Raw genomic sequence first — 248,278 nt, forward strand, 5'->3', positions numbered from 1 at the left:
GTGCCAGAGGAGTAGTGAATGCTGCTGCAGCACAGGATGTTCCCTCCACTCTGTCTTTAGAGAAATTGCATGAGGCGATTCAGAAAATAGCTGCTCGTCAAGAGGAACTATATCAAGCCGTCTACAGGACAGAGGGAAATAAACCACAGCAAAGCCGTCCAAAGAGTCAACCCTTAAGAGACAGTGAAGGACGTTATATTTGTTATTCATGTGGTGAACCCGGGCATACCAGTCGTTATTGTCCGCAAGGTGGCAAGTTAAGAAGGGGACCAGTTCCATCACAGCACACGGTGGAGTCAGTTGAGGCTCCTGAGACAGCCACTGGAGGTGCAGTGCAGAGAGGCCCAGGACCATCATTGATTAGATGCCACACAGCGGAATGGTTGGCCGACGAGACTGCTGAAAAACTGAAAGACAGTGCTTTTGGGGATTGCTTGGCTATCGAGGTGAAGATAGCAGGTGTAAAAACCAAGTGCCTCTTGGATACAGGGTCAGAGGTATCCACTATATCCGAGTCACACTTCCGACAGCACATTGGGGAGCAGAAGTTGAAGTTATCCTCTGCGTGCTGGGTTAAGCTTACAGCGGCCAATGGATTAGACATTCCTGTCTTGGGATGCTTGCAGGCGGATGTAGAATGCCTGGGGAAAGTATTTCCTGGAAGGTGCATATTCGTTCTGACTGACACAAGCCCTGATGTGAAAGAAATGAAAGGGGTGTCTGGAATCATCGGGATGAATGTACTCAGTGAAGTTCAGTCTTTGTTTATCTCAGCTGAGGGGATGGAGAAGATGGATAAGTATAACAGGCGAGATGAGGCTCAGGTCCGGAGAGTGCTTGCTAAAGTAGAGAAAGAAGCTGGACATTTAGGACCTGATGGAAGGATTGGATATGTCAAGATTGCTGGAAAACAGGCTGTCACTATTCCTCCCCGCTGTGAGAAGGTGCTGGAAGGCCGCTGTGGAGTGTTGCCTAGGGTGAACAGTCAGGTGCTGGTTGCGCCTGTCGCTGGAGTAAATTTGCCAAACTGACTTTTAGTGGCTCATGTTCTTGAGCGGAAAAGCCGTTAGACTTGTTCCCAGATTCAGAGTTGCTTCTGTCTATAAGCCAAAGGAAGTAATCACAAAGGACGTGCTTGAATTTGAGGAAGATGATGGAGTGCTCCATGTCAAAGAGTTGGTGCAAGACAAAGTTCAAGTGGATACAAACTCACTCACGCTGCTACCAGTTCCTGTTGAAGTGAATTATGAAGGACTCACACCAGGACAATGTGAAAGGCTCATCGAGTTGCTATCAAAGCACAGAGATGTTTTCTCTAAGGATGACCAAGACTATGGCTACACCACGGCTGTGGTGCACAATATTCCGACAGGTGAAGCGCCACCAATAAAGCAGCGCCATTGTAGAGTACCGCCACAGATATTTCAAGAGGTCAAAAGGCATGTCCAGGGTCTGGTGTCCCAGGGAGTCCTTAAAGAAAGCAGTAGCCCCTGGGCAACACCCGCAGTTATTGTCATGAAGAAGGATGGCAGTGTGCGCTTCTGCTGTGATTATCGAAAACTCAACGAAGTAAGTCGTTAAGGATGCATACCCGCTCCCACGAGTGGACGAGTCCTTGGATGCGTTGGGCAACGCCAAGCTGTTCTCTACACTGGATTTGACTGCTGGGTATTTCCAGGTGGCTGTGAGTAAAACGGATCAGGAGTAGACAGCCGTTACCACTCCCTTTGGGCTGTTTGAGTGGACCAGGATGCCGTTCGGGCTGTGCAATGCTCCGGCCACCTTTCAGCGACTTATGGGTGTGGTGCTTGGTGACTTGGCCTTTGACGTTTTTCTTGTCTATCTAGACGATGTCATTATCTTCTCCAGAGATTTTGAAAGCCACTGTGAGAGGTTAGAACTTGTCTTCAACCGGCTAAAACAATATGGTCTGAAGTTAAAGCCAAGCAAGTGCTTTCTTCTGAAGCCCGAAGTAAAGTTTTTAGGACACCAGATCTCTGCAGAGGGCATAAAAGTGAATGATGAGAAAGTTAAAGCCCTGGATCTGTGGCCAGTTCCTAAAAATGTGAGAGAGGTCAGGCAAGTGCTTGGGTTTATGAGCTATTACCGAAGATTTGTCCCAAGGTTTGCTCAAATTGCCAAACCACTGCATGCACTGGTAACTGGAGGAAAGACAAGCAAGAATCCAATAACGTTTACTTGGAGCCAAGAATGTCAGTCCGCATTGGATGAGTTGAAAGGATGTTTGACGTCACCACCCATTCTGGCTTATCCCGACTTCAGTGAACCCTTTATACTTACCACAGATGGAAGTCTTCATGGACTGGGAGCAGTCCTCAGCCAGAAACGGGAAGGGATTGAGCGTGTTGTGGCATACGCCAGCAGAGGATTGAGAGGTTCAGAAAAGAATGACAAAAACTATAGTGCTTTCAAGTTGGAGCTGCTTGCATTAAAGTGGGCGATCACTGAAAAGTTTAAGGAGTACCTTATGTATTCAAAGTTTACGGTGATTACGGACCACAACCCACTGAGGTACCTCTGTTCAGCTAATCTTGGCGCAGTAAGGCAGCGCTGGGTAGCGCAATTGGCCGAGTATGACTTTGAAGTGTGTTACAAACCTGGTCGACACAACACGAATGCCGATGCCCTGTCAAGGATTCCCTCTCAGGAGGAACCAGAGAAGGATGATGATGGGAAGGACTTTATTCGGCTAGGAGCTGATGAAGTGAGAGCATGCTTATGGCCAGGAAAAAGAATCGACCAAGAGCAACCTGATGGTAAAGCTGTGGTGCAGGCATCAATAAGAGGAGAAATCAATGGGTATAGTTGGAGTGAGATAAGAAAGCAACAGAGGAATGATCCTGTGATCAGCCCCGTTTATAAAGCAGTATCTGAGAACAAGAGACCAAGTAGAATGGATCACAGTGATATGGAGCCGAAACTGAAGAAGCTTGCTAAAGAAATTGACCGTCTGAAGCTGCGTCAAGGAGTACTGTTCAGACGCATCTTGGATCCGAGGGATGGGGAGGAAATATGGCAGATGGTGGTTCCTGAGCCTCTACAGCGTGAAGTGTATGAGGGACAACATGAACACGGAGGTCATTTTGGAGAGAGAAGTACAGTAACTCGAATGAGGGGAAATTATTACTGGCCTACAATGTCGGCAGATGTTCCATGCTGGATCAAGCAGTGCAAGAGATGTACACTAGCCAAAGATGTTTTTCCCAGACTTCGAGCTCCTATGACCTGCAGTAATGTTTCAGCTCCATTAGAGGTCCTAGCCATGGATTATACGCAGCTTGAACAATCTTCTGGAGGGTTCGAAAACGTGCTTGTGCTCACGGATATGTTCACCAGATTCACAGTTGCTGCTCCTACGAAGAATCAGACTGCAAACACAACAGCGAAAGCGTTGCTTAGGCACTGGTTTGGTTATTACGGCTGTCCAGCTCGTCTGCACTCGGATCAGGGGAGGTGTTTTGAAGCTAACGTAATCAAGGAGCTTTGCAAAGTCTATGGCATAGGAAAAAGCCGTACCACCTCATACCATCCACAGGGGAACTCTCAGTGTGAGAGATTCAACCGTACCATGCATGACTTGTTAAGAACCTTGCCACCAGAGAAAAAGAGAGATTGGAAGACTCACCTGCCAGAGCTGGTAATGGCTTACAACAGCAATGTGCATTCATCCACTGGTTATTCCCCATTCTACCTAATGTTCGGAAGAGATGCACGTTTACCACTGGATGTCCTTGGAGAAAAGGATCTAGAAGAAGATGAAGTTGATAACCTGGATGATTGGGTGAAAGGTCATCATGCGAGGCTGAAAACAGCCGTGGAGATTGCAAACGCAGCATCTCAAGAGGCTTCCTGAAAGAGAAAGAGGATCTATGACCGCAAGTCATTTGGAGCTCTTGTGAGGCCTGGAGATCGGGTGCTAATCACAGGCACAGGGGCAGAAACAAAATTCAGGATAAATGGGAAGACACACCATACATAGTGTTGAAACAAAACTATGCAGACATACCTGTGTTTACAATCAAGCCAGAAAAGGGGGGTCCTACAAAGGTTGTACACCGAGATCAGCTTAGGCACTGCTCGTTACCATCGTCCACAACACCACGTACACGCCAGCGTAGTGTGAGAGACAAAACAGAGACAGATACAGACATGTCAGATCTTGTATGCTTTCCTGAAATTCAACAACACTCTACTTACCATGAACACACAAGAGTGGGTCAAGGGGAGTCACAGGAAGTAGAGCAGAATGACAGTGATGAGAATCAGAATGTGATAGCTGAATCAGGGTTGAGGGTACAAGATGACTCAGATGATGCTGATATCTCAGAAGCTGAAAGAGAAAGTATTCCTGAGCTTAGATGTTCTCAGAGGCAGAACAAGGGTGTTTTACCTGTGAAGTATAGAAGTGACTATATTGTAACATAAGCGTTCAGAGTCTTCTATAATTTTGAGAAGCCTATGAAGCTATATGTCATGTTATTCTAACATGTTGTTTTGTGTTTCAGAGATGAATCTGCCAGAGATGTCAATGAAGTGGCAGGGTTTAGAATGGGGGAATGTAACGGGGGGGTACTTTTATTTTGGTGAGTGGTCTACTTTTTGCGCGTGCTGTGAGTGCAGCGGAGAGAGACGAAGAAGCGCGGGTTGTGATGTGTGTGTGACTGACGCAGAAGAGAGTGCAGTGTCGCGATTGAGAAGCTCGTTCGATAAGTCCTTTCAATTGAAGATTATCGAGGCTTAAGTAGAGTAAAGAGCAACCGCAGACAGCACTAAGTGAAAGTGTGAGCAGTGACCTGATTTTGTAGAAGACAGTTTTATTCCAGTGGTATGCGTTTACTGTGAGAATGACGCGGTGACACATTGTGAAAACCACGGAAGCTGTGAGTACATTTTAAGTGCAAACTCCGTTTGATTTTTGTCATTCAGAGACTTGTTACACGTTTTTTTCAGTTTTATGCACTTCTCATGTTTTGATAGATAAGTATCGTCGAGTTAGTGGCTAAACGAGACGATTCACGTGTAATTAAGTTTCCCGCACGAGTCAGAGCACGTGAGAGTGAGCTCACTGAAGCAGTTAGTACGCAGTACGCACTAAATGAAGAGATATAATCTTTTCGCTGATTCCAGAGTGAAGATTGTTGTTACCCTGCCATTCAAGTGGCATCTCAGTTTGATTCACCTTCAAGTTGATTTTATTTTTGAGACAGTTCATTTGTGAAACGGTTGATACAAGTCGAGTGCAAACTTGAAGTTGCACACTTCAATACGGGATCTTCAGTTGTTGCAACGCACCCCACGTCCAGACAACGCACTCAAATCCATCGTTCCGTGAACTGGTATTTTCCTGATTTTCCAGTGACTGAACTGATAAACTGTGAACTGTGAGTGAACATTTAAAAGTGTTTGTTCAAGGGTGAAATTTGATGGTATGTGTATGTTTGTTGGTTTCAAATGTGATTGTTTGAAGGTGATCTTTTGAGAAAGGTGATAATTTGTTGGTATACAAATTGACACATTGAAAATTATTTCATTTTGGAAGTTCCACAAGGGATTTGTTATATCACAAGAGAAGAGTTTTACAACTTCAGTGTTGAAAAGTTGGTGTGAATTCAGAAAGAAAGACAACTCAAAGACTGTGAATTTATTTTGTTTTATTTTATTCATTCTTTAGACAAAACGACATAACCAATCACAAGAAAAATAAATTGTTTTAATTGTTTTTGTGCTTATGTACATTCTCATTGAGAGCTGCTAGGGAGTGGGGTAGTCTCACTTACTTTATTAGATCTGGGGAGGGAGGAGCATAACACACTGTGTTTTATTATATGCAATTTTTCTTCAGGAAACCACCGCGTGACATTATTATACCTGAAGCCTACCCTTGTCGATCTTTAGATTTTCCAAACAATAAAGCAAGAAACCACATACACACATTAGCGTGTAACGAGGCTAAAAAACGTTTGGGGAGCGGGGACCAAGATCCTTTCATTGTCCAAACTTCCAGAGCAGCCATAATCCATATTCCCCTACATGACGGGCTAAAGGCCCCGTTACACATGTCACCTACCCTCTTGATGTGGAAGTAAGCACAGTCAGGAGGGCAATCTTTAAAGAGAGTGCCTTAAGCTCAGCTGACTCCAAGGGGGCTCCCTGTAGACGCCGAAGGACTACATGAGGGTCCCATGAGGGAATGAGGCTCTGTCTGGAGGGATTCAACTTCCTGGCGCCTCTCAGGAACATGATGATCAGGTTGTGCTTCCCTAAGGACTTACCGTCCACTGTGTTGTGGTGTACTGCTATAGCGGCTACATACACCTTCAAACTGGAGGGGGACAGCCGTCCCTCCAAACTCTCCTGCAGTAAGGAAAGCACTGATCCGAAGGCACATCTCTGGGGGTCTTCCCGTCGGGAAGAACACCACTTAGCAAACAGACGCCACTTCAAGGCATACAGGTGCCTCGTAGAGGGGGCCCTAGCCTGAGTGATTGTGTCTACCACGGTGGGTGGTAGGCCACCTATGTCTTCCTCGTCCCTTCCAGGAGCCAGACATGGAGATACCAGAGGTCATCCATGACGCATCCACGAAGGATTTCTCCACCTCGGCAGTATCCAGGCATGAAAGACAGAGTTTGTGGCCGTCTGAAGGCAAGAGATAACAATCGCACCCAGGAATAACACACAAACGGAAGGGCATCTTTAAAAAGACGCGTCTTAAAAAATGACGTTCCTTTGTGTGCCATTCTTTTAGAATATACTCTTTTTGGAATTATACTCTTTTAGTTTGTTCTGCCGAAGCACCCAGGGGCTATCTCTGCAGTGCACCAGTGCAGAGAGGGGGAGAAGCCGCTGTAATGCGCCATCAGAATCCAGCTGAGGTGAATGGAAGCCGTGGGAATTCAGCTTGCATATTTCTCAATGAAATAGTGACCGCTTGGCTCCAAAGAGAAAATCTGAATGAGCGGTATGCACGCCAGCTCCTTTGTACCCATATATTGGCCTGAAATGAAATCCTAAAAATCCTAAAAATGTTTTGATGAAGAAAGAAACTCAAACACATACATCTTGGATAGCCTGAGGGTGAGTTTATTTATGATCAAATGTAAATTTTTGGGCGAAATATTCCTTTAAAAGTGATTTTAAGTGATTTTAAGTTTTAGAGAAAAAGCTGCTTTATTCTGCATATGGTGCTGGGCACACAAAAACGAGCACTACTATGTTGAAATAACATGACCAACCGAATATTACTTGCTTTATCTCAATAATCCCCTGTAACCAGGGGCAGATTGGCAATCGGGAGAACCGGGATGGTTTTTATTTCAAATCCAGGGATGATTTTTCTTCCCAGTCTGCCCCTGCTTGTAACTGAATGCTTTCACTTAAATTAATCACAACTGACAACATCTACAACACTAGCTGTCAGTGCAAAACAAATGCAAAACATTTTGTTGGAAATTTAACAGCAGTGATATTATTGGCATTGCAAAAAATTATTTATAAAGCATAAAGAAACAAAACTAATGGAACGCTCTGAACAAGATACAAATGTAACTGACAACAGACCAGCAATTTACACATACTGTATCATCATCATATTGAGAGACCCTCAGTCTGCAGCAAGACATAAACAGATAGCGGGAGGGGTCTCAGTTCCACCACACTGTCCTTCATTGTTCAAGCCCTGAGAGCCATTAGGCTCCAGAGAGGGCTGTAAGAGAGGCTCTTTCTCTGACGATGGAGGGGTGGATTGGTGGAGGAGAGCTCTGAGAATGGCAGCAGTGTCCTGGGCAGCAGACCTTGGTAAGTTAGGCTTTAGCTGCATTCCTCACATGTCTCCTTGGTTTCCCTCTATGACATTACTACATCCAGTCTAAACAAACAAGCTGCTCCTGAAGACCTAAACCATACTCTAAAATATAGGTCTTCCATTTTTAAACACAGGGACACCTATTCTTTGTTTTCATGCCCATAACCAAAGTTGTTCCACACGGCCTTGTTCTAAGCTCTTGTCAAGTGCCACATTTTGCACTTTTTTGCACTTTTATCGAGATGTCTGGAGCTCTCCAATGAAAATGCTGGTGCACTAAAGAGAGAGACATATATATATATATATATATATATATATATATATATATATATATATATATAGATATAGATATACACTCACCTAAAGGATTATTAGGAACACCATACTAATACTGTGTTTGACCCCCTTTCGCCTTCAGAACTGCCTTAATTCTACGTGGCATTGATTCAACAAGGTGCTGAAAGCATTCTTTAGAAATGTTGGCCCATATTGATAGGATAGCATCTTGCATTTGATGGAGATTTGTGGGATGCACATCCAGGGCACGAAGCTCCCGTTCCACCACATCCCAAAGATGCTCTATTGGGTTGAGATCTGGTGACTGTGGGGGCCATTTTAGTACAGTGAACTCATTGTCATGTTCAAGAAACCAATTTGAAATGATTAGAGCTTTGTGACATGGTGCATTATCCTGCTGGAAGTAGCCATCAGAGGATGGGTACATGGTGGCCATAAAGCGATGGACATGGTCAGAAACAATGCTCAGGTAGGCCGTGGCATTTAAAAGATGCCCAATTGGCACTAAGGGGCCTAAAGTGTGCCAAGAAAACATTCCCCACACCATTACACCACCACCACCAGCCTGCACAGTGGTAACAAGCATGATGGATCCATGTTCTCATTATGTTTACGCCAAATTCTGACTCTACCATCTGAATGTCTCAACAGAAATCGAGACTCATCAGGCCAAGCAACATTTTTCCAGTCTTCAACTGTCCAATTTTGGTGAGCTCTTGCAAATTGTAGCCTCTTTTCCTATTTGTAGTGGAGATGAGTGGTACTCGGTGGGGTCTTCTGCTGTTGTAGTCCATCCGCCTCAAGGTTGTGCATGTTGTGGCTTCACAAATGCTTTGCTGCATACCTCGGTTGTAACGAGTGGTTATTTCAGGCAAAGTTGCTCTTCTATCCGCTTGAATCAGTCGGCCCATTCTCCTCTGACCTCTAGCATCAACAAGGCATTTTCGCCTACAGGACTGCCACATACTGGATGTTTTTCCCTTTTCACACCATTCTTTGTAAACCCTAGAAATGGTTGTGCGTGAAAATCCCAGTAACTGAGCAGATTGTGAAATACTCAAATACGGCCCGTCTGGCACCAACAACCATGCCACGCTCAAAATTGCTTAAATCACCTTTCTTTCCCATTCTGACATTCAGTTTGGAGTTCAGGAGATTATCTTGACCAGGACCACACCCCTAAATGCATTGAAGCAACTGCCATGTGATTGGTTGATTAGATAATTGCATTAATGAGAAATTGAACAGATGTTCCTAATAATCCTTTAGGTGAGTGTAGATATAACTCCTCATATACACCGATCAGCCACAACATTAAATCCATCTGCCTAATATTGTGTAGGTCCCCCTCGTGCTGCAAAAACAGCATCAACCCGCATCTCAGAATAGCATTCTGAGATGATAATCTTCTCACCACAATTGCACAGAGCGGTTATCTGAATTACTGTAGACTTTGTCAGTTCTAACCAGTCTAGCAATTCTCTGTTGACCTCTCTCATCAACGGGATTTCCATCCACAGAACTGCCGCTCACTGGATGAGATGGTTTTTTTTTTTTTGGCACCATTAGGGGTCAATTCTAGAGACTGTTGTATGTGAAAATCCCAGGAGATCAGCAGTTACAGAAATTCTCAAACCAGCCCATCTGGCACCAACTATCATGCCACGATCGAAATCACTGAGATCACTTTTTTTCACCATTCTGATGGTTGATGTAAAAATTAAGTGAAGCTCCTGACCCATATCTGCATAATACATAATCGCATGGATGATTGTGTGTGTGTGTGTGTGTGTGTGTGTGTGTGTATCTCTCTCTCTCTCACACTGATATATATATATATATATATATATATATATATATATATATATATATATATATATACACAATATTAAAACCACTTGCCAAATATTGTATAGGTCCCCTTTGTGCTGCATCTCAGAATAGCATTCTAATATATATCTCTATATATCTATTTGTTTGTGTGTGTGTGTGTGTGTGTGTGTGTGAGAGAGAGAGAAATCTGAATTTTACACTAATCTAATTAGGACAGGTGAAGGGAACACTAGATCTCTATTTTCCATTGTAAATAGTATCCTACAGTCACCTGAGTCTCTACCATCACACATGTATTCTATGTAACACTTTCATGGATTATTTGAAAATAAATTAAACCCCATGCAAATAAACTAAAATGGAAAATATTCACAAGCAAATACTTTTAAATAATGCTGGTTGTGGTTCGTCAGACTCCTTTGAACTACCTCTTTCTGCCTTTTCTATCTTTAAAATTCCTACCGTTGATGAGATATCCTCTATTATTCGGAAATCCAAACCCACCACCTGTCAACTTGGTCTTCTTCCAAAGTATTTAGTTAAAGTTTGTTTACCTTCTTTGTCTTCTTTAATCACTGAGATCATTCATTCTTCACTGTCTTCTGGTTTGGTTCTTATATCATTCAAAACTGCTTCAATAACCCCAATACTCAAGAAACCAGGGGCAGATCCTACACATTTTTATACATTTTGTCCCATTTCTAATTTACTGTTTATTACCAACATTTTTGAAAGGAGTGTTGCAGTTCAGATTTTTGATTATCTTTCAGCTAATAATTTGTTTGAACAATTTCAATCAGGTATCCATCCACATCATAGTACAGAAACCACTCTTGTCAAAATAACTAATGATCTGCTGTTAGCTGTGGATTCTGGTCAGCTGTCTATTCTCATTCTCCTCGACCTGAGTGCGGTCTTTGGTACGATCTCACTTAACATCCTCCTAGTTGGAATTACATCATGTCTTGGTTTAGGTTGTATCTTTCTGGTCGCACTCAGTTTGCACAACTCCAACATTTTCAATCTAAGTCATCACAAGTTCCCTGTCTGTCGCTCACTCTACGTTGTGTCCAATAATGTGACACTAGGAGACTTTCTTGAAGGCCTCGGTTACCTCTTAAATTGAGAAAAGGCCAATGAGAAATTGGCAGACATAATTTGCATGTCCATCCCCCGGACATACGGGTATAAATGGAGGGAATTGTGCATGTGTTCATTCAGATTTCTTCTTCGGAGCCGAGCGGTTATGCAATCAGCGAGCTGAGATCACTTTTGTTCCACTCACCTCTGCAGAGCGTTGCTGTTGGATCTACGGCACGTATCAGCAGAGAGCTCTGCTCTCTTCTTCTTTGCACACCAGTGCAGCTTTGCCCCTGGGCGCTTCGACAGCACTTCTGAAAAGAGAATATTTTTTCTAAAAGAGTTTATTTCTCTAAAAGAGCACACACAGCAGGCATTGAACATCCTTTTCAGGACGCGTCTTTTTAAAGTTGCCTTTCCGCCCCTGTGTAGTTCCTGGATGCAGTCGATATCTCTCCGCTTCTGATGGTCATAGACGCTCCCTCGTGCGTCTGGGCCATGATCACACTGAGGCGGCGTTTGTGGATGGTTCTTGTTCTCACTGTGAGAACTTAACCATGGCAATGTTGCGGTCACGGCTTTCCTTCTTAAAAAGGAACGGCACTCCAGCCACCCCCGCGTCGTTCCTTCCTCCCCCCAGCACGCTCGTTGACTTCCGTTTGCACCATTGGGTCGGCCTGCCCAGTCTGAGGCTGACGCACAGATGGCCAATATACTTGCCCGGGCCGCCATGAGCATGGGGTTGGACTGGAACCCTCCGTCCTCCCTGCATCCCTCACGGCCAGACAATTGGTTCCTCGGGTCCAGCGCCGCTCACAGCCAGCCCCCCGGTTCCTTTCTTCCCGGAGGTGCACGATGAGCTGACGAGGTCATGGAGGGCACCTTTCACTGCCCGCAACTGACCTCCTCGCTCATCCGTTCTCACTACCATCAATGGCAGGTACTCGTAGGTCCCCCAGGTGGGTGGTCCTCACCCCGATGTGCTGCAGGAACTGTGCTCCACAACCAACCTCACCCTCTGGACCACGAAGGTCCACGAAGGTCCTAGATGAACCATCTAGGACCTATACGGGACCTCCTCCTCAGTCACTAATCCACCCCCTGCTGGGTGCACGGAGGTAGGTAAGTGCCGTATGTCTCTCTAAGTGCCGTATAGGCATCCATCTAGGACGCCTATACGGGACCTCCTCCTCAGTCACTAATCCACCCCCTGCCGGGTGCACGGAGGTAGGTAAGTGCTTTGAGTGTTCTCTCAGCACCAAAGCCTCAGGATGTACTTTTGCCTCCCAACGCAACACTACCTGCACCACCCCGCTGTGAAGCCATGCCAGGTACGTCAAAAACCTTAGTCCCCTGTAACGCATTTCAATGGAAAGGAGGAGGCGAGAACCGGCTTGACGACATAAATAATATCTTAATGATTAACTTAAACAAAAGACACAAACACACACACATGACGGACATGTCCGTAAAAGATCCTCTCTCTCCCACACCATCCTCCGCAGTCGGTCTTTGTCCCTCTCGGAGGCTTGATTAGCCTGGTAAGGGACCGGGTGTGTAGAATCACGACCCGGCCCCGCCCTCCGCCCTGCCATATTCCTCCCTCGTTCTCTTAGGCTGGGGAGCCCCTGGCATGATGTACATCCCCCCCCCCCCTCTTTCCCTGGGAAGGGGCGTGCCTTTCGCCCTGCCGCGTTCTTGGGGAACAGAAGATGAAGCTGAGATGAAGAAGGTTTTCTACAGCCTTTACTTCATCGTACCCAAAAATGTGGCGGCTTACGACCGATCCTGGACATGCAAGTTTTCAACCTGGCCTTGCACAAACTCCCGTTCAAGATGTTCATGCAAAAACACATTCTAACATGCACCCAGCATCAGGATTGGTTCGCAGTGGTAGACCTGAAGGATGCGTACTTCCACATCTCTATCTTGCCTCAACATCGACCCTTCCTACTTTTCACGTTCGACGGCCAGGCATATCAGTACAAGGTCCTCCCCTTCGGCATGTCCCTGTCCCCTCACGTCTTCACGAAGGTCGTAGAGGCAGCCCTTACCCCGCTAAGGAAAGTGGGCATCCCATGCTCAACTACCTTGACGACTGGCTCATCCTAGCCCACTAGAGTTACTGTGTGCCCCCACAGGAACCAGGTGCTCAGGCACCTCAGCCGTCTAGGTCATCTGGGAAAAGAGCAAGCTCGCCCCGGTTCAGAGCATCTCTTTTCTCGGCATGGAGTTAGATTCAGCCTCAATGACAAAGCACCTCACCAACGAGCGTGCACAGTCGGTGCTGAAATGCCTCACCTTGTTCAAGCCAGGCACAGCGGTTCCTCTAAACCAATTCCAGAGGCTCTTGGGGCATATGGCAACAACTGCGGTGGTCGCACCGCTGGGGTTGATGCATATGAGACCGCTTCATCACTGGCTTCAGACTTGAGTCTCTAGATGGGCATTGCACCGTGACACTTACCATGTGTTCATCAACCCCACCTGCCGCCAAACTTTCAACCCCTGGACAGACCTCTGTTTTCTGCGGACAGGAGTCCCCCTACAGCAGGTGTTCCGACATGTTCTGGTCACCACAGATGACTCCAAACGAGGTTGGGGCACCGTGTGCAATGGGCACACAGGCACTGGCTCCTGCACGGGGCCTGGCTGGGTTTGCACATCAGCTGCCTAGAGTTGCTGGCTGTAATTCCTGCCCTGTGGAGGTTTCTCCCGCTACTTCGAGGCAAGCACATCTTGATCCGTTCAGACAGCACCACCACGATAGCGTACATAAAACACCAAGGCGGCGTGTGCTCTAATCACATGTCGCAACTCACCCACCATCGGCTCCTAAGGAGTCACCAGCGACTCAGGTCGGACTATGTGCCCAAGGTTCCTACGACCCCCTTCAGGGACAGGTAGTGAACCTGCAAGTGCTGCCCCGGGTGGAGGCAGACCCAGCCTTATCAATGCTGTGTCCGGTGCGTGCTTTGCATACCTATGTAGACCACACACAGAGATTTGGATGTTCTGAGTAGCTCTTTGTATGCTTTGGTGTATAGTGAAAAGGGAACGCTGTCTCCAAACAGAGGCTAGCCCACTGGGTTGTCAACGGCATCGCTTTGGAGTATCACACCCAGGCAATGCCCGCCCCCTTGCGGGTTCGAGCACACTCGACGAGAAGTGTAACCTAGACGTTATCACTGGTGTTCCACAAGACTCAGTTTTGGGCCCTCTTCTGTTTATTATTTATTTACTGCCCCTTGGTCATATATTCAGGAAACATGGTGTCCATTTTCACTGCTATGCCGACGACACCCAGCTCTACCTATCTTCCAAGCCCACTTCTTCCCTTCCTCCGCCCTCTCTGTCCAGCTGTGTATCTGTGTATCTGGGTACTGAGTGTATTCACTACTGAAAAACAAACTAATTTCTCACATAGCAATACAACTGAAACTTTTTCACCATCACCATCTTGCAAAATAAGATGACTGCAATTAAACCAATTTCTCTCACAAACAAAACAGTCAAATAAATAAATAAATAACGTGGTAGTTCATAGAAAAAGAAACAAAAAGGAAATTCTGTCATAGTTTACTCATGTTATTTCAAACCAGTATGACTTTGATTCTTCTGTTTTTTACAAAAGGAGATGTACAAAATGACAGACTGAGTCACCATTCATATTTATTGTATGAAGAAGGCTGCCTAACATCTCCATCATTCTGTCTAATGTTTAAAGAGTTTCTTAGTTTTCTGTAGATAATATAGACAACTTTTTACTTTCATAAAATGCCAAGATTTAATTAAAGCGTCAATGTTACTTTTGGAAGCTTTTCTTTCCATTTTTTATTTGTATTTTTTATTATAGCACTGAACTGCAATCTTGTCATATTTCTCAGTAATATCATGAAGCCCTGGGTTGGTTTTGCACAAATGAGTGTGTTTAAATGAAGAATAAAAGTTTTGTGTCAAAAACCTGGTGATGAATAGTGTCATCATGACCAATGGTGTCATCCTCCAAGGCAAAGGTTGTGAGAACAGTGAGATTGACATTGCCCTTTTGCGAAGGCCTATAATGTGATCTTCCCACCATAATCTAAATCTTGACAATAATAAGAGAAGGTACAGAACTGTTTTCAGATCAGCAGCAAATAATTAAACTTATGTGCTAATACCTGAACTAAGGCTTGGATTAATCAATAAATAATTAAAGGGATTTCTGTAATCATTTACATATTCTCATGTTGTTCCAAACCCATATGACCTATTTTCTTTCATGCAGCACAAAAAGATGTGTTAGGTAGAATATTAGGGACTGACAGCATCAGATACTATTTACTTTCATCATATGGTGAAAACAAATGCAATGAAATCGAATAATGATTGTACGGAGCTTCTTAGAGAACAGGGTGGAAATTTTTCCTGAAATAGTTTAATGTGAACTAAAAGTTTTTGTTTGGAAAGCAAACTACTGCTAGGGAACACAAAACTTATTGTGAGGGCATGCAAAGTTTATTGTGAGGGAATTCAAACTATTGCTTGGGAATGCAAACTATTGCAAGGTAACACAAAACTGTTGCAAGGGATGACAAAATTATTGTGAGGGAACGCAAAACTTATTGTGAAGGAATGCAAAACTTATTGAGAAGCAGCGCAAGCTATTTCGAGGGAACAGAAAACGAAGGGAATGCAAACTACAGAAAACAAAGTGTTTGGGAATGCAAAAGTTCTTGCGAGGGAACGCAAACTATAGCAAGGGCATACAAAACTTATCGCAAGGTGATGCAAAACTTATTGTGAGGGAAAGCAAACTATTGCGAAGGAACAAAACATATTGCGAGGCACGCAACTATTGCAAGGGAATACAAACTGCATTGCTAGGGAACATGGACTATTGCAAAGTAATGCAAAACTTATTGCAAGGGAATGCAAAAACCCACTTTTGTGACACAAAATATTGCAAGGGAACACACATTTTTTGGCGAGAAATCGCAAACTATTGCGAGGGAATGTAAAATATTGTGAGGGAACGCAGAACTTAATGCGAGAGATCACAAACTATTGTGAGGGAACACAGACTATTGCAAGGGATGCACAAGTTATTGCTAAGTAACGCAAACTTTTGAAAGAGAACACAAACAATTGTAAGAGAATGCAAAATGTATTGAGAGAGATCACAAACCATTGCTAGGGAAAGCAAAACTTGTTATGATGGAAAGCAAACGATTGCAAGGGAACACAAACTATTGTGAGGGAAAGCAAACTACTGCAAGGGAACACAAAATATTGCAAGGGAACACAAAGTATTGTGAGGAAGCACAAAACTTATTGCGAGGGAATGTAATATTTAATGCGAGCGATCGCAAAATGTCGTGAGGGAATGCAGAAATGATTACGAGAGATTGAAAACTATTGTGAGGGAGTGCAAAACTTATTGCGAGGGAATGTAAAAGTTATTGCTAGGGAACGCAATCTATTGTGAGGGAACCCAAAATGTATTGTTGGGAATGCAAATGTTATTGCGAGGGAAAGCGCACTATTGCGAGGGTATGCAAAACTTATTGCGAGGGAATATAAACTATTGCGAATGTATGCAAAAGTATTTCAGAAAAATTATTCCCACCTTGTTCTTTAAAGGGCTGCTTACGATATTTTTTTGTGTTCCAATAAAAACATATTTTTTTAATACAAAATTAAAAAAGGAAAGGCAAGAAAGGAAAATAATTATATATCAAGTCAAGTGGTTTTTATTGTCGTTTCAACCATATACAGTTAGTACAGTACACAGCGAAACGAGACAACGTTCCTCCAGGACCATGGTGCTTCATAAAACAACATAGGACAAACACAGGACCACATGAGACTACACAACTAAATAAAATACCTATATAAAATACCTATATATACCTATATAAAGTGCACGTGCAAACATGTGCAAAAAGTACGGGACAGTACAAGAAATTTCTAACAATGAACAGGACAATAGGCACAGTGAGAGACAGTGCAGCGCCGACCAGTACACAGTAGTGCAAAAGATGACAGTTTCTAAAAACGTAAACATAACATACTATGAGATAGTGTTCTATGCACATAGCAGTTATTGAGGTAGCAGCCAATTATAAAGTGACAAAATTAAAGTGCAACTCAGGACACGTGTGTGTGTGTGTGTCAAACCAGTCTCTGAGTATTGAGAAGTCTGATGGCTTGGGGAAGAAGCTGTCCTCACTATACTCCGTAGGGCTTTGCGGTCCGAAATGGTGCAAGTCCCAAACCAGGCAGTGATGCAGCTGCTCAAGACGCTCTCAATAGTCCCTCTATAGAATGTAGTGAGAATGGGGGGTGGGAGATGTGCTTTCCTCAGCCTTCGAAGAAAGTAGATATGCTGCTGGGCTTTCTTGGTAATAGAGCTGGTGTTGAGGGACCAGGTGAGGTTTTCCACCAGGTGAACACCAAGGAATTTGGTGCTCTTGACGATCTCCACAGAGGAGCCGTCGATGTTCAGCGGAGAGTGTTCACCTTGCGCTCTCCTAAAGTCAACAACCATCTCTTTTGTTTTGTCGACATTCAGGGACAGGATGTTGGCTCTACACCGGTCCGTTAGCCGCTGCACCTCCTCTCTGTATGCTGACTCGTCGTTCTTGCTGATGAGACCCACCATGGATGTGTCATCTGCGAACTTGATGATGTGGTTCGAGCTGTGCATTGCCGCACAGTCGTGAGTCAGCAGAGTAAACAGCAGTGGACTGAGCACACAGCCCTGGGGGGCCCCAGTGCTCAGTGTGGTGGTGGTGGAGATGCTGTTCCCGATCCGGACTGACTGAGGTCTCCCAGTCAGGAAGTCCAGGATTCAGTTGCAGAGGGAGATGTCCAGGCCCAGCAGGTTCAGCTTTCCAATCAGGTGCTGAGGAATTCTTGTGTTGAATGCTGAGCTGAAATCTATGAACAGCATTCGAACATATGAGTCCTTTTTGTCTAGTTGGGTGAAGGCCAGATGGAGGGTTGTGGCAATGGCGTCATCCGTTGAACGGTTTGGACGATACACAAACTGCAGTGGGTCTAGTGAGGGGGGCAGCTGGGTCTTAATGTGCCTCATGACGAGCCTCTCGAAGCACTTCATGATGATTGGTGTGAGTGCGACGGGACGGTAGTCATTGAGGCAGGACACTGAAGACTTCTTTGGCATGGGGATGATGGTGGTGGCCTTGAAGCACGTTGGAACGATGGTGCTGCGCAGAGAGATGTTGAAGATGTCGGTAAGAACATCTGCTAGCTGGTCTGCACATCCTCTGAGCACTCTGCCAGGAATGTAGTCTGGTCCAGCAGCCTTCCGTGGGTTGACTCTACGTAGAGTTTTCCTCACATCTGCTGTGGTAAGACAGAGCACCTGGTCGTTGGTAGGAGGGGTGGTCTTCCTCGCCACCATGTCGTTCTGCACTTCAAACGAGCGTAGAAGTCGTTCAGCGCATCTGGAAGGGAGGCATCTTTGTCACAGGTAACTGATGTTGTCCTGTAGTTGGTGATGGCCTGGATGCCCTGCCACATGCGCCGCGGAAATGACTATGGATTCTCTGGGCGTGTGCGGTTCATATGGGTTTGGAACACCATATGAATATTAATTTTTGGGTTAACTATCCCTTTAAGTGCTAACGTTAGCTACAGCTGAACTTTTAGTAGTAGTTTACATATCAGTACATGATTATTTGGGTAATTTACATTAATGTAATTACTGTTTACTCAATATTGTAAAGTGTTCCTGAAAACTCTTCCTAAGATAAGGCTTGTGAAAATGTGTTACAGCTAAATTGGTATTGGTGCTGGAGGGTAAACAGGAAAAGGAGAGGAAAATCTACCCCAAAGCTGTGGACAAGATCAAAGGGCAATGGTCAAATTTTCACTGACTCAAATGTAAAAAAATAATGAGTTTAATTCTCACTAAACTGTCTTTGCTTCTCCAGAGGTGAATTGAAAATCTCAGTGCATTACAATTCAATGCACACGTACTTATGAATTAGAGCAGTGGTTCTCAACTGGGACCCAGATACATTGAAGTGGCGACACAACAGAGTACCAGAATTGTTAGGCATACAAAAGTAAACAAAAATGCCCTTAAAAACAAATATTGAAACTTATTAAAATTACCACAAACTGCATAGGCCCAACAATATGTAAAAATGTTAACATGATACAAGGTGAATTGGAACACTTACCATTTTAAATGCATAAACTTCAGCAGAAGAGTTATGTACCAGCCTAATACATGGAACAACTAATAGGCTAATAAATATTGTATTAATATTACAAATGACAGATGAACTTACGCAAAAATACTGTAGAGTTTGATAAGATACTGTAACAGGGCGGAGGGCGGAGGGCGGGCCGGGTTGTGATGCTACACCCCTGGCCCCTAATCAGGCTAATCAAGCCTCAGAGAGGGATAAAGGCTGACTGGAGACTACAGTGGGACAGAGAGAGAGATTTACGGGCAGCTGTCCGACACCTTTGTGTGTTTGTCTTTTTGTTTAGTTCTTCATTAAACTATTATTTATATCGTCTCGCCTTCTCCTTTCCATTAATCCCTTTACAGATACACAGCAGGTAAAATCATTCATCAGTTACATAAAAAATATTACTAGACTGCATTTGGTGATAGAGCACCAAATACAACACAACATAGTATCTCTATATAATATTTGAGATTAGATATATTTGACACCTAACTTGACATCAATGACAGATCTGTTGATTTCATCATGATGACATTTTTCACCACTGAAAGAAAAATATCTTCAAGTTTCATTCAAGATGAGTTTTATCATTCATCTGTCATTTAATTTTTTTCCTCCTCAATCTGCTCATATTTGCTTGCAAAATACTAAATTTTTCCATTAAACAAATAAAGACATGTACATAAAACCAGTGTAATAAAATCTTTCTTTGTTTCTGCCATCTGAGGTTTCCAAGGCCCCTTTTCCTTTTGTTTCTGTCTAACATTCTTGCCACCTCCTGTCGTCCAGCTTCCGCTCTTATAGCCCTGAGAAACATCTATATTGTCTCTCTGTCTCAATCACGCACACACAACCTCTTTGTCTCTTTGTTCATAAGGTTGAATTCTGAAGCAAGTGATACTGACATCTCTGTCTCTCACAAACATACAAACTCTGAATACACACACACACACACACACACACACCCATTGGCCATGTCACACTCAAGTGATTCCAAGGAACTAGCTGTAATAAAAATAATTAATATTAATCTTTTGTCCTATTTGGCTGTCATGACTACCTACATCAGTGTAATGGAAAAAACAACAAGCAGAAATGAATTACATTAATTAAGAACCCATATATTATGAGTCTAAAAACATATTATATCTAAACCCCAATTTTCTAATTTTCACCTTGTGCTTCAAACCTTGTGCTCCAAGATTAACATTAACAGGCAATATTTTGTCATTGATTTAGAGTCCAATATGTGCAAAAATGTAAATGATAAGGAGACATAGTTGCCCTATACTTAAGTTTTTCAATCACATAACAAAATATCAAACTAAGTGGCATTTATTTCTGACAGGTTTTGACTGCACAAACTTTTCATGATATCTGGTAGGTTTCAAACTATAAATCAATAGATATATTGTTCAAACATATGACAGAATGGGCTTTGTAGTTGTCAAAATTAGTTGGACATGTTGATAGTAAATGTAATGAACTATACCTGTGCTTATTCTGCTGGACACCTGAGTCAACTTGAGGGGAACTGACTTCATACATCCTCAAAAGTGACCTTGACATCAATTGGTTAAATTGGTAAAAATGGCTCAGAAAAGTAGGTTCGTTTTAAAACTCTACAATCATTTGTTTGCAGATGCAGATCTAATGCAATGACATTAAAGGGATAGTTCTGTAATAATTTACTTGCCCTCATGGCATCCCACATGTCTAACTTTATTTATTCAGCAGAACATGAACAAAGATTTTAAGAAGAATGTCTCTGCTCTGTATGTCCACATGTCCATTCATGCAAGTGAATGGTGATCAGACGAACCTCCAAAAATCACATAAAGGAAACATGGAAGTAATCCACAAGACTGTATTAGATAAATCCATATTGTGGAGGGGAGGGGGGGCGGGGCCGGGCTGGAATGTTGCACGCCCGGTCCCCAATCGGCCTGATAGGGTGCGCGAGGGATAAAGGTGGCCGGTGACGATGGTTCGAGAGTGAGAGAATTACGGGCATGTCCGTCCTGTGTGTGTTTATGTTTGTGTGTTTTGGTTTTGAGTTTAATTAAATATTATTTATATTGACAAGCCGGTTCTCGCCTCCTCCTTGCCCATCTTAACCCCCTTAAATTGGTGCTGAAACCCGGGAAGGTGGAGGGATGCCCGTCGCAGAGTCCCCGACACTACCGTCCACCCAGGGGAGTGCCGCTGCCATCTGCCGGGTGACGGAGTAGCCCGACTGCCCGGACGCGGGGAGTGCCCTGCCATCCCCAGAGATGTGGAGGGGTCGAGGGAAGACCGGCGTCCATGAGGGAAGGAGGAAAGCAACTCCCCGACTGCCTGGAGCGGTAGGGCCGCTGCCAGGGGCGGAGGAGTATACCCACGTGCCGCCAGAAAAGCAGAGGGGCGTTCTGTCCGCTGGGGGTCGGAGGTTTGACTCCGGTTCGCCCGGAGAGGAGCGGCTGTCGTCCGCCGGAGAGTGTGGAGGAGTGTTCGAGGACCACACGACGGTACATCAGAGAACCGGTGAGTGAGCTTTTTCTCTCTCTCCTCTCTCTCTCTCTCTTTCGCACCGTGTTGGCCTTTTCCCTCGCCTATTTCGTTTTTTTTGTTGTTGTTTTCCCTTCCTGTGTCCTCCCAGGTCGAGGAAGGCGGGGATGACTTCACGGGGCGCAAAGCACGCCCCTCCCCAGGGAAAGAGGGGGAGGGGGGGCGTATGTCATGCCGATGGCACCGGGCTGGAATGTCGCACGCCTGGTCCCCAATCGGCCTGATGGGGGCGCGCGAGGGATAAAGGCAGCCGGTGACGATGGTTCGGGAGAGAGACAATTACGGGCATGTCCGTCATGTGTGTGTTTATGTTTGTGTGTTTTGGTTTAAGTTTTCATAAAATTATTATTTATATTGACAAGCCGGTTCTCGCCTCCTCCTTGCCCATCTTAACCCTCTTACACATATCTTCAGAAGCGATATGATAAGTGTCAGTGCGAAAACGTTTTAACTCTAAATCTCCTCTTTCACTTACACATCTGAAAGTCACATGTGGCACCTGTCTACTATCCCTTTAAGACATTGTTAAAACACTTTTTGTGCCACTATATACAATAGGGTACAATAGGGCTAAAGGCTCCACGGTGTAAAAGGCTCCATTGTTTTTATTTTCTCCCAGAAAACTAAATTGTTATAAAAACTACCACATCAATTCCCTAAACACCTGTGTGTCACTGGAAATGTGTCCTGATTCATGAGATCATTGCATGTATTTTCTATATGTTTTTTTTAGGCAATTTGATTAAAAAAAATAAAAAAATTTAAATGTTGCAAATTAATGAGCTAATGAAAATCCCTGAAATTAACACATTTCTTTTGAGACAAAATACTTTTGGAAAGACTCAGTTTTTGTTTAAGGTCATTAAACGAAACATTTTCAATACTGTCCAATAAGTGAAAGGATAGTATTTGGGGTAAAAAGCCCCCCTTTTTCAGGGGCTAAAGGCCCCCAATTAAACACATTGTTTGTTTGTTTGTTTTTAAGTGGGGCAAATAGATTTGTAATGAACATTTTTCAAAGTGGGCTCACATTGACTCATCCAATCATAATAGAGATTAGTTTGTTTATAGAACACTTGAGATTAATTTTACTCAAAAAAAGCATCTTGCTGTCTCAAAATTATTTGCATTAGTTGACAAATTGTGCCCTATAACTATTGCCCTGGTATATACATGCTATAACTTTAAACACCCTAGGGGCTTTTACCCCAAGTGAGGGAGCCTTTTACCCCAAGTGTGGGATAAAAGACTCCCTCATCACCTTTGAAAACACCTAATTGAAACAACAAATGATGTTGCTCTATCAATTTTCAATAAAAATATATATATATTTATTTTATTTTTTTACCTTGACACATTTTGTGACACAAAAAAGCTAAATTTCCTTAAGGGGTGCCTTTAGCCCCATTGTACCCTATTAAACATTAGGGATGTGCACAAGTAATCGATTAATCGAGTACTTATTCAGCTTTAAATATTTTACCAGTAAAAACTATACTTGAATATTGAAATTTGATTTTCAATTGATTTTCCTTTGGCTACCGTGAGGAAACTTTGAAACTGCTTCTGTGGCCTAAATCTTGCCATTACAATGCATTGGATACTAATCACTCACATTTATACCAATACCTCTCTCTCCACTGCCTCTCCCCGAAAGCCCTCCAAAAACTCAAAATGTTGCCCCATTTCCCAACAAACAAATCCAAGTTACCCAGTCTTCTAAATGACACGTCCTCAAAAGCCGCAACCCTCCCCATCTCCGTGCACCACTCCTGGGCGCTCCAGCCAAATTCCATCCTCTCCAGAACCCAATTTTTTATGTGTTTATTCCCCACATTGATGACCACCCCATCACCCAAAACACAGAGTCTGGGGCAAAACTAAATCCGAGTGCCCAATACGTCACACAAAATATTCTGAAACTTCAACCAAAATTCTTGGATCTTAACACACCACTTGATGGTTTTTTAATTCTAGCCCACACTCCCTCCTCCAATACCAAGTTTAAATCTTTCTCCCTTAATCTCTTGATAGAAGTCATAGCTCACTCGGAATTAGCAGGGAGTAATACACTGATGCATCGTGACCTTTTCCAAAAGCAGTAATCACCATTCCCAGAGTATCTGCTGCTTTAGGGGGGTGTATGCTATTCCCAAAAATTGTACAGAACAGGTGGCGTAGCTGTAAATACCTAAAAAATTTAGATCTGGGAATCCTAAAAGGTTGAACCAGATTTTCAAAAGATCTCAACACTCCACTCTTACAGGTCACCGAGTATATTAACCTCCCTCACAGTCCACTCTGGCCAGCAGAAACAGGACTTATTAATACATGATTTTGGGTTCAGCTATATGCTCGAGGCAACATTTAAAATAAATGTCCAAATTAAACACTCTGGACACTTTTGTCCATACCGAGTGCAAATGCTATATTTTAACTTCTCCGGTTAGCTTAATAAACTTGAACTTCCTGTTCAATACAAAACCAGGGAGGGGCTTTCTCAGGTGGAAGCGACCAATGAGCCAAATGTCTGAGACAAAATGCATAATAATAAAACAAAATCTTAGGTAGGCTTAGCCCACCTTTGTCAATCGGCCTATGATATTTATTGAAATGTAACCTGGGACGCTTTCCATTTCAAATAAAGGACCTCGCAATGCTACCAAATTGCTTGAAGTAAGAGAGGGGAACATCTACAGGGAGAGATTGTAGCAGGTAGTTACAATTTGGAATAAAATTCATTTTAATAACATTAACCATCCCAATAATAGATAAATGTAATGAAGCCCACCTGCCTACACCTATCGAAAACCTTTTTATTAAAGGGTCAAAATGAACTCTAAAAATACCCAAAATACCCAAATACTTAATTACATGTTTGGGCCACTGGAAGGCACCAGGCTGAAAAGCCGTTACCGGACAGTATACTGTTAGAGCCAAAGCTTCAGATTTAGACCAGTTCATTCTGTATCCTGAGAATTTGGAAAGGAATTAATAATTCTGTGGAGGCAAGGCATAGATCTAGTATGGTCGGAGATAAATAATAAAATATCATCTGTGTAAAGCAAAAGATTATTCTCCACACCTTCTGCCACAACTCCTGGAAAACCATCCTCCTTTCTTATTGCAGCTGCTAATGTTTCCAGGGCAAGACAAAACAATAATGGGGAAAGAGAGCAACCCTGCCTAGTGCCCCTATCCAGAGTAAAATAATCTATAATTAATAAATTAATTTGTACCGCTGCTGCCAGTTGTCTATAAAGTAAATTAATCCAACCGATAAAATTATTCCCAAACCCGTACATTTCCAAAATCTTAAAAAGATAATCCTATCCTACCATATCAAAAGCCTTTTCGGTGTCAAGTGAGATGGCAGCGACCAGAGTCTGATCATTCGCCACTGACCACATGATATAGATGAAACGCCTAATGTTTTCAGAAGAGCTACGGCCCAGAATAAACCCCACCTGATCTATATGCATAAGAGATGTCATAACCTTAATTCATTGGTTAGCCAAACTGTTTGACAATATTTTAACATCTAGCTGGATCAGAGAAATTGGACAGTAACACTCACTTGGATCTTTGTCCTTTTAAGAATCAGACTGATCTGGGCTTGCATCATAGTTTGAGGAAGCTTTCCATTCTTTAATGATTCCATATAAACTTCTAGCAAAAGTGGAGCCAGTTCTGTAGCACAAGATCTAAAAAACTCAGTGGTAAAGCCATCTGGCCCCAGAGCCTTGACAAGGCCTTAATTAATTTGCCACGCTCCTTCAAGTTTATCTCAGAATCAAGAGATTTTGTTTGCTCAGCAATCAGTTTAGAAAGTTCTAAAGGTTCAAAGTTTCTAATATCCTCATCAGTAGATGAAGAGCTGAAACTATAGAGATCAAGATAGAATTCTTTAAAAGCATTATTTATATCTATGTCGAAGTAAATATTTCACCACCAGCAGATTTCACTGAGGGAATGGTAGAAAAAGACTCTCTGTTTTATATATCTTGCCAGAAGTTTTCATGCCCTATCCCCCTACTCAAAGACTCTTGCCCTGAATAGCCAAAACTCCACCTTCCACAACAAAATAGTGTTATATATGTATTTTAATCTGGTCAATTCTCTGAGGCCATCAGACAACATTCGGCACTTTAGCTCTGCCTCTGCACTTTTAAAATTCCCTTCCAACTCCACGAGTTCTCGTGCTTTGGATTTTTTGGTAAATGGCATACTGTATGATCTGGCCCCAAAGAACCACCTTAAGCGCCTTCCACAGAGGATACTGTAAGATTATATATGCAGAAGAATTGAAACAACATATATCTGGATCTAGGAAAAAAAACGCCTTTCGATTTGCAAGGTTTCAACGTCGTAAATCACCGGCCATCACAAGAACCCCCACACCAGGCTGTTCTTTGTAAGGTTATTTGCACAACTCTAAGACATTTCATCTTAATCTAGCCTTGCTAGATAATGCTGAAAATCTCTTTGAACTGTGGTAACATTTGTACCTGACAAATTAATGATTATAGACTGATGGAACTCTTTAAAATGTGTGTAGCAATGTGCCTATAATTTATAAATATAATGTTTAATTTGTATGATTCATCTCATTCTACTAATAATGGTAACTATAAGGCTTAACTTGATAAAATACAATGATGTGTGAAACCAATATGATTTTGTTACCAGGGATTTTCATGTTTTATTACCTACATGTATAACATTCATAAAAAACATCATTTTTAATATGTAAGCATTTGTTTGGATATGAAGAGAAATCTGGTGAAAATGAATATCATGTCTCTTGTAACATTCTCAAGATATAAAAGCGCATGTTTAAATATGCACTATGTTTGAGCGGGAAATTTTTAATAGTCTCAAACAAAGAACCATAACTCAACTGTCAGGAAAGACAGCCCATTTGACCATGTGACTCTGAAAAGTCACTTCTGATTGGCGCAGGACACCTTTGGGGGATGCGGCCAATTTCAGTTCAAATAGTTCCAAACATGAAGAACACGCTCTCTTGCTCTCTTCAGCTGCCCTTGCTCTTTTCTTTGCTACTCTTCACTCTTCTTCAGCCTGCATGTGCTTCATCTGGTCGCTCTGCAGACGGCCGGGTCCTCCCATGTGAGATCCAAGGGGACTCGGGACACAACGTCCCGAGAAGGAGTGAGAAGGCCTCACTTCACAGCTAATTTCACATTCATACAGACAATAAATTCGGTCTCAAAGACATTAAAACTTTGACGGAACAAAGTTTCGACCAAGAACCAAGCAACACAAAGAACACAAAGAAACACCACAAAGACAAGCAAGTACATCTCCAATATTGTGCTCAAAGTGCTGGTGTATTAATCAAATAATTTGGGTAATCCGATAGCAAATGAAGACTCGAAGGATAAATGGTTCTTAAGATATTGTCAACAGACTCTGTAAAGTTCATCTTCACTGTACTGATCATTTTATTTCACATTCTGTAAATGTTTTGCGGCCATCCTTAGCATCTGTTCTCAATTTGTCCGGGAAAATCAGTGCCAAAGCGACCTTCCGTTAATGTAAGATTTTCTTGCATTCGTTTATCTCTTGTCGTTTTCGCAAAGTCTGGGAAAAAGAAAATGCTGTGGTTCTTTCAAAAAAGCCTTCCCTTACTCATCTCACGCAACACAAGATATTTATTGGATGTTCTCAGAAATTTGGCCAGAATTTATGGCTCGCCAAGCCAGAACGCTGTGAGCCCGCTCAATTTCCAGCTTATGGCCTGTTATGTCAAGCAGATTCTGAAAAGGCCCGTTCAGGAATTTCACCATATCCCTTCGGGAATTCCGATGATTCGGTCATTATTCTGCCAGGTTAAGTTTCTCCATGTCCTCCAATTTCTCCCAGACGCACTCCAAATCCACCTTGGTCACTAGCGGATTATCAGCTAGTTCCCTCTTCGATGACTCCAGATAATCAATCCGTTTCTTGACACCTCCAACTCTTGTGACCACCTCAGTGAATTTCATCTCCATGGCAGTGATCAATCAACGTATAACAGCAAGATCTTCCAAGTCAGCAATGACCTTCACCAGCATTGCTGACAAGTTCAACATTTCTAGCCGAATTTCCCGCACTTCCCCAATCAAATTGAGTCCCGGGCCTTCTCAGGGGTATCAGGGTTTTTTAATTCTTTGACAAACTGTCCTCCTAGAACAGTTATGGAACAGAGTGTATCGAATCTCATCGGTTTATAGTGTTAAAAAGTGTTAAAAACTAGCAAAGTGCGCAGAGCTCACCGTTCACACGCCCGAAACTCGCATTTGGGTCACGTGACCTCTACTTTTTTTTTATTAAGAATAAACATGATCATCCAATATACTGCTGCATTATATGTTAACCCAAACAAAAAGTATAAACCATCCAGCACTAGTCTGGATTACACTGCAAAACAATTATCACATGGGTATTTTCCTTTTATTTTCTAGTAAAAATAGATAAAATTACATAAGAAGCAAAATTACATAAGATAACTTGTCTTGTTTTCAAAGAAATGTAACAAAATGTAGTAACATTTATACTTGTAACAAGTAAAAAAAAATATTTGGGTAAGAAAGGGTAAGGGAAAAAACATGATTCAAAGGGAAAACAAGTTTAATTTGCTTACCCCATTGGCTATATTTATTTTTTATTTATTTATTTTTTTACTTGTTTTAAGCATGAATTCCATCAACTGCACTTTTCCACCAGAAAGCAAGACTTAATATCTTATTCCATTCTGCTTCTTAAAAATACTCAACAGTATCATGAAAATAGTAAATAATTTTTTTTTTAAATTGTACGAAAATGTTTTACATTTTTTTAGTTTAAGATGTGTGAAGAGGCTGTTAGCAGCATCAGACTCTGACCTGCCCCAGTCCACTAACACTAGTGAGGTGCCCTAAACCCTCTACAGTCTCATCAACAGAAATATGACAGGCCTCATCCCACTGAACTACAATTCAGACTGACATCTCAATGAGGGGGCTGGTGCCAGTCCTTTACAAGAACCATTTCATGGCTGTGTTCTTTGTCCTTTCCCCCATCTCCACCCTACCGGGTAGAGACCAGCTTCTCTTTTTACTTGAAGGAGAGAGAGCTGCAAAGGACAGAAATGGAGAGGGCCTCTCGTCATGCCCCATTGCCCCTCAATCGGTGTCTGAGTCATTGGTCGCAAAAACGGGCTTGCTCCATATACAGTACCAAGCTTTTGCATATGAATGATTGGCCTGTTGTTAGGCCTTAAATGCACATTAAACCTGTCTGGAAACAACCAAGAGGAGGCGCACACTTTTTTCCCCACCTTAATAAACTATTTAATTGGACAAACGATATTTAGGAGAGGAAGATGTCTTTGCATTGTTTATTTTAGAGCTTCCCTAACCAGAGCCAAGTGTCCGACATAAAGGGAAAGGATGTTTATAGTTCTGCCAGGAGAATGCTACTGCAGTAGCTCGGTGTCTTTGTGCAGAGGCCAAAGTGAGACCTCTGGCTTTTGTCTGTGAAACAAGGGTTAGACAGACTCATCCAGACTGCTGCCGAGACCCCTTCGTTGTGTGGCCCCCTACAGGTCTGCCCTTTGCTCTGGCCTGGAGAACAGACATTGGAGATGAGCCGAGCTTATCAAGCAGAGATCTGAGAGAGAGTGCAAAGTGCACATCCAAATAAGAGTGATTAGAGATTTCAATAGACATTTCCACTGAGTCATCCCATTGAATTGGCCTGGTTAGCTTTCTTTTCTGGCTTGTTAGTCCTTTTCATTGTTGAGCTTGCTGTGAATATAGCCATGTGTCAGGTCACTATGTAGCCAGTATCTTCGAACATTTATTATGATTTATGCAGATGTGAAATGTTCTCACAACCAAAATGCAGAACAAATACAATCTGCTTAAATGAGGGATTCTAAATTTATAGAGCCTGATATCATGAAAATAACAAGACAGTTTTGACATGTTTGCAAAATGACATTATATGGGTCCTTACGCATATTGTGGCAGATCTGAAGTGAAATGTCCACTAAGTGACAATAAAGTGAGTAAAATGTTCACTGTTTTTTCCTCTATCGAGTTATATAAATAAAACCTACCTCCCAAATCTGAACCTAACCGATAGTGTCATAAAAATGCACAAAAGTGCTTCTTTGGCACTTTTGGCTCTTGTGTCGACTATTGTGCACTTTGGGACTCGCTCTGCGGTCCTATGCATCGCAAGTGCGATACTTTATCAATTGTGCAATTTGTTCTCAATCCAACAAGCTTGTAAATGTAGTTGGTTATGTATTGCAAACTTAAAATATATCGCCTTACAAGTCATTTGCGAATAGTCAAATTGTTTTGCGGTCATAAGATAGCATTTTGTGAGGAACAGTGTGAAAAGTGTTTATGAACAGATTATCTGCCATTTTATTCATAATATGTATTAAAATAAAAGTAAGTGTTGCTCTAACCCCTTTAGTGTTCACTGCACCATGAAACTGCCACGACAACAAGACACGTAAAGTCCTTTTGCCAAAATGTAAGTAATGTGATTCTACGGGACCAGGCTGGAATTAGATGCTTCCACAATGACTGACAGCTTTAAGAGCGGAAAGTGAATGTTTCAGATATACCCTATCACACAAAGCTAAACGAGAACCAAGTCTGAGACTGTCTAATCTTCAGTTTTCCTTGATGTTTTCTCTGATTTTGTGGTTTTGGTAAGCTGTAGACACTGTCGAAATAGCAGCCCAGACTGGACATGAGGAATAAAGACGGCTTTCATGAGTCTCAGTGGTGTTGCATCTTAGAAGAACCCCACAAATAGTCATTAGCCCTGCATTTTTTTTTTACCACCTACAGCACTAAACTAAATTTAAAGTCTACACTCTGTGATGTGATCTCTGTAAAGGCATTGTTAATGCCTCTAGTTTTTAGCAAATTTTTGTGGCATCCACCAAGTTGGGCATTGTGTCCAATCTCAGCTTGGCTCCTTCTCACTAAACGATGTCTTCGGGGCAGCATCCCAGAGGTACACTTCATCCTCAGGCTCAAACAGCCATCAGTGGCCCAGTGGGTATTGTTTGTATTGGTCCGAGCAGTAGCTCCACAGTTCTTCTCACACAATGTCCGGCCCCGCTGATTCGGGGCTTGGGCCAGGATGCCTCATTCAGCACTGTATGTCAAGTATGTAAGAAGCCCCCAGGCCTCTTCGCAGAGCCCCTAGTGGCACAGCTGCCACCTTTAATGCTTATTCTTTTAATTAGACACTCTGAGAATTAGCTCTCAGAGGGACATCTCCACCTTCTCAAAAAGCCCCCATATCCCTACGCCCCAGCTCAGAGAGGTGGCGGCCTGCATGTGAACCCCAACCTCATATACATAATCTCACCACATACCTCCACCCCCTCTATCCTTATCTCAATAGTGCACCCCTCCTTCACCCCCCCAGAGACTCAAAAGGAGCCCCCACCTCCCATTTGAAGGAGCCTGTGGGCGCAGTGAGAAAATGAAGACCTCTGCACCCCTCCAAATCCCCAGGAATTTCTCATTAAGAGCAGGGCCCGGGCTCCCGAGGACCCCTGGGTTCCCCCACACACCCCTCACTCCCTCTAGAAGTTGACCCTCTTGGCCAACAGAATGGGCTACTCGAGTCCACTTTGTGTTGGTCGGCTGTTTCCCTGTGCATATTATTCATCTAGCTCCCATTCTATGGGCACAAGAGGCTTTCCCTGCCAATGGGGCTTTGAAAGTCCTCAAGACTTCCTCTTCTTTTGACCTATTTTTTTTTTTTTATGTGTGTGTGCATGTGCATGAGTCAGCGTCTGTAATGAAAGACCTTGGCTCTGGATAGCACAGAATAGGGGTAATTTAAATGACATTTTTTTAATGGTCTCCCATGACAGAGACCGGGAGTTGGTTCATCAGGATGGTAGTGTGGTTTTGTGCTTTGTATGGCATTCATCTAACAGGGCCATTTATTGATGGATGCACGTTTGAGTGATAAGAACAGGAGTGTACTCTTGTGTGAGTGAGAACCAGTCAAGAACGGTTGTTTTTTCATTTCTCTATGGTTTACAATCATATCAGCACTACGGTAACTTATGAGTGTTTAATCAGTATGTTTAAACAATATGGAACAACATTTAATCTGATAAGATAAGATTTTGGCTATTTCTACCCTAATCAAAGTAATATGATGATTTCTGTTCTATTAAATATGAAATATTCTCATCTGTAATATCACAAGATTAGAATCGATGAATGAAGTGTGTTTTTCAGTGAATAACGAATGATATATCAGGCATATATTGGCCCAATCCCCTCTCACCACAAGTCGGGAACAAGCATGGTGTTTGTTCTGAAAATCTAACAACTCGTTTGCAAAGTGCGCCATCTAGAGAACAAAGGTACAACATCCACAAACTTTTTTTACAGGAGACATATCATGCAAAGAATTTTGCACCATGTAGGCATACTCTAAAATTCACAGCACAAAGCTCTTTTTCAATCCACCAGAATCCTTTATAAAAAAAATAAGGTGCAAAAATGGTTAATTCAAAATCTGTCATGATTATGACATCACAACCATTAATATATAATTGCCCACATAATTAAAACATCAAAACCTATTCAGTGTTAATCAACATGGCCTGTCCAGATGAACAAAATGTGATCTACACCACAAATCTAATTTACATATAGAAGTCTTAAAGGTAAAATAGCAAAAACTTCCTGTCTTAAAGGAATATTCCAGGTTCAATACAAGTTAAGCTCAATCGACAGGATTTGTGGCATAATGTTGATTGCCATAATGTTGCGTTTACTCGTAAAGTTTTACATTTGGCTTTGCGTAAAATGCAAGTGCACATAGTTACGCTGTATAATGAGGTCACAGGCAGCAAGGGCACTAATTAGGTAATGAAAAAAAAACAACAAATTTGCTCTTTTTCTAATTTGTAGATTTTGTTTTGTAAATTAACTCTTGCCATGCCACAGTAAAAAAAATATATATATATTTATGCATTTATTTTGTGTAATTCGATAAATTTCTGCAGCACACTTGGGGAAACACTGTGTTATGGTAATGAAGTTGTAAAATTGGATATATCTTCAAACAGAAAAGGTCAGTAAGCGATTTAATCACGCCAAAATCATGTTTACGTACCGTGGCTTTACATTTGAAACTAAGTTCTTAATGTTTATGATCCCCTTTCAGAGGGATGACTCAAAATAATAATTTTTGTGGTAATACACATTATGCCACAAATACTGCCGCTTGAGCTTAACCTGTATTGAACCCAGAATATTCCTTTAATTCAGAGTCTGAAAAAGGGTGGAAAATTATAACGCAAGTCAAAATTATGTTTGTAACGTATTGAGTTTACATCAGGAAAAATGTAATGCTAAAAAAAACATATGTATACAGCCCCTTTGAGATATAACGGAGTAATCTGTGTAAGTTCTGCGTAATTAAACAAATGAATACTTGCTTTTTTGTTCAAAAAACATTTTAATGGATGGAAAGTAACAAACATCTCTTTAGGCTCACACTGTCTTTTGAAAAGAAAATGTAACATTAAAAACACTCAAATATGCTACCAATGAGATAAAGTTTGAAGGCCATATTGAAGCACATAATTGCGGTTATGCTGCTTTAAAGTCTTAAAACGCAATCCAGAGGTTCATCTTGGACTGTGCATTACAAAGTTGAGCTACTGCATTTGCGTTTGTACTAAAGGGATAGTTCAGCGAAAAGTGAAAATCATGTCATCAGTTACTTGAACCCATTTGACTTTCTTCCACAAGACACAAAAAGAGATGTCAGGCAGTATGACAGCCTCAGTCACTATGCAAAAAAGATTGAGGTAAGGCTGTCATTCTGCCAAACATCTTCTTTTGTGTTCCACATAAGAAAATAAGTCAAGTGGGCTTGGAACAAGATGAGGGTGAGTAAATGACAGAATATATTTGTTTTTTCTGGGACATGTCTTAACATGACATGACAAATAATACAGTAAAAACTAGGCCCTTTTACTTTGAGAACATTTAAAAACACAAATTGTCACATTCAGTTCTTAAGCCATGTTCAATGACAAAGCAACACAATAAATAAAAAAACCTAATAAATGCACTCTTAAACTTGGTTACTTCATGATCTCAAGTCTAATATGGTGACATTAAGCATTCATTTATTTCACAAACGTTGTCTGTTTACCAAGGGCCCCCTGCAAAGTACATTTGAAAAATAAACAATGAAAACAAAGAGGATTTCAACTTACAAGTAAGTTTATAACTTATGCATAATCAAACTAGTAACAAATTGATAAGCAGAAGTGGTACACACAAGAATATACTGAAAGATTCTTATGAGATCTTGCATTTCAAAATGAACTTATGAGCTTGTCCCTAAAAAGAACACCAAATAAATATCTCACTTATGACCTGGCACTAATTTTCTAAGATTGGGCCGTTTTATTCACTATGACAAACTCAACCACATTTTGTGCTGTTTACTTTAACAGAGAAATGGGAAGCAGCATTGTGAAATGAAACACTACTAACCAGTTTAGGACAAGCAAAGCAATGATTTAAAGGGATAGTTCACCCAAAATTGGACAGTTCTGGAGTCATTCACGCGCCCTCATGTTGTTCACACAACATCGCTTTCATCCCTGGAAGACAAAAGGAGACATTAAGCTGAATAAAGTCTCAGTCACCATTCACTTTTGTATGGAATAAAAACTAAATGAAAGTGAATGGTGACCGAGGCTGCATTCTGCCTAACGTCTCCCTATAATGTTCCATGGCAGAAAAAACAACAGGTTTTGAACAACATGAGTGAGTAAAATATTATTCTTTTAAATTTCTTAGAAATAGTAAGATTGTTTCCAAAATGGACAGAAATCAGGAGTCAACAAATAAAAACAAAGACATTCGTTCTTTCCAACTTTGCCCCCTATCAAATTCAACAGCTTTGAACTCCATAGACATTCATTTAACACAAAAACATTGAGCATTGTAAAATAAAAACAACAAACATCATATCCAGAAACCACTTTAGGACCTGCATATGTATGTGGAGATTCTAGAAATAAATTAGTAAACCAAACAATTTTGAAACAAAACACTAATCCGAACACTGAAAAGAGAAGCACACTTTAAAGTTTTGCCTTCAGTTTTGGAGAGAAAGGGAGAACATGGATCTGGTGTGGAAGTTTGTTGTGGTCCCTCAACTGTGTGAGAGCGAGAGAATACAGCGAGGCGTGTGGTGAAATGCTGGCATTAGGAGATGCACAGTGCAGACACATGTTGACCTGTGCCTACACAGAGGAAGCTCGTCACAGATGAGGAGAGGGCAGTGAAACAGAGGCGTCTCATCACACAAATCCCTGGTTAAAGCTGCCCCAATCCTCTGGGGCCTCCTGCTCAGGTGTATACTGGAAATCAGCCTGGTAGTTCTCAGGAGGGCTGGCGAATGCATTTGCTCCTTTCTTAATTCTGGCACTGTCAACATATTAGGTTAGCAATATTTCATCAGAAATTACTTAAAAAAAAAAAAAAAAAAGCAGATACAGTGGGGTCCAAATGTCTGAGACCACTAGTGAAAGTAGCAATTTTCTGATTATTAGATATTTTTAATTGTAAATAATTTTATCAGTGTAATAATTGGAGTGAAAAGTTGATTTGAAAAATGTACATGAATTTCAAGAGTTTCTTAGTACTTGGAATGTCCACCTTTTGCATGCACTCAAGCTGCCATAAACTCCAAGTTTTTGCGAAAACTGATGATCCATGTCATCCAGCATGACTTCAGAAGACCTTTTTTTAATGGCATGTTTTTTTTATTTTTTTTATTACATTTTTCGAAATCTTAACTTTATTTCCAGTAGGGATGCACCAATACAAAATCTGTGTACCAATTCCATATCCCATTATTTAGAGCAATATATGCCTTACCGATACGGATATGTTGCAAATAACTGAGAATTAGACTTCAAATAAAATAAATAACATTTTAATAACAACTTTATTCTCTATTCTCATTTATACATGTTTTCCATGTTTCAGAATAACTGATCTCTGTTATAAACAAACCACTAAAACCAAAAAGCACATTATTAAAGCGCTATTTCACCCAAAAATTTTAATTCTCTAAACATTTATTCACCCTCACGCCATCCCAGATGTGTATGACTTACTTTCTTCTGCAGAACACAAATTAAGATTTTTCAAAGAATATTTCAGCTCTGAAGAACCATACAATGCAAGTGAAAAGTGGCCAGAACTTTTAAGATCCAAAAAGCATAAAAAGGCAGAATAAAAGTAATCCATAAGACTCCAATGTTTTAATCCATGTCTTCAGAAGTGAAATAAATCTTTAAACAGCCCTCATTTGCATTCTTTGTGCCTACAGCCACCTTCTGGGCTGTTGTGCAAATATTAATTATTTATTATTTTCCTTTGCTTTATTCCTCACATTTTTCTTTCTCCTCCATGCCCAGTAGTTGCCGATATGCAGAAAGAATTTGAATTGTTAAAAAAAAAAAAAGAAAGGAGATCTCTGTCCTCTCGTGAATGCAAATAGGATGACTGGTGAAAATGTAGATTTATAGTAAAAAATGTACTTCAAAGTTCTGGTCACCATTCACTTACATGTGCTCTGCAGAAGAAAGTAAGTCATACACATCTGGGATGGCATGAGGGTGAGCAAATGATCGATTTTCATTTTTGGGTGAACTATCCCTTTAACTCACATTAACTGAATTCTGAATAGCCTTAACAGGCTCACATTAAATTGGTCAGATTTCTTTTTTTTTTTTTTAAATCGTTTTAACAGACATTAACTGAATTCTTAATGATGAAGCTTGTCCCTTTTTAGCTGAAGCAGCCTTCACTTTAGCTTTAACAAACTCCTGGTATTCCTTGCTGTGTCAAAATTTATGGTGAATAATCAAATCAGTTAACGTCATTGAATGTCTTGAAATTCTAGCAGTACAAAGCTGACAGACAACTTGCAACTCGAGGCATTTTCTTTCACATAAAGTATGAGTTGTAGGCTAATTGTTTTGACACATGTTTCTGCCCCGTTTTGGTCTGATCATCAGATGTTTTAAACAAATGGCCAATGTCTGATGGTGCAGATAATTACTTTTATCAGCCCATACCGATATTTGGTGCATCTCTTATTTCCAGGTTTTCAATGTGGCCTCAGACTTTTGGATCCCACTACATTTTCTAGAGAGCAATAAAGTAGCATGCTAATCAAAGAGATACCTACTGGTTTTTGTGTTTGGAACCACTGATGTGGGCCTGGTACTGCTCCACGGAGTTGAGCTCAATATTGCACACAGTACAAGGGTAGCCCTTCAGTGTGGAGGCTGATAAAAATGACAAGACATTTAACATTTCAGTGGCATAAAAATAAAAAAAAACACATAAAAGTGTCTTCACAAAAGTCATTTCAGGGTTAAAATGCAATACATTTCACAAATGAGCACTTAAATCAATATTCGCTTCTTGACCCGTTATTATCTGGTGTCTCAAAGTTAGTAACAGTTTTTTTTTTTACTTTAACTTCACAACTTATTAATCCTATGTGAACTCCACACAATCTGTGTAACTACAAATGCTTTACTCGCTACAAATGCGATGTGGTCACTCATATCTGACTACCTACAAATGTAATTTGAATAATCCAAATCAAAAACATTCTGGACCCAGTTAACACCTGTATTTAGCATTGACTACTTGTAAACAAATCTTAAAAGAAGGAGTTCACTCAAAAATGAGAACATTCTCATGATGTTCCAAACCCGAATAACTTTGTCACTGAAACACAAAAGGAGACAAAATGACAGTCTCATTCACCCTTTCATTGTAAGGAAAAAAGACGCAATGAAAGTGACATACATGACAACATACAGCCTTTTGTGTTCCAGGGAAGAAAGTCAGTCATACAGGTTTGGCATGACAGCATGAATTTCTTTTAAATGTTTTGGTGAATTTCCCATTTAAAACAGGATCATACAGTTTTTGGCTTTTGAGTCACCCTTCACTGTTCTGACCTGGTGCAGATGACGGCCCATAAGTCTCTATCAGCTTCTGTTTAGTCAGCTGTTTTTTATGTTTCTTGCCCGTGTAGTGCTGCTGAGCCATCATGGGGTTGTTGAAGGAGGCCTGGCAGATGGTGCAGAAGCGGTTGGGGTCCTGCTCTGCCGGCCCCTGCGCACCTTCAGGCAGCACTTTATCCTTTTTTACCTGGGCTTTGGGCTGAGGTAATGCTGGGAGACAAGCCAAAACACAGCATGCCAGTCAAGTGTTTGTCACAATATGCATAACAGACCTCAGTCTATTCTTAATCTACAAGCCATATTTCATTTTTCATGTTTCAAACTTTTAAATTAAAAAAATAATAATAATTTTGTTAATTTCAGGATTTCATTTTTGTAATGTACTTTTTAACATAACAGATGTGTTTGTACCAGGAAGTTGTGGACCAAAGTTTTTTAAGCGAAGGTTCTTGGTGTGAACTTTGCCCTGGTAATGTGACTGTGCAACCACTGCAGAAGAGAACGTCATGTTGCACACATGGCAGGCTTTGTATTTGTCACCTTCATCAACATTATGTGTCTGCAAAAGATTACATCGGGCATTAATGCAGGCCAGAAATACAGCTGCGCTCTGTAATCAATAAATCTGCTACCATCTATCACATCTGACTTACAGCATTCTCTGAAGGCTTGAAGCGTTTCGCAAAGGGCTCGTCATTTCCATGAATGCTCATGTATCGGCGTACTTTGCTTGCATGCTTTTTGCTCTACAAAAAAAAGACAGACAAGATAACATTAAGATGATAATGTGTTGTTTAGCTGATGTTTTATAGTGACTCACTGTATACTTCTTACACATAAACAATGCCCGGGAGCAACCTGGGATTAAGCGCTTTTGTCAAGGGCACAATGATGATCATTTCTGGATAAAGATCTCTAACATCAAGGCTAGACCATCCACAAGAAGCAGAATATTTATGCATGGTACAAGTAATGTTCAGTATGGAATATTAGTGTACTACTTATTGCACTTGTATTTACTGCGTATATGCAGTAATATTTAAGAATTTACACAAGAACGACACATAGACGTCACATGCACTCATCACACTGCATGTTTAATTCAGCGAGTGGTGTGTAGCTATCATTTCAGAAAATAATTATTTTGATTTTATCTTATTGCATTTTGGTTAAAAATGTCTTTCAGACATTTCAGTCTGATTAAACAATTAGTCAAGAAAAGAATCACTGATATAAAAAATAATTGATAAAAAAAAAAAATTCTATATTACTTCTGGTTCATTTTGAACAGTGGAAATTCTGCACATTTTGACCACAATTTATTGGGTCATCTGGGTATTCTATGCATTTAAGACATTTGCGTACTGCCCACTAGTGTTGTCACGATACTAGAATTTCTAACTTCGATACGATACCTTGAAAAATATCGATATTCGATACCATTTTCATTACCACAGAGAAAAAAACTGCCACAATATTAAGAGGGTAGAACTGTCTAGAACATGACAATGAGGTATATTTTACATGAACAAAATGTCCTGAGGTATTGCACTTGTTCAAAAGCCTCTCAGATTGCCATACATTCAAAAACCAATAAAGTGCAAGTAAATAAAAAGTGCAATCTTTTGTATTTCCAAGTCAAATCAAATCCAATCTCAATGTCAACAAAAGTTACTTAAACGTCAAGGGGGGTTGGGGTTGACTAGCTTTCATAAGGTATCTCGCTCTCTCCCTCTCTGCGTGCACGCTTATGTATGTTGTGTGCGCGCTATCTATGTTATGCGTGCAGTATGTTCTGTCTTGCATGTGCGCTATAGATTCCGGAGATTTGAACTAAATTGCGGGCATCAGGGAGAAGCTATCAATATGCGGGAGACTCCGGAACTTCCGGGAGACTTGGGATGTCTGGCTTCATATCAAAAATATTTCCAGATAGCACTCCTGCTGTGTTCTTTATCAAACAAAACTGGTCGCTGGGCGCCGCATGCACTCGCCATCTTTACATTCACTTCACTTTTGCTATTTAACCAGAGCGAATGAGAGGAGTGCGAGTGTGTGTGGTGTTTGTCAACGCGCCTTTGGAGAGAAGTGAAAGTGACAGCTCGGCTAGTATCGATACTTAGAGAAATTAGTATTGGTACCGTTCAGATATTTCAGTATCGATATTTATCGAAATATCGATATTTTTGACAACACTACTGCCCACAGTATATGTACTGCAGAAATAGTAAAAGTAATATGGTAGTATATTCTGAACATGGCAGTAACACTTGCAAGCAGAACATACCCCTTAAAGGGACAGTTCACCCAAAGTTGATAATTCATAATTTACTCACCCTTTTGCCATTCCAGTAAGTGTATGACTTTCTGCATCTGAACACAAATTAAGATTTTTAAAATAATATTTCAGCTCTGTAGGTCCATACAATACAAGTGAATGGTGACCAGAACTTTGAATCTCCAAAAAGCACATTAAGGCGTCATAAAAGTAATCCCAAAAAATCCAGTGGTTTACTGAAGTGATCCAAATGGTTCGGGTGAGAATAAACAGAAAGGTAACTCCATTTTCACTATAAATCAGCAGTCTCCTTGGCAATCACAATTTCAAGATCGATTACACGTTCTAGTGACATCTAGCGCTTTGCGAATGCATCAAGCACTAGGAAGTGTAATCAAGCTTGAAAACCATGATCAGCTGATGTCAAGATTTAAAGAGGAAAATTATATTAGGAGTTATATTTTGGTCTTTTCTCACCCAAAACCAATTGTTAAGAATACATGGACTAAACCACTGGGGTCTTATGGACTACTTTGGTGCTACCTTTATGTGCTTTTTGGAGCTTCAAAGTTCTGGCCACCATTCCTTGCATTGTATGGGCCTAAGAGTTGAGATATTCCTCTAAAAATCATAATATGTGTTCAGCAGAAGAAAAAGTCTTACACCTCAGGGATGACATGGGGGTGAGTAAACAGAGAGAGAGAGAATTAAAAATTGTAGGTGAATTAAGGAAACTGATGCAATCACACAACGTCCATGTCATCCAATAATTTGAATAAAGCCCATATGAATGGAATGCTTACCTGGTAGTGTGCAAGTTTCTGGGATTCGGAGATTAGGACAGCGCTGCACACTTTACACTGAGAATCAGAGAACAGCTCACTGTTCTCCTTTATCATCCGGTTCACTGAAAGATAAATCAGCTTAAGACACAGTTGCATGGAAGAAAACGTACATTTTCACAAAGGAAACACGCACAAACACATTGAGAGTTTTAATTCACTTAACGTCACTGCAATGTATGCAGCTCTAAAGTCATACTTTATATTAAGACTGTAATCACAGTTTGCATTTAATTGTAGTAACCAGGCTGTCCCTATGCCTTACATCGACCTTGGATACACTTGGATCTCTCCTAGACACTGAAGCTGCAGTACTGGGAGCACTGGAGGGTCTTCAGCTAGGCTACCGTCCATCTACACCCCTTTACAGTCTCAAGCACAAAATATTCCCTTAACGAAAGCCACGTTAGGCTTAAATAAATAATGCTTTGAAAGTTATGCCATGTAATCCGGATGACTGAGCACGATCTCTTACCCTCGGTCGCCCCAGAAGGTAAATATGGAAAATCTCCATTCGGCTCTAGCTGCGCCATGATGCTTGCAGGAGGCGGATCGTGCATGCGCAGACGACACAGAAGATGCGCAAGTCTCTTCATGACTGTCTGCAGCTAACCTACTTTTTTTCTATTGACACACAAACAAATGCGCCATTAACCTAGCTAACGATCTTTGTGTTCGTCTACGCGTCCAGTAAGCAATGCAGCGGATTTAAGAGAAGCTACACGGGGTAAATATATATCATGATGAGCTACTAATGCTATAATATATTCGTCTTCTGAACCACATTGGCGAGGGCTTCGCTTGATTTTGCCCATTATGACTTTCCAACTGTGTTTATAACCAACGTTCGCATCTAATTACGTAAGTAACGGCTAATATACGAGTTTCAACTTTCCGATTACCACTTCATCTAGTAATTACAGCACAACAGAGAGTCTTCTTTGTAAAAGGCCTCATATTTTACACGAATTTGTAAGTGTTTTCACCTAAAATCTTTCACTGCTCGTGAGCGCGCTATCGACTGCAGCGACGTCACATTTCTGCATGTCACGTGACATGACGACCTTTTGTGGAAATGTGTTTGAATCGAAATCCTTGTTTTTCAAGCCTCTGACCAACGGAACTAAATGTTTTATCTCGTAATATTCCGATTGGACGCGTTTAGTCAAAGTATGTGAGAAGTTAGATTAAGTGGAGTCTCCGAGAGTGCGTTCAGGTGTGTTTAAACAGAGATAATTAATGTGGTTGTGGCCCCAGGATGCCCCGCCGGAAGCGCACAGCGGATGAAGGCGGAAGAACAGCCAAAGCCAGTAAAGTGGAAAATTGTGAAGAGACTCTGGTCATATCGGACTCTGAACATGACGAGGTAATGTATGGGTCATGTGTGCATTGTCTAAAGGAATGAAAGGGTGGGTTGCGAGTTTGCTACGTGGAAGGGCACATTATAATAACAAAATTTAATGGGTAACCTAACCATATTATTTTTGTGTGTGCCAAATTTCCACAGTAACTACTTAGAACGTTACCGTGTATGTAGAATTGGGGGACCAAATGTAATGTTTTACGAATGAACCATTGAAAACCCCACATTGGCGTGTCCCTCTCAGTATACAGTGGCCCCAAAAAGTATTTGGACACTTTTAGCTGAATTTAAAAATGCATGTATTCCTTTGCATTTCAGAACAACATATAGAACCAATTTGCATTAATGGTCAAGAAAGATAACATAAGCACACGTTTCAAGCAGAACATTTAACAAAAAGAAAACACAAACACTTGATTATGGATTCATTACACATGACTAGCTCAAATGTTTTAGTTTTTAGTCTTGACAACGCATGGGCATAAAATCTGCAAGTTTCTGTAAAAGCTGTGGGTAAAGTTCATCCACACAAGAACATAGACGATCTGACAAGTGTCCAAATACTTTTTGTGGACCACTGTATATGGTAGCGCTATAGTTATTGTTAATCCATATTCTAAATCTATAATAAATTAATATGTGATCTCCTGTGTTCAGGGGAATCAACCTGCAATTGAGTCAATTATAGTTGACTTCTTCAGTTATCATTGGTCATTTTGTAAAGGAGTTGAAATAACAAACAATCTTTCATTTCCTTAGGAGGAACTTTGTGCCGTTAAAACATCCATTCGGGCTTCTCGATGGAGACGAAGGGAAAATGATTCTCAACTACAAGGTATCACAACTCAAACTGCCCTTACAAACCATTTACTTTATATGAAATAGTATGTTCATCTTAAAGGAATAGTTAATCCAAAAATGAAAATTCTCTCATCATTTACTCATCCTTATGCCATCCTAGATGTGTATGACTTTCTTTTTTGTGCTGAACATAAAGTTTGTTAGAACAATATCTGTTGGCTCATTCAATGCAAGTGAATGGTGACCAATACTTTGAAGCTCCATAAAGCACATAAAGGCAGCATTAAAGTTATCCATATAACTACAGTAGCTAAATCAATGTCTTGTGAAGTGAAGACAGACCAAAATGTTACTCCATTTTCACTGTAAGTCTTGATGGCAGTCTCCTTGGCGATCATCATCTCAAACTCGATTGCACTTCCTATAGCGCCATCTAACGCATAAAATCATGATTGTGCCTGAAGACTGCGATGGCAAGATATACAGTGAAAAAGGAATTGTATTTTGGTCTTTTATCACCCAAAACTGATTTGTTTGCTTCAGAAAGCATTAATTAAACAACTGGAGTACTTTTATGGTTTCTTTATATACTTTTTGCAGCTTCAAAGTTCTGCATTGTGAGGACCAACAGAGCTGAGATATTCTTCTAAAAATCTTTGTTTGTTTTCTGCAGATAAAGTAAGTCATACACATCTTTGGTGGCATGAGAGTTCGTAAATTATGAGAGAATTTTCATTATTGTGTGAACTATCCCTTTAATTCCAGGCCACATTGAATTCAGATGGATTACTTTTATAATCCATATGTATTTGTGATTTCAGAGATGACAGAAGATGAGATGCTGGATCTGGCAATGAGGCTGAGTGCTCAGGAAGCAAACAATGCTGCCCAGAGACAACAGCTAGAAGACGACGACATGCAAAAAGCCATAGTGGAAAGTCTTAATGTTGGTGTAGTACATGTCTTTTAAAGCATGTCTTTTTTTCTGCTTTTTGACAATAAGTCAAAGAGCATGGTGTCTTAATCATTTTTATTTATTTTGCTTACTTTCTTACAGGACAGCAGTGTTAAATCATCAGAGCGTCAGTACGAAGCAGCCAGCTCTTCAGCTCAACCACAGCAGAGCGAAGCAAAAATGATATTACACTTAAGACGAAAGCTTTCTTATACAAGCCAAGATGGAGCACTCCATGGAAAACAGATTTCTGTTGCACATGATGGCGAGGATGAGCGGGAAACGACCAGTCCACTGCCAGAAATGCCTGATCTGTCGCAGACGGCCTCCCTGAATCATTCATCAAGTAATTCAGATGTGCTTTCTGGGCATCCTTTAGCCTCTCAGGTTGGTTGCTATGGCTTTCATGTATTTTTTTGGACTTGCATGCAATGCAATAGGTGAGATGTCTTTTCATCATTAAAGCTGCTTTAAGAAATTTCTGTGCCACTGCCACCAAACAGAGTCACAAAAATAATTATTTCTTAATAGACACCAGGGTTTTTCCTGGCTCAAAATGAGGCGGAGGTGGTACCATACTGATCAAAAAAGTGACATTAAAAACTCGTAAATGTTGGCTTTGTGTTAATACACTACTAATGACCTGGCAACTGAATACTAGTGTTAATTTTTCAGTTGTTTTTTAATTTAGGCTTAGTCTTAATCCTGTGTCAAATTTCCTTTTATTTTTTAGCATATTTAGTCAACCTTATCCTATTTAAATTTTTTGATTTAGTTGACAAAGTCTGGTCTTTTAAATGTAGTTTTAGTCATTGGAAACTGTTGACATTTTAGTCATATTTTAGTAACTAGTCATATTGACATTTTAGTCATATTTTAGTAACTAGTCATATTGACATTTTAGTCATATTTTAGTAACTAGTCATATTGACATTTTAGTCATATTTTAGTAACTAGTCATATTGACATTTTAGTCACCGAACACTGTAAACATTAGTATTATTGATATGCATTTGTCAATCTTGTCTATCCAAAACCTATAAATATATACACCCATACGCACACATTTTATTGTTGTTGTCATTTTAGAGTTATTTTTCACATAAGATTGATCTTATCATGATGATCTCATCAATGATGCAACATGTTGCAAGCTGCAGACAGTGTGGGTGAGAGACGAGCGTCTCCGTGTTCGTATCAGCCAGTGGAACTTTAAATCTCTCCCGGTCTCGACTCCCGCTCAGATTGGGTCTCTTCCGCGACTGGTTGAAGCAGCTCTGACTGCACAGAGAATGACAGTTTTGAAGTTTGTGCTGATTTACATGTCACGCTCCCATATTATTTGAACTTTAATTAATGATGAAATAAAGATATATCGCCAAGCTGTGATCTGTGTTTCTATCAGACACTCGAGCTGTAGCGCTCCTCTCATCTCGTGTGTCATCATTATAGTTTTATATGATCTCAAGTTATGTTAAATGACATAAAGCGACTATTCGACAACGGAATTTTTTATTATTATTGCCGAAATTTGTAGTTACAAATGACAATCCACAGAGTGCAACGTTTGTTAGTGTTTTCCATGCAGGCACCCACCAGAGTTTTGTAGACAGCCGGAGGCGGCACGAAATATGACTGAGGCGGCTGCCTAGTAATTCTCTATGCAGGAAAAATCCTGGACACTCAAATTTCATTGTTCTGGTAAAAAACTTTTAGAATTTTAGTCACAATTTTTGTCTTTTGATTAAAAATTACCTTTACATTTAGTCAATATTTTGTCATGACATATTTATTCAATTAAAAGGATAGTTCATCCAAAAATGAAAAAGCCATCCCAGATGTGTATGACTTTCTTCTGCAAAACACAAACAAATATTTTTAGAAGAATATTTCAGCTATGTATGTCTATATAATGCAATTGAATGGTGGCCAGAACTTTGAAAATCCAAATAGCTTATAAAGGCAGCATAAAAGTAATCCATATGACTCCAGTGGTTTTTTTTTTTTTGGTCTTCCAAAGGGATCCAATCGGTTTTGGGTGAGAACAAGCCAAAATATAACTCCATTTTCACTATAAATCTTTACATCATCAGTCTATTTGGCAATCATGATTTTTTTAAGCTTGATTACACTTCCTAGCACCATCAATATGGAGTTATATATTTGCCAAAATTCTGCATATGCAAAATGATATTTTGAGCGCACAAAAATTTTCTGTGCACGCAATATGATATTTTTAGAATTCAAGTTGATATTTTGAGCACAAAAAAGTAATTTTGCATGAGCAAGATGATATTTTGATCATGCAAAAATGTTCTGCACACACACTTAAACTGAGTTTTGTAAAGCAATGTATCTCCTTGCAAAGATGGCTTTTTTTTTTTTTTTTGCATGTGCAAGATCTCACTCTCTCGTATGCACTCTGCGTGTGCTCTGAATTGTGACTGCTCGCTTGCATCCGTACTCAGACAACTCCTGCCTCCTACGTTAGGATTGGCTATTAGGAGCTGCTTGCAAGCACTCTGCGATTGGACAGTTGCGGTAGCTACAGCAACCATGATCATCTAAGTGTAAATGTAGCAGAAGAGCCAAACAGGCACAATGCCCCAAGTTCAGTACACGTTATATACTGTTTGCAGTTATCATTACAAAATATGTTTACCCTGTGTATTATAGACATACCAGCTTCAACACTTGAAGGCTTAACTTACTGCATTGTAAATATTTCAAAATATTGTAGCCTGGGATCATGCGATGCTAAGGATTATTTTTTTACCTTTTGCAGTCTTTGCAGTACTGTACATTTAATTTACTCCAAACTATGATAGGAGACATAATTAGCCTTTTTTCCTTTTCTTCTGTGTCTTCTCATTAATAATTTTTGTGCCAGAAGGGTTGTGGTAGAATGCATAAACTTCATAAAAACAGCATACTGAACATTTCAAGATGCCCCACAGCTTTGAAATGCAAACATAAGCAACTTTTCTCATTTATTATCAAGAAAAGATTGTTAATTTAGGCAGTATTTATAATATTCATAGTATTTATAATAAGCAAGTCTGTCAAAAGGACACACTAAAGAAGGTGGACAAAATAACATGTCTATTAAAGAAAATTATTTTCATGTAGTAATAACAAAAAGAAGGTTAACTGGTTGCTTATCCATGGTAGACTGTAATCTGGTTACATTTTATTTTAATAAACTGATCTCTCAGAATATCCTTTGGGATAGATAGAAGTCAAATAAAGTTCCCCCAAAACTACACTATGTTAGTTTTAATGAGTTTATATTAATACAATTTCTGATGAAAGTGGTAGCTAACATGGCCAAGCTAGTAACTACATAAGTGTCACTAACTTGGTAACCTAGATAACCAAATACTAGCCAAGATAATAAAATACTATCTATCTAATATAGACCATACTAAGAGAGCTAGCCAGATATTTAGCTAAATAGTAAGCCTATTGGCAGTGTACAGACTAAAGTATATTTCATAAATGTTAAATAAAAACAATTAAATCAACAAAAGTTCTGCTTTTGTGTGGTCATAGTGTGTTACACATTTCCTTTCTTGAAAACAAACACCCTTCTCCTCTTCCTCCTGTTTTGATTAGCAGTTTGATCTGTGATCTAGCCAGCCAATCAAAATGTACCACCTCATCTCTGATTGGCTTAATTAGGAAGTGTAATCAAGCTTGAAATTGTGCTGATGTCAAGATTTATAGAGAAAATGCTGGCTAAAAGCAATATGTGCCATATAATAAAATAAAATAATTGATGAGATTTTATGTCTATTTTATGTTTTAGGCAGTTTAAAATACTAGTTACGAATTACAAGTAGCAAGTTTTCAAGGTAACGGCGTATTCTTATTAGCGCGTAACTTTAGTTCCAGTTCACCTGTTTTATTTATTTCATTGTATTTGCAGATTCAAGTTGTTATATTTTGCTTATGTTGGTGGAAAATCATTTTTCATTTTATTATCATCCTGATGCATTCATCTTGTCTTTGTTAGTGTTGACTAAATTAAAAACCTTTCATCAATTTCCATTTTGTTCAGTAATTTTGTTTACGAGATTAAGACCATGTCTACACTACTAATCCATTTTTGGTGGTGGAAAATGGCATTCTAGTAAACATTGCGAAATCATACGTTTTCAAACAAAAACATACTAGTGTTGACGTGGCCTAACACTGCACTTGGGCAGCAGATTCTTTTATAGTGTTTTTGACATACGGTTCATTACAGATATTTCAGTTATATCTGTCTGGCAGTAGGGCCATTTTATGTGTGGTACTCCCCTAAAAAATCACTTATAGCAGCTTTAATCACGAAAAACTATTTTTTAGTTTTACCAAAAATATTTTTGTCCCCATTTACTTGGTGATTAAAAATTGGCTCCAGAGTTAATTTTCAAGTTACTTTGCTGAGATTGTCTGTCTTCCCAGTTCTTCTTCTTTATTTCAACATAGCATGTCCATGAGTCCTCCCAGAATAAGACCTCCGATAAACAGCCACTCATCAAAGACTCTGCAGAGGATGACATCTCTCAGTCTGTCTCGCAGCCCCTGTGCTCCCCCGTCTTCCCTCGGCAGGGCAGCTTTATTCGCCAGCCTTTAGTATGTGTGGAGAAACTGAGTCCGGATATAATCAGTGCCAGCACAGACTCAATAAACCACATTAATACACAGGACAGTGCTGTTTGCCCCACCTGTCCTGACAGATCGCAGTCCACACATCAGGACTCGCCCCTTCCCAAAAGCCCTGTCTTCACTCAGAATGACTTTAAACTAAGTACTTATTTGCTAGAAGAGGGGAATGAAGACAGTACTCAAATACCTGATGAAGATTTACCAGCACATCTAAACCATAAAGGTTTGAGTCCCAAGAGCACAGATGCAGATAAATGCCTTTCACTTTCCAGAGGATCCCAGCCATCAATCCTAAAATGTGTGCCTGTGCCTATAAATGACAATGCAGGTGTCACCATAAGAAGTGTAAGTAGGAAATAGCACAGCCACCATATTTCATTCATAAAGACTGGCTTAACCTTATCAGGTTTTGAATGGTTTCATCCTCTATAATGCTAGATAAAATCATGTTTTGAAGATTTTGTCATAAAGACTACATGAAATGGCTTTCCCAACACATTTAACTTCTGTAATATGAATATTTCTCGATTGAGGTACAGTATTTCTTGTCCTTATCCATCAGGATTGAAGATTGTGTGTTTGATTAGAGATGGAACTAAACTCCAGCAAGTTGTATATTAAGGAACCGGATTGAGCACTATCAACATCTAACCCTTCTGATTGGTCATTTTTACAGAAAACTCATGACCTGATGCAAGTGAAGGATCAGATGACTCAGGGTGAGAATGTAAAAGCTGACTCTGGTATGTGTCCTGTTGTTCTCCTCCCCTAAACTGTGGTGTGTTTACAGTCTTCAAACCTGGAGACTGAGATGCTTTTTTATACCTCAGGTGTCATGTGTAGTTGACCCACTAGTGCTGCAAATCTGAGCAGTGTTTTGCAGTATTCGGCACCACACAGAGTAGGATTGGTTCCTGCCGACAGGGCCTGTCAAGTTATTGGGTTCTCTGTGCGATGGTTCCATACAAATATTTATCGTTTCATCCATTAGATGACAGATATGTTTGCATATTTTGTTTAGGTCTTGCGTGTGCTGCAAGGTAAAATCATGCAGTGCTATGTACAGATCTTTTATACATGATTGGGAATGATATGCATAGTTTTAAAAATGAAAACAAATGCTTATGTTTGTAATAATTGTTGCAATTTGCTATAATTGTGGCTATTTTAAGTAAATTTTTATATTTTCACAGTGCTTGCAAGACAGTGCAGTATTAAAATTCTTCTATTATTTAATTGTGCAGTAGTCTGCAAATAATTCGGCTTGGAACATATGGACTCCCTTGGAACTTTGTTTTGTAGATAATATTAGCCTAATATGTGTATAAAATAAACTTTATACAAAAAATGTATTAAAAAAATTAAGAATGCATTTGGAAAAGCTCTTATTGAATTCACCATTCAAAATCTAACCAACAAAATTTTAATATTTGCATACAATTGTGATTTGAATTGATGTTTTCTTTCTTGCATCTATTTACCAGCCTTCAGTTTAACACTGGAAATACAGTGTTGCGTTGTTGATGGCACAGTTAACAGAAAATAAGTATGCCAAGTGTCATGACAAATCCTAAACTTGCCTAAAATTTGGTACTTCAAATACTTTTACTTTAAATACTTAGTTTTATGTTTAGTTTAGAATATTTTTTGCTGCCTTGTAAGCATTGGTGCCTCCTTCAGGGAGTACAAATATACTTATAAATATTTAATTAATGTTTTGCAGTATTAATAATTATTTTGAAAAGAACACTGGGTAATTCTAACCCTTTCCTTGTGTTTAAACTGCAGAAAGAGCTCCAAACACTAAGGCTTGGGATGGGCTTACTAGTCACATGGTCTTGCATTTAACAGATGATGATGAAGATGATGGTAGCGAAGAGGTAGGGGGGAACAAATTTTTTGTATTCGAAACAATGTTAAAGGACTAGTTCCTACAAAAATGAAAATCCTGCCATTTTTCAATTATCAATTGATTTTTCAAAATCAATTACTGATTTTTTTATTTTTATTTCCCCTTCTTATTTGGAACACAGACTATGTTTTATTAAAGACCCTCTATGTCAGTGGTTCCCAACCTTTTTTCCTTGAAGAATATATATCAGTGGTATGCATTGCATTAAGTTGTATTTGAAGTTATATATTACTGTATTTTTAATTTTTTTTAATTTAATGCATATACATGCAAACAAAAATGCAGGAAAGAACATTTCATAATTTTTATAAAACATTTTATCTCCATTTATGTCACCAATTCTCTGAAGGGTTTGAAGTGGCTGACTGCTGACTAAATATAAATATACAGTGCTGTGAAAAATGATATGCTCCCTTCCTGATTTATTAAATTTTTGTGTATTTTTCATGCCAAATTGTTATTACTTAAAACGAGATATAATCTAAAACAAAGGCAACCTGAGTAAACAAAATGCAGTTTTCAAAAATATATTTGTTATTCAACACCTACATCACCCATGTGAAAAACGAACTGGTTGTGCCACCTTTAGCAGCAACAACTGTAACCAAATGCTTCTGATAACTGGAGATCAGTCTTTCGAATTGTGTGGTGGAATTTGGCCCATTGTACTTTGCAGAACTGCCTCAGTTCAGCCACATTGGAGGATTTTCAAGCATGAACTTCCCGTTTAATGTCCTGCCACAGCATCTCAATCGGGTTCAAGACAGGACTTTGATTAGACCACTCCAAAACATTTGAGCCATTCAGAGGTGGACTTACTCCTATGCTTGCTGACTTTCTGGATGAGTCGTCGCTGTGGTCTTGTAGGAATATTGGAAGGGTGGTTACTTCTGGGAAGGTTCAAGACTGTGCCAAGTTTGATCCATTTGGAGATAATGGCCCTCACTGTGGTACTTTGGAGTCCCTTTCCAGAACTTATGATTTTCCTCGTAATTTCTGGAATTTCTTTCGACCTTGGCATAGTGTGCTACTGGATGAGACATTTTAGCCAATTTCATGCTGCTGAAAAAGTTAGTTTTAGGTGTTAATTTGATTGAACAGGGCTGGCAGTAATCAGGTCTGGGTGTGTCTAGTCCAGCTGAACCCCATTAATGATTGAGTTTCATAGATTTGGGGATTCAGTAATAACACTAGTGTTTTTGTTTGAAAATTTATGATTTCACAATGTTTACTAGAATGCAATTTTCCACCACCGAAAATGGATTAGTGTAGACATGGTCTTAATCTCGTAAACAAAATTACTGAACAAAATGGAAATTGACGAAAGTAAACTTCAATAACATAATCATTTAAAAACTGCTTTTTGTGTTTACTCAGATTGCCTTATTCTTATTTTAAAAAAGATTTTGGTTAAATTTTTTTAAACAATTTAGTATTTAATCAAATATAATTTGAGGTAATTTACTTGTGTGATTGCTTCTCCGTGTTTTCTGGCAAACCAGATGCCGACAGAATCTTAAAGGCGTCCGTAACTAAGGGAAGCGGGCTTTTGTATCATGTCTCATCTTTCGCTGTATTTGGTCGCAAGTGCGTGCAAGAGAGAGGGAGCGCTCTTATCCAAGGCCGTGAGAAATGCAAAATTAATTCAAAAGTATTGCAACTGATACAAATAATATGATGATTACAATATATAATGATTTTTTTGGAATGCACATTCTTTGGCATGCGGTGGGATTTTGCATAAACCGTTAATATTTCTTTTAACACATTTCTACTGGTATTTTGTCCACCCTGATGCAGAGCCCTGCATCCTTTTGATGGTCTTATTATAATGCATTAACATGTCAACAAGGTAGGCGGTTTTAATAAGTTTTTGCACTCTTGCAGTGTGTGGATATGATGTTGCAGTTATTCCATGAATTTTTTTAATCCAAGAAAAATAAACTTGCAAGCATTTGTCCATTTGGTGAGATCAGAAAGAGTAGGTTGACATTTATTTAGCTAAAATCGGTCTATACTTACCGAAATGCATAACACTGCCCCCAAAGCGGTAAGTGTTGTTGGGCATGTGGGCATGTGTGAGCTCCATTTTCTGGGTGTACTGTCCGCATAGGTGTGCCAAAAGCAAGACGTGAAGTGAGTGGTTTTCATTTCTATTCCCTGAACTTGACATAGGATCCGAACCCTTGTCTCCCCCGCTACTGATGCAACTTGCTTCCGGGCCACATGGGTAAGCAATTTAACTCGAACCCATGCAAACATATCTGGTAGGAGATGATGGCGCTCCGTGAGTCGGCATAATGTCGCCAATCCAAGTGTACCGGGACTATCAGAAACAACAGGCTGACCTCCTGTGTGAACATGTTGGACAGTCAGCGAACCTCCGCAGAATATATTTGATGCGCTTCATCTGCGTGCTGTTGTGTAAAGAGGCTCTTTTATGTTGAGATAGATCACGTTGAGTTAGACGAGGAAGCTGACGTGCTTGTCTTACTGGTATTGTGCATTTTACTGATCTTTGACCATCTCGAACCCCAAATTAGGAACCAATGCTCTACGTCTTTGCAGTACATTGGCAGTGGATAGTGCTTTTTGTTTAACTTTTTAATAGGACCCAAATGTATCATGAATGATATCAGTGTGGCTTTGTTGTCATAATCCAAGTCTTCTGAAAACATATGTTTCAAGTAATTTTTTGCCAAAAAATCTTGATGTTTATTGTGCATTCATGAGTGCTATGGGAGAAGCTTGTTTATGGTGGCTTATGTGTTCAAATGAGAGCTTGGGTTGATTTTAATCCTAAAACAGAATTTTTATTTTTGGGTGAACTATTTCATTAATGTTTTTAAGGAATACCTTTCAGTGAATTGTTTACTATCAGTTTTCTCTGTGAACATTTCCAGGCTCCCTCTCCAAGCCCAGTCTTCCATCAGGAGACAATTCCACAGCCAGCCAAGACCAAGTTTTCCCCAACCCAACCCTGTATCTCTCCAACTTCCATCACCCTCCATCCTTCCACTAAAGACTCACAGATGTCCCAGCCTTCCCTGGAGGAGGACTCAAGAGCATCAAGAGGCCCAGCATCCAAACACTCTGACTGCAATACTCCACAGACTGTAGTGGAGAAGGGAGAGTGCACTGTGTCATACTACTGGGGAGTGCCTTTCTGCCCCCAGGGGCAAAACCCTGATGACTACACTCGTGTGATCATGTGTCAGCTGGAGGTCTATGAGAAGACTCTGAAGGAGGCCCAGCGAGAGCTGCTTCGTAAAGCAGATTGGAGTCAGCCAGTGAGTGACAGCTGCCAATTAACCTGAGATCCCTTGAATCACACTTCTCAACTCACACACACTCAATCTATCAAAACATCTTATTTAAATAGTGTTTTTACAAAAGTGAATAACCTAAACAACCTGTCTAGTTATATTCAGGGACTTGGGAATGCTAAAACACAAGTGTGTACAAAGGGACTGTGCGCTTGCAGTCTATTGTCCAAGCATTTACGTTTGCATTCTTGTGCAAACTATATGTCTGGACTGAAAGTCGTCATTATATGCAAATTATATGTTTAGTAGTAGATTTAGAAACTGACACAAGGTGGAGCTAAAACTTCTGCCAATTGTTTCAAAAACTTTAAATATCAACTGAAAAAACAACTTACTATCGACTGACTACAACACTTGAACACTGTATTTTACATATTCCAAATTATACATTTGTTTCAGGTTTTGCCAGAGAGGCCATTTGGCACAAAGAGATGGAAGCGCCACAGAGCTCCTCAGCTGTCAGAGGATGAGGAGGAGAATGAAAAAGAGGGGATGAAGAAAAACAGAGTAGAAGTAGAGGAAGAGAAGGAGGAAGATAGGGAGGAGTCTGTGATGGGGTCCGAGGAGGCAGCTGAGGGTGGACCAAGTGAAACATATGTAGTGCTGTCTTCTCCTGATACTAAAGATGAAGTGGTGAGTGTCAAGTTAATAATGCAGAGTGAAAATTTGCACCAGGTAGAAATAGCACCTGCCACACAGCTTGGCTATTTGCACTCCAATATTCTGGTGGAAACAGAAATTGCAGACAAATTGTGCCCCTAGTGTCATTGCAGTGTGGTGTAACGATGTGGTGCTTTTTCCTGTGGACAACCCGAGTCATATTACAAATCCACCTTTTGTCCCACTTTTTCCCCATCCCCTTTCCTGTCACCACTCAATAAACGAATGATTATTTGATAATTGATTAATCGGATGATGATTTATTTTTTTATCAGATAAAAAGCTAAACAATTTTTTAATTAAATTTTTTTTTATTATAACTAAATAAAACCCTAAATCAGGGTATTTATGTGTAAAAGTGCACTTTTAAAAAGTGCAAAAGCCACAAATTTAGTTTTACTAATATAATATTAAATTTTTACATTTTAAACCTTAAATAAAACTCAAAAGTTTGTCCAGTTTTTAAACAGTAAAACTTATTTTAAATATCCAAAATATAACTAAATAAAACCAATATTGAATTGTACTCATATAAACTTCACATTATGAAATTAGGATAAAAACATGTTTGTGATAAGATATTAAGCAGCAGAATTTGTTGAATTATCAAAATTATCAATAACAAACAAACAACAAATGTTACTGTTTGATAGAGGTAGAATAAAGAAGAAGAGGAAAGCCGTCACTGTTCAGTGTTGTTCATACGAACATGTTTCTTATTCACTCTTCCAAAACTTTGAATTGGAATGCAAAAATGTCAGCATGTCCACATGCTCCGGGCTGAGGCTGGCTCTCTTTTTATATTAAAATAAGCTATATTACCTGCAGCAGAGAACAGACGCTTAGATTGTGTTGAGGTGCTTGAGATACAGAAGTAGGATTTGGCTAATTTGCCAAGGATATTCATCTTTATTTTCTCTCCACCAATCCAAAGGATTTACTTCCTTGGCTAGGGCCTCACAACAAAGTAAGCCAGGACTTAATTTCTTATTTGAGTGTTGAGGTTCTCCTCAGCTTTTCCTTCTCTGCTCTCTTCCTCACTGCTGCCTCCAGAATCAAGGAGTGAGTCAAGCAAAGATGTTGAAGGTTCAGCTGCTGTGTTTGTATGTCTTTGAGTGGCATGGTGGTAAGGCAGACAGACGTCATCTTCCAGTCATTCCCAATGTAATGCTTCAGTGGCAATACTTGTCCATTATCAGCCATTCTGCTGTTGGTGGTGTTTATAGCACTCTTAACTTTTTGGAATGCCTCCTGGTACTTCCTCTCCATCTGTTTTGTGAAGTGGGTCCTTGAGGGAAGAATGTATCCTGGGTTGAGTATGCTGACCATTTCTTTGAATCCTTCATCTACCACCATTGACATTGGCCGCAGTCATATTCAGGATGGCATCTGTTACAATGGCTGCTTGTGGAGGAGTGCATGGGGAATTTCTCTGTACAAATTCACACATGGTGAGCTGTTTCTTTCTGAAATGAACAGCATTTGAGTATGCAAGAAGCCATTTATGTGTAAATCAATATTTGCATTGTTTTTAATGATAATTGCTGATGGCAAGTTGACAACCATGATTGATATAAAAATCAATATATATAATTAAAACAACATTGTTTTAACATAATTTTTGTTTGAAAAAATGTAGACAGACATGTTCAAATGTTAAGATCTAAACATCTAAAATATATTATTAATTTCATTTTGAATAATAATTAAAGGATATATAGATAAATTAAATATAGAAATACTGAAAACAAGTGTGTGAACGTAGTAGAACCACTGTAGATCGTGTTTGAAAAACAGATAAAAGTTAATTGTTGTAGACAATTGCTATAAAAAGAGAACGGAATGGAGAAACGCAGCAAGTTAACAAGCTTGATTAATAGGACAGGAAAAATATCATGCATTAGTGCACAAGCATTCGCTGAAAACCACTACAGTGACTAAAATAAACAATCTTTTAGTACTTTGTTCAAACCGTTTTAATTGAACCTATTTCTGTGGTAGCGCTATTTTAATCCATCAATATGTTGTGAGCGAGTTTATTGCACAACCTGATGCTTGAGACAAAAGCTGTTTTTAGCTGTCCCGAAGTTAGTAAACAAAGCTGTTTACAAAATAGCATTGAATTAAACTAAACTAGACTATACCATTTTCACATATTCATATAATGAGGGAATACACAGTTTTTGCTTATCGTTTTTACAGCAACGTGTTTTCGTTTCATGTGCTCTTGCATCACTGTGGTACTTCCATGCCACACAATCTCATCTTTGCATAACTTGCAGGTTACAGTCTTCTTTGCTGCATTTAATGTAAAACGCTCCCATGCCTTCGATGACTTGGGGCGCACGCTTTTGTCTGCCGGCGGTTGATCTGTACTCTCTGCCATTTCGTGTGTGACTGTGTTTACTGATATCATCAGTAAACACTCCATGTGACGTGTGCAGACCATCTAATCGATAATGACATTCGTTGACAACGATTTTCATAATCGATTATTAATGATTTTATCGATTATTTGTTGCAGCCCTGCTTTATAGTTATCAGTAATTTTTTTTCTCATTTAAAAAGTTTTACTTTCAAAGAAATGTAAAATAATATTTAAACATGTATAAAATCATGGCCACTCATGGGAGATGACGAGTTAAGTCATATCAGTAAGTTTATAAAAGCTGTTTTATTCTACAAGGGGCAGCCATGTTAGAACCACATGACCAGCTGAATACTATTTACTTACTCTCAGTAACTGCCCTGTTATTGGACAATTTCATTCATGGATTAAATTAATCCTGGTTTACAGTGCATAGTGCATTTCTACAATGGCATCTGAAACTGAAAACTACAGTGTTTGAATGATGCAACATTCAGGCCACTAGATGTCAGTGTAGGTCTTCTTCAACACAGATCAAAAAAGTATTGAGCGCGCCTTTTAATACTACTAAAAATAAATAAAACTTTTATATAAAAGTTGATTTCCTCGCAGTGATTTGTTCACGGTAACGGTCAGGGAGTTTAGAGAAAGGTTTGATCTGGGTAAATTTAACCATGGTCTTACTAGAATAATATTGTAGTAATCATGTTTTTCTGGCAGAAGCCATAGTTTTATTGCAATTAACCATGGTGTTACTATAGTAATATGATGTGAATTAGGGCTGCTCATTATGGCAAAAATCGTAATCACTATTATTTTGGTCAATATTGAGATCATGATTATTTAACATGATTACTCATTGACTTGACTCAATAAAACAATGTATTTCCTTGAACTTGAAATGTAAACTGCACTGGGTGGGGTGGGGTGGGTGGGGGGGTGGGGGGGGTAGCTATTGTCATATAATTATTTGATGTTACGTATGGTAGTCAAATAAAGGAAAGCCTCAATCACCATCATTAACAGCATCGTTTTAGCAGGTGCTCACAGTTCTATGGAATGAGGTCTACTTTTTCATCATGTTATTGCACGAGTGTCCGAATAACAGGATAGTTTTAATGCATGTACATCTAAATGGCATAATTGGCAGCGTTCTAAACCATAAATTCTTAAAATATGCCATGGTGATTTCAAGCAGTGTAAAAAACATGTGACATTTTTTTTAAACGCTGTATTGGATGGTGTTTAGTGGATGTGAAAAGGGCTGCTTTTTCGCTGTTTGGCTTTGCATATGACGCCGTAAAAAAACACTGTTTTTGGTTGCACAAAAGCACCACACTTTACGTAATTTTCTTTTTAGTATAATGAGCCCTGTCTGCTGGTTTTAACAGCCATTAAAGTTTGAGGTGTTCTCACCCAATCAATGATGAACTGAGTCAACTTTACCATTGACATCCATCTGTGAATCATTAAAGTTGCAATAACATTTTCTGGATTAAAAAAACATTGTTGAAGGATCATTGGTTGGGCTGTGAAGACCAAAAGGAAAATGAAGACCAAAGAGCATTCTACATAAGTTAGAGATGAAGTAATACAAATTAATAGATTAGGGAAAGGGTACCCCACTGAGCACAGTTAGATCAATAATCAGGAAGTGGAAGCTGTACCACACCACCCAAGCACTGCCAAGAAAAGGCCGTCCCTCAAAACTCAGCACTCTAAAAAAAAAAAAAATTTTTGTGAGAGGAGTCACAGAGAGGCCAACAATCACTTTGAAGGAGCTACAGAGTTCAGTTGCTGGGAGTGGAGTAATCAAACGTATCAAGAGCACTGCATAACTCTGGCCTGTATGGGAGGGTTGCAAGAAAGAAGCCGCTACTCAATAAGTACCATCTGAAGGCACGTCTGGAGTTTGCCAGAAAGAATGTGAGTGACCCAGCTGAGAAGTGGGAGAAGGTTTTGTGGTCAGATAGAGCTTTTTGGCCAAAACTCAAAGCGCTATATGTGTGTTAAGGGGATAAATGGAAAGGAGGCGAGAACCGGCTTGACAATATAAATAATAGTTTAATATAAAACACAACCAAAAAGACAAACACACACACACAGGTGTCAGACAGCTGTCCATAAATCTCTCTCTCTCTCGCACTGCCATCTTCTGGTGGTCCTTATCCCACTTGATGGCTAATTAGCCTGATTAGGGGCCGGGTGTGTGGAATCTGCCCTGCCACATTGTGGCACATACCTAACATTTCTTATGCCTCAAGACACACCATCCCTACAGTGAACTATGGTGGTGGCAGCATCATGCTGTGGGGATGCTTCTCATCAGCAGGGACTGGGCATCTTGTTAGAATTGAAGAAAGAATGGATGGAGCAAAATATAGGGAAATACTGCAAGAGAACCTGCTTCAGTCCATTAAAAACTGAAGCTTGGGAGGAAATTCACATTTCAGCAGTGACAACAATGACTAGCACAAGGCCAAAGCAACATTGGAGTGGCTCAAAACAAAACGATAAATGTCCTACAGTGGCCCAGTCCTGATCTCAATCCTACTGAGAATCTGTGGCACTATTTGAAAATTGTAGTCCACAAGCGTCACCCAACAAACCTGAACAACCTGGAGCAAATCTGCTGAGAAGAATGGGCCATTTGTAATTTGGTAATATGAGAGAATTGGTCAGGGGTTTCAATACTTTTGCAAGGGGTGTGTGTGTGTGTGTGTGTGTGTGTGTGTGTGTGTGTGCCGCGCATGTATGTATGTGAATACTTTTGCAAAGCGCTTGTGTGTGTGTGTGTGTGTGTGTGTGTGTGTGTGTGTGTGTGTATATATATATATATATATATATATATATATATATATATATATATATATATATATATATATATATATATATATTATATATAATATTATTATTATTTTTCAATTTGGTATCAGAGTTTTTATATTGTATTCCTTGGATCCATGGTTTCTCTGTTGTTGTTGTTTTAATGGGGGGTAATACCATCGTCAAACACAAGGTGACACTCTTTTTCCTCCAGTTGTTTACTGAAAAGTCATGTTTAGAATGTTGCTGCACCTGTTGCTGATAAATTGTTTGCCTTCTCAGGAGCAAAAATACCCTTTCTTCAGCCAAGTGGAGCCCACGCCTGCAACTAAACCTTTCAGGTATAGAGTGTCTAGTTTGCAAAACTCTATATAAAAGTGTAGTTACATTAGTGAGAAAATGCATCCTGCAGTTGCAGTTTTGTGCATCTGAATCTGAGATTTCTAGCATGGTTTTAAGTAGCTCTCCACCCATGTTATGAAGTCAGTGACAACTTTATTGCCAGAGAATACACCTTAGAGCATCATTTTTAAATTTTTGACCTGTTATAATTGTCAAGTGAGTAGCTTCAATTATCTTTATGGATTTGACAATAGACAATACTGTGCAAAAGTCTTATGCACATAAGATGTTCAACAACACTATTTGCCTTAAAGGAATGTTCCGGGTTCAATACAAGTTAAGCTCAATCGACAGCATTTGTGGCATAATGTTGATGACGACAAAAATGTATTTCAACTTGTTCCTCCATTCCTTTCAAAAAAGCACAAATCTAGGTTACTGTGAGGCACTTACAAAGGAAGTGAATGTGGCCGATTTTTTTTTTTTTAAATGTTAAAATACTCACTGTTTCAAAAGTACAGCCACAAGTCTTTTTATGTTAAAATCACTTACTAACTTTTCTGTGTTAAGTTTTAAAACTTTGTTACCATGATGATGTAATGTCAACAAACCCTAAAACGACTGCAAAAATGACAAATGAAACAAATTTACAGCTCAAAGAATACACAGTTGTTAACAGAAGAATTAATACAAGTGCTTTTATAAAATTATAAGCTTCACATTTCTTTGTTTAAACCCTCCAAAAATTGGCCACATTCAATTCTATTTGTAAGTGCCTCACTGTAACCTTCTACTTATTTTAGACATTTATTTATCCCCAATTTGGAATGCCCAATTCCCACTATTTAGGAGGTCCTCGTAGTGGCACGGTTACTCACCTCAATCCAGGTGGCGGAGGACAAGTCTCAGTTGCCTCTGCTTCTGAGACATTCAGTCCACCCATCTTATCACGTGGCTTGTTGTGCATGACATCGCGGAGACTCACAGCATGTGAAGGCTCTCGCTATTCTACGCAATCCAGCACAACTTACCACATGCCCCATTGAGAGCGAGAACCACTCAATGCGACAATGAGGAGGTTACCCCATGCGACTATCCTCCCTAGCAACTGGACCAATTTAGTTGCTTAGGAGACCTGGCTGGAGTCAGTCAGCACACCCTGGATTCGAACTCGTGACTGCTGGGATGGAAGTCAGCATCAATACTCGCTGAGCTACCCAGGCCCCCGATTTCTGCTTATTTTAAAGAAGGGACGGGTCTTTGTTTTTGTGGTCAAAAACATCAACATAATGCAACAAATGCTGTTGATTGACCTTAACTAGTATTGAACCCGGAACATTCCTTTTAAGATGCTTATTTTATATCATCTTTAGTGTGTCAATAGGAAATATCTATTTAAGTAGAGATGCACCGATCGACCGGCCAGGGACCGGAATTAGCCGATTTTCCGCATGCTCGGCCGGATCGGTGACCGGTCAGCCTCACGTCTTTCCGATTCCAAGGCGGTCCGTTTTGTTGCCGGCAGCGGCACAGGAAATAATGTCACAGACGCACGTAAACATGTCATTGGCGTGGAAGATCTTCACTGTGAGTGAAGAATATATAAAGTTCGAAATGTGTAATAATTGTAAGGCCAAAGTAAACCGCGGGGGAACCACCACAATAACTTTCGGAACAACAAGCCTAATTAGACATTTATAACACCATCACCCAGCTGAAAATGCCATTTTAAAAAAGAAGCTAAAAAGTGAAAGCGGCTAAACCTAGCCAGAGCTCAGAGCCAGTCACAAGTCAGCAGCGTCTCCTATCATTCCTTGTAATGAGCAGCGAAAAGACCAAAGCAATTACGAGGAAAATTATGGAATTCATGGCCCTGGATGACCAGCTGTTCTCCATAGTTGAGGACAGAGGCTTCATAAATCTGATACATTTCCTCGATACAGAGTAGGTGGTTATTTTCCGACATCGCGTTGCCATAGTTGTTTAATCTAGTGTCATTTCACACACGCAGCCTGTTATCTGTCAACATTTGGGTACACAAATCCGGGAGAGGGGAAGTGGGGTGCTGGATGGCAGAGGCAGGCTAAATACTATAGAAATTGTGCCGTTGTGATTTAATGTGCGGAGTAACGTAATTTTTCCCACCGTGTCTGATATTAAAATCAGTGCGACACACATTGCAAAAGGCGTGGGCATTGTCGATATGGCTTCGGGATATGAAATTAAATATTTCCATCCAGCTGTTGTTAAATGTACATGTATATTTTGTTTTTTTTCACCGGAGCACCAGCTGAGTCTTCTCCCCTCTACCAGTGACGCTTGATTTAACATCCCGCGTCTACTGCCTGCGCAGATATCAACAGCGCAAATGGGTTGTAAGTTGCCAGGTTGAGGTCATAAACCTAGATAATTGTTTTGTTAGATGAGTAATAAAGAGAAAAAGGTCCATTTATAAAAATAGTGGAAAATGACATTTGTTATATTAAGCAACTCATTTGCAGTTAATTGTTATTTCTACCTCTTTCCAGTCACAGAGCACTTTATTTTGAGAGTTGTTTAAGTGAGAGAAGATCCTGTAACTTAGTGCAGTTTGGGGGAAATTTTAATGTTTAATAATTTATTTTATAATGAAAATTATAGCTACCATTATAAATCTGCCATTGAAGAAAGGTAGATTTTGTTTGTATATGCGGTCAATAATAGTTCTTAGCAGGTCACACTTGCAAAAAATCGGAAATCAGAATCGGCCAAGAAAATTGCAATCGGTGCATCTCTATATTTAAGTTTTCCAAGAATTCCTTTTGCAAATAGAATGGAATAAAAGTAGAACAAGGAGTCCTACAACTGATGGTATGGCCCTCACAGAGCCCGAATCTCAACATCTTTGGGTCTGTCTGGAATTACATAAAGAGACAAAAGCAATTAAGTCAGACAAAATACATAGGCAATACAACTGAGGCAAGTTTTCCAAGATGCTTGGAATAATCTTGAAAAACTGTCCATAAGTGAACCTTGGAGAATTGGTGTTGTTTTAAAGAAATAGGGTCGTCACTCCTATTTTTATTTATTAATTTTTTACTGCACTTTAATTGATAAATAACTATTCCTGGCATTGTTTTAAAAAAACTATAAAAGCCTAAAACTTTTGCACAGTACTGTATATTTTGACCTGTCATGTTTTTGTTTTCACAAGTCACTCACCCAGATGAAAGAGAGTTCAGAATAAAATGTTAAAGGAGTAGTTCACCTAAATATTAATTCTGTAATTTACTCGCCTTCATTAGTCTCCCCCATTTTTTCATTCACAAGCGTGGATCAGATTTGAGGGCTTAGTCATTAACTTTAAGGGTAGTTTCAGGATCTAGACCTTTCCAGAATACACTGATTTTTATCAGATCCTATCCAATGCTGACCTAATATGTCCCATTAATTTATTGAAAGGAAAGACATCTCAGATGACACTCAAATTCACCATCCAGATGAGGAAGAGGAGGAGGAGGCCCAGCATTGCGAGGGTTATGAAAATGAAGAAACAGTTTGTCCAGGTACATGGTTGATCATGCAGGTGGAATTTTCTCCATTACACATTTTCCTCTGGTACGAGTTTACTTCAGTTAACTTTTTTTTAATGCAGAAACTCAGATGACTGAAAACAGCACACCAGAGCTAATGGTGACCAGTCCTGCCAGTCCCACACAGGTAACCCACTATACCTAGTGAGTGTAGTCACCATCTGCTGTCTACATTGGCCTTCTTAACGGAAAACTCACTAGGCTTTGGAATAGAGGCTCTATGTCTTTCCACATTAAAGATCAACCCAATATAAATGCTTTAAATTAAGCTCCATTTACATATGACCATATTACTGAGCTTCCCTCACTGTCTCTTAACTTATTGACAGCCTCAGTCTCATGCTGACAGTGAAGCGATGGAGGTGGAGGGCGAGGGAGTAGCTCCTGCAGTAGAGGAGGTGGTGATGGAGCTGGACAGCATGCCATCAGAGGCTGAACCTCCTGACAGTCAGAGGATGGAGTGTCCCATGTGCTTGAAACTCTTCCCTCTTAGCAGGATTGAGTTGCATGCAGCCTTTTGTGATGGTGAAGCAGAGGACCAAGACCAACAGGAAGAACAACCACAAGGTCTGCGTTCCCATCTACTAGTTCCCTGAATATCTGAACCTTGTTGTATATTACCATTACTGTAGTTTTATAAAGATTGTGAAACCAAAAGGGACCGTTCACCCAAAAATCAATAATTCTGTCATAATTTACTCTCCCTCGTGTTGTTCCAACCCTGTATGACCTGTATTGAAAAACAAATATGTGTTATTATATTACTGTATTTGCTATATACTTTAGAATTCATTTTAAAGGCCTAATTCTAATACATATTGGAGCTTAATTTGTCACAGGTCTAAATATTCATTAAATGCTTAATTTTAACATTTTCTCACTCTTTTTATTTTAGTTTCCTTAAGGAAGAGGAACAGAAGAGATATGACTGAGGAGACCCAACACAGATGTAGGAAGTAGGTACAGCAGTTTATCCTCCAGACATAATGATCCATCATTAAAAATGCTGAGAATAAATGACTTGGTGCCACAATAAGAAAATTCTACCTTAAGCATTTTGATATTCCATTTCTCAGCAGATCAGCAAAGATGGAGAAATGCTATCTGTGTCAGGGGTTCTTTCCACCTCTGGAATACTCGGAGCATGTTGATGTGTGCTTAAAAAAGAAAGATTCAAATACCAAACAGGTGCCTGTTATATACAATCACAAGTACACTGCGTAATATTTGAATTAAATTGTGGTTAATGTGTAAGTGTCATAATGTGTCTATATTGTGAAGTGTTTATCTTTGTACTCTTGCAGGGAAACGGCCTGCTTTCTGCTTTGGACCAGACAGAACGGAGACATACTGGTGTGTAATTCTTCTTTTCTCACTTGCAGTGTGTTTGATGTGCACATATAGCTGGTCTATTGAGACTTGTACCATATTTAATGCACTTGTAAATTTACTTCCAGGCAGTGATGAAGCCGGACCATCTAATATTTGTACAAAAGCAAACCGGTACGGTTCTATTATTGTTCTCTAAAAAGTATTGCTTACATTGTCTGAACCTTAGGAAATGTGTTATGTCTGTCCATTTATTTACAATAGGGGGTGAACTATCCTTTTAAGTAGGTTAATTATATATATATATATATTACACACACACACACATACACACTGGCGGCCAAAAGTTTGGAATAATGTACAGATTTTGCTCTTTCTGAAGAAATTGGTACTTTAAAGGGGACCTGATAATGTTTTTAGTGTCAGTTTTTGTGCCTCTGATTCAAATGCTCCATGTTTTGGGGTGTGTTCTTGAAGACTTCAGTGTACACGCCCACTGCTGTTGGGTAACATCTTTGCATGTGTAAACGCCCCAGCCATTCCGCGCATATGGGGTTGTTTTGAAAGATTTGAATGGATAAACAAATTACAACCAGAGGAATTCATCCATACATGTTTGACCAAGAGTCTGATCCTGAATTAACCCCCTCCACAAATGGCAAGGACACTGCAGTCTGACAGTGTGGTAAGTAATCGCTGTAATTTTCTTGTCAATTTGTGTAATAGGTATTACTTTTGTTGTTTAAACCAAAAAGCGTCACAACGGTGTGTATCTTGTTAAATAGTTGGGGCATTTTCCAACGGTGAAACATTTCCGTGTTTTACAAATGCTGAGTAAAGCATGACAGTACAAAATAAATTGTAAATACATGGTGCTATCATATTTATAACTGTGAAAGGATACACTTACTGTGCATCATGTAAACTTATATAGGATATGTTTTTACCAAAATAATTACAGTATGTTTTTATAGTGATATGAACACTTATAAGTCAAGATATCATGTTAAGTTTGATTTTCCAATTCATGACCCCTTTAATTCACCAAAGTGGTATTCAGCTGATTACAAAGTATAGTCAGGACATTACTGAAAAACAGCACCATCGCTATTTGAAAAATTTCATTTTTGATCAAATCTAGACAGGCTCCATTTCCAGCAGCCATCTCTCAAACACCTTATCCTTGAGTAATCATGCTAAATTGCTAATTTGGTACTAGAAAATCACTTGCCATTAAATCAAACACAGTTCAAAGCTATTTGGTTCATTAAATGAAGCTTAATATTGTCTTTTTGTTTGTTTGTGAGTTGCCACAGTATGCAATAGACTGGCATGTCTTTAAATTAATATTAGGTCAAAAATGGCGAAAAAGAAACCGCTTTGTTTAGAATCTCGTCAGTCAGTCATTGTTTTGAGAAATTAAGGTTATATCATGTTTAAAATTGCCACAAAAAAAAACTGAATATTTTATACAAAGGTGTACACTACAGTCTTCAAAGACAAAGGACAACTGGCTCTAACAAGGACACAAAGAGATGTGGAAGACCAGATGTACAACTAAACAAGAGGATAAGTACATCAGAGTCTCTAGTTTGAGAAATAGACACCTCACATGTCCTCAGCTGACAGCTTCATTGAATTCTACCCACATAACACCAGTTCCATGTACAACAGTAAATAGAAGATTCAGGGGTGCAGGTCTTATGGGAAGAATTTAAAAGAAAAGCCACTTTTGAAACTGAAAAAAAAATGAGAAGGTTTGCGTGTTTTTTATTATTGTAATAGTACATTTTCACATTATTAATGTCCTGACTACACATTGTGATCAGTTGAATGCAACTTTGGTGAATAAAAGTACTAAAAGTATTTCTTTCCATAAGAGCAAAATCTGTACATTATTCCAAACGTGTGTGTGTGTGTGTGTGTGTGTGTATTACACACACGGATCAGCCACAACATTAAAACCACCTGCCTAATATTATGTAGATTCCATTCGTGCCGCCAAAACAGTTCTGACCCTTTCGAGGCCTCTGAAGGTGTCCTGTGGTATCTGGCACCAAGATGTTAGCAGCAGGTCTTGTAAGTTACGAAGTGGGGCCTACATGGATTGGACTTGTTGGTCCAGCACAAGTCCAGTCGGATTGAGATCTGGGGAATTTGGAGGCCAAGTTATATTGCTCAAACCATTACTGAAAATGTTTTGAGTGTGGCAGGGCTTAATTATCCTGCGGAAAGAGGCCCTTGCCATCAGGGAATACTGTTGCCATGAAGGGGTGTATGTGGTCTGCAACAATCTTTAGGTGGGTATTACGTGTCAAAGTAGCATCCACGTGAATGCCAGGACCCGTGGTTTCCCAGCAGAACATTGCCCAGAGCATCACACTGCCTCCGCCAGCCTGCCTTTTTCCCATGGTGCATCCTGCTGCCATCTCTTCAACAGGTAAATGACACACATGCTCCTGGCCATCCACATTATCTAAAAAAAAAAAATAAATAAAAAAAAACGTGATTCATCAGACTAGGCCACCTTCTTCCATTGCTGCATGGTCCAGTTCTGATGCTCATTGTAGGCACTTTCGGTGGTGGACAAGGGTGAGCATGGGCACTCTTGACCTGTCTGCGGCAACACAGCACCATATGCAGCAAGCTGCGGTGCTCTGTGTTTTCTGACACCTTTCTATCATGGTCAGCATTAAGTTTTTCAGCAATTTATGCTACAGTAGCTCTTCTGTGAGATTGGGCCAGATGGGCTAGCCTTCGCTCCCCACGCGCATCAATGAGCCTTAGGCGCCCATGACCCTGTCGCCGGTTTACCGGTTGTCCTTTCTTGGACCACTTTTGGTAGATACAAATCTGGAACACCCCACAAGACCTGCTGTTTTGTAGATGCTCTGACCCCGTCATCTAGCTATCACAATTTGGTCATTGTCAAAGGCGCTGAGATCCTTATGCTTGCCCATTTTTCTTGCTTCCAATACATTGCTTCCTAATCAATCCCACCCCTTAACAGGTGCCCATTGTAACAAGATAAATGTTATTCACTTCACCTATTAGTGGTTTTAATGTTGTAGCTGATCAGTGTATATATACACACAAGGTGGTCCGATACTTTAGGTCCATGGATAATACAGTATAATATTAGGTAGTTGTGTTACTTTGTCTACCTCCTGTACATGTGCAAATGCAGATGTTTCCACATTCATGCAAACCAGCATAAATCATTTCATAAAACTTCAAAAGCTATTATAGGATAGAGTCTGTGTAATATCAACCTTTAAATGCTCCCCAGTGGCCTTGCAGAAACTGCAGTGATGGGTACACCTGGAGGAAGTGTAGCCTGCTCTGCAATGACTTTCTCTCCCTGTAACTCCCTCTCTTCTCGAGCAGAGGACACCAACTGCCTTATTGACACTTCTAAGAACAGCCAAAGACTCACAAGAAAGCGAAAATTCAAAAGATAGCATCAGCATGCTTTTAGGAACACTGGTGTCTGTAATTTTTCAAAGCCTCTCCATTTGTATGACATTTTATAATTGATGTGTACAATGCATAAATTAATCTATTTAAAGTCTTTGTTGTCTTATTGAGGTTTATTAAATGCAATTGGCACCTTTTGGGGCTAATTATGTTTGTATTAAGTGTCTCTTGGTTGTTTATTTCCTATAAGATATAATTGAGGAGCCTGCTTCTTACTGTTTTTTTGGGGGGGGGTTTTACATTCACACTTGCATAACAAAACAAAATAATTGAATTAAGGTGGTAAGAAAGATATATTTTATATATATATATTATATAAAATTCACAATATTTTCAGCTGATATCTTTAATCACAACAAGCATCTCTTCCCAAACTGAATTTTTTTTTTTTACATTTGCATACAATATTCCGAATGGCTCTTCCAAAGTGTTTGGTCTGCTTCTGGGCATACTGATCATTTGCTTTTCTCTAGACTTCCTGATCCAGTCTAGTTCTGTTTACTTTTAAAAAGAATACCCCATGTTCAATAAAAGTTAAGCTCAATCGACAGCATTTGTGGCATAATGTTGATTTACCACAATAAATAATTTTGACTTGTCCCTCCTTTTCTTTTTATAATTTTTTTTTTTTTTTAAATCAAAGTTACAGTGAGGCACTTACAATGGAAGTGAATGGAGCCATTTTTCGGAGGGTTTAAAGACAAAATTCTTAAGTGTATAATTTTATAAAAGCACATTAATTCTTCTGTTAAAACTTATTTGAGCTGTAACATTGTTTAAATTATCATTACTGGGATTTCATTGGATAGTATACAGGATATATACTACACAGAAAAGATTAGTTAGCGATACAATCACAGTAAATCATGTTAACATGCATATTGTTTATGTCATATGGCTGTACCTTTGAAACTGAGTATTTTAACAATTACAGATTGGCCCCATTCACTTCCTTGTAAGTGCCTTACTGTAACCAAGTATTTCGCTTTCCTATTTAAAGAAAAGGTGGGACGAAGTATAATGTATTTTTGTGGCAACATCATGGCATAAATGCTGTCGATTGTGCTTAAAATTATTAGTTCACCCAAAAATGACAATTCTATGCCAGATCACTCTCATTCCATCCCAGATGTGTGACATTCTTTAATCTGCTGAATGCGAATGAAGATTTATAGAAGAATATCTGTAGGTCCATACAATGCAAGTGAATAGGAGACAAAATGTTAAGCTACAAAATCCACATAAGGACAATATAGATGTACATCAGACGACTCCAGTGGTTAAATCAATGTTTTCTGAAGCGATATTATATGTGTGGGTGAGAAACAGATCAATATTTAAGTCCTTTCTCCTCCTGTTTTTGGTTCTTCTTGCATATCTCCACCTACTGGGAAGGGAGAAGAATTTATGATTAAAAAAAATACACTGTTTCTCACCCACACCTATCATGTTGTCTAAACACATGGATTTAACTACTGGAGTTGTATGGATTACTTATATGATCCTTTTATGTGGACTTTGGAGCGTCAAACTTTTGGCACCCATTCACTTCCACTGTGAGGACCTACAGAGATATTCTTATAAAAATCTTCATTTGTGTTCTGCAGAAGAAAGTCAAACACATCTGGGATGTCAGGATGGTGAGTAAATGATGAGAGAATTTTCATTTTTAAGTGAACTACCCCTTTAACCTGTAGTTAACCTGGAAGATTATTTTCAGGTGATCTCAAGTGGTCAGTGATAATACAGGTGTAAACAGGTTCGAAAACGTGTTCAAATGAAGTAATACTTTTAGTAGTTTTAGCTTGTCTGCCACATAAGCCAATTCAATATTAATATACTGATCTAGTTTATTTCAATGAATAAACTACAACATTCAGATCATCTGTAACCAAACCTGGACATGAGAGCTTAGAAGAAATGTATTGAGTAATACCACCATCTTGTGGTAACTGTTACAGATCTTGATTGTAAGCCTCCCAGGTTATATTAATTTAATTTACAGACTGAAGAATGTGAAAGATGCTGGGTGAAACAGGAGTGGTGAAGCTCCTGAGAGAGGCCATTCACAGGGCAGTAGTGATTGTGGAGCCCTTCTCTCTGTTTTTAACTCATTTGACACTCACAAGCATGATTCACATTCTGTTCTGTATTTGTACCCAAGAGCAGAGCCCTGAGCAAACATAAAGTCTTGTGCCTGTCATGCTAGCACATTTGCAATCGTTGTGATTACATTACAACTACCTTTGGTTTCTTGGCACTGTGGGTTTTTGCACAATTTTGTTGGTTGTTATACAGTAGATATCCTCTCAGTAGACAATCGCTGATGTCTAAATGTTTGAGAGTTTTTAAGGCCTAGTGGTCAGATAGATGGATCGATATTTTCACTTAGGTTTGGTGGATGTAGCTTAAAAAATGTAGGAGTTACTCTATCATTTTGATCATGATTTGGGAATTTTGGAAAAACCCTAAACCATGTCTGTAGGATAACAACATGTCAAGACCACATAATTAGGTTTGTAGACAAAACAAACTGTGCCTATGTATACATTTATTTTTCTTTATTTAAGCCAAATTTATTTTTATTTAATGGACGGTTTGGAGCAGATAGTGAAGGTAAAGCAGCCAACAAGTGTCCAGCAGGCATGGGAACTGCTTCAATGCTGTTCAAAAAGCATCTCAGGTCACACTTTTTGTTGAGAGAATTTAGGCAAAAAGTGCCTATTTTGAAGAAGCTCAAACTGTTTTTTTTGTTTTTTTTTTTTGTTTGTTTTTTGTCAGATTCAGCAACAAGATGATGACTGAATAGGTCTGGGTTTTCATACTGATTTGCCCCGACAAATGTGCTCTAAGAAAGGGAGGAATATTAAGAGGGTGGAGGGGAACACAAAGGATGCGTGTGAATCAACACAGACTGAGGGGAGTGCACATGGGGAGGGTTTCACAGCTCTGCAGGACAAATCGAGTTTGTGACCCAGTTATGTGGGGCTTCATAAGAACATCCTAAAGAAGTCCTGGAATAGACAGTAAAATCAGCAAAAGTAATTGGTGACTTTAAGAATGTAAAGGTTTAAATTAAATGTCTATTTATTATATTTATTTTAAATCATATCAGTTGCAGTGTTCTATGTCTGAAGCTAAGCATGTTTGTGCCATTTTAGTATGAAGTTCTTAAATTTTCATGGGATTAAGATTTTTAAATACTAAATATTTTTGTAGTAAAAAAAACCATTTTTACATAACAAAAAGAGGCATTTTTCTTCAAATCCTGAATAAAGTTAAAAGTGCCTATAAGACAAATCATAACAGTGTACATTTATTCTCTTGTAATAACTCACTACAAAATGCTACAACTGCCACAATAGCTGCATGTGAATGTGTCCATGCAGAAATTCTGGCAAATATTTTCTGTGAACAGGTTTGATTGTTGAAAACACAAAGTTGTGGTTTAGTACAAGTATAAGACGGAGTTGAGAAACCAACATTTTGTGCAAAACCTTTGAAAGGAAGGTTTCTGGTGCTCTCACCCATACTTCTTGATTACATTTTCATAAACAGCAATGTTAACTATGTCTTTTACTGCAGCCCACGTGTGTGCGTGTTAACCGTTTTTTCTAGACTAGAGTTAATGTATGATTCTTGGATTCCCAGCACCACATATTGCATAATATTTTGAAACATCTTTTGCTAAAGCTCTACATTTGTTAGTATTGTGACATCTGTGTGTATTCTGAAAATAGGCTGAAATAAAAAGCTTTTAAACTTCAGAACTGTTTTAGTACATTGTGCCTTTCAAATTCTTCATAGAACACTTAAACCTTTTATGAAGACATCAGCAAGTGCATTAAATATTGTCATTTGCTTATTTTTGTTGCCATTCATTGTGTTTTATGATGTTATTAATCCACTAACCTTAAAGGGAAAAATAAGGAGTTCATATTTTACTGCCAAGAGAATGCTGGAAGGAAACATTTAGCAGTATTTTGACATTCAAAGTATATCTGATATATATCTGATTCCAGGATGGCACAAACATCCCACTGGGTCAAGGTCAATAATTAAAGACAGAGGAGAATTAAAGCAGACTGTCCATGGACTAGACAACATTTGCTTGTCTTGTGAACATTCCAACGATTTCAGCCACTTCCTGCAGAAAGTTTCTTTTCTCTGGCAATCCTGCCTATAGACTTTTGTTTACTTTTATTATTAAATATTTATCTCTATTTCAAATATTTTGATGATGAATATTGTAATAAATGACAGAAACATTTAATATCCCTCCCAAGGTTGTTCAGAGATTGTTCTCACAGGTCAGATCTGCTTGTGCTAACACTGGTATACAAATATTCAAACATATACATGTTGTAAAGCAGAGACTGTATGTCTATGATATTTGACGTCTGTGTTTAACATAGACATGTCAGTGATTTAGAGGTTTTCATGTTCTCTCTGTCTTTGTCATAACAACCTTCCATGGATGTAACGGTTTGTTTGTGGTCTTGTTTTGAGTTATTTGTTTATTTCTCTGAGTTTTAATTAAAAGCCTGTAAATAGATCCTCCTTTTTTTTTTTTTTATTGAAGTTTAACTAAACAAATAGTAAGAACATACAAAAACGTCATTAATACAGAATACAGCATATTAAACAAACAAAGAGCTAGGGGGAGAATCAAATAAATACATTAAAGATAGAACATAACAGAATGGTTTTAGCAGCAGATCCTCCTTCTCTCGTCTCGTTCCTGCAGACATTACAGTTAAGTAATTTTGTTGACTGTTTGTCATTGACATTTTGCATGCATCATCAACTCTTGTAATCCGAATTTACAAATCAGTTTTAGAGAAGAATATAGAGAATATAAGCACTTCCTAAGAAGTCCCCAAAGATGATTTTAGTCCTTTCAGACTTTCAGACAAGCGCATGCTACCTTGGTGATGGAATTTTAACAATACAGAAAACAAAATTGAGCTGGCTTTGTATTTAACAGTGCCCTCTTGAGGTCGCCTTGAAGTACTCCACCCTGACAGGGCTACATATAAAATTAAAAAAAAAGAGTTACAAAGTCCACTAAAATAAGTGAATTATTCGTAATGATGACATAAAAGGATTATTCCATTACTTTAATAAAGTTTCTGGTGTTTAGGCACTAGTGATATTCAGTGCTATATGTATGACCAGGAACAATTGACTATTGCATAAAGGCAAAATCCATATTAAAATATATATATATATATATATATATATATATATATATATATATATATATATATATATATATACATTTAATCTAGTATACATTATTTTAATTCGTAAATGTATTTATATTAATTTTATTTGTATTATTATTAGTGGTGTTTTTGAGGTGAATTTGTATAGATTTGAGTGTGAATAAAATGAACAATAGAATAATTTTATATAATTTATGTTGGTATTCATTCAAAAAGTTGTTTGATGCCAAAAAATATTCCCATTTCCTTTTCTGTATGTTTCAGATGTATTCCTTCATTACTTTGTCAGTTTGTTGTTTTATAATGGTTGAAGTTTACTCCAGTTCAGAAGTTCTTGTCTCCAGGTCTTTGCTATATGTGTAAGTACGAAAGCAAATAAATGCATTTGGGAGGAAAATGTAGTATGAAGCGACTTCATAAAGCCTTCACAAACGAGGGAAAAAACTATCCAGATGCTTCTGGCTGGAAATTCACCAGAATTTGACCAATGACCTGCAAGAATAAAAGAGACTGCTTGCAGTCCTGGTGTGACCTCCTGGTGTCACATATCCTGAATCCAGGAGGACAGTGTTTGTTCAGTGTTCAACATTTGTTCTGCCACAAAACAGGGGTGTTGATCACGGGAGTTAAAAAGTTAAAACTACAAGCAATAAAGCAAGAAAATGTTTTGTTTGTTCCCTCTTCCCTAAGAAATTAAATATGTACCTATAAAGCCACACACATTATATAAAAAATATCAAAATATTGAATTGCTTCTTTGCGTAACAGACACAGCTTTTAAGTTGCTGTATAAATATCCTTTTGTTTTAAACCTTTGATTCAACCTTGATTTAATACAGTTCAAGGTTCTGATGTCATAACATTCCATGAGTAAGGGCAGGAAAAATAAAATGTCACGGCCATTGTCTCGTGGAAATGATCACGTGCACACTCCCCCTGCTGGAGAGCAAAATAATGACTATTATATTATCTATAATATCATTTTTTATATAAAAAATATTTAAAGTATATTTTACTTAGTTTTAATATATATAGCAAAGGAGTTTGCTGGACAGCGAAACTTGTTTTTACAATGGGAAAAGTCCAATTTTAAGAGGGAAATGTAACATCTATATCACAGATCAACATTTGTATACTATATTTTCCTCGGATATAAATAATACCTATTTTTAATGTTTCGTGTGTCACACTAGTAATGTTTAGGTTTAGAGCCCCATTATTTGTTTGTATGCATTCAAAGTGAGCTATATTTATTGAAGAAAAGCACTTTGTTAGATCTATCTATCTCTCTCTCTCTCTCTCTCTCTCTCTCTCTCTCTCTCTCTCTCTCTATATATATACATATATATAATTTATTTGTTTATTTTTATTAAATACTGATTTTATGCCTCCATATTGAAAATGCACTTTATTGAATTTATTGAACTGTTACTCTTGATATAATTTAAGAGCCTGCATGTTTCCACAGGCAACCTTATGCACAATGGACAAAATATATTAAAGTTATTTTGGCAAATGGAGTTAGCCACACCTAGATCCTGCCCTATTTTAACAAAAAAAAAAAAAACCACTAGCCTTTCTTTCAGCAGCGTTTTATATGTATGTGCCGGTGCTGTAAGTACCCGGCTGTGTAACTTGATAGGGGGCATCGAGAGGGATAAGGGAATGTTGAGTTGCAATGGAGCAGAGTGCGATACAGGTAAACTGCATTTCAACTTTAACTGTTACTTTGTTGCAGCTCGAGGTGCTCAGCGCGCGAGCTGGAAATTTGCTCGCGTGAATTAAGGAAATAAAGTCTTGATTTTTTAAATCGATGCTCGCGTGACACGTCATAATATTTGGAAGTTCGCTAAAATGCCGAATTGATTCCTATCCAATCAAGCCAACGAAGACTTGAAAAATATCGACACGTATTTGGGCGAGAAAATGTATTTGTTTCGAAATGTATTTGAAATTTCGTCGAATTTGTATCGGGTATATGTCGAAATTTATTGTTATATCGAGAACGCATGTATTTGATATTTCGATTTTTGTTAATGATTAATTTCTTTGTGTGTGTCGTGTTGACTACCTCGATTCTCTCTATAGTCCCCACCCCCACATTTTCACATTTGCAACAGATTTCGTTTAATTTTCTAATAAGAACGTTTCGATTTGACCCAGCAATTTTAAGAGAAACGTATATTGTTTTAATAAACGACCAATCCGCATGTTTGTCGATAAAATCTCACCCAATAATTAACTCCGATTTTAAAATGACGTGGTAATGAAACTTCTAGGACGAGGTAAACTTGGGGCAGCAGTTCGTTTTCTTTCACACAACCAAGTTATTTTTCGCAATATTTGCTCGTTACATGAACACGTTACAATTTTTAAATGTCTTGTTAGCCAAAATAATTTATAATATCGTTAAGTTTTAACAGGATATCGACAACATGTTTATAAGAAATAAAATTGTGAGCTAGGAAATGCTTGGTTGAATACATTTTTGTCATGGCGTTTAAGCTGTTATGCCTGTGGCAGTAGGAAGTTGCTTCAAATATTTAATTTCTCTTGAGCTTGTATCATATTGAATGAATAGCGATATTATTCAGACTCAGCGAGGACCCGGATTGAAGATCTCTCTCCCGCCCCCCTTGTTATTGAAAAGGTTTCATATTAAACATTTTTCAGCGTCAGCAACTCCAACAAGAGCTTTCTCCCCCCATCATAGTTATAAATGTAAACAACAATGTTGGACCCGTAGGAAGCCCAATGTCATTTAAACTGTGCCTTTCTAAATACTTCTGCAGCTCTCTTTGTGTTTTAAGCATCGTTCATGACGGATGATAATCTCATTTTAGTGCTTGTTTGAGTACATGAAGTGAATAGTTGACACTCACAGACGTGTATTATTGTGGCTTAACTGTAAAACCAGTTCTCTTTTTTTACCAGTAGGCGCTCGACATGTGGACGCCAAGTGTTGTGGCCTCTGATTGGTTGATTTATTTAGGTGAATATGTTCGAGACCGGTGGGGGTGGGGCGGGGTGACTGACCCATGACTCGTGAAGGCGTCCTGTGATTGACATGTTACAACCTAAATTCCGAAAAAGTTGGGACAAAATGCTAATAAAATCAAAAAGGTGTGATTTGTAAATTATATTCACCCTTTGCTATATTGAAAGCACTACAGCTGCACATTATATTCAGTTTTTCCTTGTGAATTACATAGTTTTTTTATGTACAGTAATTTCAAATCAGATGTTTGCAACACACTCCAAAAGTTGAAACAGGGGCAATTTAAGACTAATAACAATTTGACGAGTTAAAATAACAAGGTGGTGGGAAACAGGAAATGTTAAACAGGTGAGGCAATCATGTCATAGTATATAAGGAGCCTCCCAACACAGCCTAGTCCTTCAAGAGGAAGGATCATTCAAGACTTGTCATTTGTGAACAGAGGCTTCAGCAAATAATCCAGCACTTTGAAAACAATTCTCCCTAAAGACAAATCGGAAGGATTTTGGACATGTCACCCTCTAATACAGGGCACAATATAGTTCAAGGAATCTGGTCAAATCTTGGTGCGTGAAGGGTAAGACTGAAACCACTCCTGAATGAGATGATCTCTGATCCCTCAGACATCACAGTCTCAAAAAACATCATTCATCTGTAATAGATATCATGAACATGTGCTTGGGATTACTTTAGTAAACCTTTGTTAGTCAACACCACTCGCTGCATCCACAGATGCAAGTTAAGACTTTACTATGCAAAGCAGAAGCCGTACATCAACACTGTCCAGAAGTCCTGCCGACTTCTCTGGGCTCAGTCTCATCTTATATGGAATGTAGAACATTGGAACAGAGTCCAAATTTCAAAAAGTTTTTGAAAAACACAGCCATTGTGTTCTCTGTCCAAAGAGGAAAAGGACCATCCAAGCTGTTATCAGTGTCCGGTCCAAAAGCCAGTGTCTGTATGGGCTAGCGGTGTGTCAGTGGCCATGGCATGGGTAACTCGCACATCTGTGAGGGCACCATTATTGCAGACATGTAAACATTTTGGAGCATCATGTACTGTCTTCTAGGGATGTCCTGGAATTTTCAGCTGGACAATTTAAAACCACATACTGGCCTAGTAAACAGAGTACAGGTGCTAGATTGGCCTGCCTGCAGTCCTGACCATTTCCAATTGAGAATGTGTGGTGCATTATGAAGCGCACAATACAGCAACAAAGACCTGCATAATGGATTAAAGGGGGAACATTCCTCTTAATAAACTAGTGTCTTCAGTTCTTAAATGCTTAATAAGTGTTATTAGAATAAATGGTCATGTTTCATAGTGGTAAATAATCTACTGTCCCAACTCTTTTGGAGTGTGTTGCAATCATCTGATTTGAAATGACTGTACATTTAAAAACAAACAAACAATGAAGGTAAAACATTGTGTAATGTTTAGCTGTAGTGCTTTCAATTTAGCAAAGGGTGAATATCATTTACAAATCACTCCTTTTTGTTTTATTAGCAGTTTGCGTACTGTCCCAACTTTTTCGGAATTGTGATTTATAGATTATAGTAGCAGTATGTCCCATTATTGTGTCATCACAGGCCACGGTCAAGAGGTATTTTATCATGGAAAATATGAAGTACAATGTAATGGAAATGTGGACTTTGTGTGTCCCTTTAAACACTACATGGATTATCAAGGGGATTCAGTTTGTTTTGGATATATTATGAATTTCCATGTCCCTTTTGCGTTATACTTATTATTGTTTTAATAAGTTATTTAAATAATGTTTCACAAATATTTATAAAGGTACACAATCATGAAAAATATGACACCATTTCAGGGTCTGATTTTAAAGGGTGGGTTCTGGTGTGTGTGTGTGTGTGGTGTGGGGGGTTGCTATTTAGTCTTTTTAAATAAACATGTAATGTGCCTTTACAATTTCTATATTCAAATTGATTTTCAAAACATCTTCATTATATTTCATACAAGTGTATATGTGTGTGTGTGTGTGTGTGTGTGTGTGTGTATATATATATATATATATATATATATTATATTATATTAGGGCTGTCAATGGATTACAATTTTTTTATCGAATTAATTAAACAATGTCCCGATTAAATAATCGCATATAAAATATTTGCTGAGAAAGCCCTTCATATAACAATAATTAAATATATAATGATTAAATAATTATATATATATATATTCATATAATTAAAATGCATTACATTCTTGTAGCAGAAGAGTTAATCATTGATAAGAGAATACAAAAAGCGGCTTTAGAATACAATGTATTGTTTATTACCATAATATTGATCATAAGTCAATCATTGGCATACAGTTCACAGCAATCCATTTCACAAGTGAATTTGTCAATCAGTTTGAGATTTATTATGAGGGCTTGTTTAAGAACCCATCAATGTACACCTGCGTCAGACATGCTTGTGTAGCGTCTTGGGTGCATTGCGTCATAAACATAAAATGTTTAGGTCACTGTGTCAAGTTAAATATAGTTTATTACTTAGAACACATCTTGAGTTAGTTCGAATTTGCACTCCATCAAGTGTTTTGAATGCATGAACGCATTGTCTGTTTTTTGCTGTCTGGTTGTTTTCTTCACTTTATAAACTGCGCGTTGCCACACAGCTGAAATTTCATTTACTGCCCTCTGGAGTAAACGGGTGGTACTACAACCTTGCATTTCTCTGCAATCTTCCTTATTACAATCCGGGGGCATTGCGATATAATTGCATACATTTTTTTTACGCGTTATTTTTAATAAAATTAATCACACTGAATTAACGCGTTAAATCGGCAGCCCTAATATATGTATGTATGTATGTATGTATGTATGTATGTATGTATGTATGTATGTATGTATGTGAGAGAGAGAGAGAGAGATTTCGGATAATCTAGCAGAATATCTCCACACTGTAAGAGATCCAAAACAGAGATGGATCCTCACCAAATACAGACTCGGTGATCACAGAAATCTGGCCATAGAAAAAGGCAGACACAGACAAACATGGCTTCCAAAGGAAGAACGAGTCTGTGCTCACTGTGACACTGGTGAGGTCGAGACAGAGACACACTTTCTCCTTCACTGTGAGAAATTTACAGAGGTGAGAGAGAAATACCTCCACAAACTCTCAAACCTCATGCCACAGTTTTCCAGTTCAGCAGAAACGGATCAAATGCTGGTGTTACTGGGGGAGAACAATCATGCATCAGTTGCAGCTAAATTCATTTTTGAGATGCACACCCTCAGAAACCAATCACTGCCTTAATGTACTTCAGTCACAGTACTTTTATTTTCTTATGTTCATAATGTAGTGTTAAAGGCTTATTTTATTTTATATTGTATAGTGTATTTTGTTATTATAGTTTTTTTTATTAATTACCTGGCACCTTATTTTAATTCTATTTTTGTTATTTGTTACCATTTAATTATTATTTGACTTGTCATTATCTGTTTTGTGTATTACGCTTTGGCAATATTGTATGTAAACACAATCATGCCAATAAAGTACTTTAAATTGAAATTGAATTGAGAGAGAGAGAGAATTTGTATTGTATATACATGTTTTGCCAATGTGAGCAGTTAGATATTCAGCTCATGTATTACGGTAGATATTCAGCTCACCCTTCACACGGTTACATTTATATTCCATTTTTAGTAACTGGATGTGCAGTTACCATACCTTTTTATATTTGAGGCTGCAAAGCTAATTTTGGCATCATCTCCATGGAACTTTATCTTCTTCTTTTTTTGCCACATAAAGATTCTGTATGCTTTTGTCTACTACTATCATGCCATTCCTAAGTAGATTAATACATTGGAATGTGTTTTCAACCATGGAAATGTTGCAAAAGAGGACCAAGCAATTCTGAGTACTAGATTATGCGAATGATTAAAGTTCCTGTGCAGTTTGCCTGGATTTAAAGGGAGTTATTCAGCATTATTCACTGTAAAAAAATTATGCTTGTGAACAGCTTTAAGTACGGTTAGAGAATTGGTTGATCAGTGTGCAAATACAAATTCTTACAATTTTACATTTGTTCCCCCAATTCGCTAATATCTGTAAAATCCTTGCTTGTGAATGTTTGTAAATGGTAATATTTGTTGCGTTCTGACTCGTTACTGCTAAAGTTATTCTAAACAAATGTTTTCTCACACTTAAGGCAAAAAGCTTGCAAAGATGACAATTCAGTAAATGTTCTCATGTGTACAGATCAACTCTTTTTGATTTATTTTCTCAATCAGTGGTTAGGTGCTCCCAGCTGCCTTCGGGGCTCCTTTGCCTTTTACAAGTCGGTGAGTTGCAGGCAGGAGTCGGGGGCTCCTCCTCAGGTCTGGAAGCTCGGAGAGTTCTACTTCATCCGCTGTGGCCCTCAGGAGCCCGTGTGCATAGCAGAGGTCACATTACTGTGGGAAGATCAGACACAGCGCCTCTTGTTGGCCAGTTCTAGACTGTACTTCTTACCTGAAGACACCCCAAAAGGCAGAGCAGTTGAGCACGGAGAGGTAAAAAAAATGGAAGTAATGGGCATTATCATCTTTAAATAAATAAATAAATTATATATATATATATATATATATGAATAGCCACAGTGTTTTATGGTGTTTTAGTTTTTTGATCTTAAAGTATTGAAATATTGTGATAAAATATATATAAAAAAAGAGAGATCACTTAGACCACTGTCTGAATTTAACTTTTCCATTAAAGGAATATTCCGGGCTCAATCCAAGTTAAAGAGATTATTTTGTCATAAATACCCTACCTATTATTGGGAGATATGCAAGAAGGATGTGAATCTCCAAAAACAGAAAAGTGAAAGTAAAATGGTCAAAATTTTACTTGGCATGTATTGTAAAAAAGTATTTCAATATTGATCCGTTTCTCACCTGCACCTATCAATCGCTTCAGAAGACATTGATTTAACCACATCTGGAATACTTTTATTTAGCCCTTATGTGGATTTTGGAGCTTCAAAAATTTGGGCACCCATTCACTTGCATTGTGAGTACCTACAGAACTGAGATATTCTTCTAAAAATCTTTGTTTGCATTCTGCATAAAAAGAAAGTCATACACATCTGTGATGGCGTGAGGGTGAGAAAATTAGAGAATTTACATTTTTGGGTGAACTATCCCTTTCAGCACAATCAACAGCATTTGTGGCATAATGTTGATTACCACAAAAAAGTATTTTGAGTCGTCCCTCCTTTTCTTTACAAAAAAAATGTTTGGTTCCAGTGAGGCACTTACAATGGAAGTTAATGGGGGTCAGTCCATAAATACTTACTGTTTCAAAAGTATAGCCACAAGACAAACTGTATGCATGTAAACATGATTTTAGTTTGATAAAATCACTTATTAAACTATTCTGTGTACAGTTATATGCAATTTTACAATTAAACAAAGAATTAATGTAAGTGCTTTTATAAAATTAGAAGCATATTTCTGCCTTTTTAAACCCTCCAAAAATGTCCCCCATTCACTTCCATTGTAAGTGCCTCACTGAGGCACTTACAAAATCAAAACCTTGATTTTAGATTCTTTTTTCTTAAAGAAGAAGAGTGATGAGATAAAATGCAGTACATTTTTGTGGTAAATGTTGTTGATTGATCTTAATTTGTAATGAACCCAGAATATTTAAAGGGGCAAATCTTGCCCCATGGATTTGATTTTCAGGGGCATTTTTACATTTTACATAATTAAAAAAAAAGTCAAATTCTTCAATTTAATCTACTTGTTAACTTAATAATAAATTAGTAATTATATTTTATGTTTCATGTAATAATATGTATACCTAGGCCTGTGATATAATATTACTAAATATATCATATGTTACAAATAAACCACAGAATAAAGAAATGATTTGCCCCCACATTTTAGATTTTTGGACAATTTGTGTAATTTTTGCTCCTGTTAATTTCTGCCCCTGCCATAGACTGAGAGGAAAATCAATATACAGACAATACAAAAGACATTAAATAGAAATAAATAAATAAGACTCTCTCTTTCTGTCATGTATATGTGGAAAAACTGCAGTCATATCACTTGAATAACAGAATTTTTAATAAACCGAGTGATTGAAATGTGCTGGAATTCTCAAGTATAATTTGACCAACTTTTTCAATAGTGCAAGTTCCTGAGATGTTTTGACATTGGAAAACATTGGTTTCAAGTTAGCAGAGTGCTTTATGTATGAAGCTAAACTGCACATAGCATTTTAAACCAGGCCTCAATGTCCCCTGTAGTGTTTTACTTCATAATGTGTTAAGAACTACAATCCTTTTTTAAATGAAATAAATGACTAAGGAGATTTCTTAAAGCTACAGTTCTCAGCCTTTCTTAGTTCTGTTGTACTCAGTTGAGTTGAATGTGAGAATGTCAAAAAGATAAGCATTTAAATGTCAACTTGGCCCTTAAATGTCCCTTTTTAAAGCAGTTTGGTTTGGTTGTTTTTGCCTGAGGTGACAAATGTCCTATTGTTAATCAGTATAACTTTGGAAAAAGGGAGAGGCATCTCCATAATATTCATTGTAGGTGTTAACCTGATCCCACCTGTAGCCTCATGTAAGTGTATGAAATGCACATGTTGGTTCTTTGTTTTTTAGCTGTTTGCCTGCTCTTTACTCTGTTTATGTGCATTATTGTGCAGGATGAAGTCCTCGCTGTGTCGAGAAAGATTGTTGTGAGGGTGGAGGATCTGGTAAAGTGGACCTGTCAGGGACCGCTACAGTGGAAGCGCTGCAGTCAAAACATTCATGGGCCTCACAAGACTGATGACTCACAAGATGCTACTTATCCACAGGGAGGGAAAACAGAGAGTAATGGTGAGTTACTAATGAAAAATCCTGAGCCGTTATTTTTAGAGTAGTCTTCATGCATTGCAGTGGTTCCACCAACTGCTTTATTTGAATTTCTTGAACATTTATGTCGAAAAGAACATTAACCTAATATATATATGTAAGGAATAATTGACGACGGGCCGTTGAATTATTAGAAAAATAATGCATACCCGGGGTGGTAATGCGGTCACGACGCGAAGCGGAGTGGCCGTTACACCTGGTGTGCATTATTTTCTAATAATTCAACGCCCGAGTCAATTATTCGCTTATACTACAGTTACCACACCTCGAAACATTGTTCAGATGATGTGATTCTAGACGTTTCTCAAGTTTTTGTCATTAAAACGCTCTTGTATGTAGGACTAATTTCTTACGCATCTAATCCCATGCCTCCGTTGCTAATTCCAAAACGTCATTTTAGAGTTAGTAACGGAGGTTTGAGCCACTGACAGCAGACTAATGCAGTTATTAGTGTAGTTATTAGAGAGACAGAGGTTGCAATAATGAGAAAATCATGTGCGTCATATTGTTTAATTTATTTATTAATTCATACGTTATAATTCATTCGTTAATTGGAACGAATTTATTTATTAAAATTAAACTGCACGTTAAACACACTGACAGCCCAAGCTGTTGTTTTTTTGGTGTTTTCTTCATGTTTTTCGCCCTCGAGTCGGTCTAGCTGTTCTTCAGCTGATTGTTTTATGTCTTTTGTTGTTGCCGGCTGCCTTTGATGTCCTCTTCCGTTTATTTGTTTTTTCATCTGAGCTATCCAATACTGCGGTCGCCCAGTTGTTAAAATGTTTATGTTCACCATAAATATTAAAATTTACTTCCGGAAAATCAAAATAGTCTGTCATTTTTTTTCCTCTTGAAGTTGAAGTGGATTTGTCGCTGTCACTTCTTGTTATGAATTGTTTCCTATTTTCCGTTATTACAGTTGACTACGTGAAGTGATATGGAACCGTAATGCGGTCAAGACCTGCCTGGAACTACTTTAGCTGTGCGTTTCCCTGAAAATAATTGCACACCTTAGAACGTTCTCAACCAATCAGAATCAAGCATTCAACAGCCCTGTAGTATAAATAAATAAATAAATATATGTATATATATATATATATATATATATATATATATATATATATATATATATATATATATATATATATATATATATATGTATAGCTGTCAGACAATCCCCATGAATGGATCTTTTTCATTTTAAATTTATCCTTCCAATACCTTTGGCTTTGTTTTGACAGGCAACAAAAATAAAAAAAACTCATCTGTAAAAAAGACTCATCTGTTTCCATGTTTGTATTTTAAACAGCATGGAAGTGCATGATATCCATATGACATACAATCATACGTGGTCTAAAATTAGTAAAATTTATTTTGAGAAATTCGTTTAGGTCAGAGTGTCAGTAGTTAATTTTATACGTTATTTCATATTGTTATTTTCAGCTTTGTCCAGACAATATATATATATATATATGTATATTACATTTTTTTAATTATGTATTGGATCTGATTTTCTGAACAGCAAGGAAATGCTTGAAATCCATATGAAATATGTTTTGATATGGTTTGAATTGTGATTTAAAAACTGAGAAATTAAATATGAATATATCACTTAAATATTACGAAAATTTATTATATTTCAATAATGCTCCAACATGTCAAACAAATGTTTAGACAGGCAGCTAAAATCATAAAATAAAAAAATAATTGTTTTTATTGAATATATTAAAATTGTCTAAAGAGTAAGATAATACAATCCATATGAAATGCATTTGTTTGTGGTTTAAAATGTTGTTTGAAGGTTCGTTACATTTGATTTAAAAAATGAAAAAAAAAAAAAAAAGGATTATTATTTTAATTATATATAAATTTTAAAGACATTATTACAGTTAGGGGAAAAAAATATTAGACATCAACAGAGTCAGACTTTTTCATTAATACAGTACTGTATTCGTAGATAGTTGCAGGCTGAAGTTGGATTTGTTTGTGAAATGGCATTTGTGGCTCATACTCTACTGAGCGTAGTGCAGCAGCCCAGTGAGCCCATTACAGTTGTTCGAACAGGGCGCTTGACAGAGCACAACAAAATGGAACAGAACACAAGATCTCGAGACTTGCTTCCTGACACAGCGTTTCAAAATGTGTTGCTAATGCTGTGAGGAGCTGATGAGAAGCAAGACCCAACGGCCAACGTCAGTGCTTGGCACACATTTCAAATTTGATTGCAAAACTGTGTTTTTATCAACTTAATTCTATTAATATTCTAATTTTAATTTGACAGTCTTTATCATTTGAAACTTAGTTCAAATTTATTGTATGTTAAACATTGCTTGAAATCTCAGGGGGTTCAAGTAAATTATTTAGATCTTAAGGGTTCAATTGACAGAAAATTGGGATGGGAACCCAATTTTTTGATTATTGTTACATCATTATGATTGCCACAAAGTGAACATTGCCACATTCATGATGTTTTGCAAACCGAACCTCCCTTGAATCTGATAATGAAGTTGAGCTCTGGGGTCGAAGTTGATAAGGTCATATTTTCTTGTCATTTGAATGTGTCTTTTTGTACACTGGTGGCCAAACGTTTGGAATAATGGACAGATTTTGTTCTTATGGAAAGAAATTGGTACTTTTATTCACCAAAGTAGCATTCAACTGATCACAATATATAGTCAGGATATTAATAACATGAAAATTACTATTACAATTTTAAAACACTTTCAGAACTTCTTAAACTACTTCAAAGAGTTCTCATCAAAAAATCCTCCACATGCAGCAATGACAGCTTTGCAGATCCATGGCATTCTAGCTGACAGTTTGTCCAGATACTCAGGTGACATTTCACCCAACACTTCCTGTAGCACTTGCCATAGATGTGGCTGTCTTGTCGGGCACTTCTCATGCACCTTACAGTCTAGCTGATCCCACAAAATCTCAATGGGTTTAAGATCCATAACACTCTTTTACAATCATCTGTTGTCTAATGTCTGCGTTTCTTTGTCCACTCTAAACTTATCTTTTTGTTTTTCTGTTTAAAAGTGGCTTTTTCTTTGCAATTCTTCCCATAAGACCTGCACCCCTGAGTCTTCTCATTACTGTTGTTCATGAAACTGGTGTTGATCTGGTAGAATTCAATGAAGCTGTCAGCTGATGACATGTGAGGCATCTATTTCTCAAACTAGAGACTCTGTTGTACTTATCCTCTTGTTTAGTTGTACATCTGGTCTTCCACATCTCATTCTGTCCTTTTTAGAGCCAGTTTTCCTTTGTCTTTGAAGACTCTAGTGTACACCTTTGTATTAAATCTTCAGTTTTTTGGCAATTTTAAAAATTGTATTGCCTTCATTCCTCAACAATGACTGACTGACGAGTTTCTAGAGAAATCTGTTTCTTTTTTGCCATTTTTGACCTAATATTGATCTTAAGACATGCCAGTCTATTGCATACTGTGGCAACTCAAAAACAAACACAAAGACAATGTTAAGCTTCTTTTAATGAACCAAATAGCTTTCACAAGTGTGTTTGATATAATGGCAAGTGATTTTCTAATATTAAATTAGCAATTTGGCATGATTACTCAAGGACAAGGTGTTTGGGTGATGGCTGTTGGAAATGGGGCTAAAATGACTTTGATCTAAATTTGATCTAAAATGACTTTTTTCAAATAATGATGGTGCAGTTTTTTACATTAGTAATATCCTGACTATACTTTGTGATCAGTTGAATGCCACTTTGGTGAATTAAAATACCAATTTCTTTCTGAAACTGTTAAATCTGTACATTATTCCAAACATTTGGCCGCCAGTGTATATATATATTTTTTATCTCTGCTAATCTGATGTTGACTCCTAGTCATTATTCTTTAATTAAATTGTCTATGGAGTGACACTTGTGTTTTTTTTATTTTGTCATTTGCAGATGAGTCGACTGCATTACAGCAGAAGGTTAAAGTTCTTAGTTACCCTCAGTATTGCCGCTTCCGTTCCCTGCAGAGACGCGTCCCGGTTCAGGCCTGCTGCGCTGGTCTGCAGGACCCTCACCTGCTGGCTCTGGGGGGCATTAAAATGGCCCTCAACAACACTCGGGTTCTCTATTGTCGAGATACCTTCAACCACCCTACTCTAGACAGCAATGCTAGCATACTGACACAGATTGGTGAGTACTACACTCTTGTTGGATTATGATATGATATTGTTGGATATTATGATATGAGTCTAAGTCACGTGAAGTAAATAACATTTATTATCTCGATACAATGGCACCAATCAATGGTGGGATACATTAAGCAGCAAATGAACAGTCAGTTCTTGAATTTCATGTTTTGGAAGCATAACAAATGGGCAGATGTGGGTTGGAGCATCTCCAAAACGGCAGGTCTTGTGGGGTGTTCCTGGTTTGCAGTGGTTGGTACTTACCAAAAGTGGTCCAAGGAAGGACAACAGGTGAACCGGCAACAGGGTCATGGGTACCCAAAGCTCACTGATGCGTGTGGGGAGCGAAGGCTAGCCCGTCTGGTCCGATCCCACAGACGAGCTACTGTAGCACAAATTGCTGAAAAACTTAATGCAGTACGGGATAGAAAGGTGTCAGAAAACACAGTGCATCATAGCCTGCTGCGAATGGGGCTGCGTAGCCGCAGACCGGTCAGAGTGCCCATGCTGACCCCTGTCCACCGCAGAAAGCACCTACAATGGGCACGTGACAAAACATGGCAATTAGTTCAAGGAGTTGACTTGGCCTCTGAATTCCCCAGATCTCAATCCGATTGAGCATCTATGAGATGTGCTGGACCTACATGTCTGATCCATGGAGGCTTCACCTTGCAACTTACAGGATTTAAAGGATCTGCTGCTAACGCATTGTGCCATATACCACTGGAAACCTTCAGAGGTCTTGTGGTGTCCATGCCACGACGGGTCAGAGTTGTTTTGTTGGCACGAGGAGGCCCTACATTATATTAGGCAGGTGGTTTTAATGTTGTGGCTGATCGGTGTATATTCCGGTATACAGAATAATGGGCTGGCACGACTAGTTTTTACTAGTCGACAGAAAGTACAGTTGACTAGTCGGTGGATCAGTGTTTGTCTTGTGTAATTTATGTATACTCCAAATGAACTTAAACCATTTCAGATGTCAGCAGTTCCTGCACGGTTTGTTTTTAACATGCTTTGTGAATGTGAAACGCTCAAGTTGAATTTATTTCCACTTTCTTGTAATTTCAAATATATTTGAAAACGAGTACACTGGCGTGTATGTATATTTCGGTGCCTAAAAATATATATTTTTTAATGAATTTTGAGGGGGAAATTTGCTTTATTGGACTTTTATGGCTACTAACACATATGTTACATAATATTCTCAATCAAACAATTGTTTTGGTGGTGAACTGAAACGAACCAGGTGGCATCTTTATTCAACTTAATAAAGAAGGAACTGCCTGGAAATCAACCGCATGTGACAGGACTGTGTTAAAAAGTGTAACATCAGTTGTTTCCCTGACATTCCCTGACTTGCATATGTTGTGAAAGTGTGTGAGAGATATTTTTATTTTGCTCTTAGTTCATGCACCACATGTAGTTTGATGTAGACTCAATTGTCGTCCATGCGAACACAGGCTTTTGTTCAGAGCCATGAAAATAACAAAAAATATCAGGAAATGTTGGCATTACATATACACACACACACAGTTGAAGTCAGAAGTTTAGTTAAAACTAGTTTTGCCAAGTCATTAAGGACATCTTTGTGCATGACATGAATAATTTTTCAACAATTGTTTACAGACCGATTGTTTCACTTTTAATTGACTATATCAAAATTCCAGTGGGACAGAAGTTTACATAAACCAAGTTAACTTTGCCTTTAAGCTGCTTGGAAAATTCCAGAAAATGATTTCAAGCCTTTAGACAATTAGCCAATTATCTCTGATAGGAAGTGTACTCAATTGGAATTGTACTCGTGGATGCATTTTAAGGCCTCCCTTCCCAGAACAACAGCAAAGGACCTTGTGAAGATGCTGGAGGAAACCAGTAGACAAGTATCTATATCCGCAGTAAAACGAGTCCTATATCAACATTACCTGAAAGGCTGCTCGGCAAGGAAGAAGACACTGCTCCAGAACCGCCATAAAAAAGCCAGACTACAGTTTGCAAGTGCACATGGGGACAAAGATCTTACTTTTTGGAGAAATTTCCTCTTGTCTAATGAAACAAAAATGTAGCTCTTTGTCCCTAATAACCATTGTTATGTTTGTGCTTTGCAGCAGAAGAGACTAGTGCATTTCACAAAATATATGACATCATGAGGAATGAAAATTATGTGGATATATTGAAGCAACATCTCAAGACTTAAGCCAGGAAGTTAAAGCTCGGTCGCAAATGGGTCTACCAAATGGTCAATGACCCCAAGCATACCTCCTAAAAAGTGGTGGCAAATTGGCTTAAGGGCAACAAAGTCAAGGTATTCGAGAGGCCATCACAAAGCCCTGACCTCAATCCTATTGAAAATTTGTGGGCAGAACTGAATAAGTGAAGGAGGCCTACAAAGTTTGTGGAAGGCTACCCAAAATGTTTGACCCAAGTTAAACAATTTAAAGGCAATGATAACAAATACTAACAAAGTGTATGTAGACTTTTTACCCACTAGAAATGTGATGATAGAAATAAAAATTGAAATAAATCATTCTCTTCTATTATTCTGACATTTCACATTCTTAAAATAAAGTATTGATCCTAACTGAGCTATGGTAGGGAACGTTTTCTACGATTAAATGTCAGGAATTGTGAAAAACTGAGTTTAAATGTATTTAGCTAAGGTGTATGTAAACTTGTGTGTGTGTGTGTGTAATATATATATATATATATGCCATAAAAAAAAAACAATGACGTGCACTATGGCCTAAATATGCTATACTGTATGTTTGTGTCCCAGGATGTTCCTCTCTGAGTCTGAAGGGGCGACCTCGTAAAAGAAGAGGGGATGACTCTGAACAACAAAACCATAACCACTTATCGGAGTCATGGATGGAAAAGATGAAGGTATGCTTTGGAGTCAACTCAGCAGTAGACATGTATGATGATGAATGTGAAGCTGATGAACAGGGCGGTTAGGATTTTGAACAAATAGTGAAGTATAATGTGACATCACTGTGTGTTTCCTGTTATGTTGTAACTGCTGACTTCCTTTCAAATCATTTGTATCTTTTGTCTCTTTTCTGTCATTACAAAATATAATCTTTTGCATGTTACTTTGTTGGCAGTTTCAATTATAATGACAAGATCGCTGTTTAAACAAAATTACTATATTAATGTAGTTTTTATGGGATTTTCAACATTAGGTGTGGTTTATATGTTGTAGAAAAACTTCTGTGGTTTACTTTAAAAACATAATCAACCAGAACTGAAATACTACAGTAGATTTGAAGCAACAACAAAAAAACACAAAACTGTGCACTAATAAAAAAATACCCTTATAAATTGTAGCAGATTATGTAATAATTATGTCTTTTAAATGTATTGTTTATCATAAGAAAACAGCTCTACTGTCTTATATAATACTAGAACATCCCACATAAACTAACATTAGGTTGGTAGTATTAATCTCATCAACGTAATTAATGATTTTTTATTTTTTTATTTGTGTCAACGATAACAAATACGCCTCATTACAATAAAAGATTTTAATTACAACATACTGTAACATATGTAAATTTTACATATTACATTTGCACAGACAATGACGTGAATGAACAGGTGAACTTGAACGAAGTTAACTGGTAATCGGATTGTGTAACTTGCGTTGTGAATCCACTGTTTCCGTATAAACGGCCTATACGCAATGCAATATCCAGGCTAAAACTCTGAGAAATAAACAGTCTAAAGCATGTATTTAGAAAAAAGTTATTTGAAAAGTAGCTATTCATTTTAATGCTGTTATTTCAGGAGCTCAGGTTTTCACAACAAAGAAAATCAGTGTTTGAATATTTGAATTAAAGTTTGGTCTGTTACAGTTCGACACATTTTTGGCAACTTGCATGTTATCAAATAAAATGATATTTTCATTAGTAAAATTGACTAAAATTAATAATTATGACAAAATGTAATAATTTAAAGGACTTTTTCATACAAACCCTTCTTGCTGCGATTCTCTTTTCCATGGTAACATCTCTGATGGGTGGATCTCACGTCAGAATTGTGGGTAGTGTAGTACTTCACCAGGAATTTTGGCATTGTATAAAAATTTTTTTTTAAATGAAATAACATTAACTTAAGGCTTTTACAGATGCATATACTGTCTAATTAACAACCACTGAGTTCATGAATGGTACGTCTTGAAAGATTTAATTTTATCGCTTAAATTGATCTTTGGGGATTTTGAGTGAGGTTTTTTGATTACCGCTGAAACCCTACTGTTGCTATCTATTGCAGTTTATTATCTTCTGAACAGTGATCTTGATTTGATGTGTTCTAACTCAATCCTCTAGGAAAATGTGATGGGCAGTGTAGAAATGCATTTGGATGGCAACTGGCTCCCACACCCAGAGGAGCAGCTCTTCCTGGATCAGCTACATCTCTTTATGGAGCGCAGGGGTTCCCCCATAAGCAAAGTTCCCAATCTCGGTTTCAAAAAGAGTATGTGTGCATAACTTCCTCTTCAGTTGTTGAAATGGAGCAGTTCAAACTAAGTGCCAGTCACTGTTCCTTTAAAGGTGCTCTCAGTAATTTTTATGTATGTGGTCTTGGACTACACTGACACCTAGGGGCAAAAATGCAGCATCATTGCAAATGTTTTTTTAGTTATCAATGCCATTGTAGAGATTCACAGTCAGCCATGATTGATTTAATGAAAGTGTCCAATAACGGGGCAGATACTGAGATTAAGTGAGTGGTATTCGGCTGGTCATGCGATCCTAACATGGCAGCCCTCATGAGGGAACCATCTCCATGTAGAATAAAACAGCTTTTCTAAGGTTAATTAAATGACTGAACTCTTCATCTCATATGAGTGGTCATTATTTTATTCATGTGTTTCAAAATAACAATTAATTTATTTTAGGACTACAATTTTTTTTAAAGATGAAAAAACTTACTGAGTGCACTTTTAATCAATGTAGTTTTTTCCATAACCCAATTTGTCTTCATCTTTTATATCCATCTTTGCTTACTTATCCACAGTTGACCTGTTCGTCATGTATTCAGTTGTGAAAAGGCTGGGAGGCTATGAGAGGGTACTGAGTTATGCCATTTTCTTTTCTTGGCCCTGATGAGTAATCTTTAATCCATCATAAAGACATGAAAGTAATAGTGGTGAACTCCGTAGTGTGAGTCAGAGATCATTGTCCTCCCCATCGCCTGCAGGTTACATCGAAGCGTTTGTGGAAGGCCGTGTACAATGAGCTGGGTGGAAGTCCAGGCAGCACCAGTGCTGCCACCTGCACCAGGAGGCATTATGAAAGGTGAGTCTGGTCCTCTGATTACAACATCAATTCAATCATACTCTTTCAGAGAGCTTTGCTCATCTAAGGCCACATTTACACCATTTATTAAGATCCATCTCGAACGATCATTGTCAGGTATGTAGATGGTTATCCGATTAACAATTTCCATCAATCACTGCGAACAAAACAAATGTTTTAAACTTTGTGGGTTGTGAGATGCACCATCTGTTGAAGATAACAAAATCTAACTAAATTAAGTGCTAATAGATACATAAATGAGACTTCTCAAAACTCAATGTTACTTTTGTGCTTCAATTTGAATTGATCATAAGAATTGAGAAACCATGCACATTGCATATTTTTCTCTTTCTGTATTAACATCACAATGCACATTGAAAAAAAGAAATCTTAGTATTTTGATTCTTAGTAGATTGTACTATTTCCAGTAACAATATATCCTTTTAAACACAATACATTTAATTGAGATGCATAATGAATTTGTCTTGTTTTGAGATAATTCTTAACTAAATTAAGCAAGGTTTGTGCTTAAAACAAAGAACTATTTGCCATTGGTGTAAGAAAAGATAACTAACTTTCCCTCTGGATTAAGTTAAATGGTATAAAGAAACGCATTACATTTCGTCAGAGTTAGCTGAAAACAAGACTTGTGTATTATGCCATTTTGCTTTCTTAAGTAAATGTCTCGTCTTACAGTGGTTTAGATATTTTTACTGGAAAACAAGACAAAAAAATACCAAGTAAGAACATGCTTTTTGCAGTGCAGTTAAACGCTGACATAATGAATCAGAGACCCTCTTCCCTAAGTCTGAAGACTAATTGTCACAGGAGACGGATTTGAGATGCATATTACTACCAGGTGTAAATGGCAATGTGTCAAGCTTGATCATTTGTGATCTGATCACCCAAAACACTTAAAACCAGGTGTAAAAAAAACATCTGACAATTGCTCATTTTCTCTTTTAATGAAATCCCAGGTTGATGCTCCCTTATGAAAAGCACATAAGGGGAGAAAACCCAGAAATTAGCAAGGCCATAGCTACACCAGTTTCACCCACCACCATCAAAAAGACTATACGGGGAAGAGGGTTGTCAGCCAGCCCAAAAAAGAATGGGGTCACTAACCAGGTAAGGGTTTTGCTTAATATAAAAGAAATTTGAAATAATTATCTAATTTTGTTCAATACAGGCTACGGTCTCTCAGGTTTTTTTTTTTTACTTGCTTCCCCCAATTCTTTAGGCTTCACCACCAGATGGTGTTGTTGTACGTAAAAGAGGACGGCCACCTGGCAAGCGGAATGCTAAAGTTCTGCCAAAAGGCAGAGTTGGAAGACCACCCTTGTACCCCAAACCTCTCCCTGAGACCACAGCAAGACCCCATCAGGAGCTCCAGCCACTGTCTATTTTCCAGGAAATAAAACTTAATAACCACCCTCAAGTTAACGGTCTATCCCCTGTGTCCTCTTCTCCCGTGACCCACCAACTCGTAATTGGACGAGATTTGAAGGTGGAGACTGTAGAACCTCAAGTACCCTCATTTATGTCTGCTCCGGTCAAGCTGATGGCAGGGGGTTCCCTGGATGGATTCAGTCCCACCAAAGGACTGTGTCCGTTGGACCTCTTCCGAGCCCGCCTGGGCCTCAGTGGAATGAGCAATCATGAGGTAACTCCTCAAGATTGTTCCACACCCCACCAGACAATTATAGTCCATCAGCCTAAAGTCGGCACGCCTGAGACCCATGAGAACCTTCAGCACCAGTGTTCAGGGTGTAGCTTGGATACCTCATCCCAGAATGGAGGTCTCGCAATGACCAGAGCTCCCTTGCCACCTCTCAGGATCCTCCCACTCGACATTGGCTGCAGTCTGCAGTTGCGTCAACTGATGCGCACACGCCTTGGGTCAGTACACATGAACTCCTTCACTAAGCGACTCTCTGAGGTTCTGGCTCAGGATCTTAGCAAGACCTCTCAACCTAATGGAAACCCCCTTGGGATTCCTCAAGAGCAATCACTCCCGCTCAACCTGAGCAAAAGAGCCATCACCAAGAGGTCTGCTGGTGACATAGAGCTGCAAAACTGGGAAGTGCAGTCTATGACCAAGAATCTAAAGGCAGAAACTGATGTTCATGGTATATCGCTAAAGTGGAATGGCACGTCCTTGCTGGTTCCAATGACCCAAGATGAGCCAGCTGACCTTAGTTCTCCCTGCAGGGCCAGAGCTCTGTATCAAGACAGGACAAGTGTGGCTCTGAATCTCCCCGAAGCCACTTGTTTCTCTTTAATGCCCAAACCGGAAGTCCCCTCTGAAAAGCCTTCCAGTATGGGTGCTTCTCCAGAAACCCTACCTTGCATTTATCATCTGAAACAAGGCGAAGACAAGCCGAGTACAATCGCAATGACAATTAAGAAAGAACCAGTGATTACATCTTTGGATTCAGATCTAGAACCTCAATCAAACCATGACCTCTATTCTCAACATATACCTACTGATGATGTCAAAGTTGAGTCGGACACAGTTTCCTCTCTCAAAGTACTCTCTAGTTCACTCCTTTCAAAGCCATCACAAAGTTGTTAGCATGCAGGAATGGGAGAGTGTGCCGGTGACCTGCATTACCAACACTTAACGCTAGGGAATACTTTGTTTTTCCGTGTGCCGCTCCATCGAGCGCCTAGCCTTTCAAAGTATACTCTTGACCGCAAGCCCATATGAATGCTTTAGACATTTGTGCACTATGACTGCTTTGTTATACTCTTTTATAACAGTCATCGTTAGGCTCATGCGCAGATGTTGCACAAAGACATAGGCTGTCCGCATGTCTACCAAAACTAGGCTGTACGCAGACAGTCCGCACTTACTGTGCTGATTATGAAATTCTCAGTCAGTACTGCGGAAAACCAAAGTATACTCTGGCCTTATGTTCTTTAACACTCCTTTCTCTTCTTCCTTATGATTGACATCACGTTCGTGTTGTGTATGATCAAATAGACAGTTCCTGCAGATGGATTGTTATCTGCTCAGTTCCTGGTTTTAAAACACTACTAAACTGATGCAGGTGTTCAACCAAAGATAATGTGCCTTGTACAACTTGATTACTTGAGTCTGCATTTAAGTGCAAACAAATGCTGTAGGTAGTGGATTATCAAGTGGCCAGCCAATAAAGGGTGTTTCATATCATCATTCTAGCCTCAATGTAGAAGATTTGGTGAGCCACTGTATTTTATAATGCTCATAAATGCTTTGTATTTTAACAGTCTTCTTAATTTGTGAAATCGTAGTGTCATTTTGTGGGTGTAGGTCATATTTGCAGTTATTGTTTATCTGTTCCACTCCTTAAAATGGCGTGGATTTCTTGAGATTTATCTCAGTTTTAATTTAATGTTCTTCTTCAGCAGCATTGGTTTTCTACTTTTTTTGTGTGTGCATTTTGTGTCTGCACTATTTAAGATATGGACACAAGGTCACCTCTCTGCTGGTTCCTACCATATTTTCTTGGCTACTTGTTTTAAAACAATGTACTGTACTGTTTGCAAATTATGTGCGTATTTTGGGTCCCAATGCAAATTTCCATTTTCTTTCTCTCTTTTTTTTTTTTTTTCCTTTTTAAAATTCCATTATTGTCATATATTGTAGATAATTATTTTTTGTTTTGCTGATAAACCATTGGATGGTTTTCCATAGACCGCAATGATGTGTTGACAGAGAGGCTGATGTAGAAACGCATATTGTGAGGAAATGGTTCACTTAATTTACTTTTCACTCCTTGCAGACAGACCTCTCTTAATGCAATATATTTCACAGGTTTACAGATGATAAATTATTTTTTAATAATTTACAATCAATTTTCAATATTGTATAATAATAATAATAATAACAGTAATGAATTCCTTGTGTAAAGCACAATTTATGGTCATTCTTTATTAATCTATTGGTCTTATTGTTTTCTTCTAATCATTTCTGTACTTGAAAGTCAGCCAAACAGAACGCTAATCCTTATTTAATGGTGTATTTAACTACTAGTACCACCAGGTTACAAAAAAGTATTTTTTCCTTATTTTGCATGCATATGCTATTGAAACATGGACTCTTTGTGACAGATTGTCATTGCAGATACATGTTTAAACACTGAATATTTATAATTAAAAAAAAATGCTATTCTGACATGCTGTTATATATTGCTGGAGAAAAGAAGACCCTGACATTTATTTAAAATAGGATCTACTTCAAACAGAGTGAAAAACTTCAAGAATCTTTGACATTTTTTCCATTTCAGTGGTTGAAGTAATGGTTACTATAGTACACCTTGAAAGAGGTGGGCACTCTCAGCCTAATTGGCTGTATGTAGCCACCAGGTGGCGATATCTTGTCACATTGGAAAAAGCCATCTTCACAAAACCAGTGATGCGATATACAATCTTTGACAAATATACAGTTAAAGTTTCAAATTGGTTTTAAGGTCATAAGGTCTTTATCAACATTTTCTTTAAAACTGTTTGGCAATGTAAAGAAACCCTGGAATTACTTGGACTCTAGCTGGTTAATTCTGACTGTTAATCCAAACAAATCAGAGAACACAGGAGGAAAAGCGGCATTCCAGTGATCTCATTGCTGAAACTTGAAGAGGTTAGGATGGGGTTTTGCAAAAAATACTTCACCTAACCCTAACTCATGGGTCTTTCCACTGGTCAGACCCTTTGTTCTAACTTAAAAGGCTCTCCATGGGTGTTGCTTTCATATGTCATATGATTGTATTTTTACAGAGTAGTGCTTCTTTAACCCTTAATAACCATATGCTTTATTCTCATAATAGGTTATCTGAAATCCAAACTTAAAAATGGTCTTAAAGTATAACTCCTCTAATTTCACATTACTCTTCTTATACTACATCTGTTCTAAACTTCATTTTTTTTAATGCTGGATTTCATATGCATTCATAATGTTCATATGAGTGAGAAAGTGTTAATTTGGTGACTTGAGAGACCACTGCAATTGTGACACTGATCAGAATTTACTGGAACTATGACTGTTTGTTTTCTGTTCACATAATGCAATTTGAATGCACATTCACTCATCCTGTGACTCCCAACACACTCATGGTTCTTCTGACATATTAATGGAAAGTTAAACAAGGTTAGCATTGCACAATCGCAAAACTACCCAATGGATTCTTGCAAAATTAATCTAATTAAAATGTGATATTTTCAAGTGTGATTATTAAACGGCAAAAGGCTGTGATTTATTTACATAAATATGTCATCTTCATGTGCTGCATACTTTGAAATTATTTGTCTGAAGCTGGCCATTCATACACTGAAAACACATCATTAGAATCACGTGTGTTCTGGGTGTGTGTAGTATATTTATTTAGTTAATTAAATGACAGCTTTTTGGGGTTTAATAATCACACTGGACCATATAGCAAACCGCTTATATTGTATATGTTGTACCTAAAGAATCAAACAATGGAATATTGACATGAATCATTAACAATGAAGACCAGGAAAGTGTATTAATGAAGTTAATAGGATTAATATTAATTTAATGTGAATTTTAAAGGTACATCATGTAATGTTTGGTTGAAATTGTTCTGCCCAATACAGCAGTGGAATTCTGCATATGGAACCCCTTAGAGGACAGTGAGGGAATTTATTTTCCAAAATGGTTTTGTGTTCCCTCACAGTACTTTGCTTTCACTCGTAATAAGTTTTGCGTTCCCTTGTAATTATGTTGGTTTCCCTCGCAATACCTGTATCCATTTGTTATTACATTTAACCATGTTTTTACTGCAGTAACTATAGTTCAACTTGGGTATTTGTAGTAAAAACATACAATTTACCATGGATTCACTACAGTAACCATATCTTAACCATTAAATTCTCAGTAAAAACAATAATACAGGCAAATCAAATCTTTGCTAATAAAAATCTTAGTAATAGCAAAAAATTGTGGATTTTCAAACCACATGGTTTCCACCATAAAATCATGCCCTTTTGAAAAATTAACCATGGCTTCACAATAGTAAACCTGTGGTAACCATTTGGAAGAATGATAATGATTTTTATTACCATAATTTTGGTTTTCATGTATTGTTACTATGGTTTTATCATGGTTAAAATATGGGTACTGTTGTAAAACCACAGCAAAAGTTTATGTGGTTATTGTTTAAATGCAAACACCATAGTAACTAATGTTACTGAATTAAAATTATGGTTGTTTTTTTGTAAAGGATGGATGAAACTATTGAGAATGAACTATTGAACACAACGTTAATTAAAAAATTAATTAGAGTGATTGCATACAGTGCATCCAGAAAGTATTTACACTTTTTCCACATTTTGTTATGTTACAGCCTTATTCCAAAATTGATTAAATTCATTATTATCCTCAAAATTCTACAATCAATATCCCATAATGACAACGTGAAAGAAGTTTGTTTGAAATCTTTGCAAATTTATTAAAAATAAAAAACGGGGGAAAAAATAAATAAATCACATGTACAGAAGTATTCACAGCCTTTGCTCCATACTTTGTTGAAGCACCTTTGGCACCAATTATAGCCTCAAGTCTTTTTGTGTATGATGCTAAAAACTTGGCACACCTATTTTTGGGCAGTTTGTCCCATTCTTCTTTGCAGGACCTCTCAAGCTCCATCAGGTTGGATGGGGAGTGTCGGTGCACAGCCATTTTCAGGTCTCTCCAGAGATGTTCAATCGGGTTCAAGTCGGGGCTCTGGCTGGGCCACTCAAGGACATTCACAGAGTTGTCCCGTAGCCACTCCTTTGTTATCTTAGCTGTGTGCTTAGGGTCGTTGTCCTGTTGGAAGATGAACCTTCACCCAAGTCTGAGGTCCAGAGCGCTCTGGAGCAGGTTTTCATCAAGGATGTCTCTGTACAATGCTGCATTCATCTTTCCCTCGACCCTGACTAGTCTCCCAGTTCCTGCAGCTGAAAAACATCCCCACAGCATGATGCTGCCACCACCATGCTTCACTGTAGGGATGGTATTGGCCAGGTGATGAGCAGTGCCTGGTTTCCTCCAGACATGATGCTTGCCATTCAGGCCAAAGGGTTCAATCTTTGTTTCATCAGACCAGAGAATTTAGTTTCTCATGGTCTGAGAGTCCTTCAGGTTCCTTTTGGCAAACTCCATGTGGGCTGTGATGTGCCTTTTACTGAGGAGTGGCTTCAGTCTGGCCACTCTCCCATACAGGCCTGATTGGTGGAGTGCTGCAGAGATGGTTGTTCTTCTGGAAGGTTCTCATCTATCCACAGAGAAACGCTGGAGCTCTGTCAGAGTGACCATCGGTTTCTTGGTCACCTCCTTGACTAAGGCTCTTCTCCCCCGATCGCTCAGTTTGGCTGGGTGGCCAGTTCTAAGAAGAGTCCTGGTGGTTCCAAACTTCTTCCATTTATGGATGATGGAGGTCACTGTGCTCATTGGGACCTTCGATGCTGCAGAAATGTTTCTGTACCCTTCCTCAGATCTGTGACTCGAGGTCTACAGACAATTCCTTGGACTTCATGGCTTGGTTTTTGCTCTGACATACACTTTTAACTGTGGGACCTTATATAAACAGATGTGTGCCTTTCCAAATCAACTGAATTTATCACAGGTGGACTCCAATCAAGTTCTAGAAACATCTCAAGGATGATCAGTGGAAACAGGATGACCTGAGCTCAATTTTGAGTGTCATGGCAAAGGCTGTGAATACTTATGTACATGTGATTTAGTAAATTTGCAAAGATTTCAAACAAACTTCTTTCACGTTGTCATTATTGGGTATTGTTTGTAGAATTTTGAGGAAAATAATGAATTTCATCAATTTTGGAATAAGGATGTAATATAACAAAATGTGAAAAAAGTGAAGCACTGTGAATACTTTCCAGATGCACTGTATGTTTTTTGTGAGGGAATGCAAAACTATTCACAAGATAAATGCCTATCCTGTGCTTTGTTTTGTTAAAGTAATTAGTTTTCATGTGATCTCAAGATGGCAGCCACCATAAAGAGGGTGACCCATCTTATGAACAATAAAACAGCTTTTTCTAGGACACTAGATATGACTGGAGACTTCATTTCAGGGTTGAGCAGATCATTTCAGAAGTATTTGTTGAAATCACTATTCTTTCTAAAAGGTTGACCTCTAACAGCAAATCTAATTGATAGCCCTTCTACTTCTACTACCAAACCAAAGAGATCATGTTTGGGTAAAAAAGTTAAAGTCTGCTTTGGTGTGAACATCTCCAGTCATGTTGTTAAACCCAATGTAGTTGTAAAATCAAAGGCTTGTGTTGTGCTTGCTGAGCTGTTTTCTTGAATGACAGATCTCTCCTGCTTTTGGATGCCTGCTTAGGCTCTGCCAGACAGATGTCTTTACTAAGAACAATCCTCATCACCACTGAATATAATTGCTACCTTTGTAGGCAGTAGGAGACGCCAAGGGCCTGATGAGTGAGAAGAATTAATTAATGGTAACCCATTTAGTAGGCAGCCAAGGGGAGGGGAAGCTCTGGGGCAATCTGAGATGCTGATTGGATGAGACTGCAGTTGAAGGTAAATGTGTGTGTGCGTATGTTTGTGTGTGGGCCATTAATGTTGAGGCCAGGCTGTGAGGAGGGTGAAAGGCTAAGCACTATTACTTATTTCTATGTGATTTTGTGCGTACGTTGCCTGTGTTCGGCACAGCAAATGTATGTTTGTGGGTCATGGGATTAGATATGGCATCATTTTTTTAAGGCTGAAATAAAAACCATGACTGGAGTTGTATGTATCATGCTTAAAATCTGTGCTTTGGTTAAATAAATTACTAAAACACTGACCCATGCTGTTACTGGCAGATCTTGGAATTATGCCATGAAACAGGATTGGAAAGAATCCATGGTGCAGACACTGCTTTTAAGAGGAGGTTGTTAAGTGCAGTATACTATAGGATAAGGTGTGATTTTTGTTTACTCTTTAAGGGATATATTGCTAGCACAGGATATCTTGTTTATTATTATTAATAAATAATAATAATAAAATAATACATATTATTGAATGTTTTATTTATAACAAGCATGATTATATAAATAACAATAGAAATATATTTATAGTAATATAAAGTTTATTCATATATGTTATGTACATTTATTAACGTTTTTGCCATTTAAAATAATAATAATAATAATAAATAATTGCTTTATATTTAAAAATGTTTATTATATTATTATTATTATTAAGACTGTTTTGTAGTTTGGAATTACTGCCATGACCCAGATTCTGTATCTTCTAAAGTGCCTTCAACTTTAATGCACTGTATCATCAGTGCTGAATCTCAGACTTGACGACGCCTGCCAGCTATGTTCCAAGTACAGTTAAACAGAAGCCTGCAGCTACTGTTGCTAAAGGCACAAGAAATCTTCACTATACATCCCAACAGTGATAAGGGAGTCTGGCCTTTTGTCCATAAACAAGGTTCATGTCTAAAAGTATACATCAGTATAATCTAATAATACAGTATATAAGAGACATAGCCTTTGTTTTAAAACATGGAACTGGCAACCTAGACAACATTTTTGGGCAAATAATCCACAAAAAATTATATATTTGCCTTTGACACTAGCAGTACCATGTTATTACCATGTTTTGTTTTGGAGAATTGTAGGCCTACCTGTACTCCCCGCATACAGACAACTGGAAAATGATCTTCCCATCCTATATAGGCTACATCACAATATGCAAGCAATTCACATCCAATGCCACAAATCATAGAGGGAATATTAATCAGAAAAGCCTTTAAGCGTCTTATCTCTGAGACATCCATGCTAAGAGGGACAGGTCAGTTGAATTATTTGACTGTACAGCTTTATGATTTATGCGCTTTGCTCTAACGCTATTTGTCATTACTTGTTTGTTCTTTATATTATTTCATTTCAAGATTTATATTAAGATATAACATGTAAATTTAAATTTTTACTATTAAACTAGTATTAAACTATTTAAGATTTTTATTTGAGTTAAACAAATAATAGGTTTAGAATAGTTATATGCATATATATTAGCCTATTATTATTATTATTATAGCCTATTGTTTATTATTCAATTTAGATTATTTTATTAAACTATTAAAAGGCCCAAGATTTTTTTTTTTAAATGCTATGTACGTTAGTTTTTGTAATGCTCTTTTTATTCCCTGATACACATGAAATAAGGGGTCTTAACAAAGGACATGTTCTTGCCTTGCGTTCCATCTACTGTACACTGTTTTTAACTGTTAGTCTATGTACACATGCGCCAGATGGATGTTTTTGTCCGTTGCGTTACGTCTCAGTTTTGTTTTTTTTTTCATACTGTGTGTCAAATTGTTCAAAAAAAAAAAAAAAAAAAACTTGCATTCTGTTCCAATTTTTTGCACCTCGTCCACCTTTGACACGTTCCGGCCTAAATTATGCCTTCAAAGGGCATTTCAAAGCCATAAGGTCATACTAAACAGCATGAGGTGAGTCCCAAGCCACACACTTCTGCACTACTCTATGCCATTTTGTAGTGTAAGTAGTGCGAGTACTATGTTTACACTGAAAATGCAACTGAAAGAAGTGTACTACAAAACCCGGATGATGCACTTCTCCAACCGTCAAAATGGAGTATGGAATGTTGGACACTACATGCATTCAGCGCTCACGGCTTGCCGTACCTAGCCACAATGTTGAACTGACAAAACCATGGACCATTTTCTCACTTCCAGGTTTTGGAACGCCAAAGTAAAGGATTGCAGACAACCTAGATAGTGGTGAATGGGAGACCACAGCAAATATAATTTTTGCTTATCCATTTGCTCAAACATCAAAATAAAAATGCCACTATTAAATACATAAATTAAGAATAAAATGGAGAGCGGTGGATTATGAGTTATGAGAGAGAAGATGGCAAATTCTTTGTCACTCTCTGTATTAGAAGCCTCATCACAACTGTAATAACTCATTTTTTTTTAATAAATTCCACGGTAATATAATATTAAGTACATTGTTATAATTTGCACTAAATAATAAAAAATTGGAAATATAAAACAAGTTTGCTAGGTTTATGCCGCTAAATAATGCAGAAATGCATCCCATTGAAAAGGGTACATTGTAAATAAAATTGAATGTAGCAAGAAACTAAACTTCAGTGGATACAGCACCTTACAAATGTGAGTTGAATGCTTTAACATCACCCCAAGATGTGTGAATATGTACGTTGTTTAAGATACAAGTATTGAACTGAGGTTGGCTAATGCGCTAAAGCTATAGTGGCAACATTTCGCATGCATTTGAAACATCACTTCTGTCAGCTGTTAAACGACGAATGTTGTAGTAAACAACCCTAAAGTGTTCCATTTGGGAGAATACTACACTTGAAAAATTCATACACTACATGGCTGAGTGCATAGGGTATTTTGCAAGTGCATAGTGGTGTGTCATTAGGGACACAGCTAGTATGTCTAATGAAAATGACTTTAAAGATGCCCTCAGTAACAATTTTGTTTGTATAATCTTGGACTTACTGTGACAACTAGTGGTGTGGATGCAGCATCATTCAAAATCAAGAGTTTTTAGTTACAGATGCCATTGTGGAAATTCACTATTTACAATGAGCCATAGGCTCATTAATTTAATCCAACAGTGAAAGTATTCAATATCAAGACAGTTACTGAGATTAAGCAAGTAGTGTTCAACTGGTCACGTGATTCTAAAATGGCCACGCCCCTGCCCCATGTAGAAAAATAGCTTTTATAAGTTTACTGATATGACTAATGTCCTCATCTCATGTGAGGGATTATGATTTTATATATATGTTTCAAAATTACAATACATTTCTTTAGGAGTAATACTTTTTGAATGGTGAAAAAAATGACCGAGTGCACCTTTAAAGGTAAGTTCTAAATGACAGTGCTCTTACAGTGGAAGGTGAAATCTGCGTAAGTATAGGACTTATGATAACTTCTGAATGGAACGCACCCCTAAGATGAGGCCGTCTTTTAATACATTGGCTGCGTCTGAAAACTGGAAAATGCTGCATTTGGAGGCTGGGGGCAGGATGAAAATAAGGTGCTTTTCAAACTGTTCTGAGTCCAGTTTCCTTACGAGTTCCATTCATTAAAAAACGCTGTCGGTTAAGCCGTTAGTTGATTCAGCAGCAAGTTAGCTACCTACGTTTTCGGATGCAGCCAAGACCGCACAGAACTCTTCGGCACTAGGACCGCACGGCGCACCAGAGAGCAGCAGCAGCGTCTCTTTGTTCAACGCGCAACATCTCCACTCCTCTTGAGCTCCCCATCATCACTGCTACGCTGGTATGGATGATTGCAGTGGCAGCAACATGGCTGTGAATCTTAGCAAGAATAGACTGGCCCTTTTAACAGCCTACCAGGACGTTATCAATGAGACGTCGGCGACCGACTGGTAAGATACATGAAATCTATTTTAAACGCATTCATTGGGTTTAATATGGTGCTACTGCATTTAGTGGAAGAGAATTGAACTTGCATTATAACTAAATGCGAATGGGATCTCAGAATAGGATGCAAGAAAAAATGCGTCTGGGATGGATGCGAAACCTTTTGATGCCAAATCTTTTATGGGTTTTGGATTCTTAAACTTTAAAGTGCATTTATTACGATACATTTTGGATTTAAAAATACATATTCCGTAATTTTCGGATATTTTGCACGCGTATTTGCTTTACTCCATAGCTTAACATTGATTGCAGCTAATTCTTTGACCTCCCGAGAGTTGTGCAAGATATTCGGTACTGTTTGCTCAGTTCAAGGGAGTCTCCTCTACAGAGCGCGTGATTCGCTAGTTGAAAGCAAGAGCAGTTGATGATGTAAAACACACATTTTTACAATGCTTTATTAGTTTCTTAGCTCTTAATTTAGGTACATCAGCGCCCATGGACCTCCCCACCATTTGCATTGCAGGACAGAGATGGGCGAGGCAAGATGTTCTTGTCAATTTGCCATCATTTTATTTGTATGCTCTCATCATCTTTGGACCTGATGGCAATTCTACATTTGTTATAACATACAGTAAATGTCCCAAACTATTTGAGGTCCCTGTTGTTTATGTATGAATGGCGTGCATCCTGCACAGTCCAGTGAGGGATCTAATCTCTTTGTGTTGAAATGAAACTGGCCTTTATATTGGTGCAGCTCTCTTTAAACTGGAACGCAGTAATGCTATGTTGGGGGAGCACCCTTAGAAATGTGGTGTTATTATTTTAATGTTGTTGTAATTATAATTATTTTCTTATGTTGCTAGACTTTTGGGAAACATTTATCGCTACTTGAATTGGTGCTATTTTAGTGCATTTCTATCTTTATGCTGTGGAAGGCTTTATTTGGAGAAAAAAAATTAAAAAGCATTATGTTGTTACACATTGTTTTTGAATACTTTCCTAAAAAGAAAAAAATGCATCTTGACAAGAAAAGATGTATAAAGTCAAATTTCAGCACTTTCAAAATCTGCTATGATTAACTATGAAAAAGTATGCAATTTACTCATGATTAAAAAATATATCGACTGACAACACTAGTAATTTGTAATCGGTGATAGATTACATTTCAGAAGTAATCTACCCTAAATTATATATATATATATATATATACATACACTGGCTGCCAAAAATTTGGAATTTAGCTGTTTTGGAAGGGAACTGGCACATTAATTCACCAAAGTGGCATTCAACTGATCACAAAGTATAGTCAGAACATTACTAATGTAAAAAACTGCACCATCACTTTTTGAAAAAGTAATTTTTTATCAAATCTAGACAGGCCCCATTTCCAACAGCCATCACTCAAATACCTTATCCTTGAGTAATCATGCTAAATTGATAATTTGGTACTAGAAAATCACTTGCCATTATATCAAACACATTTGTGAAAGATATTTGGTTCATTAAAAGAAGCTTAACATTGTCTTTGTGTTTGTTTTTGAGTTGCCACAGTATGCAATAGACTGGCATGTCTTAAGATCAATATTAGGTCAAAAATGGCAAAAAAGAAACAGATTTCACTAGAAACATGTCAGTCATCATTGTTTTGAAGAATGAAGGCTGTACAATGCTTGAAATTGCTAAGATTGAAGATTTTAAACAAAGGTGTACACTACAGTCTTCAAAGACAAATTAAAACTGGCCCTAACATAGAAAGAGATGTGAAAGGCCTGATGTACAACTAAACAAGAGGATAAGTACATCAGAGTCTGTAGTTTGAGAAATAGATGCCTCACATGTCCTCAGCTGACAGCTTTATTGAATTCTACCCACTCAACACCAGTTTCATGTTCAACAGTAAAGAGAAGACTCAGGGTTGCAGGTCTTATGGGAAGAATTGCAAAGAAAAAGCCACTTTTGAAACAGAAAAACAAAAAGACAAAGAAACAGACATTGGACAACAGATAATTGGAAAAGAGTGTTATGGATCTTAACCCCATTGAGCTTTTGTGGGATCAGATAGACTGTGATGTGCATGAGAAGTGCCCGACAAGACATCTATGGCAAGTGCTACAGAAAGCATGGGGTGAAGTATCTGGACAAACTGTCAGCTAGAATGCCAAGGATCTGCAAAGCTGTCATTGCTCCACGTGGAGGATTTTTTGAAGAAAACTCTTTGAAGTAGTTTAAGAAGATTTCTTTCAAATTGCAATAGTAATTTTTCACTTCAATAGTCACTTTGGTGAATAAAAGTACCAATCTGTACATTATTCCAAACTTTTGGCCGCCAGTGTATATATAACCTATAGGGTTATCAGGTTTCCCCGATTAGTTATCACCAAGGGCCAAATTCTGTCAACAATACAAAGTTCGATGTAATGACAAAGTGTTTGTGCTCAGCTGTTATTATTATTTTAATTATTATTATTATTACTCTTGTTGTTTTTATTATTAATATTTAATGATTAATTAAATTGATTTAATGATTTTTTATTAGTTATTTTTCTCCGTATTAGTAACCTGTTTTGTTTATTCAAACAATTATACGCATTTTGTTTGTATACAGATATACAAAACTACACAACTTTGCCTGCTGAAACAAAAACAGAAAAAACTTTAATGAACAATCTGGACCATGTGAGTCCTGCTCATCTCCAAATGGGATCTACTCGCCGCAATTTCCCTAAACGCAGATTACATTTTTAGAACTATTAGATTTAATATTGTTATTGTTCTTAAGGATATTATAACAAAGTTTTGCAATAATTTCAATAAAGGAAAGACCATGAGCCATGGTCTTTCCTTATTATTATTTTATTATATATATATTATTTTTAATATTAGGCTTTACATCATATTTTTCACTGTACAGTTATTCTTAATGTGCACTATTCCACATGTATTTGTATAACAGTAATTTATGTTATATTATCCAGGCTTTAATCCGGACATTATAAAAAGAGTAGTAGGTTTCGGGAGTCCTTTTGGAATATACTCATAGTAAAATACATTTACAAATAGGAATAGGATGTATATTTTTGTCAAATTGCTTTTTACTCATCTCACTCACATAAAAACACAGATTGTATACTCCTCAGAATGCATCAACACCATGCCAAGAACATGATGAAAGAGTTATGCCAAATTAGGTAAATTAATGCTTTAACAGCGTTTATATATATATATATATATATAAATATTACTAACTGTATTCCACTACAGGTACAAATTAAATAATTGGTCATTAGAATGCAGTTACATTCAAAAGGTATTTTGATTACTGAATAGATTACTTTGCATTTTATTGTCATTTGTCTCATTTAATATTTAGTTCTTTCAGATGGAAAACATTTATACATATAAAATGATGCAATCCAAAGTGCATTTGAACAGCGGTGAAACACTTTCTTAAGATGTGTTACATTCATACAAGCAAACAGAGAATTAAGTCTGAAGTGATATAAGTTCTATAAGAAATAGAAATAAACCTTGTGTCAATTGTCAGCTCTACGCTAAGCTAAAATGCTAATTTCTAGCCATTTTACATGCACGTGTTACCAGGCACGTTCATATTTGTTTATCAAGAAAAATTAATGTTAGATCATAATTTCTAGTAAGACCTTTGATATTAGGTCTAGAATTGTATTCTTGATAATCATTTTTGTTTTGATTTTCTGTAAAAAAAAATATGCATAATGCATCTTATGCAACACTGCATAAGATATTTAGGTTTTTCAGAGAATGTATTTTTAACATGTGTATTTTGTCTCATATTTGTCATGTGAGTTTTTATAGTCAAAACAAGTGAAAAAATCTACTGTTTAGGAGTGCAAAATGCTGTTTAGAATTGGCCCCTTACATGATATTGTTTAATATTCAATGTGTGGTTTTCCCATGCTTCAAACACACACGTCTGAATCCCAGTGTGTTAATTTGATGGTTGTGTCTCCTAATGGATAATATGGATTTAAAGTGGATGGAAATGCCTTGTTGATGAGAGAGGTCAACAAAGAATGGCTATGGTTTGAACTGACAAACTCTACGGTAATTCAGATAACCGCTCTGTACAATTGTGGTGATTCTGAGATGCGGGTTGGCACTGTTTTGGTGGCACGAGGGGGACCTATACAATATTAGGCATGTGGTTTTAAAGTTGTGGCTGATTAATGTAAATGTTATTAACTTGAGAATCTCAGCTGTCCCACTTATATCTCGTTAGGACATCACCAATCTAAAGATATATCAAACTGGTCTTTTGTGAAATATGTATGCCCTGGGTAATATATTCAAAAAACTTTTTCACTTGATCTCTCGATTTCTACATTCACACATTGTTATTTGCTTGATTGTATGATTATTGCTTTGAATAAACTGATGTCCTAGAGTTACCCCATTATGCACAGGTGACGTAAGGGGATTAAAGACAAAGATTTTTTAACCATAACTGACTTTGTAAACAACCTTGGTCTAAACAATATGTCTGTCCTACATCTATGAAAGCATATGACTTTAACAGAATTAAAAATGACTCTCTCCTCTTTCCCATAATCAAAACACATAATAGTGTGGCTGTCCATGTTTAAGCAAACTCACGTTCTTCTTCTTGGTGTTCATCTATGTGCCATTACAGTACAACCAACACAGCTGTGTCTGTGAATCTTTAACACAAAGCAAACTCTGTGTCAAACCAACAGGGTCATCAACACTTTACAATCCACCATATCAAAGCTATGCCAACAGTTCCTCAGGGTAGGAGCTGAGTAAATCAAGCATCCATACCCAACTTGGGTTTTGCACTTGGGTGTGATGCATCAGACATTGAAATGAAATTGTCTAGAGAGCACTTCTAAGGATGGGTTGTGGGACATTTTTTAGGTAGTGGACTGTCATGATTGTTTAAAAGGTTTTGATGTGTGCAGAGCCATAGGCTTCAAAATAGACAGGCTTTTGAAGTTGGACAAGGAAAGGTGAAACAAGGGATAGAATAGAATATCAGAGTATTCTCAAATATCAAACCATAATTTTTGCAGGAATGTTCAGGCTGCTGATCTGAAGAAGGCATATGGATATGTGATGCTCAGACTTAAAAGTCTCATCAAGATTAATAATGTGTCATTTACACTGAAGTGTGGTGTGAAGTTAGTTGAATGTCGGGTCACCTATCAGTTTATATCAGATGTCTTTTTTTAAAGACACGTCTTAGGTTTTTAAGTGTTCTAAAGTATTGCTTTCTTATGGTATTAGGAGAGTATAAGAGATTGTTTTTCATTATTTGTTACATTTCTTTCCATTTCTACCTCCTGTTAGGTCAATGCAATATTCATATGTCCACCATTCTGTAAATGCATTGAACGTATTCCAAAATTAAAGCTATGTATTACAGTTTGGCCTGGTTGAGATTGATGATGAAATGCTTTGGTACTTCATCATGAAGCTGAATTGTAATAGACAACAAATTTGTAGCAGCAGCACCATGGACCTGCATGTTTCCTTCAACTTAAGTTCTGTTGGAGATTTGTGATTGCACTGCAGGGCATCACAGCACAGGATGTATTGTGTAACACTGCAGTAGGAAAAGTCAGGAAGTGCTCAGTCCTCACAAATCTCACCAATGCCATTTATGAGCAAGTTACTCCAGTTTAAATAATACAAATATCAATTTTAGAATACATCACAAATTCCATTGATATAACTGCATCTGTTGAATACAGTAAACGTATAGAGCTATAAACTGTATGTGGTTCATATAGCTCAGAAAATGTTGTCTGGGAAGAAGAACTTGTTTGCACACTTTGGTATCTTGGCAAATCTGAGCACAAATTTAGCTGACACTTCATATGAGAACTATGTAAGATTAGGGTCTTTTTCTCAGGAGAAAAATCAGAGAAGCAGGAAACATAATTGTCTCAAATGCTCTCCATTTATTGTCATTGCTGCCTTGGAGATACAATCGAGGTTTGAAAGAGATCTTATTTGTGACAATGTCTTAATGTCACATTGGTGCACTGTGACTTGCATCCCTCTCCAAATGAAACCAATAGCAACATTTGCCTTTGCCAAAGCACAACCATTGCCTCTTGAGGATGAAGTAGCCTGCCTGCTCAGCAGACTGAGCAGAGTTTCAGCCTTTTTAGTTTCTGTTTAGGTCTTTTGAGCACAAATAAAGCATGCAAGAACACAGAAACAACTCTCCAGTTTGCTTTCGGTTTCCAAGAAACATTGGGCAAATCACAGAGAGGACTGTAAATTCACAGTTCTAATGGTGTACCAGACTCTATAAAATGAAACCATTTCCGTATACATTTGTGATGCAAAGTCCAGACCTCAAACTCACCTGGGGGGAGTTTATCTCTCTAGCGTCCTGCAGTCTGATGTTTGCATTCCTTAAACATCAGGTCACAATTTTAATAATCTACAGCCATTCATCATGGTGGACAACCATTGCAAGGGGAGGATATATTACATGGCTTTTCCCTTTTAAAAAATCTCAGTCTGAAAACAGATATTATATATAGACATTCTCTACATTTGAAAGGCTAAAAGTGCTAAAGAATGTTTTGCAACCCATAATCAAACTCTTTAACAGCGGTATATAATCCTTTCAACTAGGGATGCACCTATACCACTTTCTCTCTTCCGATTCTGATATCAGAAATCTCAGTATTGGCTGATACCGATACGATACTAGTGTTGTTGTGTTTTTGCATAATAAGTTTAGAATATCTTTATATTATTGTGTGGAACTAATTGGGTGTACCTTTTAATATGTAAAGAAACACAAACCTCTAACTACACATTATTTCAATATAAATGTATAGCTTATTAAGAAACACTTTATTATTAACTAATATACTGGATAATTTAGTATCAAAATGAACAGTAATTCCATTATATGTAATTTTTTTTGGGCAAAAAATTTTCAACTTGTATCTGGACTTCAATATCTGAAGGATTCAGATCTCTTTTTTTGTTCAAATTTGTTGTAAGATATCAGCTCACTTTTAATTCACACAGTTATTTTTTTTAATCCATTCAACTTAAATATTATTATCATTTATAAACAAATAATAATATATTATAATAGTAATATAATATATCTCAAACGCGGACCTTTAACTTTTAAACCCTCATGCTTTTATTTTGACATTCTGAACTCTCCAGGAAGTCCCGTATGTGTCTGTTTGTAGGCAAGTTCACAGTAGTTTAATTCAATTCTTATTCAAATTCTGGTAAAATGCACATCTAGTGCCGTTCTAAATGCAGATTATAAGTGAACCGAACTATTGAGCATCTACATCTGAGATGTTGTTCGTGGGTAGCGCTCAAATATTGCACACCGCTGTGAAGGCTAAAAATAGCCGCGAGTGTGTGTGTAAATAGAGCAGCGCCATTCAGTAACGCGCTGGAGTTGCGTGCGCATTTTATATATTTACTTATTAAACACAACCTTTTGTGATTCACAGAGCTATCACACATCTTCAAGTGACTTTCAATAAAACACATGAGTCATATGAACTACTTTAATTGTGTTTTATGGTTCTTTTATGCTTGACAGTAACGAACATGACTAACACATAGTCGGACTGATACACGATCCGTCTAAAAGCTTCAATATCGGAGCCGATACCGATCCAGGTATCGGATTGGTGCATCCCTACTTTTAACCCAGTCTTATGAAACGTCATACTTGTAAAAGTAATACAAGATGGTGAAATCAAAAGAAATAATACAGTTCCAGACTTTTGCTCCCATAAAGAAAAATAAACTAACCAACGAACGATGTTAGTACTTTTTTTTTCTCTTCGATTTAAACCCTAATTTAGACCTAATTTATCATAAAGGCTTTTTGTGTCGTTAGTGAAAACTAAAATGGAAACTAAACAAAAACAATTTATAATTAAAACTATAACAACCCCATTCCTTGCACATGCTCTCAAGACAAGAAAGCCAGAGAGATTATCTTGGGAATTGGGAAAATTGTGTGGCCAAATTGTGTATGAATGGTTTATCTACTCAGCTTGGAAGCTTACCCTGAGGAACTGATGGTGAAACACTGAAAAAGCAGTTTGTAAAGTGTTGATGAAAATTCTATAGATCTTCAATGTAGCATACTGCACTTTGGAAAGGCTAGTAAGAGTCAACAGTACAGTAGTGATGCATGCTATAAAAAATGCGGTCTGAAGGCAGTGTAGCCTAATTGATGAGAGTACATGCAGTGTTATCACTTCCCAGATATTGTGGTGTGCTGTGTGGGTAGATGATACTTTGGCTTCTCTCATCATGGACTCAAGGCTGTCTGTGAAAGGCAGCTGATTCAGATCATGGCTGTCTACTTTTCCTTCAACCGGCTTGCGTGTGATATATATTCAGAACAAAGTTTGACTCTTGCCTGGCTCTTGACCCTTGGCATTACAGAAGTGAAAGCATATCCATCTCACAGTCATGAAAAGATTAGAGATGCACCGATTGCAATTTTCTTGGCCGATTCCGATTTCCGATTTCTTTGCAAGTGTGACCTGCCGATACCGATTTATTTTATGGTGTTTTAAATGTCTAATTAGACTTGTTGTTCCGAAAGTTGTTGTGGTTTTCCCCCCTCAGTTTACTTTGGCCTTACATTTATTAAACATTTCAAACTTTATATATTCTTCACTCACAGTGAAGATCTTCCACGCCAATGACATGTTTACGTGCGGCTGTGATGTTATTGCCTGCGCCGCTGGCAACAAAACTGACTGGCTTGGAATCGGAAAGACGTGAGGCTGACCGGCCAGTCACCGGTCCGGCCGAGCATGCGGAAAATCGGCTAATTCCGGTCCCTGGCCGGTAGATCAGTGCATCTCTAGAAAAGATCCAGGCTACAAAATTCCCAAGTTTCATTAGTGTCCAGATAAGTTTTAGTATATGAAAAGCTGATAAGAGTCAGTACAAATTATGTTACATTTTTTTTGTTTTTTTAAATATCTACTGTTTGTTTTTGTCATATATATTAAACCAAAAGGTTAAAGTCTAACTAATAAAAAAATAAATTTAAACAATTGACATTGAATGCCATTATTAATTAGTTAGTTTGGTGTTTTTGTATTAAACGGTTAATATTTTAAACCTTTTTGCATACAATGGATGGTGTACATTTAATTTTGTTTGTGGTATAACCTTCAATTTGTGCAATGTTTAAAGAAGAGCATTGGACAAACTGTGGATTATAAAGCTAGAAATAAAATTGGGACCAATTAATCAACTAAATAATTGTCAGATTAATCAATTATCATAATAGTTGACTTTTCTTTATCTTAAATCTGTCTGTGCTTACTGGAATTAAAAAACTGCCCCCAGTTTCCAAAGCGAGTTGTGAAGTGAGATGTTTTCAGCTGTGCAGGCTGTAATAGTAAAGAGGATTAATATTTTATAAACTCAACCCCCCAACCCAAACACCAAACTGATGTAAAAATGTCTGATGGGAGAAGGCGCTTGTCAGTGAGTTGGCATAATGTGGCTGATTCTAGGGTACTGGAAGTATCGGAAACAACATGGCAATTTCCCATGTGATCATGTTGCACAAGATTATGAAGCAAAGACATAATCCCTGATTTCATCCTGTTTTGGATGAACAACAAAGCTAGTGATGTCTTAAATCTTTTGTCCACTGGTGAGAACTTTGCAAAGTTTACTGTAATTGTTCAACTAAATATGCTTGCTCCAGACTTGCCTCCAGACTCTAACTTTATTTTGAGTTGACATTAACAAAGAAAGATTCATCTGAAATTTCATTATACAAAAATTAGCTTTCGGAGAAGAGATCCCACTGGGTTCTGGCCCGGTGGTACTTCCCTTCAGGAAACTCTTCTGCTAAAATAAGTGTTCCAGTTTCCTTCTAGTGGCAGCTCCTGACTTCCCCCACATCAAAAAGGTCTTTGTCTTTATGCCCTGGTCTTGCGATTCATTTCAGTTTTGTTAGTTAGTCTAATATTAGCAGCGAACAGAAGACTCAAGTGTATGGTCACTATTGCCTGTCAATATCTGAGTTAGTTTACTTACCTCTTTAATCTCTTAGACAATTTTACAGTAGATCTTGTTAACAATTTATCAATTGTTAAGAAATTTCACAAGGCCAGTTTCCTTTTTAATTCCCTGAGCAGGTCTGAGTGGACATAAAGATTATTCAACATGACCTCACTAGTATTTGTAGGTATTCGAACGTAAAGTGCGGTTTTATCAACATAATCGAACAAGAAATCAAAATGTTGCAACTGAATGTCAATGTCAACATATGTACCTTTTTGCATGAACTCCAATGTGATCATCTTTCCCTCTCATGCTGCTGATACATGTACATCTCTAAAGCTGTACATTTGCTGGTGATTTGGTGGTTGCATTTTGCTCTAAATTTTTGCATATGTTTGCATATGTTAAATGAAATATGCATTCCTGTTGTCAGTTGTACATAATTTACCCAAAAAAAAAACCTTGGTTTTGACGCCTCTATGTGGACTTCCAGCTTCAGCCAATGGGGACAGAGATTTAATTTTGGTAAGCATGATATTAGCAGCAGGACCTTTGAGCTCCTGTCGCCGAATTCACTATCATTACATACACCTTTGCATTTTTACATTGACACCAAAACAGAGAATATTAACGTACTGACCAGATCTAAAGCATAAACGTTTTACATTTTATCAACTTTAGAGACATAGAGAGGTGTAAGTTTCAGAACACACACAGTCGTCAGAGGATTTGCAAAAAAAGTAAATATGTTGATATTGTATGTTTCAGTGTCTATCAAACACGTCCTACCTGTAAACATTACATACAAATATCTATAAATACCAATAAGTCACCCTGCACATCCTGTGTTTTTAGTTGTGATAAGGCTATTCTCAAAAGCATTTTGTCCTTAGAAACAAATCTAAGCAAAAAAGTATAGAGAATATTTTCTCTTGCTCCATTACTGATGTGCATTAATGAGATCAGTCCCAAAATGCATTCTGTTGAGGTTTTAATAAGTTTAAGAACGTGAGTTACATTTCTAAATTGGCTCCATAGCTTTACTTGTTTCACTTATATGTGGACATCATTGCATTACAGAGACTGAATCTATTTGCAGAGCTGTTCTTCAATCAAGGTCAGTCATCGCTACAGGCACTGCACAAGGAGCCTCAATAACCATTTGCACAAGTTAAAGCATAAAAATTGTCTTTCCCTGCTTGAAATGTCAAATGGCTGAGGTGATCATTTCTGGAAATCATAATCTGATTCAAGGGGGGGACATTCTGTGGTCTGTATGATCTGAATTTGAGATATGAGATACATTGAGTTTCAGGAAGTGAAAGTGCACAGTACTCAAGTGCTAATGTCCCATACATTTATAACAAACCGTGAAGCTTTTTGAAATCATAAGAAATCCCGCTTGGGGTTTATTCAGTTTCGTTCATTTATGTTAATGTGACTTTTTAGTTTTGCACTTCAAATATCTTATTTGAAGCCAAGAGCCCATCGTAATGGCTGCAAATGAAATCTGTGTGGAAAAATGTGCTCTAATCCCTTTTTAAAGTGTATATTCATGTCTGTGACAGGGACCGGGCTTCTGTTAGTGGATCAAGGATTTATGAGAAATTGTTTGCCTTGTGTGGGTGTTGGTTGAAAGCTCAGAACTATCTGAGACAGTGGAGGAGAGGTGAGCTTTGAATCCGAATGCTATCATGAAAAGTATTTACAAATTTGGTAAAGGCCTTTTATGCCCCCTATAGTGTCAATGGACTGGAATATTCTTGTAATATTTTAATATTGAATGTTTGTGACAATATCTCTTTAAATACACCCAACTGGCCCTTCAACATGTAGGTATATGCAGTTACTATACGTGTACTGCAAAGACAATTTTCTTAATCGGTATTTTTGTCTCGTTTTCCATTAAAAATAACTAAATATCTATAAGAAAGCTTGTTTTCAGCGAAAAACATGTGTCCTGATCCATTATTTTGAGTCGTATTGACCCAGAATCACATTTTGAGATTTTTGCACTAAAGTAAAAAGGAACAGTTCAGCTTTCTAATATTATAATTTTTTATTTCTATCCCAAACCATTGCAGAGATGTAATCATTTACTTGATGGCTGTCAGAAAACCTTGTTTTTGAGAAAATGTCCTCTAAACAATACAATGTTTTTATCTATATTTTTAAGGATATTATTTTTACAGGAAAATTACGTAGAAAAAAACATGCAGAGAAAGAAAATATATTTTTTGCCCTTTAGGTACGTCATATGATGTGTGCCTACATATGGAATAGCCAGGTATATTATAAAGTCATAATTTGCAATGTATTTACAGAGGTAAAGATATTTTATTAGTAACATTTACATATGCACAGATTTCTAATGTGAAGCTGAGCCTGATTTGTTGAAGTGAACAGTACTGGATATTGTTTATGTAGGATACTGGTGTGGCAGTGAGGTCTTAGTGTCCCTGTGAAGTCCATCTGGCTGTGTGCTTAGCCTCACTCTCACCCACAATAACATTCACTATGATTAATTCTGAAACGTAGTATGAATTTGCTCAGTAGTCAGCTGATGAAGGGGGATTAAGGGAAGAGATCATACACTCCTAAATACACTCACAGCACTCTGAACGACAAAAACTAGCAGTTTCAATTTTTTATTTAATACCATCCATGAAAATGGTTCACATATGCTATGAACTGTAAACATACGCTCATAGTAATTTGTTTGAGATTGCAAAATTATTTGATATTATTTTTCATTAACAGTATGTCACAAATGCCTTTGATTAATCTTAACTGGCACTGAATGTTCAAAACCTTTAAGGGAAACTACTGGCCTGTATCTTTGGCCCTGTAACTGGTCAACATTTCTTTTATGTTTTTCACCATTTTCAATCACTTTGGTTGCAAGCATATGAAAAGAGACATCAAAAGAATTCAAAAACAAGCATAAGGCTCCAGTCTCCATGCCTTGATGATTTAACTGGGCAAATCAAGACCTTGGACTCTCTTTTACCTTGCCAAAAGGGCACAATTTTGTCTAAAGGGCATATTTTGTCAGGCAGGCTGTGTATTCAAACAAACAGGCTAGCAGACAGGCTCCCAGCCTGGAGGGACTAGATAGCGATTGTAGCATTGGAAACAGCACATTAGTATATTTAGATCAGTGTTGGACACTACTTGTTGGCTATTAGAAGCTCTGTACCTGCCACTGAAAGAAGTCCAAATCCCTGAATGCTGTAATCTGCATCAGTCTCAGAGAATTAAGGACACAGATTTACAAGTCTCCATATATGTTGAATGACACAGTTAAACATGCAAAGTGCATACAGTATGAGTAATTTACCATTTAGGTCAGGTTCTTCTGGGCTTCTTGGGAATTAGCCTAGTCCTTATTAAAACATTTAGGTAGAGCGATTCCAGCGATCACCCTTTTTATGTTACCCAAATTGAAATGAATTAAACTCACATCACACAATACTTGAAGTGATGAGAAGATGTTAGATGAATGTCCTATTGTTTTTTGGTGTTGTTTTTTTTGCTCAAATGTGTACCTCTAGTTTTTGCCTTCTTTATTTTACATGAAATAGTAAAATAGATGATGTTCTGTGAAAGGGGATTAGGGTATTGGGACCAGATTTATTTCCCCACACCCACAGATCAGCAATGCAAATGTCGAGCTTCATTCAAAAGCCTCAGTTGAAGCTATTTATACAGAGATCTACAAACTAAATGAGCCGATCATTAGTATGCATGTATTATTATTCAAATGCTTTTAGTTTGCTATGATATAGTGAATTCCGATATATAGCAAACCCAAAAGAATTATGAACCAAACTCTGATGAGGCAAATTTCTATATTTCACACAAAAATAATTGTTTATAGCAAAATGTCCAAGCTGTCCAATGATATTGTCTGTCAATGGCTGATTTTCATGACTATGTAATGGCTATTTAAATATTGAATCTATCATATGGCTTTAGAATACTCTAATATAGTGCATTAGTTATATGGACTACTTTTATGATGCTTGTCCTTCATGGAGCTTGGAAGCCCCTGGTCCTCATCCATTTTCATTGCATGAAAGAAAGCAGTGAAAATTCTTGTGAATGATGATGACATTGAGTAAATGATGAAAGAATGTTCATTGCTGTGCAAACAATCCTTTTATTATTCTTGAATGTAAGCAATCTGTTTTTGGATATGAACTAAAGTGGATGATAAAAAGGGAGGGAGATTTGGAATCTAAGGTGAAGATTTAGTAGGGGAAAATGGCATTGGCAGAGTATGATCTGGGGATAAGAGTATGAGAGAATCATTGTGGAAGTGAAGCAGAGATAGACATGCTGTTAGCTCAAGCTGCGGTTTGCTGAGGTAAGCACACTGCATAAATGGATTGGGTGGGGGGGGCACAGAGGGCTTGATGAGAACCGGCTAATGCCAGGCCATGCAGTCACCGCTCCGATCTGCTCTTTCTGCCAGGGTATAAAAAAGACTACGCCCAGACAGTTTGTCCAAATGCGCTTGATTCTCTCACCCATCTCATTCACCACTGTTTGTTCTGTGTCTTGTACTGGATACAACTTAAACCACTGTGGATCATGCTGTGTCAACTCTAGGGATGTGCAAAACTACATGTTATCGAAATCGACTAGCCGGTGGGTTGCCTGAACAGCTAATTTACTAAAGCCAGCGTCACATTGGCAGACTCCAAACAACTCGATTTTGGCCTAGTGTGTCACACTTGCTGACAGTTTTGCTGAGATGTCACTCTCTTCAGTTGGAGGTATGACACACTTGCCAATTAAGAATGGTAATAGAGTGAGTAACGGAGTGATTTAGGATATGATTCATAGAGTAACTTTACCGTGTGAATGTGTGATTGCCATAGAACACATATGTCCATATGCAGCTTTGGTGAATACAGAAATTACTGTAGTGCCTATTTATTTTAGTTTACAACCCCCACCCCACTCAACAACTTTTGGATGGAGGGGGGCCCTTGGAGATAATTGGCCCCAGGGCATTTGCAAGTCATATTGTGTCCCTGGATACATCTAGTCAGATTGTCAGTAAAAAAAAGAAGAACATTGATCACTTGAAGAGAACACGCTGATTTTTTTCAAGCAAGCCTGAAGTGCTTTTTCAGTTGCTGGAAACTTTAACTAAGGGAGTCCCGACAGTCAAGTGAGTAATATGTACTTCGTCTCTCACTTTTAAGGAGTATTTAGATAAGACTTGAATGGAATGTAACAGAATGCAGGGCTATCGAGATGGATTTTTTAAAAGTTTGACTATTATTAACTTGATACACCGTTTTAAAAATGCAGTGCGAGTGGGTTTTTGCTTGGAGAGGGGAGTAGTGGGAGTTAAATATTGATTCACTGTATATATGTTTTGTTTTTCTTTGTCATTCTATGAATCAATAAAAATGTTAATCTTAAAAAAAGAATGCAATGCTTGTGGTGGAATGCTCAAAAACAGCAACCTGGTCTCAGAATCACATTATTGTACCTACATTTTTATGAAATATTTCTTTTGTGGCTTGTTGTTCATTTTTCTGGTGAAATGAACACTAGAGGCACCTCAACAACAATTACTTTTATTCACTTTAACAGCAGATTATCAGGTCAAAAGCACTTTTCACCCTGTTCCTCACACCATGCTATATTTTGCTATAGTGCAAGATAATCAGCTATATTTACAAGCTTTGTTTGAATGTAATCAAATTGTGTGGTATCTGAACTAATAAAGTATTGCACTTGCATTGTAAAGGAGTGGGGTACGACACATGTGGAGAAACTGCCATAAAAGCACCACAATAGTACATGGTTGTTTCAGCAATCAGTTGATCCTCTCAATCTCCAACCCCACACTGACCCCCAACAAACATCCCTGTGGTCCAACTTGTGAACACACACAAAAAATAAAAAATAAAAAATAAAATCACAAGCATTTAAAACTACACATGTCTCTCCACTTTAATGGAGAGACCATGACCACCCCATCGCCTAAAATACAGAGTCTGGGGCAAAATGTAATTTGAGTGTCCAATACGTCACGCATAATACTCTGAACCCTCAATCAAAAATCTTGCATCTTAACACACCACCAAAAAAAATGGGTTGTGTCTCCATCTTCTGAATGGCATCACCAGCAGGTGGGTGTGTCTTTAAGACCAAGACTATACAATCTAGAGGGGGTCCAATAGAATTTATTTAAAATCTTAAATTGCATAGGGCTCACCCTTACATCTCTAGATGTAGACTTGACATTTTTTGGAATCCTAGCCCACACTCCCTACTCCAATATCAAGTTTAAACCACTGGACTAGTTGGCTGTTGGATGACAACTTAAATTGTTATTGTACCCCTCATGAATTCATGAATTTTGCATGAATGACATTTACTTTGTTGGATAAAAGAAGAAGTGGAAAACTGCACTAGGCCACCTCATTCCTGGCAAGGGTACTTGGAGGGGACAACTGGATTGCCACAATGGAATTTTAATACCCTGCAGACATCAATCAGACGGAAACCGCGTTCAGTATATTCCACCTGTGTTTACTGTTTCCTGTCTCACTTCTTGGTCATGTTAGGGATTGGTGTTTGGAAAAGAATGTCCTTCAGACTTATTTTAGGAAATACCTGGAACACAGCTGTGAAAATCAAGTCTTTCATCACTGCTTAATATTTTGCATTTGCATCATATACTTTCTGTATAACCAACAGCCTTGTCTTGATAACAAATTTTACTCTGGCCTACAGGGCTCAACAATAAGGATTTTGCCCTGCTGAGTAATTTTAGCATTATATTTTTAGGTCATAGAAAAAAATATGTTTCCATTTTCTTCCACAGCTGTAATGTAATTCAGTGAGAGCTATAATTTAAAAATGACACTTTTGGCAGAATATGATGTCCATGGTTTAAAATTAACTCCCACCAACCTGCCAAATGCGAGTCAAAATCGTCTGTTGTGGGTAACTGTCACTCTTACTAGCCACTGTTGTGGTTGATGTTTTTTCAGGATTTTTCCAGCATTTAAAATTGTCAGGCGACTCGGAGCTGCTGCCAAAGGAAATTTAATTGTATTCATGCCTCTCATAACTTACATGCGCATCTGTGTGGGCGAATGAAGCATGCTTTCTCGTGAACTGCTGCAGCGCACACCAGTGTGCTCCAGAGACAAGATCGGCAGAGCTCTGGAACAGTGCAGAGCGAAACTTGCGTGATTCAGTCACACTTCGATATTGCGGCGGCTGGTGGAAACACAAAACTTATGTGACCCATTTGATTTCTACAGATTTACATTCTAGAATAAAACGCTATATGGAGGAAATCAAACCTCTCAAACTGCTAGACATACATTATAAACAGCACTGATTAGGTAAAGTTGAGACATATAGCCTACATCATCAGTTTTTAAAATACACATCATCATCCTTGCTTAAATATAGTGTACTGTGCAAAACTTTAGGCATTTGGGGAAAAATTTTGCACAGTGAGGATGTCTTCAAAAATAATGCCATAAATAATTTTCATTTATCAATTAATGTCATACAAAGTCCAGTAAACATAAAAAAGCTAAATCAATATTTGGTGTGCCAACCATTGGTGTGCCAACCATTGCCTACAAAACAGCACCAATTTTTCTAGGTACACCTGGACACAGTTTTTCTTGGTTGTTGACAGAGAGGAAGTTCCAAGTTTCTTGGAGAACTTGCCACAGTTCTTCTATCTATTTAGGCTCAATTGCTTCTGTCTCTTCATGTAATCCCAGACTGACTCAATTATATATACAGGTCCTTCTCAAAAAATTAGCATATTGTGATAAAGTTCATTATTTTCCATAATGTAATGATAAAAATTAAACTTTCATATATTTTAGATTCATTGCACACCAACTGAAATATTTCAGGTCTTTTATTGTTTTAATACTGATGATTTTGGCATACAGCTCATGAAAACCCAAAATTCCTATCTCAAAAAATTAGCATATTTCATCCGACCAATAAAAGAAGTGTTTTTAATACAAAAAAAGTCAACCTTCAAATAATTATGTTCAGTTATGCACTCAATACTTGGTCGGGAATCCTTTTGCAGAAATGACTGCTTCAATGCGGCGTGGCATGGAGGCAATCAGCCTGTGGCACTGCTGAGGTGTTATGGAGGCCCAGGATGCTTCGATAGCGGCCTTAAGCTCATCCAGAGTGTTGGGTCTTGCATCTCTCAACTTTCTCTTCACAATATCCCACAGATTCTCTATGGGGTTCAGGTCAGGGAGTTGGCAGGCCAATTGAGCACAGTAATACCATGGTCAGTAAACCATTTACCAGTGGTTTTGGCACTGTGAGCAGGTGCCAGGTCGTGCTGAAAAATGAAATCTTCATCTCCATAAAGCTTTTCAGCAGATGGAAGCATGAAGTGCTCCAAAATCTCCTGATAGCTAGCTGCATTGACCCTGCCCTTGATAAAACACAGTGGACCAACACCAGCAGCTGACATGGCACCCCAGACCATCACTGACTGTGGGTACTTGACACTGGACTTCAGGCATTTTGGCATTTCCTTCTCCCCAGTCTTCCTCCAGACTCTGGCACCTTGATTTCGAATGACATGCAAAATTTGCTTTCATCCGAAAAAAGTACTTTGGACCACTGAGCAACAGTCCAGTGCTGCTTCTCTGTAGCCCAGGTCAGGCGCTTCTGCCGCTGTTTCTGGTGCCTGTGCACAGTGGCTCTGGATGTTTCTACTCCAGACTCAGTCCACTGCTTCCGCAGGTCCCCAAGGTCTGGAATCGGTCCTTCTCCACAATCTTCCTCAGGGTCTGGTCACCTCTTCTCGTTGTGCAGCGTTTTTGCCACACTTTTTCCTTCCCACAGACTTCCCACTGAGGTGCCTTGATACAGCACTCTGGGAACAGCCTATTTGTTCAGAAATTTCTTTCTGTGTCTTACCCTCTTGCTTGAGGGTGTCAATGATGGCCTTCTGGACAGCAGTCAGGTCGGCAGTCTTACCCATGATTGCGGTTTTGAGTAATGAAACAGGCTGGGAGTTTTTAAAAGCCTCAGGAATCTTTTGCAGGTGTTTAGAGTTAATTAGTTGATTCAGATGATTAGGTTAATAGCTCGTTTAGAGACCCTTTTCATGATATGCTAATTTTTTGAGATCTTGTTTTCATGAGCTGTATGCCAAAATCATCAGTATTAAAACAATAAAAGATCTGAAATATTTCAGTTGGTGTGCAATGAATCTAAAATATATGAAAGTTTAATTTTTATCATTACATTATGGAAAATAATGAACTTTATCACAATATGCTAATTTTTTGAGAAGGACCTGTGTGTATATATATATATATATATATATATATATATATATATATATATATATATATATATATATATATATATTATTATTATTATTATTATTATTATTATTTTTTTTTTTTTGCCATTTTATGCCCTTTTTTGACAGTGAAAGTGGAGAGAGACAGGAAATGTGGGGAAAGAGAGTAGGGGAATGACATGCAGCAAATGATCCGGCCAGCCAGGAATCAAACAGGGAACTCGCTGCTCATGGCATTTGAGCCCATGCGGTATGCGCCCTAACCACTTGGTTGAGATCTGAGATTATGTTGCGATCTGGGCTCTGCGGGGGCCATACCATCTGTTGTAAGGCTCCTTGTTCTTCTTCTATTCAATTTGCAAAGGGAGTGTTGAAATCTATAATTGATATTTCCTATTGATACACTAAAAGCAGAACATTTTAATTAACCATCTTAACATGAAACATATTTTTGTGTAAAATATAGTGCACCTAATACTTTTGCACAGTACTCTATATATATATATATATATATATATATATATATATATATATATATATATATATATATATATATATATGCAGTAACACTAACTGATATGATTGAATGATTAATATAAAATGATTGTTATCATTAATATTAAAATCTATTAGGGCGACTCTATTAGGCTTTATTTTTATTAGGCTTCAGCTTTGAAAGATGTAATTAAAGGTTTCTAAATGTGTTTAGGCTATTAGCTTTTTCATAACAAACACTACAGTTTATTTTTTAGAAAAGACCTTTCAACATTAACCTAACCACAGTAATGTGAAGCCACCCATGATCTTACCTAATAGCCTTGCCATTACAAATGCCACTGTTAAACAATGGTAGAACAATGTTAAACTTTCATATGTGAGTACAATTTGAAGAAAAAATATTGACAAATTTTCCTCCTGTTCTATCCTACTCCTGTTCTAACTGGCATTTGCCTTTGGATATTTTATAGGTTACTTAAACCATTAGGCCTGTGTCCTGCTGAATCATTATTGATTAAATAAAATATCCAAACAAATGCATGTAACAGTCTCAAGTTATCTTTATCACTTTTTGCGAGGTGGGGGATTTTGGCTAGTTAAAATGCTGAGTGGCTAGTGACCTTGGAAAACTACTAGCCACAGTGGCTGTTGAGCAAAAAAGTTCATTTCAAAACCTGATGATGGCATTCAGTGAATTTATATAATTTTCGACCCAATCTGTTGCTTCTAAACCGATGCAAAAAACAACATCTTTGTCGATATTTTCTCACTCTGAAGCATGACTTTCTTTCTTTTATGAGCAAAAGCTAGATTTGATCCTGAATGTTATCCTCAGTCACCATTCACTGTCATTGTATGAGAAAAACATGTCCTAAAAGTGAATGGTGACTTAGACTGACATTCTGTCTGACATTAAATTTTGGAATGCCATGAGGGTGAGTAATTGATGACATACAGAATTATTAATTTATTGGTTAAACTACCCCTTTAAGTAATGATTTTGGTCTTAAATTCACTTCTCCATTCTACAGAGGTGTTAACAAGTATGTCAGACACAGAGGCAGCGTTACATCTGCATAGAATAGATATCGAAGAGGCTACTTTTTCATCAGTGGTATTACAGAATGAAAGCGTTCCTTTTGGTGACACATTGAGTAAGAGTAAGGTTATATAAACCAGGACTTACTCATTCTTTTTTCTGAGGCTCAATTACTGATTCTTTTTTCCAAATTCTACTTAAGAAGACAGCGTTTTTTATAGGAATGTTTGAAAAAGAAAAGATCTGCTAACGTTGAAGCCTTTTCTGGACTAAGAATAAGAACACCACAGTGGAGACCTCACCTTCATTCCCTGAATTAAGATCCATGATTGATATGGCTACAGGAGTCGAGATAACTGTCTGTGCTAAATTTAACCATGGAACAACTGAAACTGTAATTGAAATCAGAAGAGGGATGTTGCTCTTTTTTTTCAGCCTCGATCCATTCTCTGATCACCCTTCAAGATGAAAGTGTACTTAATGATAAAAATAACCAAGGTTTAACCTGGGGTATGCGCCTGTGCATTAACATAATGGATGCTTTTGCTTTAGGGACCTCATGTTGTGCAGTGAGCACTTAGGCTTGGGTATTAGCATACAGAAGCTTCATTCATGGTGTAACAGCAAGCATGTTTATCACAGCAGTTTTTGTTATGTTTAGGAGACTATGTCTGTTTGATGTCAGACGTTGGATTCTTCAGTTGGTGTGAAAGATGAATAGTTGTTATTAGGGCTATCAGTAGAATACAATTTTTTATGACATACCAAATAAAGGGACCCAAAAATGTCGTCCAGACGACTTGGGTTTGATTCCGCCTTTTGTCCCACTTTTCCCCCATCCTTTTCCTGTCTCCACTCTAAATATTTCCTCAAATAATACTTATAGTTATAAATAAAAATGAATATAAAGGTTGATTTACTCACAGTAATTTGGTCACGGAAAATGTCGGGAATTTAAAGAAAGGTTTGATCCAGGTCAAATTAACCATGCTTTTACTATAGTAATAATGTAGTAACCATGTGGTTTGGCAGAAGCCATAGTTTTAATGCATTTAACCATGGTATTACTACAGTAGCATGCTTTTAATATAGTAACCATGTTTAATTTTTTAGTTACTGTGATTTAAATACAAAATACCATGGTGATACTATTAATACTGTAAGAAAACCATGTTGAATTTTTGTAAGGTTTAGGGGTGGGTGTAGGGTGTCTGTGGGACTCTAAATAAACACAATAGATGTATGTTAGTATTTAATTAGAGGTGCAAATGGTATCTGCCACTATGTCCATATAGTGCAAATAGCCTCTAACAAATGTTATATACAGTATATATAGTTATAAATATACAGTATATATACATTATATCATAAATCAATTATTTAGACTGAAATACATTGCATTAATGTGGCAGATGAGTAAAGTATTGGTTAGACAATGCAAGTAGCTTTAGAAGTCAATACATTATTTGATTTATTCCCATTTCATTGAACATAAACCTAAAGTCGACAGCAATCCAGTTATGATTTGAGTTCATCAATCTGTCCTGTTCTCATTAAACGTGTTCTTGAATTCTGTTTTTGCTATTTTTAATTATGTATTGTCTGTCTATGCACATATGCTTCAGACGGACACTTTTTGGAGTGTCTCACTGGTTTTTAGGATGCTGTGTCAAATTAAAAGTAGTTAATTAAAATCTCATTTTGATATTCCTGCATTATATAGTACTTTACCCAGCTGTCAAGAACATGTTCAGTCTGATTCTGCTTGTGAGGTTTGTTGAGTCATGCTGACTGCCCCCTGCTGATGCGGCTTGTAAAAACAGACTCATGTGTTCTCTAAAGTTGAATTGCTCAGATGGTAATAAAATACGTACTTTTATCACTGAATATACATATTGAATGTTATGTTTATAGAATTAACTGCACTAAATTGACAGCCTTACTTATTATAGGCTAAGATAAAATGTCCTCAAGTAACTTGTTTCTGCTGATTAATACACCCCAAACCATGTATCCAGTTATTTGTCTGAATCCCACAACAAATCGCTCTTGTGAAGAGAAACCTCTTAAATAATCCAATACTGAGAAGCAAGGGTTTTTAATTTAACCTAGCTATTGGACCATTGGGGCTGAGCTTATAGGTTCAGTTGTCAAGTCCATCCACATTTACATCCTTAGGAATGATCAGTGGAGGTTTTGCATGGATAACAGGATTGGCCCCTGATGATGGAGGCAGTTTCACAAGAATGGAATCAGTGCTCGCCACTACAGCAGAGTTGGGTAGAATGGAGTGTGAATCTCTCCAACTGATGACAAAGTTCCCATTATAAACCAATGTACAATCAATAAATCACAGTTGTTGTTTTTTGTGAGGACAGAGATAGTTTTGTGTAGTTCATTAAAGGTTATAGCTGTTTAGCCGATATATAATGTGTGTGTGTATATATATATATATTTACAACAGTTAGTTCCGGTCCCCGAATCTGATTGGACGAGAGATGTTCCACGAGCACTGATGGTCTGATACCATCAGCACTCCGACACTTCACTGTGTGTGTATCACTCTGCTTGTGTTCATACCGTTCTAAAATAAAGTATAAGACCAGTGCATATGTGTTAAGAGCTTCTGTTTTCTACACTCCATACCCCATAATGACAAAGCAAAAAAAAAATTTGTGATAACTTTGCAAATTTATTAAAAAGAAAAAACTGAAATATCACATTGACATAAGAATCTCAGACCCATAACTCAGTACTTAGTTGAAGCACCTTTGGCAGCGATTACAGCCTCAAGTCTTTTTGGGTATGATGCAACAAGATTTGCACACCTGGATTTGGGGTTTGCAGTCATTCTTCTCTGCAGATCCTCTCATGCTGTGTCAGGTTGGATGGGGACCGTCGGTGGACAGTCATTTTCAGGTCTCTCCAGAGATGATTGATTGGAGTCCGGGCTCTGGCTGGACACTCAAGGACATTCACAGAGTTGTCCTTAAGCCACTTTTGTGTTGTCTTGGCTGTGTGCTTAGGTTCATTGTCCTGTTGGAATGAGAACTTTCGGCCCAGCCTGAGGTCCTGAGCAGTCTGGATCAATTTTTCATTAAGGATATCTCTGTATTTTGCTGCATTCAGATTTCCATCAACCATGACCATTCCCCCAGTCCCTGCTGCTGAAAAACACCTCCACAGCATGATGCTACCACCACCATGCTTCACCGTTGGAATGGTATTGCACAGGTGATGAGCGGTGCCTGGTTACCTCCAGACATGACACTTGCAATTGAGGCCAAACAGATCAACCTTTTTTTCATCAGACCAGAGAATCTTGTTTCTCACAGTCTGAGAGTCCCTTAGGTGCTTTTTTGTGTCTTTCACTGAGGAGGGGGGGCAGTGGCCCCATCATGTTGGGATGGTATTGTGCAGGTAATAAGCAGTCCCTGGTTTCCTTCAGACATGAATCTTGGAATTGGAATCAGGGCTGATCTTATTTGCAGCATGCAGGGAATCACACATACACTGCACTCTAATGAATGACTGCTTTCTCAGCCCTTGATGTATGACAGTGTGGCCTCTGGAGGGGGAATTATTGGGAATTCACAAAGTATTCATGAATTTAAACTTTCAGACATGCTGTTATTCAGATGAATATGCAGGTTTGTTTGTAAAAATGTGTAAGAATATTAAGTTGGCCATTTTCTAGAGTCCTTACGGTAGTAATTCTGACTCGCTACACTGTGAGCATGGAGAGGATAAAGAGACTGTAAACAACAAAACATGCATATACAAATCTGAGTATACATGATGTAATGTGAGTCGTGACAATCAGATGTTGTGTTGTGTAATAGAAACTGTTTGAGCGATCATGAACACTTTCAGCTTCACTCCCATCAATATACTTACTTACGGTGTCAATCAAACATGCATGCTCTCCAGGTGCTCTCAATATCTCATCAGTCACTCATCTCAGCACTATGCTGTGAGGATCCCAAAAACAAATAAATGTTAGCTATTCACAGTTAATGTAATTTTAATGACATTTTGGTAACTTTATAAAAAAGGTTCCATTCGTTAACATTAGTTAATGCATTAGGTATCATGAACAAACAATGAACAATTTCAGCCTTTATTAATTGTAATAGTTAATAAAATTATAATTGTTCAGTGTTAGTCAATTTAAGTTCATAATGCATTAACTAATGTTAAATAATACTGTATATTTTGATTTAAAAAATGTAATAGTGTATGTTGCAACTAACATTAAGTTCATTAGTTCATGTTAACTACTATAATGTTGCGAAATAATATTAACAAATGGAACCTTTTTGTAAAATGTTACCGTAATTATACTGTGTGGGGCATAAACATTTAACTGCACAATATAACTTGCAAAAGTGTGGTAAACGGCACTTTTGGTATGGGTCAATCTTAGTGTTAAAAAATCGGAGATCGGTATCGGCCTCAAGTTTCCTGATCAGTGCACCACTAGCTGCAACATAACAAAATGTGGGGAAAAAAATAAAGGGGTCTGAATACTTTCTGAATGCACTGTATAATGCATACTTTCTCATAATATGTAAAGGCTTCTTCAAATCAAGAAAATAAACAAAGCATCTTGTTTTGTTGCTGCAAGAATTTTTGATTGCAAGAATTATACATTTTGCTGCAGTGTTAGGGCAGAACACATAAAGGGATAGGTCACCCAAAAATTAAAATTTGTTCATCATTTAGTCATGTTGTTCCAAGGCCATATGTCTTTCTCTCTTTATTGTTTGGCAGAACAACTGCCTCAGTCACCATTCACATTCATTGCATCCTTTTCCATATAATGGAAGTGAATGGTGTTCCACGGAAGAAAGAAAGTCATAGGGGTTTGGAATAACATCATGGTGAGTAAATAATAACAGAATTGTCATATTAGGGTGAACAGTACCTTTAAGCAGAGGGTTTACCATAAAGCCCTAAAGAATATGTTGGTTGGTAGATGTAGAAATTATGTTTTCTCTCTCAGTCACCATCTCTGTTTGTCTTGCTTTCAGTTTCCATTCACACACATAGCACATTTATAGGCATTTTCACATTATTTGTGTTTCCAGGCTCAGCACTAGCTCATAGCCTTGCTTTTTAGTATGAAAAATATATATATATATATATATATATATATATATATATATATATATATATATATATATATATATATATATAGCTGTCAATGTTGCATTAGAGTTGACAAGAAAAAAGTCAGAAATGTCACATGGGTCACCCCCACTATAACTCCCAAGGCAGTGCCAAAGCGAATGTGAGTTTCAGCTGTTTTAGGCCCAATATCCAATATCCTGAACCTAACCACACTGTATCTGTGTCATGTTTGTTCTCCAAGTGGTGCAAGGTTGTTCAAGTGTTATATAAGCAGATGGTACAGCAGTGCAGCAGACGTCAGTCAGAATTTGTGAGTCGGAAAGACGGTCTGTTCAATTTGTCACAAAGAATCATGTCTCATTTTATAGCCCTTGTTTTATTGACTTTTTTTGTCCACAAACAAACAAAATAATAAAATTAAAAAATAGGATACATTCTCAATCATATTATTTAGACTGAGCATTTTTGTATTTTTTTTTTCTTCAAATTCATTAAATTGAAGTTTTTGACAGTAAAAGGGTGAGGCAATTTTTATGGTTTGAAAAGTTCCCCTGAACATCAAATCTACAGGGAAAAAATGGCCTCTTAATGGAAGTTTATTTCTGTCACTGCCCTGTGCCCTATTTAGCATCAGTTTTAGACTAATTTGATTAATACACCTAAAGTCAATGTCTTAATCTCTGTAAAACACTCTCTTAATATATTTAAAAAACTCACACTAGTATTGCATGCTTCTAGAATTAGCAAAAGCTCCTTGGGAAGCACACAGTGGCCATTTTTGGGACAAAACTCCCACTGCTATGCCTGTGCCTACTGTGCCGGTGACCAAGAAACAAATCTGTGCCAAGCCCTGGTAGAAGTGATGTGCTGACTGAGATATTAGCATCTCCTCCCTGAGGAAGGACAATCCTTGACTCTTCTCGTATAGCGATCCCTTACATATTCAGAAGAAGACTGTTTTCACCAATGTAATCCATATGCATCGCATCCTGTTTTTTCCCCTAATAGCTAACCAGTACACATAGGCTGGAACTACAAGCCAAGTCATCTGTGGTTTCAACATGTTGTTTTCTCCATCAGACAGATGGCTAGTCAGTATTCAGTGTGAAATGGTGGTACAAATTGTGTTTGTCATTTAGGCTGTGTGGTTTCAATTTCTGATGCTGGTAAAATCCATTTAGGGCTACTGGCACATGCTACCGTTAGTGGATGTACTAGGATTAATCTACTATGTTTCTTCCTCCATTTTGCATTTCATTTTATTTTCCTTTTGCATTCAGTCAAACAGTACTTTAAAGGGGTCCATATTCTACATTGTCTTGATTTTTCCTCAAACCTAAGGTTTCTTGCACTATTAGCTGTCATTTATATAATTAAATCACTGCATTTGCACTTTAATCTCAGCTCAGCTTTATTTATTTAGCATTTAAAACAACAGAGTTGACCAAAGTGCTTCACAGTAGTACAATTTAAAACATGGCATTTCAAAATTATCACATACACAAAGACCAGTAATCTAAACTGTGTCCTACATTTAATTTGTCAGGCCAGTGTAAAGAGATTTCAGACTTGACTTAAAAGTCTTCAATGGTCACACTGCACATGGCAAACTGTTTATCCAGAAAAGTGAAGCATCCGGCAAAAAACACAGGTCATAATAAAAGCAAGATTCTAAATAAAATCTAGATTCCTGAAATTGAATAATAATATATTACAACTGTATAGTAAAATGTAATATTCACTGTAATAATAATAATAATTAATCAAAATATCAGAAGCAAGACAAAAGTTTGGCAAAAACAAAAATGCAATGATACGTTGAAAAGTTCTATTTTCACTTGTTGAAAACTTTAAGAATTTATTGATCAGACACCATTTTGAATATGAAATTAAATTAAAAATTAAAATATTTAGTAAATAAACTGGTGTGTTCAATAACACTTCATCATATTAGCATATGTTTGCTGTGGTATCGAAATTGGTATCGAGAACTGTGAAATTTCAGTAGTATCGATACCGACTACTGAAATATTGGTACCATGACAGCACTATCAGACTTGATCGCTAATTCAAAATTATTAAATTTGTAATTATTAAAATGTGATGTTAAACAGTTTTGGAGATTTTTGACTTTCCAGTAAATTGGAGCTGTACTTGCATGACTGAAAATTGCCAGAGACAGTTTAGCAGAGACAGACAACTGCTATTTAAATGAATGTGAGAAATTGGAACAGCCAACAGATGTAGAAAAGGAAGTCACGCCTTTCAGGTAAAAGAGCCAATCGTCTTATAGATACAGACATTGCCTGTCAATGTAACTTGCTTGTGCATTAGCTGAACCAGCCTGTAAAATATATTTTTTTAGTTTTATCTGAGGTAAAAAAAAAAAAAGAAGCACAATTTATGATACCAATCACTGTAAAAAAATAAATAAAAATCCTGTTGTTTTTACTACAAAACAATAATCAAATTAATTAAGAATAATTATGTAAAAAATACAGTGAAAATGTAAGCAACTTTACAGAACAACCTGTACATTTTACAGTTTAAAACTGTTGTAATTTACATGACCACGCTGGCAAAACATTCTGTTAAAATTACAATAAAAAAAACTTCATAAACTTGATATTTACTTTCTGAAACTGTAAAACTTTTTTTTAACTTTACTTTATAAGGTATTGTTAATCACTGTAAAAATGACAGAAGAGCACATGATGACATGAACTTCAGCAATAGTGGCTCTTCCTGGAGCAATGACCAATAATCATGTATAGACAGTGCTCAGTTGCACTCACACAAACACGTGGCACCATGCAAGGTTCGGATATGTAAACGGCAAGATCTGCGCACTTTGCTAGTTTTTAATACTTCTTGTGTGATAAACTGGTGAGATTCGATACACACTGTTCCATAACTGTTCTTGGAAGACAATATGTTAAAGACTTCAAAATCCTCGGGCTCTGGAGACAGTAAAAGACACTTACGTGCTCAAGCTGAAGCCCCTGAGCAGGCCAAAAGCCAGGACTCAATTTGGACAGTGCGGTGAAAGAGATTCAGCATCAGCTGTTGAACATGACGGCGATGCTGACGACGGTCGTTGCTGACTTGGAGGATCTTGCTGTAATATGTCGATTGATCACTGTCATGGATAAGAAATTCACTGAGTTGGATACACGAGTGACGGATGTTGAGAAATGGATCGATTATCTGGAGTCATCGGAGAGGGAATTAGCTGCTAACCTGCTAGCGACCAAGGTAGACTTGAAGCATCTCTGGGAAAAGTTGGAAGACTTTGAGAATCGTAACCGTTGAAATTTCCGAATTGTTGGAATTCCTGAGGACGAAGAAGGCTGAGATATGGTGAAATTCCTACACAAGCGCTTCCCGAGTCTGCTAGACATAACAGGCCATAAGCTGGAAATCGTGCAAGCTCACAGAGATCCGCAGAGATAGACAGGCCCGGACTTGAGCAATCTGGCGGCAAAGTTGTCGAGGGGTTCTCGTAGGCATACATGGATTGTTCGCCGGTTGACGTTGTTGTGCGTGGGGTTAATGCGCAAATTTTTCTTTTTACTGTTTTTTTTTTTGTTCTGGGGGAAGTTCAGGGGTTGATTGTTGCTCCAATGTTGGAATGTGGTCCTTACAATTTTATTTTTGGCACACAATCTATCTCTCTCCACATGGAATGTGAATGGGTTGGGGCACACCATAAAAAGATGGAAGGATATTTCTTTTCTTAAACGTAAGAAATATAATATAATGTTCCTTCAAGAAATGCATCTTTCCCCACAGGAAGCTGACAAATTTGGGAAGATATGGGGTGGGCATGTTTTCTTTAGTGCTGGCTCAAGTAAGAGCAGGGGAGTCATTACATTGATAAATAGCATCTACAATTCAAATGTCTCAAACAGATTAAAGAATTTTGGAAGAGTCGTTATAGTTTTAACAGAAATTCAGAGGCAAAGGTTGATTTTGGCTAATATTTATGCACCTAATGCTGGTGATCAGGGCTTGAAGGGATGCTGCAAGCCGCTGGCACCCCTCATGATATAATGTTGGGAGGACACTTTAATCTATTGATGGACTCAGTCCTTGAACACAGTGAAGCAAAACAAAAAAGCCCCCTAGAGCAACAGTGATGCTGCACAGAATTTGTAAAAATCTTGGTCTTATAGATATTTTGAGTTTTTTAAGCCATCTGGTAGGGACTATAATTTTTTTCATCAGTCCGTAAGATTTATTTTAGAATAGATTGTTTTTATATTTATCTAAGTCCCTAATTTTATCTGTTGTTGATTGCTCAATTGGAAACATTTTATTCTCAGATCACGCCCTGGTGAGTTTAGAGGTGTTGCCACATACGGCAAAAAATTGTTGCCGCTTTAATGTATCCCTTTTGCAAAATCCTGAATTTCAACATATGTTAAAGGCCGAAATCATTGTTTATTTGGAGACCAACTGGTCCTCAGTATCCTCTGTGGGCGTAGCTTTGGAGGCAATTAAGGCAGTTCCTAGGGGTTGGATCATACATTATGCCTCATTTATCAAAAAATCCAAAGCACGAGAACTCGTGGAGCTGAAAGGGATTATTTAAAGTGCCGAGGCAGAGCTAAAACGACGAATGTCGTTTGATGGCCTCAGAGAATTGACCTGATTGAAATACATGATATACCTGATCGCCCCACGCTTACTGAAATTAGACACAGGTGTAAGCGCCCTTACCGCTTTTCTCTCCCGGACGGGCGCTTGACCACGCCCCCGCTGCCACACACGGCTTGTAACAAAAGATAAAAAATTAGCAGTAAACAGTAGCCTAGCAAGAAAGTCATTGGTCACTATCTTCTTCCTCTTGTGCACTGAAACCACTGAAGTCATCTCCTTCGGTGTCGGAGTTGAATAGCCTCAGCTTTAGTTGTCTTTTTGCACTGAGTCAATTCATCACGCTGCTGTTTCCAACGTCTCCCGTGCAGCAGCTCTATTTCCTTTTCCAACAGCCAGATCAATCACCTTCAACTTGAAAGCTGAATCATATGCATTTCTCCGTGTCTTGAGGGTGACAAAATGACTACTGTAATCTGAATGATGGGAAGTTTGAGCGCGCTCGATTTAATCTAAACAGTAAACAAAAAAGTTGTTTGACCTTAACCCGTTCAGCAATTTCATTGGTCTAATGAAAGCTTCATGCCGCCAAAAAACTGAGCATGTCACAGAATGTTTTTTTTTATTTTTTTTTTATAAAATTTGAAAGCGGGAAAAATCCATATATTAGCTGCGTCGTTGTTTAAGCCGCGAGGTTCAAAGCGTGGGAAAAAAGTTGCGGTTTATAGTCCGGAAATTACGGTATATAATTCTTGATTCTCTGAGGCCAGACGGTTTTGCTGCTGAATATTTTAGATCTTATGCTACAGAATTGGCTCCGCTTTTGCTAGAATTTTATACAGAATCATTAACGAATGGGAAGCTTCTGCCAACCATGATCCAAGCCCGGATCAGTCTGATTCTTAAAAAGGACAAAGATCCAAGCGAGTGTAAAAGTTACTGTCCAATTTCCCTGATCCAGATAGACGTAAAAATATTGTCAAAATTCTGGCTAACTGATGAAGTAAAGTTATGACACCTCTTATACAAATAGATCATGTAGGTTTTATTTGGGGCCATAGATCTTCTGATAACATTAGGCTTTTAATCAGTATCATGTGGTCAGTGGCAAATGATCAGTCTCCGGTCGCTGCCATCTCACTTGATGCCGAAAAGGCATTTGATATGGTAGAATGGGATTATCTTTTTATGATTTTGGAAATATACAGGTTTGGGAATACTTTTATTGGATGGATTAAGTTACTTTTATAGACACCCAGTAGCGGCGGTACAAACAAATGATTCATTTCCTATTATTTTACTCTGGACAGGGGCACTCGGCAGAGATGGCCTCTTTCCCCTTTATTGTTCTGTCTTGCCCTGGAACCATTAGCAGTTGCGATAAAAAGGGAAGATGATTTTCCAGGGGTGGTGTCTGGAGTTATGGCACATAAGCTTTTGCTTTACGCAGATGATATTTTATTAATCATCTCCGACCCCATTAGATCTATGCCTTGCTTCCATAGAATTATTAATTTCATTCTCAGGATACAGATTGGTCTAAATCCGAAGCTTTGGCTCTGACAGTGCACTGCCCAGTAACGGCTTTCCAGCCAGGCGCCTTCCAATTGCCCAAACAGGGCATTAAGGATTTGGGCATTATATTCCCAGTAAATTTGTCTGATTAAGTTAGAGTTAATTTTGATCCCATCATAAAAAGATTTTCGAGCTATGTGGGCAGGTAGGCTTCATTACATTTATCTATGATTGGAAGGTTAATGTTATTCAAATTAATTGTATTCCAAAATGTAACTACCTGCTACAATATCTTCTTGAAAATGTCCCCCTCTCTTATTTCAAGCAATTTGATAGCATAGCAAAGCCCTTCACTTGTAATGGTAAGTATCTTAGATTACATTTTAATAGGTTACCTAGGCTGATTGACAAAGGTGGGCTAGGCCAACCCAAGATTATTTTTTATTATTATGCATTCAGTCTCAGATATGGCTCATTGGTTGCTTTCACCTGAGAGAGCCCCTCCCTGGTTTTGTATCGAACTGGAAGTTCTTGCCCCCTTTTCACCATTGCAAAGCCTTTCTATCAAACTAATTGGAGAAGTTAAGTTACACCCCGTTATCTTGCATTTGCACTCGGTATGGACAAAGGTGTTCATTCAGACATTTATTTAAATGTTGCCTCAAGCATATGGCTGAACCCAAAATTATGTATTAATAAGTCCCCTTTCATCTGAGCAGAGTGGATTGTGAGGGGGGTTACTACCCTCGGTGACCTATGAGAGTGGAGTGTTGAGATCTTTTGAAAAAACAGTTTGGGATTCCCAGATTCTATAGGTATTTACAGCTGTTTTTGGGAGTAGAATACACCCCCTTAAAGCGGCAAATACACTGGGAGAGGTGATTACTGCTGTTGGAAAAGGTCTTGAGGAATCAGTGTGTTACTCCCTGCTAATTCAGAGACTGGTTTAAGTGCTCTCAAGATATTATGGGAGTAAGATTTATACTTGGTATTGGAGGAAGGAGTGTGGGCCAGGATTCAAAAAAATTTCAAGTCTGTATATGGAGATGCAAACTTTGCCTTATGCATTTCAAGATTTTACATTATATTGTGCCCCCTCTAGATTGTATAGGCTTGGTCTTAAAGACACGCCCACCTGCTGGCGATGCTAATCAGAAGATGGAAACACAACCCATGTTTTTTGGGGGTGTGTTAAGATCCAAGAATTTTGGTTGAATTTTCAGAGTTGTGCCGTTTTGGGCACTCAAATTTTATTTTGCCCCAGACTCTGTGTTTTAGGCTATGGGGTTGTTATCAATATAGTGAATAATCATATAAAACATTGGGTCCAAACCAGTGTTATGATCACCAGACAAGCAATTTATAGGGTTTGGAAGTCGGCTGGAGTTTCCCCATTTCAGGGGTGGTAGTGGGAGTTAATAGACTGTTATGATTGTTATTCCTTCAAAGTGCCCTTCGGAGGGTGATTTTTCGCATTTGAAATGAATGGTTTGAAATCGCTGCCAAAGCACATTTCCAAGATGGCTGCCACCAAGTAAACTGTCATGCCTTAAAGCAAAGTCTTTTGGCATGTCTTTCCACTCGGAGGCTTTCTTTGGAATGCTCCTGGGCAGCTATTTTTCTATGTAAACAAGCAGCATACAAGTGCAGCTCCTATGTACTTGAATCTGGAATGACTCAAATCTCCAAAACAGAACAAAAATCTAGAGTTCATGGCAAATTTTTGGCAAACTTGAAGCAAATTTCTCATGCAAATGAGCTTTGTGGCAAACTTATGGCAAATTGTCCATTGTTGCCAAAGGATTGCTGTAGGATCACGACTACTGGCGAAGATCTGCAAATTTCTGGCAAATATTTGAGGCAAATCAAAAGCTCATTTGCATGTGAAAATAAAGAGTGTCAGATTTGCTGCAAGTTTGTGGCTTGTTTAGGTTTTTTTAAGGGTGTTCAAAATTACAATAAAAGAACATATTTCAAATTAGCAATAATATCTGACAACACTATGCTTTTTACCTTGTCTAGCTAATGCACATTCTTGAGTTGGTTGACAGGCGATTTTTGTAACTAAAAGGTGATTGGCTCTTTCACCTGTAAGGTGTGACTTCCTTTCTACATCTGTTGACCACTGGGTGATCCCATTTCTCACATTAATTTTAATAGAAGTGACCCGTCTCTGCTAAATGCTTAAAGATACTTTGCTGGTACTTCTTGTATTGATTTTTCTGTTTGATCATAAAGTTGTTCATTTCCCTAAAGCAATGCTGTTGTAGTGCTAACCAATCCAGGAAGTTTATAATGTGTGACTTAATCAAACTTCCTGTTAGTATTGTTCCTTTATTTCAGTGAGGGGATTTTAAAATGTTAATGCATTGAGTGCAGATGTGCTTTATGCTGGATTTATGTTATTTTAGTTTGGCTGGCAGAGAGGTAAGTGGATTGACTTAAACAAATCCTTTGTTTTTCCTTCTTAGTCCACCAACTCTTTCTCTCAGCTTCATCTGCCCGCACCACCTCATTGTTTTCCAGTGACGTTTCTTTTGTGAGTCTCATTGATGAGGTGGAAAATGACCCCTGCTGATCTGGGATCAGCCCACTCACTATTGGACATCTGGACAGTGACTACTTCAGTGTCTACACAGATGGCCCTTTCAGAGCATCTTGGGGAATTGAATGCAGGCCAGCAAAACATGATTACATTCGAGAGGCCAATGCAGGAAATTGAATAAGATGAAATCAGCTCAAATTTTGCAGCTGAACTTGTAAATAGAGGCCTCTTTTTTCAACAAAGCAGTAGGCTATCTTAAAGCGATTGTTCACCCAAAAATATATTTTTTTGTCATCGTATAGTCACAAAATGTGTATATAGACATGTTCTAACAATTTAGGTTTATGGGGCAAGGCATTGCACTATAATTAATTTTTAAATGCACACTATTTTGCAAGACTTAGACATTACACTGTATGTGTTACCATGACTCTAGTGTGACGAACTTATTAACCATTTATATCCTGTCACTTTTGCATAATATGCGCAAGGATGCCACGGATGGACTGTTTACGAGACAGAAATCCAACCACATGAATTACAGCAGTAATGCATAACCAGACGTTTATGGCCTAGAACAGCAGTTTCACCACTAAAAGGATGATTTAGACAGCTTTACACATCAAATAACATTAAATTTAACAAAAAATATGAGCTTCACATTTCTGCTTTTAAGCCCTTCAGAATGCTTTGCCCCATCAACAGGATCAAACGGGAAATTGACGTTGCTTCTGAATGCCTATATACCATATTTTTGTATCAATTCACAAGTGATAGCGTGTTATGTGGTAGAGTTAATAAAATATGCATTTTTAACTGTATTACATCATTTACTGTAATCTTTTAGTTATATCGTTAACTAAAAGCACAAATAATTTTTGCCGCCATACTGTGGACATTTCACCTGGATCTCACATGTGCTCATACATTGAACAACTATTCCAGCTTTGACCACTGGGGGCAGTGGTTTGAATTTTGGTAAGTACATTTCTCGTAAATGTGTGTTTAACACACTTAGGGATGTGTCGAAATTACTTTCTGTGGTAATCAAATGCATTCCATAGATTTTGTCTATAGAGCTTAAGTTGTTTTAAACCTGGATGATTCTTTTTAGGTTTATGTTGGAACCACACATCATTGTGGTCGCCTTGCACCTCGTGATTGCCTCTTCACACCTTACACAGACGTTGTTGTCTCTTGATGCTTTAGAGAGGGTAACCCAAGCAAGCCTGTTGTTATTTAAAGTGCAGTCTGTATTAGTTTTTCATCACATTTCTGGCATTTCTCTGAAGAGACTATGTATTTTGGCGTAGAAAATGCTTTATCAAGCCTTGAAGTTGAAGACAGCCCAATTGGACTGCAGGCCGTGGTTACATGGTGCAGTAACTGGAGAGTGCTGTTAAATATTCTTGGTGATGAAAGACCCAGTGAATCCGGTTAATGCAAAGGCAGACACGAGACTACACGTTGCATATTGTGGCTTAAAGGGATAGTTTACCCAAAAATGAAAATTCTGTCATCATTTACTCACCCTTATGTTGTTCCAAACTTTCATGACTTTTTTCCCCCCAAGGCTAATACTCTACCTAAAATCTTCTTTTGTGTTCCACGGAAGAAAGAAGGTCATAAGGGTGAGTAAATGTAAATATTCATTTTTGAGTGAACCATCCTTTTAAGGTCTGTGTCACGGAGCGCTCAGCTACGCCTCCCTCTGGTTTCATCCGCTCCCTCTCTCCGGAGTTTTAGAACTGCACTTCCCATCTTTCCCTCTGGTCATTATCTATCTCCATCCCTGCCTGATTTATCTGATTATCCTCATCACCGTCACCTGTTCATCATTATCTCCCCTATATCTGGACTGTCCCATTCATTGTTACTTTGCGAAGTGTTGTTTTGCTCAGCTGACATTACCAAGCGTTATTCCCTGATCCCTGTTATTATCTGGACCTTAGATCTCTGCCTGGACTCTCGACTCTGTGAACCCTTGCTGCCTGCCCTGACCCTTGCCTGTGTCTGATTATGAGTACTGGATTGTCCCTTCATCAGAGCCTGTTTCTGTTTATGTCTGCTTCTCTCTGTTTGATCGCTTGTGTTAATAAACTACTGCAAATGGATCCAAACGCCTCTGCCTCTGCACTACAGAACACTTCGCCACCACAGGATCCAGCAGATTTGTTCCGCCTAGCCCACAAGGTTTCTTCACAAGCATCGGAGTTGGTTACACATCGTCAGCAGCTGGTTAAACTGACTACTCTCACTGAGGAACTAGTGAAATCTGTACGAGCACTCACCCCAGCGATCACGGCCGCCAATCACGCTCCATCGCACGCCGCACCTGCTTCTTCACAGCCTGTTGTGAGTACCCCTTCCAGCAATCCCAAAATGTCATTCCCCGAAAAGTTCACTGGATCACCCATCACTTGTAAAGGTTTTCTGATGCAGTGTGAGATCTATTTTAACCAGTCACGGGAGCATGCCACCGACGACAGCCGTATCACCTTTGTGTGTTTGCTCCTCACTGGAAAGGCGCTGGAGTGGGCAACGGCGATGTGGTCAGGAGGTCAGCTCTCTACTCTCTCTTATGATATGTTTGTTACTCACTTCAGAGAGGTGTTCGAACACCCAGCGGGCGGAAAGGATCCGGGGGAACTCCTTCTTTCGTTACGCCAGGGAAGCTCCACAGCGGCTGATTACACTCTCGCCTTTTGGACTCTCGCTGCACAGACGGGCTGGACTGAGGACCCCCTCAAGCTCTTATACCGAAAGGGTCTCATCTCAGAGCTTCAGGGAGAGCTGGCCTGCCGCGATGATGGAAAGACTTTAAACCAGATTATGGAGCTCGCCATTCATCTCGATCATCTCATCCGGGCTCGCCGCTCATCGTACAAGACTAACTACTTTGTTAATCCCCCAGTAAGCACAGAACCCGAGCCTATGCAGATCGGCTTCACCCATATCACTACGGCCGAGCGTGAGAGGAGAAAGCGGCATAATCTGTGCATGTATTGCGCTCAACCTGGTCATCTGAGAGCTGCCTGTCCAGTGGGACCTCCTGGGAGACCCACATCCACAGATTCGATTGCGGTGAGTCCTCATGTTTCATCTCTAAACTCACTCATTTTGGAGATTTCGCTAAATTCAAATGGAGAGAGTGTCAAAACAACTGGGCGCCCCCTGGGGACCGGGAGAGTACAGTATATCACACAACCCCTCACGCTTAACATCGGCTCTCAGCACACCGAAACTATACAACTGTTTACCATTAATTCACCTCTTCATCCAGTAATACTAGGATTTCCCTGGTTGGAGAATCACAACCCCCAGATTTCCTGGTCAGAGAGGAGGATTTCACAGTGGTCTCCCCGTTGTCAGAGGAACTGCGCACCCACTGTCCAAGGTCCTGAAGCATGCCTCGTTTCATCTACGGAATCGAATCTTCATAAGGTACCGGCAGTTTATCATGATTTAAGCCGGGCATTCAGCGAGAGAGAAGCTGATCAACTACCGCCACATCGAGCGGGCGACTGTGCCATTGAACTTCTACCTGGGGCTGTACCACCTCGCGGGAGAGTTTACCCGTTATCTCAGCCTGAGACTGAGTCCATGCAGGCTTACATCGACGAGCAACTATCCAAGGGCTTCATTACTACCTCTACATCCCCTGCTTCAGCTGGATTCTTTTTCGTGAGGAAGAGGGACGGTGGTCTCCGGCCGTGCATTGACTTTCGGGGCTTGAATGAGGTGACTGTGAAATATCGATATCCTCTGCCGTTAGTTCCTGCTGCCTTGGAGATGCTTCGCACAGCTCGGTACTTCACCAAGCTGGATCTACGGAATGCTTATAACCTGATACGCATACGCAAGGGTGACGAGTGGAAGACAGCATTTTCTACTACTTCCGGCCACTATGAATATCGGGTTATGCCGTTCGGACTTTCCAATAGCCCCTCCGTGTTCCAGGCTTTTGTCAACGAGATATTCCGAGACCTGCTTAACCGAAACATCATAGTTTACATGGATGGCATCTTGGTCTATTCTGAGACCCTCGAAGCGCACGTTAGGGATGTGCGAGCCATCCTGAAATGCTTAATTGACAATCAGCTATACGCCAATGTTCAGAAATGCGAGTTTCATCAGACCCGAATCTCTTTCCTGGGCTACATTATCAGCGCCGAAGGGGTTCTTATGGATGATAGCAAGGTCCAAGCTGTGGTCAATTGGCCTCAACCCTCATCTGTGAAGGAGTTGCAACACTTTCTGGGGTTTGCCAACTTTTACCGCAGATTTATACGGAATTTCAGCATTATCGTGGCTCCCCTCACATCCCTTCTCCGGGGAGGAAGTTCAGGTGGTCTCCCGAGTGCACTTCAGCGTTTGAACGGCTGAAAGAGAAATTCACCACAGCTCCCATTCTTCACCACCCTAATCCTGAGAGTGAGTTTATCGTGGAGGTGGATGCTTCTAACACAGGAGTGGGTGTGATTCTTTCACAACGCCATGGCAACCTGGCCAAAATGTTCCCCTGTGCGTTTCATTCTCACAAGCTCAATTCAGCAGAACGTAATTATGATGTGGCCGATCATGAACTCCTGGCCATGAAGGCAGCCTTTGAAGAGTGGAGGCACTGGTTGGAGGGCGCGCGTCAGCCTTTCACTGTCCTCACGGACCACAGGAATCTGGAATACATCAGATCCGCCAAGCGTTTGAATGCGCGTCAAGCTCGCTGCTCTCTGTTCTTTTCCAGATTTAACTTCAAGATCACTTACAGACCGGGGTCTAAGAACGGGAAGGCTGACGCTCTCTCTCGTCTGTTTGATAGTCCCCATGAACCATCCAAACCTGAGTCTATTCTTCCCTCCACGCTAATTGTGGCCCCCGTGCAATGGGATATAATTGCTGAGGTAACTGCTTCACAGCAAGGTCACGCTGCCCCGCCAGAATGCCCTGCAGATCGCCTCTATGTTCCTCTCGAGCTTCACCATCGTGTCCTCCAGTGGGTTCACTGCACTCCCAGTGCGGGACATCCTGACATCACGGCTACCACTCAGCTCGTCTCCAACTGTTTCTGGTGGCCTACTTTGCAAGCCGATGTCATCACTCTCATCCACCAATGCGTTATTTGCAATACCATCATATCCTCTCATCTCAAGCCTGCTGGTCTTTTACAACCTCTGCCTGTTCCTCAGCGCCCCTGGTCCCACATTGCCGTGGACTTCGTCACTGATCTGCCCCAGTCCCAGGGGTTCACTACCATTCTATCGGTAGTTGATCGCTTTTCCAAGTCGTGCCGCTTTATTCCAATGGCTGGATTGCCTACCACCCTTCAAACAGCTGAGGCCCTCGTGAATCATGTGTTTCGTCTCTTCGGACTTCCAGATGACATTGTTTCTGACCGCGGTCCCCAGTTCACATCTAGAGTCTGGAAAGAGCTCTGCACCAAACTAAACATCAACGTAAGCCTCACATCGGGTTACCACCCTCAGGCCAACGGTCAGGTGGAGCGGCTCAACCAGGATCTCATCCGTTTTCTGCGCACCTATTGTCACCAGAATCAGCACGACTGGAGTCGCTTCTTGGTCTGGGCAGAGTACGCCCAAAATTCTCTGTTGAAACCAGCTACAGGATTAACTCCATTTCAATGTGTTCTAGGCTTTCAACCCCCGCTCTTCCCATGGGCTGGAGAACCATCTGATCTCCCCGCAGTGGACGCGTGGCTACGGCGCAGCGAGGCTACCTGGGACTCCGCCCACGTCCACTTACAGCGCGCTATCCGCCACTATCAGCAGCACGCAGATCGGAGAAGGCGCAGCGGTCCTTAATACAGGCCTGGCCAGTGGGTGTGGCTCTCCACCAGGGATCTCCGTCTTAAGCTTCCCTGCAGAAAATGTTCTCCTCGGTTCATCGGGCCATTAAAAATTCTCCGCCAGATCACTCCTGTCTCTTTTCGTTTGGCACTACCAGCTCATTACCGCATCTCACCCACTTTTCATGTGTCTCTTTTCAGACCCGCTACTACTCCCAGGAGAGAGGTGGTCCAGGAGGAGATCGCCCCAGTGCAGGCGCCTCCCATTGGGAGGGATACGGTCCCGAAGAACGCTCCTGGGTTAGGTCTCAGGATATTCTAGACCCCTGGTTACTCTCCACTTTCCATCGAGACCACCCAGATCGACCCGCACCAAGACCCCGTGGAAGACCCCGTCGTCGGTCAGGTCCTCGCTTCCGGAGCCGCTCGCAGGGGGGGGGGCTCTGTCACGGAGCGCTCATCTACGCCTCCCTCTGGTTTCATCCGCTCCCTCTCTCCGGAGTTTTAGAACTGCACTTCCCATCTTTCCCTCTGGTCATTATCTATCTCCATCCCTGCCTGATTTATCTGATTATCCTCATCACCGTCACCTGTTCATCATTATCTCCCCTATATCTGGACTGTCCCTTTCATTGTTACTTTGCGAAGTGTTGTTTTGCTCAGCTGACATTACCAAGTGTTATTCCCTGATCCCTGTTATTATCTGGACCTTAGATCTCTGCCTGGACTCTCGACTCTGTGAACCCTTGCTGCCTGCCCTGACCCTTGCCTGTGTCTGATTACGAGTACTGGATTGTCCCTTCATCAGAGCCTGTTTCTGTTTATGTCTGCTTCTCTCTGTTTGATCGCTTGTGTTAATAAACTACTGCAAATGGATCCAAACGCCTCTGCCTTTGCACTACAGTCTGGCACTCTTCTGTTATATTTGTGATCTGTCTTGTGGAAATGGATGTGTGATATTTTTTATGTGGATTTGTGGTTTGATTAGAGTTTGCTGCTACTCACAGAGTGCTCTGTTTTGCAGAAAGCGCAATTTATATGCCAGTGCAAAGTGCAAGTAGGTGTGGCTGGGTGTGTTTGCGCTATCTCTGGGTGTATGCGCACAAATTGTGGGTGTATTGTATTTTAATGAAGTGGTGCAAAGTAATCCACTGAAAATTACTTATCATAATCAAAATGGTAATCACATTACTAATGACTTAAAAAGTTACTTTCTAACTCTTTTCACAGAAGTTTGTTTTACTGCGCAACAAATGAATAATAATGTATATATTTCCTCCTTGTTCGTTTTCACATACCCATCAGATGTCAGAAGTAGAAGTAGGGCCTACATGTGAACATATAAATGAATAATATTTTAGAAATATATTTAACCCAAGGAATGTACTTATAAGTAACTCAATTAAAAGTCAGTAACCGTAATCTCATTACAAGAATTATAAATGTAGCATGTTACACTACTTTTAGACTAAAGGTAATTATATTACAGTAACTAATACTTTGTAATCAGATTACACCTGACACTGATCATTTACTTCAAGTAGTCAAGAACATGTGCAATATACAACCGTATGAGTTTTGCGTCCTGTTTACCAAGATTTCTTTCCCTTAACCTATCATACTTAAATGTCAAGCAGCCGTTATATTGTCTTGACACAGGTTCCAGTGGCTGTTTGTACTTGATACATTTCAGTTTCACTCTCTTTGCATTTGGTAGTTCACAGAAGTTCACTGGTCATACTTTCACTCGTGTTTCTTGGCTAAATGTCACACTGCAACAGCTCGTCTTAGAGCTCACGCTTCCCATATGGATTATGGTCTATGTTCGTCCAAATTGTTTTTTTTTTCATCATTTATTCAACCTTATGTTGCTCCAAACCTATATGATTTTCTTCCCTGAAACACAAAAATAGATGTCAGGCATGTTAGTCTCAGTCATCATTCACTTTCATTGCATCTTTTTTCCATACAGTGAAATATTTAGAATGACATAAGATGATACAAACCTGAAATTCATAAGAAACGTCTTGGTTTTACTTTCCAGTTTTTTGGTTTCCCCTATTAAATACACAAACCTGTTTCTTATAGGCTCGTTGTTCTATTATATAAATTCTATTGGAATGAAATAGTCTGCTACATAATGTAGCCTGGTGTCTCAAATCAGTACTTTTGCATGTATTTCTGGACAATAGATATTAGATTTGAAGTTGCTTCATCTCTCAGCAGTTTACTGAGTAATTTGTTTTTCTCTTGTAACTAGTTCCAGATGCTTCCTTTTTGGGGATAAGTAACAATTAGACCCTTCTGATAGATTTCATACACTATCCCACATTTATTTATGTGGTGGAGAAAACGGGAAGAAAGGGAAGAAACGGATGCAAGTAAATTACCATTGTAACATACAACTCCAAAAGCTGATAGCTAAAAAGGAAAACAATGACTGTGCATACGGAAATGCAAAACACTCCCCCAAGTGACCAAAGTGGTAAGTGTTGTTTATGCGTATGGGCAAGTGGGAGCTTAATTTTACAGATATAATATCAACGGAGGGGCACCAAAAGCGAACTGTGAGATGTTTTCACCTGCACAGTCTGTAATACAGTTAAAGCAATATTCCGCTAAAGCTATAGACAATTTTACAACTTGGTTGTAAAACGATGTATGTCAACACACCCTAAAACCCTAAAATGACTGTAAAAATGAAGATTTAAACAACTTTACAGCTCAAATAATACACAAGTTTTAACAGAAGAATTAATGCATTATAACCTTCACATTTCTTTGTTTAAACCCTCCAAAAATTGGCCACATTCACTTTCATTGTCCCCATTCACTCCCATTGTAAGTGCCTTAGGACGTAAAGCTGTCTTAAATCGGGGAAGGTGGTCTTTCCCCGGGGGGGAGCAGGAGATAGCATGTCGGGAGCAGGAGGATGTCCCGAGGCTAGGGTGCTGAGAGAAGACTCGAAGCCCTTACCCTGCTCTGTACCCTGGCGGATTTAGAGACTGAGGCCTACGGGGGGTCTTCAGAACTCATCAGCACTGGCATTCCGGGGCTGTAGGCGAGACCGGAGGCAAGGAAGCTTTTTTGCCACAAATTATGCTGTTGATTGAGCTTAACTTGTATTGAACCTGGAACATTCCTTTAAGTGGAATGCATATTTTAAACCCCCCCCCCCGTCATGCAGTGCAATGGTCAAAGATGTCCTTCTAGCGCATTACACCGAAAACTATTGAAAAACAGTCCAGATGAAGGCAAAAACAAACAAAAATAGTCCCTTATTATAGAGGTGTTTTTGTAGACAGCAGAGGTTTTCACATGCATGACTGTTGGTCCTTCGCAGCACTGATGTGACCAACAGGTTCAGTGCCCTCCCATTAAGGGCTTAATTGCATGTGGTAGCACAGATATTCCCTTCAATAGGGAAAATGTCAGAGTAGCTTGACTTCACCCACTTAATGACAATGTGAAGATGACAGGAACCTGTATCCCTTGTGGGTGTGAAGCTTCCATATTACAGGTGCACTGAAGAGGCAGAAACGTCTAGGTTACTGTTGTAACCTCCGTTTCCTGATGGAGGGAACGAGACGTTGTGTCGAAGAAGCGACACTGGGGGTTTCTCTTGAGAGCCTCGCGCATCTCTGAACTTGAGAAAAGGCCAATGAGAAATTGGCAGAAAGAATTTGCATGTCCCGCCCCCAGACATACGGGTATAAAGGGAGGGAAATGCATTTGTTCATTCAGCATTTTGCCTGAGGAGCCGACAATGAGGTTCGGCCGTAACAGTAGCTCTGTTCAGCGATGGCCGGGAGGACACAGCATCTCGTTTTCTCCATCAGGGAACAGAGGTTACAACAGTAATCTAGACATTCACCGTCTGTCACTCACTTCGACGCTGTGTCGAAGAAGCGTCCAATTTTAATCACGCCATGCACTGAACCGCGTACGTGCGCTGCTGGTACAGGTGCGGGCAGGCAGTTGCGTGCCAAAATGACAAGCCGTGTCAGACTGCACATACCTTTCCCCAACGCCCCATAAGATCGTCATAGCCTTCTTGTTCCCTACGCCCCGATATGGGTGGAACAAGGCGACATGCCAAAGCCGCGCCAGCCGCACCTTTTCTCTCTCTATGTTTCTTGCATAGAGTTAAAGCTGGGGCTATCTTAACGCTATCACACGCATCGGGGAAGGCGTTCTTTCCCAATTACTATTCTTTCAGGGGGGAAAGACCCTGCAGAGACCACACCTGCCCAGGCTGAAGGAGGTAAAGAGTGGTGGAATACATCACATGGGATTCTAAGTCACATGTGGAGAATGGCGCGGTGGTAGATCCTACCTCATTGGGAGGGAGGAGTTGCTACGGCAACCGGGGGGCAGCGAGGACTGCCCAAGGGAGACGCAGGTCCGCTCGCAAGGGGACCGTACCGCGGAAAATACACACAGGGGACAAGTTCACACGGGGGCCCGACCTGTGGAGCACCTATTCCAGAACAGAGTAATTTGAGTACTCGTATTGGGTTTGGTCGGGGAATTCCTCCACTGAATTCGCGGATCAGAGGGCGAGGGAGGAGTCATCCAGGGAGCCGAGTTAGTGGGATCGCTATTACATCAGCGGAGGTAAAGGGCGCTAGGTGCAAGCGGTACACCCGGTCAGTTGTTACCGCGTTACCGCGTTCTACCGGCTCTGACCTGAGAAAACACGGGATGAAACCGACTCAACCCTGAGATTGTAAAATCTCGTAAAGGTATTGGGTGTTGCCCACCCCGCTGTTCTGCGTATGTCTGCTAAGGAGGTGCCTTTGGCCAGTGCCCACGAGGATGCCACACTTCTCGTCGAGTGTGCTCAAACCCACAAGGGCGCGGTTCCAGGCGAGTACCTGTGTACCGCTCCGCCACCGAGGGTAGTGAGAGCGGATGAGCAAGGGGTTCGATTACGGGCAGTAAAAGGTGCCCTCCACAACGGGGGTTGCGTGGCTGTGAGCAATGTGCAGACCCGAGGAACCAATCATCCAGCAGCCCTGGCAAGCATGTCGGCCATCTGGGCGTCAGTCTCTGACTGGGCATGCTGAACCGAGGGTGGTAGCCTAGTCAAGTCTGCCGTGCAGAGAAGGAGAAAGCCGCTGATATGCGCCGTAGATCCAACAGCATACGCTCTGAGAGATGAGATGAACAGTCTTGTGAATCGCAGCTCGCTGCTCACACAACCGGTTGGCTCCGAAGAAAATTTCTGAAAATTTTCTGAAAATGTTCTGAAACAAACGCATTTCCCTCCCTTTATACCCGTATGTCCGGGGGCGGGACATGCAAATTCTGTCCGCCAATTTCTCATTGGCCTTTTCTCAAGTTCAGAGATGCGCGAGGCTCTCAAGAGAGACCCCTAGTGTCGCTTCTTCGACACAACGTCAAAGTGAGCGACAGACGGGAAACTACACCACCTCCCTTTTCTGTCATCTTCTGCTACCTCAAATGTTTCTTCTTCCTTAAGACATTGTTGGCCCTATGTTTGAATGCTGTTCAATTATGCTGTCGTTTTATGCCATCAAGCTAAGGTAATCCTATCTAATTTGCAGAAAAGACCATCACACATTATTTTGTTTTGGTTTTGTGTACCTAAAACCATAAAATTTAATGCAGCCAAAGCTGGATTGCCGGTCTTTTGCCAGTCTCTCCGCCTGATCAGTTTGGTCAATTGGCTGGTTAAGGTTTTGGGTACTTTTGAGAAGGTACTTTTCTGCCTCCCAGCTAAACCAGCTGAGAACCAGTTTGCCCAGGCTGGGAGACCAGTTTAGACCAATTAGGCCACAGTTTAGACCAATTAGGCTAGTTTAAGCTGTTTTTTTGTGTGTTTTTTTTCCAGAAGAGAACTAGCTATACCAGCAAGCCTTTCTTGGTCTACCAGCCTCATCAGATAAATCTTGCTTGTAAACTTTGCTAGTTAACAGCAATGCAATGCTGGTACACCAGCTAGACCAGCACAAACCACCATATACCAGCTTGGACCAACATGGAAATTCAGAAGCTGGTCTCAATGGACATAATAAGCCAGATTTTACCTTGAGAGAAACCTGGTTTGTTTAGTGTTCTCTTCGGGCACGGTCTATTGAAAAGTTTACAAAAGGAAGAAAACTGCTAAATACTGCCCGAAGGAATAACAAATGGTTAATCTGACTGTTATGTGGATCAATGTATACTTTGAAGATTATTGACCTTGTGAGACAGCTCTCATATTTTTCTGCCTGAGATGAATAACACTCATATTATTCACATCCAGCACTTCAGCTCTTGGAGATAACCGCCCTCCCGAGGGACCAGTTTGCAGATGAAGCCTTGCAATTTAACAACTGTCTGAAAACATTTTGAGTGTCCTAATCAGAAATGACCATTAGCAAGATGCATCCTTGTCTCTTGTGACACTAGTGATAGAAAATAAAGCTGCTGTTAGCATTAACATCCAAGCACATCATTGCCAGGCAAAAAATGGGTGACATGGAATGTGACTATGACATCAGCCACCACAAAACTGAACCGCCTGCTTGGGCAGTGACATCATTACCACATGAAAGACCATTCATGGACACCGAAAAGAATCAAATGTGGGATAGACTATGAGAAAAAGATAATTTCACTGGGGAATATTTACGAATAAGCTGTCAAGGCACTGGCAGCCCCCTCATGAGTAATAGAGTATGAAATGTGTTTTGCATATTGTCTTGGTTTGCTGCCAAGTTAAGGAATGGTACAAGAACAATGTGAATCTTCCTGGCACAACATGAACCCAGAATGTTTAAGGTTTATTTTAAATTTTTCCTATTGTTCCAGGCCTGCAGGGTGTGGCTTTTGATATTTTATTGTAAAGGAATAGTTAATCCAAAATGTCATTATTTGTCATCATTTGTTCACCATTTACAAAAAGGAGATGTCAAATATTTACATAATTGTAGTCCGTTAAACTCATGTGCTATATTTTATGTTATTCACTGAAATTCTTCTCAACCAACACAGCTCACAAATCTTTTTTTACATACATATTTCAAACTTGTGACACCAGGTTTAACGACAGTCTTATATTCTCGTAATTGTTTATGTCTTCATCTTCGGAAACTTTTTACCAGGCCGTCATAATTATTATTATTATAATTTTTTTTTTACTTTTCAAAATGCCTTTATGTATAGATTTACTAGTCCTAGACCAACACTTTCAATATTAAACAATGAAAAATCTATTATAAATATACAGATCATTAAAAGTTGAATATTTTTTTTATTGTGCATCATTCCAATCAAGCTGTAATTAATTAAACTATGCAAAAAGTGTGAAAATATTATTTAATTGTATTTAAGAAAATGTTACCTATAAAATTAACTTTAGCATGAGAGTCGGTTATTTTATTTAAAAACATTACATTTCCATCACTGTAATTTCCACCACGGAATTCATCTAGACTAAACAGAATTTGAGATATGCTGAAAATGACACTGTGATGGGAATTGTCATGACTTGCTGAAAGAAAATGACATACATACATACACTGTTTGACTGAAAGAAAATGACATACATACACTGTTTGACAAACAAAAAAATTATTGAGAGTATGAAATATATTTTAACAAGAATTTACTTTCAAGAAGTCCAAAAGTGTCAGCAGTTGAAGAAACACTCACATCTTACTGAACACATGCAAATATTTATATGACAGAATTTTTATTTGGGGGTAACTATTCCTTTAAAGAGTTTAGATGTAAAAAGTTTTATACTGTAGATATCCTTCAGTAGAATAAATAATAGTAAACTTTTCTTTGTTAAATTTGTATAGTTTACCAAGACAGTTAAGCCTAAAACTACAGTTCCTACAGAACCCTAGGTAATAAAGCATGTAAAATAGTCAAGCTCTTACATTACTGCAGCAAAGACACAGTGTCACTTCTTGTAATAGGGTAAACCTGATTATGAGTTCCTGGAACCAGGACATTGCATTTGTTGCCAGTTTTACTGTCTTAAACCTGATTATCGGAAGGGAATTGGGACAATAATTTCATATGAAACCTCTCTCAGCTGTTTTGTGCAGTGAAGTCACCCCTTGCCAAAGCAAATGAGAAGCTTTGGATTAGAACAGTGACGGCTTCTTGGCAACAGCCTGAAGACAGGCCTGTCAGCTTGGTTTTGTTTGCCGATTCTGTCCGCAAACCTTGTTTACAGCTGACCACCTGCTGCTGGTAAGGCTGGGCCATATCCTGTACATTTCAGAGGTGAGCTTTAGTTTTGACGCTGAAAATGAAACAGTCATGCTAACTAGAGCAACAGGAAGCCAAGGGAATAAATACTTAAATAAGTGTAACACTATAAACATGTACGAGGTGTAGAAATGTGGGAATTACTGCCACACTGGACTAAGAATAGTTTGCATAAACAAGATTGTGCAACAGTGGACTATACATAAAAAGTATATCATAAGACACAAAAGGGGAAATTCGCTAAGAATGAATTAGGGATGTGCACGAGTAATCGAGTATACGTTCTGCACCAGATACTCGAGTATTAAAAACACTACTTGAATATCACAAACTAATTTTCCTTTACACATTTCCCTGCCGTGAGCATCGCTGAATTACAATATTTTTCCTCTGAATCTCTCACAAAATCTCGGAGGTACAATTGAGTCCACTGGGGGGCCCTGTGGAGACATGTTGTTGAGGTGTTGGATGAGAGACTGTAACCCGCACAAGAAGAGACAGTCACAATGTAAGTCAAAAACTGCGTTTTTATTGCAGGCAGGCAAAAGTACAATCAAGGGGCAAATCCAGTGAAGCGTAGTCAAGGGGAGTGAGAGGTCGAAGCCGGGGAATCGGAGAATATAAAAGGGGCAAATCCAAAGAGAGAGGTCGTGGAAAGCATAGGGTCAAAGCCGGGGTAATCAGAATAAGCGAGACGGGACTAGTGGGAGCAAAAGACAGGGGAACAAGGGGAGCTGGCAAGCTAAGGGGGTAAACGAGAGGAGTACTAAACTAGACGAGACTAGCGGGGGGCAAAGAGACGGGAAACTAAACACAATAACCAACAAGCGGGAGACGAATGTGCTGTGATATTTAAAGAGACGAGTGCAGGTGTAAACAATGACAGGTGATAGGGACGAGTGCAGGTGTATACAATAAACAGGAGTGCAGATGACGCGAGTGCAGGTGTACATAATGTTCTGGCCATTGGGAGCGGGCATGTGAGCCCGAGGGGGGAGATAGTGTACGAGCGTGTGAGCTCGTAGGAGCAAAAACGAGCGTGCAAGCTCGAGCGAGCAAAACGGGCGTGGTAGCCCGAGGGAGCAAAACAAGCGAGGACGCTCGAGGGGGCGGAGCGAGGGAGCGGGGTTCGTGACAGAGACGAAGATATATAATGGCAGCTGTGCTTCTAAAGCAAAGCCAAGTTATATTACATGGCAATACTTGTAATATTTGTACTTATTCAATTTGGTTCTTGTTGGAGTCATACAAACCAAAAGGTGAGGATCAGCTTTTATGGTGAAAAAAATGCGAGGTAAGCTTGGTGCTGATCAGGGCTGCTTTTCCCAAAAGCATCGTAAGCCTAAGTAGACTGTAGAAACCATTGGCTTAAATTTAAGTTTGCGATGCTGTTTGGAAACTCAGCTCAGACCAGGATGTGTGTATGAGTGTGAAATCTCATAACACTGGCAAAGCGCATTTTATAAAAAGCCAACTGCACAACATGTTTTTCTGAATAATAACATGTAAAATTATATAAATGTGATTTATGTAGACTCAGAGTAAATTACCCTCGTGCCATCAGTATTGGTTTCTATGTAAGCTCCGGATGAGGGCAAATGTTTTTTACTGTTATTTTTTTTAATCTTTTCATTGTCCTTTTTTTATGCATATTGTTCATTTAATTTTTTCCCAAAATAAAAGCATAGTTTGTTGAAGTTATCATATTTTGAAACTGTTCTTGGTAACGTTTGTGAATAAAACTAAATATAAGATTCATGTTTTTTTACATGTATTCTAATTTAATCGAGTAATCAGATACTCGTTTTAGTCGGTTAGTGTACTTGACTACAAAATTGCAAGAAAATGGCCATCTCTAGAATGAATTGTGGCCAGTGAAATCACTAGTTATTTGCAAATGCTGTCATTGCTGGTTTAGTGGCCAATTAAGGAATAACGCAGATCGGGCAATGGCGCAAACTCACCCACAAAATTGCTAATGAATGCAATTTGCTCAAGCAATTCTGATATTGCCAGCCAATTTTGAGTGCTATGTGCTCCATTTTCTCATTATTTGATGAATTACTGCTGATATGATCGAAAGAATCTGCCATTAAAAATGCTAAATAAATTGCGTTGGCCATTTTTTGTGAATGTAGCACAATCTATAATAAGCCTAATTTACATAGAAGGAGGCATGTTTGTTCAAAAAGGAATGACAATGACTTAATTTAAATACTCAAGACAGCACAATTTTAGCATTGATTGTGCCTGCTTAAACTAGATTGTGTGTGGTTAGTGAATAAGATGTTGTGTTTAAATACCACACGCAAAAGTGAAGCAACTCTTTAGTTGTTCACCCCAAAATGTAAAATGAACAATGATCCCTTAAAGACAAGTTAGTCTACTCTGGCACACTCCCATCTTGACAACAACCCCAGGCTGCTATTTTTTATCTTCTAGGGCAGCAGTAGGCAAAAGTACATTGTGACAGGGCGGAGGGTGGAAGCTGCGGTGCGAAGGAGAGAGAGATTTACGGACAGCTGTCCGACACCTGTGTGTGTGTGTGTTTGTCTTTTTGTTTAGTTCTTCATTAAACTATTATTTATATTATCAAGCCGGTTCTCGCCTCTCCATTAATCCTTTTACATCTATCTACTTCAGTGAGAAAACCAAATTGGTTGGATAAGCCTTTGTTTGATTAACAAATGTCAGATCACCAATTGAATTTGGCAACAAGGGTTGTTTGCTACTTTGGCTCAATCATGTATAAAAGCCTGTTTTTTCAGGTTGGTTCTGCAATGCTGCATACACTGATTGTTCGATCAATGCAAGCTGTTTGAAAACAATGTTTATTTTTGCAATTTCATTTAGTGCCGCCATTGGCACAGAAAATACACACTTAGATAAGATGCTTGAGATGTTAGTGAAAGTTGGGTTTTGAGTAGGGATGCACCGAAACCACTTTTATCTTCCGATTCCGATATCGGAAATCTCAGTATCGGCCGATACCGATCCGATACCAGTGTTGTTTTTGCATAATCAATTTAGAATTTAGAAACACAAGCCTTTATCTACACATTATTTCTATATAAATTTATAGCTTATTAATAAAAACTTTATTATTAACTAGTATACTGGATAATGTAGCAGCAACATTAACAGTAATACCAGTATAAGTCATTAGGACAAGAAGCTGTAATTTATTTTTATTTTATTTTATTCAACTTGTATCTGGACTTTAAAGGATTCTGATCTCTTTTTTGTTCAATTTATTTGTAAGATATCAGCTCACTTTTCATTCACACAGTTATCTTTGTTGGAACCCATTCAACTTAAATATTATTTTCATTTGTAAACAAATTATAATATAATATAATAGTAATATATATTAATATATCTCAATCATGCACCTTTAACTTTTAAACCCTCACGCTTTTATTTTGACATTCTGAACTCTCCAGAAAGTCCCGTATATGTCAGTTTGTATGCAAGTTCACTGTAGTTTAATTAGCTTCTTATTCAAATTCTGGTCAAATGCACCTCCAGTCCCATTCTAAATGCTTATTATAAGTGAACCCGAAATTTTGAGCATCTACATCTGAGATGTTGTTCGTGAGTAGTGCTCAAATATTGCGCACCGCGTGAAGGGTAAAAATAGCCGCAAGTGTGTGTGTAAACAGCAGCGCCATTCACTAACACGCTGGAGCTGCGCATATATTTTATATTTTTTTATTTCTTAAACACAGCCTTGTTTACTAAACACAGCCTTGTGATTAACAGAGCTATCGTACGTCTTCAAGTGTCTTTGAATAAAATGCACGAGTCATATGAACTACTTTATTTGTGTTTATATGGTTCTTTTATGTAATTTTTTGAGCTTGACAGCAACGAACATGACTAACACACAGTATCAGATTTGGATCGGGATTGTCGGACCGATACCGGATCCGTTTAAAAACGTCAGTATTGGAGCTGATACCGATCCTGGTATCGGAACAGTGTATCCCTGCTCCTCACAGTTTGAATGTTGGTTACAGTTAATTCCACAAAAGTTTTGCAAGATTAGATTCTCCAAAAAAATGCTTTTGATTCTCTTCAGAGGGTCTGATGTAGCCTCAGCTAGGCAACTGTTTTAAAAGAAGAAATAATTATATTGGCTCTCCTTAAGAATTATATTAAATTTAGCATACTCAGTGGTGATTGATGACAGACTGGCAGCTGTATCCACAAGCATGGAATTAACTTCCACTTTAATCAGTTTCTTTGTTTAGTTTTTTTGGGTCCTTTAAACTTGTTTAAATTAATTGTGGTGGCCCTCCTTTATGTGGGGGAACCGCCTCCTAATTTAAATGACAATGTGAGCTTGTCAGCTGTGATTGCATGAGGGAGAAGTTTTGCCTAAATGATCCTGGACTAACAATTTGACTTGGCATCAAGGAACTGCGATCTTTGTCAAATGTTTCTAATAGTTAAAATCAGATTAAAATATACATGCATTTTCAAATCTTCTGCAATCATATGTGGTTTGGCCACTGGTGCTTTTCACTGTTGCCAGTGCTCCAGTCAATAGATACACACACACACACACACACACACACACACACACACACACACACACACACACACACACACACACACACACACACACATGTTGGTCTACCTATCATTATGAGGACTTTCCATAGACATAATGACTTTTATACTGTACAAACTATAGATCCTATCCTCTAAACCTAACACAACCCCTAAACCTAACCCTCACAGAAAACCTTCTGCATTTTTACATTTTCAATAAAACATTGTTTAGTATGATTTTTAAGCGATTTGAATTATGGGGACACTAGAAATGTCCTCATAAATCACATTTATAGCATAATACCCTTGTAATTACTAATTTGTAACTTACAAAATTGTCCTTGTAAATCACAAAAACACGCACACACACACACACACACACACACACACACACACACACACACACACACACACACACACATATATATCCTTCTCTTCCACATAAGGCCCATGACATAAACTGATGCGATTTTTCTGCAGGTTCTACATTTATAGACTCTTTGAAGAGGCGTGGATTCCCTAATTATAGAAACCCCTTGTAGAATGAGGATATTTTGGTTATCATCACTCATCCCTTAGCTGAATGAAGCAGATGTAACTGTGTGTGTGTGTGTGTGTGTGTGTGTGTGTATCTGTGAGTGTCTGTGTGTGTTTGTGTTGAAGCAAAAAAATCTTGCCTGTCAAAAAGCGTAATATGACATACACCGTTTATGAGTGCACAATGAGTGTGGTATTTCGTATTTTTTTTAGCTCAAGTGAGCAGTAAGTGCTGGAAAGTGTATTTATGGCTGACAGAGCTTGTGTCAGAGCTAAACTGATGCTGGATGCGATGTGACCTGATCTCCATGAGGACCCTGTGACCCCTTTTCTGCACTAATGCATCTCTGAATGGCTTTAATTATGCATGGATATGTGTGAGCTGGGCTGACTGCATTTGAAATCTGAAATTCTGTAATGCGATGTAGCCTATTTAAGAGTGAAGCAGGAGATTCAATGAAAACAAAATGTCTTGCAGGACTTGTTTTTTACATTGAGAATTGATTGGATTCTGAAAACCTGCTGTTTAATACCTCTTATATATATATATATATATATATATACACACGTGTATACACGTGTATATATATATAAATCACAAAAAGAGTATATCATTTCTCTAAAAGATTGGCACAAACGAAAGCGTCTTTTTCATGCTCATTGCGAGGACATGACCATGGCTACGTTGCAGTCGTGGCTCACCTCCGTAAGCGAGCAAGCCACCCCAGTAGCTCCCCTACTCGGTCTTTCTACCCACGGGTATGAGGCAGGGTCAGTTAGCACTGGGGGCAATATTGAGACATCAATGGGAGCCGGGTATTCCCCCACGGACATCCCATTCACCGCGACGCTCGTATGTTCCGACCGAGGTCTGGAGCGAAGTTGCCGGTCCGTTTTACAGCGGGCCTGCGTTCTCATTCGGGGCTCGCTGCGAAGATGAGTTGTCGATCGTGGCATCGGAGAACGGGCTCATGTCTAACGCTGAGGACTCGGCTGGACTCCCATCCTCGGGTGCGGCAGCTCAGTCGCAGGCTGATGCCTGAGGCTTCTGTCTAGATCCTGTAGGCTGACGTCATCACTAACAGCTAAAGCCATTGTGGGTAGCGCTGCTGGTCATGCAGCTTCCACCTTGCACGCTATGACGCTCCTGCAGGTGCACCAAGCCAAGGAACTTAGAGAACTATACTAGGGTAGTCCTGACCTGGGACTAATGCAGGAGTTGCGGTCTTCGACCGACTTCGCCTTCCGAGTGACGAAGGTCACGGCGCGCGCTCTCGGGCAGGCAATGTCCACCCTGGTGGTCCAGGAATGCCAAATTTGGCTCAACCTGGTCGAGTCGCAAAAGGCCAACAAGGTTCATCTCCTTGATGCCCCCATCTCCCAGAATTGGGCTGTTTGGCGGCACAAACCATGCTCCCCGACCAATGGTCTCCACAGGCTTCTAGGACGAAGATCTTCCTCCCCTATCCCAGGCTGTTCCGGGAGCGGTCACAAGGAGCCAGGTAAGTGCTCTGTTGTCTCTAGACTCAGCATCTTGGACTCCGCCCCGTCGCGAGGCCCCGTCCGCTGGTTCGGCCAACATGGTTGTTCCTTTGGTCCCTCTCGCACAGAGGTTGGGGGCGTGGCTCGTGCTCCAATCGCGGATTGCAGGTTGTGGCCAATTTTCGACCTGCGAGTTCTGAACCGGGCCCTGCACAGACTCCCGTTCAAGATAAAAAGACGCATTTTAGCAAGCGTCCAGCATCAGGATTGCTTTGCAGAGGTAGACCTGAAGGACGGGTACTTCCATGTCTCGATTCTTCCTCGACACAGACCCTTCTCTGGTTTGCCTTCGACGGTCGGGCATACTAGTACAAAGTCCTCCCCTTCGGACTGTCCTTGTCTCCTTGGGCCTTCACCAAAGTCGTAGAGGTAGCCCTTGCCCCGCTAAGGGAAGTGGGCATCCGCATCCTCTACTATCTCGACGACTGGCTAATCCTAGCTCACTCGCGGGACATGTTGTGGTCACACAGGGACCTGGGGCTCAGGCACCTCAGCCATTTGGGGCTTCGGGTCAACTGGAAAAGAGCAAGCTCACTGGGTTATCGATGCCATCACTATGGCATACCATGCCAACATGTGCCGCCCCCTGCTGGCCTGCGAAACCACTCTACCAGGGGTGTTGCGGCTTCTTGGCTGTTGTCCCGCAGTGCCTCTCTAGCAGACATCCAGATGTCCCTCTTGCCACAATACTGAACCAAACGCTGAAATGGCCGGGTCTTTGGCTTGGCTCCTCAGTGCAAAACCTGAGTATGTGTTTGTAAGCAGTACTCCTTTTATACACGTATGTCGGGGGGAGTGGCATGCAAATCCCACACGCCAATTCTCATTGGCCTTTTCTCGAAGATCAGAGATGTTTGGGCTCCCAAGGGTGACCCCTAGTGTAAATTCATTGACACAATGTCTCGTTCCCTCCATCAGGGAACAGAGGTTACATCAGTAACCATGACGTTTTCACTATATGAACTTACATTTTTACTAAAACACTTTTTATGAATGAACAGGGTGTGCAAAACTTCACTCACTTTTTAGAACTCAGTTGAATGTTGTTATAATACTGAATTATTAATGTGGGACCCAGTCAAGTTTATTATTGTAGCATAATTCTTAATTATTATTATTATTTTGAGGATTATATTTGTTTTATACAGTATATTTCTGTCGTATTTACTTTACCTTCATCTGGATATTTTATTTTGACAGAAAAATTAAAGTGCAGTGTGAATTTGAAGTACTTTGTGTTTTAAGATGTGTATAATAAATTGTAGCAGTACAGATTTTTTAAATTGTGTGAAGAGGTGAACCTGCTGCCCTTTGTTTTGCTGTGATGCTGACACGGCCAGGATAGCCTTCTTTGAGTGTCACGCAACATTCGTGAGCCAGAGGGACACAGTTTTGATATAATACACTGATATAATACACACTCCACAGGAATACACGCTTCACAAGAAGAAATCGCTGGATTTGTGCATGTTTTGTGAGGTTAGTTCATTCATTTTCTTTTGACGAAATATCTGCATATTTGCAGACGATATATGCTAGAAGTTGTATTGCTATCATTAGACAATACAGTTAAAAAATATAGGGTAGTGATGAGGTGAGAGGGGAGAATGAAACCAACAGCGAGCACTCGCTGGATGCTGGTGTACTGTTATCCCTTCCAGTCTTCATAACTAGCTTAACCAGCTTTACCTGAAAGATCATTCTGGTCAAGCAACTTAACCAGCTAGGTTTTACTGGTGAAAAACTCACTTCCTGAAACAAACACTTTTGAGGAGGCTTTTTGACTGGGACGTGGAGTTTAAAAGTTAAGTAGACTGTTGAGAGCATCTTGACATTATTCAATGGTAATGCATATTTCTCAAATCTGTCGTTATTTGATAGTATTACTGTAACCTTTTTTTACAGTAATACTAACCAACATTACATTACTGAGTTAACTATTGACAAGATTTTATTAAGAGTGCATTAACTACCGTAGCAGCTAAAAACAATGCGTAAATAGCTATTTGGCTATTGGTTAACATAAACTGTGGACTAGGTGATGTCACCCGAAAAAGAAAGTTGTTTCAGAGACAGAGCAAGTTGTTACATTTTGAAGAAATATTCAAACTGATCTCATTGTGAATTCGGTGATAGTATGTCTATAGTTCTTCATTTAAAGCGATCTACGCTTTACAAAATTTTATTAATTGCCCCCAGTAGCCGAAGCTGGAAGTTTCTTTAATCGTATGAGCACGTGTGTGCTCCAGTTTCTGGGTGAAACGTTTTTTCGTGGGACCAGAACCCATTATACTGTGGTTGCTGACACAATGGGCTATCAGTCCTGTTTCACCACAGAAAATACTAAACACATTTGAACTGATGCAATTATGTTTGATGGGAGATGGTGCTTGTCAGTATCTCTGCAGATTGATATCTGGTTGATATCTGGGTACTGGAACATTCAGTAGCAACATGTTAACATCCTGTGTGGTCACGTTGAAATATTATGAAGCCAAAAGAAGTTTTCTTTGTATTAATATGCACTGAAGAATCATGCATGATAAGACCAGAAACTTGTTTTAACAAAAAAAAAAATAATAATTACATCATGTTGACTTCACTGGCATGTTCACTCTCTGTTTTGTGTGTGTGTCCAGCATCATTACTGTTACAGATGTCATTCCACCCCTAACTGCCCTAATGTCACTGGAAGATTTGCTTTCAGTCATGTTCTGTTGTGGACAATCTTCATGGGGCAGGCCCCCATCTGTAGAAGCATGGTCGTCCAATGCCTCTCTACCATCTAACCTTTACTTTGCAACTAAAAAATGGAAAACCATGTGGAACCTGTGTAATCACCGCAATTACAAATAATTACTCCTCAATATCACACTGAAGTGGTAATGAATGCAAAGAGCTCAGCAGGTGGCCTGTATTTCCTCCAAGCTGGCCTGATTTATTGATACATATTGCATTTTATTCCTGCTGCACATGGTCATTTCCTCATGGATTCCAGGGCCTTGCTGTACCCATGACTATATAAGGGTATTTTCCCAGCTTTTCCCCTCCCAATGTTAATTTACCATCATGAAGCACATTCCCAGACTGAAGAAATAGTTTTGGGTGCTCTTCTCCCCAGCTTAGCCCCTCTTCTCTAGTCTTACAGCAGATGTTAACTCAACAAGCTGAGGGAATTTTGTTACTGCGCTCTAGCTGAGGGTCAAAGGGTGACATAATTCAGATGCCCCTTCCTTTTAGCCAATCCTTACATCTGGCCATCACAACTACTTTGTGTTGATAGCATCCACTGCATGGACAAATAGTTTTTTCTTGATTAAGGCATAAACCTCAGGGTTTTTTTTTTCAATTATGATTAAAAATGAGATAAAACAATGTACCAATGGGGTAAGAAAAACCAACTTAATTCAATGCAATAGAAAAATACTTATTAAGAAAAATATTCTTAGCAGTACAGGACTGGTAGAGACAGTGATTTGCCTCTGGAATAGTTTAGAAATATACCATCTAGAGTCATAAAACTGGAATTTCTTGAGGTATTTAAAATATTTTGAGGTATTGTTATTTCCCTGAAAATATGTGGACGTCCTGAGATAACTGTCTTGGCTGACCACATTAGTAATAACCACTGTGGAGGTGAGACTTTGACTTCAAACTCCATGTGTGTTTGTCTTCATATCTCTGGCAGAAAACTTCATGCATTTCCAACCTGCTGATGAAGCATTCATACTCAGAGATGGACACTTATGAGTTGTTGAGAGAAGCTTCTCTTGTGTCCTGACTACCCTGTTAAAAAAGACCAACTTAGACTAGCATGCATTTCAATGCCATTATCTTAAAGGGGTCATGAAATGCTATTTTTTTTTAAATATAATTGTATTATCTTCCCTAGGTACCCACTAATAATGTTAGTAAAGATTTTTTTTGCACCAAAACAGTTATAATTTAGCAATATATGATCATTTTCCATCCTGTCTCTGGCCCTCTGTCTGAAACGCTCCATTTTTGCCTCAGAGTCTCCTTTAAACTTCAACGTAAACACCCACTGTTATGATTGGCTAATATCATGCAGCCCCTCAAATACACAGCCATATACAGTATATTTTAAACTCTATCAGAAGACAACTAACAAGCTTCACAATGTTAGAAAGCTAAATTTCATGTTTACACATAACACACATCCAACATATTGCATCCAAATTAATCTGTTCACTCAAGCACAGCAGCAACATAAACAATCAAACGGTCATGACATTTGAAATATTTATGAATGAAACTGTTTACATATGGAGTTGCGATCCGATCCTAATGTTTTTAAGAGCTCCACATTTTGTTTTGCTAATCCTTGTAAGTTTGCAAATATCATACCCACAAAGTAAGTAGAGTAGCCTACTTAGTAATTACATTTTTATTTTATTTAATTTTATTACTTCTGCAAACAGTTTGGACCCCAATAATTGCCACTTGTGGCTATATTTATTACATTTAATTTGATGAAGCACATTAATGACAAAACATATACTTTTGGTGTGTGTCACTAATGACAACAATCTGGATACATGGCAACCATTAACATTTTTCCCCCACTTTCAGAAATTAGATTTCCCTTATCATTACTTAAAAAAAAAAAAAAACATGCTTTTAAGTCAATGTGAAATCAACCTATTTACTTTGTAAAAACATATTTCTGGGTTTAATTTGAAAGATTCAGCTGTGAAAAAATTGTAATATAATAATCCAACAAATCCTGATATTGAAAGACACTGAGAGATGCTGTATGATTAAGCTTCGGCACAGTATGTCCAAAACATTGCCAATAGACCTGTAACCCTCAGCACATTTTCCAGTGACTTATTGCTTTTGCTACAAGGATCCTTATGCAATGATGTGAGGAAAATGAACTACCGGTAGGTTTTGTGATCATCTTTCCTGAAGGAGTATCTGTCATAGTCAGCATAAGGCTTTTCCACCCATGAGGGTTTCTGCCAAATGTTTTTCCATATGCGTGACAAGTATGATTCAGTTTTTAAAAAGATGTTTGGTAAAAAACGCTTTGCCAGGAAACCACAGTGCATTTGGATTTGTCTGGGATAATCATTAAAGGAACACAATGCTATTGTGGCTTTCTCTTTTGTCACAGTCATGATTTCTGAGCGTTACATAGCTGCTGGGTATTTCTAGAACATTAACAAATAAATCTCTAAAATATTAATAGTTTAGATAGCAATGCCTAGAAGCGAATTATGGCAGCTCAGCCATTTTATGTGTTGCATATATGAACAGTATTCCCCTATGATTTACATGGGAATTTTTGGTTGCCTTGACAACAGTGAGGCAGATATCCCTGTATATCCTGATATTTTATGTACCAAAAAATGTCAGCTGTGTTTCCACTTCAACTTAAAGAGGCCTTCTTAAATTATTGTGGTGATGTGTGATAGTGATGGTTTTGGCCAGCCTCATGTATGATGTTTTATGTTTTGCATAGCTTTCAGGTCCAGGTCAAAGACACTGTGTACTTAGAGCAGACTGCATGTAGGAATGAGAAATTACTGAAGAAATGCAAGAGAGGGATGGTATATTTCACAACTGCAAATGCACTCACAGTCCTTAATGGGAAAGCTCTTGTTGATAGTGCTCAGTGCTGTGTTGTTTTACCAAATGACGTAGAGGTTGATCGATATTGAACTTTGCCTTAACCGATCGGTAAAATTGGAAAAGGCAGATAACCGATTAATCAGCCAATAATTTTAAAAATCGAGTTATTGCATTTCTTACTCTTTCTTACTCTTACAGAGGCAACAAGAGTTTAAAATGAATAAAATTCAAGATGCTATTGTGCAACCAAAATCCCAGTAGTAGCCAAAAAATAAAGATTTGATGCATAACATGACTAACTATAAACAAGCTCACCCAAACACATAAGAGAAACAAAAAAAAAGCACTCTTGAAATAATTTATAGTGTATAAATTCTTTAAGTGAACATTGGCTTATTAAACTATCAGCAAAATAGCCTATAGTTTCAAAAGCAGCTATCGGTACCAATAAAACCCAATGTTGCCACTCATGGAAAACCTGTAAATATCAGATAATTTTTAAATTGCGTTTCCCAGGTGTTCATGGACAATACACACAATATAGAATACACAATATACAATAAGTAAGAGTATATGAAATATATATAAGTAGTTGTATTGAGGAGAATATGTTGACAGTCCATTGTGAGATTATAGCTGAATAAAGTGCAGTACTAATTATTGATCCTGATAGATCAAGTGTTCAACAGTCTGATTGCTTGGGGGAAGAAGCTGTCATGTAGTCGGCTGGTGCGGGTCCTGATGCTGCGATACCGCCTGCCTGATGGTAGCAGTGAGAACAGAACATGACTCGGGTGGCTGGAGTCTCTGATGATCCTCCAAGCTTTTTTCACACACCGCCTAGTGTATATGTCCTGGAGGGAGGGAAGCTCACCTCCGATGATGTTTCTGGCAGTTCGCACCACCCTTTGCAGGGCTTTGCAGTTGTGGGCGGTGATATTGCCGTACCAGGCGGTGATGCAGCCAGTCAGGATGCTCGCTACAGTACTAGTGTAGAACCGTGTGAGGATGTGGTGGTTCATTCCAAACTTCCTCAGCCGTCTCAGGAAGAAGAGGCGCTGGTGAGCCTTCTTCACAACGGCCTCAGTGTGGACGGACCATGTGAGATCCTCAGTAATGTGGACACCAAGGAACTTAAAACTGCTGACTCTCTCTACCGGTGCTCCATTAATGGTGATGGGGCTGTGTTCTCCGTCTTTCTTCCTGAAGTCCACTACAAGCTCCTTGGTTTTACTGACGTTGAGGGAGAGGTTGTGCTCCTGACACCAGCAGCAATCAGAGCAATGCAAATAATAATAAAATGAATGCTAATATGGTCACTGAAATATTGCGCACCTTTGTAGCATAGTGGCGTAAATTGGTGAAGTAAACATAGCATGTGTAGTCTACACGCATACAGTGAGAACAAGAAAGCAAATTAACCAAAATCATGGGCATACTTCCCAGTGTACTACTGCTCAGCAACAGAATCACCATTTTCTTATTCTGAGAAGTGTGAATAACTGGAACTTATGTTTCATAATACATATGCCATCTTCACACATTATATTCAGATTTGTTGATGGTCTGGTTAAGATTCCTTTTGTCATGCCACATGGCCATGTGTCGGCCTGACCCCTCTTAGCTCATGACCCCTCCTCCCCATCTCCTGTCATATAGCCTGCAGACTCACACTGCCTGATGCTTCCATCTGCTTCATTCTTCCTCCCTCTATCGCTCTGTCTTACTCTGTATCCCCCTCCTCCCATTCCTAAGACCTAAGTCAGAGTAGATGCCATGTTTAATTAATGCAAATGAAAGTTAGTTAAAAGGTTTGTTTTTAAATACAAGTCATAGTCTTAACATATTGAACACACTTCCATATCTCACAGCCTCATTTCCGTTTACATCAAATTAATTATGATAGCTCTTCGGACTAAAGTCTGTTTTTACACAAATCCCTTATTTTTTACTTCTATTAGAAAATCATATTAATTAATCAAATATTGTCCACTGCTAAAACAAAGCTGCAGTGTTCGGGTTATTTGATGTGCACTACAGAGAGCTCAGAGGGTTGGGTAGGGAGCAGTGGATGACAGCTGCTTGTTTCTTTTCTTTCAAGTTAGCCTGTCATGCCCTGTAGTGCATAAACATCTCTATACTTCAATCTGTCAAGGTTCTCTAGAGCTTCTCACCACTACATTCAAATATCTGTTTTTCTATCTGTTTTTTCTTGCAGCATTTCACTGTCATTTTAATATGGTTTAGTGTACTTCTATTTTTGCAAAAGGATTTTTACATGGCACTTTGTGAGTATTGTGTCAGTATTTGGTGAAATAAACAATAGAGGTGCAAGGTGAGAGGAGCTACCTTCCTCTCTCATTTATATTTTCACTCTTTCTCACATTATGCATTCTCAGTGAATTCTAATGTTCAAGTGTTTTTTATGTTTAGTGACTTAATAAGTCTAAACCTGTTGTTTTTGCATAATTTGTTTCTTCATCTAATATTTCATAATATTCATATTAATATGCAGATGGGTAATCACTGGCATGCCAGCAATGGCAAGAGACTATTTTATTTATTTTTTTATTTTCCTTTCAATAATTTTTTTTTGATTGATTCGTAGATTATTATGTTTAAATGGAATCTGCCTCCCCCTCTTAATTTGCAGTCCAGAAGCCTGCAGAATTGAATTGCTTGAATTCCTCTGTGGCTGGACATTTTGCTGAGCTTTGTTGTTTGTAAAGCGGTGTTTGCGTTGCAAGAGAATAGCGGAACAATTGTTGTGTGTCTTTGTGTGATAAGTGTGTTTCTTTGTTTAGTGCAAACAGATGATTTTCAGCATTGTGTTTTCATAAGGTGCTGTATCCACTGAAGTTTTGCTAGCTGCTACATTCTTCATTATTTTCAACTGTTGTCAGACCAGCAGCGAAGCCAGGTAACTCTGCCCCTTCCACTATGTACGGCAAGCCGCGAGCACTGAGAGCATGAAGTGTCCATCATTCCACACTCCATTTTGATGGTTGAAAAAGTGCATCATACATACTGAAATTGCACTTTTTTTGCTACATTTTCAGTGAAAACATACTACTCGCACTACTTACACTACAAAATGTCGTAGAATAGTGTAGAAGGGTGCGGTTTGGGATTAGGTTTGGCACCTAATGTTTTTTAAATACCATTTAGTAGTTTGGGATGTTTATTGGTCTATACAGCCCTGTCAATGGATTTACATTTTTTTATTAAATTAATTAAATGATGTGCAGATTAATTAATTTAACTAATCGCTTATCAATATTTGCTGTATTTAAAATATTATGAGAAAGCCCCCCAAAAAAGTAATAAAAGCTTGAATTGCTCAGGTGGAAGGAATATTCCTTATTACAGATTTTACAGATGGGTCAGGGGCATGAGTAATCGTTGATTAATGATTAATTTATATTGCGTGTTATTTTTCATCTTATTAATCACACTAAATGAACATACTAAATCAGCAGCCATATAATTTACTAAATGTTTTAGTGAAAAATTACAGCGTATTCATATTTTTATAATGTATAACTGTTGTATGAATGCAAACTCCTTTAGTACTGCTTAAAAAGATTCCCAGGTGGCACCTCATGAAGTTGGTTGAGAGATTGCTCAAAGAGTGCAGACATGTAATCTAGACAAAGGGTGGCTACTTAAAAGATGCTCAAGATAGCTTTAATTTATTTAACACATTTTTTTAGTCACTTCATAATTTCCATACCTCTCTATGTGTTATTTAATAGTTATGATGACTTTACTATTATTGTAAAATGTAATTAATTTTAAAGAATAAGGTGTACTTTTGACTAGTAGTGTGAGTTTGTGTCGTCATTTGGTTGTAATATCTCTACAATCTAACTGTGTGCCATTTTCAATGCCCTTCCCCAGAGCACACCTGAGAGGCCTGATATTATTAAATGAAATCTTTTATCACAGCATTTCCTCTCCCTGTTGGCACTAAATGCACGCCATCCAGACAGCTGTGTATTCTGTTCATTTTGCTACTTTTTCCGTATTGAAATGTGACAATTCCCTTGTTGGTATATTCGTTCGAAATATGAAAAACATGAACTACAAAACCATATTACCAAGCTGTGACCTTTTCTCTGCAAAGTCACAAAGAGTATCTCTCACTCTTTTGCATAACAGGAGAGAAAGTTTCTGCTTTAAGGGGACATGTGTGTTCACTTTAGAGAAAATGACTTGCCTCTTGTTTCTCATCGATGTAGGATTATAACACATGTGGGATTCGTTTTTGAGGCTGTAGGTAACATTTCGGAAATGTTTGATTTCTTCGGCTTTCTGGAAAAAGAGTGCTATCATGGATATGAGACAGATTGGACATGGCGACCCTCTGAGAAACAATCGGAACAATCGGATTGAAGCCCATGGTCAGGCGAGCTGTGGAGTAATCATAATGACATGGTTGAAAATGAATGCCAAAGCACAGAATGGAAGTAATTTCAGCAATGCTGCTTGGCCAAAAATCTGTTCACATTCTCCCTTTAGTGTACATTTTAATTTGGCCACTTCAGTGTATCCAGGCTAATTTCACTGTGAATTTGGCGACAGTAGGTTGAAAGTTCTGTGCTTACTGAAATTCTAATCACTGCCTCCAGTGGCCGAAGCTAGAAGTGTTGTTGAAAGTATGAGCACGTTCACACAGATCCGCGAAATGCATGCCAGGCCAGTAGTTGGAGAAACAGAAACAGCACGCGCCTGCACACATAAGCATTCCACAGAGCGTTGAATACAAACAATTAAGATGGCGAAAGCATCGAGCAATTTTGTCTGGACGGACGATGAGTTTGCTTTATTACTATGTAACAGTCTTAGCTGTTTTTTTTTTTTCACTTTTGATTTTTATATCATACTCATCACTAGGGGGCACTAGGAAGTCAGTTTGTTTGGAAGAGAGAAGCATGGTATTATCCTAGCACCTCCAGTAAATCTCATTGTAGTCCTGATTGAGAAACTTTGTTTCCAGTTCAATCATGTACGTTTTGTTCCTTCTTATGTTGTGTATTTGTTTTCACTTGATGTATATAATTTATCTGTGAGCTTTCTAGCTAATGCTAGATTCTTTTTCTTTTGTAGATGAACTTTTTAAATGATACTTTATATTTTGTCATCTTGAAACTGTATATGTAGTTGCAAAGGATCTACTTATATCGATATCAAGTGGTTTCTCCCCAATGGATTGTTCTCACTGCATTGGCTTGTCGATTATCAAATATCCCGGGTACAAGGATTTGACTCCGTGGACTAGCTTGTATTTGTTGGATTATTTGAAGAGCAAATTGTGGCAGCGGGGGTGTGGTCAAGCGCCCGTCCAGGGGAGAAAGCGGTAAGGGCGCTTGCACCTGAGCTAAATTATGTCTAACACCTGTCTCTAATTTCAGTAAGCACGGGGAGAGCGGCATAAGAAGCAGCCACAGAACCTCCAGAGGGGAGAGAGAGTCTTACATATCGAAGCCTACTGTGTTCTTTGTATGCAAAATATGACATGTCTATAGAAGAGTTCTAAATTAAACGTTACCTGTGATCTTGAAGCCCTGTTCCCTGTGTCCTCCTTCCCTCCTTGGAGAGTTGTATTACACACTTGAAGGGCTGTTTTCTATGTTTTGTGTGAGTGGATTTTCTTCATCATCAAATGGACTTGGACATCATCCTAAACATTGACTATTTAAACTTTTATTGTAGTGATTCCATACTTACCCAAAGAATCACTCATCTACAATTTGAACTGATCAGATAAGCCTTTATTATTTTTCTATTGGTTAACATTACTTTACAGACCTTTTCTTTTTCTTTTTATGTCTTGTGCATTGTTTTGAAGTACTCGTGTACATGCCTATGCACTGAACGTCTCAGGTTACTTTACAGTAACCCTTGTTCCCTGAAAAAGCGGAAAGAGATGCTGCGCTTGATTCAGCGCTTTGGGAACGTCTTTAGGAGTGAACAGCTGTGAATATGTGTGCAATACGTCAATGAAATTGACTAGAACATTTTATAGCCTCTGTTGGTGACATCATCAGAATGCGCCAGTACCAGGAGATGTTCCACAGGTGCATCGTCAGGTGTATTTGTCTAGAGAGCAGTCCTGGGACATCCTCAATGCGGCAATGAAGCGCAGCATCTCGTTCTGCTTTTTCAGGGAACAAGGGTTACATTCAAGTAACCTGAGACGTCAACGCCACAACGCCATTTCCCACAACGCCATTGTTGTGTAAGCGAACAGACAAAACGCATAAAACATTTTCCGTTTTCAGTTGAAAACGTAGTCACGTAAACGGCCCCTAATTTAATCATGGCTGAGTGTGAATAGTGATTTTTCACAATGGCATGAAGATGCATCTATGCCCCTAGGTGCCAGATTAAGTCCAGGATGACATAATCAAATTCTTACTGAGTGCACCTTTGACAATGAGGAAATTCACTAGTTGTCACAATAGTTATCAAGATAACAAAATTGCATTAGTCAAAACCAATGAAACCAGTAAAATTTTACAATTCTCTACCAATACAAAAACTAATGTGTTATTGAACACACAACTATTTAAAAATATTAATATACAGTAAATAACAATAATAATTTAAACATTAGAATGTCACATTTAAGGATTTCTCAATTAAGTAAATATTAATCATATAATAATGAATTATTCAAGTAAACAGTCATTAATAATAAAGATGACTTAATAAATTAGAAAATCTTAATTAACTGCAGTAAATGGGCTTCTATTTTTCTTGTCAATATTAATATTTGACAAAATGAACAGCAGCAGGTCTATTAGACTCGAAAAAAGTAGTTTTTCAATATTTTTTCAAAATCAATATTTTGTCTCACATATTTTGACATAGGCAACTGGTTACATTACTATCTTGCCAAGATGACCAATTTGTCCAAGAAATACAGTTAACCGCTCATGCATGCAGCCGCATTACCGCTACTGATACTGCAGAAAGATTTTTTTCCGAAGTACTGTTACTTATGACATCCCTAGCCAATATGTATGTTTTAGTCAAACATTCCATTCTTTCCAGAATTTTGTCTAGTGTTGATGTGGCATAGAGAAAAGCAATTTTTCTTTCCCGGAAAGAGAGCACTCTAATTAGTGTGATTTTAGAGTGTTTATTCGCATAATTCATACAACACGAGACAATGAAGGAGGCCCCTCACTCTCGGGATTGAGTGATTTACCTCACTCAGGGCTCGCTAACATTCAGAGCTACGTTTCTAGGTCATGTGAGTCTTTTATGAATAATAAAATGCATCTGCTTTAAATTGAATTATTTATAGAAGCACAACAGCTAAATCTGCACCTCCTTCCCCTTGTGATTTTCTGTAATAATAATAACCTTTATTTTACCAGGAAAGAAGACTCACTGAGATTAAAATCTCTTTTTCGGGAGTGTCCTGGTAATACTTTCTGTGACACTTGTTTGTTATTTTGTTGTTGTCCTCATGCTATGTGGTATGATCAACATTATACCTCTTGTTGGCAGAGTGACTGTGAATGAACTAATGTATCCGGCTGGGGCCCCGAGGGGAGGGGTCATATTAGGTTGGCGGGCAAACCTCTGTTAGGGCCGTGAGTGTAGATTGTTAGCAGGCAAAGGGGAAATGGTTTGGGTAGAGGTGATGATAGAGAAACTTGGAGCATAACAGGAATTTTTGTTAAGGTTTATGCATCTGGCCTAGATGTTAAATTGTGAGATGACTCGGATAGAAAACAATTAGAGCGTAGTCATGTGGGTTTATTTTGGTGCTGTAGGGTATATTTTTTTCCAGAACACATGATGGACTTCTAGTTCCCATATAATCAACATTATAATAGCATGATCTAAATAATCAATTGTGATGGATTGGTTATCTAAACACTTTCCTCATTGGATCCACATAATGTGTGATCTTGCAGTGGGCAAAGTGTATATATACAGTGCACTGTTTCAACATTATTCTACTGTTTATTTCAAACAGTGTATCACCCCGTTAGAAAGGCTGAACAATTGACTTTAGAAGTGCCCTTCCATATTCCATTCCATTGCACAGAAGAAGAGACCTGAATCGAAATCTTATAAACTTGGGGCTCTATAGGTCCATAAAATGCAACTGAATAGGTGCCAACTTTTTGGAGCACATAGTCACCATAAAAGCGAAACGCTAGGTGTGTGAATGAAATAGATCAATATTTAAAAGATGTTTACCAGTGCGAACAAAACCGGCTGTTTCTCTGAGATGAAACTGAAATTGTATCTAAGCACAAGCATAGCTTGTCATCTTGTCCCTCTATGTGTTGAAATCAGACAGACACACTGAGGAAGAGCCTTGAAGTTCTCATCCTTGGGTTTGTATTCATTATAAAGTTGTCCGATCATACAGTAATTTCCTTTTTAAATCTGTATGTAAGTTTAAACGTTTGTTTGGCAGGCCGCAGGTGATTGGTAGGTAAGAGGTTGTGTTTTGCTGCTGTCCGGGACGCATCAGGACGGCTTTTAAATGTGATGTGGTTACATGCTTTTTTGGCTACCTCTATGTTTTTTTTTTTTGTGATCTAATCACCAAATATTTTGCACCACCTTTACAACTATATATAGGGCTGACCATTTGCGATCAGACCAACCAGCTGTAAATAGGGTCTAAATTGACTGAAGCCAGAGCTAGCCAAAGTTATAGAACGGGTTCCGCGTGAAGTCGCACCCACATTAGTTTTTCCAGTAAGTCCCTCAGGAAAAAGGTGGATAGCAACATGCTAAAAACACTTAGAACACCTTAACAACTGCATAGCAACATGCTCAAAACTCATAACACCTTAACAACTACTTAACTGATTTTTCGAAACATGCCTAAGCTCTGTAGGTCCTCACAATGCAAGTGAAAGGGTACCAACATTTGAAGCTCTAAAAAGCACACAAGCTGTGTTCCAAATGACACACTATACACTTTGCACTCACAAAATATTATATATAATATACTAAATATACATGTAGTGTATAAATGTTCTAAGTGGAGTATCATCCCAAATGGAACACATGTTTAACAGCTGACGGATTGACATTAAGCACACGTGATGTGTTGCCACTGGATTTTGTGCGTTAGCTAACCTCAGTTCAACACTAGTATCTTTATGTAAATATCCACACAGTTTGGGGTAATGGTAAAGCATTCAACTCACATTTGTAAGGTGCTGTATCCACTGAAGTCTTGCTAGCTGCTACATTCTCCATTATTTACAGTTGTTTTGTCAGACCAGCAGCATTGCCAGATAACTCCGCCCATTCCACTATGTATGTCAAGCGGCGTGAACTGAGTGCATGAAATGTCCAACATTCCACACTCCGTTTTGATGGGTGAAATAGTGCATCATCCTGGTACAAAGTACAATTGCATTTTCAGTGTTAACATACTACTCTCACTACTTACACTACACAATGACATGGAATAGTGCAGAAGTGTGCAGTTTGGGATGCACATACAGAACACCTTAGAGATGCTACACAGCAACAACTTTTAGCATAGTATTATGCTTAAAAAAAAGTGCCCAGAACACCTTAGCAACTGCATAGCACTGCCCTAACAGCCACCCACAACTAGCATCCTGTAACGGTTACCCTGTCTTGTCTCACTGTTGCCCTTTGTTTGTAATTTTGTCACTTTTGTTATTCCTTAGTTTTCACTTTTGTCACCCTTGTACCTCCATAGTCTTGTTTTCCCTCATGTTCACTGTTCATTGTTTTCACCTGCCCTTGTTAATTTGCCTTTGGTTTCTGGCCTTTGGTTTCGGTTCCCGTGTTCCAGTTCCTGTGTTTTCGTGTTTTGTTTTCATTTGCCCATCGTGGTAGTTTTGTTTATTCATGCCTGTTTGTTTCCTTTAATCAATAAACCCGCATTTGGATCCTCATCCCTTGTCTGACTCCGACCTCATTCGTTACAGAACGACAGACCACACAATGGATCCAGCGGTTATTCGGGCCAACTACCGGTTGCTCAGCCTCAAACAAGAGGACCGCCCTGTTGAAGACCACATCAGCGACTTCCTCGCGCTGGCGAAGTTCACGGACTTCCCGGACTCAGCCCTGGTGGTTTTCTTCAGGGACACTTTACACGTTTCGCTCAGGGAGCGTTTGCCGCTGGCTACGCGTGATTGGACTCTCCACGACTTCCTAGAGGCGACCTTACTGGTCTGTGGCTCGCCGTACACCGTGGGCTTCGCTGAGAAGGACCCTACCTCTCCACCCACTGTGGAGACCCTTCAGCCGTCCAGGGCTCCTCCTGTCACGCCTACCCCGGTCTGCAAGCCAGAGCCTACGCCTGCCCTGGCCAGCAAGCCTGAAGTCACGCCGACCAGGAACAGCGTTCCAGCGTCGCCAGTCGCCTTCCATGAGCCAGCGCGGCCCACTTCGTCTGCCCGGAGGAGGAAGAGAAGACGGGCTTCCGCCTCCCGGCCCGCGCCAGCCCCGGTCTGCGAGCCAGAGCCCACGCATGTCACGGTGAGCGAGCTAAAGCCCACGCATGTCACTGTGAGCGAGCCTGAGTCCTCGTCAGCCACGGTGAGCGAGCTAGAGCCCACGCATGTCACTGTGAGCGAGCCTGAGTCCTCGTCAGCCACGGTGAGCGAGCTAGAGCCCTCGCATGTCACTGTGAGCGAGCCTGAGCCCTCGACCGTCCCCGAGCCAGTGCCTGTAGCCTCAGACGTCAGTGAGCCAGTGCCGATAGCCTCAAACGTCAATGAGCCAGTGCCGTTAGCCTCAAACGTCAATGAGCCAGTGCCTGTAGCCTCAGATGTCCCTGAGCCAGCGCCTGTAGCCTCGACCGTCCCTGAGCCAGCGCCTGTAGCCTCGACCGTCCCTTAGCCAGCGCCTGTAGCCTCGACCGTCCCTGAGCCAGCGCCTGTAGCCTCGACCGTCCCTGAGCCAGCGCCTGTAGCCTCGACCGTCCCTGAGCCAGCGCCTGTAGCCTCGACCGTCCAAGAGCCAGTGCCTGAAGCCTCGACCGTCCAAGAGCCAGTACCAGAAGCCTCGACCGTCCAAGAGCCAGTGCCTGAAGCCTTGACCGTCCAAGAGCCAGTGCCAGTAGCCATGACCGTCCAAGAGCCAGTGCCAGTAGCCGTGACTGTCCAAGAGCCAGCGCCAGTGGCCGTGACTGTCCAAGAGACAGTGCCAGTAGCCATGACCGTCCAAGAGCCAGTGCCAGTAGCCAGGTCCGTCCAAGAGCCAGCGCCAGTGGTCGTGCCCATCCTAGAGCCAGCACCTCTCGAGCCTTCCAGGGCTCCTCCTCCCGAGTCTTCCAGGGCTCCGCCCCTCAAGCCTCTCGAGCCTTCCAGGGCTCCGGCCCTCAAGCCTCTCGAGCCTACCAGGGCTCCGCCCCTCAAGCCTCTCGAGCCTTCCAGGGCTCTGCCCCTCAAGCCTCTCGAGCCTACCAGGGCTCCGCCCCTCAAGCCTCTCGAGCCTCCCAGGGCTCCGCCCCTCAAGCCTCTCGAGCCTACCAGGGCTCCGCCCCTCAAGCCTCTCGAGCCTACCAGGGCTCCGCCCCTCAAGCCTCTCGAGTCTTCCAGGGCTCCGCCTCTCGGGCCTTCCAGGGCTCCGCCTCTTGAGCCACCCGAGCCTTCGACGGCTCCGCCCTCAGAGCTTCCCGAGCCTCCTACGGCTCCGCCTCCCGAGCCTCCTACGGCTCCGCCTCCCGAGCCTCCTAGGGCTCTTCTCCCCGAGCCTCCTGCGGCTCCGCCTCCAAAGCCTCCTGCGGCTCCGCCTCCAGAGCCTTCCTTGGCTCCGCCTCCAGAGCCTTCCTCGGCTCCGTCTCCTGAGCCTTCCTCGGCTCCATCTCCTGAGCCTTCCTCGGCTCCGTCCCCGGAGCCTTCCAGGCCTCCGCCTCTAGAACTGCCTACGGCGCCACCGCCCTCGGCTCCACCTCCTGAGCCATCCTCGGCTCCACCTCCTAGGCCTTCCTCTGCTCCGTCTCCTGAGCCTTCCTCTGAGCCTCCAGAGCCTCCCTCAGCCCCGCCTCCTGAGCCCCCAGAGCCTCCCTCAGCTCCGCCTCCTGAGCTCCCAGAGCCTCCCCCAGCTCTGCCTCCTGCTCCTCCAGAGCTTTCCATGGGTCCGCCTCCCTTGGCTCTGCCTCCTGGGCCTCCAGAACCTCTCACAGCTTTGTCTCCAGAGCCCCTCTCAGCTCCGCCTCCGGGACCTGCCCCTGTCCTGAGGTTGCCTCCCAGGCCTCCTGGACCTGTCCCTGTCCAATGGCCACCTCCCAGGTCCCCTGAACCGGCCCTTGCCTTGTGGCCAGCTCCCAGGCCATCCAAACCGGCCTCTGTCCTGTGGCCAGCTCCCAGGCCCCCCGAACCGGCCCCTGCTCTGCGGCCATCTCCCAGTCCACCTAAACCCGCCCCTACCCGGTGGAAGCTTCCCAGGCCACCCGACCTGGTTCCCAGCACACACCCCCAGAGACTGCTAATCTGCCCTCTTGCCCTCCTTTGTCTGTCTCCGTGTCCCTTGTGCCCCCCTTGGCCTGCCTGTCCGCCCCTCGTTGCTCCTTGGACTGCCTGCCTGCTCCTCGTCACCCCCGGACAGCCGGTCTGCCTTTCGTTGCCCCCTGCACTGCCTGTCTGCCCTTTGTGCCCCCTGTCATTTGTCAGTTGTTCTTCCTGTTTTTTTGTTTTGTTGATCGTCTGGTATCCGATCCTTGAGTGGGGGGCTATGTAACGGTTACCCTGTCTTGTCTCACTGTTGCCCTTTGTTTGTAATTTTGTCACTTTTGTTATTCCTTAGTTTTCACTTTTGTCACCCTTGTACCTCCATAGTCTTGTTTTCCCTCGTTCACTGTTCATTGTTTTCACCTGCCCTTGTTAATTTGCCTTTGGTTTCTGTTAATCACCTTGTCACCTAGTTTGTGTTCTGTTTGTTCATTGGCCCCTTTTTCCCATGTTTTTGTATTTATATCCTGGTTTTTGGTTTTGTCCTTGTCTGTCGTTGAATGCTGTTGTACGTAGTTTGTGCTCGCTCCCATTCCTGTGTTCCAGTGTTCCAGGTCCTGTGTTTTCGTGTTTTGTTTTCATTTGCCCATCGTGGTAGTTTTGTTTATTCCATGCCTGTGTTCCCGTGTTCCAGTTCCTGTGTTTTCGTGTTTTGTTTTCATTTGCCCATCGTGGTAGTTTTGTTTATTCATGCCTGTTTGTTTCCTTTAATCAATAAACCCGCATTTGGATCCTCATCCCTTGTCTGACTCCGACCTCATTCGTTACACATCCTCATAAAATGTACTTTCATTTCAGGCACTAACTAATGTTATGTTTTTTTGTTGTTGTTTTTTGTCAAAAGACATCATTATCAGTACTTATTGATTAAATTTACAGTTCATCTTTTTATTAGGCAGGGAAAACAATATATACATAACACTGTACATCAGTAACTTAAAGAGCAAGGACCACCATTTTCCATGCTTCACACTGTAGCTTACGGCAGTACAACTTCTGTTCTTCTTGTTGTTGTCTTTACTAGCATAGCTCCAAACTCCCACTCATTATTTCACAGTAATTGGGAAATGAGATTAGCTCTATGCTGCGGTATGTTAATGATTACCTCCATTATTATAAGAATTAAACATCAAAGCCCTGGTATGTTAGAAATGCTAGGGGACATGAGAGTACATAGTTCATTAGTATCTCTGGATGTCGCTTTAGAACTAGAATTGTTAACAGAATCATACTTGCTTTTACAGTTTAGTGTTCCTTTAGCCAAGCAACAAAAAGACATAATGAAAAAAGTAGCCATTGCAATATTGTTAGAAGGCTAACAAGAACTAGTGCTCCATATTTTATCCTCATTCGCAACATCTCAGATAACAGATGATAATGCCATTTTCTCCTCCATGCTAACAGCACTCTTGGCCCAGAGTGGACCACTTCGGCCCCTCTGGATAGTATGAATTCCAGCCCGTTTGGACCCCTTTCAAAACCGTCACTAAAACAGTGGAGATGAAACCTTTTAAAAAGGGTTGTAGTGAAAGAGGTTGCACTTTGTGCATGGATTTGAGCTGGAAATGGCTTTTTCATTAGTTTGTTTTATTGCGTTTTATGTTGAGCAAATGCTTAAAGGGATAGTTTACCCAAAAATTGTGTGTAATAATTTACTCTGTGTTAATGACACCGCTTGTTTTAGAGAGATACTTTTTTTACTAATACTTTTCTAAGCAATCAGACTTGCAATTTTCATCAAGATTTCATCTGCTTTTCATCTGATTCAAATGTTTTAGTAGCATGTTATAGTTCTAGTTGAAATCAACCTATTAACATGCTAAAAAAACACTAACGTGTTTGAATGTTGAAATGACACTCTATACACTATGCACTTACACTGTACACTATGTACTTACAACATACACTATGCATTCAGCCATGTAGTGTATGAATTTTCAAAGTGTATTACCGTCTCAATCACAACACTAACATCTCGGTTACTTTCATAACTTCCATTACCTGATGGAGGGAAAGAGACGTTGTCGATGTAGTGACTCTAGGGGTCACTCCTGGGAGCCCCAAACACCTCTGATCTTTGAGAAAAGGCTAATGAGAATTGGCGAGTGGAATTTGCATGCCACTCCCCCGGACATATGGGTATAAAAGGAGCTGGCTCGCAACCACTCATTCAGATTTTGTGCCGAGGAGCCGAGACTGGGTCCCGGACATTTAAGCGGGTAGTACAGCGTAGTGACAAGAGGGACACAACGTCTCATTCCCTCCATCAGGGAACCGAGGTTACGAGAGTAACCAAGCACTTCTGTCACTCACTCGACGTTGTGTCATTGTAGTGACAGTAGGGGTCCCTATACAAAATGCCACAACTGCTGAACTGTGTTACGTGGACTGCCAATGCAGGTGCAAGCAAGCAGCAGCATGCGTAATAGCAGGTGCACCAGTCTGCACGTAGCCTTCCCCAACACCCCAAAAGGCGTCATGTAGTTCCCCACATCCCTGGGGGGGATAGACGTAACTAGTATGAGAGTAGGCCGTGCCAGCTGCATGTTTTTTCTCTCCACAGAGTATAAGATTGGGCTGAGGCCAACTAACGCTATTATTCTGTCGCGAGGAGCGTGAGGTCCGAGAACCAAGTCCGGGTGGGCCAGTATGGTGCCACAAGGATGACCTTCTCCTCATCCTCCGTGGCCTTGCACAAGGTCTGTGCAAGTAGGCTCACTGGGGGGAACGCATACTTGTGCAGCCCCCAGGGCCAGCTGTGTGCCAGTGCTTCTGTGCCGAGGGGGGCCCCTGTCAGGGAATACCAGAGCGGGCAGTGGGAGGATTCTCATGAAGCAAACAGGTCTATCTGTGCCTTGCCGAACCAATTCCAAATTAATTGAACCACCTGAACCACTCATTCAGATTTTGTGCTGAGGAGCCTAGACTAGGTCCCGCACATTTAAGCGGGTAGTACAACGTAGTGGCAAGAGGGACACAACGTCTTGTTCCCTCCATCAGGGAACGGAGGTTACAACAGTAACCGAGACATTCCCCTTCTGTCACTCACTCGATGTTGTGTCAATGAAGTGACAGTAGTGACTCCAAATCAACTGAACCACCTGGGGGTGGAGTGTCCACTCTCCCCTGAACGTCACCTGCTGCGACAGTGCGTCCATTGTGGCATTGATGTTGCCTGGGATGTGAGTGGCCTGCAGTGACCTCGGTCTCAACTGACTCCAGAGGAGGAGACGGTTGGCGAGTTGCTTCATGCGACGTGAGCGTAAGCCACCTTGGCGGTTTATATATGGTTCCGTTGTTGTGTTGTCCATCCATTTCAACACATGCTTGCCCTGGATCAACAGCGAAAGCCTCCGCAGGGTGAGCAGTACTACCAACAACTCGAGGCAATTCATATGCCAACACAGTCGTGGTCCCATCCAGGAATCTGCGGCTGCGTGCCCGTTGCACACGGTGCCCCAGCCTAGCTTGGAGGCGTCTTTTGTAATGACGTGCCTGGACACTTGCTGCAGGGGAACTCCTTCCCGCAGAAAAGCAAGGTCTGTCCAAGGGCTGAACAAGTGGCGGCAGATCGGCGTGATGGCCACCCGAAGTGTGCCGCGGTGCCATGCCCATCTCCGGATTCGAGTCTGAAACCAGTGCTGAAGCGGTCTCTTATGCATCAATCCGAGTGGCGTGACCACCGCCGAGGATGCCATATGCCCCAGGAGCCTCAGAAAGTGTTTCAGTGGAACCGATGTTCTCCGCCTTACTGACTTGAGGCAGTCCAGCACCGACTGTGCATTCTCGCTCGTGAGGCACACTATCATTGAGACTGAGTTTAATTCCATGCCAAGAAGAGCTTGTTCTTTTCCCAGTTGACCCAAAGCCTGACCCAGACTTGGCGGGCAGACCCGAAGGTGGCAGCCCAGTCAAGTCCTCGGCGTCCGACATCACCAGTGTGCCCTCTGATGCAGCGATCGAGAACTCATCCAGCTCACAAGCTCCAAAAGAGACGTTAAGCTGGCCGTGAGGCGAGTTGGTCTCATCTCGGAACTCGACGGGGGAAAACGAGTGTGCGGGGGATTTACCCGGTGGGGCCGTGCCCATTAGAGACCCAAATCGCCTCCAGTGCCAGCCGGGCCAGCCTCGTACCCGTAGGTAGAAGGCCCGGCGTGGGGGGTGGCTGGAGCGGCTTTCCCCCAGAAGAAGGAAAGCCACGACCACAACGTTGCCTTGGTCTTGTTCTCGCAATGAGAACAATAACCATTCATGAATGCTGCTTCAGTGTGATCATGGCCTAGACACGTGAGGCAGCGCCCGTGGTCATCTGAGGTGGAGACATAACGACCGCATCCAGGAATTACACAAAGACGGAAAAGCATCTTTAAAAGACGAGTCTTTAAAAAGAAGTTCACTTCAATGTGCTTTGCTCTAATAGAGGAAATATACTTTTGCAGGAATATATAAGCTTTTAGCACTCTCAAAGCGCCCAGGGGCATACTCTGCACTGATCGTGCAAAAGGAGAGAAATGCGCTGGAATGCGCCATATATCTAACAGCATACGCTTCTTATTTTGAGGTGAATGGACCAACAGTGGAATTCAGCTCGCTGACACACAACTGCTCGGCTCCGAAGAAAAAATCTGAATGAGTGGTTGCGAATCAGCTCCTTTTATACCCGTATGTCTGGGGGAGTGGCATACAAATGTCACTCGCCAATTCTCATTGGCCTTTTCTCAAAGATCAGAGGTGTTTGGGGCTCCCAAATGTGTCACTACATTGACACAATGTTGAGTGAGTGACAGAAAGGGAAAAATGTTTACTACACAGAAATATTTGCTGTTTTTCTTCTGATGGAAGTGACATTTAAATTGCATGCAATGCATTTCCACTAAATTCAATGTGTTAGCCAAACACAGTTCAACACTTAAATCTCAAATAATGTGCATATTCACACAGCATGGGGTGAAGGTAAAGTATTCAACCCATATTTGCGAGGTGCTGTCATCACAGAAGTTTTGCTTGTTGCTGCATTCACAGTAATTACAATAGTTTTGTCAGTCCAGCATCGTACCACAGTAACTCCGCCCCTTATGCTGCATAAGTGTTAAAAGGGATAGTTCACCCAAAAATGTTAATTATCTCATCATTTATTTATTCATCCTCATGCCATCCTAGATGTGTATGATTTTCTTTCTTCTGTAAAACACAAACAAAATGTTTTAGAAAATTATTTCAGCTCCGTAGGTACTCACAATGCAAGTGAATGGTGACCAGACCTTTGAAGGTCCAAAAGGGTCATAAAGGCATACAGTTTTACTTTTACTTCCTTATTCTGGTGTGGAAGTTACTAGCACTTTCACATTCAGCCACTTACTGGTCGGGGCTGGTCAAATGTGGAGATTGATAGTAAAAAAGGACTTAAATATTGATCTGTTTCCCTCACCAATCATATTGCTTCAGAAGATACGGATTTAACCACTGGAGTCATATGGATTACTTTTATGCCTGCCTTTATATCCTTTTTGGACTTTATGAGTTCTGTTCACCATTTGCTTTTATTGTGAGGACCTACAGAGCTCAATTCTAAAAATCTTAATTTGTGTTGTGCAGACGAAAGTCAGACGCATCTATGATGGCATGAGAGTGAGTAAATGATGAGAGAATTAAAATTTTTGGGTGAACTATTACTTTAACATTCCACACTCTGTTTCTGCATATAAGCTGGGATAGAAGAAAGTAATTTGACATAAAAAATGTACACAATTCACATGTAATTTAACATCCTTCATAATGATTTTTGAGTACTTTATTTCAAATTGTTAATGATGTTGTTTATTTGATTGTATAGTTTCTTTACTGAAAATGCCTCTCTTTTTTCTCTGCAGGGCCTTATATACATATGAAGATGACAGAAATGATTTGATCCTGACTGCATCAGGAGGTAGGCAACATCTCAACATACTTCCTATTCAAATATAGATTATCTAATTATAACCAACATGAATCTAGTCATGCATAAGCAATAACACTGTCAGTTGTGACTGATGACATTCATTTGCATTGTTGATGTACCTTGATTATGTTGGAGAATGACACTCTATGATCATATAAAGACAGAAGCCAAATGCATTAAATGCGATGTTAACGCTGTTGTTGTGGAGCTCAGACAAACGGGTTTTTTCATTTGCCCAATATCTCAATATCCATAAAACTCTCAACTGTAAACTTTCCATCTAAGAACAGATTTAAAACAAAGTCGTTAATAACCAAAAGAGTAACTTTTAAGGGTGTTCTATTTCAACTCAGTAGGTCAGAATAGGTCAGCCTCGCCGAGGGTGAGCTGTCAGGACAAGTATAGCAGATTAATCACACCCCCGCATGCAATCAACATCTACAAATACAGGTGTGAGCCAGCCAGCCAGAACTTTCTCTTTTTGCCTCCTGAGGAACGAGCTGTTTGTTGTTATTAGGGATTAAAACATATCATATAAAACATATTACTTGTTGCATTGTTTATGTATTAAAATAATTATAATATAATATAGCATAATATATGTTTGGTTAAATATATACCTACTCTATATATATTTAATTAGCATAAATAATTGATCGGTTTGATTATTGTTATTTCTATTGTGATTAGTAATATTAATTACATAATGGAAGGTATAAATAAATAAGCAGCTAAATGAGCCTGTTTGTCTGAGAGGGCGAAAGCTACCTGGATTATATCTACTTCCTTTATATTGTTGAGCCATGCTGAAGGAAGAGGATAGCAGTGGCTTTTCCAACAAGGTTCTGCCAGATCAAGCATTGCCACAGCCAGAGCAGGAGCCAGGAGGAGGATAACAAAACAGAGGTGAAAACAGGCATAAACAGAGTGGAAGGAAGCAGACTTGTAAACGTAAGCACACAGAGAGGGATATGGAGCACCTCCAAAGGCAGATGCAAGAAATGCAAGAGACATTGCATGGTTTTTTGCAGGTCCAGTGGTGGCCTGCAAAGCTCCCAGATACTAGGGAGCAAGCAGCAAAACATCTACACCACCACCCAGATAAACTGTCAGTGGCAGCCTCTGGAGTATTTGGAAGTAAGGAGAACCCTCTGCGGTTGGACCCAGAGGATCTCTCGGATTGATAGCTGGGTGACAGTGCCTTTCAGGTTCCTAATCCACTGAATTGTTCAGACAAAGCAGTTATTGTTAGAGCAGCAGAGCGTGCACAGCTGCCTTTTCAAGCCACTAAACTGACAATCTCTGTGTTGGACATAATCCCTCAATGTTGCAAAGCGGAGGGGCTACCTGTGCTCCCAGATTTTATGACAAAGTTACAGTCCTCTTGGAAGGCCTCTGTTCTAGCATCCTCCTCAGGACACAGCTGGGCAACTTGGCTGGGGCTGCAGTTTATGGGCTTGCTACAGCTCCCCAAGTAGGGCCCACATTTGCTATTCTGGCGATTGCAGGTCGGGATGCTACACATCTAAACTGGCACTGCATGGCAGTTTACAATCAGCTGCGGAAAGCCTCTGCTTTGTCAGCAAGGCTTGCATGCACCAACTCTTTCCTGCTAGTGTATTTAAAGGGTTTACTGCATTATTTGTCCTCAGCTGTGTCCTGTGAAGAGATTCAAGAGACACTACGGGTGGTAGACTTGCTGATTCGGGGAACGAGTGCACACGCCAAGGCTCTGGTTCAGTCCATGGCCTGCATAGTTCAAGCACATTGCCAGGTATGGCTATCCTAGTCCAATTTAGCAGACCAAGATGGCATAACAGCTCTTGCAGCTGAAGTTATTCCGGGTGAGGTTTTTGGGCCCCCATCAGAAGCAGCCCTGGAGCAGTCATGCAGGAAAAGGAAGCTGATATGCTCTGTTTGTAAGGTGCTAGCTGTCCATGTGCCACAGCCATGTGTCACAGCCATCAGCTGGTGGTAGCTGGGCTCGGGCGAGGTTGTCAAGTCAGGCCTACTCAGGGCTGTGTAGGAACACTGCCCAAGGCTCATCAATAGGCTCAGTTCAGGGGGCCAGCATTACTTTCACAGGAGACAGTCTGCAGATCCACCCAACACACAAATATCGGTAGGCAGCCTCCGCCATCATTGGCGCCAGTGTACCCAGTGTCCATGGAAGTTCGGATGCAGGCTCCAATTCAGAACCAACCTACCCTGTTTTCAAGGTATTATCCTTATTGTCCTAAGGAATGAAGCAAAATTCCAGTCCCTTACAGAAGAAGTCTCAGTTCTTTTAAGAAAAGAAGCAGTAACACTCTTGCCCTCAGAGTTGACAGGTCAGGGATTTTATTCCACCTTTTTCCTAATTCCAAAAAAGGATGGGGGTCTTTACCCCCCCTTTACCCCCCTGAATGTTTGGCCCATAGACGGGAGCCATCCATGGTTCTTGGAAAAGGTATTTTAACAACCTTATGAGTGGGTAGAGCTCTGTTTACGAGCGTGCTCAATGCTAGCCGTCTGGAAAGGTTTCTCAGTGGTGTCAGTCCAGGGGGATGGACCCTGTCTCTTCTGATGTTGAGTCGATTTGTCTTTTCTACTGTCCCAGTTGGAGAGTGTTCTAGCAGAGTCAACATGAGGGGGTATGTAGCAGCCATATCTAATTTGCATGCATGTTTTGATGGCTCTTCAGTTAATTTCTAGCCTCTTAATGTTCGCTTTCTAAAAGAGGCATGTAGATTTTGTCCATCACAAGCTTGAATGATCCCCTTATGGGATTTGCACTATTTATTGGATGCTCTGACAGAGCCTCCCTTTAAACATTGGACAATTTCGAGATCTCTCATTTAAGACAGCTTTTCTTCTGGCTATTACCTCATCAAGAAGGGTGTGTGAGTTGCATGCCCTGTATGTGCACCCGACATGCTTAAATTTAGGAGAAGAGGGTTCAGCCATTTGTTTCCTTTCAAACCCAGCATTCCTGCCGAAGTTACTGACCCACTCATATGTATCCAAGCCATTTGTCCATGATCCTTTTCATCCCCCTTCTCATGACTGTGTGGAAGCTTCTAGATTGCATCTAATATGCCCAGTCAGAGAACTGAGGAGGTACATTGGTTGCATGCAACCAAAAAGGAAAACGGATCAGTTGTTTGTCTGCTATTGTAAATCAGTGCAAGGCCTGGCTGTGTCCAAACAGAAACTGCCCATTTTTACGTGTAAAACCAAGTTTTTTTTCAATTGGAATGATGGCATATTTGTTTACATGAATCCTGCCATTTTGTTGCGCATACACCACACAAGATAAAATTACTTTATATTTTCATAGCTGTAGTGTGTCATTAGAGGTGATTTCTTTCATAACTAATCATCCAGCATTTAGCTTTTACTGTATGTGGTTAGTTCCCTTTAGAATAGTCTAAAACTCCCTGTTTCCTATATAGGGCACTATGTGGCATTTAGTGAACGCATGTACGAAATCACTTACAGAAGATGTCTGCCCACCAATCCATGATTAACTTATTTAATAGGAAAGTAGCATATTTTATGAATAAATACATGCTGTTTGCTGCGTATCGCGTACTGTGTAAAACATCCTTTATTGTCCAGAAGTTCACATCTCACAGGCTGAAGTGCATCAAACTGCATTCTCTTTCTAGTCTCAGAGAGGTAAACCTGTCATTTCACACTGATGACAATCATTGAGTCTGTGGATAATGGAGAGCTTGTTATTAAGGGTCATGGTGATTAGCACAGCGAACATCATTCAGGAGTTACATTGGTCATATGAAGTCTGTATGAAAGAGATTTCCCATGTTTATTTGCAAAGTCAGTTTTGAAGTATTTGTAACTGTAACCACAATGGTTTCTGAGAACCGCAGCAAAATACGTGTAATTATACAGGCTACAAATGTAATTTTTGGGTCCAAAAATTAATCTGGCAATAAATGTACAGCTGAAAATCATTTAACATAATAGTACCCTGTTCTTGAAGAGGTATTACAAATCTGTAAAAAGCATGATATGAGTAAGATTGCTAAACCTATCAGTCAGTGAGTGTTTTAATTACATGGTGGAACAATTTTTTTATTGTGACTAATATTATTAATATTATATATAACTTCCTAATTATATTTATAACTTCTTAACTGCTATGTTTAACTTAAGGTTGAGCAAAATTACTCTGTGTATGTAAAGTATAATGTGATTGTGAATACCTTTTATTAACAGATCTACTTTAATAATTTTTTAATACCAGGTGTTTTTATATATTACCTGGCAGAAGAATTGTTCTGTGACTAATATTATTATATATTATTTATATAACTTAATTATATAATTTGATCCAAAGATACAGAAATAAAAATGTGCTGTGCAGATTTAAACATTTAGATTTTAGAGCCATAAACAACAACAAAACATTTCTTCATTTTAATTGGAACGTAAATACAGAAACAACTAGGAATATAAAATGTTATTTTCACAACTTGCTGTTTGGTTAAATTGTAAAAAAATAATATATATATATATATATATATATATATATATATATATATATATATATATATATATATATATACACTCACCTAAAGGATTATTAGGAACACCATACTAATACTGTGTTTGACCCACTTTCGCCTTCAGAACTGCCTTAATTCTACGTGGCATTGATTCAACAAGGTGCTGAAAGCATTCTTTAGAAATGTTGACCCATATTGATAGGATAGCATCTTGCAGTTGATGGGATGCACATCCAGGGCACGAAGCTCCCGTTCCACCACATCCCAAAGATGCTCTATTGGGTTGAGATCTGGTGACTGTGGGGGCCATTTTAGTACAGTGAACTCATTGTCATGTTCAAGAAACCAATTTGAAATGATTCGAGCTTTGTGACATGGTGCATTATCCTGCTGGAAGTAGCCATCAGAGGATGGGTACATGGTGGCCATAAAGGGATGGACATGGTCAGAAACAATGCTCAGGTAGGCCGTGGCATTTAAACGATGCCCAATTGGCACTAAGGGGCCTAAAGTGTGCCAAGAAAACATCCCCCACACCATTACACCACCACCACCAGCCTGCACAGTGGTAACAAGGCATGATGGATCCATGTTCTCATTCTGTTTACGCCAAATTCTGACTCTACCATCTGAATGTCTCAACAGAAATCGAGACTCATCAGACCAGGCAACATTTTTCCAGTCTTCAACTGTCCAATTTTGGTGAGCTCTTGCAAATTGTAGCCTCTTTTTCCTATTTGTAGTGGAGATGAGTGGTACCCGGTGGGGTCTTCTGCTGTTGTAGCCCATCCGCCTCAAGGTTGTGCGTGTTGTGGCTTCACAAATGCTTTGCTGCATACCTCGGTTGTAACGAGTGGTTATTTCAGGCAAAGTTGCTCTTCTATCAGCTTGAATCAGTCGGGCCATTCTCCTCTGACCTCTAGCATCAACAAGGCATTTTCAGCCCACAGGACTGCCGCATACTGGATGTTTTTCCTTTTCACACCATTCTTTGTAAACCCTAGAAATGGTTGTGCGTGAAAATCCCAGTAACTGAGCAGATTGTGAAATACTCAGACCGGCCCGTCTGGCACCAACAACCATCCCACGCTCAAAATTGCTTAAATCACCTTTCTTTCCCATTCTGACATTCAGTTTGGAGTTCAGGAGATTGTCTTGACCAGGACCTTACCCCTAAATGCATTGAAGCAACTGCCATGTGATTGGTTGATTAGATAATTGCATTAATGAGAAATTGAACAGGTGTTCCTAATAATCCTTTAGGTGAGTGTATATATATATATATATATATATATATATATATATATATATATATATATATATATTATGAAGATTATTTTTAAGTTTTACATTAAGATTAGTTTAAAGTATGTTAAGTTTGTAACATACTTTGTAAAGTTGTACAAAAGGGTCAAAAGTTGGCTTATGAGAGAGAATGGAATAACTTCCCCAGACAGTGTGTCTTAATGTCTGTCCAGTCCAGCCCTCTCTAGAAATCTGTCTCTGTCTGAGCTTTTAAGCTCTGATTGGCACACCCGTAGCATGAGAATCAGTCTCTCGCTGATCAGTCATGGTTATCAGCATAATGGGTAGCCAACAGACAAAGGGATTAATAAGGCATCTTAAACTGAAAAGTTTAGACCCATACGTTTAGAATTGTATTATACAGTAGTATTAAAGAGACAGGTCACCCAAACATGAAATTTCTGTCATAATTTACTCCAGTCAACATTCACTTGGTTGGAGATGGTTGTTGACTTTAGGAGAGCACAAGGTGAACACACTCCGCTGAACATCGACGGCTCCTCTGTGGAGATCGTCAAAAGCACCAAATTCCTTGGTGTTCACTTGGCGGAGAACCTCACCTGGTCCCTCAACACCAGCTCTATCACCAAGAAAGCCCAGCAGCGTCTCTACTTTCTTCGAAGGCTGAGGAAAGCACATATCCCAACCCCCATCCTCACTACATTCTATAGAGGGACTATTGAGAGCATCCTGAGCAGCTGCATCACTGCCTGGTTTGGGACTTGCACCGTTTCGGACCGCAAAGCCCTGCAGAGGATAGTGAGGACAGCTGAGAAGATCATTGGGGTCTCTCTTCCCTCCATCAAAGACATTTACAAAAAACACTGTATCCACAAAGCAACCAGCATTGTGGACTGACCCCACACACCCCTCACACAAACTCTTTACCCTCCTCCCGTCTGGCAAGAGGTACCGAAGCATTCGGGCCCTCACGGCCAGACTGTGTAACAGCTTCTTCCCCAAGCCATCAGACTCCTCAATACTCAGAGACTGGTTTGACACACACGTGTCCTGAGTTGCACTTTAATTACTGTCACTTTATAACTGTCTGCTACCTCAATAACTGCTATGTGCATAGAACATTATCTCATAGTATGTTATGTTTACATTTTAGAAACTGTCATCTTTTTGCACTACTGAGTACTGGTCGGCGCTGCACTGTCTATTGTCCTGTTCATTGTCAGTAATTTGTTGTACTGTCCTGTACTTTTTGCACATGTTTGCACGTGCACTTTATATAGGTATATGTAGGTTTTTTTTTTTTTATATATATATATATAGGTATTTTATTTCGTTGTGTTGTCTCATGTGGTCCTGTGTTGGTCCTTTGTTGTTTTTATGTAGCACCATGTTCCTGGAGGAACGTTGTCTCGTTTTGCTGTGTACTGTACTAACTGTATATGGTTGAAACGACAATAAAAACCACTTGACTTGACTTGACTTTCAAATGTATGGAAAAAAGATGCAATGATATTGAATGGTGAATGGAGTTTTGTGTTCCATGGAAGAAAGAATGTCATGATGGTGAGTAAATGATGACAGAATGTTTGTTTTTGGGAGAACTATACCTTTAATTATTTTAAGGAAAGAAGACTTTACATTTCAGATATTTTTCATGTTTTATAATACTGTATGTATTTTATGAAATGTGTCTTTTGTGTGTTTGACAGAGGGTGGGCTGGCAGAGATCGCAGTTACCTTCGATAACACCCGCATCATGTACGGTTTCTGCAGCCTGAAAGAGCCCACCTCAGCTCTGCCCCGCTACATCCTCATCAACTGGGTGAGTTCACATCACAGCCGTTCAGTAACATTGGCATTTTGCAAGTCATTAGCAAGAACATTTAGAAGCTCTAGAAGTCAATAAAAACAGAGACGTCAATATAACTTCATAGACTATAGACTTAAATGTGACCTCAGTAGCACCCATAAAGGGACAGTTCACCCCAAAATTCTTTCGTCTTTATTTACTCACCCTTATGATGTTTCGGTTGATGTGCCAATGCAGCCGGGGCCCTGTCCAGGAGGTGAGGTGCACTGTCATTGAGACTGAGTCTAACTCCATGCCAAGAAAAGAAATGCTCTGAACCAGGGCAAGCTTGCTCTTTTCCCAGTTGACCTGAAGGCCTAGACGGCTGAGGTGCCTGAGCACCTGGTCCCTGTGAGCGCATAGGAACTCTCGAGAGTGAGCCGTGTTGAGGCAGTCATCGAGGTAATTGAGTATGCGGTTGCCAACTTCCCGTAGCAGGGCAAGGGCTGCCTCTGCGACCTTGGTAAAGACGCACGGGGACAGGAACAGGCCGAAGGGGAGGACCATGTACTGATACGCCTGGCCTTCAAATGCGAACCGTAAGAAGAGTCGTGTCGAGACGTGGAAGTATGCATCCTTCAGGTCTACTGCCGCGAACCAATCTAGCTGTCAAACGCAGGTTGGAATCTGTTTCTGTGTGAGCATTTTGAACAGGAGTTTGTGTAAGACCTGGTTGAGAACTTGCAAGTCTAAGATTGGTCACAACCCGCCACCTTTTTTGTGTACGATGAAGTAAGGGCTGTAGGAACCCTTCTTCATCTCTGCTGGATCTGACTCTATCGCATCCTTGAGAAGCAGAGTCCAAGGGATGACCCAGGGAGTGAGGAAATCGCTCTCTTATTGAGAATGTGTGTCAGGCAAATGAAACAAGAATTCTCCTCCCGGCCCTCCACCGGGGGACGGAGTGGTCTTGGTACCAGCTCCGGAGCGAACGTTTGACTGCATGGGTCGCCCGTCTCAGGAGCGTTTCAGAGCTTTCCTGGTCCTGGAAGGGGTCCTGGAGATAGGGGGCGTGCGCCGCCTGTGAGGTGCTTGATGCTGGGGCTGAGAGCTGGGCCCGGGTTGAGGCAGAGCTGCCTGTTCTTTGGCCGCAGGGGGACGGCCGCAGCGGGCAGGTGGGCGCGCTGGTTTGGTGACTCCGCGGCATGATGTGAGAGATCACCTCCGTCTGCTTTTTCACCGCCGAAAACTGCTGGGCGAAGTCGTCGACAGTGTCACCGAAGAGGCCAAGCTGGGAGACGGGGCGCTGAGAAAGCGTGCCTTGTCAATGTCACGCATCTCGACCATGTTCAGCCAGAGGTGGCACTCCTGGACCACGAGGGTGGCCATTGCCCGCCCGAGTGCTTGCACTGTGACTGTGGCATGGGAACGTGGTCATGTGTCGGTCTGTGGGAGAGAGAGTGAGTGGTAAGGCTTGTCACCTGGTTTGTAATTAACCCTAACACCTGTGTCTTGTTATAGTGATGCAGAGCGAGACATAAAAGAAATGCAGAGTGCCCAGAGAGGGAGAGAGAACCCTGAAGCCTGACATTGTTGATGCGTGACTCTGAGTTATTGACGGTTATGTCGATTGTGTAAAAATAAGAATTAAAACTGACCTCAAACCTGCTTCGCTGTCTCCTGACTCCTCCATTGCCCGAACGAAGTGTGTTACAGTGACCTTTGTGGCTCTGAGAGTGAGGTCGGTAGCAGAGCGCAGTTACTGCAGCACGTCTGGGTCTTTACTACCCAGGTACAGATCTTTAAGTGCCTTGGCTTGGTGGACTATCAGGAGAGCCTTGGCAAGCAGGGCGGAGGCGGCCTGTCCGGTGGCGCTGTAAGCTTTCAAGGTCAGTGATGACGTCATCCAACAGGCTTTGGAGAGGAGTACCGGGTGGAAGTTTCCAGTCCAGTCTCATGCTCACGGCGGCCCGGGAAAGCATAGCGGACATCCACAAGTCAGTCTCACACTGGGCGAGCAGACACAAAGGTGGCAGCCCAGACGAGTCATCAGCTTAAGGCGCCGCTGTGACGCTCCCCTTTCAAAAAGCTACACTTATGATGCTGCGCTGAAAAGCGCTTTGGGAACAGCTTTAGGTGTGACCAGCTGTGAATATGTGTGCAACACGTCAATGAACATAGACCGGAATTTATAGCCTCTGCCGGTGACATCAAGTAGATGCGTCACAGGTGCATCGTCAGATCTTTTGTCTTCAGATCACTCTGTGTGTGTGTGTGTGCTTCATGAGCCTGTCAGAAACTTTCTGCTTTTCTCTGTTAGGAGTTAGAATTGTTAGGCAGTGTGCAAAAACATTTATCTTTTCTTTAAAAAAAAATTAAAGAAGGAAAAGAATGACTGATAAACAAAGCAAAGCGGTGTGTGTTCTCATGTTTATGCTCTATGGCTGAAACAGACACACACCAGTTTTGCTTTGTGTGTTTGGGGGAAGAGCATGCTGCTCTTGCGTTGCGGCAGGGCGGGTGCAGGCATTGCGATCTGTTTACAGTCAAAATGCTTCACACTCGTCTCGCTTACTTCCAAGACTCTTTCATCGTGGGGCTCTCGCATAGATTTGGCTGAGGAGCGAGAGACGGGTCCGTCCTTATCGCTCGCTTCCTCCCCAGATCTAGCTGATCCTTCTCGTAAGCCTGAAGCGTGCCTCGGCGCCTCTTCGGTTCACGAATGGGACGCTGAACCTCTGTACATTCCACGCACAATAATAAAGCGGCTGAGGAAATACTCGAGGTGGTTACTCGGGCTGTGGCCAGACTATAGTTAGACTGGCCTCACGAACAAGAGACCCCCCCCCAAACGCTCCAAACTAGAAGACAGATTTCTGTCTGGTGGCCAAAATTAAATAAAAAAAATTAAAAAAGGGAAGGGAACGCTATATCAGTCTCTTCCTTTCTTCTATGACCTCCATAAAGAACGTTCTCATTCATGGAGGAATTATACTTGTACTTCCTTATACTTCCCGTGTCTTCATGCCCTCAACGTCGAGATATCCGACTATCGTGGGTGCTGAGGCTCGGGGATATTCGGTGATGCCGCCGGTAGAAGAGACACTTGCGGTTATCTCTCGCCTGGCTCGGCATCATCACTAAAGAGACCCACTCTCCCCACATAGCTGTGCAGGACCACGTCCACATTTGTGGGGAAGGCTTAGCAGGCAGCAGGTCAGGCTGGTGCTGCCCTGCACACTATGGCAGTGTTATTGGCATACTAGGCTAATCTGTTGAAGGACCTGAGTGCGGGCACCACGGTCGACGAAGAGGCTTTCTCTGAGTTTCGTCAAGCCACGGATCTGTCTCCCTGCACGACCAAGCAGATCGCCCACGCCATTGGCCGGTTTATGTCTGCTTCAGTCAGCACGGAGAGACACTTATGGCTTAACCTATCAGCATCAGAGACAAGGAGAAAACGTTCCTTCTCGATGCCCCGGTTTAGCCTTCTGGCTTATTTGGTGACGCTATGAATATAGCTATCACCAGGTTCCAGGAGGCACCTTCTAGATGGGAGGCACAGAAATAGAGCGTGGCGAGTCGTGCTCCCCCTCGTAAAGACTGGGGACAGGCTCGTCGCCCTCAGCAGCCCCCAAAGCAAGACCTCGGGGAAGTAATTTCTAAATAGAGAAAACCCTGATGGTCTTGCACCCAGTCTTGTGGGGGTAGCCCTCCTCGGGACGGGGCGCATGTATCATCCACTTCGACCCTCCCGGTACCCCCACGAAACCTCTCCATTCCCGGCGCCTCTGGTGTTTCGGGAGTTAGAGGCTTCCAGCAAAATGTTGGGTGTACCGCCGCTTCCTGCCTTAGTCCAGGATGCGGAACACTCGACATCTCCTCAACAGGATGTGTCAAAATTAATACCCATCTCAGAGAAACTTCTGCCAGGTATTTCTATGTGGGTCCTAAGAACAGTAGAAAACAGCTACAGAATTAAATTTGCTCGCCGCCCTCCGCGTTTCAGCTCTGTGGTTTCCACTACCGTGAAACCGGAGCAGGCATGTCAACTGTGGAAAGAACTGCAAAATCTCTTGGTCAAAGGGGCCATAGAACATGTTCCCCTTCCAGAGAAAGAGTCAGGTTTTTACAGCAAATACTTCCTGGTTCCCAAGAAGGGTGGGGGGTTGCGTCCGATCTTAGATCTTTGAGGCTTGAATCGCTCAGTCAATGCGTTCAAGTTCAAGATGCTAACTATCAAGATGGTCATGTCACAAATCCAACATCATGATTGTCTGGTCACGATCGATCTCATGGACGCATACTTTCATATAGAAATTTTGCCACAGCACAGGAAGTTCTAGCAGGAGGCCTCAGTCTCATAGCGCCACGAATGAAGCAAGCGAGTAGAGGATGTCTCCCCAAGGGCACCTCGTCCATCAAGGCGTGGCAAGCCGAAATGTTGGCCACATAGACCCTGAGAGTAGCGGGGCATATGCCTGCTGACAGTTTTTCCTGCAGAAAGTCCAGAACTGAAGGAATCTGGCAGTTAACTGGATCAGCATTATGTGCACTGCACCATCCTTCAAAGATAATTATTATAAGATAATATTGCTCATAAAAGAGTAAATAGAACCAGCCAAAAAGGCTCCAGACATGATTTTAGCATGCCAGTTTGTTAGAAAAGTTAGTAAATGTAAATGGAAACTATTTAAAATTGTACACAACACATATGAAATGAATGCACACTTAGATACTTCAATGGGTTTCAGAAGAGTAGGATGCAAAAGTAATTCTTACTTTTCAGTTATTTAATTACTAGTTTTCTTTGTACTATGTTGGTTTTGTACATTTCCATATATTTTCATAGTAATTATATTAAATTTTGAGAGATATAGTATATTGAATTGGTACTGATAAAAGAAATCTGCCCATGGTTATTTGAATTTTTAAAGAGATACGGTATCTCTTTAAATGCATTGTTGCCTTGGAAACGCCTGTCATGTCTTTCTCCAGTGGAACTCAATTTCCACTTCAATTTAAGGATGTGATTATCAGTTTTTGGTTTTGTGAATGCGGTGGGTGGCTAAAACTACCTAAGGTAGCAATCTGTGACAATTATATATTGCAGAATTTTTCTCAATACTCTGAAATGCGCTACTCTGTTACTTTACACCCACTACATATGAGTAGTTGACATGTGGCATGTCCTTGGACTTTTTTTTTTTAATCAGCATCAATATTTTTGGTTAAAATGTAAGCAAATAAAGGAAAGTGTATATTTTTGATTCTGTAACTGGTTAGACAGTTTTTAACAATTTTTATTTAACCTTTTGGCTTCTGCGTTTCATTATAATTGGTCCTGCGGTGTCATTATTGAATAAATAAATATATGCATATTTATACTGTATATATATATATATGTATACTGTATATATTTCATGTCTCTCAATATGAGGTCATAAAAACTACATGTTTAATAATTATAGAAGAATCGGAAAATGCTTTTTACAATAGTTTTTGATGGAATATAGCCTGTCAAACTGCAATACATATTTTATCTCAACTACCCATATACTGCAGTTGTAGTCAGTGAAATAATCGTATACATGACATTGTTTGTTTAGGTTGGTGAAGATGTGCCTGATGCCCGGAAGTGTGCCTGTGCCACCCATGTAGCTGCCATAGCCGAGTTTTTCCAGGTGGGTCTCACCAAGGTAAAACAAACAACTTTATCTTTCCTTCTGAAATATTGTAGGTAATGATAATTTCCCTCACAAATCACTTCACTATAATTTTCACATCTTCACTCTTCTAAGTATGTGATGTACACTGGAATATTAGCTGTTAGGTTTCACTGTATTCTTTTGCGACATTAAAAACTTTCAGCAAACAAATAAATAATTAATAAATTAAGAATAAATTAAGAGTCCTGCAATATTAGCTATTTGTTCTTGATCTAAACCTTAAAATTAGTTTTGTTCGTGTCACCAAATGTATTCGTGTTGACAGTTATTATGTTAAATAATATTTTGGATTGAATAATGCTAGTTTATTTAGATATTACTACACATTTTTTAGGTAAATATTTTTTCAGTGTAGCTTTGACAGTAAATTTTAAGGGTGAATCTCATAATATGCCAAGAACATCCGGGTAAAAAAATTCAAACCTATGTTACCTACGTAGTCAAGTTGATTGAGACATGTTAATTAATATTATTTACGTAAATAATAGTGGGCAAGACACTGAATCCCAAGTTGCTCCCAATGGCAGGCTAGTGCCTTGCATGGCAGCTGTGCCGCCATTGGTGTATGAGTGTGTGTGAATGGGTGATTGGGACACAGCGTAAAGCACTTTGGTAACTTCTAAGGTTAAAAAAAAAGCGTTATATAAGTGCAGTCCATTTACCATTATTATCGTTACTAAAATCGATCATTAATTTCCATAATCGATGCGTTGAATGTTCTTCATCACATGGATTTTTTACACCCCTACTATTATTGAGCATAAAAAAACCTCATTTAATTTGGGTGTGCATTAATTTTGGTTTGCACACCCGTGGCTATGCCACTAGTTTTCATTTTCTGTACTGAATTGAATTACTGTATTATACGTACAATCATCATTGTAAATAATAAGACTAACACATTACAGAATTGTTTGGAAAATGTGCGTAATTGTCATGAAAATAATGCCGCAATGCAAAAACTTCTAATGGTTCCATAAATACACTTGATTTTGTGGTTAATAAATCCCAGAAGTGTTTTCGTGGGATTCACATATTGAGACATATGGTAATTTGTATTTTTCAAAAGCTGTTATTCTGAAGTTCATGATCAAATTTCAGACTTTCAGTCATCTTCTATGCATGCATTCTCACTAATAAAATCCCTCTTAATGCTTTTCAATGCAACCATTTTGTCTCTGCTCACTGTATAGCATTGTTTAACAGCATGACTCGATAGCTCAACAGGAATTCAGTTCCGTGCAAAAGCAAAACATAAATCATGTGGGTGGGCTTTGGAGACTTGTGGGGTTTGTTGCATGTGTGTGAAATGCAGTGGAGTATGTTTGTAGATGACTAACAGGGTCCTCTCCTGGGCTATTGTGTGCAAGGTGTCTGTCGATGTGAGAGATCTGAATGGGGGGCCGCTCGGCTTTTCAAAGAGCTCAATCTCTTCAACATGGATTCGTGGGCGAGAAAGAGAGAGAGAAAGAATAATGGTATTGAGGTAGAGGAACATCAGCGAGACGACCAAGGCCGACACAGGGTTTGTGCTTTTGGGGCTGAAAGGAAGACTGTGCTATCAGGAATTAATTAATCTTAAGTGCCAGTCAACTCATTGGCTGCTCTTTTTGAGTTTTTGAAAAGACTGTCAACGGCATTTATGCAGTATAGTGAGCTTCTACTTTCTGGCTCTGAAGAATACAGTACACATGAACTAGATTCACTGTACATATTTGGTTGTTTGATGTGCTTACCAAGGCTTGGTTTGAGGTGCAGCCAGCTATGCTGTAATACAAAAGCAAAAACAGACAAGCAGAATTAAGATTTGTTTAAACTTTAGGGAATGTGTAATTGCTTTTACATTACATTTGAATTAATGTAATTGTTTGAGTTCTGTTTCTAAATTAAATTGTATTAATTCGTATTTATTTCTTTTGCAGTGCTGACTTCATATTTCAGTAATTTTATTGGTCAATCATTAAATAAAAATGTAAATGTAACAATTCAAATTCAATATTATTTTAGAAACATTTGTATTCCAAGAAACTGTAATCTGATTACACGTGTTACACTACTTGTTTTTATTTTAAAATAATTTGATTACAATAAATAATTACTTTGTTATCAGATTACACCTTACACTGATTATTACACAGTAAGTTTGGAATGCATGTACTTATATAATTCAACTATATCTTCTGGCCTTGCAATAAATCACAGTATCACACATCGCTGGGTTAAAAGACAAATTCTGCATTTTCACATTCACATTCAGTATTTTGAAAAAAAAAAAACAACATGGTCAAAAGCATGATTAATTTTTATTTCAATAAAGGCGATATTTAATAAAAACAAATTTAATTCAATAACCCATTAAAAATAATGGTGATTAATTTGGATTTGGCTGATTCAGATGAGAAAGTTTTGTTTTAAAATGAATTTGCATTACACACAGGGGTTAAATTGGGGCGGAACGGTCTGGGACAACACCTCGGCATGACGCTTTGGCACCTCAGATTCCAAAAAGAAAAGAAAAAATTCTCCAATCTTTGTCATGTCAGACCCTGTCCTATATTTGCCTAGAGTGGCACTGTTTTAAGTGCACATGCACCTTCAAACTGTTCAACCAGTGGGAAGAAATGCATAACAATCACTCCCCACCCCTTGATGTTCTGCCACTTTGAAAATTCCAATTTAACCACTGATTACACATTAAATAGAGTTAACGCTATCAATTAATGTTACTTTGGCCACGTCCACACTAATCATTTTTGGAACTTGAAAAACAGTTTCCTAACAGCATTGTTTCTATTGGAGGACAACACCATTCTAGTGTGGTAGTGGCTTAAGTTCAGTATCCTGTCAATAATGTCAGTTTTAACTAATAGGGACACACATAAAGCACACATGGCCCTTCCTCCTGACAGTGACCCACACCATACAGACTTACTGAGTCCTCATCATTTAACTGCAAGGTTGATGCTGTTTGCAAGGTGACGTGAGTGTCGCTCTTTTCTCTCTACAGGGTGTTGACGTCATCGTCAATGCCAGCAGCATAGAGGACATCGACCCCTCTGCCATCGGACAGAGACTGACCAATGGGACCGCTCCAGTGGCCAGCCCGGTGCTCAGCCGCCTGCGAATGAGAGATGAGGAGAACACAGAGCACGTTGTGCGTGACTTGTTACGGAAGGGTTGCTTAGGGATGGTTGGGTGGCAATGTGTGTGTGTTTGCGTGCATAAGGACTCTAAAAGAAAGGGGTCAAATCAAGTTGTTTGTGAATTAATCTCTATTAGTGTGATGTCTGACACAAGGGCACAGCTTGTTGCTGGTTTTAGAGGAAAGAGTTTTCGCTTAGAGCCACATTGTTGATAGAGGAACTGAAACAATGATGTTTTCTGTGCTATATGAAACAGAGAGTTGATTCACACACACTTCTGAAATAATCAAGATCCTTCCTTCTATTTTGCTCACTTATCTGAACAACTCTCTGCGTACATCTTTTAATTTTGTCATCATTTACTCACCCTCATGTTCCATGGGTTTGGAACAACATGAGAGTTTGTAAATGGTGATAGAATTAAACATTAAACACATGAATTATACTTCATTGTTGCCAGTAGACCTTGGAATTATTGTATCGTACCAATGCTTTTCACACAATCAAATTAAAATTCACAAATACAGTTTTTAGATCTTTCTCTAAAGTGCTTGTACTTTCTGGCTGGCTTAAATTTGGTGAAGAAATAATCTGTCCCATTAATGTTGTTGAATCAACATCTCAGTCCTTAGCTGGCTGTCCAATTAAATTGGCCAGCACTCACACTTCTCCTTTTCTTCTTGGCTACAGGGAACCACCTACGAGAAAACAAATGCTAAGATCGAGATGAAGAAAATCAATCGAGAGGAGTTCTGGGAACACGCCAAGGTAGAAATTTGATTCCTCTGAGTTTCTGATGCAAAGATGGTTAGATATAAAGATCTGAGAATCTTAAGGATGGTAATGTGAATCACTATAACCAGTGCTAGCACACACTGTTCTGATGACTTACCTCATTGTTTTGGCATTACCATTAATGAGGAAGCGCTTCTTTCAGATTGGAAAGTCATTCATTGTTGTTCCAGCTGTGGCATTTACTATTACTATTATATCACGGCTATTACTATCATACTGTTCCAAATTCAAATTATGCATATCTCATGAGATAGTCAAAAGATAAAAAGTCAATAATATGGAAAGTGATGTAGTATATACTATGTAACTGCTTATTGCAATTTTTTTAAAATACAAATAAAACTAGAGGCCTATATCTTTTATAGACATTGATTATAAGATACATAATGAACAGCTCTTTAGTTCTAAAGGTTCAAAAATACTTAGAAAATAAAGGTTAAAAATACGTTGTTTTTTAACCTTTTTTTTAATATCGCACATGGTCAATTGCTCAGCATTCCAAAGTATACTCTTTTGTCTGCAAGCAAATACAAATGCTTTCAACACATGTACTTTACAGCTGCTTTGTGATACTCTTTTAGTACAATCATGCACAGATGAGGACTGTCCAAGCGAAAATCGAGAAAATCTAGGCCACACGTGGACAGTCTACACAGACTGTGCTAATGACTAAATTTGAGTCACACATAAACCGAATTGTACTTTGGCCACTTACACTGTTAGCTGTTCCGTATAGTGCTCTGCAGTGCTTCGCTTTATTTTGTGTCCATTGAATGGTAGAACCTCATACAATAAAAGATTTTTAAATAATAAAACACTGCAAAAAAAAAAGTATTTTTGTCTTGTTTTCTTGTAAAAAATATCTAAATGTCATATAAACAAGATATAATTACCTGAAAAGCAAAATTTTGCTGAATAATAAGACTTGGTTGTAGAGCTATATTGTGTATTAAATAAATGTTTCCTATTTCACTGGCATTTTTTTTTCTTCTTGTTTTATGTATAAACTTAAAAAATTGTTAGATTATGCTTAAAAGAAGAAAACAAATATTTTTATCTTATGCAGTTTTGCTTCTAAAGATTTTCTGTGGTGAAAGGGTTAACAAATACAATTGTGGCTGTACATTAATTTGACCAAGAATATACTGATGTATCTTGTGTCTTGTTGAAAGCGGGAGGAGGAGTTGAGAAAAGAGGAAGAGAGAAGGAAGGCCTCAGAGGAACGGCAGCGCTTTGAGGAAGAGCGGATGGAACTGGAGAGAAAAGAGCAGGAGGAACGAGAGAAACGATTCCGTGAAAGGGAGAGGCAGATAGAGGTGCACAGGTAAGAGAGAGGTCACAGTGATCAATACTACTGAGCCATTCACTTACTGAACATTAGTTATAATGCTATGTTGTTTATATGTTTTGTCTCAGGAAGAAGATGCAGGAGGAAGACGAGGCCAAAGAGAGGTCAAGGAGTCCCATGATTGTAAGAAAGCATGTGCTTTGCATACAGTAAACCAGGTTTGGTGTCTTGTAAATATTTTGAGGGCTGAATAATATTTTGATTAATCACATTTTTTGATGATGCATGATGGTTCATGGGGTAACCAGAAGTTTGCTGGTTTGATTCCAGCAAGGTGCAAGCCATGAACTTTGAGCGAGGCACATAAAGGATAGGCACCTATCGGATTGTTTTCCCAAAATTAAAATTTACTCTGATTTATTGTATTAGTCATTTGGGAGGCAAATCATTTACAAACGACTATGTTTGAATTATAATGGCTCAACCCACATCTAACTGTTCCAAAATAAGCAGAAGGTGTGCTGCCCTCTGCTGGACATACACATTAACAAGCATTCCTCCTCTCTGCAGACAGAGCCCAGCAGTGAAGACACTGAACTGGACAAGAAGGAATCAGAGGTTCAGGTGGGTTGATACAGAGCTTTGAGGTTCACACTAGCATCACCTTGTTTCTTAGTGTTTTTCAAACTAAATATAAACTGTGAGCCAATGCAGATTTGTGTTGTGGTGGTGACAGATATTCTATTGGGGTTTACATGTGGGTCAGTGGGATTCCTCTTGCTATTTCAGGTGAGTGTATCTCTGTGTGTGCAGTCAACGATGGTGGTGGTGCGAGACCTTCAGTCTGGAAAATGACAAAAATAAAGCCTAATTTAAAACACTAATAACACATTGCAGTTAGTATTTGTCACAGCATTTATTATTGGTTTACATCCATGATCTCCTCAGGATCTAAAATAGCCTTCTAAATGTACAGTGTGCTTAAAATACATCAAAGCAGGGCAAATGAAAACAATTAAGGGGGCATTGTGTCATGCCTTAACCTGTGGTGGAGTCTGGGTAAGGGTCCAGAAACTGGATAAAGCCTATATCAATAGATGACAAATATCCACAGTTAGAAGTGCATTAAACAATTGTAGTCCAGGATGTGAAGGTGAAGAACCACCCAACACAAAGTGCATTCACAACGTTTAACAAACACCTAGCCATGGATTATCCCACTTATACCATGGTCACTTGCTAGCATTGATTAGTTACAGCTGTCATTGATTTCCAAATTTCGACTGGAAGAATAAAAACAATGGTTAACTTTTTCTAGGGGTCGTTGGAGCTAGGGTTCTGCCCATTCTAAATCAGACACAGTGTAAAAGTATTGTGATAGTATCACATTTATTTGAATTAATTGGACATGAGTTTTTTTGGAGACTACACACTCAGTAAAAGGGGAACTTACTGCTCTTGATAAGTGGAAAAACATCCACAATGTTTTGAAATCTGCAAACTTTGACTTCTGAGACATCGGTGTGGTATCCATTAAGGCTGCACGATTGATTGAATTAAGATGAAACTGATGAACACTAGAGGCACTTCCGTTACAATTTCCTGTAACGCTTCACAATTGATTTAAAGACAACATTGCATAACTTGATAATGTTGTGTTTTGTGATTTTGACATTTAATGCCATTAATCAGAATTGCAACACATTATTCGTGTCAGGAGGTGGTTTAGACGGAGGCATAAAACTCTTGCAATGTCTCATTATGGAGGACAGCAGAGTAGGCACATTAATATAGAACAGTGATTAAAACTGACTGGAACTAACTGTGCATTAAACGGTTTTAACGCATGCTTTCCAGCCAATCAGAATCAGGTTTTCGAATAGACCAAGTAATGTTACTTTACATTCCAAACCTTTGTCTGCTTATTGGCTGTGGCCACGACACCAATTGAGGCTTAAATCATAGTAAAAAATCAATTTGATGGACAACTTAAGTGGCTTATTGCTATTTACCAACAGTGGCAACAACATTTTGATAAAAGACAACAATATTTAATAAATTATTGTGTATAATTATGTAAAAACACTAATAAACATAATAAACTTTTTCTGTCAAATAAATTTAAGGCAAGAAACATACTACATTAGTATGCAAATCCATTGCCAACATGTGGTCCGGTTGAACATACATAATGTGCATTCTTGCATTACTGTAGCTGTAGTAAACCTCAGTACTCACAAGGGCAATAGAGTTCCTTCAAAAGTTAAATAAAACTCAATGTTATTATACAGATAAGTTTCTGTAAATATATTGACTTTACCTTACTTGCTCACCAATTCCTCTTTAAACTGTTGCTCCACCACATATTTTCTATACTGAGATAACAAGCTCTGTGTTTTTACCATAGGAGAGAGAATAACGACAGTTATGACAGTAAGTCATCGTTTGCGGATACCATACAAATTAATGGGGAGAGCCTTAAACTGACACCTACCTATCACAACATTGTTTGTTACTTCTCTTATAAAACAGCAACTTTATCATAGTAAACTCGACACATATTTAATTCTTAAGTATTGTTAAGTGTAGAACATGTTGAAGATTAGCAGACATGCACTCAATTCATTAAGTGATGAGCTGTTTCTCTCAAAAGCAGTTTATTCAGCACACTGATTCATCTCCTCCATAGACATCCATAAAAAACCTTCTGGTCTCCTCCCAGCCAATGTACCACCCATATGGGGAGTCTATGGGACCGCCACATAATGCATTGCTTTGCTAACCTTGTAGGCTCCACCATGACCACGACAGTAGTTGACTTGAAAGAGAAAACTCACTATAGAAGCGGACAGTTCACACTAATGTCGGCTATAGCGCCCCTTGTGGCAATGTTGATAATGCAACGCACACTTGCGTTAAATTATGTGATGCGATCAGACACATTTTGAACACAACAACTCTCAAAATCGGTCATGTGTAGCAAGTAGTCTCAGCGTTCATCTTCTTGTGTAGAGTATGTTATGTAAACATTTACTTGCGATCACATTAGGCTTACAAAAAATCCAATGTTCGTACAAACTTGCCATGCAAACGAGCTTGCGATTCACCGCAAATGTTTGCCAGAAGTTTGCAGCTCTTCACGTGTGGTGGTGAACCTGCAGCAAACCTTTAGCAACAATGAAGAGTTTGCTGACATGTGAAAATCATCAGTGGTGAATTTGCGGCAAATTTGAGCAAAAACGTTTGCAGCAAGTTTGCCAGAACTCTCACATTTTGTAAGTGTAAGCATGTGACATTACTTCTGATTTTGCAACAAAGTGAAGTCATTCTCCGGGATTTTAATCATTAATAAGTCACAAAAAAATGCATTCAATGTGTAACAATATATTATATGCTTCACTTTCCCGCAACACTGCAAACGATGCAACTTTGAATTGAACTTAGATGTTAATCACTGATTCTTACATCCTCCACTGGTCAAATGTTTTTTAGCTATACAAATTTGTAGTGCAGTAAAGGCAAAACTTCTTCACAAGCTTGCGTTTCTGCTGTCCTGTGTCCACTTGCGTATGAATGGAAGTGAATGGAGCACAATGTTTAGAGTGACCGCTCTTGTTCACAGTTGCCAGTAGCAACTTGACACATTACTATGCGTCCTTTGGGTGAGACGTTAAACCGAGGCCCCTGATTCTCTGGGGTCATTAAAAATCCCAGGGCACATCTCGTAAAAGAGTAGGGGTGTAACCCCGGTGTCCTGGTCAAATTTCCCATTGGCCCTTCTCAATCATGGCCTCCTAATAATCCCCATCCATTAATTGTCTCTATAACTGTAATCTCTCCTCTCTACCAATAGCTGGTGTGTGGTGAGCGTACTGGCGCACTATGGATGCCATGGCATCATCCATGTGGATGCTGCACACTATTGGTTGTTTGAGGGGAGTCCCTTGTTCACTGTGTAAAGCGCTTTGAGTTTAGTGTCATAAAAAGCTCTATATAAATGTAACATTCATTCATTCATTTGTTCATACTATGAGCTCCTCTGATGTGCAGTCACAGCTGTGCGTATATCACATATATTAGAGTGATTTTTAATGTGAGTCATCCAATCAGATTTTAGAGCTAGAACTATCCATTTTGTAAACAACAATTTTTTTAACCTCCTTTTGTCTGTGTTAATGTGTTGATAGGAGGCAGCTGCTATCATTGCCCAGAGGCGCGACAACCCGCGGGAATACTTCAAGCAGAGAGAGAGGGCATTGGCCAACAGTGTGGACGTCTCACCAATCACCACTCACAGGACTGGTAAGATCATGGGGCAGAAAAGGGAGGAGAGTGTTGATGCTAAATCCTAAGCCTGTGTTTGTCCTGCTACTTGTCCCTCACTTGTTTCTCAAGCTGTCGTTTAATGTGAATTAAACCGCACAGCTCTGTAGAGACCATCTGCCTCAGACAGTGCTGAAATCCTTGCTCTGGATAATCACAACAGATTTGTGAGAGTCACAGACAATTTTCTCCAGATCTTTTGTTTTAGAGGTTAAACAGGATCTAAACTTTCAGATATGTTTGAAGGAAGATGGTGGAGAACTAACAATAAAGTTATACATTTAATGATTCATTTAAAAATGAAGTGTGTAAATTCTGCAGCACTAACGTCAACTAACAGAACTGTAAAAACAATGACACGTTTTCCAAATATTGCCCTTTTTGTCACTAGTCGGCAAAACAGATCAGAAAAACAATCCCGCCCCAAATTTGCACCTGCTAGTCGGGATGCTCAAAAATGCAATATTTGATAGTGCCACAGTTTTTACACTTTATAAGAGAATGAACATATGAATGGCTTACTTACGTCTCTGCATATGAAGACTGGATAAGCGAAAGTATTTTTGCATAGAAAAAATTGCACATTTCATCCGTAATCAACTTTTTCATGATAATATTCTACATTATGCTGCATTATAGTATCCATTACAAAAAAAGAGTGAACTAGCCACAAATGTGTCACTCATTATTTTGAGATGCAAATGTGCATGTGATTCGATGGAAATGTTTGCCAGAAGTTTGCAGCTGTTCACCAGTAGTGGTGAACCTCCAACAAACCTTTGACAACAATGGAAAATTTGCCACAAAGCTCATTTACATATAAAAATAATCAGTGGCAAATCTGCAGTAAGTTTGCGGCAAATTTGCAGTGAACTCTCTATTTTTGTAAGGGATTGCATGGATCCCACTCTAATAAGGCAAACCAGTAGAGAAATACACAAGTTTTGATAAAAATAGTGCTTAAATCTAATTAAAAATAGACTATTTGACCTATTTTTGTGTGTAAATTATTTTTAATGCTTATTAGAGTATTGTTCAATGAAAACAAGAGGGAGAGAAATGTCTTCCACCTTCAATGGAGAGAAATGTTGACTATAAATATAGGAATATACTGTATACTGTACACTGAATGAAATATATATATTTTATTCAGCACCGACAACTATTGACTAATAGGCATATTTTACTGCCTATTAAGAGTGTGGCATCATTAGCTTAGCAACATGCTAACATCAGACACTATTTAAATCAATTGGTTCATTTTGCATGCTTTTTTAACTTGTACAGTTTCCTAAATTTATGTTATTCTGTACAATACATGTATTTGTCAAGATATGTACTTTTTATTCAAATAGTTCCTTGGTCTCTTGGTTCCTTTTGTCTTCCATGTTATCACATTTTCTTCAAATGTGCCTCCACTTTTTGAAGGCTCTACCTACAGACAGTAAATGAGGGCTTCTAGTTGGATTAATTCATATAATTTCAATGCAGTTTACCAAGCACATTTTTCATTGAGTGCTTTATTGTCAGTTAAGTAGTATTGGAGCCATTTCTTGTAGAAAAGGCCAGCATTGCTTCTCACCAGCATATGTTGTGTTTTGGATGCTGGCTTAATGCTTAGCTAGCTTAACAGCAAGACTTTGTCAACCAGATTTACCAGAAAGATAGGGAACAGCATGACTATGCTGGCCCAACAGCACGACCAGCACACTATTAGCATAAACCAGCCTGATCCTGCTCAACTATGCAATGTTTTTATCATTCTTTGTCATGTCATTCTTTTCTTAAGATTACACAGTAGCCTGTTCAGTATTGGAGTGAAAGTCCAACTCTTCACAACCATTATTAAAGGGTACCAACATGGAAACATTTCTGCCTTGAGTTGTTACTGTATGATCAAAGCTCTTTTGAAGAAGAAGAAAAAACATGCTTAAGTCTGCCTTTGCTGGTTGACTGGTCTTTGGTTAAAGCTGGTCAAGCTTGTCTCCCTGCCTGGGCAAGCTGGTCTTCAGTTGGTTTACTGGTCTCCCAGCCTGACCGGCTGACAAGTGGCCAAAACGTCATGTTTACTGCTGTAACTTCCGTTCCCTGATGGAGGGAATGAGACATTGTGTCAAATGTAGTGACACAAGGGGTCTTTCTTGAGAGCCTCACGTACCTCTGAACTTGAGAAAAGGCCAATGAGAAATTGGCAGACAGAATTTGCATGTCCCGCCCACCGACATACGGGTATAAAGGGAAGTGGGCGTGCGTCTGTCAGTCAGGTTTTTGCACTGAGGAGCCGAGAATAAGGTACGGTCATTTACAGTGGTAGGTCTAGTGTCGTGGCAAAGACGGAGGTTACAACAGTAACCATGACATTCCCCTTCTGTCACTCACTCGACGTTGTGTCGAATGTAGTAACATAAGGGGTCCCATTTCAAAGCGCCATGCACTAGACCGCATTACGTGAACTGCTGACACAGGTGCAAGCAGGCTGCTGAGTGCTAGAAGCAACACTTAACCCTCCCCAACGCCCCCAGAAAAGGTGTCATATACAGACCTTAGTTTCCCAGCACCCCTAAGGGGGGAACACGTGCTACATAATGGGAGCAAGCCAGCCAGTCTTTTCTCTCTATGTTTCTCGCATAGAGCGTAAGCAGCTGGGGCTATCTTAATGCTATGAAATGCGTTAGGGAAGGCGATCTTTCCCGATCCTATTCTTTCAGGGGGAAAAGACACTGCGGAGACCACATCCTGCCCAAACTATTGGGAGATGATATGTGGCCCGGTGGCAGGTCCTACCTGATGAGGGAGGAGCTCTACAAACACAGCGACTGGGGGCAGAGGAACTGCCTAAGGGAGACACGGGTCTGCCGACAGGGGGACCGTACAGCAGAAAATACATCACAGGGAGTTGCCTGAAGAGCGAATTAAGCCTGTGGAGCCCTACACCAGTACAGAGCACTTGCGGTCCGTTTCCTCCGCTGAATTCACAGGCCAGAAGGCTAGAGAGGAAGAACATCCAGGAACGGAGAGCTTAGTGGCTAACCTGGGAGAGAAAGCGCACTGGATAAACTTGGTGAAGGGTGCTAGGTGCAAGCAGAACACCCGGTCGGCTGTTCCGTATTACCGAGTTCTACCGGCTGGACCTGACAAAACACAGGATGAGACCGACTCAACCCTGAGATTGTAGAATCTTGCAAAGGTGTTGGGTGTTGCCCAGCCCGCTGCTCTGCAGATGTCTGCTAGGGAACTGCCATTGGCCAGTGCCCACGAGGATGCCACACTTCTCATCAAGTGGGCACGGCCTGGGTCTGGTAGGCCAAAGAGATAGCGTCAGTGACCTAGTGAGCTAACCTCTGTTTGGAGACAGCGTTCCCTTTCCGCCATCTGCTGAAGCAGACAAAGAGCTGCTTAGAACATCTAAAGCTCTGCATGCGGTCCAAATAGATACGCAAAGCATGTACCAGACACAGCAACGAAAAGTTTGCAGGTTCACGACCTGATCCCTGAAGGGGGTCGTAGGAACCTTGGGCACGTAGCCCGGTTGCGGTCTTAGGATGATGTGAGTATCTGCTGGACCGAACTCCAGGCAAGTGTCGCTGACAGAGAACGCTTGCAGGTCCCCAACCCTCTTGATGGAAGCAAGCGCTATCAAGGGGGCTGTCTTCAAGGAGAGGGCCTTGAGCTCAGCTGAGTCAAGCAGCTCGAAGGGAGGTCTCTGAAGGTCCGAAAGAACTACTGAGAGATCCCAGGAGGGGAACAGCTTGGCCGGGGAGGATTCAGCCTCCGGGCACCTCTAGGTGATAACTGCTTATTGGATTCAGCCTCCGGGCACCTGCTTACCCAAGGACTTGTCATCAACTGTGTCATGGTGGGTTGCGATAGCGGCTACATACACCTTCAAGGTGGATGGCGACAGCCTCCCCTCCAACCTCTCTTGCAGGAATGAGAGCACTGACTGAACTGCGCATCTACGGGTCTTCAGACCGGGAAGAACACCAATTTGCGAACAAGTGCCACTTTAGTGTGTAAAGCTGCCTGGTAGTGGGAGCTCTGGATTGGTTGATCGTGTCTATGACTGCAGGTGGTAGGTCAATCAGATCTTCCGCATCATGCAAAGGGGCCAGAAGTGTAGATTCCAGAGGTCTGGGTGCAGATGAAAGAGGGTGCCCCATCCCTGGGAAAGAAGGTCCTTCCTCAGGGGAATTTGCCAGGGAGGTGCTGTCACGAGGAGCGTGAGATCCGAGAACCAAATCCGAGTGGACCAGTAAGAGGACACTAAGGTGACTTGTTCCTCGTCCTCTCTGATCTTGCACAGCACCAGTGACCTCCATGACTCCATGACCTTGTCAAATCGCCATGCACCTCCGGGAAGAAAGGGGGGTTTCGTGGGATTTACCTGGTTAATCCGAGCCCGCTGTCATCCCCAAATCGCCTCCATCTCCAGCCGGGTCATCCTCAATCCCGTGGGAAGAAGGAGCGAAATGGGGGGTGGCTGAAGTGGCATTTACTTTGAGAAATGAAAGCCGCAACCTCAGTGTGATCGCTACCCAGGCACATGAGGCAGCGTCTATGAACGTCAGTCTTGGAAAGATATCGACCGCATCCAGAAACTACACAGAGGCGGAAAGGCATCTTTTAAAAGAAGCGTCCTGAAAAGGACATTCAACGCCTGCTGTGTATAGCTCTTTTGTGAGTGAAAATGAAACTCTTTTAGAGAACACAATCTCTTTTAGGAGGAAACACTCTTTTAGACAGCAGCGCTGTCAAAGTGCCCAGGGGCGTGGACAGCACAGCGTTCAGAGAGGAAGAAAGCCGCTGGTAATGCATCGTAGATCCAACAGCAGTGCTTCGCCAACAGAGGTGAGTGGAACAGTAGTGAACTTCAGCTTGCTGCTGCACAACCGCTTGGCTCTGAAGAAAAAATCTGACTGACAGACGCACGCCCGCTTCCCTTTATACCCGTATGTCCGGGGGCGGGACATGCAAATTCTGTCTGCCAATTTCTCATTGGCCTTTTCTCAAGTTCAGAGGTATGTGAGGCTCTCAAGAAAGACCCCTTGTGTCACTACATTCGATACAACGTCGAGTGAGTGACAGAAGGGGAACTACTCTTAAACCAGCAAACCAGACCAGCCTGACCAGGCTGGAAGAGAAGGAAGGACCAGCAAACCAGTTTAGGCTGGTTTAAGGTTTTTACAGCAGGGAGGGTGTGAGGCATCACACTAACAGATGTTTTCTTACCTCTCTCTCTCTACCTCACCATTTTCTCTCTATTTCTCCCTAATTTTTCTTCTTCTCACCCCATCTGTTGGTTTTTGACACAACTGTTTAATTTCCTTTTTTTAACCTTCTGTCAACTCCATCTCTCCTTCTGATGACCCTGGATCTTCTTTAAAACTTCTGTTGCACACCCGTCATCTCTTCTGTTTTTCACTTTTGCTTCTCTCTCTAATGATTACTCTTTTTACAAATCTCCTACTATTCTCTGTTCCTGGATTTCCTTCCTGTCTTTCTGGTCTGGTCTTCCTCTGTCACACCTGTGTACGTCAATCTTTGTGTGTGTGTGGGTGTCCGTGTGTCCCGCACTATGGTCCTGTCTCTGTCTACCAGGCCGCTTGGACAGTCCATTCTTGAGGCAGCAGCACAGTCCATCTGATTGCAGCCTGCCCCCCTCTCGCACTCCGCCCCCCTCAAGGCGGCAGCCAGGTCTACCTGGTAGGTACTGGACAGATCTTTGCTAAGGGGGCCACTGCATCAGTGTAGGCTCACCAGGTCACCAGCCTAGTCTGTTGACATGCTCTGGACTGAATTACAGATTTTTCTGTTCGCTTCCAACACTGCACTCTTCACAGCATTCACTGTAACTGCACTGCACCTGAACGCACCCCTGTTTTCCACTGGCAATATTTTCTAGTGTTAAATGGATACTTTACTAAAAAAAAAATTAAGTTCTGTCTGTTACTCACCTTTATGTTGTTCGAAAGCCATATGGGTTTCTTTCTTCCATAGAACTCAAAATGGCAATTTTGGGGATGTTATTACTATTGTCAAGCTCTAAAAAGAATAAAAGAAAATACTATAATAGCAATCTACACTAAACCAAATCATCAGAGACCACACAATTGCTTTGTGTGAGAAACACACCAATAAGTAGTTATCAATTTTGGGGAAGCTCCTTTGAAACTGAGCTTCCCAAGCTACAAGTAACTCAACAGTAGTTTAAAGTACTACTAATAATAACTTTTTATAGCATATTTTGTATAATATTTAATTGCAGTTTAGCACAATGTGATTAAAAAAACATAAAATCAAAACACACTCAGTATAACACAACACATTCACAAATGAGTATAACACAACACATTCACAACACATTCACAAATGTTTAACTCATTTGTATAGACTCAGCAAGTCTATACAAATGAGTTAAACAAGACTAAAACAGACAGATTCAGCAGATCTAATATCCTAGGGCATGCTGTTCCATAATCGTGGAGCCTGCACTACAAAAGCTCTATCACCTTTACTTCTGCATCTGGATCTTGGAACATGCAACAGTTCATGACAAGAAGATTTAAGAGGTCTAAATGTTTTGTAAGGTCTTTTTATTATTTGTATTTTCTCCCATTTTCTCCCCAATTTGGAATGCACAATTCCCAATGCACACTAAGTCCACGTGGTGGCGTGGCATAGTGGCTCGCTTAAATACAGGTGGCAGAGGACGAATCTCAGTTGCCTGAGACCCTCAATCCGCACATCTTATCACATGAATTGTTGAGTGCTTTACCGTGGAGACCTAGTGCATGTGGAGGCCCACGCTATTCTCCATGGCATCCATGCACAACTCACCACGCACCCCACCAAGTGTGAGAACCACACATTATAGTGACCACAAGGAGGTTACCCCATGTGACTCTACCCTCCCTAGCAACCTGGCCAATTTGGTTGCTTAGGAGACCTGGCTGGAGTCACTCAGCTCACCCAGGATTCGAACTTGTGACTCCAGGGGTGGAAGACTTTTTCGTAAGGTCTTAAAAGTTCTGCTAAATATTCTGGATATATTAAACTATACTTTTAAAAATGTGTTAGCTGCACTACAAACAACTAATAAGAAGTAGCTAGCTATATTGAAGTGATTTAAAAGAGAAAAGAAATATATAATAATCAGGTATTTAAATGTATTATTATTTAATTGAATAATATCACCTGATAGTTTTATTTAATTAGGATGACATTAAACAATTAGGGTGGCAACATTAAAGGAATATTCCTGGTTCAATACAAGTTAAGTTAATTGACAACATTTGTTGCATAATGTTGATTATCACAAAAATTCATTTTGACTCATCCCTCCTTTAAAAAACAAACAAAAAAAAACCACATATTGGTTTCAGTGAGGCACTTGCAATGGAAGTGGATGGGGCCAATTTTTGGAGGGTTTAAAGACAGAAATGTGCATTATTTTAGCTGTAAATTAGTTGAAATTGTCATTTTTTTGTCATTTTAATGTTTTTGGGTTTCTTGACATTACAACATCATGATGACAAATATCTCAAATTGGCTATAAATTTACACAGAAAGTAAGAAATGTGTGTAAAATAAATCATGTTTACACACATATTGTTTATGTCGTGTGGCTATACATTTGAAACGGTGAGTATTATAACTTTAAAAAAAAATTGGCCACGTTCATTCCATTAAGTTTCTCACTGTAACCCTGCTTTTTAAGAAATTTTAAGAAAAGGAGGGACGAGTCAAAATAAATTTGAGTGGTAATCAACCAGAAATATTCCTTTAAATTTAATATGCACATTTATACTAAATATAAACTAATAAAACTGAAAAATGAAACACCTTAACTAAGTCAAAATATAGTGATAAACAACACCAATTAACTAAGTATTTATAAAATTAATAAGGTATGTAAAAAGAAGGCAACGTTACTATGACACTATTTTGTTTGTCATTTTAGGAACTTGAAATTACCAATTAATTACCAACCAGATTTGTTACATTGAAAATAACAGCATGGGAATTCTGCCAAATATCTCCTTTTGTGTTCCACAAAACCAAAAAAGTCATACACATTTGAAACTACACAGGTGATTAAATAATTACATAATTTTATTTTAAAATTGAACCATCCCTTTTAATATATTTGAATGGCAGTTGTAGTAGCTGCTGTCAAAGCCTTATGAAAGTGAAAGATCTTTCAAAGATTATTTTCCAACTCTAGAGCCGTTTTAGGGCTTCGTGATGAAATCAAAATCACTTTTCTAAGCACTTCAGACACATCTAACCTTCTGTACTAGCTAATTACACTACAGACTTCTCAGTGTCCTAGTCCATTCCTTCTCAAGATGACTGTATTTGATCCACAATGCCATCTTCTATGGGTCCATAGTCAGTTTATGTGTTCAATATTTGTTGTCTATTGACTGTGTATTCTGCACAGGACACATTCAATATGTGTTCTTTTGAAGCTGAGCCATGGACGTTTGGAAGACTGAGATAAAATGTTTTTTTTGCTTGTGGGAGAAGTGGTTAAATCTTACCAATGTTACTCCCCTTCTTCTCCTTCCATGCTCTTTCTGACGGATCCCGGCGGCCCTGCATACACTTCCCTCGCTCCACCTGTGAGTGTCTTCCACGTGATTGTGGTCTCCAAGCCCTTGGGCTTGAGTTCCGTGGACTCTGTGTGACTGTGATATCATGTGTGACCTTTGTGGAGTTGATGTGGTGTGTTCACTGTCAAATTAAACAGCAACACGAGGACAAATGGCGCCCACAATTATCAACGTACACTACGAAGACTATAGACTCATGTCTTTTCTAAGACACGGTATCTAGAGTTTATCTGTTCTAGACTGATAAGTGTGGATTTCTCTTTTAGAATTGGGTGAATTTTAATCGTGTCACTTTCCCCATGAAATTGTTATTGTGCATTCATCTTCATTATGGTCTATGTCTGCTCATGAATTGTCTTTGTTACAGTTTTTGTTGTGCCAAGTTTCATTCAGTTGTGATACCTTGTACATATAGCAGTATGACATTAAAAAGTATATCTGCAAAATTTGCATAGTTGAACTCTGTTTTTGTTTTTGATTTGTATAAGACCATGAGATGGGTACTCCCAAAGGAAAAATGTATTGCTCAGAGGTTGCTTTTTTATAAACTTAAGAGGCTTAATGAAGATCTCAGTTAAGTTTTAAGTATCAGCTTTGTCTCAGATGTTGCTCTGAAAAATCATGGGGAGAAATAAAAATAGACACAATTGAGACTACATTTATTACATTGGGATATAAAATGATTGTGGAGAGCATAGTTCAGATAATTTGGTCTTGGAAGAATTTTATGAGAAATGTTCGTATTGGAATCTCTTACATTTGATTCCAGATTTTGGTCTTTGCAAAACTTGAGCATGGTTTGTGATACTGAGTGCATTTACATGCACGTTCTTACACCGATTATGCTTAATAAGCTGACACAATGTGTGGTTATGTAACCGAATTAAACAACTTTCCTTTTTCGGTGTAAGATCATATATGATGTAAGAATAAACCTACCGATATGGGTAGATTTTTGCCCATTATGCGATTTTGCATGACATAAACTCCTTAAATGGTTTATCCAATGTGCGCATGTGTTGTACGCATGCCTCTTCAAGGTTTGATGTTAAAAGCAGAGAATGACACAATTAATCCAAATGTCATGTAAACACAGATTTCTTGCTTTGTCCGATTTCTTTTTAAATAAGATGGAGAATTCAGCTTATTGGTGTGTATGAAAATGGGCTCATTGTTGAGATCTCTTCTGTAACATTTGTGGCATAATGTTGATTACCCAAAAAAGTAATTTTGACTCTTACTTATCTTTTTATTTCTCTTTATTTTTTTTTTATAGCAAAAATCTCAAGTTACAGTAAGGATCTCACAGTGGAAGAGAATGGGGCCAGTGCATAAACATCAAAAGTATAGCCACAGGGTGTTAACATTATACATATTAACATGACTCTAATGTAATAAAATCACTTACTAACCATATCTGTGTAAAATTATATCCAATATTACAACTTTGTTGTAATGAAGGCATGATGTCGGTAATCCCTGTAATCTGGAAAATGCTGTAACGCTGGTAAATTCCTGATTTTATCACACAAAAGCCACGTGAAACCGTATTGTGTATTTTAATGTTTATTGGCTGGCCTCATTCACTTCCATTGTAAGTGCCTCGCTGTGACTGCGTTTCTTTAATTTCTTTGAAAAGGAATGATAGATGAGTCTAAATAATTTTTTTGCACTAATTAAAATTATTCCACAGTTGCTGTCTATTGAGATTAACTTGTATTGAACCCAAAACATTCATTTAAGGAAAATCTCAATATTCCATCCCAGGAATTCCATATCTTTCTAGAGAAACAACTGAGATATTAAATTGATCTCATATGTTCTTTTTCTTTCCATTGGGCTAGTGTGTCCTATTTTGAATGACTCCTAAAATTGCACACACGATACAAATAGATAAATTCCTGATTATCTTGTCTGCATTCTCACATTTATAAATATTGTCTTTTATTGACTACCAGCCCCCTTTTTAATCAGTTGAATTAATTGAATATTTTTAACCTGTCAGCTTGCTTTAGCTTGTCATGAGATCAAGAGGTCAACCTTTAGAGTTTCTGTATGTATCATTCCATTGTGCCATGATACATTGTTAGATGTACTGTATATGATAATACACACTTCAGTGCCATTAAGACATTTTTGCCATCCTTCTTGCATTGATGTTTGTAGAAGTGTGCACGTTGAGAAACAACATGTTACATGAATACTTTTGCTACTTTTACTTGTGAAAACTTGTCTTTCTGCTATCACTGCACTGCCATGTGTTGTGCCTTGGTCATGTTGGCATGTCTGTATTTTGATGTCACAATCATTGACAGATGGACACAGGAGAAGCTGCAATTTTGACAAAATCACTGCTTGCTATTGTTTTGCATTTTTAGCACCCCATTCAGACTATTGACAAAGTTGTAATCGGTGTTGTGATTGATATTTTGAGTTGTTTGAGATTAGTTTAAGCTCACATTCAAAGTTCACCTTCTCTTTGATGTCTCAGATGACACGAATGAAGGAATCCTGGAGCGCAGCATGACCACCGGATGTTCTCCTATCCCCAAAATCGCCATTCAGGAGGAAAAAGACAACTTCATTCGAAGGGAGTTTGGTAAGGCCTTAAAATGTGATTTGATCTAGAATCATTCTGTCTGTAATCTTGGCTCTTGATCATTTCATGAATGCTTCAGTCAAGATGTAATGTAGTAAGTGGGTGGAAAAGATCATCTCATTCTGATTATATGGCAGTGCAAGTGAGATGTGAGTGAGGTTTTAGCTGTAACTTGCACTATAGTTACAAATACTACATCGTGTACTGTAGGGGCCGTGGCTTAACCGTTAGCATGTGCACTGACATTCCGGGCTCTCGTGCTCATGCATGCAGGAGTGTAAGTTTGAATCAGGCTTGCATTTCCCAATCCTATATCACACCACACATTCCATCATTTCCTGACATCTCTCGACTGACTGTATCAATAAAAGTAACATATAGGGGAAAAAATAATACACATAAATATTACACTATAATGTGCATTAATTATAGTAATTATTATTATAATTTAATAATAATAAGTACTATTAGTAAGTATTATTACTGTGGAGCACCAAACAGGAAATAATTATATAAATTCTAAATCTAAACATATTGGCTACTTCTAAATCTGAATATGTTGTTAGAAATCAAAATATATTCACTCTAAAAAAAATTGTTTATTCTATATAAAATATTGAATATATTCAAATATTTTTTTTAATATTTGCCTTTCGATTTCATAACAAGAATTCCATAAAAATGTAATTGTGTAATGTTTAGCAAAATAAAAATAATAATACTTGTTTAATATATTTATTTTTAAGTTTACTCAATTCAATTGATGGTATTGAATTATTTTGGTATATTATTAAATTGAAATGCGTAAATCTACAAATAAGTTTTTGAGTGTACTTGTAAATCTGAATATATAGTTAGAAATCAGAAATAAAAACTATGTATTCAGATTTCCAACGATATGTTTAGGTTTCTATATATATCTAAATTTACAGTTATATTATTGAATTTATAACTATATATATATATATATATATATATATATATATATATATATATATATATATATATATATATATATACACTCACCTAAAGGATTATTAGGAACACCATACTAATACTGTGTTTGACCCCTTTCAGCCTTCAGAACTGCCTTAATTCTACGTGGCATTGATTCAACAAGGTGCTGAAAGCATTCTTTAGAAATGTTGGCCCATATTGATAGGATAGCATCTTGCAGTTGATGGAGATTTGTGGGATGCACATCCAGGGCACGAAGCTCCCGTTCCACCACATCCCAAAGATGCTCTATTGGGTTGAGATCTGGTGACTGTGGGGGCCATTTTAGTACAGTGAACTCATTGTCATGTTCAAGAAACCAATTTGAAATGATTCGAGCTTTGTGACATGGTGCATTATCCTGCTGGAAGTAGCCATCAGAGGATGGGTACATGGTGGCCATAAAGGGATGGACATGGTCAGAAATGCTCAGGTAGGCCGTGGCATTTAAACAATGCCCAATTGGCACTAAAGGGTCTAAAGTGTGCCAAGAAAACATCCCCCACACCATTACACCACCACCACCAGCCTGCACAGTGGTAACAAGGCATGATGGATCCATGTTCTCATTCTGTTTACGCCAAATTCTGACTCTACCATCTGAATGTCTCAACAGAAATCGAGACTCATCAGACCAGGCAACATTTTTCCAGTCTTCAACTGTCCAATTTTGGTGAGCTCTTGCAAATTGTAGCCTCTTTTTCCTATTTGTAGTGGAGATGAGTGGTACCCGGTGGGGTCTTCTGCTGTTGTAGCCCATCCGCCTCAAGGTTGTGCGTGTTGTGGCTTCACAAATGCTTTGCTGCATACCTCGGTTGTAACGAGTGGTTATTTCAGGCAAAGTTGCTCTTCTATCAGCTTGAATCAGTCGGGCCATTCTCCTCTGACCTCTAGCATCAACAAATCATTTTCGCCCACAGGACTGCCGCATACTGGATGTTTTTCCCTTTTCACACCATTCTTTGTAAACCCTAGAAATGGTTGTGCGTGAAAATCCCAGTAACTGAGCAGATTGTGAAATACTCAGACCGGCCTGTCTGGCACCAACAACCATGCCACGCTCAAAATTGCTTAAATCACCTTCCTTTCCCATTCTGACATTCAGTTTGGAGTTCAGGAGATTGTCTTGACCAGGACCACACCCCTAAATGCATTGAAGCAACAGCCATGTGATTGGTTGATTAGATAATTGCATTAATGAGAAATTGAACAGGTGTTCCTAATAATCCTTTAGGTGAGTGTATATCCTATTTATTGTACATCAATAGTTTTTGTGCTATTATTTTCAAAATCCTAAAAATTCCTTTTTTGTATCCAGGCCTAATTGAATTCTAAATCACAGATATTAATTTATGACAATAGTCTGAATGGGGTGCTATTCATTTTTAAGCCCACTGTACTGTATAGCATTATATTGTCTTATAAAATACTTAATTATTAGTTGCATGTTTTCGTAAATAATAGTAACCAAAGTTCTAATACTTTTGTTATATTTAGCATACCTATTCATGGTTGCATGTTAAAAGAAAATAATGCTTTAAAACACTTGTTCAAAAACGTCTAGGTTACGTATGTAACCTCCGTTCCCCGATGGAGGGAATGAGATCATGTGTCGGAGAAGCGACACTAGGGGTCTCTCTAGAGCGCCGAAATATGGCTCTGACTTATGAAAAAAGGCCAATGAGAAGTTGGCAGACAGTATTTGCATACCCCGCCCCCGGACATATGGGTATTTAAGTGGGCAAATACGGGGAGGACAAAACGTCTCGTTCCCTCCATCGGGGAACGGAGGTTACATACGTAACCTAGACATTCCCCTTCTGTCGCTCTCTCGACGTTGTGTCGGAGAAGCGACAGTATGGGTCCCACTTAAATCATGCCATGTGGTGAGCCGTGTATGTGAACTGCTGATACCCTGATGAGGGGAACAAGGTGATGCTTGCCAACCTGGGAACGGGCCAAGCCTGGCTGGGCCTCTTTTCTCTCAATGTTACTCGCATAGAGTAATCATGGCCAGGGCCATTACATGCATCAAGGGAAGCGGGTCTTACCCAGTTTCCTATTCTTTCAGGGGGAAAAGACCCTGCAGAGACCACACCTACCCTGCAGGGGAGGTATAGGTGGCGAATACATCACATGGCTGCTTAGGTCCTATGTGGGAAAAAACGACGTGGTTGTAGATCCAGCCTCAGAGAGGGGGGAGTTGATACAGCACGGCAACCGAGGCAGCTGGAACTGCATAAGGGAGACACGGGAGTCCACTCGTAAGGTGGAAATTACACACAGGGGGAGTCCGCATGGAGGCCTTGACCGTTGGAGCACCTATTCCAGTACAGGGTAGATTAAGTACCCATAGTGGATTGGGTCGGCGAGTTCCTCTGCTGAACTGCGGACCCATGAGGGCTAGGGAGGAATCATCCAGGGATCCGAGAGATGGGATCTCCTGGGAGAAATAGGCGCACGGTTTTACCTCGGCTGAGGGAAAGGGCGCTAGGCACAAGCGATTCACCCGGCCAGTTCGTCAGCGAGTTCTATGGGCTTGGACCTGAGAGAACACGGGACGATGCCGACTCAACCCGGAGATTGTAAAATCTCTCGAAGGTATTAGGTGTTGCCCACCCTGCTGCTCTACAAATGTCTGCCAGGGAGGTGCCCCTGGCCAGTGCCCACGAGGACGCAACACTTCTGGTTGAGTGCGCTCGAACCCGCAAGGGGGGGGGCACGCCCTGGGTGTGATAAGGAGGTGAGCGCGATCAGCAGGGCCGTTTTGAGAGAGAGGGCCCTGAGTCCAGCTGAGTCTAGCGGCTCGAAGGGGGGGTCTCTGGATGCCTGTGAGGACCACTGAGAGATCCCAGGAGGGGAACAGGCTTTGCCGGGAGGGATTTAGCCTCTGGGTGCCTCTGATAATTAAGTTGTGCTTACCCAGAGACTTGCCATCTACTGTATCATGGTGAGCCGCGATGGCGGTGACATACACCTTGAGGGTGGAAGGGGACAGCCTCCCCTCCAGCCTCTCCTGCAGAAACAAAAGCACTGACCTAACTGCGCACCTCTGTGCGCATCTCAGTTGACCTGAAGTCCCAAACAGCTGAGGTGCCTGAGCACCTGGTCTCTGTAGTAACTCTCGCGAGGGGGCCAGGATGAGGCATTCATCGAGATAGTTGAGTATGCGGATGCCGGCCTCTCAGAGCGGGGCAAGGGCTGCCTCTGCGACTTTCATGAAGACGCGAGGGGACAGAGACAGGCCGAAGGGGAGGACTTTGTACTGATACACCTGGCCATCGAACGCGAACCGTAGGAAGGGTCGATTTTGTGGCAGAATCGAGACGTGAAAGTACGTGTCCTTCAGGTCTACCGCTGCAAACCAATCTAGATGCCGAATGCAAGTCAGAATATGTTTTTGCGTGAGCATTTTGAACGGGAGTTTGAGCAGAGCCCGGTTGAAAACTCGACAACGCCTGTGGCCATCTGAAGCGGAGAGCACTATACCGCATCCAGGAACAACACAGGCAGAAAGGCATCTTTATAAAGACGCGTCCTGAAAAGGACGTTCAACGCCGCTGTGTTTTGCTCTTTTAGAGCAAATTACTCTTTTAAATAAAATCACTCTTTTATATAGTACTCTTTCGAGTTATCTGCACTGTAGAAGTGCCCAGGGGCAACAATGCACAGCCGTGCAAGAAGGAGAAAGCGGATGTTATGCGCCATCAATCCAACAGCATGCAGATCGTCAGAGGAGAAGCAGGAACTGATGTGTGACTCGCAGCAGACTGCATGCACTACCATCGGCTCCGAAGAAATTTTCTGAATGAACTCACCGTATTTGCCCGCTTAAATACCCGTATGTCCGGGGGCGGGGTATGCCAACTTCTCATTGGCCTTTTTTCACAAGTCAGAGGCATATTTCGGTGCTCAAGAGAGACCCCTAGTGTCGCTTCTCCGACACAACGTCGAGAGAGCGACAGAAGGGAAACCACATTTTATGTGTTAGCATCATGTGTTATAAGGCATTATGAACACCTTGGCTTTATGCAATATATACTGTATACAGGCTTTATAGAAAGTGTTAAAACAGTTTCTATAAGGTTAGAATAAACTCATGAACATGGCATCTTAATTTACTTTGCCTTCCTCTAGCCTTTGAAACTCCAAAGCAAACTCCAGTGCAGGAATCAGGTCATGCCAAGATCACTCAGAGTGTTTCCCCCCAGCCATCATCAAACACAGACGACAGCCTGCTGGATCTGTGGGGCAGCGGTCCGGCACCAGCTACTGCCCCCTCCCAGGCCTCCCACATCATGGACCTGATGGAGGACACCCCAGAGCCTCATCTGGCTAGCCCGTCCCCCAGCCTCCCTCAGCCTATCATGAGCTTCAATGAGGTACCTGACACCCCCTATTGCACGGGCACTGAAGACGACCCCTCCAGCCTGGTAGATGTGGCCGGACCCCAACAGATGACCCTGAGTTACCAGCAGGCCCTGCAGCATGCTTCCGGCTCTGACAGCCAGGACCTGGATGACAGACAGCTGCTGTTGACCAATGGAGACACGCTGCTTAAAGAAGGGACCCAGGTAAGAGCATTGTGCTAGTCATATTAAACTATATATACTGCCTTCCTTCCCATACTACATTATCTTTTATGGCAGGTACTATTTACACCCTGTAAATTGTGGCAGATAAACAATTAGCTTTTTATCTAATAACATATATACTATTATAAAATAGTATATAATATGATAACATAAATTGTGTGTATTTACAGTATAATTACATATAGTTTAATAACATATTTTATATAATAGATATTTTTTCTATATCATTAGTGAATTATTGAAAATATGATACTATAATATACTGTTTGTAATAGAACAATAGAATTATCATAATTGTTTTTAGATATGCAACATATAATACTATTAGCATTTTGTCTAGTAACACTACAAATTACATTTATTATTATTATTATATAATAACATATGTGAAATGTATGTTGTATATTATACATATATAGTATAATAACATATTGTTTAATAACATAATAAAACATTTCATATTTTTGGTCCATATTATTAATGCATTAAAATACAATTATAGTAATAATACTATTATTGTATATATAATGCTATATAATATATAATAGAACCATAATAATAATCATAATAGTTTGTTACTAGATATGTAATGTTATGTTCATGTTATGGGCATTTTGTCAAGTAACATTACATATTAGATATACAAATGTGTTATATAATAACATATATATCATGTTTGTAGTATATTATAAATAGTATAATTACAAGTAGTTTAATAGTATAATATAATTGTATATGTTGTGTTTATATTTTTTGTGTATTAGTGTATATACTGTATTATTCTATATTATAAATAATAAAACCATTAGAATAATCATAATAGTTTGTTACTAGATATCTAATATGTTATACTATGAAATGCATAGTTTAATAACATTTTATATGTTGTGTTTATATTATTAGTGTATTAGTGTATATACTGTATTATGCTATATTTTATATTTAATAAAACTATTAGAATAATCATAATAGTTTGTTACTAGATATGTAATATGTTGGCGTGTTGTCTAGTAACATTGCATACCTGTATTACATATACTAATGTTATATATATATATATATAGTACTGTATATTGTGTATAAATAAGTGCCCTTTTTATTTCATTATATGAAATTACTTAATTTAATTTATTTTATATGTCTGGTGGTTAGTAAATGTCACAAACTGAATTTGAACTAGGGTCACCAGCACAAAAACTCCAATACAGATGTTCTACACTACAGTCCACAACTTCACCTTCTCTTCTGGCTCTACCAGACTACCGGGGTGCAAATATCCACACTGTGCTCTTTACACCCAGTGCTTACAGTCATTCCTTATTTTTATTTACTTTTATTATTATTTACTTTGCCACTAGATGGCAACATATGTTCTATATTTCACATCAGTTTAATGCCACATACCTCACTGTAACAAAGCACTTGATGTGCCATGTATTTAGGATGTTACTGGTTATCTAAATACAATTTTGAGTAGCCTGTTACCCCACACTACAAGTTTAATGATTTATTTTACTGTGAAATATGTTTGCATGGAGCATTTAGCAGATTATTTGTGTTCATACAGGCAAGTGAAGGCTATTTCAGCCAATCACAGGAGGAGGATTTCGCCCAGTCAGACGACTGCACTGTAAAAGTGAATCCAACACCAGTTTTTTACAACAAACCACCAGGTAAAATCACAGTAATGGTTTAAAGATCCCATGATATGGCTGACAAAGACCATTTTATTTCCTGTGTTGACATACTTCAGTAACATGAATATGTATCCAAGGCTTTGTCCCATTTTAATATTCAGTATACTGAATAATGCTGACTGTTTTTAAAACAAAGTATGTGAAACAGTACACATTATGTATGCAGTGATATACATTTCAAACAATAGCACACTACATTGTTGTCACATGACCTCATTATGCGCATGTTTAATCCTGTCATTTGCCTTCACTTAGGATCATGGAAATTAAAATGGTTATTTTTGCATATATATATAAATATCAAAGCTATAATTTGTGAGCATTTTAACTGATGCACCAATAACATTTGCATCGCTAATATGTTTGGTCCATTTCATCAAAAGAAAAAAACAAATACATTTTAAATGTGTAAACATTTGCTGAAAGTATGTTTTAACAAATGTTAGGAGTACACTAGCATATAGTTGACCACAAAGCTAACAGACATGGATTAAAAGCCACAAAACAATCATATTATAAGGTCTGTCTTTACTGTCTGCCACAGAAATCGACATTACATGTTGGGATACAGACCCTGTGATGGAAGATGATGATTAGAGACAAATCCTGGCGACACCTCGAAGAAAAATAATTTTACAAAATTTTCAGAAGTCTTGCATCAAAATGTTTTAGAAAAATTAAATTGTTAGTCATCGAAGAAAAGGACTCAGGTTATTGTTAAAGATGCCACTGGGTATGAGCACTCTCGGGTTGTGTATGTGCATGTGAGTGTGTTTATTATTTATTTCATTTCAATTGTTTTGCTATGCAGAGAATAGCACAGTGCGTATCTAGCGCTCACCTGTGTTGTATCGACTCCCTGTGCCTAACAGGTGTGTGTAGTAGCAGATTAGACCATTCAGTTTTAGTTAAACATCAGATTTTCTTAATCAACACTGAGCTCATGTCTACTCAGTGGTTCAATCAAGTTCATGGTAGGACTTTCCCACAATGTTAGCAGTTCAGGCTGGTTGCTTAGTGGAATATACTAATACACACAATATGTGTATGAGTTTTACGCCCAGAGGTGCTTTTGGTTTGATTAATAATTTGGTCAGGGATCTCTTCGAGGCTAAGGCATGTCAGAACTAGATATTAGCCTCAGTTGAGTGCGACGACGCTCAAATTAAGCAAACAAAACAGAGTTTGTGGGATTACGAAATTATTTTGTGTTGTGCCAATTATTTCCAGTATGTTGACATTTCGCCCTGTGTTGCTGTAACCGCCTTTTAGGACTTTTAGCGCCAAGTGGCATATGTATATTTTGACTACATATGAAACAATGTGTATGAACTATGGCATTCCTGATATTTGTTTGGTTTTGAATAACTGCAATAGAATTGGCTTCGATTTGTTAAGAAACTTAGGCAATAACATTTGTAGTGGACTCTCACATGGGGAATGTTTTATTTATATATTCGGCATTGTGTATGTATGTATGTATGTATGTATACCTGCATATACGTGTTTTAATATAATTGGGGAGAGTCCTCTATTATAAAGGAGACCACAGACATACTCTACGCAAGTACACAAACAGGAATGCTTTGACAGAGGAAGGCAAGCACGCAATCCCGTTGTAGTGTATGCACTTGACATATTTTTGCGTTAGTGTGATGTTAACAAACTTTAATCTTCAAGGGGGCAATAGAGATAACTTCAGATACCATCACCTCTCTGTGGTTCAATGACGTGAAGTTCAAAGTCATTTGTTCAAAGATATTTTTTTCTGGGACTTAAAGTAAAAATTTCGTGTTGGGGAACCGACCAGTGACAGTAAAAAAATACATGAATAAATAATTAAAAGTAATCTATAAAGTGTCATTAAAAGCTGACATTCTTGAAACAAATACATGTTGGCATGAGTAATCCAGAATAATCTTTTATGATAATTTATACTAATATACCTTTAGACCCTCAAGACTGTAAAGTACACCTTTATATATATATATATATATATATAGTCCGCTTATCTATTAAAAATCCTGTTCATTGGAGCTTTGCAGGTATGAACTTTGAACAGTTTGACTCTAACAATATTCCTTCCAAACTGTTGCGCTGTCATGACAGTAGCTGACCGTCTATGGTCACTTTTTTTGTACCAGAAGACAGATTATGATAATATCTGCTATAGTGCCCCTTGTGGCAAGGCTGAGAATACAACACTTACTTGCGTTATGAATTACGTTTGGACACATTTCAGCATACAGCGATGCAAAAAATCAATCAAGCGCAGCTAGATGTGTTTGCGTAATTGCATAGAGTATGTTTCTGGCCTAAATTTACTTAGGATATAGGATATTCAACCTGGTTATTGTTTAGTTACGCAGTCCAAAGTGAGGTCATTCCCATCATGAAGGAAACATCTTATAATCACACATTCCACGCCTCTGTAACCCCATCATTTTAATGTAATATTAATATGACTGAGGTGAGTGTGAGTGTATGTCTGTCTATGTGTGGCCCTGCGATGGACTGGCGACCTGTCCAGGGTGTCCCCCGCCTTTCGCCCAATGTTAGCTGGGATAGGCTCCAGCCCCCCGCGACCCTGTACACAGGATAAGCGGTTGACGATGGATGGATGGATGGATGGATTAATATGACCATCATAATCTTTTATATGTGCTGTTGCTAGTTAACAATGGATTAATCACATTCTATACATGACATCTAGAGTGATGTGACCTTAGGGTTTATTCAATGATTATCTTTAGCGAAAGCAATTTATAAGATATTTTATGGATTTCACCATATTGAAACCTTTGTGTTCTAAGTGTCACATCATTTACAAATCCAAATTTCACTCACTTTTCACTCAAAGATAATAGCTGGGATTTAATCCCCTAGAGATCTCCTAGGGGTTACTCGTCTTGCTTAAGGGCACAACGGTGAGAGGTTATCTCACTAACGTTACATTGACACAACCAGTAAACTTACCAGTAAACATAGCCCATATCCTTAACCACTAGGTTATCACCACACACTGTCCTCTGTCTTCCTAAGTATGATATTTTCAGTCGTTAATACACCTTGATTTTGTGTTACAAAAAATTATTTGCAAAAATACTAAGAGGAATAAGCAAGCAATAAGACTAAACCAATGTAGTATTGTTCTGTAAATAGGTCTTATTTTGTGCTCATGTAAAATGTGCTATAATCCCTAATATGGATTGATTCACCGGCCATTAAAAATGGTCAAGGGTTGGCATGCATTTGGATTGGGTTTCTTTGGTCAGAAAGAAAACCAGGTTGCTCAGTATGAAAGCTGGTGATTTTCAATGGGAGTTAGCGTGCATCTTTAACAGTAACTTCGCCCCTTTTGAAATGACTTCAGTGTACTCTGGTTCACCCTCCAACCTCCTTAGTAGTGATTACTATTATTCTCTTTCTCCCTAAAACTACAAGGAGACTACTACTATTACCACTGCTATTATTATTATTACTAATACTACTACTACTACTGTTCTACAGTAATTTCTTCTTTGCCCCTGAACCAAGGCTTAGCAACTCCAGAAAGTTCTCTCTTTTTTTTTTCTATCTCTTCCTTTTTTTGTCCGCTTCTCACATGCTGTTTTTGAAACAAGCACAATATATTTTGTGACATGCTATGTGCTTATGTATGTTAATAAAAGACTGTAAAACTCTTCCAAAAACTTGGTGTACTTTTCCTTTGTGTTGAGTAACTTACAAATTACTAATAACTTCTCAAACTTTATTCAGATTGCCCTAGTGATTACTTCATTGAAAAAATTGAAAAGTAAGGTAATGCAATAACTTAGTTAAGAAAGTTAATTAAGTTACTTTCTAAAACATCAAAGAAAAAAAAAATTCCATTCAAAGAAAGTAATAGAAGTGTCTATATTTCCAATGTTTTTAACCAGCTTAAGTCATTTTGTCAGTATCTTGGTTTCTATTTCTATGGCTCTGCACTCTGTAGCCCCTCTCAAAGAGAAATCTCATTCGTCCAAACTCTAACTTAACATAACTGTATATTAAACATCAGGTATGTTCTGATTGGCTGTGATTTTTGACGCATCTGTGCTGCATTTTTGCTTTCAGTGTGACAAGACAAATTACTTGAAGCATTGTGCCAGGTTAGGACATTATGTAAAACAAAATGGACATATAGAAAAGTTAAAACAGTACTGTAAAATTTGTACCTCAGTTTTATTAATTAGATATTGAGTTTGCTGGCATTCATTGGTCCATTTCATGTATTGTGTACACTGTATTTTTTTTTAGAAAGCAACCCCAAAATCCTTACATAATTATGGAAATAGATAGAGCAGCTATGAAATAGTACACAGCTCCAATTATTGGGTGTCCACACTCACAATTACACTTTCCATGCTACATGGACATGGTACACTTTCACACTTTGCCATTCACAGTTAATGTGACGACAGAAAATTTAGAATAATCTGGATCTAAATTCATAGCTCCCATCGTATCCAAACAAATTTACTCACAAAAAATAGACAGTATAAAATGAAGAAGCTTTCTTTGAAAATTGCACAAGTAGAAACCTTTAATACATAATATGTCTCATATATGATCATTTGTAGACCACAATCCACTTGTCAAAGTGGATGTGAGGAGGCTATGTACCCAGCGGAGTGATGCAACTGTTCACTTCATCTAGAGTATGTAAACAGATTCACGCAGCTCTGTTTCGGTCGCTTAGCAACACATTAAAAAAGCAGAGGGGAAAATGAGACAAAATAATAATCTTATTTGCTAACCCATTCACCAAAAAAATCCATCAAACCCTTCAAACAGATATATATATATATATATATATATATATATATATATATATATATATATATATATATATATATTATAATGAAAGTATTTTTTGCTAATTTTTGTAAAATGAGATTAAGGTGCAGTGATATCGCAAAGCTTATTGATTTTTACATTGATTGTCTTGTCTATTAATATTTCATCTGAATTGATAGCCATTTGGACATTTAATGCATTGGACATTCTCAATCTTTACTTTAAACAGAGAGGGCATACTTCGGCCTTGAGTTGTTAGTTAAGGCATTCTCTTCCTTAAAGAAATGTTCTGGGTTCAATACAAGTTGAACATTAGCATTTCTGGCATAATGTTGATTACTAAAAAATTATTTCAGCTTGTCCCTCCGAAATTACAGTAAGAGTGAGGCACAATGGAAGTGAATAGCGACAATTTTTGAGAGTTTAAGGGCAGAAATGTGAAGCTTATAATTTTGTAAAAGCACATATTAATTGAGCTTAACATATTAAGAATAATACTTTAAAGGGATAGAAAGAATGTTGGCCTCAGTCACCCTTCATTAATTTGAAAAAGCATTGTTCTTTATTGTTATATAATTTATTTTAATTTGTATTATATAATTGATTTGTGCACGGGTTATTATAAAGAAGGGAACAATGCCTACACCTTTTAAGATAAGTGGACACAACAAAAGAGCAAGTCTTTATAATGTGAGTTTTAGAAATGGCTGCCCAGCTAAAAAACTAAGCATTGCATTGTCGTCATGAAGCAAAGACGTCACTATGAAGCATTGTGCTGAACCTGTGTCTATTTATGCCACTAATTGCTTTTCACATTTCCAAAATTGTACATATTTTAATCAGATTTCATTTGAATGCATCTAGCGCATGCAAGAAAGCAGCGTTATGTGTTGGGAAGCTGACAAAGACAGCCATTAGATTGAGGTAGTCATTGAAGGGCACGGAAACATAATAGGAAATGATGGCAATAATGAAAAAAAAAATCAAGCCTTTTTCACAATGCAGCAATCACCACAAGAAGAATAACATGCTGCGATACCAAAGTGGATTCCGTTTTCTTACTAGGACAAGCACCAGTGTGAATCCAGTTTAAGCTGGTAATCTCAATTGCTGTGGCCACAACAACAGCAGGGCAATGTTGTGTTGTATGAGCAACATTATGTTGTGTGAAACGGTTACAACATTCTCAATTCCCAACATTCAGGCCCTATCATCAATTTGAGGAGCACTTTAGGAGGACTGTTTTAATGCTATACAGAAAAATAATTCATACAGAGATTCTGAAAATTTAAAAAAGAGGATTGTACTAATCACATGAAATCAAAGGCAATCTCTCAATGTACCCGCAAGGACTAATGAATTAAAAGCTGTAGGAGGCATCTTCCTCAAATGGAGACTACAGACGTTTCTTTCTTTTTTTTTTCTTCGGGCAGCTTCAGAAAATCCTTTTGAAGAACAATTTTAAATCCCCAAAGAGTCAAAAATCCCTCCAGAGAAATAAAAAAAAAAGAATCATTTTCGAAACGTTTACCTTGAAAGACAGGTATTGTTTCACGTTTTATAAAATAACATTTATACAGTCGAGCAGCATTGTGTTGCTACAGTACCGACCAACCACTGTTATTTCAATATGTGCCGGCACTACACCCTGATTTACAAAGACAGGGTATGAAATGTAATTTGTATTATATCACAAAGCTGCAAATGAGAAGAGAGAGAGGAAGAGAGGATGTGAAGGTGAGGCATTGGTGGGCTGCAGGCAGTTCTGTGAGCCATGGCAACAGAATTCACATAATAGCTGCTGCTCTGAATCAGGTGTAGATGCCACAGAGCATGAGGGAGAAAAGAGAGGATGATGGATCTGTTGTGAACCCCTCTAAATATAAAATATAGATAGACAAAGCTCAATATTCTGAACTTGATTTGCCCTCAAACTCCAATCAAAACATTTTAAATGCCTTTTGCAGACTCCACTTCCCACAAATGACTCAGCTTTGCAAGAAAGTGTTCCACAGGTCTTTTTTGTGGGGTTCATACTGCTGTGCTTCGCCCCAGAAGGGGAAAGGCAGAGGGCAAACCGTAGTGTTGATCCAGATCACGGAGCCCCCGAAGGCCCAAGTCTGTGTGAGTCCGGGCCTCACGAGGCATGGTGGCAATGGCAGAGGCCAAAGGTTCTACTGGCAGATTGTTGTGGTTGAGGTCCATGGTGGACAGAAGGTGTCCCAGCGAGTCCCAGCGCCTGGCTGACGGTAGGCGTATGAGGGAGGTGTAGCCACGTTCCGGAAACACGGTCAAGGGGGCCAACTTGCTGGTCTCAGTTTCCTGGTGCTCCCTGGAGGATCTGGTTGATTGTTTGGTGTATGTTCCTCCTCTAGGGTCAGCCAGAACCTCACTGTAAGGGGGTGGAGGGTCCTCCATCAAAACGGCTTCTTCATAGCAAGGAGGTTTTCCAAAGGCATCCGTGTCTGCTAAGAAAAAGCATATGGTTCACCAATGAACTTGGAAGTGAAACAGACACTGCAAGATACACCAAAAACTTACATTTAACACTGCTGGAATATCCATCTTAAAATGTTTGCTGTCTTTTGGAACACGGCAGGTGGTTTATAGCTGGTCCAAGCTGGTCATTAGCTGGTTGACCAGTGACCATGCTCCAAAAAACATAAAAACCAGCAACTTAAGCTGGTATAACCAGTGTTGGGTAGTAATAGACTAAAATGGAAGTACTTGTAATTAGATTGCAATACATTTTTATGTGCATAATAAGATTACAGTTACTTTTAATGGATTATTTGATTCTATATCGATTACATTACCAATCAGTCATGACTTCCAAAGAATCACCAAGGGGATAAACACGTTTACAATGTTTAATGAAAGTGTGTTAATTGGTACCAAATACACAATTGAACTAAATAAGTCATCCAAAAATAATAAGATTAAATTACCGAAAAATTGAAATGTAAAGGTTTACATGACAGATTACAAATTTCCATGCGTAATTTCAGAAGCAATCTACCCAATACTGGATATGACCAGCTGGTAGCTGATTTGTTACTGGTCTAAAATGGTCTACCAGCTTAGACCATCCACCATGTTCCAAAAACCACCAACACAAAATCCTTTGCATAAATTATTAGCACATTCATAGTTTTTTTTTTACATTGTGGACCTTTCCTTTTCCAAGTCAGTGAGGGTCCCCTTTCAAATATGGCTCAATGTTAAGCATGGTAAACAAAACATGGTTAACTGATTTTTTTTTTTAGTATTGTTAATAGGTTGTTTTGTTAATAGGGCAGTGCATCACTTTTAAAAAAAATCAAGATCCACCTGTAAATCAAGATTTTATAACAGACAGGGTATGTAACTGAGAGACTTCTTGTAAAATTGTGTTCTTGTATGAAAATGTCCAACTACACTATATATTTTTTATAAATATATATAAAATGTGCATTGAATTTAAAAAATATTCAGAACTATAATTACATAAAAGTTTTTTTCATATGGTTCTAGAGGCGTCATAAAGGACAAAATGAGACTGTTGTTGTAAAGAGATACATTGTCCCTTTAAGAGCTAAATTCTTTCTGACCATTTCCCTTTTAAGAGCTGACATATTACTCCGGCCTTGTTTTAATGTGTGGCCATCCATCCTGTGTGTTTGGCACAGGTTTAAAGGGACATTCCTAGCCATGTCCATGGATCCTCCATCTCTGGCTGTCAGTCTGTCTGCCAGAGCACAGGATAAGCCGGACTCTCGCTGCTGCTAGCTCTCTCATGTACTCCTCTGCCTACATGACAACCACACATAACTCACTGTAACCATGTCATACATGAAAGAATGCAGCTCAGGTGTGAGGTATGGAGGTTTTTGGTGGTGCAGCTTTTATGAAAAAGCTGATCTTTTGTGCTTGGTTAACATTGTTTATTATATAAAAAGTAATATCTAATAAAAAGAAAGTTTAGCCTTCTGCACTTCTGATCTGATCACTTAGAAAAGTATTAGTTAGGGCTGGGCGATATGGCCAAAAATATTAGGCAGATGCTATTTGCACCATAGTGCAAATGGTGTAAGACAAAAATATGAATGGGCGAAGTTGAAAAGTTAATTGAGTTTCTGGAACCAGCTGGAAAAGAGCTCAAGACTAACACACCAGCCACCAAAACTGATATGGATCAGATGTGGGAAAAATTAGAGGATATAGAAAATTGAAGCAGACTTAATAATGTTAGTTTCATTGGAATCCCAGAGGGAAAGTAAGGTCAAGATATGGTCAATTTCCTGGATGGGCTAATTCCTAATTTGTTCGATGAAGTGGGCCGTCATCTGGAAATAGAGCACGGTCGGCTTCCCAGGGCAGGTGACAGACACTGTTCCATTCTGGCAAGATTCCTGCAGTCGGCAGACAGAGAATTGGAGCATTTACGTGTGGTGAGGAATAAAAGCAAGTTGCGCTGGGAGGATTACAACATTATGGTTTTTCCAGACTTTGTCACTGCTACACAAGTGAAACGGGAGAGATTCAAAGAGCGTAAGAAGTTAATTCATGAACAGGATGTGAGCTTTGCATTGCTTTAAGATGAGAATTGATACCAAGGATGGACGTAAGACTTTCACATGCCCACGAGAAGTTATGGTCTTCATTAAATCAATGGTGTGAGTGGGTGGCTTTGCCCATGCTGAATCAGCGGTATGGACTACACATCGTGCAGTTTGCTGATACGGTCTAAGAGGGTTTATTATTCAGTTGGTGGCCCACTGTCTCTCTCTCTCAATCTACTCTTTTTTTATATTTTTTTCTCTTTTCCTTTATTGACTTCTTGTTGAGTTTATTTGTTCATTTTGTGGGTTCGATGTTGTTATTTACTGGGGCCTCATTGAATACTTTTATGTGCAGTTCAATTGTACGGTTTATGTAAAAAAAAAAAAAAACACTGGGCTGAAATAATCTTGTAGCAATGGTGATGCATGCATGGATCATATTTCCGTGGGATGGACGCAAGCTTAGGCTGTTATGCACAAAGTTGAAGTGAATCTTTTTTGTGTTCTGTGGGTTATTAAGGATTTTATGGTTACATCAATATTGAATTGTGGTCTATATAATTTCTAGCCTTGGATACACAATTTTTATTTGAATGTCAATATGTCACACTTTAATATAGCTAAAATGTTTTTCAAATTGGCTGGGGCACCCTAAAAAAAGAAGGAAGGTTTTACCTTTTTTAAGAGTAAAATATGTGTTATAGTGTTCCTTCAAGAAACGCACATTTATTCACAGGAAGCTGAAAAACTTGGTAGAGCATGGGGTGGGCATGTGTTTTGCAGTGCTTGTTCAAGTAAGAGCAGGGGAGTCATCACATTGATAAGTAAGCATTTAAAATGTTATTGTCTCTAACAAAGATAATTTAGGAAGAATCATTATTGTTTTGGCTAAAATACAGGGGCAAAATCTTATTGTGGCTAATATTTATGCACCCAACGCTAATGACCAGAACTTTTTTTATAGATCTTGAGGGGAAGTTACAAGCAGCTAGGATCCTCCATGATATGGTTTTGGGTGGAGACGTTTCTTTTTTTTTTTTTGGGTGAATTTCCTTATGGATCCGGTCTTTGATCATAGTGATGCTAAAGTTTGTAGACCCTTTAAAGCAAAAGAGGATGTGCAAAAATCTTGGTCTTACAGACATTTGGAGACTTCTGAATCCATCTGGGAAAGTTTATACCTTCTTTTCACCAGTACACAAGATTTACCCTAGAATAGTTTTTTTTATATATCAAAGTCACTTATTTAATTTGCCACTGATTGTTCAACTGATTGCTCAATTTAGTTTCAGATCATGCTTTGGTGTGTTTAGAGATGTTGCCTCATATAGAGAAAAGGAAATTATATAGATGGCATATTAAGACATCACTTCGACTGGACCCAGCATTTCAAATAAATGTTAAAAACAGAAGTTAATATTTATGTATAAACCAATTGGTCCTCAGAAATAATTTAAAGAATTTGAAAAGAGTATTAAAAAAGTTAAAAGTGCTGAAATAGCTGAAGTGCCGAATGTCATCCAATGGTCTTAGAGAGTTGACACAGCTAAAATATGAGTACAATACTATTTTTTCACAGCATGTAGAATTTTGCTTATTCAGGGCAAGACAGTCATACTTCATCATTGATGACATGGGGGTGCTTCAGGAAGGCTGGAATCAGACAGATTCATCTTCGTGAAGGAAGCATGAATCAAGTCACGTACAAGGTTATCTTGGAAGAAAACATCCTTACTTCTGCTCTGATAATTTTCCCCAACTCTGAGGATTAGTTTTTTAAGCAGGACAATGCTCCATTCCACACAGCCAGGTCAAGCAACATGTGGATGGAGGACCACCTGATCAAGACTCCGTCATGGCCAGCCCAATCTCCAGACCTGAACCGGATTGAAAACCTCTGAATTGTGATCAAGAGGAGATGGACGGCCACAAGTCATCAAGCAAAGTTGCAATGTAAAAGACTGGTAGAGAGCATGCCAGGATGCATGAAAGCTGTGATTGAAAATCAGGGTTATTCCACCAGATATTGATTTCCGAACACTCCCTACATTAAAACATTAGTACTGTGTTGTTTAAAAATTTAAATGAACTTGTTTTCTTTGCATTATTTGAGGTCTTTATTTTGGCCAGTTGAAATTTTCTGCAAATGAATGCTCTATATGACAATATTTTTTATTTGGAATTTGGAAGCACATACCTATAAATAGTAAATCCAGAGAAACTGATAATTTTGCAGTGGTCTCTTAACTTTTTCCAGTGTATATATATATATATATATATATATATATATATATATATATATATACCACAGTTAGTTCTGGTCCTCGAATCTGAGTGGATGAGAGACGTTCCATGAGCACTGATGGTGTGACACCATCAGCACTCCGACGCTTCACTGTGTGTGTGTATCACATGCTGTTCTAAATTAAAGTGTATCTGATAAGAGTTATTGGCTTTATTTTTTAAATGACATATGTTAGCCAGCAGGTGGTGGCAAAAGATAATTTTTGTGTGTAATATGAGCCAGTTGTTGACGTAAAGTGATTCCGTTAGTCATTGTTTACACAGAACTGCGCTCTGTGATCGTTCGTATTACTAATACATTACCAAAACTAGGAAATAGCTTTAAACGGCTTTAAACTGACAACTTCAGAATTAAGGCTCATACTGAGAGACACAACAGACTGACAGATTTATTACAGAACTCAAGTGCTTACCTTTTATCAGAGTTTCCACATTGGATACATACTGTTTAAAATGGCGGAGGACATCGCTGTTTCTATAGTGAATGAATCTTGCGGACCGGCTACCACGATATAGAGAGGAATACCCCCTCTTGGACGTCTATTTTCCACTGTTAAAGCTGACAGCATCTCTGATTGGGTGTGGCAACAGGTGATTACACATGCGCGCGCGCTCTCTCTCTCTCTCTCTCTCTCTCTCTCTCTCTCTCTCTCTCTCTCTCTCTCTCTCACACACACACACACACACACATCCAGCTGTCTATCCTATAACTTGTTAGAAACAGCACAAGACGTGATACTATTTCTGAAGTTAACTTTTTGAAGTCTTGGACGCATCATTTGGTTTGATCCAGCAACGGCAGATTCTGATTCGTCACGTAAGAAAGTAGTTCCATGCACAAATGCGTTTTTATGACCATACTCGGTTTTTCCTATTTTTTAAAAATTTACTTGTTCATTGAACTATATACTATATAAGCAATATCACACTCGCAATCGTGCTATATGGCCATAAATCAGCACTGCTGTGATTACCTACAGCAATCCGAATCACAGCAGTGCTGATGTAGGGCCATATCACACTCTTGCTCGTGTGATATTGATATATGTATACATATATATATATATATATATATATATATATATATATATATATATATATATATATATACACTCACCTAGAACTTTATTAGGAACACCTGTACACCTATTTATTCATTTGATTATCTAATCAGCCAATCATGTGGCAGCAATCCACTGCAAAAAATCATGGAAATATGGGTCAGGAGCTTCAGTTAATGTTCACATCAACCATCACAATAGGGAAAATTGGTGGCATGATTGTTGGTGCCAGACAGGCTGGTTTGACTGGTATAACTGCTGATCTCCTTGGATTTTCATGCACAACAGACACTATAGTCTCTATAGTTTACTCAAAATGGTGCCAAAAACAAAAAACATACAGTCAGCGGCAGTTCTGTGGACAGAAACACATTGTTGATGAAAAAGGTCAACGGAGAAAGGCCAGACAGGTTTGAGCTGACAGAAAGGCTACAGTAACTCAGATAACCACTCTGTACATTTGTAGTGTGCAGAATAGCATCTAAGAATGCAAACACATCGAACCTTGAGGCGAATGGGCTACGACAGCAGAAGACCATATTGGGAACTATTTTTAGGACCATACTGTTCCTAATAAAGTTCTAGGTGAGTGTATATACACTGTATATTACTTTTTTCATTGCTTTCAAATGTCAAGTTTCTTGAGGAAATTTTATAAGAAAAATAATATTACTAGTCAACAGATCAGACTGAAATGTGGCATAATGTGAAATTAAGCATTATGGTAAGGTTGATTTAAAATAAATTTTACTTCTTTTTTTTTTTTTTTTACTCTTACTACAGAGTTCTAAGTAAAGAGTTAATTATATAAGAGGAAGTATCAAGTACTTAATTAAATGACGACATTATTCAAAAATAGCCTTTACAATATGATTGTTTAATATAAAATCCAATTTTTATTGATAAAAAAACTATATTGTGATATATATATATATATCATTATCATGATGTCAAATTATTCATATCTTAAAATAAGATTTTGTTCATATCGCCCACCCCAGACTAGATGAAGAACATAAGCTAAATATCAGAAATTACTCAAAAAATTATAATAAAAAAACAAATCAGATAAATATCTATACTGTTTTATCAATACTGACAAGTCGAGTGATTTGAGGTATCATTCATGTATGTAGTTAAATGCTAAAGTAAAAAGTATTACTCCTGGTTTTGGGTTAGTTCAAATGTTGTACAATTAGCAAGCCTGTACCATAAGTAAGGTGTTTCTTTCCTGAGTTGACATATTTCCTACCAAAACAGGAATTTGGAGTGGGACTAGGGTTGGGGAACATAGAAACGTTTCTTATTCAGAATCGTTCCATGTTTTTAAAACTTTTTTTTTACTGCGCTACCATTCAGCAGCACTGCAACACCACTAATAAATCAACAGTGGGAAGCATATGGCTTGACCAGTATGGTTCGATCCCTGATCAAATTACTCATGAGAGGATTCTTTTGAATCTAGAGCACGAAACACAGTGTGACCAGTTGAGTCCGATTCCTAAACAAATGACACTTATGAGTTGGTTCTTTTGAATCTACACCGCAAAACATACAGCGCAACATCCCGAAGAAATACCTCTAATCAGCTGGTTGAAACTAAAAGTCACAAAACTTTAAGACATAGTTTGTTTTGTTTTTTTTATATTGTCAATCATCCAAAAATTTCTGGGACAACTGCCTCCTCATTTATAATGGTTTGCATGCCTCTGAGTAAACAAGAAAGTTTCTAATGGTGAGCTGGTTGCAACGTCCTACCTTCAAGAACAGTCCAGTTTGCTTGAGGGAGAGTGTGGGTAAGAGGCAACTGTGGGGGCATCATTTGAAGTGGTGGGCAGAACTGGGGGGGCTCTCTGAGGGGATAGCCTCCACCTGTGCACTCCAAAGGCTCCATCTCCAGTGCCCGCAGACACTGTTCTCTCAGCCTCTCTTCACGGCGGCGCTTCAGTTTTCGTTGGGAAAAGCTGCAAAAGCAGCAGAGCATGACAATGAGCGCCCATATCAGCCAGAAGCCGGCAAAGCACACCAAAAATGTGTAGGTGCCCTGCGACATCACCATGATGATAAACTTGATGAAACTCAGGCCTTCCAGGATCCAATGGAAAAGAGACCAGCTGGATGTTTCGCTGTGGTACAGTAGAGTTCACTCACCAAGATTTTAAAGCAAACAAACATTCCATAGCTATCATTTTCCGGGAATCACGTTGTTTAAACTCTTACAGAGTTTATCTAAGAGTTAGCTGAGTTCATTTTCTCAAAGCTAACCAAAGGAAAATTTTCCCACTGACCAGAGGTCAAAGAAAGTGACCTGGTATCTCTCTAGAACAACTATTTTGTGAAGCACTTTTCACAAAAAATCAAGACATCCAATATATTGGAAAAATGAAAGCAAGTAGGCACATTCCAAAGGTCTCAAAGACCCTTTCTCAAGAAGAGATGAATGTCTGCAGATCCTCTTTTCCCAACAGCTGGTGCAATGAGGGAATGCTAACTTCTCGCAGTGCCTGGGTCTCCCCCTGTGTTGTGATCTTCAGCTGAGCAGATCCGGGCTCTTTAGATCTCTGGAGGACATCAGCAGTCACGCTGCTTAACAAAGGAAAAGAACATAGAAGGAGGCAACCATCATAAGTTATGAACTTGTCATATTTCCAAAACACAGACCCTTAATATTTCACACAAAATGGACCATTTCATAATTAACCTCAGCTGTTCAAGCACAACTCACACAGTGACTTTAGGGGGTAAGTATCAGTTTCGTGCTTCGTGAGAGTACATAATGTTTCCCATAAATACACAAAACACAGATTGTGAGGAATTGATGTCAATGTGACTGAGTTTTCATTCACTAATGTATTTTGAGAAATCCACTGTTATAATACCTCTCAATGGCCGACAAATAAATATGCCATTACCACTATGATTAAGACACATTATGTAACCACCTCTGCTTTGCACTCATTCGCAGTTCAAGTTCTCAAGTGAAAGCTTCCTCATCTATACACTTTGACAATTAATATAAAATGCAAAGATGAAAGAGATTCACATCTCATGGACCTTGAGGAAGCAGACTTAATCTTTATGCTGCCTATGGCCTTTTTCCCTTGGTGTTGATGATCGATTTTGATTGCTTCTACACTTCTACACTGATCAATTATATCATCTTTGGAGGACATATAGAATATCTCTCAGGAACTACCAGAGCTGATTTACACCAGGGCATTATTATGTTGATGGTCAGACAGCTCTCATTACAGTAGACTATATGAATGAGCTGTCATCATCACCCCTTACTTAACTAAGGAAATGTGACTTTGCCTAACCTCAATGAAGTCCCCAATTAACAATCTCATTGACAGCTATTTATAATGCATTATTATGATATGTGAACAGAATAAACTTTTTCATCACATAATCTTTAATCCAGAATATTACATACTAAATAATCGTAAAATAAACGGCTGTGTTAAGGTTTCTAAATTGCTAAATTGGAAAATTAATGTTAAAAGGATATAAATCAATCATTCAACCAATCAGTTTCTAAACATTAATAAGTGCATCCTTTTACAAATCAACAATGATGTCCTGCCTCTAAGGTGGATGATATTTGTATGGGTAAATGTGTGCAATACATAATGGCAGATAAACTGCATATTATAGTCAATTAGGAAGAGCAAAATACAATATTCAAGGGCATGAACGTGACATACATTCTACCTACCTCTGCATCACCAGTCAACAGCAACAGGAAAACGCATAAGTGACCATTCATATTTGCTGCTGTACAATAAAATAAAGAAAGAAATATAATATTGTTTGTGGTTCCTACTTGATGCGCGTCTTCTTGTCACAATGAGTTCATTTCCAGACGTGTGACACCATTTTAATGCCTGGGACGTGACATCCAAATAAAGTTGGTCGAGTTGTCAGTGGAACATGCTGTTACTGACAGACTTTAACCGCAGAGGAGTGTTCACTAATGTTTACCTGGATAAATGGAATGCGCTCCGTGTTCCGTCACTCCTCGAGATCGTGATCCCCACGGCGGTTAAATGGATACGTGATAATTCACGCGAGCGCGTCATGAAACACTCCGTTCAGCGCTACTGCTGTCACGAGGACTGTTTCCAATTGAGAATAACGGTCCTCCAAACAAACTGACATTAACGCTCGCGCCTCCTTTTTAACTGTTTGTAGAGCAAAGCGATTGAAGTGTCACGTCTTGTCTGAAGGGGATTGTTTGTTTTGTCTGTTTCGGTCAGGTGTGATTTGGTTGTGGTTGTTTGTTATGGCAGAATATATGAAGTCTTTGATCTTTTCTAAATAAATATGCGATCAATAATCTCTTTGGTTTGTGTTAATGAGCCGTTAATCTGGCTGAAAAATGTAGAAACATTAGTTTGGTGGTCTCAACTAATGGATGCAGCATTTGATAAATATGTTTTCATTAAGGTTTAAAGTTTAATGGAACATGAATGATCATAGATACAGAGTTCGGGCAAGAGTATTGCTATGACAACTTGCATGAGCACTGCAGCAGCTTTAATGTGCTGGTCTGTTACGCGTTGCTTGCACTATAACAGTGTGGCTGTGGGCTTGACAACTCCTCCACATTTCATCATAAATTAGTTGCACAAAATGTCATTTAAAGAAGTTAAAAAATTAATGCAAGCAATTAAAAGCATGCATTCAAAGATCATTTGATTGGCTGTGTTATATACCTCAGATCAATGTGTGTGTTTGCTTAGACCCAGTCTCAGCACACGTAGCTCATAATTTTATGTTAATTTTTGAAAGCCTTGGCCAAAAACCAGGCATCCTTGAAGCATTCTTTGTTTTCAAGCAGAAAACAGCTCTACTGCTGACCCTGCAGATGAATAAAAGAGATCAAGAGTACATATCAAAGAGTATGGTTTTGCTTTATACATTTCCCAGCACACTCCAAGAATGGAGACATTATCTAGAAATTTCTGAATACCTCTTTTTGCATGTTCTTCTGCCCACTCTCGTGCATTCTTTTTTTGTGATCTATCTATCTATCTATCTATCTATCTATCTATCTATCTATCTATCTATCTATCTATCTATCTATCTATCTATCTATCTATCTGTCTATCTGTCTATCTGTCTGTCTGTCTGTCTGTCTGTCTGTCTGTCTGTCTCTGTCTCTGTCTCTGTCTAATCTGTGGCAGTTCAGAGAAATCATACTTCAGCTATTATGAGAGCAGTTCCTTTATTCTTGGAAAAGAAAACATTGGAATATTTTGCTGCACTCCATTTCCCACACTTTAATCACATCTATCTCTTTACCTTACAGCATAATGTTTCCCTTGACTGACACACCTGGAATACTATTTGTTAAAGCTGCAGTTTGTATTTTCTTTGCCATTAGCAGCACCAAAGAGAATTTTCCAGAGAAAATAGTTTCCAAACAGGTTTCCCAGACACTAGGATTGCCAGATCTGCATAACGACAAGCCACTGACCAATCATACCCATGTTCAGATATCCTTTAATTTTTAGGCTACAGTACTTTATAAGTTAGCAACATAAAACTTTGATAATACTTTGATAATTCATACTAATCTCACTGTGAATTCAATGACAGTATGTTGAAAGATCTTTAGTTTAAATCTATCTGTGCCTTCCGAAAATTCTAATCACTGCCCCCAGTGGCCGAAGTTGGAATTGTTGTTGACAAATTAGCATGTGAGAGCTCCAGTTCCCCTCTGAAATGAAACAGAGGGGTGCCAAAAGCAAGTTGTTTTTTAGTTGTAAATTATGAAATACAGTCAACAGGTATACATGTTGTATTAACCATACACCCTAACCCTAAACCTAACCGTCAGCAAAATCTTTCTAGCAAGTCAGTCCACTATCAGTCATCTTTGGTTTCCACTCATGCCAGTGCAGCTCCTATACTTGAATGGGGAAAGACAGAAATCTCCAAAATGGTTGGTGAAGATTACAATCAAATAATATTTTTACAACCGTCAGTAAAATCTGACAACACTGGTATCAGAAATGTTGCTTCTTTGTCTTAGATTACACTAAAAAACAAAACTTTACCGGCTTGTTTAGCTAATCCGCTTGAGTGTTCTCTAGTTGATTGGCATGTCAAGTCAAGTCATTTTTATTTGTACAGCACCTTTCACAACACACATCGTTTCAAAGCAGCTTTACAGAAAATCATGCATTAACAGAAAATGAAACTCTAATATCTATTATGTATAATCCATTTAAAAGGTGATTTGCTCTTTTACCTGTAAGGCGGGACTTCCTTTCTACATCCATTAACGTTGGGCTTTCCAATTTCTCCCATTCATTTTAATAGAAGTGACCCGTCTCTGCTAAATAGTCTTTGACAGAATCCATTTCTTAAAGTTTATTCTTACAATTCACTAGCAGTAGTGCTAGTGGGACATGCAATAGAAAAATGTCTGATGGGTTATGGCCCTGTCAGTAATTAATTTGAATAGGGGCCAGTTTCAGGGTACATGAACATTCTGAAGCAACAAGTTGATTTCCTGTGTGATCATTAAATGGATAATTGAAATGCTTACTTACTATATCTGTTATCCATAAGTGCCACAAATTCACTTTATGTTGAAGTCATTAGCGTTGCAGTAGGTAACATGTGTATGTCCTTTTTTCAATTTGATCAGATAGACTTTGGCTAAAGTATTTTATTTATTTTTTTAACTCTTAACAGAAATTGTATATATATGGGTTATACATGGGTAGATTACATTTATCCATAAACCTTTTATTTTTATTAATCATTAAGATTTTAGGTAAAATGTACATATATGTATAAGTAAGGGAAATGTTCTACATCTCATATCAAACACTAAGGTTTTTCACCATATTTAATCACCTTTTTGCCCTCACTACTTCTTTTTAAATGGTTACATAATGACAAATAATTTTTTTAAAGTACAAATATTCTATTTAGACTGTCAATTAATAGAACAACATAAACAAATAGTCTAAGAGATGAATTATAGCATCCACAGGAAACCACAAACTGCTGATAAAGCCTACAATTTCATGCCAGCTACGACTGCAACTCTTCGTCATACACTTCCTGCAACTTTCATTGTTAAGATGAACAAAAAGTCCTGCCTCAAACTCACAGAGTATCAGTCTTTAAACTCTATGGTATATCACCCTCCCAAACCCCTAAACTGGGACAGAAGAAAGTATTTTCACCGAAAAAATTACACACAACAGCTTTAAGCAAAACTGCAGCATACTGTCTTGGGAATGGTCTCACCAGGGCTTCAAGTCTTGGTTATTTCCTGCATTGTCTCTTCAATAGAAAGGGACTACAGTTGACTGAGTTGACAACTAACCCACAGCCACTCTCTGTGATGGATCTCATGCCAGGAGACATTAGTGTGACACAATTCGTCCAGCCTTGTAATACAGATACAATCAGTGTCACATTGACTCTCACACTTGAGACAATGAGAGCGATTGTCTGATGAGTAAAAGAAAATATTTCATCGTCACAAGAGGCCTGCTTGCTTTATTTCTTTCTCCTTTAGCAATATCCATATAGTCTTTGTACCAGCCTAGCCTTGAGATCATTTTATAAAAACAAACATATTATGGACTGCAGTCGTGACAGTCCCTGGAGCATGTATTCTTCAAACTGGTGAATGTTTAATCACATTGGCTTAACCTTGATTCTTTTGGGAGGCAAAATGTTTAAGTGCCTTTATGACCCTAAGAACAAGGCCATTATTAAGCATTTGTTGTGAAACATTGTTAATGTATTCAATAGTTCTGAAGTATAGCTTCAAATATTGTCCATTAGATGCGTAATTTAGTAGTCCATAATTTACTGATATGTTGTAATCCAAATACTTGCTTATTGGAATGCTATTTGCTAAATATGATCCAGTAGGTAGTGACCATGTTGTGTTAATTTGGCATGCTGGGAGATTCAAATTGTAAATATTTTCCTGCTGAACCTGTTGCTATGATACATGAGTATGAGCTGCTTTTATATGTAGATTTTCCCACATTTAGTGGCATTTAGGTATTATTAAACCAGCTATACAAGTGTTGCAACTTTGCTACAGTGAGTCTCTTAGAGTTTAAGAAAAATAAAACATTTTACAGTATTGGACACAATGATTGTTAGAAAGATACTGTACTCAAAATTTACTGTATTGTCTAAAAGTGTCATTGCACTGAACACACTAATACACTTGAAGTGTCTACATGCTTGCTTCAGCTCAAGCTTCAACATTTCTGCCCACAACTGGCCAGTTCAGGACTTTGACTTTGTTGTTCCAAAACACAGGATTTCCTCTATTTCAACCATTCAGTTATAGATTTACTTGTGTGCTTAGGGTCTTTGTTGGGCTGCATGGCCCACTTTCCATTCAGATTCAGTTTACAGATGGATACACTGACACTCCTCAAGTACAATCCAGAATTCACTGTTTCCCCTAGTGACTGTGAGCTGTCCAGTTTCTAAGCAATATGGCACAAGAGGCTATGCAAGAGCTCTTCAAATACTTTCTTGCATGGGCCAGATTATCCAGATGAAAAATCACTTTTAGCTAGCACTTTCATTGCAAGTAACATGTTAACATGAAAAAACATCCATAATACAGTGCGTTTGTTTATGCTAAAATAGTCAGACGTTATACTATATATTGAATTAAAAATGATTGGCTGAAAAACAAACATCACTTATGCTATATAGTGTTTATAGTCTCAGCTAAATGGCCTTATTGCTTTTATTGAGTGGTTATAATAAAATATTCAGGGCACACATTTTATTACACAAAATCCATCTTTTCCTGCCAAGGTTAGTTGTCCTGTGTCTTAGCTATACAATGATACACAGATAGCTACGTGACCAGGTGTTTACATTGTTCCAGCCGTGCTAAAATATACAACCTTTTATACAGTGCGTAACAGCACTGTATAGACTTATCAGCATCCAGACCAGAACAATACATCTTGGTCATATATAGGATACGTTGTTCTTTTAACAAAAAGTGAACTTTAGGTCAATGTTTTGATGGTATTTTTAGCTTAGTTTAGTTCAGCCGTTTTTAAGTTGAATAATGATTGTGCACACATTTTAGGGAACGAGAAGGCTCGTACACAATGTCCATAGAAAAATCTTTCAAGAATTTTATTAAGAAGCCAAAAAGTGCAAAAGTGCTCAGTGAAGAAACAAAATATCATCAGTGGGACATTGTGTGCGATAATTCTCTTTCCTTAGATTTAATTTATATATCAATAATAT

General features: G+C 39.3%; 5 protein-coding genes and 1 non-coding gene across 18 annotated transcripts; 4 read left to right on the plus strand and 2 right to left on the minus strand.

The window, feature by feature from the left end:
• Positions 1-33,299: 33,299 nt before the first annotated feature.
• Positions 33,300-42,225, minus strand: LOC127624627 (zinc finger protein 346-like). 3 transcript variants are annotated; one of them, XM_052099427.1, is made up of 7 exons: positions 41,968-42,225; positions 40,943-41,046; positions 38,515-38,607; positions 38,273-38,420; positions 37,856-38,071; positions 37,069-37,168; positions 33,300-35,294 (listed from the first exon to the last, which is right to left on the minus strand). In XM_052099427.1, the coding sequence occupies exons 2-7, from the start codon at positions 41,036-41,038 to the stop codon at positions 35,168-35,170; spliced, it is 780 nt and encodes a 259-aa protein (XP_051955387.1). In that variant the 5' UTR covers positions 41,039-41,046; positions 41,968-42,225; the 3' UTR covers positions 33,300-35,167. The 3 variants fall into 3 exon arrangements, with proteins under 3 accessions (XP_051955387.1, XP_051955385.1, XP_051955386.1); XM_052099425.1 differs by lacking the exon at positions 41,968-42,225 and adding an exon at positions 41,457-41,708; XM_052099426.1 differs by lacking the exon at positions 41,968-42,225 and adding an exon at positions 41,247-41,511.
• Positions 41,555-68,716, plus strand: LOC127624615 (BRCA1-A complex subunit RAP80-like). 3 transcript variants are annotated; one of them, XM_052099406.1, is made up of 19 exons: positions 41,555-41,708; positions 42,239-42,347; positions 43,104-43,179; positions 43,967-44,091; positions 44,203-44,487; positions 48,574-49,098; positions 49,430-49,496; positions 50,542-50,633; positions 53,569-53,955; positions 54,391-54,624; positions 60,128-60,186; positions 63,629-63,732; positions 63,822-63,886; positions 64,089-64,326; positions 64,655-64,715; positions 64,836-64,947; positions 65,064-65,112; positions 65,221-65,262; positions 68,378-68,543. In XM_052099406.1, the coding sequence occupies exons 2-19, from the start codon at positions 42,240-42,242 to the stop codon at positions 68,398-68,400; spliced, it is 2,652 nt and encodes an 883-aa protein (XP_051955366.1). In that variant the 5' UTR covers positions 41,555-41,708; position 42,239; the 3' UTR covers positions 68,401-68,543. The 3 variants fall into 3 exon arrangements, with proteins under 3 accessions (XP_051955366.1, XP_051955364.1, XP_051955365.1); XM_052099404.1 differs by having other exon boundaries at positions 41,556-41,708; positions 65,217-65,262; positions 68,378-68,716; XM_052099405.1 differs by having other exon boundaries at positions 41,556-41,708; positions 64,839-64,947; positions 65,217-65,262; positions 68,378-68,716.
• LOC127625576 (small Cajal body-specific RNA 14) lies at positions 49,593-49,722 on the plus strand. The gene has a single exon (XR_007968311.1). It is a non-coding gene; the product is annotated as a small Cajal body-specific RNA 14 (non-coding RNA).
• Positions 68,717-75,357: 6,641 nt separating the features above from the next.
• Positions 75,358-97,271, plus strand: LOC127624617 (AT-rich interactive domain-containing protein 5B-like). The gene is made up of 10 exons (XM_052099410.1): positions 75,358-75,492; positions 81,050-81,310; positions 83,454-83,628; positions 87,586-87,822; positions 90,595-90,701; positions 92,147-92,294; positions 92,838-92,890; positions 93,021-93,118; positions 94,096-94,246; positions 94,359-97,271. Exons 1-10 carry the CDS (start codon positions 75,472-75,474, stop codon positions 95,691-95,693), a joined length of 2,586 nt encoding a protein of 861 aa, XP_051955370.1. The 5' UTR covers positions 75,358-75,471; the 3' UTR covers positions 95,694-97,271.
• Positions 97,272-105,385: 8,114 nt separating this feature from the next.
• Positions 105,386-229,774, plus strand: LOC127624619 (drebrin-like). Of its 5 annotated transcripts, none has more exons than XM_052099412.1 (15): positions 105,386-105,535; positions 184,868-184,923; positions 192,422-192,534; positions 198,111-198,200; positions 201,238-201,384; positions 202,064-202,141; positions 203,341-203,492; positions 203,585-203,639; positions 204,027-204,080; positions 207,644-207,758; positions 213,378-213,482; positions 218,886-218,993; positions 224,127-224,563; positions 226,152-226,257; positions 226,826-229,774. In XM_052099412.1, the coding sequence occupies exons 1-15, from the start codon at positions 105,429-105,431 to the stop codon at positions 226,876-226,878; spliced, it is 1,776 nt and encodes a 591-aa protein (XP_051955372.1). In that variant the 5' UTR covers positions 105,386-105,428; the 3' UTR covers positions 226,879-229,774. The 5 variants fall into 5 exon arrangements, with proteins under 5 accessions (XP_051955372.1, XP_051955374.1, XP_051955373.1 ...); XM_052099414.1 differs by having other exon boundaries at positions 218,901-218,993; XM_052099413.1 differs by having other exon boundaries at positions 198,111-198,185.
• Positions 229,775-231,189: 1,415 nt separating this feature from the next.
• On the minus strand, positions 231,190-243,111 carry LOC127624632 (proline-rich protein 7-like). Of its 5 annotated transcripts, none has more exons than XM_052099439.1 (3): positions 242,835-243,111; positions 240,767-241,591; positions 231,190-233,570 (listed from the first exon to the last, which is right to left on the minus strand). In XM_052099439.1, exons 2-3 carry the CDS (start codon positions 241,065-241,067, stop codon positions 233,134-233,136), a joined length of 738 nt encoding a protein of 245 aa, XP_051955399.1. In that variant the 5' UTR covers positions 241,068-241,591; positions 242,835-243,111; the 3' UTR covers positions 231,190-233,133. The 5 variants fall into 5 exon arrangements, with proteins under 5 accessions (XP_051955399.1, XP_051955401.1, XP_051955397.1 ...); XM_052099441.1 differs by having other exon boundaries at positions 231,190-233,567; positions 242,727-243,111; XM_052099437.1 differs by having other exon boundaries at positions 242,727-243,111.
• Positions 243,112-248,278: the final 5,167 nt, after the last annotated feature.

This window comes from Xyrauchen texanus, chromosome 31, assembly GCF_025860055.1.
Source record: "Xyrauchen texanus isolate HMW12.3.18 chromosome 31, RBS_HiC_50CHRs, whole genome shotgun sequence".
NCBI classification, from domain to species: Eukaryota; Metazoa; Chordata; class Actinopteri; order Cypriniformes; family Catostomidae; genus Xyrauchen; species Xyrauchen texanus.

Excerpts from the sequence above, each read along its gene's own strand:
- LOC127624627 (XM_052099425.1), bottom strand. The coding sequence starts at position 41,577 with ATGAAGAGACTTGCGCATCTTCTGTGTCGTCTGCGCATGCACGATCCG. Across the intron at positions 38,608-40,942 it reads AGAAACTTGCACACTACCAG|AGCAAAAAGCATGCAAGCAA; the intron begins GTAAGCATTCCA and ends TTTTTTTTGTAG. Across the intron at positions 37,169-37,855 it reads TGGGCCGTCATCTGCACCAG|CCTCCACACTGAAGGGCTAC; the intron begins GTCAGAACAGTG and ends CATTTTTATCAG.
- LOC127624615 (XM_052099404.1), top strand. The coding sequence starts at position 42,240 with ATGCCCCGCCGGAAGCGCACAGCGGATGAAGGCGGAAGAACAGCCAAA. Across the intron at positions 49,497-50,541 it reads GAATGTAAAAGCTGACTCTG|AAAGAGCTCCAAACACTAAG; the intron begins GTATGTGTCCTG and ends TTTAAACTGCAG. Across the intron at positions 63,733-63,821 it reads TGAAGAAACAGTTTGTCCAG|AAACTCAGATGACTGAAAAC; the intron begins GTACATGGTTGA and ends TTTTTAATGCAG.
- LOC127624617 (XM_052099410.1), top strand. The coding sequence starts at position 75,472 with ATGGAGCAGAGTGCGATACAG. Across the intron at positions 87,823-90,594 it reads TAGCATACTGACACAGATTG|GATGTTCCTCTCTGAGTCTG; the intron begins GTGAGTACTACA and ends TTTGTGTCCCAG. Across the intron at positions 94,247-94,358 it reads AGAATGGGGTCACTAACCAG|GCTTCACCACCAGATGGTGT; the intron begins GTAAGGGTTTTG and ends CCAATTCTTTAG.
- LOC127624632 (XM_052099439.1), bottom strand. The coding sequence starts at position 241,067 with ATGGTGATGTCGCAGGGCACCTACACATTTTTGGTGTGCTTTGCCGGC. Across the intron at positions 233,571-240,766 it reads AAACTGGACTGTTCTTGAAG|CAGACACGGATGCCTTTGGA; the intron begins GTAGGACGTTGC and ends GCTTTTTCTTAG.
- LOC127624619 (XM_052099412.1), top strand. The coding sequence starts at position 105,429 with ATGGATGATTGCAGTGGCAGCAACATGGCTGTGAATCTTAGCAAGAAT. Across the intron at positions 184,924-192,421 it reads GATCCTGACTGCATCAGGAG|AGGGTGGGCTGGCAGAGATC; the intron begins GTAGGCAACATC and ends TGTGTTTGACAG. Across the intron at positions 213,483-218,885 it reads GCGGCAGCCAGGTCTACCTG|ATGACACGAATGAAGGAATC; the intron begins GTAGGTACTGGA and ends TTGATGTCTCAG.